The 288,358-nt window shown below is 43.2% G+C and overlaps 2 protein-coding genes across 12 annotated transcripts; one reads left to right on the plus strand and one right to left on the minus strand.

The window, feature by feature from the left end:
- Positions 1-56,560: 56,560 nt before the first annotated feature.
- Positions 56,561-234,697, minus strand: MYOF (myoferlin). Of its 6 annotated transcripts, XM_086378708.1 has the most exons (55): positions 234,267-234,629; positions 205,945-206,000; positions 203,462-203,553; positions 182,725-182,833; positions 179,843-179,930; positions 160,854-161,017; positions 159,881-160,009; positions 156,258-156,383; positions 155,862-155,924; positions 155,727-155,777; positions 154,543-154,573; positions 153,956-154,071; positions 153,209-153,335; positions 151,114-151,217; positions 148,525-148,593; positions 148,387-148,430; positions 145,845-145,927; positions 143,212-143,250; positions 141,076-141,200; positions 138,032-138,148; positions 125,656-125,833; positions 124,378-124,502; positions 122,097-122,203; positions 119,547-119,739; positions 117,864-118,019; positions 115,034-115,165; positions 112,978-113,141; positions 110,356-110,470; positions 108,667-108,772; positions 107,125-107,270; positions 104,563-104,736; positions 103,459-103,567; positions 102,058-102,135; positions 99,432-99,613; positions 99,180-99,338; positions 98,956-99,054; positions 97,854-98,015; positions 95,770-95,935; positions 92,343-92,419; positions 89,012-89,023; positions 86,732-86,830; positions 84,862-84,987; positions 82,563-82,718; positions 82,061-82,152; positions 78,150-78,320; positions 77,051-77,199; positions 74,762-74,901; positions 72,138-72,226; positions 71,952-72,047; positions 68,302-68,443; positions 65,997-66,096; positions 62,302-62,492; positions 60,094-60,203; positions 59,590-59,737; positions 56,561-57,110 (listed from the first exon to the last, which is right to left on the minus strand). In XM_086378708.1, exons 1-55 carry the CDS (start codon positions 234,352-234,354, stop codon positions 57,072-57,074), a joined length of 6,309 nt encoding a protein of 2,102 aa, XP_086234834.1. In that variant the 5' UTR covers positions 234,355-234,629; the 3' UTR covers positions 56,561-57,071. The 6 variants fall into 6 exon arrangements, with proteins under 6 accessions (XP_086234834.1, XP_086234836.1, XP_086234839.1 ...); XM_086378710.1 differs by lacking the exon at positions 156,258-156,383 and having other exon boundaries at positions 234,267-234,697; XM_086378713.1 differs by lacking the exons at positions 89,012-89,023; positions 156,258-156,383 and adding an exon at positions 90,362-90,457 and having other exon boundaries at positions 234,267-234,697.
- Positions 234,698-255,188: 20,491 nt separating this feature from the next.
- CEP55 (centrosomal protein 55) lies at positions 255,189-281,203 on the plus strand. Of its 6 annotated transcripts, none has more exons than XM_086378716.1 (9): positions 255,189-255,513; positions 256,607-256,801; positions 258,765-259,040; positions 261,852-261,920; positions 270,066-270,216; positions 271,459-271,772; positions 273,458-273,529; positions 274,189-274,314; positions 280,158-281,203. In XM_086378716.1, exons 2-9 carry the CDS (start codon positions 256,619-256,621, stop codon positions 280,176-280,178), a joined length of 1,212 nt encoding a protein of 403 aa, XP_086234842.1. In that variant the 5' UTR covers positions 255,189-255,513; positions 256,607-256,618; the 3' UTR covers positions 280,179-281,203. The 6 variants fall into 6 exon arrangements, with proteins under 6 accessions (XP_086234842.1, XP_086234840.1, XP_086234846.1 ...); XM_086378714.1 differs by lacking the exon at positions 280,158-281,203 and adding an exon at positions 276,162-277,270; XM_086378720.1 differs by lacking the exon at positions 280,158-281,203 and adding an exon at positions 276,162-277,270 and having other exon boundaries at positions 255,215-255,513; positions 258,754-259,040.
- The last annotated feature ends 7,155 nt before the right edge of the window (positions 281,204-288,358 follow it).

Raw genomic sequence — 288,358 nt, forward strand, 5'->3', positions numbered from 1 at the left:
TCAATGCAAAGAAATAGAGGAAAACAACAGAATGGGAAAGACTAGAGATCTCTTCAAGAAAATTAGAGATACCAAGGGAACATTTCATGCAAAGATGGGCTCAATAAAGGACAGAAATGGTATGGACCTAACAGAAGCAGAAGATATTAAGAAGAGGTGGCAAGAATACACAGAAGAACTGTGCAAAAAAGATCTTCATGACCCAGATAATCACGATGGTGTGATCACTGACCTAGAGCCAGACATCCTGGAATGTGAAGTCAAGTGGGCCTTAGAAAGCATCACTACAAACAAAGCTAGTGGAGGTGATGGAATTCCAGTTGAGCTATTTCAAATCCTGAAATATGATGCTGTGAAAGTGCTACACTCAATATGCCAGCAAGTTTAGAAGACTCAGCAGTGGCCACAGGACTGGAAAAGGTCAGTTTTAATTCCAATCCCAAAGAAAGGCAATGCCAAAGAATACTCAAACTACCACACAATTGCACTCATCTCACACGCTAGTAAAGTAATGCTCAGAATTCCCCAAGCCAGGCTTCAGCAATATGTGAACTGTGAACTTCCTGATGTGCAAGCTGGTTTTAGAAAAGGCAGAGGAACCAGAGATCAAATTGCCAACACCCGCTGGATCATGGGAAAAGCAAGAGAGTTCCAGAAAAACATCTATTTCTGCTTTATTGACTATGCCAAAGCCTTTGACTGTGTGGATCACAAGAAACTGTGGAAAATTCTGAAAGAGATGGGCATACCAGACCACCTGATCTGCCTCTTGAGAAACCTGTATGCAGGTCAGGAAGCAACAGTTAGAACTGGACATGGAAAAACAGACTGGTTCCAAATAGGAAAAGGCTGTATATTGTCACCCTGGTTATTTAACTTACATGCAGAGTACATCATGAGAAACGCTGGACTGGAAGAAACACAAGCTGGAATCAAGATTGCCAGGAGAAATATCAATAACCTCAGATATGCAGATGACACCGTCCTTATGGCAGAAAGTGAAGAGGAACTAAAAAGCCTCTTGATGAAAGTGAAAGTGGAGAGTGAAAAACTTGGCTTAAAGCTCAACATTCAGAAAACGAAGATCATGGCATCTGGTCCCATCACTTCATGGGAAATAGATGGGGAAACATTGGAAACAGGGTCAGACTTTATTTTTGGGGGCTCCAAAATCACTGCAGATGGTGACTGCAGCCATGAAATTAAAAGACGCTTACTCCTTGGAAGGAAAGTTATGACCAACCTAGATAGCGTATTCAAAAGCAGAGACATTGCCAACAAAGTTTCGTCTAGTCAAGGCTATGGTTTTTCCTGTGGTCATGTATGGATGTGAGAGTTGGACTGTGAAGAAGGCTGAGTGCTGAAGAATTGATGCCTTTGAATTGTGGTGTTGGAGAAGACTCTTGAGAATCCCTTGGACTGCAAGGAGATCCAACCAGTCCATTCTGAAGGAGATCAGCCCTGGGATTTCTTTGGAAGGAATGATGCTAAAGCTGAAACTCCAGTACTTTGGCCACCTCATGCGAAGAGTTGACTCATTGGAAAAGACTCTGATGCTGGGAGGGATTGGGGGCAGGAGGAGAAGGGGACGACAGAGAATGAGATGGCTGGATGGCATCACTGACTTGATGGACGTGAGTCTGGGTGAGCTCTGGGAGTTGGTGATGGAGAGGGAGGCCTGGCATGCTGCGATTCATGCGGTCACAAAGAGTCAGACACGACTGAGCGACTGAACTGAACTGAACTGTACTATGACCCTATATACAAGACAGCAAAAGAGATACAGATGTAAAGAATAGACTTTTGGACTCTGTAAGGTGAGGGTGGGATGACTTGAGAAAATAACATTAAAACGTGTATATTATCGTATATGAAACAGATCACCAGTCCAGGTTTGATGCATGAGACAGGGTGCTCAGGGCTGGTGCACTGGGGTGACCCTGAGGGATGGGATGGGGAGGGATGTGGGAGGGGGATTCAGGATGGGGAACACATGTATACTCATGGCTGATTCATGTGAATGTATGGCAAAAATCACCACAATATTGTAAAGTAATTTAGCCTCCAATTAAATAAATTTTTTAAAAAGTTGTAGAAAAGCTACATATAGCATGATACATTTTTTATAAACTAAAAATCAAACCAGATAGAACAGTATATTGCTTAAAGATAAATCTATATAATAAAGTTATTTTTAAAAGATAGTAAGAAGCAGTGTTATTCATAATAGCCAAAAGGTGGAAACAAGGCAACTGTCTTTCAACTGATGCAGTGTATCTATACAATGAAATATTATTTGGTAATTTTAAAAAACAAAGTCCTGATACACGCAACAGCATGGATGAATTTTGAAAACATTATACTAAGTTGAAGAAGCCAGTCACAATGATTTCATTTATATGAAGTTCCAGAATAAATAAATCCATGATAGTAGAAAGTAGGTTGCTGGTTTCTTAAGGGCTAGGTGGAGGATACTTCGAGGGAATAAGAGAGTGACTACTGTTGAGTATAGAGCTTCTCATGGGATTAATGAAAATGTTCTAAGATTGATCGTAAGATTGTAATAGTTGTACAATTCTATGAGCATAGCAAAAGCCATAGAGTTGTATACTTTAAATGGGTGAATTCTATGGTGTTTGAATTATATCTCAATAAAGTTGATATAAAAAGTAGCAAGAGTATAGCACAGAGAACTCTGCTCAATGCTATGTGGCAGCCTGGATGGGAGAGGACTTTGGGGGGGAATGAAGGTATGTATATGTATGGCTAAGTCCCTTTGCAGTTCACCTGAAATTATTATATTACAGCATTATTAATCAGTTATACTCCAATAAAAAATAGTTTTACTGCAGTGTATTGATAATTTACATAACATAGAACTGACCTGTTTTTAGTGTATAATTCAATGAATGTGAGCATTTTTACAGAACTTTACAAACATTACAGCAATCTAATTTTAGAACGTTCAGTAACTCTAAAGATAAATTTCATGCAGACTTACAGTCTTTCTCCATCTCCAATCTCAAGCAACAGCTAATCTGTTTTCTGTCTCTACGTATTTGCTCTTGTGGGATATTCTACATAAATGGAATCATACATGTTCTTTTGTGACTGGCTTCTTTCACTTTTTGAGATTATCAGTATCGTACTTTTATCAGTACCTTATTCCTTTTTGGGCTTCCCTTGTGGCTCAGTTGGTAAAGAATCCACCTGCAATGCAGGAGACCTCAGTTCTATCCCTGGGTTGGGAAGATCCCTGGAGACGGGAAAGGCTACCCACTCCAGTATTCTGGCCTGGAGAATTCCGTGGACTATACAGTCCACAGGGTCACAAAGAGTCAGATGCGACTGAGCAACTTTCACGTCACTTCACTATTCCTTTTAATTGGCAAATAATATTCCATTGTATGGATATATAATATTCTGTTTATCCTTTCATCAGTTGATGGGAATTTTGGGTTGTTTCCACTTTTGGGTCATTATGAATAAGGCTGCCATTACATTTTTTAAAAACTATTAATTTTTGGCTGTGCTGTGTCTTTGTTACTGTTAGTTATCTCTGGTTGCAGAGCAGTGACTGCTCTCTAGATGTGGTGTGCAGGCTTGTCATTGTGGTGGCTTCTCTTGTGCACTCTAGGGCACGTGGGCTTCAGAAGTTGCAGCTTCTGGGCTCTAGAGCACGGGCTCACCAATTGTGGCCCATGGGCTTAGTTGCTTCACAGCATGTGGGATCTTTCCGGATCAGGGATCAAACCTGTGTCTCCTTCATTGGCAGGCAGATGCTTTACCACTGAGCCACCAGGGGAGCCCATGTGTTTCATTTTTAAAGACATTTCCATATTGTTTTCTAAACAAATTTGCTTTAAGGGGGAAAGTCAATTTGCATATCATATGGGTGATCTTGGCTTGTATTTATTTTTCTCTGGAATAAAAATCGCTCAGAAATTTCTTGATCCAAAACAAAAAAAAAGTAGCAAGAGAATAATAGGCATGAAATTTAGGAAAGTGATGCTTGTGGAGGAAGAGGGGATCTAAGAATTGGGTAGAGGAGGACCCCACATGTGTCCTTTATGTAGCTGAAAATATTCTAGTGGAGAAGTACACTCTCTGGGGGGATTTACAGGTATTTTTTATTTTAAAAAATTATAACATAACTTACATAGGTGTTACACATATTCTTTTGTAGATATCAAATAATCCATAATAAAAATTTAATACAAAATGCACAAAAATGCATATAGTAAGAGTAGACACAATTCCCTTTGCCCAGGTTTGAGGGCAGCTGCTGCTCTCTGTTTATTCTGTGTCCTTCCAGAGAATCTGTGTGTTTACAAACATGATTCCTGTGTACATAACCAGAAATGACTGCATGTTCTCACACTGCCTTACACATTGGTTCAGAGAGAAACTTGGAGAGCCTCCCCAGCCTGTACACAGAGTGGCCACAGTGTTACTGACTCAGAGGCTTTCAGTCCTCTTAGAGAAGAAGCGGTGGAGTGCTTCTGGAGTCGTACTGCCCTGGGTGAGCCTGTGCTGCCGCTCCATGCAGACCCGTGAAATAGAAAGGCCCCCTCACCTGAAAGGGCAGCCTGCCATCATCCTCTGTCCACTACCCTGTGTTGTTATTCCTCTCAGTACAACTTGTCTGCATGTGTATAGTTTACACTTCATCTCCCGACTAGACAGCAAGAACTCTGTCCCACTAGACACACAATAAATATTGATTGACGGCCAAACTAATAAACACGTGGATGAATGAATGAATGAATGAATGCCTGGTTTGAAATTCCAGCTCCATCTGTACTAAAAATCTCAGGTAACTTACTAAATCTCTTTGCTTCAGGTTCCTCATCGGTATAATAGTATAATAATAGCCATGAAGATGAAATAAATTTATGCCTTCAAAACACTTAGAACAGAGCCTGGCACTTGTAACATTCATTTTATGTTGGTTCTTACTATTAGAGTATCCCAATGTAGGGATGTACAATCATTATTTCTGAGACTATTTCCAAACAGGGTTGTACTGCAGAACTTTGTGCATCATATGACGTTTGGCCTCTGAAAGTGAAAGTGTTAGTGGCTTAGTTGTGTCCAACTCTTGCGACCCCATGGGCTGTAGCCCGCCAGGCTCCCCTGTCCATGGGATTCTCCAGGCCAGAATACTGGAGTGCGTTACCATTCCCTTCACCAGGGTGTCTTCCCGACCCAGGGATCGAACCCAGGTCTCCCGCATTACAGGCAGAGTCTTTACCATCTGAGCCACCAGGGAAGCCCATTTCGCCTCTAGGCAAGTCTTATGGTTGGATGAATTTCTAGAAGTGGGGGTTTCTGGGTCCAAGAGTGCCTGCATTTGTGATTCTGAGAGATGATGCGGACTTGATGAGATCAGTAATAATGAGCAAAACAGGACCACAGTGAAGGATGCTGCTCCTTCACTAGATGTGCTTATGTAGTCACTAGGCTTTGTGACTGGCTCTCAGGGATGTGGTGGCAACAATTCTTTCTGCCGATGGGAGGTCGGGCTCTGAGTCTGCAGAGTCCCTGCAGATCTGGAACAGAGTAGTGTGTCCCTAAGGATTATTGGCTAAATGCCAGACATATTTGTAACAGAAAAATGCAAAGCTAAAATGTTCCATTTTATGTCCAGTTGCTGGCAAGGGAAAAAATACTCTGTTAACTTATTTTTAAACTAAGAGCCAATTTTTGATTCACATTGTAGTGTTTGTTTTTTTGCAGGGAAAGAAGGTTTGTTTTATTTTTGGACCTTTTTGAGGGTATTCGGTGTAAAAAAAATTTTTAAACGTCCATATATCTTTTTAAAAAATGTGTGGTCAACTATTTGAACTTTCCCTATACAAATTAAATTTTTATATAATGATTAGGGTGGGGTGGGTCAAGAAATATTGTATTTCTTTAAAAAAAAAAAAAACTTTATTCGGGTTTTTTTTTTTTTTTGCCCTGTTGAGTCTAGTCAATAATCCACATTCTCCAGCCACTCAAATGTCAAAATGTTTCAAAAACATAAAAAAATAAAGAAATGAATAGAAGCGTCCTTGTTCTTTAAATTATTTCTGTGTTACCCTGAACTGTAAGTGAACTCTCCTTGCTTATAAAAGAAGCAGCTGTTCATGCAATTGAAACCATGGTTCATTACAAGCTGACCTCGGATTCAGGAGTAAAACTTCCTCTATTTTACTACGACTATTCAGACAGGGACTGGAGATAAACAATAATCAAAATCAGGATGGAACTTGACTGGGAAACCCTCTATGTTCTTTGGCAGAATTATAGCAGCTCTCGAATTGCCAGGAATGAGGCAATGTGAAATGACCCTCAAACATTCCCTTCTGAAATGCAGTGGGTCCAGGCTGCCAGCTCTGAGCAGACAAAGGCCGATTGTAACGACTTCTTAAGCATATACTTATAGAAACATTAATTATCACCAACCCTATTTTAAACATTTATAGAAAGTCAAGATGAAAGGGCCCTTTTATATCCATTTTTATAATTCCCCCTTGCAAGAAACTATGATTACAGTATTTTCGCTCTCTCTGTCTCTTGTTGGAGTTCTCACTTCTAGGTCTTATTCTTAAAAGACTAATTTTGGTTTGAAGCTTATGTGCTCATCAAGTTAGATATGAGAGGATGCAGGGAAATGAAATGTGTTAGTGGGTGTGATGAGGGAGGGGACTAGCTACAGTGTGGGAGGTAGGGACACCTGGGGTGCCGAAATGACCTGTTTTGGAAAGGTGGACGTTCAGTTCGCTAAGGTGCCAGTGGAAGCCAAATTGAGGTCAAATTAGCTCAGCAATTGGGTCTAAACTAGTGATTCTCAAACAGGAGTTCATCAGAATCTCAGGGAAGGGCTCCTTTCACAATGACCATCATCGGAGTCCCACCCCTCAGAGATGTTGGTTCAGTGTGTCCCAGCCGTGTGTCCTCCAAGACTCCTGGTAACTCGGATGCAAGTGGCTTGAGGTGATACTTTGAGAGGAAACTGACTTGAAGATTAATTATACCCAGCCTATCCCTCACCTCCAGCCATTATGTCTGCTCAACCTGCTTGAATCCAATTTACTGTCCCCCTCCCAGGTCCCCTCCATGGCACATGGCATTACATGCTATAGACTTGGCTTCAAAAATGGTGTGTGGCAGCTGTGTGCAAGGGTGTTCTTGGCTGAGGCTGTCCTTAAGAATGCTTTGACCTCTTAAAGTCAATCGTAATTCTTTATAGAGTCACGAAAAGAAAAGAGAGACAAAAGAGAGATCACAGGCCACACTGTCCACTAATTGGGAGCAGACATCCTTGGCATGCAGAAGGCTGACCCAGGCATGATGGGGTAGTGGAGAGATCTGAACTTGCCTGCAGAGCTGGCAGTGCAGTGAATGCAGTGTAGATGTGGGGACCAATACCAAGAGCCGGGCTGTTTGTTTGGAGGAATCATGGGGCTGTATGAATTCCACTGAGGCTACAGAATGAGACTTGGTTCTCCTCTGGTTTCCCAGTGCCCACTCTCTCCTCTCTCCCTCCTTCTGCACTCCCATCCCTAGGCCAAGAGAACATGCGTCTGTGACTACTTCACCTTCTCATCCTCTGCTCCGTGCATGAGAACATGAACTGGAAATCCCAAATGGGGTTTCAGGAGGCCAGGACTTTGCCTTCCATTGGGTCCAATTCCGTAGTGTCTTGAGAAAAAGCTGCTGGACCAGGGCTAGCGTTGACTGTGGCCCTTCTCTTCTAGCTTCCTGCTGGTGATATGGGTCTTCCATCAGATAGGAATCAGTGATTCATTCAGAACACTCTTTTCCAAGATGGCCAAAGCAAGTGGTTCCAATGTAGGACTGAGAGAGGGGACTGTTATTTATTAGGTGCCTACTGCATGCCAAGTGCTTTGTATCTTTATTGCATTTACTCCTCACTGTAACCCTGGGTGGCGTTATCTTGTGGCAAGTGGGAAATGGGCTGAGGATTCTCCAGCTTGTCCAAGATTGCACACAGAGGGCTAGAATGTGCGAGGCATAGAGAGGGCTTTTTGCTTTCTAGTTCTTGTTGCTTTAATGATTTGTCTAGTTCTGAAGCATTTACCGTAGCTGTACTTCATGTCACCTAGAAGGCAGTATGGACTTCCCTGGTGGTTCAGTGGTAAAGAATTCATTTCCCAGTGCAGGAGACATGGGTTCGATCCCTAGGTCAGGAAGAACCCCTGGAGAAAGAAATGACAACCCACTCTAGTATTCTTGCTTGGGAAATCCCATGGACAAGGGAACCTGGAGGGCTATACTGCATAGGGTCACAAAAATTAGACCTGACTGAGCAACTAAACAGCAGCAACAGGAGGCCGTATAGTAGAGAGGTTAGGGGCTCTGCAGACAGACTGCCGAGGGTTCTACCACTCATTAACTATGTTCTATCCTTCAACTCTCTTGGGATAACAAGAATAATGATAATATAATACTTCTTCGAGATTTGAAAATTAAAAAAGGTAAGAAGATGCTTAGCCCAGGGCCTGGTATAGTGTCAGTGCCTCAGCTAATGACTGATTGTTATCATTACCATCACCACCACCATCATCATCTTTGCAAGTTGCTTTATACATGTGTATGGGATATGAATGCATGATAGACAAACAGCCAAGTGGCGGCTGGGTGAATTCATGAAAGACGCTTGAATGAAAAAAGAGAGTAAAGTTGGATGGTGAGAGGGAGGGCTGGGTCATAGGATGACTAAGGTGAAGCTGAATCTTGGCCCTCAGTGACCTGCTGACCCATTTTGTGGCCTGAGGAACTCCCCACCCCCTAATGGCCCAGGCAGGTGATCCAGGGTAGAACAACTCTGGTGGCCATTAATTACTTCCCAGCTGTGCTGCTGTTGCTGGGTAGGTGGAGGTAGGGTGTTTCTGAGATGTTAAAGAGGTGGCATTTCCAACTGCCCAGCTGGTCAGGTCCTTGATCAGTTTTGACGGTCCCAGCCCTGAGACTGGAATGTGCATCCCAGCCTGGGCACCCTGGTAGGAACTCTGGGACTGGATTGAGGAGAGAGGTCCTGAGGAGCTGATTAGACCAAGTCCAGAAGGTGGAGGTTCTTCCCAAGAGAAGGGTTGGGTAGGGTTGACCAAAGATACCCATGGTCGGTCCTCATTGTCCAGATGGTAAGTCAAAGGTTAGAAAAGGAAGTTATTTACCCGTGCGTGAACTCAGAGGTTGAGGGCACTTAGAAGGAAGGCCTTGCCTCCAGGGGGTGGGGAGGCATCCTAATACTTGCTTAGTGTACATCATGAGCTGTGATAACCATCAATGGAGTGATAACTATTTCTCTGTCCTCATCTTTCATATCTCCAGTATTTATTGTGAGCCCATGAGCCAGGTAAATTCTTGTTACGTCTATGGTTCTGTGGGGAAATACACATTTTCTATCCACATCCTGAAGATATTTATTGTCCAAGAATAATACCTATAGTAAGAATAAAACTACTACCGCTTACTTAATATCTGCTATGTATCAGGCATTTTATGATCTTTAGTTCACTGAGTTGTGGCCACAGCTGTCATGGAGTGGCTATTTGTCAGCCTGTTTTATGTATAAAGAAACTGAGATTCAGGGAGGTTAAGTAGCTTGCTCTCCATCAAGGACATAGAACTGTGGGTCAGTGCCAAGACCAAGGTTCTGAACCAGACTCTGTCTAACCGCAAAGTCCTTGGTGTTAATTACTGGCCAAAGTGGGGAGTATATTTGCCTGTGAAAGATCACCCACTAATTGAAAGTGGATTTGAAGCCACTCAGTCAGGCAGAGTGATCCGGGAAGGCTTATGGAGGGCCAGGATGAAGGAGGATTCTGCAGGCTGAGGGGAGGGGTCGGTGAGGAAGTGCAGGGACAAAGTGAACGTGAGGACAGTCACGGATGCTACCATCTCCCTTGATCTCCTCCATAGCCCGTGAGGCCCAAGCAACAGGGGTGACCCTTCCATTCTGAAATTGGAAGTTCAAGTCCAGCTACTAAGTGATAGAAATCGGTCCTCAGACTCCTGGACTCCTGCCATTCAATGAGCAGGGACCTATGGAAATTTCATGGGTAGAATATCTTGTATCACTAAAGGTGGAATTTTCATTATTTGTATAAGAGCAGCTTTCTTCACATTTTTTTGTGTCACAGACCCCTTTGGCAATCTGATAAAGTCTGTGGATCCCTTTGCCAAATAATTTAAAATTTTTTTAAATTATGGTAAATACATAAAATATATTGTCAGCCACTTCTAAGTGTATAGCACAAGAGCATTAAGTACATTGACTTTGGTGTACTACCATCCACAGAACTCTTTTTATCTGTAAAACTGAACCCATTAAACGCTAATTCCTCAGTCCCTCCTTCCCCCACCATTTTGCTTTCTGTCTCCATGAATTTGACTATTCTGTGTACCTCATATAAGTGGAAACATACAGTATTTGTCCTCTTGTGACTGGCTTATTTCACTTAGCATAATGTCCTCAGGGTTTATCCATGTTATAGTGTTTGTCAGAATTTCCTTCCTTTTTGAAGTTGTAAGTCTATACCACTTTTTGTTTATGTTTATCCATCAAGGACACACAAGTTGCTTCTGCCTTTGGACTATTGCAAATATGTGTCAAATAATATTTTAAGCATAAATTTATGTTTGTGTGTATATATATATGTATGATGGATATAATTGTGTGTCTATATATAAATTAGATGTAACATGATTATAAAACAGTTATATTGATATACAGTTATCTATATATATTTTAAAGACAAATTGTGTCATAGAAATATGTCATCTTCTTTACTAATGTGGTAAATAAGATCTAGGAGCATGGACTTCCCTGGAGGTCCAATGATTAAGACTGTGCTTCCACTGCAGGCGGTGTGAGTTTGTTTCCTGGTTGGGGAACTAAGATCCCACGTGCTGCAGGCCAAATGACTCTTAATTTTGAAACAGTGAGGAGTGTAAATGATATGTTGAGATGTGTGCAGTCATTAGAATATGATGTAAATGATTTCAGTGACAGAGTCCCATGTTCTGCCAACGTTCGTGTAGTTTGTGGTCTACATTGATCATTAAAGGAAATGCTAGATTTCAGTTAGAGATTCATGAAAGAAAGATGTAATTATTTCCCATAAAAGTCTGGGACCCCCTCTGGAATTCCCTCTGCAGGTCCTAGGAAATTATACCCTCCTGGGGGCTTGATGAGAGTTCTGCTTTGGAACTGGAAGAAAAGTCTTTTAACCATTCTGGCCTAAAGTGACAGCTCCAACTTCTAACTTTTTGGTGTCAGTGAACTTTTCCTGCCTTGATGCATCTTTGTGAATTTGGACAGGTTATGTAGCTGTTTTGAGTTTCAATTTCTCCAATACGTATGCTACAGAGGTAGCAGCGTCCTATGACTCCTGAGGTTCCTTTAAAAGATAGATAAAACTGGGTGAGCATTTTGGCCCAGATTTATCTAAATCTCAAAATCTCCTTCTCCATCCATGATGGATGACAGGATAACAGGCTTGTTACATCCATGTTTTCCAGAACCTTATTTTCTTCCTGCTGTCTTGGGTAAACAACACAACTAAGCCAGACCCTGACTTGTCCTAGCATCCTAGCCTTTTGGGAGCCAAGATTGGCATCTGTTTTTACAGACTCTAAGTTGTCTAAAACTTTTACAAACCAAGGGTGGTCTGGGATCCTATCAGGGGTCATAAAAGATGATAGCCAGCAAAGATAGGAGCTCAGAAGGGATCATCTTAAACAATTAGCTGGAAAAAGGAAGCCGCAAAGGGAAGTTTATATGCAGGTGTCCAGGCATCCTGGCAATGTGCCTTTAGATGGCCAGGTCCCCAGCCGGGGAAGACAGATGGCGATTCACTGCATCTGCTGCTTGTTGGATAGGCCTGCTCATTTTCTGCTTTAATACTGAGCATCTCCTACTGTAATCCTTGAAATGGGATAATGCTAGCTAGTTCCTAAGACTGCGGACAGATTGAGATCATGTGTATGAAAGCTGCTGCCCAGGTTGAGCTGGAGCTGATCCACAGCTGGGAAGGGAGCAGGGCCCCGCCCCCCCTCACGCTAAGGCTTGTTTGTATGAGTTGATGTGCACAGCAGTTTAGTTCTTGGTTGACAGAGGAGGGTGGAGGGTCTTCTCCATTGCTGTATTTTATCTTTGCCTCTGCGGTGCCTGGGAAGAAAGGAAGAAAGGAGGAAGTGACCACTGTTTCTGGCCCCCTGTCTTGGATACTGGTCCTCAGCAGTGGGGAAGGAGCTGTGTTTATAGACTTTTGGAGACTGTGCCCAAGCACTGTTGGTTCAGAGCCTAAGGGACAGAATGTTACCTGATCAGGGAGAGAGGGCCCATCTCCCCCATACTCTTCCCTTTCACCCAGACTGCGGGGCAGCACAGCAGACCCATGTGGGCCACCAGCAGAGTCCCTGTAAGGGCAGTGGCTTGGTGGGGATAGGGCACAGTGCCTCACAGAGGCAGGAGACCATGAGCAGACTGCTTGCTGTGCCCATCGAGAATTCTGGAAAACAAGTGTTAGGAGAGAAGGGAGATGTCAAACAAGGTCAGATTTGATGAGCTGATGGGGCTGGAAGCTAGCAAGGGTCAACTCTTTACCACGTTTGCACTACTTCTATTTTGAGCCTGGGTCATAATAAGTCAGACCTCGTCCTCATAAAAAACTGAGAAATTCCTTTTTTTATGAGTCTGGGACACAGTAAACTATCACACACATAATTGCTTACTAGTAATGCTGTGGTTGTTAACATATTGCTCTCCCATTAACTATGTAGCAGAAAGGTTAACAGGTCGACCAGCTACTTGCCAAAGAGCTGTGATTCAATCAGGTTTCTCTGCTCATGCTCTTTATTCTAAGATAACTGTTCCCTTTTATCAAAAGTAACTTTGGTAAAAAAAAAAAAAAAATCTTCAGTAAATGAAACAGAACTACCTACCATCTGCCCCAGCAGTTCCACTCCTAGGCATAGCCCCAGAAGAATCAAAGGCAGACGATCAAACAAAAATGTGTACATTAATGTTCATAGCATCCCTGTTCACAGTAGCCAGAACACATAAATACTTCCAAATATCCACAAAATGACTGGATAAACAAAATGTGGGATACACATACAGTGGAATATTATTCAGTCATAAAAATGAATGCAGTTCTGAAATGTGCCACAACATGGATGAACCAGAAGCACATGATGGTAAATTAAAGAAGTCGGTTGCAAAAGAACACACACGATATGATTCCAAATATACGTTATGTCCAGAATAGGCAAATCCACAGAGACAAAAAGCAGATTCATGGATGTCAGTGGCTGGGAGGTGGGGGAAATAGAAGTGACTGTTCTTGGGGACAGGATTTGTTTGAGAGATGATAAAAAATATTTTAGAATTAGATAGCTGTGATGATTGTATAGCAGCTTCCCAGGTGGCTCAGTGGTAAAGGATCTGCCTGCCAATGCAGGAGACACAGGAGTTTGATCCCTGCATTGGGAAGATCTCTTGGAGGAGGAAATGGCAACTCACTCCAGTGTTCTTGCCTGGGAAATCCCATGGACAGAGGAGCCTGATGGGCTACAGTCCATGGGATCACAAAAAGTTGGACACCACTGAGCATGCATACATGATGATTGTACAATATTGTGTGCGTATGAAATGCCATGGGATTATGTGCTTTAAAATACCTGTGGCAGATTCATTTCGATGTTTGGCAAAACCAATACAGTATTGTAAAGTTTAAAAATAAAATAAAATTTAAAAATAAAAAAAATATATATATACTATCCTACAAAAAAAATAAAAATAAAGTGGTGAATTTTGTATTATGTTTATTTTATCCAAATTAGCATAAAAAGAAAACAGCAAGGAACAAATTTTTAAATAGAAAACAACACATTTCAGGTGCATTCTTTTTCAGCAACCTATTTCCTCAAGTTTTAGTACAATAATATTTTTCCCATCTTGAAACACTTTAGGCAGCCTCACCTCAGCAGAACCCATTTGAGAATAGGAGGGCAAGCGGCTCTAAGAACCTCTTTCTGTGCCTGTGAGAGGAAGGCCTGAAGGGGGAGCCTGTGAGCTTATTCCATCCAGGTATTAAAACTTAGGACAGGCCTGCATCATGGTGACTCCCTGAGCTGACAAGGATAACCCCACTCTAGGTCTCTGCAATACAATTTTAGCCCTCACGCTTTGCTTTCTGCCTTATTATATAGCAAACTGTGTGTCTTTGATTCATTTCTGAGAACTTCAAAGATTTTAAAGGAGTTTCAGGAATAGACTCAATTTAGTGGCTCAGATGGTAAAGAGTCTGTGTGTAATGCAGGAAATTTGGGTTCGATCCCTGGGTCAGGAAGATCCCCCAGAGAAGGGAATGGCTATCCACTCCAGTATTCTTGCCTGGAGTATCCCCATGGACAGAGGAGCCTGGGCGGGCTACAGTGTGGGGTCGCAAAGAGTCAGACTCCACTGAGCAACTAACACTCTCACTCTACATAAGCACACACACACGCATATCCTCCAATGTCCCTGGTTAGAACACAATTCTGAAGCTAAGACCAAGTGCTGAAAGACAAGAGTTTAGCCTAACAGCCACAACAGTTCCAATATGGAGTTTGTCAACTGTAGGGCAACATGGTCTTAACACAGGACTCTTCTGAGAGTCAAGTACAGTTATGTGTGGAAAAGCCTTTTATGAATGATGAGATACTGTACATATGCCAGCTACTAATTATTGTGTTGGCAGCAAGAAGTCCCCATGCTAGCTCACTGCTAATAGTAATAGGTAATGCATACTACACATATGGGCCATCCACAAGGCTAGCATTTCACGCACTGTCTGTGTACAGACAGAAGGTAATTTTAGTGCCAGTTAACAGTGAAGAAACTGACAGAGAGAGATGGTAAAGGTAAATAACTTATCCACGGTCTCAGAGCCAGTTCATGATGGTGTCAGGATGTGACCACAGCAGGCTGGCTCAGTCTTCACACAGCCTTCTGGGTATATCTCATTCTTCATAAGATGGCAAGGAAGAAGTCAAGCAGAACTGAAGGATGTGTAATCAGCACTTTAAAGAATAGGTATCATTTCATCCAAGGATACTGATCATCACTGGGACCAGCTCAAAGATTGTTGTTAGCATCCCCTTCCAGACTCCACGTTCAATGACACTGATTTCAGTAGTTTAAAATCAACCATGGTGGGAGTAGTTACACCATGGAAATGAGCAAATGCTCTGAACCGGGCATTTTCTTTCCTTTTGAGAGCCTGTTAAATACTGGGTTGGCCAAAAGGTCCGTTCAGGTTTTCCATACCACGTTATGGAAAATCCTGAACAAACTTTTTGGCCAACCCAATATTTGCCAGTGTACCATTGGCTATAACAGTTCCTATTGGCAGAAAGAATTAGTAATAACATCTGATAATGATAATAAAAGAACATGGGGTGCATATATCTTTTTGAGTGTGTCTTTCTGTTTTCTTTGGAAGTGGAGTTGCTGGATTATATGCTAGTTCTATTATGTTTTTGATTTTTTGAGGAACCTCCAGACTGCTTTCCACAGTGGTTGCATGAATTTACCATCCCACCAGCTGTGCACAAGCGTTGTCTTTTCTCTCTGCATTCTTACCAACACTTGTTATTGCTAGTCTTTTTGTTGACAGCCGTTCTGACAGGTATGAGGTGGTATCTCATTGTGGCTTTAATTTGCATTTCCCTGATGATTAGTGATGTTGAGCATCTTTTCATGTACCTGTTGGCCATCTGTATGTCTTCTTTGGAAAAAAGTCTATTCAGATCTCCTTCCCATTTTTTTTTTTTTTTTTTTGGTGGTTCAGTCGTTCAATCATGTCTGACTTTTTGCAACCCCATGGACTGTAGCACTCCAGGCTGCCCTGTCCTTCACCATCTCCTGGAGCTTGCTCCAACTTGTGTCCATTGAGTGGGTGATGCCATCCAATCACCTCATCCTCTGTCGTTCCCTTCTCCTCCTGCTGTCAGTCTTTCCCAGCATCAGGGTCTTTTCCAATGAGTTGACACTTCCTGTTTTTTAGTTGGATTTTTTTTTTTTGCTATTAAGTTTATGAGTTCTTTTATACATTTTGGATATTAAACCCTTGTCCTATATATGATTTGCAAACATTTTCTCCCATTCAGTAGGTTGCTTTTCATTTTGTTGGTCGTTTCCTTTGCTGTGCAGAAGCTTTTTAGTTTGATATATTCCCGCTTGTGTATTTTTGCTTTTGTTGCTTAAATTCTATGAGTAATGCCATTTCACAGATGTGAAACTGAGGCTCACATTTCACAATTAACACTGAACACTGAGTAACACTGCCCTTGGAGTATCAGAATGGGAGGTAAGGAGGGGCTGGGTGGAGCAGGCTGGATGCCACCTGCTGACTTGGAAGAGAAAAGGGGAGAAGGGTGAGGCAGTTTGGGTGCCTACTGCCAAGAGTAAGTGACCCCAGAAAGGCCAGGCTCTGTGGTGGTGCTGAGCTCTGGGTCATCCTTTCTGGGAGATCTTTCCTCACTGCTCCACTGTGTGCCCCCTTTTCCTGTGCTAGCCTGGATTAAGTTGCCCTCATCCTCCCACCTTCCAAACCCCGCATTCCTGCAGCCCCAGTAGGTTACGTGTCTCTTTAATATTGAGTTAGCCAAAAAGTCCATTGGGGTTTTTCTGTAGGATGGTGTGGAAAACCTGAGTGAACTTTTTGGCCAGCCCAGTACACACACCACCTCGCACTAGGATTGTCTGTCTGGGTTTCTATGTGCCTTTTAAAGACCAGCAGTCTGATAAACCCTATAGTCCCAGCACCCAGCACTCCTGACTAGAGCTCAGTAATGGCAGTTCCTCCAGGCTAAAGACTCCATTGATGATCAGGAAGAGAGTCAGCATCAGATCTTTCACCGCAAGAAGTTTCACAGGTGCAAGCGCTTATTGAGAAGAGCGAGGGGAGCGTCATGGCCTTTCCTTACTAATATCCAGCATGGAAGCTCATGCTTCTGCTCCATACAGAGAAAGCTGTTACAAAGTTGAGGTCTCTCAACAGGTTTCTTGCTGTACGGGAACCATCCCTCAAAACCATGTGTTTTCACACATCACAAAGTCCAGAGGGACTGCCTGTTGCCTGGATGGACTGTGATTTTTCTAACCCTGGCAGAATCATGTAGGTTGTTTCCATTTTTACTCTTTCAAGCACTGCTGCCAAGGTCATTTCTGGACCTGCCACCTTGCAGTCTTGTGCAAGTGCATTCCCAGAGGGGAACTGCAGGGTCAAAAGCATTCCCATAAAGGTTGCATCTTAAAAACTCAAATATTAGAAACTGCTCATGCTAATGACAGTTACCTCAGAGGCAAATACCTCGAGTACCTTTCCCATGACGTGTTATTTATCTGTTCTGACTCAACATCAGGGTTCACAACTCTTGGAAGCCAGTTTTCTCTGAGATTGACATTGCAGTAAACAGCAGGAATGCCCAGGAGAATGTGTCAAGAGAAAGGGACGACAGAGTCACGGGCAGCAAGAAAAACAACAGCGAAGAAACTAAAATAGAAAAGACGGCTTGTAACCGAAAGTATGATAAAATCAAAGAAAGAAGGAAGAAAAAGCTAGTCTCTACCTGCAAAAGGATCTTAAAAAAGACTTCCTTTGAAAAAAAACCACAGTGCTAATAAATAGCAAGACTTTGGTAGGAAAAGCAAGTGGAAAGAGATCCTCACAATTCATCTTGTTAATTTGTAGATGAAGAAACAAGGGTAGAGGGATAAACTGACTTGCTCGAGGACATGTGGCTTTAGTTAGTAGCATTGCAAGTACCAGAGCCCTTGCTTCTTAGTCATGCTGCATCATGGCTTTTATGTTTCCTTCCATTTTTCTCCACTTATCCCTTTGTAATTACTTTACTTAGGCAATATGGATAATTCATTCAGAGCTGGAACATCATTTTCTCATTTCACTGAGTTTAAATAGAGATGACAGGGCCTATTCTTAATGTTTAACAATCAAAACCAATTATGACTCTTTCTTTCCCTCATGCAAAAAACACACTGCCCTTTTCAGAAGGCAGTGTTTTCATTCTATGGCATAAACAGGCCAATGAGAACAATAACATAGCAAGAAAACCTCCAAAGAAGGTAAATATGAAATATAATCAAGTAAGCCCAGTTAGTCAGGGTTGGGGAAATAATGCCATGGATACAAGATAAAGAATGAAAACAGCTCCAAGGACACTGAACTCATGGGTGTGAGTCAGGGCATACTCATGTGTGTTCAGCCCAGTGATGTGACCAGCACCAACAAGCTCAGTTTCCTTCTAACATGTGGAGGGGACCAGAAAGCCCCTAGGTACTTCCCTGGTGTAGAACTAAATCCCCTAAACTGCCCAAGTGATGCTTGACTAGACTAGGGAGACTTCCCACTTTGCCCTGTAACAGGATAACTGAGTCAAGAGCCACCCTTAAACATTAAGTTCAATTAATTACACACCTACTGACCCACCTATCCTTCCCTCCATCCATCCCTCTATTCTTCCATCTAACAATCCATATATGTTGAACTCACACCAAATTGGAGCTCAATTTGTGAATTTTGAAATAGCTTTCTGATTGGAAATAAGAGCCAGGTCTTGACTTCTAGTTCCACAGTATCCCTGGGTGTTTGTTCCTTGTTTATACAAAAAAGTGAAAGAGTTAGTCATGTCTGACTCTTTGTGACCCCATGGACTATAGCCCCACCAGGCTCCTCTGTCCATGGGATTCTCCAGGCAAGAATGCTTGAGTGGGTTGCCATTCCCTTCTTCAGGGGATCTTCCCAACCCAGGGATCAAACCAGGGTCTCCTACATTGTAGGAAGATTCTTTACCATCTGAGCCACCAGGGAAGCAGAGAGACAGCCAGTTTTCTGAGGTTTTTGTCTATCAATGTGATTCATATGGATGTGGTTGCTCTTCTTTTCGTCATCCTAAATAGTAGAGCTAGAGAACTGAAGCCAGACAAATAATTAAATGTAAAAAGGAATCCTGTTTTTCTTAGACTCCATCTTGAGGAAGCCATTCATTTGGAAATCCTCGGAAAAATATTGGCAGTAAACCCTTCAAAGAGACAGAAAGAATTCCAGTGCACCCAGGGAAGACAGTCTTTGTTTATGAAAGAAATCCTTTTGGAGGTATTTCCTTTCACACGTATAGATGCTACCAGCTTAATTCAGCATTAGAGGTTTTTGACACCAGTGCCATTGCAAAACTGCATCCTCAAGACATCTAGGGGGCTCTGGCCATGGCACTGTCCTTGTCCCTTTCCTTGGCAAAATGCTGTGTTTCAGGTTTTAAGGGACTGAGAACCCAAACAGAGCCATTGCCTAAGATCCTTGGATAAGTTCATAAAATGTGACTGTCTGAACTTAAAGAGAGGAAAGTCTTAAAGTGAAAGTGTTAGGGTTAGCCTGTCAGGCTCCTCTGTGCATGGGATTTCCCAGGCAAGGATACTAGAGTGGGTAGCCATTCCCTTCTCCAGGGTATCTCCCTGACCCAGGGATCAAACCCGGGTCTCCAGCATTGCAGGAAGATTCTTTACCATTTGAGCCACCAGGGAAGCCCCAAAGGAAACTGATGCAAAATGGCTAAGCCACACCACCTCCTCGAGTGTGAGCTCTGTAAGAATGGAGACTGTATTGACCATATTTGTTGTTTTATCTCTCAGTTCAGTTCAGTTCAGTCGCTCAGTCGTGTCCGACTCTTTTCGACCCCATGAATCGCAGCACGCCAGGCCTCCCTGTCCATCACCAACTCCCGGAGTTCACTCAGACTCACGTCCATCGAGTCAGTGATGCCATCCAGCCATCTCATCCTCTGTCGTCCCCTTCTCCTCCTGCCCCCAATCCCTCCCAGCATCAGATTCTTTTCCAGTGAGTCAACTCTTTGCATGTCTGGCAATATGATATTCAGTGCTCAATAAATGGGTTTAATTAATAAAATCATTGTTACAGTCTTCCCAGGAAATGCTGTAGCACTTAAACTACTAAACAATAAAAAGTACATTAGATTAGAAGTAAGAAAGCCCAAGACTGATTTTTGGCATTTCTAGCTTACTCCTTGGAAGGAAAATTATGACCAACTTAGATAGCATATTCAAAAGCAGAGACATTACTTTGCCAACAAAGGTCCATCTAGTCAAGGCTATGGTTTTTCCAGTGGTCATGTATGGATGTGAGAGTTGGACTGTGAAGAAGGCTGAGTGCTGAAGAATTGATGTTTTTGAACTGTGGTGTTGGAGAAGACTCTTGAGAGTCCCTTGGACTGCAAGGAGATCCAACCAGTCCATTCTGAAGGAGATCAGCCCTGGGATTTCTTTGGAAGGAATGATGCTGAAGCTGAAACTCCAGTACTTTGGCCACCTCATGCGAAGAGTTGACTCATTGGAACAGACCCTGATGCTGGGAGGGATTGGGGGCAGGAGGAGAAGGGGACGACAGAGGATGAGATGGCTGGATGGCATCACTGACTCGATGGACGTGAGTCTGAGTGATCTCCAGGAGCTGGTGATGGACAGGGAGGCCTGGTGTGCTGCGATTCATGGGGTTGCAAAGAGTCGGACACGACTGAGCGACTGAACTGAACTGAACTGAGTAACTATCTGTGAGCATCAGTTTCCATATCTTTAAATGGGTTCAGTAGCATCTAGCTCACAACACTACTGGTAGAGTTAAATGGAACAGCATATTTAAAAGGCTTGAGCACAATACCTGATACAGTAAAGTGTGCTTAATAAATATGGAGTCTGTTAAATAAAATTGGAGGACTGCATACATCTTAGCAAGATGACTACAGTGACTCTAAAAAGGAAGCACCAATTTACAATGTAACCAATGAAAGAGAAGCCAAAATCATGAAATTTCCAGTCTGTCCTAAGGAAGTGTTATAATGACAGAAACATTTGGTGATAAATACAAAGAATATTTTAAAAAGGGAATCAATTGATAAAGTTTTGCCAGTGTTTCTTTGACAGTTTTCGATGCTAACTTTGTTTTCATATGAACAAAACTGCTTTCCTGAGTTGTCTAGTGCCAGCTAACTAAAACTTGCTTTCAAAGTTCTTGCTAAGAAAAAATTATGCAAAATTTGGAAATAAGGCAAAGAAGTTATTGCATATTTTTGTTTCAATGTCATACTAGAAAATTATCTAAAATACTCACTTAAGGATTAGCTGAGGCTCTAGGAAATTATCATTTTGTTTGGCTTACTATTTATTATCTGTTATAGGCTAAATGTTTGTGTGCCCCCAAATTTATATGCTGAAACCCTAATTACTGCTTAAAGTCCAGAGTCTATAACTTCGGCTGTTAACTTGTAGAAATTCAATGTGTCGTTTTCCCACTAGGCATATCAGTGGTTTCTGTTTGTAGAAATGAGAGCCCTAAAGATTACAGTTTTATCAACTGGCAGGGCATTAATCATTTTTATCTAATGTGATCTGAGCCTCAGTTTTCCTGCTCTGTAAAATGGCATTAATGTTTCTCCTGTGCAATTAAATATAATGCATATAGCACTTATAAGGCACTGCCTAACACATAGCAAACTTAATTAAATGATTCTATGATTATTTAGATCAGAGATTCACAGCTGTGTCTTGTTGGGTGTGTGTAGTGTTTAAAAGTATTGGTGGCCAATAGGTAAAATTCAGGACATTGCATTTAATATGTACATTGATTTTGACTTCTCTTAAAAAATCAAAAGGTCTGACAGTACAAGGCTTAAATGCCTACATGGCAACCAACAGCTCAAAGTGGGTGGCATCTTGTCTTTGGGATGGGCAGGTATTGTCCCACTTGCCATGGCCACACCCAGGTCTCTTTGTTCCTTTCCATTCCCTGCCTGGCCCTTGAGGCTTCAGTCTGTGGTTTAGAGCATCATCTCCTTACTCCTCAATTGCACAGGAGGTCTTCACAGAGCATTGCTTCTTTTCCTCTGTTCACCAGCCCTGCAGGAAGGGCATGGCGTGCTCAGGCTCAGTGCATAGATAGTACGTCTTCCTGAGGTTCTCTGAGATCGTCATGTCCTGCTAGAGACTCTCCACGGCTAGTAGCACAGGCTGAGCGCCAGACTAGCTGATAATGATAGTCAGCAGTCATGTAGAACTCCCACTTATGTCAGCCACTTGATGTGAGTTATCTTGTAGAATCTTCTGGACCGTCTGAAGTCAGCATCACCAGTCCACAGTCTAAAATTTTAGAGCTCTTAAAACCAGAATAATTCTTGTGGTAAAATCTAACTTGAACCAAAATGAAGGTATATACAGCCTTTATTTCCCCCGCCTAATGAAAATACCTCATTTTGCTGCAGAAATACTAATGTGTTTGGTTAGTAGGTACTGCCCTAGACCCCACCGGAGGGATGATATTCACCCCATCCTAACTTTCTAAGGTCTGAATACCTGGCTCAAAGGGTTTCAGATAAGGTGTGGAGGACTTGTGTTATTCCCGTATTAAAGACAAAGAAATGGAATCCTTGAGAAGTTAAGAAAAAAATCTATGTAAGTGCTTAATTGTCATGATACTCATCAGATAGTGTTTCCTTGGTGACCTGAAACAGGTCACTTTTGTGGACTTCAGTGACTCCATTTGTATTGGGTTGGCCAAAAAGTTCATGTGGGTTTTTCCATAAGATGGTACAGAAAACCCCGAATGGATTTTTTGGCCAACCCAACAAAATGAAGGCTGGCACTGCTAGCTCTATGCCCACACTTAATAGAGTTTAGGTCTGCTGTCCTGTAATGCAGGTGGTGGTGTCATTATCCCCATTTTGCTGATGGAAGGTACTGAAGTTCAGAGAGCTTAAATACCTTGCCCAAGGTCACCTAGCCGGTGCCTGGAGAGCTGGCTGGTGAACCAGGTCTGTCTGACTTTGGCATCACACACCCTTTCATGGAGTTCAGGCGTCCTCTGAGCTGTAAAAAAAAAAGTCCCTCTCTTGTATCCCTATCAGATTTCTTCACTAAAAAAATCATGCCCAGCCCATTTTATCTCTCGTTCCCCACATTCCAGCAGTCATCGGCTTGACGGAGAGGCCAGGAAAGCTTTGAAAATGGTGTTTACTGTTCCCTACCTCCCCCACCCCAGGGGAGACTTCCAGCCATGCCGAAATGTCCACTTTCAGATGATTGCAGGCACTTCCTAGGATCTCATTTTCTAGAACCAGTGATCTGTCTCTCCCTCTTCCTGCTGTAAACATTTCTGCAAGTAGGTGCAACTTTTCTCTAGGGACCTTCAGCCCCAATAAGTCTGAGCTCAACAGGCTCAATTCTCCAGCTCCTGTTAATGAGATCCGTCCCTCCTCCTTCCTTCCATCTCTCCTGTATGATTACTGCTCCTCTCACTTAGGGGACACAGGACAAATCACAGGAGCTCCTGGGCTGGGCCGTGCCCGGGGACCTTGGCCTCACTGAACAGGGCTGGGCGGCCTGTGATCTTCCAGCCAGTCCAACTGACCAGGGAAGGTGTGGCTGTTTTCCATAATGTCATGTTTTTCAATATCTGGGTGATAAATACAGTGGCTTGTGAAGTCTGCTGTCGTTAATCGTGGGCTCTGGTAGATTCACTCTCTACCAGAAAAGAGATGCTACATGGAGACAGAAAGCACCAGGGTTTGCTATCTCCCTCATGTTCATTACCCTTCTGGCTTTGGGCAAGACACTTGACTTTACTGAAACTGTTTTATTATCTGGAAAATGGAAATGAAATTATCTAGTTCTGCCTATCCCCAAAGGACTACAGAGAACCATAGTGTGAATAGTCATGGATGTGACATCCTGTGCTAACATCACATACAGTCCTCATGTAAACCTGAGAATAGTGGGTGAGGTATAGCCAAGGATGAGGAGAGAAGGTCACAGGAGGTCAGATCTACAAAGAGGTGAGATGGAAAGTTCAGTAGACTGAACTCCAACAGACCTGGAGAGATGATCCTGAGCTTCTACACATGAATCCAACATATATTCCTTTCCCCCGCTTCAAAATGATGGCAAGTAATTGGATTTTATGAATGATTGGGAATTTTGTTTTGGCATGTCTTTTGAAGCATCTATATCCCTTAAGATCTTGGGTAGTGGAAGAAATGCAACAGGAGTGAAAATTGAGAGAAACAACATGTAGCAGAAACAAACCTGCACCAACTCTCAGTAGTGAAATTAGACCATAAAATTTATTTATTATATAAATTATAAATTCAAAAATATTTGCAGGGAATCAGTTCAGTTCAGTTCAGTCCCTCAGTCATGTCCGAGTCTTTGCGACCTCATGAACCACAGCACGCCAGGCCTCCCTGTCCATCACCAACTCCCAGAGCCCACCCAAACCCATGCCCATTGAGTCGGTGATGCCATCCAACCATCTCATCCTCTATTGTCCCCTTCTCCTCCTGTGCTCAATCTTTCCCAGCAGCAGGGTCTTTTCAAATGAGTCAGCTCTTTGCATCAGGTGGCCAAAGTATTGGAGTTTCAGCTTCAACATCAGTCCTTCCAATGAACATTCAGGACTGATTCCCTTTAGGATGGACTGGTTGGATCTCCTTGCAGTCCAAGGGACTCTCAAGAGTCTTCTCCAACACCACAGTTCAAAAGTATCAATTCTTCCATGCTCAGCTTTCTTTATAGTCCAACTCTCATATCCATACATGACCACTGGAAAAACCATAACCTCGACTAGATGGACCTTTGTTGACAAAGTAATGTCTCTGCTTTTTAATATGCTATCTAGGTTGGTCATAGCTTTTCTTCCAAGGAGTAAATGTCTTTTAATTTCATGGCTGCAGTCACCATCTGCAGTGATTTTGGAGCCCAGAAAAATAAAGTCAGCCACTCTTTCCACTGTTTCCCCGTCTATTTGCCATGAAGTGATGGGACTGGATGCCTTGATCTTAGTTTTTTGAATGTTGAGCTTCAAGCCAACTTTTTCACTCTCCTCTTTCACTTTCATCAAGAGGCTCTTTAGTTCCTCTTCACTTTCTGCCATAAGGGTGGTGTCATCTGCATATCTGAGGTTATTGATATTTCTCCCGGCAATCTTGATTCCTGCTTGTGCTCCTCCAGCCCAGCATTTCTCATGATGTACTCTGCATATAAGTTAAATAAGCAGGGTGACAATATACAGCCTTGATGTATTCCTTTTCCTATTTGGAACCAGTCTGTTGTTCCATGTCCAGTTCTAACTGTTGCTTCCTGATCTGTATACAGGTTTCTCAAGAGGCAGGTCAGGTGGGTCTGGTATTCCCATCTCTTTCAGAATTTTTCAGTATCTTGTGATCCACACAGTCAAAGGCTTTGATATATAAAGCAGAAATAGATGTTTTTCTGGAACTCTCTTGCTTTTTCGATGATCTAGCAGATGTTGGCAATTTGATCTCTGGTTCCTCTGCCTTTTCTAAAACCAGCTTGAACATCTGGAAGTTCACGGTTCATGTATTGCTGAAGCCTGGCTTGGAGAATTTTAAGCATCACTTTACTAGCATGTGAGATGAGTGCAATTGTGCCATAGTTTGAGCATTCTTTGGCATTGCCTTTCTTTGGGATTGGAATGAAAATTGACCTTTTCCAGTCCTGTGGCCACTGCTGAGTTTTCCAAATTTGCTGAGAATGATAAACCCTAAAAAAAATCTAGCAGGTAAAAAAAAAAAAAGCCAAATAGAACTTCCAAAACAGAACCTATAGGAACTGAAATTAAACACACCACAGTTTCATAAATGGCTTCTCTGGTGGCTCAGACATAAAGAATCTTTGCGCAATGCAGGAGACATGGGTTCAATCCTTGGGTCAGGAAGTTCCCTGGGAGAAGGGAATGGCAACCCACTCTAGTATTCTTGCCTGGAGAATTCTATGGACAGAGGAGCCTGGCAGGCTACAGTTCATGGGATTGCAAAGAGTCAGACACGACTGAAGTGACTTAGCATGCACGCACACTAGCTGGGAAAAGATTAGAGGCAAGGCCTCCCATGGAAACGAACAGTAGGCTAGGTGTAACTGGAGTTGTGGGAGGTGGGGGAAAGGAAATATACAAGACCTCTGGAAGCTAGACCTCTCCCTTGACAACAATAGTAGCACCAGCATCAGGGCCAGATTGTCAGGAGCAGAAGCTTGTACTTCTTTGGGAAAAATAGAAAAGGGATGGGAGAGGGAGACATCACCAGCTCTTACCTAGTTGTTCAGAAGTAGGCGATGTCTGTCTGTCATAAATTCCAACTATGATCCAAAACAAGAAAGTGTAATTAGCAAACTCAGGAAGTATTCTTGAACATCAGCACTAATTAAACAAAGGTCATTTGTGTTTTCCAACTGCATAGTCTTAAAATTGAAGCCAGGAATCCAGGTTCATGAAATCTTTTTAGGAGGTGAGACCTCTTAGCAAAGCAAAAGGGTGTAAGAAATGAATGGAAATATACATCAGAGTCCAGAATCCGAAAACTTGGCACTCAGAAGAAACCACAGAATTATAGTGGGGCAATCCCTTTATTCAAAGGAGAGGGAACTAAGCCTTAGAGAGTGGCAGCCACGGAGCACACAGTTAACCTCCTAACCTCTACTTTGAAACAAAAGGAATACCACACACCAAAGCAGTCTCCCTTGGCTCAGCTTTCCAGAAGGAAACGTTACTGTGGGTGGGATTGTGAACCGGGATTGTGAACCCCGGGTCATCTGGTGAACGGTTGGCCAAATCAGCACACACAAGCTGGTGGAGCACAGGGAGGAGAGCTGGTCAGAAAAGGTTGGTGGAGATGAGCTTTGAAGCATACCCTACCGCGGCCCCCTGGCAGGTTGTGCCAGGACTGAAGACACTTAAGTGAAGAAGGAAAAGGTGCTTTAGGCCAGGAAACGACATAAGCAAAGGGCCAGAGGTGCGGCTATATGTAGACTGACTTGGTTGATTGATTTACTCAAAAAGCATTTGCTGGGACCTGGTCATGTGTTGAGCTCAGCACAGGCCAACTGGACATGGTCCCTGTTGTCATGGACTTTATGGTCCAGTGGGCTGGGGAGGGAGGGAGAAAGATGAGACAGCCAGCAGGAGTTTGAATGTCAACTGTGGAAGGATTTTTGATACATTCCTGGGGAAAAGAAAGAAACCAGAAAACAAACAACTTCCTAGTTGCCATTATTACTGTTACTGCCAGAATGCCTACCTCTCAGGGTTCTGGTTATTCCAAGCTGTTCCTTCAGGAAGCAGACCAAGCTAAGAACAGTGGGTGTTCCCAGACTGGGGATTTTAGGGGCTTCTGTCTTCTTCCTTGTACTTTTGTATATCTTTCAAACTTTCTCCCTTAAATATGCGCTACTTTGAAAATCAGGAAAATTAAAACAATAAACCCTTTACTTTTTATAAAGTATTTAAATGACTGATATTAACCATAGGTATCAAATATATAGATATGGAAAAAACCCATAATATATTACTGAGTGGAGAAAAAGAGCAAGCAGGTGGCCACAGGGCAAAATATATACATTGATTTCATTATTGTTAAAAAAAAAACTATGTATGTTTGTATTATACATGCATATAATACATATAAATATTATAAATATATATATATACACATACATACATACAAAGTTCTGGAAGAACCTACACAAAATTCCAATGGTGGGGGCAGAGAGTCTTGCTTTCACATTCTTCTGTGATATTTGAATATTTACAGGAAGAATGCTTTAACTCTTGCAATTTTAAAGTCCCAAAATAGATAGCTATAACGTCTCATTTATTGAGGGGCTTCCCTGATGGCTTAGCAGTAAAGAATCTGCTAAGAATCCAGGAGACACTGGAGATGCTGGTTTGATCCCTGGGTCGGGAAGATCCCCCAGAGGAGGATGGCAAGCCACTCCAGTATTCTTACCTGGAAAATCCCATGGACAGGGAAGCCTGGCGGGCTACAGTGCATAAGGTTGCCAAGAGTCAGACACAGCTGAGCACACACATCATTTTCTGGGGTTTTTTTTGCTCTAGATATTGTGCTAGCATATTCCTTCTCACTCCTGGTGGCTTCTACTCTGTCCTACTCTCTGGGCACCATGGAACAACTCACTCAAATCTGTGCCCACCCCTGTCTGAAGACAGATCCTTCAGATGGAATGTATCTTGGGCTCCTTGAATCTTCCCTCTCAGACACTCCTCCAGGGGAGATCGGGCTTTGTGGAGCAGGAAGCTTGCTGGAATTATTTTTCTGCTTCCTCTGTGGAGCTCCTTTGCCTGAGGAGGTGTTTGCAGTGGGGATGGTGACAGGGCAGTGAGCCCAGAAGGTCAGTGGAATGAGGATGGGGCCATCTCTGGCTAATCCTGCCCTAAGAGGAGGGGAGGGAGGGAGAAGGAGGGCTAGGGAGGTGTCCCCACCTCCCCACTTGGCACCCACCTGTGGCTGACAGCCTTTCTTCCTTTCACCCTGCCCAGCCCAGGAAGGAGGTTGAAATAATTAGCACCTAAGTGGAAACTCTTTTACAAGGGAGTGTGAACTTCTCCATGATCTGCATTTTAAACCTTCTGTCACTAATTGCGGAACGCAAGCTTTGTCTTCTCTGAAAGGAAAAAAGGCAGTGGAAATCAGGTGAAGAGGGCAGGGGGTCCTTTTTGGGTAGGGCCCCCAAACATTCTCCCTCCAAGCTTGGTGTAGATGAGAAACCCCCGAGTTGGGGGAGGGTGACAGGGAACAGTTGGTTCCCCCCCATCCCCAAACGTTCTGGAAATGAGCTTTTCAGTAGCCCAGGCCAGGGTCTGCTGCCCGTCTGTGACCTGGGGCCCAGCCATCTCCTTCCTAAAGTGGGTGAGGCCAGATGAACTGTGTGTAGAAGAAGTTGGGGGCGTAGAAATAGGTCTGAGAAGGATTAAAGTGGTAGAGGACTCTAGAGGAGAGTGATTCAGCATGAGCTGGGAGAATTTTTCAAGGGTTGATTAATTTGGTGAATGGGTAGACCATTTAAAAAGTTCAGGAGAGAAAAGTAAGTTTCCCTCTTACCCCTAGCCCCCAGGTGGCTCTCTCTCTTTATATATCTGTATGTGTGGTGGCGCCAGTGGTAAAGAATCTGCTTGCCGATGCAAGAGACACAGGAGACATGGGTTCGTTCCTTGAGTCAGGAAGATACCCTGGAGTAGGAAATGGTAACTCATTCCACGATTCTTGCCTGGAAAATTCCATGGACAGAGGACCCTGGCGGGCTGCAGTTCCTGTGATCAGAAAGAGTCAGACATGACTGAGCACGCACACACTTATGTGTATTTACATATAATGATTCTCCATGAAACATACTCTTGTTCATCTTTATTTTTTCATGAAGCAGTACTTTTCGGGCCTACTACTTGCTGTGAGACCTGTTAATGTCATTAATTTCCTTAATGCTCAACTTCCTTCTTTGTAAAATGGGGGATAAGAAGATTACTGACCCCATGGGGCTGTTGTGAGGAATAAATGTGTTAATTCACGTAAAGTCATTAGAGCAGTGCCAGCACACAGCGAGCCCTGTCGAGTATTAGCTGTTATTATCATCTGGGGCATTGAGAACAAAGACCTTTAGCCTGTGATCACCCCCAAGAACTTGAATCTTTGTCTTTTAAGGTATGTAATGAGCGTGGGGGCAGGGGGGGCGGAGATCGCGATAAAGAGATGATTCAATGTTACACAAAAAGAATAGTGATTGGTTCTGGCATTCTGATTCTGGAAACTGAAAATTAACATGAAGAGAAGACAACAACGACAAAAGCTTCTATTCATTACCTGTCTACCGTGTGTCGGATGCTCTCCTGGCCCTGACACACCTTATTTCAGACCTGCAGCAGAGCTTTGAGGGTTGGGTATTATTATTCCCAACGCACAGAGTGGGACACTGAGACTTTGGTTAATTTATAACGAGAAAACAAAGTCATGTAAACTTAGCCTTTTGAGTGTCCTGTTTACACCGACCACATAGTAAGGTAGTTGTCGTGTGTTCGTGGGCAGGTCAGCGCCGGTGGTTTTATTCGATTCTACCCTGTGCTCTCTGCTTGGCTCCTGTGGTGTGGTCTGTGCTTAAACCAAATAAGTAAGTAGGTGGGTTCCTGACCTCGAGCCTCATTAGCACCTCACTTATTGATACTCTATGCAATGTGATTGAAGGCCTTCCTTGAAGCTGATTGCTTCCAGGGTAAAACATCATCCTGTTTCTTTCCTGAAACATGCCTGGGAAACTGCATTTGATTCTTCTTTCCATCTGTCCCAGAGGTGTAAGAAATTAAACACCTAAAGCGGTGCATTTTCAAGAATGGCTGGCTTCGAGTGACAGCTTGCTGATGTAATAGCTGATAGTCGTAAGGGTTACAAAACTAGAAAGCCCAGGCCAACACAGGAAGGGCAGGATGCCTAGGATTTTCGCACGGGTTCATCCTATTGGTGAATTCAAAACATAAGAATGGAGATCAGTTCACAGGAAAGGAGGAAACAAGATGTCAGGGAGGGGCCAGCCCATAAAAAGGGAGGGAACAGACCTAGGCGACGTCCTGGAAGATGGTTCACCCCATAATACTCAGCCAATGAGGAACTGAGGGAAGGACTTTTGTGCTAGGGATAACTTACTCTGTGTACTGCCTCTGGGTATGCCTGCCCACCAGACATCCGATTGTGCAAGACTGTCATTAAAGCCTCACTTCCCACTGCACCGCGTGTCTCCAAGTCCATTCTTTGAGTTTGGGCTGGTGAGTGTGTTTCTCACAGAGGCATCACCTGAGTGTTGCCCTCCACCTGCTGTGCCTTTGACCAGACTTTGTGCCATCAGTTAGCTTCCTGTGGCACAGCCCTGGTCACGTGTCTTTCAGGCTGAAAGCAGCAGATGACTGGTCTTGATAGGGTTGTACAGAAAGCCCAGACTGACAAAAGTCAAGAGAATGTCAGTCCCGTGGGGTAAAGAGTGGCAACTCTTGGAGGCATTTTATGCCAACCTTCTGGGTTCTCTGCATTCTAGTTGGTTGGAGTTGCAGAAACCTAAAACCATGATGGGTGATCACAGTCGATACCATGTTTCAGACTCTACTGGGAGCCAAGAATAGTGAGGGAGGAGTTGGCAGAAAGCAGCACCAGTGAATGTCTGATGACATTTAAATCGTGTGGGTTTTGTCTCTTTCTTCGAGTGCAGTGGTCGCCTCCTTCTCCACTCCAGCATGGAGCCCAGGCACCCACGGGAGGGCTGGCAGGAGTTTTGGGCACTGGCAGAGGAGGGAGGTGGCCCCCTGTGTTGTCCTGGCTTTGCAGGCTGTGTTGAGAACTCTTCCCCTTGAAGAGCTGGCTCAGGAAGAACATAAATAACAATGACTATCCTAAGCAAATACATAACTGAGAATTCCACTGATGGAGTTTCTGCTGAAAATAAATCACGATAAAGATTGTTCAGTGAGCTGAAGTGATGCCATTGTAAGTGCTGCCCAGTCACCCTGGGTCTTCTTTCTCTGAGCTGCCTGTTCACCTCTTGCTCCTGTTTTTCTACTGACCTACCCTTACAGATCTTGCTCATTGAAGTGAACTCTTTGTAAAATAGGAAACTAACCTTGTATCAGTGGTCACAGGTTGCAAACAATGTTCTCCAGTGTTATCGATCTTATTTTGTTTGTGGCATTTATTTTTGCCATACAGAAATGGTACATTTTTACGTAGTCTGATGCATTAGTCATTTCTTTTAAATTTGGGGTTCCCTGGTCTGCTTGAAAAGTTTTTCTCTACTCTTTTTTTTTTTCCTCTACTCTTAAATTACATATTTTGTATGCTTTTTGGAGATATTCTATGGTTTCATTTTTAAAATATAAATCTTTGACCCTTCTAGCACATTTTTGGTGTTAATAATTAAGGTAGGGGTCTAACTTCATGATTTTTTTGGTCCCTCCAAATCATTTATTGAATTCTCTCTTTCCTCACTAAATTGAAGTGCCACTTTTATCATAATCTAAACGTCCATGTGTATTTCAATCTATTTTTGGTCCTCTCCTATTCTGTTGCCCTGTTTTTTTATCCACTATAAACCTTTAATTATTGTTGATTCATGATGCATTTTAATATTTAGTGGTTGTGCTAAGTCATTATTTTTCTTTGGATTTTTCCCCAACTATTTTCACATGTTTATTTTTCCAGATAGATTTTAATATCATTTTATAGCCCTCCTTCCTTGGTGGCTCAGCTGATTAAAAATCCACCTGCAATGCAGGAGACCTGGGTTCGATCCCTGGGTTGGGAAGATCCCCTGGAGAAGGGAACAGCTACCTGCTTCAGTATTCTGGCCTGGTGAATTCCATGGACTGTATAGTCCATGGGGTCACAAAGAGTTGAACATGACTGAGTGACTTTCACTTCACTTCACTTCCATCTTCTTGGTATTTTATTTGTAAATGCATGGAGTATACACATTACGTTAGGGAAAATGGCATCCAAAAGAAGCCCATGTCTTCCCATTCAGTTTTCTTTTAGGAACCTCTTTAGAACTTGACACTTTTTTTCTTATGGATCCTATATTCGCTTGGTTAAATTTTATTGCTACGAATGTTTTCTATCGTTACAGTAAATGAAATACGCACTCCTCCTGTTTTCTGAGTGGCTGTGTGACTTTAGGTCATCACTCACCCTCTCTGGGCCTCAGTTCTCTTGCCCATAGAGAAGGGAGCATGTCTCTAAGGCTCTGCATCTCAAACTAGCCAAGGAGTTTATGGAGTAGTCAAGGACTTTGTGCAGGATGCTGGTATTTTCAGGGGCAGCTTTGCCCTCATTGCATTTTCATGAGAAAACCCAGGGTCAGCTCAGTTTCTCTGGTCCCAGCTGTGCAAACAAATGCCTAGGTCAACCCTAATTGGAGCCTCTGTGAGCCTCCTGCCCCCTCCAGGGATTCACCAAGACTCAATTGCACCTCACTCCTCTCGGCCAGCAGGCTGGGCACCCCACAGAACGGGCAGCAGCTTTATCCCACACCAATCTCTCTTTACTGGGCATCTGCCATGTGCCAGGCACTGTGCTAGCCTCTGGACGGGGCCCCTAGCTATTTATCCGATGGGGGCACAACCGCTTTGAATAATTCACACCTCCAAGTGTTGCGAAAAGAGTGACCCCTTCCATGGCCTGAAAGTGGACTCTTACCTCACATTGGGAAATGAATTGTCCGAGGAGACACATGTGCTGACAAAGCAAGAGAATTCGTTGGGAAGCCCCCAGCCCCCGGCAGTGAGCAGGAGGGTAAGGGAACCCAAGAGAACTGCTCTACCACATAGCTTGAAGTCTCGGATTTTATGATGATGAGATTCGTTTTGGGGTTGTCTCTGGCCAATCATTCTGAAGGAGGAAACAGACAGAGCTGGACTCCATCTTAGGCCAGGCTGCGAACATTAGGCTACACGCATGGTCACCCTCCCAGTGGACTCTGAACTTTGTGCCTGGTGTCTATAGAAATGGCATACCAATGGGAAACCAGGCCCCCGCGGATAAAAGAGCCTCAGAACTTGTACTTGGATTCTCCGTTGCCTAAAAGAATATGCTAATTATCTCTGTAACAGAACAAAGTCATAAATTCCATTATGTTTATCGGGCTCTGACCACAGTCCTATTGATAAATGCCCACTGTTTATCTAGTCTTGTGGCACATGAATCACGGGTTAACTTTGATCGTATCTCTCTTTCACCTTGTCCAGACTAGTTTCAAGGAGTTTGGGGAGGTGGGTTTGAGCAAGTACGCTTAGGGTATACAAGGTTTTCACAAAAACTGGTCAGGGTCCTTGGCTAAGAGGAGACTCTGCCTTGGGCCCGCCGGTGTAATAAACTGCCCTCCACTATCTGCATTGTCCTTCTGAGTGAGTTTGTTTCCTGGAACACGTGGCTACAACAATTCTGTTTTTAAAATTTATTGATTTTTCACTGAAGGATGATCGCTTTATAGTATTGGTTTGATTTCTGCCATACATCAACATGAATTTGCCATAGGCGTATATATGTGGCCAATCGTGTTGACTCAGGGTCCTTCCCAGTGGCGCATGCATTGCTCAGCCAAGATGCATTCCAGCAAGGAGGATTCTGGGAGGTGGTAGGACACGTGATGTCTCCTTTTGACCTTTCTTGAATTCTTTCAGTTGGTAGTGCCTTGTTGAGTCCGTGTTCCTTACCAAGACCTCCTGTCGCAAAATAACTCATGCAAGTGGTTACTACTGTGCCCTGCCAGGGTGGGCGGTTTTAGTCAGTGTTCCCCCTAAGCAAGTATAGCTTGCATCTCCCGGCTGATTCTGAGTTGGTTTGGGCTTCCTTGTACCCTGTGGGACTAGATAAGGGCCTTTCCTCCAGGATGTGAAGACAACCCAGCTGGCAGGTGTGGTAATGGTGGGAGAGGATGCTCCGAGAGAGAGCATTTCCTAGAGAGACTGAGAATTGCCGGGCTGGCCAGCCCGGGGGAAGCCAGCTCAGCCTCCCACCCTGCGGTGTGTCTCTTCCACACTTTCCAGCTGCCTCGCACCCCACTGTGCTGGGTGACAGGCTCACACTCCTTGCTAATTCCAGGAGGGACCCATGTGGCACATTTACCATTTAACCTAATTGTTGCTTTAATTGAAAGTCAGCAGATAAGCACAGGTTTCTTTCCCATGCAAAAGAGGTTTGAACTACAAGAAACAAGCCCAGGGCATAAAAAAACAAATGCCAGCTTTAGTCTGACTTGGAGGAAGGAGGGCTTTGTGCCTCTGGTTCTTGCATCATAATGTATTTGAGTTAATTTGACTGGTAGGGGGGCTTAGTTAGCCAAACACTTTAATAGGATTGAAGTGAGATTGAGGTGGGCGACTTTCAGGCCCTGCCTGGATAAGAATGCATGGGCTTAAGCCCTCTTTTCTTTAAGGAAACAGCCCCCACACTGGTGCAGGCCAAAATAATTAAGTAATTAGCAAAGGCATTTGTCAAAATGCCCAGTGGGGCTGACGAAAATGACAGCTTTGAGAAGGATGAAGAGCTTGCAAATGGCATTTTCTCCAAGCTTGGGGCTGGGGTCAGGCCTGGAGCCTGTGAGGAATACGCCTGCCTGGGACTCCAGGGTCCCAGCTCAACCTTTGGGGTTCAAGTTCACTTCCCTGTGGCAAAAGCCAAGCTCCTATTTCTAAGGAGGCTTTCTTGAAACATCAAAGGGCTCTTAATACGCAGCAAGCAAGTGAAAAATAAGGGAGTCATTTTCCTTTTCAAAGGATTGAGACTGTTAAACAGCCAAGTCCGTGGTAGAAAAAGCATTTGTGGTTTATTGAAATTAAAAGACTGGAGAAATAGCTGGAGGTTATAAGCCAGTCACCACTGTTGGCAGTGAACTGATCCTGTACCTACTGTGTGCAGGACAAATCCCTGGGTTTTCTTAGGGCCATAAGGATATCTATCCTTAGGTGTATCATATTTGCTGTTGTAAGGATACTCATGTGCCTTCTCTGATGACTCAGTGGTGAAGAATCCCCCTGCAATGCAGGAGACATGGGTTTGATTCCTGGGTTGGGAAGATCCCCTGGAGTAGGAAATGGCAACCCACTTCAGGATTCTTGCCTGGAAGATTCCATGGACAGAGAAGCCTGGCGGGCTACAGTCCATAGGGTTGCAAAGAATCGGACACAACTGAAGCAACTTAGCATGTATGCACAAGTGAACACATAAGTGCATTCACAGTTACAACCACTTAGGAGCCCCTTCGATGTGCCAGGCACATGATACCTCATTCAACAGTCACAGCAACCCTATGATGCTGGCATCCATTTTCCTCCTTTAATGGATGGGGAAGGGAGGCTCACTGAAGTTGGGTGACTTACAGCTGAGAAGCAATAGAAAGGAAAGGTTAGGAGCAATGGAGTCACAGGGATGTGGTTTTGATCTCGGGTGGCCTCAACCTGCAGCGGCTCGAAGCAGGATTTCAGTTCTGGCTAGAGACTGAAGTCAGGCCATGGCAGTAAGAGCGCTGAATCTTAACCACTAGATCAGTGGCCAATGACAAGGCTCCTATCCCTTTAGTTTTGCAGAAATGAATTCCCACAAAAACAGAGAGTAGTGAAACAAGTCAAGTGTTTATTAGGAAGAAAAAGAATACGTGTGGATAGATACATGGGCAGACTCATACATGGGCAGAGAGAGTCGTGGCTCATGGTAGTTTAAATCACTTATACAGGGCATTTCTTCTGGGTTTCCTTTGGTCAGTCATCTTGCTTTGCCTGGTTCTGAGTTCGTATTTATATATCTCAGGATCCTCTGATGTACGCGCGCCCACCTCTTAGCCAAGATGGATTCTAGTGAAGACACCTGTGGCTAACCTGGCATCACTCCCTTTTTGACCTCCAAGGAGCCTTTCTGTGCACTCATAGTTGGGAAGGTCTCCTTGACCTCAGGAATGAGGAATATGTGATCTCTATCTTTAGCTGGGCAGGGTTCAGCCTCTCCTATTATTCTCCTGATAAGAAGGCTGAGCTCTGAAGAATTGATGCTTTTGAACTGTGGTGTTGGAGAAGACTCTTGAGAGTCCCTTGGACTGCAAGGAGATCCAACCAGTCCATTCTGAAGGACATCAGCTCTCGGTGTTCTTTGGAAGGAATGATGCTAAAGCTGAAACTCCAGTACTTTGGCCACCTCATGTGAAGAGTTGACTCATTGGAAAAGACTGTGATGCTGGGAAAGATTGAAGGCAGGAAGAGAAGGGGACGACAGAGGATGAGATGGTTGGATGGCATCCCCAACTCAATGGACATGAGTTTGAGCAAGCTCTGGGAGATGGTGAAGGACAGGGAAGCCTGCATGCTACAGTCCATGGGGTCGCCAAGAGTTGGACATGACTGAGCAACTGAACAAGAATAATCTTTATCTTGGAATATCTGTCCATAGGGGACACACTCCAGCTACTCTGCCCAGGGCCCATCTATCTCCTGCCTCAGTTTGACAGCAGATTCAAATGAAACAAGAACAGAGAAGCGATCTTTCAGTTTAGAAGCTAGGAGCTGGTGGTGGCAGGGGAAAGGTGTTTCACTGCAGTGACATGGTTAGTCAGACATGGTGAAAAGAGAGTATGGAAGAGTGAGTCTTCCAAAACCAGCCAAAGGAAGAAACATCACCATTGTTGCAGCTGGGGAAGTCGCTCAAGCTAGGGGGAGACGCTACAAGAGAAGGAGAGTTTAAAGATGCTAGGAAGTGAGGGAATATTTGAGAAAGACAGGTTCTTCTGGAGGAGGTGGCCCAGAGAGTGCCAAGAAGCTTAAAGAGAGGGTAGGCTTGTGGAGGTGGGAATGGAGTGGTAGGGAGAAGAGGGATGACTGTCCCTGAGAAGGGGAGAAAATGAAGGAGAGGTTGGATAAACTTATTGTGGCATTTAAGGTTAGAAAGAAGGGAGTGGATTCAGAGGGGCTTTGGGGGGCAGGGGAGGAGAGTGGAGAGGACTTAGGTGGAGAGGAAGTAGCTGATGTGGGTGCTGTCTATGGTGGAAGTCAAATTAGGCCAAGAACCAATGGGATTGGTGAGAATGGTGATGGGTAGAAGGTTGCAGTCTGAGACAGGAGCTCAAGATCTTGGAGGCAGAGCATTTCCATGAATATAAATGGTGTCAGGGCTGAGGGTTGGAGGTGTCTTGAATGGGAGAGAGATTGAAAGGAGAGGGACTTCCCTGGCGGTCCGGTGACTAAGACTCCATGCTCCCAATGTGAGGTTGGGTGGGGGTGGGTTTAATCTCTGGTCAAGGGGAATTAGATCCCACATGCTGCTACTAAGACTCAGCGCAGCCAAATATATAAATAAATATTGGGCTTCCCTGGTGGCTCAGCTGGTAAAGAATCTGCCTGCAATGAGGGAAACCTGGGTTTGATCCCTGGGTTAGGAGGATCCCCTGGAGAAGGAAATGGCAACCCGCTCCAGTATTCTGGTCTGAATTCCATGGACTGGATAGTCCATGGAGGTTGCAAAGAGTCGGACACGGCTGAGTGCTTCCACTTTCGTTGGGTTGGCCAAAAATGTTTGTTTGGGTTTTTCCGTAACATCTTACTGAAAGCCCCGAATGAACTTTTGGCCAACCCAATAAATAAAAGATCTTAGAGGGCCAAAAGTCAGGGGGTCATAGGTCTCTCCATGAGTACTAAATGAATGACGATAGGCAAGAGTGTGTCAGGCGCCAAAGTCCTCCAGGAACAGTGCCAAGGAGGGTTAGAAGAGATGGTGACAGAGACGAGGTGAGAACTGGACAAGCGGTCATGAGGGCTTCTGGTGGGAAGAGTTGTGGCAGTGGTAGTGCCTGATGGACAAAGAGTAAACATTTGCCTCCTCTTTTTTAGAGGTGGTGAGAAATACTGAGGCTTTTGGGGTCAAGACAAACTTGGCTTCTAATCCTGGCTTTTAGCTTTCTAGTTGTGTGACCTTGGAGACATCACCCCAGATATTTCTGAGTATTCGAGCTCATCTCTGAAATGGAGGTGCCACTCCTGCTGGTGAGGTGTGAATGAGGATTACCTTATGTTATGACTGTAGAGAATATGGAACTGTACGTGGCATACAGCCAGGGCTCAGTACATGGCAGCAGCAGGAATGTTGGAGCCAGAGGAGCCCTTTAGTCATCTTGGCCAACACACGAGGAAAAGGAAGGCCAGAAAGGCCAGAGATTAGGGACAATGATGGAGTTCCCATGAGATCCAGGACTCTGGTGGAAGTCTCATGGGGGAGGGCATGCAGAACCAGAGGGATTCTGGATTCTGCTAGATCCCCAGCTAGCCGCCAGCTTGGGGTACAGGCTAGGTTGTGTGTGTGTGTGTGTTAGAGGCAGCAGGGCAGCTCTTTCCAAGGTGAGGAGTGCACAGGGGGATGTAAAGCTTGCCTTCTAAGTGTCTGTGACAGTATCTCCTAATCAGCCAAGTAAGCATGTTGCCTGTAAGAGAAGAAGGATCCTCATCCATTTGCTCTTGATCTAAGCTCTGGGCATTGGCCCCCTTCTTTGGTTGAAGGGATATTCCAGGTTTGTTTATACCTCTGGTCTCTAAGCTTAGACCTGTTATGGCAGCAAGTTCTTTGTGTGGAGATTGTTTTGCGTGTGGCAGTGCTCACCTTTGCACGTCCAGTGTCTGATGGGAGCGGGTGCTCTGCAAATACCAACTGAATCGATGAATGCACAACTTCTTCTTTGTCTTTGGTGATGACACAGCTCTCTGTCCATCTCTGCAGCTGGCTGACTGTGCAGAGATGAAGGACCCAGGTTCAGGAGTTTGACCAATGAGGGTTTAGATCCCATCTTGATCATGTACAACCGGTGACCTTCTCCAAACCAGTTCACTTCCTGGACCCTTGACTTCCTCATCTATAAAGTGAAAACAATATACTTCTTTCACCTCTTCTGGTGATTCATTTGGTGATACATGGCTGTGACCTTAGCATCGTGTCCGCCCGGCCCTCTCAATAACACTGGTTGTTTTTTTAATTGTCATCAGAGCATTGGGTGTGGCAGACACACACGCACATTTATCTTCATTTGTTAAAAAAGCTGAATGCCATGTGCCTGGCTAGCTCAATCGGTAGAGCATGAGACTCTTAAAAAGCTGAATGCCTCTCTTGTCCCACATTCTAGAAGTGCTATGAGGGACTGGAGATATATCCCTGTTTCTCTCCTCCAGACCCCACTTCACGGCCACTGGGTTTAGCACTTCCATGAGAGAAGAGCCAAGCCAAAGGTCCTCAGATACCATGATTACAACCTTGAGGCACCTTCATCCTCAGGTGGGTTTGCCCCAACGCGGCGGCCAGGCAAAAGCTTGCCGCTAATAGTCCCGGCCTTTTTGGGGTGCTCACCGCCAGCAGGAGAAACATTCTGCATGGAAATTACTTTAATTTGCAGTTGACAAAAGGCAAATTGTTGGCATTTTTTTGCTTGGAGCCTGGAATGTAACCTTGCATGGCTGCCCTAAACATTCCAGGTGACGGCTTCCATTAGACCGGCCCAGATTTCTAGCTTAAAGGAGGGGGAGTAAGCACTTAAGTAATTTTACAGGGGGCAAAACCCCCCATCTGATTGCATTCCCCTAACTTCCATCCCTTGGAATTCCCTCCCACTCTTGGCAGCATACAAAGCGGAGTCAGCGTGACTTCCGACCACGTGCGTGTCTTTCTTCGCGAAACCTTCAGTTGTGTATGTCCACCGTCCACAGGCTTGTCCTTATTAGCTGAGGGGAGACTCCCTCCCATGATCTATCTGTGTGGTTTGTGTGTCAGGTCATGAGAGCAGGGCCTTCTCTGCTTTATTTCTTTGCACAATACCTGGGAGGCAGTAAGGTCTCAGTCAGTACGTATTTGATGAAGGAGTGAATGAATGAATGGGTGGCTTCTAGTTTTTCCCAAGACCAGAGCATCTTTGTCTGTCTAACCATAGACTTCCATAGCATTCCAGAGGAAGGGCATCCTTTAGATGCGGTGCTGGTTGCCTTCCACTTAAAATATGTCCCAGGGATGCCTGTCTCGGGTGGGGTTCCTGGAATGCAGGCTGAATGGAATGCCTTGTAGACCCAGGAGGAAACCGAGGCCGCTGCTGCCATCTTGTGGACAGAATTTGAAACATAAGTGAAGTGGCGGCAAAGTGGCCCTTATGCCCTTCCATTTCTCCCAAAGAAATCTTGGCTAACTCTATGATGGAATAATCTCCTTTGCAATGCAGTATTTCCAGATCTATGCTTAACCTACTTATAGTCTCTGTTGAAATCATCATAATTATAGCAACAGTAATAAATCACATTTATTGAGTTCTAGGCTCTGTGCTAAGTGGGGGGGTGGGGAGGCCTTCTGATGCCTGTGCTGCTATTACCATCTCTACTGTAGAGAAAGGAAATTGAGACTGCACACCTTGTACCTGGCTAGTAAGTGGGAAGAGAGAACCAAGATTTGACCTCAGCTTGACAGTCTCTGGGCCCAACTCTTGGTTGTTATACCAAACTCTTTCCTACTTTCTTTTTAAAGTTCTTCCTCCCTTTCCAACCCTCTGTTTTGACAATACATCAGCACCTGCCATCATATCAGGTCTTAATGATTTATTTATATGTTTGGTTCCCCAGCAAGAAGACAGTGAGCCCCGTGGGAGTTGGTCAGAGCTGTTGAGAAAGGGATTTTATGTATCTCTGAGCAGCAGCTATGCACTGGGACTGCGCTAGATTAAGAGAATAAAAGATCTGTTAAACTAGGGCAAAGACCTTCCTTGCCTGCCAGGGGGTTGCTAAGCCACAGGAAAGACCTGGAGTATGCTCCTGGGATATAGTTTGTAATGGAGATGACAAAGGTAGTGAGTTGGGGTTGGGGGGAGATTAGTCATTTAACCAGTTCTTGTGTGTGTGTATTAGTCGCTCAGTCATGTCTGACTCTTTGCAACCCCATGGACTGTAGCCCTCCAGGCTTCTCCACCCAGTTCTTTACAACCTGTTTTTATATGAGCTGGCCCCTGCCCCAGCCTTCTCATTTAAGTCTTTGCAGTATTTCTGGGACGAATAGATAGAAAGGCAGGTCTCAGCTCCTGTTGGGGTTGGCAGATTTCTCAGCTGTAAGTACCAGTGCCCTGTGAAGTGACACCCATTCGTGCTAAAGACATACATACAGGGGATACAGAGAGGAAAGGAGAGCATAAGGGAGAACTGGAAAGGGGAAAGGGGAGAAGCTAAGAAAAGATAGACTCTAGAGGAAGTGATAGGGATCCAGAGGTCTTGGAGGCCCCGTGAAATATACAACCCAGGAGCCTGGATTCAGTCAAACAAGCAAGTGCCCTCTTTGGTCTGTTCCAAAATGCCTGGCGGCAATCGTCTTCCTGTGACTACTGCAAAGACATCTTCCAAGCTTCATGGGTGTCCCCAGCATGGCTGCTTTTCTTCTGAAGTCAGAGGTCTTGTGCAGAAAGTATACCACCATTATTAGTACCTCCACACCATCCTGCTGTCTGAATGTGCCTGCCTTCTCAGGTAGCAGGTGCTGGGTGTGCAACCAGGTCTGGAGGGATGAAGCAGGTGCTTACAGTGGCAACCCAAAGTCAGAGAAAGCCCCCAGAACAAGGAAGATGGTGAGAAACCCTCAGAGCATGCGGCCAGGGCTTGGACCCACTTCTGCAGGGGTGGCGTGGCTTCCATCCAGGTGTGGCTCCTGGATGTCACTCCATCTTCATGTGGGACACATGGGGACATCCTGTCCCTAGGCAGTAACAAAGTGGCCTCCTCAAGAACATGGCTTTGATCTTTTTGCTGTCCTCATCGTCTAGCTTATTATCAAAAGCCTGGTGAAAAGGAAAAAAGACTTGGTCAAGAATTGAAAAGCTGTATGCTTCATAATATTGGGTTGGCCAAAAAATTCGTTTGGGGTTTTCCTTAACAGCTATGGAAAAATCTGAATGAATCTTTTGGCCAACCCAATAGTTGTCTATGTCAGTTGTAAGAGTAGTCTTCACAGGACTGTGCTTTCCTATCGCACTCTGACTTGTATCAGAAGTCATTACAAGAGGTATTTCTGCACTTTACAAATAGTGACAACATAAGTTACCATACAATTGTGGATGTAGCAAATGTCATGAACTGTTCTTAGATCCTGGGGGGGGACTTCAAAAAATTTTTTTATTGAAATATGGTTGATTTACAGTGATTCAGGTGTACAACAAAGTGATTCATATATATATGGGCTTCCCCGGTGGCTCAGAGGGTAAAGTATCTGTCCACAATACAGGAGACCTGGGTTCAATCCCTGGGTTGGGAAGATCCCCAGGAGAAGGGAATGGCTACCTATTTTAGTATTCTGGCCTGGGAAGTCCCATGGACAGAGGAGCCTTATGGGCTACAGTCCATGGGGTTGCAAAGAGTTGGACTTGACTGAGTAACACACACACACACACACACACACACACACACACACACACACATAGGGACTGCACTAGATCAAGAGAATATAAAGATCTGTTAAACTCGGGCAAAGACCTTTCTCGTATATGCCTGCCCGGGGGTTGCTAAGCCACGGGAAAGACCTAGAAGCCTATATATATATATGGGCTTCCCTAGTGACCTAGAGGTAAAGAATCCACCTGCAATGCAGGAGATGCAGGTTCTTCGATCCCTGGGTCAGGAAGATCCCCTAGAGAAGGGCATGGCTCCCACTCCAGTATTCTTGCCTGGAGAATTCCATGGTCAGAGGAGCCTGGTGTGCTACAGTCCACGGGGTCATAAAGAGTCAGACACAACTGAAGAGACTTAGCACACACATATACATACACACACACACGCATATATCTCTGCTGAGTATATATTTATATATGATGTATGTGTTTGTGTATGTATATATACTTCTTCAGATTCTTCTCCACTATAGGATATTACAAGATATTGAATATCTTGTGTATACCCCTATGCTATACAGTAGGTCCTTGTTGTCTGTTTTATATGGTAGCGTGTCTCTGTTAGTCCCCAGTTGCTAATTTATCCCTTCCCGCATTTCCCCACTGATAACCACTAGTTTGTTTTCTGTGAGTCTGTTTGTGTCTTGTAAATAAGTTCATTTGTATCATTTTTATAAAGATTCCACATGTAAGTGATATCATATGATACTTGTCTTTGGTATGACTTAGTTCACTTAGTAAGATAGTCTCTAGATCCATCCATGTTGCAGCAAATCACATTATTTCATTCTTTTTTATGGCTGAGTAATACTCCATTGTATATATGTACCACATCTTCCTCATCCATTCTTCTGTCGATGGACATTTAGGTTTCTACCATGTCTTGGCTGTTGTAAATAGTGCTGCAGGGAACATTGGGGTGCATGTGTCTTTTCAAACTAGAGTTTCTGTCTTTTCTGGATTTATGCCCAGGAGTGGGATTGCTGGATCATATGGTAACACCATATTTAGGTTTTTAAGGAACCTCCATACTGTTATCCATAGGGGCTTATCAATTTACATCCTAGAGAGATGTTTTTATCCCCTTCGGGTGTTAGAAATAAATTGCATTTTTTCTTTGGACCTAGTATGTTTTTATGAAATAGATAAAAGCAGCCACATGAGATTCTTCTAACCTCAGTGTCCTAGACATTCCAAGCCACATTTTAAACCTAAATAAGAGCAACTGTGCTGTCTTAGAATTGACATTATTTTTCTTCTGTTACCTCTGTTTCAACCTCCTGAAAATTTCATTTGCTCGATTCTGCTTTTGTGTGTGTGTGTATGTGTGTGTGTGTGAGTTAACTCAAAGCCCCTTCTTCCTCTTTATAAAAAGAACACAAAGAAGTTTAATTTAAAACTTAGTGAGGTTTAAAGATGGACTTAGATCTCAGTTTATTGGTTGGGGACTCTTGCCTAGGTTATTTTAAGCACATTGAGAGTTCTTTAGCAGAATTTACATTTTCTAAGTGAAAAAAAAAAGTCCTTTTCCTGAAGGGTGTTGGAGGATTTTTCTGCCTCTCCAGACACAGAGGGGAGACTCTGTCCTCACAGGAGGTCCTCGGAGAGGACTCACGGCAGCCTTGTTATTAAGCTCTGGCAGCAGCCCCTTCTCCCCATGCTGCTCTAGGGGATGTCCGGCAATCAGGGCTTGGGAAAGGCACCCCATAGGGCTGGAGAGCAGCTCAGGAATGTCTATCAGTTCTGGCTTGAAGCCTCTCAGACTCTGCTGGGGGTGGGGTGGAGCTGTAAATTGGTACTACATTCCAGGAAAGCAATTGGTAATTTGTCTTAAGGGTCTTAAATATGCTTCTGCTTTTTGACTCAAGGATTTCTCTTTTTTAGAGATTTAACTTAAAAAAACTGGCGAGAAATGCATTCATTCATTCATTCAACAATGGCCGCTCTGTGTCATCTACCAACTTGGGTGAACAAAACAAACGCTATCCCGCCTTCATAATGTTAATAGCTTAGTAGATCTAGAGGCCTTGAACTGCAGGCAAAGATCTTTGTTGCTTTGTTTAAAGCAACATTACTTAAAATAGCAAGGAATTAGAAGCTACAAATATCCAATGATAGGGGATTCGTTCAATTATAGTAGATACATATCATGGTATTTTAAATGGCCATTATAAATCAGATTTTTCCCTGATGTGGAAGAAAAAGTTTTATGAAATACAGTTTCAAGAAGGGGGAAGAAAAGTAAGCTATAAAACCGGTGTGCTGTGAAGACAAGGCCAGGGAAGTTCTGGGGATGTGATCCCAATTTTATATCTTAAAAAAAAAAAAGACTATGTAGAAGGAAGTAATACAAATTATTAATGGTAGTTATCTCATGATAATGAGATTATGGATATTTTTTATGCTTCTTTTGGCATTTCCCAAAGTTTCTACAATGAATATAAATTAATTTAGAAATCTTGAAAGCAATGAAGAGAAAAAGGAAAGTAGTAGGAGATGTGTTCAGCCCTTCTATGCTGCCGGTATATGGAGAGAATTATCTCCCAGACTCTTCTGTCTACAACATTCCTGCCAGAATCTTCCTCCAGGGCCGAGGGAGCTTGTGTCTGAAAGCTTCATTATGCTCACTGCATGAACCAGTGGAAACCAGGAGTGGAAACTCATCAAGGACATATGTGAAACTGGTGTAACTGGGAAGGCCAGTTGGTTTCATTCTGGAAGCCCTCCTTTTATTCACTGGGAGAAATGTGTAGGTTTGATGCAATGCAATAAAATGAAAGGTAATGGAATGAAAATTACACAAGAAAAACATAGCCCTTTGGGGAGAAAGACAGTCATTAAATAACTTGTTCTAAAGATTTTGGTCCCTTAGTTTGATGTTGTTATTTCACCTGACCAAAGCCTAAATAGGATCTTAAGGAGTGGGAGCAGCAGAGAAAGTGGGTCTGGAGTAGGACTCTCCAGGTCTAAATCCTGGCTCCACCACTAAATTGCTGTGTGATCTTAGGCTGGTTACTTAACCTCTCTAAGCCTTCCTCATATGTAGAAGAGGAAAAATGTATAACCTACCCAACTAAATTGTTGCAAAGATTAAATAAGAGAGCCCAGACCCAGGAGGCGGGTGCTACAGCTTGTCCGAGTTTGTGCTCAGAGCCATTCTCCACCCTTCCCTGTGCTCGTCTGTACTGCAAGGGGTCAACATATGCAAGCTCTGTTCCTCGGGCTAGGAGACTGGAGGCAGGAGGAGGGGAAAGACAGGGCACTGTCCCTCTCTTGCTGTGCTTTGGGCAGTGTTGCTGACAGTCCGTGCAATTTCCTCGGAGGAGCCCGCCTCCTCCCTGCCCCTGTCTGCCTCAGGGAGGTCCCCTTTGTAATTATAGTTCCCTCTGCCGAAATCTCTGATGTGGACTCAGTTTTCTGATTAGACCCGGACACTCTTCCAACCTTTGCTGGACTTGATGTTTTGAATGACTGTGATAAACAACTTTTACACAACTTCGTGATCACCTTTGCAATGAGTTTGATTACTTCAAAAAGAATATTTGTTTAACCTTAGCATCCTGTCCAATTGACGTAATCATTTGGGGAGAGGAAACCAATTTAAAAAGTTATATATTGGATATGGGGCTTCCCTGATAGCTCAGTTGGTAAAGAATTTGCCTGCAATGCAGGAGACCCTGGTTTGATTCCTGGGTCAGGAAGATCTGCTGGAGAAGGGATGTGTCACCCCCTCTAGTATTCTTGGGCTTCCCTTGTGGCTCAGCTGGTAAAGAATCTGCCTGCAATGCAGGAGAACTTGGTTCAATCCCTGGGTTGGGAAGATCCCCCGGAGAAGGGATCGGCTACCCACTCCAGTATTCTTGAGCTTCCCTTGTGGCTCAGCTAGTAAAGAATCCACCCTGGGTTCAATCCCTCAGTTGGAAAGATCCCCTGGAGAAGGGACCGGCTACCCACTGCAGTATTCTGGCCTGGAGAATTCCATGGACTGTATATCCATAGGGTCGCAAAGAGTCGGACACGACTGAGTGACTTTCACTTTCACTTATATATTGGATATAAAAGAATATCTTCATAGGATATACGCAATATAAAGAATAATGATACAATGAACAGACCCCCACCCCCTGTATCCATATCTTTGGACTGTATGTCTGGACCAAGATCCCCGTATGTCTTTGGACCCTTCTGTGAACTCCTTCCTGATTCCATCACCACCTCCTCATCCTTAACATCTCCACCGTCCTGAGTCTGTCACCCCTTTGCTGTTTGTGGATTTACCGTCTCTACCCCATAAACAATATATTTGTGTGTGTGCACACGTGCATGTGTGTGTACTCAGTTATGTCTGACTCTGCGACCCCATGGACTCTAGCCCACCAGGTTCCTCTGTCCATGGGATTCTCCAGGCAAGAATACTAGAGTGGGTTGTCATACCCTCCTCCAGGAGATCTTCCTGACCCAGGGATGAAACCTGAATCTCTTGCACCTCCTGCAATGGTAGGCAGATTCTTTACCACTGAGCTACCGGAAAACCCAAACAATATATTTAGTTTAACATGTTTTTAAATTGTGTATGTGAGAGGTAATGCATGCGCACATGCTCAGTCACTAGGTTGTTTCTGACCCTTTGCGACCCCATGGACTATAACCCGCCAGGCTCCTCTGTCCGTGGAATTCTCCAGGCAAGAATACTAGAGTGGGCAGTCATTTCCTCCTCCAGGGGATCTTCCTGACCCAGGGATTGAACATGCATCTCCTGCATTGGCAGGCGGATTTTTTTTTTACCACCGAACCATCTGGGAAGCCCATAAGAGACGTAATGCCTCAGGTAATCTCCCTCCACTTAGCACTGTTTCTAGGGTTTATTCATGTTGCCATGTGTAGTTGCAGTTCATTCTCTTCACTGCTTTATAGCTTTTTGTGCTGGATCCGTGCATCAGTGTACTGTTCAATTACTGTTCATGGCCACAGGGGTTCCTCCAGTGTTTGCTATTTCAGACATTCTTGAGTCCATCTCCAGTGTGTGGATGTTTCTCTAGGGTAAAAACTGAGGAGCAGAGGATGGGTCACAGAACCGACTGTCACCCTCAGCAGATGCTGCATTCTTTTCCACGGTGGTTTTACCAACTGTACTCCCACCAACTGTGTAGAAAATACGCAACTGTTCACATCCTTTGTGGGTCCTTGATGTCAGGCTTTGAAATTTTTTGCCAATCTGGAGGGTGCAAAATGATCTCTCATTGTGGCTTTACTCTGTATGAGTGAGTTTCCTTGTATATTGGCCATTTGGATTTTTGTTTCTGACTGAAGCCCCTTTGAGAGCAGCTGATCGTATTTCCCTGAACCTTGGGGTCGTGGCTGACCTGGGGCAGCTGGGGAGGTGAGGAGAGCCCAGGAGTGAGGGAGGTGATGACCTGAAGTCCAGGGTGGAACAAGGCAGGGGCTTGGCTGCAGTGGCAGAGACAGGCTGAGAGAGCTCCCCAGCCCGGGGGGCTTACAATTGATCCCATGCCTTGGTGCCTTTGACAACAAAATGTGTATCTGAGTCCCACACTCAGCCTCTCAGAGCTGGGTAAGAAGAGTCCAGGAAGTGAGGGGCACTTGGTAAGGCTGCAGGGGGTGGGGGGGGGCTCTGCAGTGAATGGGCAGACATGTGACTCCAGCCAGTTTTTGCACTCTGAAGTATTCAGTGAACTTACGATTGGTGGAGAAAAGCTCAAAATATCATTTTTTTAATATGAATTTTTTCCATTTTTTTTAACACTTGGCAGCTCATTATAAAAAGCCAGTTTGGGCCAAACAAACTGTGTCTGTGGCCACCGGATCTAGTTGTCAGAAGGCCCCTTTGTGATCTGTTTGGTCATGAAACAGGATTTATCCCTTGGTCAGTCGGCAAGTATTATCTGCTGCCTGGGGCCAGGATCCTGAGGGAACAGGTGAAAACTGACTTCCTGGAAGGGGCTGTGTGAGGGGACCTTTCATTGTCAGTATTAATCTATGTGTATGTAGATAATATATATATGTTATATATAAATAACAGAACTGACCATTTTTAGGTGTAGATACAGCTCAATGGCATTAAGTACTCTCATGCTGCTGTGTTACCATCATCATCCCCATGGAACGCTCTTCATCTTGCAAAACTGAAACTCTGTACCCATTAAAAACAACTCTCCATCCCCTGCCCCACCCCTACCCCCAGCCTCTGCAACCAACATTCTATACCTTCTGAGTTACGATTTGGCTACTCTAGGAACCTCATGTAAATAGAATGATGTTAATATTTGTTCTTTTGTATCTGGCTTATTTTACTTGGCAGAATGTCTTCAGAGTTCAACCATGGTGTAGCATGGATCAGAATTTCCTTATTATGGCTGGTTAATATTCCGCTGTATTTATAGACCACATTGTGTTTATCCATTCATCTGTTGACAGACACTTGGCTTGCTTCCACCTTTTGGCTACTGTAAATAATGGTGTTACCAAGTGGGTGTACAAATACCTGTTTGAGTCCCTGCTTTCAATTCTTCGAGGCATATACCCAGAAGTGGAATTTCTAGATTATATAGTAATTCTATATCTAATTTTTTGAGGAACTACCTAGCGTTTTTTGTCTGCTGCTGCTACTAAGTCACTTCAGTCATGTCCGACTCTGTGCGACCCCGTAGACGGCAGCCCACCAGGCTCCCCCGTCCCTGGAATTCTCCAGGCAAGAACACTGGAGTGGGTTGCCATTTCCTTCTCCAATGCGTGAAAGTGAAAAGTGAAAGTGAAGTCGCTCAGTCGTGTCTGACTCTTAGCGACCCCAGGGACTGCAGCCTACCAGGCTCCTCCATCCATGGGATTTTCCAGGCAAGAGTACTGGAGTGGGGTGCCATCGCCTTCTCTGCATTTTTTGTCTACTTTTGTCTAATTAGGAATATGCAGATAGAACTTGAGGGGGAAAATCAGTATCATTTTGGATAGTGGTGATTCACATCCTTTCAAGGATGACATTTTAAAAGCAGAACATGTCTGACACCTTCTGGCCCATAAGTGTTCAGTTGTTCTTGTCTTGTTGATGATGATGATAACTAGAATGTACTGAGTGCTTACTTTGTCCCAAGTTCTGTTCTAAACACTTCTGCATCTCTTAAATCATTTTGTCTTCACAGTCATCCCATGGCAATTAGTATCTCAGTTTTACAGATGAGGAAACGGAGCCGTGGATAAGCAGAACTGTAATTCTGAGTTGGCCAAAGTGCGTTTGAATTTTTCCATAACATCTTATGGAAAAACCCAAATGAACTTTTGGGCCAACCCAGTAAAATTCAAGGTCATTTAGTCCAGTGCTTAGTTTCACTAAAGAGAGAAGGGAGGCTGGAGAGGAGATACACAGAGTCACAGTTACGTTGTGACCAAGCCGGGTGAGCTCATGGGCTTCAAAACATCTGGAACCCCCAAGCCCCATGTTCTTGCCACCCCTAAGACAGGATTCCGTCTATCCATTTTGTTTATCCTGTTGACCCAGGTGAAACCTCATCTGAGAGGCTGCTTTGGAATCCAGCTGGATATTCTGGGTCCTCCTCCTGATAATTGCTGGGGCAGGACTTTGCTGAAATATGATGGGGGGAGGATTACGGGTTTGGCTCTAGGATTTTGTGAAAACATGGGAGTAGCACATTAATATTAGTCAAGGACTAAATGGGCCTTTTTAAGAAATTGAGATAAATTTCAGCAAAATCAGGTTGCCCCCGAGAAGCATTCAATTTACTATGAGGGAGTTGCTCAAAAAGAATTGCGGTTTTTCTCTCGTGTTAAGTTTATTTAAATAGAGTCTAGAGTTTGCGTCTCCTGCAAAGTTGCACCCCTGAGGTTCTGAGCTTGACCATGCATATGGCGGGGCTGTGTTTTTCATTATGTTACCTTACTTGTTAGGCTTTGCACTTAGTCTGAGTTACACGTTTCTCTGGTGTTTTTCTTGAACTTCATGAACTCTGGCATTTCACTTCAGGGATGGATATCCAAGGGAAAAGCAGCCTTTCTTTGATCTTCCTTGGGACCCCATTATGTTTAACCTAAGAAAGATTAGGGAGTTGCCATTCAACGCTGAACAAACACAAACCTCAGCTGCCAAGATGGCGGGTGCTTAATCTATTTACAACATTGACTCCATTATGAACTAATTCCACATCAAGCTGACTTATGAAAGGCATTGTTTAGAATGGAATTCCCATATGCCTTGGGAGGCTATGTGCATATGGTCCACAGTACTGAATGTATTGACCTAATAAAGAAATCTATTTAGCATGAAATATTTAAACTGTAGAGGGTTTTTAAACCTTGAAATTATTGTCATCATTGGTTCCCCATATGGTAGTCAAGTTGTACTTTCTCTGAACTGAACAGCCATTTCTGGAACGCACCCTCACCTTTTAGCTGTGTTTGTAATAACATCTGCTCAACGGTGGTAAGACAAGTCAGCTCCAGTCTTTGGACAAACAAAATCCTCTGAGCCTGAGTGAGCTCTGAGGGGCAAGGAGCTGCCACTTGGCCAGCACCTGGAAAGCCAGACTACTCTGCTCCCCTCGGCTTCCTTTCCAAAATGGGTTTCAGAACTCTGCCCATAAATAGCTCTTTAAAGTAACACGCAGGTCTAATTGTGACATTTTTCCCCCCTTCTGAAAATGAGAAAGGAAGAACAAAACAAAATCAAGTGTTAGCCTGTCAGGATTTTCAGTTCCCTGTCACTCTCAAGACATTGATGGAGATTTATTTTCCTAATGAAGGCTCCAGCGTTAATGGCGGCACTTGCTAGAATCAGTTAGGACTAAGTGTTATTTAATTCACAGTGAAGCGACAATCTGACTGGACTGTGATTAGTTCCAGCTTTTAGCTATCATTTATAGGTCACCGGGCGGCTAACAACCTCAAATGAGGGACCATTATCTTTTGACAAGATGAAGTGTTTTCTGGGGGGATGGGATGAGGGGGAGGGCTGCTACCCAGAAAGCCCAGCTCAACATTTTCTTTGGGAATTACTCATTCCTGATAGGGTTTTGCCACCAGTTTCTCAAAGGAACTTCACTGGTGGATACCAGTTAGGTGTGCTGAAGGCAGAGGAGGAAAAGCCTATCCTCAAAGCCATTCATGTATCCATTCAGCCTACTTTAGTGAGGCACTATGGGAGAGTGTGTTGGTGGGGGTCCCTGGAAGGAAGGCTAATATTCTGTCTGCACATACTGGTATGGCTGTTCTAGTTTTTTCACGGCCATTTCTCCATTTTTATGGGGTGAAGCATCTGTTCAGATTAGTTGGTGCCAGGGCCATGTGCTGTGCTTAGTCGCTTAGTCACGTCCAACTCTCTGAGATCCCATGGACTGCAGCCTATCAGGCTCCTATGTCCATAGAATTCTCCAGGCAAGAATACTGGCGTGGGTTGCTATTTCCTTCTCCAGGGGATCGTCCCAACCCAGGGATCAAACCCAGGTCTCCCACATTGCAGGCAGATTCTTTACCGTCTCAGCCACCAGGGAAGCCATAATGATGGTTGCTGCTGCTGCTGCTGCTAAGTCACTTCAGTCGTGTCTGACTCTGTGCGACCCCATAGACAGCAGCCCACCAGGCTCCCCCGTCCCTGGGATTCTCCAGGCAAGAACACTGGAGTGGGTTGCCATTTCCTTCTCCAATGCATGAAAGTGAAAAGTGAAAGTGAAGTCGCTAAGTCGTGTCCAACTCTTAGCGACCCCATGGACTGCAGCCTACCAGGCTCCTCCATCCATGGGATTTTCCAGGCAAGAGTACTGGAGTGCCATTGCCTTCTCTGATAATGATGGTTAAACATTCCAAGTAACAATCTGGTCTGGAACCCTTTTTCATTTTCTTGATGGCTTTCTTTGCTGTGTACTTAGCTTCTTTTAACCACAGTGCTATACCACCAGGGGGAGGGCTGTCAAGAGGAGCATGGACCTGAGATAGTCAAGCAATGAGTGACAGAAAACCCTGTGGCTCCACGCTGAAACCAAGGACAGTTAGTGTGTCTTCTATAACATGTTGAGAACATTGTCCTGTTAATGTATGAGACCGTGGTGAGATCAGCAAACACTTCTATTCAAAGAGCAACACAGAACCAGGGGGGCAAGAAACAGTATGGTAATGCTGATGCTTTGGGACATTTCGAATGTCTTGCAGTGGTGATTGTCTCGGCATTATTGCTGAGTTGTGCATTGTTGGTAAATTGGTGTAGACATTATGGAAAACAGCATGGAGGTTCTTTGTAAAGTTAAAAATAGATTTAAAAAAATTAAAAATAGAACTACCATACTATCTGCCAATTCCACTTCTGGGTATTTGTCCAAAGAAAACAAAAACATTAATGGAAGGAGATATATACAGCCCCCCATGTTCGTTGTTCAGAGAAGGCAATGGCACCCCACTCCAGTACTCTTGCCTGGAAAATCCCATGGACGGAGGAACCTGGTGGGCTGCAGTCCATGGGGTCGCTAAGAGTCGGACACGACTGAGCGACTTCACTTTCACTTTTCACTTTCATGCATTGGAGAAGGAAATGGCAACCCACTCCAGTGTTCTTGCCTGGAAAATCCCAGGGATGGGGGAGCCTGGTGGGCTGCTGTCCATGGGGTCGCACAGAGTCAGACACGACTGAAGTGACTCAGCAGCAGCATGTTCATTGCAGCATTTTTCACAAGAGCCAAGCTATTGAAACAATCTAAGTGTCCATTGATGGGCAGATGGATAAAATGTAATACATATACTTAATGGACTATTATTCAGCTATAAGAGTAGAGTCTTGCCATTTGCCACAACATGGATGGACCTTGAAGGCATTATGCTAAATGAAGTCAGAGAAAGACCAATACTGTATGATCTCACTTATATGTGGAATCTGAAGGAAAAAAATGCGAAAGGTCATAAGTAGAGAATATATATTGGTGGCTGCCAGAAGCGGGAGGGAGGGTGGGAGTGGGTAAAATGGGTACAGGGGGTCAAAGGTACGAACTTCCAGTTACAAATGTCATGGGATGCGATGCACAGCACGTGAGTATAGTTAATAATACTGTATTGCCTATTTGAACGTTGCTTCTTTGAAAGTTTCTAAGAGAATAGGTCTTTAAAGGTCTCATCACAAGAAAAATATTCTGTAACTATGTATACTGTCAGAGGTTAACTAGACTTATGGTAGTCATTTTGCACTATATACAAATTCAAATCATTATGCTCTATACCTGAAACTAATATAATGTATGTCAGCTATTTCTCAATTTAAAAAAAGGCTGCTGCTAAGTCATTTCAGTCGTGTCTGACTCTGTGCGATCCCATAGATGGCAGCCCACCAGGCTCCCCCGTCCCTGGGATTCTCCAGGCAAGAACACTGGAGTGGGTTGCCCTTTCCTTCTCCAATGCATGAAAGTGAAAAGTGAAGTTGCTCAGTCGTTTCCGACCCTCAGCGACCCCATGGACTGCAGCCTTCCAGGCTCCTCCGTCCATGGGATTTTCCAGGCAAGAGTACTGGAGTGGGGTGCCATTGCCTTCTCCATTAAAAAAGGCAAATACATACAAATACTGAAGTGAACTGTCCAGACCCATCACCCCCCTGCCCAAAAAAAGATGAAAAGAATCCATACTGCCTAGGTTCAAATTCTAGCTCTTTGATTTATTAGTTGTGTGACCTCAAGTGAGTTACTTATTCTCTTTATGCCTCAATTTCTTTAGAAAATCTTTTATTGTGTTAGTTTCTGCTGTACCACAATGTGAATCAGCTCAAGTATACAGATTTCCCCTTCTAAATTTTTTTGAATTCTTCTAATTTTTGTAATTGAAGTCTAATTGATTTACAGTGTTAATTCCTACTGTACAGCAGTGATTCAGTTATTCATATATGTACATTCTTTTTTTAGAAAAGATTCTTTTCCCTTATGGTTTATCATAGGAAATTGAATATAGTTCTGTTATACAGCAGGACCTTGTTGTCTACCCATTCTGTATATAAAAGGTGACATCTTATGGCAGAGACCACTACAATATTGTAAAATAATTAGCCTCCAATTAAAATAATTAAAAAAAAAAGCTGACATCTGCTAACCCCAACCTCTGACTCCATTCCTCCACCAACCTCCTTCCCCATGACAACCACCAGTCTTTTCTGTGTCCATGATTCTGTTTCTGTTTTAGCTTCATTTATGTCATATTTTGGGAGAAGGCAATGGCACCCCACTCCAGTAATGTCTGGAAAATCCCATGGATGGAGGAGCCTGGTGGGCTGCAGTCCATGGGTTCGCTGAGGGACGGACACGACTGAGTGACTTCACTTTCCACTTTCATGCATTGGAGAAGGAAATGGCAACCCATTCCAGTGTTCTTGCCTGGAGAATCCCAGGGACGGAGAAGCATGGTGGGCTGCAGTCCATGGGGTCGCACAGAGTCGGACACGACTAAAGCGACTTAGTAGCAGTAGTAGTATGTCATATTTTAGGTTATGCATGTAAGGGATATCAAATGGTATTTGTCTTTCCCTTTCTGACTTAGTATGATCATCTCTAGATACATCCATGTTGCTGCAAATGGCATGACTTCACTCTTTATGGCTGAGTAGCATTGTGTTGTAATATGTACCACGTGTTCTCCATTCATCTGTCAATGGACATTTAGGTTGTTTCCATGTCCTGACTATTGTGAACAGTGCTGCTATGAACATAGGGGTGCGTGTATTCTTTGACTATATGAATTCAAAGAATATACAAATATATATTCTTTGAATATATGCCCAAGAGCGGGACTGCTGGGTCATATGGCTAGTCTATTTTTAGTTTTCTGAGGAACCTCCATACCATTTTCCATAGTGGCTGCATCAATTTACATCCCCACAAACAGTGCACGAGGGTTCCCTTTTCTCCACACCTTCTCCAGCATCTGTTATTTGTAGACTTCGTAATGATGGCCACTCTGGTGTGAGGTGGTACCCACTGTAGTTTTGACTTGCATTTCTGTAACAATTAGTGATGTTGAACATCTTTTCATGTGCCTGTTGGCCATCTATATGTCTTCTCTGGAGAAATGTCTCTAGGTCTTCTGCCCATTTTTGGATTGGGTTGACTGTTCTGTTGTTGCTGAGTTGTGTGAGCTGTTCATATATTTTGGAAATTAAGCACTTGTTGATCACATCATTTGTAAATATTTCTCCCATTCTGTAGACTGTCTTTTTGGTTTGTTTATGGTTTCCTTTGCTGTGCAAAAGCTTATAAGTTTGATTAGGTCCTGTTTGTTTTTATTTCTATTGAACATTGGTACTATTTATGTCAGAGAATGTTTTTCCTGTGTTCTCTTCTAGAATTTTTATGGTGTCATGTCTTGTTTAAGTCTTTAAGCCATTTTGAGTTTATTTTTGTGTATGGTGAGAGAATGTGTTCTAACGTCATTGATTTTCATGCACATATCTCAATTTCTTCAGCTGCAAGATGGGGTTAATAATGTTACCTACCTTTTACGGGATTACCTTGAGGCCTAAGTTAGTTAATATGTATAAAGCATTAGAACAATAGTGTGCATAGAATAAATAAATGTTAATTTATTATATTGGCAAGATTTGGCAATATGCTTATAAAGGAATTATAGCTAACTGCCAGGGCATACCATTCTATCCACTGACACCCAGACTAGAAGTTGCCTCTTTCTCAGTTTGGCCCACAGCTGCAACAAACCAGTATATGCTGAAGGTGAAATGTTTTTATTTGGGTTCATCACAGAGGTTGAATACACTCTTAAGACATTTATCCATACAAAATATAGCAATGGTTGCAGACATAAATAACAATTCCTCTAACTCTTCTACTATTTTATAATGCACAGCCCTTTTTGTGGACTACAGGTAAGAAGTATATGAAATCACAATGCAGAAATTCTCATGTTTGATTTCAGCAATTTACAAATTGAATTATAGAAGTAGGACACATAAAAAGATTTTTAAATGGAACCAGCCACCTTGAAAATTACTATGAAAAAACATGGTGAAAACCTTTAATACTTCAAAAGGTAAGATAAAAATGTTGCCTGTTAGCCTGACTTGGAACCTAGACGCTCTGGGAAGTGATGGGGCTCTGTGAAGTAGTGTAATATCCTCTGCAATGTAGTCTCAGACACAGACTCATTCTTGGTTTTGTTCTATTAATAGAGACAGGATTCTCTCGTTGCTGGATGACTCTTGAAGACTTTGCTTCTGTTATGCATTTGGTTTCACAATCTTCATTGACAAATAGTTCTGAAAAGGAAACAGAAACAGGGTTATATATATATTTATATATATATAATCTTAGGGATTATATAACTTAGGGATTCTTCATCACAGTACCATTGACACTTAGGGATTAAGTGTCAACTTAGGGATTCTTCATCATGGTACCATTGGCACTTAGGACCAGATGATGCTTGTTGGACACTGCATTGCAGGATGTTTAGCAGCATCCTTGGCCTCTACCCACTAGATTCCAGCATCACCCGCAGTTGTGACAACCGGATGTCTCTAAGCATCCAAATGTCCTGGAGGGCAAGATTGCTCCCAGTTGAGAACCACTGTTTTAAATCAATAGAGTCTAACTCAAGAAGAATAACTATAAGGGGTTTTCTAAATGGTCAAGACATATTGAGCTACCTACAATAAGAAAATATTGGGTTGGCCAAGAAGTTCATTCAGGTTTTGCCATAAGATCTTACAGAAAAATCCAAATGAACTTTTTGGCCAAGCCAGTAGTATGCATGTACTCACAGTTAACAAGCTGAAAGTATCTGCTGGGGGAAAAGGAAGACACCAACTCCCTGCTCTTGGGGTTGTGTGACTATGCTGCTGCTGCTGCTGCTGCTGCTAAGTCACTTCAGTCGTGTCTGACTCTGTGCGACCCCATAGATAGCAGCCCACCAGGCTCCCCCATCCCTGGGATTCTCCAGGCAAGAACACTGGAGTGGACTGCCATTTCCTTCTCCAATGCATGAAAGTGAAAAGTGAGAGTGAAGTCGCTCAGTCGTGTCCGACTCTTAGCAACCCCATGGACTGCAGCCTACCAGGCTCCTCCGTCCATGGGATTTTCCAGGCAAGAGTACTGGAGTGGGATGCCATTGCCTTCTCCGTGACTATGCTACTAAACACAAAATAATCTGTATTATTAATATGAACTGAAGGAGTGGTTTCTGAATGGTTGGACTCTCACTTCTCCACTGGGCAAACTAAGCTTAAACGCCCCCTCTTTGGTACAACCATCCTCAGCAATGGGGTCTGATGGTCATTTTTTCATACCTCTGGGCCAGCCTGCCTTTCATAGTAATTTACTTGTTCATATCCTGCAGACAAGCAGATATGTGATTTGCTTGTGGGCAGAAGTCCTGCCTTGGGCATCTCTGTATTCCGATTTCTACCCTACAGCAGATGCTCAACTAATTCCTTGATTCTCAGAGGAATGAAGGCACTACTTCCAGGCACACTGACAAACCTGCCATTTGAACTCCCTTTATGACTGTGGAGATTAAGGGGGATGTTATGTGATGTGGGCCTTAAAGAATGAGGGAGCTTTTAACAGACAGAACACAGGTAAAGGAACAGTCTTGGCAAAGGCATCCTGGCAGGTTAGGGCAATACTTGTTCGGGGAGGCCAACTCAATTTGGATGGAGTTCAAGGGTGTGTGGTAAGTCACTCTAGTTGTGTCCAACTCCTTGCAACACTATAGACCATAGCCTCTCAGGCTCCTCTGTCCATGGGATTCTCCAGGCAAGAATACTGCATTGGGTTGCCATCCCCTCTTCCAAGGGATTTTCCCAACTCAGGAATTGAACCTGTGTCTCCTACATTGGCAGGCGGGTTCTTTACTGCTGGTGCCACCTGGGAAGCCCCCAGAGTTCAAGGGTGGTGTAGGCTTCTAATGAGCCCAGGATGCATGAAAGGTCAAGAGTTAGGATGTAGGATGGTTTGGAACAAAAAGTCTGAAAGCAGAAAGATCCATCAGAAATGCTGGCTCTGGTTCAGACCCACACTGATAAAGGCTTGAGGGATTTCTTCTAGAATTCCTGAGACCAAAGTTTTGTTTTGTTTTGTTTTTAATAGACCCTGAAGTTCTACCTGTAATTCATAAAACCTGGAGAATGTAATTCACAGAACATAGTACTTTAAACTTTCCTAAAGCTGACAGGTTGTAATACCACAACTGCTACATAGGTCATTTTTGTTGTTGTTTAGTTGCTAAGTAATATCCTACTCTTTTGTGACCCCATGGGCTTCCCTGGTGGCTCAGATGGTAAAGAATCTGCCTGCAATGCGGGAGACCTGGGTTCCATCCCTGGATTGGGAAGATCCCCTGGAGTGGGGCATGGCAACCCATTCCAGTATTCTTGCCTGGAGAATTCTCATGGATGGAGGGGCCTGGCAGGTTACAGTCCATGGGGTCACAAAGAGTTGGACATGACTGAGCGACTAAGCACAGCACAGACTATAGCCCACCAGGCTCCGCTGTTCATGGGATTTCCTGGGCAAGAATACTGGAGTGGGTTGCCATTTCCTTCTCTAGGAGATCTTCCCAACCCAGGAATCAAACCTGAGTCTCCTGCATTGACAGGTGGATTCTTTACCACTGAGCCACCAGGGAAGCCCCAAGGTAGGTCATTTTACTGAACAGCAAAAAAGGCAAGTACCAACTGAGATGACCAGCCATAATTCACACCCAGAAAGCCAAGACAAGAGGCCAAGGACTCATACCGGTAAGGAATACAGAAACACAGCCACAAAGAACAGCAGGATCAGCAGGATCAGCAGGGCAATGATGACCCACTTAAATCGGCGCCACACGATGAACTTCATGGTCTTGCACGGGTTGGTGAACCAGAGGAAGGAGGTTTCTGGTCGGCTGCATTGCAAAGAAATGGTTTTACCTACCCAACTCAGGAGGGACAGATATTTTACATCTCAGAGCGTAACACAGTTTAAAGAATAATTAATAATGTTTTACAAAGCCAAGGAAAGATATTATTCCCCTTAGTTGGCTGAGAGAGTCTTTAACCTTTTATGACTTCTAAAGTTGCTGAAGACACACTGGACTTTGGTTTCACGGAAAGGAGAATGGTTAAAATGAAGCCAGATCATCCCCCATCCCGCCTGTTCAGTACAAAATTAAGACAACGGCTAATCCATTGCATTAAGTCAAGTGGAGGGGGGCTTTCAGACTGCAGGTGTTTGGGGATCAGAACAAAGAGGGCCTCTCACTTTGGTGGGTCCAGCTTGGGGTTCATGTTGGGTTCATCCCGTCCCTTCCCAGCTGGCCTCTCGTCGGCCTCCTTCTCATTGAGGACTTCCAGCGTCATCTCCACTTTCCCCTTCAGTAAAGCAGAACACGTTAAACACATGACATCACGTTTCACAAATATTTTCACTTCGACCCAAGGCATATTCCCCGAGCAGTGATTTTTATTCTTGTAAAACAATCCTGAGATCGCCTTAAATCTTCCTCAAGAGATCTCATCACATTTCCTCTTCCATGTGTTTCTGAACTGACTCCTTGTGGGAAACTGAGAGGACAAATTGCTTTCCCTCCTCCCTGCTTTCCAGTCTTCTCGGATCCCCATCATTCTAACTTTCTCACATCCATCTCCTGGCCTGCTCACATTATCTCCCTTTGTAACTGTGCTTGGACCCAGATTAATTTGAATACTGCTAATGACAACAGCTAACACTGAGCATTTGTTGTGGGCTCCAGGAGAGCCTCCGTGCTTCATGGGACCCCTACTGTATGGAGCAGTGCTGGCACTTAGTGAGCATCCACTGTGTACCTGCAGAACAAAGGCATGAGTGAATGAATGAATGCTCCTCCCTGTTCACAGGTGCCTGAGTGGTGCCCTGGGCACTGCTTAAGCCTTTTACAGGGACACTCTCGTGTGATGCTCAGGACAGTCCTAGAAGTCAGGTACTGCTGTGATCCTCCTATGCACACGAGGACACTGAGGCTCCAAGAGCTCTAGAAACTTGCCCTCTCTGATAGCCAGGCTTAACCGGGGTGGCAACAGGCTTTCTAGAACCCTGGAACCCACAAAGTCACCAGCAATTTGAGAACTTCTGATGTTGATGCTCGTTAGGTGATGAAGCACAGATGCCTCCTCAGTCGACACGTCAAAGATGGGTATCTGTCTATGGCAGTGAAGTTGTTCAGTCATGTCTGACTCTTTGCGACCCCATGGACTATACAGTCCATGGAATTCTTTAGGCCAAAATACTGGTGTGGGTATCCTTTCCCTTCTCCAGGGGATCTTCCCAACCCACGGATCAAACCCAGGGTGGATTCTTTACTAGCTGAGCCATAAAGGAAGCCCAAGAATACTGGAGTGGGTAGCCTATCCCTTCTCCAGGGGATCTTCCCGACTCAAGAATTGAACTGGGGTCTCCTGCATTGCAGGTGGATTCTTTGCCAGCTGAGCTATCAGGAAAGTCTGTCTATGGCAAGGTAGTTCTTATTTCTAAGCCTGTTCTTTCAAATCTATAAAATGGATTCTACTTCATGGGGTTATCAGAACTAAATGAGATTATGTACAACCTGCTCTAGAGTGGCAGGAAGCTACGCCAGGGACAGAGGAAGTGACAGACTGCAAAGGGCACAAGGAAACCTCTGGGGATAATGGGAATGTTCTGGAGCTTGATTATGGTGGTGGTTTCAGGAGCATATACATCCATCAAAACTCAAATTGTGCACTTTTGTTGTCTTTTGTTTTAAGCTGAGTGCAGTTTACTTTATGTATTGGGTTGGCCAAAAAGTTCATTTGGGTACAGAAAAATCTGAATGAACTTTTTGGCCAACCCAATAAATTTTAAAGTTGTTTTAAAACACAAGATTATGAATGTAAGACATTTAGTATGTTGTCTAGTTTGTAATAAGTAGTATAAAATGTTTATTATTAGTAATACACAATGAATTAAGAATTAAGTAGCCTTTTTGTGACAGGGCATGGCAATTCGCATTATTGCTTCTATGTTGAAATTATCTTGAGTTTCCCAAATGTGCTCATAACTTATGGCCTTAAAGTTCAATGGATGCTCACACTTCTTGCTTCTTCCATCTTTAAATTTTAATTTTTTCAAGATGAGAACAGCTTAAATTTGAAGTTGCTTTTTCTGTACTGAATTGTACTGGAAGCTCAGCGTAAATTAGCATTTCTGGTGAAAGAGAGTCCCACAAAAATACAGTATAATCACATGCACTCCCAGTTTTTTGACAATTCCAATCCTTCTATCTTCCACTCAACCCCAAACATATGTTCGTAGCATCTGCCACCTTCTCCTATAATCTCAGGTACAACCTGTTCCCAAAACTTAAAAGTACCACCAATTCAACCTTCCTTATCTGGAGCAAATCTACTCACAAAGGGCAAAACCTAAAGAAGAAAAGGAATAAACAACCCCCAAGCAGGAAATACTCATACATACAGCCATCACACGGGAGCCGTCTTTCTCTGTGTAGCAAGGCCACCATCCTTTCATGGACTTCTGCTCAAAGAGAGAGGCAGTTTTCACTTTCAGGGGGTTCATGGCTTTGAGGTCTGGAATCATGTTCAAACTGCATTTCTCTGGTGACTTTGCTGGAATGATGGTATGATGCAAATCAAGTTCCAGGAAACCTAGCCAAGGAAACATTAAACCCAAATAAATTTCAAGTGGATCAGGCGATGTTCACAAGTAAACAGAATGTACTTGTCAGAAGAGAGGTCTAGACTGTGACTCTGAACAGGTGACAGGTGAGTTAGAGAAATGGAGCCTGGTAGACAGCTAAAGTTCTTTCCAGATAGGATGGAAAGTGCAAAAGCATCTGTCCTCTGCTCTGCGTCTCACAGAGGACTACCTGCTTTACTTCTCAGAGACAGGAGCATAAATAGAGTTCTTCTCCAAGCTCAAACTAATTAAACATCTAGGAACACAATTTCCACTGAACTTGGAATTTGCTCATGTTGGTTCTAAACTTCCCCGAACATTGTCATTTGGCTTTGGGTAAAGACAAATGGTACTTGGAACATGGGAAGCGCCATCGAACAGTCAAGTTCAAGTCTCTCCTACTGTAACCTCAGAAATAAGAATTTGAGAAGGAACATTGAATTCTCATCAGAAAATTCTTCCCAGGAACTAGGAAGCCCAGCTCAGGGTGCCCAGAGAAGCATAGGTTTTCTTCCATGATGTGAGGTGTGAACTCTCTTGTAGTTAAAGACCATCTTTGATTGTCTTTGGGGCTTGGGAACTCCCGGGACCCCTCTCCTTCAGATAATTGTCTGGGTATGCTGGGTCAAGTCTATGAATTACTTACTGGGACAAAAGGTGGTCTTCAACAGGGATAGCAAAGAGCACCAGGGAGGTGGTGACAGGTTCTCTATAAACTTTTGGACTCAGAAACTGTCCTTCATCTTAATGTATCCATAGCCACAAGCCTTTCTGGAGTTTATGCCTGTTTTTATCTTGCCTCTCTCCGTTTGGTAATAACTACAACCATTTACCCACTAGTTATCAGAGATACAGTCATCTCCTTATTTGTTGTCAGACTGTTTTGTTTCAAGGGAAAACTCTCTCCTGTTCTTCATGCAAATTAGCACACTCCTGTGAACAGGGAACACTGCCCGGCCTTCCAGTAAACAAAGTGCCACCCATTATCCCAGTTCTACAAGGGTCAGGACCCTAGTCGCTGCAGCCCCCACCTGAGTCTGTGACCCAAGGGGGATTCAAGATGCAGGGGGAAGCATTCTGACCTTTGGGTCTGGCTCTGGCTAGCTAAGATCCATATCTAAGGTAAAATTTCAATAGGTCCAGGATCTTGTATCTCTCCAAACATAGCAAAGCACTAAAATCATTAACTTGAGATATCTGTTCTTTGTGATTAGGCGTAATCTTTTGATGTTTGCCTGTTTTTTTCTTCCCCCCAGCAAAAACCTCTTCTATCCTGGCTCCTCAGAGCTCTCTGAGAGGTGGTGTCCTAGGTTGCAGTCCTCGGTAAGATGCCTGGACTCACAACTTTTAGATTGTACATTTTTCTTCAGTTCAACACTTTTATACTCACTTGTCTGTTCAATTCTTTTTTTTTTGTACAAATCCATGTACTTTTTTTTTGTTTAATATTTTCTTTTTTTTAATAATTTTATTTTATTTTTAAACTTTACAATATTGTATTGGTTTTGACAACATCAAAATGAATCCACCACAGGTATACATGTGTTCCCCATCCTGAACCCTCCTCCCTCCCCATACCATCCCTCTGGGTCGTCCCAGTGCACCAGCCCCAAGCATCCAGTATCGTGCATCGAACTTGGACTGGTGACTCATTCCATATATGATATTATACATATTTCAATGCCATTCTCCCAAATCATCCCACCCTCTCCCTCTCCCACAGAGTCCAAAAGACTGTTCTATACATCAGTGTCTCTTTTGCTGTCTCATATACAGGGTTATTGTTACCATCTTTCTAAATTCCATATATACGCGTTAGTATACTGTATTGGTGTTTTTCTTTCTGGAGAAAGAAAAACAGTTTCATCCAGTTTCATCCACCTCATTAGAACTGATTCAAATGTATTCTTTTTAATGGCTGAGTAATACTCCATTGTGTATATGTACCACAGCTTTCTTATCCATTCATCTGCTGATGGACATCTAGGTTGCTTCCATGTCCTGGCTATTATAAACAGTGCTGCGATGAACATTGGGGTACACGTGTCTCTTTCAATTCTGGTTTCCTCAGTGTGTATGCCCAGCAGTGGGATTGCTGGGTCATAAGGCAGTTCTATTTCCAGTTTTTTAAGGGATCTCCACACCATTAATTCTTATTAAGAACCAACTAAGCCAAAGCCACTGCACTCTGTGTTGTGAAGGGCAGAGGGATGAACAAGATGTAGCCACTGGCCATCGTGGGCTTCTCCTCTGCCAGGAAAGATGCTCTAGAGGCAGGGAAATGAGTTCGGGGCTTCTGTAATGCTGGCTTCAAGAAAGTTACATCTGAATTGGCAAGTGGCAGAGATCATAGAAATAAGAAAGTAAATGAGCGTGATACAGCAGGTTACATTGTTTAGGAAAGAGGGAGGAAAGGAGAGGATGGCCTCAGAGGACTCTGGGTGTTTCGGCCTGAGCTACTGGGAGAGGCTGCGAGCAGGTATGAGGTCAGGGAAGAGAGGCTGAGTTTGATCTTAGTCACGATAAATTTGAGGTGCCAGCTGAACATACAGGTAAAAGGTTCCGGTGGGGACTGGGGAATAATCATCATAAGTGTGTCTTTTTTTCAAACTGAGACATAATTGACATACAGCACTGTGTAAGTCTAAGGTGTATAGTGTGTTGATTTGATACACTGCATACAGCAGTCAGTGTGAGTCATCCCAGTATTTCTTGTTACTGTACAGCAGGCACCATGGCGGCCAGGCTGCACCTCCAGGTCTAGGAGTCATACCTTGCACAAAGCGAGAATGGAAGCTTTGCCTTCAACAGAGGAGAGGGTTGGTAAGTCACTGAGAGAGCCTGGGGAGGATCCACAAAACCCTAGAACAAAGGCCTGTGTTTAAAGAGTGAGAGGAAGAAACAGAGTGGGCCAGTGAGACACCCAAGGCCTGGGAGAGAGAAAATCTGGACCGTGTGCTTTGCAGGGACTGGGGAGAGGGCTCGGAAATGGAGGGGCCCGCAGTTCAGGGAGGGTGCTTAACAAGGGCCTTTTACCACAGAGAAGGGTGGGGAGGAAAAAGGGCTGGGATATTAGAGGACTGCAGTGACTTCAAGCCAATTCTGAGGTGTTGATGGGAGGGAGAAGAAGAGAGAGGGAGAAAAGGAAAGAGGTTTGGAAGTGAACGCAAGGCTGAGGCATACTTGAAAACAAAATTTGTGTCTTCATAACATGTCAGAAGCTGGTGCAAGAGCCTACACCAGGACCCTGAGGGTGGATGGGGCCCACACAAGGGGTGCCATTCATTGTGCCCACTTCTCAGAAGACCTGGGATAGTGCCCGGCAGGCCACAGTGCCCAGAGGCCATCCAGGCAGTGAATGTGACCCCAGCCCCACAGGACTGGAGATTTAAATAACTGATTCCAAGTTCTAGTTGATTTAACTAATTTCAAGTACAATATCTTAGAGAAAAGTATCCACATGTCAGCCTTACCCAAGTAGTCATCCAGAGAAAACTTGTCATTGTCCCATATCTGAATGACCAGTCTGGGTGGGACCCGAAATTCAGTTTGGTCAATACTCCAGAAATGCTCCTAAAATGCCAAGAGGAACAGACAAGCCAAAATGACACAGATTACTGGACTCTTAAAACCCTCCCCTGGGGCCTCTTGAAAATGCAACATCAAGGCACAGGACCTCTTGTCTCCTTTGCATCCCCACCCAAAACCCCATCTTCTAGCCTGCTGCCCCCGTTTCATGTGTATTATGTAAGGCAGGCAAGCACCCCAGGAAATCTCGAGACCACCAGCTGGGCGACAAAAAGGTTGTCCGAGGCAGTTCCCAAACAGAAGGTTTCCCCACCGCGTTTCTATCAGTGTGACTTCCTGCTGCCACTCCTGGGGTTTAGGGGTGGTGGGGAGGGTAATTCTGTCTCCTAAACACCACGGCCTAGTTAGATTATCCTCCCAAAGCCAAGCTGTTCTAGGCCAGACTGAAATATCCCCTGCTGGGGTGTTACTTCTGCCCAGCAATCTCCCCGCCCCACCCGCAACCGTCCCAAGGATGTCTGAGCACACTCCACATGGGGGGGAGAGATGGCGGCCCACATTTCACTCTTATCAGTGCAGATTTTAAATTCCTGGCAGTTTTGGTTTTTGAAAAATACTGCTAGTTTTACATACTGTAAAACTAAGACCCTCTGATCCTTCAGACTCGAGTTAGGTGCACAGAGGATGGGGTGAGGTTCCTCCAGGTTCTCACCTCTGGTCCCTGCCTCTGCTCAGACAGTATCAGCCCAAGGATCATGACACCTCCAAGGCCTGATTACACCTAAGATCCTCTGGCTCCAGAAGAAAGGGAATTCCCCCAATGCTTCATGAATTTGAAGGAAGATTATTGGGTTGTTGGTTTTTCAGATGACAGTCTGAGATGTTTCCCTTTGCAGGACTTAGAGGGCCTGGCTCTGAGGAGCCGAGAAGCCCGCTCTACCATTGTCTGGCCTCACCCAACTGTCCTGTGTGGGGTTACTCAGGATGCTGAGAGGTCCAGCTTAGATGTGAATAAATAGGAAAGGACACTTTACCTAAAGGCCTACCTGACCCCAAGCCTCTCACCTTCCCCCGGTCTGTCTCAACATTTGAAAGTATGCATAAGCACCAGGATGAGCCTCTGCATCTTTAAAAAGTGCCCTTGGAAGGCATGCATCTCACCTAAATGGAAAAAGTGCTCATTAGAGCATCAGCAGCGGGTAGGGTCTGGCCTGCTGGGACAGAAGGGGCTGCATCCTGATCCAGGTGTAGGGGGAAGAGGTGACTGGGGCAGAGCTAGGAAAAGTTTATGGAATGTGGTTGGGAGGGGAAATGGGACAAGGGCCTATAAAAGACAGCGGTTATTCTTACCTGCCCCACAGATTTTTCTTAGAGATTCTATTCCTCCAGTCCATGCAGTTTGGGGAGGACTGACTTTATCCTTAACTCTAGAGCTGCACCACTGGCTGGCTCAGAGAGGGGCACTCGGCCTCAGACAGGCCAACTCTAGGGTCCAATCTCAGAACCCTGGTTGGCGCCTTTGGGGACTTGATCTCTCTCTACTGAGACCTGCTGGTAGCCATCCTACCTCCACCAGGGAGTGAGGCTCATGGGTGAAGGCAGAGCAGAGGGGTGGAGGAGGTGACTGCAGTTTCTAAAGACATCAGTTCAACCTGGGCTCCAGGCGTTCCTTAAGCCAGTCAACCCTGGCCTTTTTAGTAATGTGAACCAATAAATCACATTTTTGGTACAAGCCAGTTTGAGTTCAGTTCTGTAACCCAGAGTCTTATAAATTAAGACCAGGAGGGCCCTGAACCCTCATGGAAGTGCTCCTAAAGGAAGGAAGGCAGATGCTTAAGTTTAATAAGGAAGATAAGTGGGAAATTGCACCTACATTAATATTTTGTCTCTGGCTAGCTAGTCCAACAAATCTCTTTATCAGGGGAAGAAATCGGTCTCCCGTGACATAAATACATACTTAGGTTGGGGTATGTATGGACACAGGGGGTCTTTAACCAGATCCTTCCCCCAGCTGCCAACATGTCAGGGAAGAAAAGCTGTGTTCCTTTTACTCCTAACTACACAGATACCTACCAGAGTTGTGTGACCTTGGGCAAGTATCTGCACCACTGGGGTCTCTGAATCCCCACCTCACCAAGAGGGAGCTGGACCCATGACCCCCAAGGTGCTGAGCACCTCCGACCTTTTCTCAGTGTCCACATTAAGAAAGACCATGACGTCCCTGCCCCACTGGCACATTTCAGAACTCACTTTTTTAGCAACGAGACAGAGCTGTTCAGCTGGGAGGTAGTCAAAAGGGAAGACGAATCTCCAGTTAAAGTTCCCTACGCCATCCAAGGACCTGTAATGGACATCTGTTTTCTGTTTGTTTTCTTCATTGCCAGGAATCCAGCTGAAAAGCAGAAGCAAACAGATTTAGCTCCATGTGATTGACAAGTAATCTAGCCGCAAAATCGTGCAGTGATTAGGAGAGTGAAGGGCAGGAGAATTAATGCACTTTTCTTGGGCAGGTTCCAGTTATCTACAGAGATGGGGAGGCTGGGGGTGGTGATTTATGAAGGGGAGGCACTCTGGTGCATCCGACACAGGTTGTAGCCAAATAAAATAGAATTCCTCTAAAACCAGCGCAGGAAACCCTTTAGACTTCAGTTAACAGGGATAAGGTGAAATTTTCTGGAAAATATCAACAACTTAGCTGCTATTTTGGGAATGGTGAAGCTTGCCGGTTATGATTTTAGTCTCCCTAACTATAACTCATTGCTGTCTGTCATCACCGCTGATAGGCTCAATGAATGTGGGTTAGTTCAAAATTTCAGCATTTCCTTTTCCATGTTTTACTTAAGCAAACAAAACAGGCACGACTCAAGTAATCTTACAGCTTCCTTTTTAAATTCTTCTTAAATGTACTATGATCACATTAATTGAGACGAGCAAGGGAGATGTAAGCTGCTGCATCCATACTCCTATCTAGGAAAATTCATTTCTACCAACAAGTGAACATCTTAACTTTTGACACTTGGAAAGTTCTCTTTGGCCTGTGCCTGGCAGATGGGTTAGAGGGATGAATGAGCATGTCTGGGAGAAAGTGTTACCACATCCACCAACTATGGGGAAGACTTCTTTCTGGTTTGGAACCAGAGGCACACGAGATTTGAGACGGCAAAAGTGGTGGAATGCACGGATCTCAGTACCGACTACACATTGGCATCAACTGGAGCAGCTTTCAGAAATACTGCTGCCTGGACCCCCTAGATAGAGACTGTCAGTAGGAGGCAGGCCTGGCTGTGAACCTGCTCTGCTACTGACTCTCTGAGCTTCATTTCCCATCTGTAAAACGAGGCTAATGATACGTGCTTCCTTCACATGGTCAGCCTGAGGACAAAATGAGAAAGGCCAGAGTGGGAAGAGGGAGATCCTTAACACATGTTAAGGATCAGCTACTATGAACCAGGTATATAGCATGCCTTCTTTTATTCTTTTCAACTGATAACTAGCTCCGTCTCACAGATGAGGAAACTGAGGTTCAGAGAGGATCTACGTCTCATATATCCAGTAAGGGGTAGAATTAAGTATAACTCCCAGGTCTATCTGACTCCTAAGTACAGGACTATTACTCTGCCTCAAAGGACCATGGAGACTAGAAACTCATGTGCTAATACTGGGTCCTATTATTAGTAGTGGTATTAATAGCAGTCGACTGGTAATTTTACTTTTTCTCGTCAATTGACTAACCAAGTAACTGAGTTGAAATACTCCTTTTGACAATTAACATTTAAGCTTTTGAACTAGCTCAATGAAGAGAGACCACACTTTTTGGCTATGACCGTGGTAGCTTCAGCTTATAACCCAACCCTATTGGCACCATCATCCTTCCCCAGATGGCTCACCCCTGTAGCTCTTCCCTCTCCTTTCTTATGAATCTTTTCACATTTTAATTTGAAAACAAGGTAAACAGCCACTCTCGGCGTATGTACTTGGATGTAATACCCATGTGTGTACAGTGCTAGGCATGTTATTTGTGCATTATTCATCCTTTCACATACAGTATTTTGACTTTTCATTCCAAATGTGACATGGTACTTTAAGTTTTTTAATATTTTGGCCATACCATGCAGCCTGTGGGATCCCAGTTCGCTGACCAGGGATTGAACCCATAACCCCCTGCTTTGAAAGCATGAAGTCCCAACCACTGGACCACCAGGAAGTCCTGACATGGTATTTTAGGTTGTATTTTATTCTTTGATTACCAGAGTTATCTCAGTCCAGTATTACTTGAGTTTGTTTCCGATTGGAAAAAAAATGCTTATGATAGTCAAATAAATTTGCATATATATAATTAGCCAGAATTAGTTTTCCTTGGGGAATGGTAATAATATCCTGAAATGAGAAAGAATAATGAAGTACTTGATGAAACATTCCCTGTGTAGAGTGAACCTAAATGACAATAATTATGTCTTTAACAAAGGTTTGATTGAAGGCCACTTGGGATCATAAGTGAAACTTTATTCTCACTTTATGAATATATTAAGTTTCAACAAGTCTTATCTTTTAGATATCAAGGAACCAAACTCAATTCATGTGGAATAGTAAGTTTATGGTGTGACTGTTAATTTTATGTGTCAACGTGACTGGCCGTGGGGTGCCCAGATTAAACATTATTTTGGGGTGTGTCTATGAGAATGTTTCTGGATGAGACTAGAATTTGAATCGATGGACTGGATAAAGTAGATGGCCCTCCCAAATGTAGGTGGCATCATCCAGTCTATTGGGGACCTAAATAGAACAAAAAAACAGAGGAAGGAGGAAGTTACCTCCTTTTGCTGTCTCATTGATTGAACCAAGACATCTCAGGTCATCTCCTCCTGACCTTAGACTGGGATATATACCATGGGCTCCCCTGATTTTGAGGCTTTGAACTCAGGCTGAGTGACATCTCCAGCTTTCCTGGGTCTCCAGCTTGCAGGTGATCGGTTGTGGGACTTTTTAGCCTCCATAACAACTCTCTCTCTCCCTGTCTTTGTTTCTCTCTTTCCCTCTTTCTACACACACGTGCCTCCTACTTGTCCTTTTTCCTGGCGAATCCTGGTTAATGCACATAGTGGTTACTATCTGCCAGGTGCTAGCCTAAATGCAATCTTCTGAATATTCCAGAGTGGTGGATACTGTCATTATCTCCATTTTACAGATGAAGAATAGTGAGCTTGCTAACTTGCCCAGCTAGGAGGGAAACCACCAGATTTCAATCCAGCTAATTTGAATCCAGAGTCTGACTTCTTAATCCTTGGGTTCTGTATGCATCAGTGTGTAACACAAAACTGACACCAACATGGATTATTTGGAATTGAATTATGCAAGTAACAGAATAATGAACACCTATGACACTTTACACATTGGATGTAGGCTCTCAGTAAATGTTGGTGGAATAAATGATTTTTTTAAAAAAGCTCTAATGTTTCTTCTTGTCCATGGATGTTAATAACTTCAGGTAATATAATAATAAAAAAAAAACACCTTGGGAGCTCTACTTCTATCTCTAAGGCTAGTGACTCAAAGTATCAAAAAGGAATAAAAATGAACTGCATGACTAAAAATCTCATAAATAAAAAGTCTGCTTAATAAATGAAATAAAACTTTTCTTTTCTTATAGGTATCAGATGCCGCTGCTCATAAATAACCTCCATACAGGCTTTTCTTTGTTCTCTCTCTCTGTCTCCCTGGAGCTTTCTTCCTAAGCAATGGCAGGCGGGTTCTTTACCACTAGCACCACCTGGGAATCCCAGTAAGACATAGTATCTTCAATAATCAAGATCCTGTAATGGACACCCTATAATGCAACACTCATGAAGGAGCGTCTGCTTTGTTCTCTGAGTCTGTCAGAGGCTCTTGCATGCCAGCCTTACCCTTTCACATAGATGTCGCTCATTTCCTCTCCTGTGATGCTTTTCTCGTCCAGGACAACATCCTTGGTGTTCCAGATAATCACACGCAGGTAGTATCTACGAGAAGCACATTTTGAAGGTGTTTTATCCTCTCAGGTCCTGAACCAAGACCCCAGTGAGACACAGCAGGGTCTCAAGATTACTTACTTCTTGGCTTTCCGGGGTGTGATGTTGAAAGGAGGGCCTGGTGGCCCCAAATTCTTGGGGAAAACATCCACCCACATCTGAAGTCTTCCCTAAGCCATTCAAAAATGAAAAGAGAAATGAAGTTACATTATGGGTGGTAGAGACTACAACCTTCTTTCAAATATCTTCAGTGAAACTAGTACGGGTCTCCTAATTTGTTAGTCCATATGGAAGGCAAGAAAAATGCAGTAAAAGAGCAAATCAAGATGAATCTTATACCAGTGTCACGTAGGCCATCCACCCTCTGTTCTCTCCCAGGAGTCTCTACATGTGCCTACTTTATCAAAATCTGAGTCTTCCCTGGTTAATGAAATGAGGGGCTTGCCATCACTAACACAACCCCAAACACACATACTCCCTCTTATGGTGACTCTCAGAACAGTTTTCACACCATCTCTCGTCCATCATCAGACTGTTTACTTGCTATCAGTGCCAGTTTTGTGACACCCAAGGGTTTCTCCACTTACCTTGAGAGAGAAAATCAAAATAATGTAAAAATGTACTTAATTTTGTAAAAGACAGACAGCCTGGCACTTTCAAAGCAGAGACTCAATGACAAAAACATTACCATTCACCAAAGGGAGGGCTCCCTGCATTGGCTTGCTAGGGCCCACCGCCTGGAAGGGGGCTTGCAGGAACTTGGAGGGTGAAAGCCTGGACTGACGCCTGTGCCGCCATCTTGGTGAGCTCCCCTCACCTCCCTTTATATCTCTGATGGCTACAGACCAGGCCCATGTATCTGACTGGAATATTCTTCCAGACAGCCTAGGAATGCTGTTAACACACTGTATCAACCATACAAACCAATTTAAGTTCCCCAGACTGTTTCTGAATGTTCTGTATACTCTGCCTTCATGACAAAAACAGACTTAAAACTTCTTAAAGACGGTTGCCAAGGAAACCACTAGGTTGGCTTCCTAATGCATTGTGATCAAAATGAATTAACCGGGGCTCTTGGAAAGGGATATATTTTACTGTGATCCTTATTCTCTTCCAACTAATCTCGAGGGCTCAAGGGTCCAGCATACATCTAGCACACTGCAGAAATTAGCCATCTCCTAATTAGCAGTGTCTCCTAAGACCCAGCCACAGTCTGTCCAATGTGGTAGGTAGACGTGATGGAAGTTTCGGTGGATGCCCAGGGAGAAATCTTCCTTGCTTTGTTATGTCTTACGACTATTCAGTTGAGAGGTGGGAGGGGAAAGAGGAGGAGGAATGGGCTCTTTGAGGGCAAGGAGGAATAATGAGAGAAGGAAGATACGAAAATAGGGAACAGAATAAAAGTGAGTGACAAAATAATCTAGTAAGCCCAGCCCACTTGTACTCACTTCTTAAGCGACCACGGTTCTGCTATCCGTATCAACAATATTTGCACCCATTATATTAATATTTATTAAACTGCGATTTCCTAACCATCTGCATCAGAACCTTTCTAGATACTTGTTACAAATTCAGATTCCTGGCCCCACCCCAGACTTACTGAATCTCTGCAGGCATGGTCTGGGAATCTTCATTCTAACAAGCTTCCACTTAGACTGCTACTGCTAAATCACTTCAGTTGTGTCCGACTCTGTGCGACCCCATAGACGGCAGCCTGCCAGGCTCCGCCGTCCCTGGGATTCTCCAGGCAAGAACACCGGAGTGGGTTGCCATTTCCTTCTCCAATGCATGAAAGTGAAAGGTGAAAGTGAAGTCGCTCAGTCGTGTCTGACTCTTAGCGACCCCATGGACTGCAGCCTACCAGGCTCCTCCATCCATGGGATTTTCCAAGCAAGAGTACTGGAGTGGGGTGCCATTGCCTTCTCCACTTAGACTATTTTGTCATTTTCCGTGTCTCCCCTTGCTTCTCTGGGAACTGACCTTCCCCGTCACTATCCACATGGTGCCTGTGATGATCCATCCTGTGCACTGTACCCTGTCCTCCTGGCTAGAGCTTAGTGGTCTAGTGGTGGATGAAGGGACCAAGTTAGGGCAGCCCATCCTTTCCACATTTGGAAGCAGGTGGGGCTGCATTATAATATACAAAACCCAGAAACCGTCCACAATATTCTGACACATGGGAAAGTGCTCACAGGAAAAGTGCAGGCTAAAGGAGACTCAGAAATAGACAAAAGACAGGGCAAGATCCTGGCTCAAGTTTGTTCTGAGTCACTATCACTCTCCTGTCTGGATTTAGTGAGTTACCTGAAAATTCTTACAATAAATCCCCCTAGTGTATGCATGGACGTGTGCTCTCAGTCACCTCAATCGTGCCCAACTCTTTGCAACCCCAGGGACTGTAGCCCACCAGGCTCCTCTCTCCATGGGATTCTCTAGACAAGAATACTGGAGTTGGTTGCCATTTCCTTCTCCAGGGGATCTTCCCGACCCAAGGATCGAACCTGCATCTCCTAGGTATCCTGCATTGGCAGGTGGATTCTTTACCCACTAAATTCCCCTTGGGAATGAAGACAATCTGAGCTTCATTTCTATTTCTCGTATAGTTTAAAGTATCCAAAAGAGATAAACAAGGCAAGTCTGTTTCAGCTACTGCCACCACCTTTGGGGTGTGGATGATGCATGTTCAAAGGTGGAGGGTGCTTTACCTGGGAGATGTTAGGCTGGAAGCTGCTGTGCAAAGTCCTCGTTTCCACGTGTTCAGGAACCAGCCCCTGAGTCCTGAGGATGTAGAGGGCAAGGCGCTCCTCGGGGGGCCCAAGGTGCTGGTGCAGGATTTTGTTTGCTTCTGCAATATATATATATATATATTTTTTAAAAGGACAGTGAAACAGGGACAGAGATCCAGAAACAGTTCAGCCTTGAGGGATTCTCAGCACTTCGGCCCAGACTTTGCAGACACAGTCAGGCAGTGCCAGCATGTGAACTGCAGCCTGTGAAAGAGCTGTTGACAGAAACAGCCCCTGACCAGAAGCCCTGCCCAACCAAGTTCATTCCTGACTTGTGGAGACCGAAAACACTCCAAACTGCGTAAGAGCAACCCCCATTTGTGTTGGCGTCAGGGGCTCACGGCCGGACTCCTGTGCAGTTAGGTGTGGCCACGCGAACAAGGCAGGCTAGACGGTAACATAGGTGGAAGTGACAGGCGTGTCCTTCAAGGTCCAGCTCGTAATACCCTCTCATGTAGGATCACCTCTGGCACCTTCTCTTCTGGATGCAGTGACCTTAGACACCTGAGGTGATGACGGGCAGAGTTGCAAGGTGAAAGAGTCTGGTCCATGAAGGACTATTTGGAAGAGGGCCACCCACCTGTAGGAGTACCTGTTTTGAATTTATGAGAAATAAACTTCTATTGTGTTAAACCACTAACATTTTAAAGCTTAACTGTTACAGTAGCTAGTATCACTGTGGCATTTAAAAAACACAGACTCCCAAATTTTCTGTCACTCCTCCCATTGAGAGGTGGGGGTCTAAGTCCTCTCCTTTGAATCTGCAGACATATTTGATCACTAAAGAAAGGATGCTGTGTGACTTTTAAGGCTAAGCATGAAGGACCACACTGGTCTTCCTGGATCACTTGCTCTGAGGGAAGCCGGCAGCCATGTAAGGAGCCTGGGCGCCCAGACAGTGCCCTATGGGAAAGGCCTGGGTAGGTGCTCTGGTCATCAGTCCCAGGCGAGCTCCCAGCCAAGGGCCATCCTGGACATCAAGCCTTCGGGTGACTGCAGCCCCAGCCAACATCTGACAACAATCAACTGCCACTCAAGTGAGAAGTGCGCAGGTGAGCCCTTCCTGAATGGCTAACCCCCAAGACTGTGAGCAAAACAAAATGATCGCTATATGGGGAAAGACTCTAAAAAAGAGTGGATATACATACATAACTGGTTCACTTTGCTGTACAGCAGAAATGAACACAACATTGTAAATCAAATATGGCAATAAAACTTTTAAAAAACATAAAATGGTTTTTTTTCAGCAGCTAAGTTTTGGGATGATTTGTTATGGGGCCAAAGTAATGGGAACAACCCTGACTGATGCAGCTTTTGGAGGGTGTTGTTTGATTGCTGGGGTAGTTGTCTCCATCAGGCCATGTTGCTTGCTAGTTTATTTCCAATGCCCTTTGCAAGTTCTGATGTAAACAGCATCATTTGTTAAATATCTAATAATCCCTGATATTGACAAAGTCTTCAAGTCTTCTTTCAGATAGAAAGACAAACACAGTTTCTTACAATGCCAGGAATAAACAGTTGAGGATCAGGAAGCACTTTGATTCCCATGTATCTTTGTTCAGCTTTCTCTAGATATCCCATGTGCCCTCAAAGCCGGCCCCATGCCAGCCCCACCGGGAAGCCCTCTTCCCTACAAAACACTGAATCATGTGACAACTCTAACGTTCTATTAAGCTGATTTCAGTCTATGTCATAATGCAGTTAGCTGTGTATGTGTCAGGACAGACTGCCTTATAAATTACTGCTCAGGAAAGAGCAAGACCCCAAGTTCGGACATGAGCCAGATGTGAACTCAGCAGATTCTTCAAAGTAGCCCCCAGCATCCCTGAGCCTTCCCAGAGAGGGTTGGGAGAATGATGGAATAATATTGGAGGAGAAATTCTTGCACTACCATCTGAGCACTTCTGAGCTAATTATACATCACATGGAAATAAGTTAATTATTAGAACTTTGTGTTCAGAGCTCAAATGGCTATGACCTAAAAAGGTCAAGTGAAACATAAGACAGACAAGAAAACGTGTCCATTTTGACACCTGACATGTCTGCAAAACCCTAGTATAATGGGGCTTTTGTTAGACAGTCACGTGTATGAATTCCCTATGGTTTTAGGGTACTACTCTGCCCACACCCCTCCGTAATGCAAACCCAGCAGCATAGACGTGTTGCTGTGCCTTGCAACCAGCCTGCAATCCATGGCGGTGTGCTTACCAAATTCATCTAGGCCGTAGTCTTTTCCTCCATATCTGATGCTACTTCCATCTTCAGAAAGAATGGGCGGTGGGAAGCCTTTGAATCTGGCCACATTTTGAAGCAACTGTGTTGGTTTCAATTGATCTCGCCAGGTGTTTACTCCAGAACTGTGAATAATAATGCCACACTCAGAGTTACCGCAGGGCACACATGTTCTTCTTAGGTTTATACACACACATACTTAAAGGCACGTTCATGTAATGGGGGAACGGGGAATGCACTCTAGACACTGGCTTTTGCCTAGAAATCTATTTAGGATTTAGAGACTTAAAATCCACAGGTATTTTGGCCTCAGCCAACTGGTCCTCCCCTTCTCTGCTGCTGCTAAGTCGCTTCAGTCGTGTCCGACTCTGTGCGACCCCATAGACGGCAGCCCACCAGGCTCCCCCGCCTCTTCTCTGGCCTTCTGTAAATAATGAGTTTGAGATCACCATAATCATAATAGGCAAACATAAATTAGAAATCACAAGCTATATCTCACTGGATAATACAGAGAGACACTGTTTAGCACTTAAGGAAAGAGGAACATCACAAAACTGATCAGTTTGTGGGCAGGAGCAGGGAATTCCCACCATCAAACATTGCTAGCTCTCAGTCCCTGGCATCACGGAGGGAGGGGGAGAAAGGAGGGGAGGGACTGGCTCCCCAGGCTTTGCCACCTCACTAAGTGCCATCCTCACTGAGCACCACACTGCCTCAGGGGCCAGTGCGGTACACAGATGCAATGTGAACAGCGCCCCCTGGAGTCGTGCAGTGCTATGGCCCTGCTTCTTCCTAAGTGTTAGTCACTCAGTCGTGTCTGACTCTCTGTGACCTCACAGGCTGAAGCACACCAGGCTCCTCTGTCCATGGTATTCTCCAGGCAAGAATACTAGAGTGGGTAGCCATTCCCTTCCACAGGGGATCTTTACCATCTGAACCACCAGGGAAGCCCAATTCTCCCTCCTGACTTAAAGGGTCCGAGGCTCAATGAAGACAGGCCTGAGGTAGAGCATCAAAGCTTTCCCAGTACTAATGTTAGATGGAACAGCCAACGTTTACATCCCAAGCCACTTACACGCAGTACTGCTCAGGAATGCCACAGTGGGACCCAAACCGGGAAAGGAATCGGTTTTCTAGGTCAATGATCGTTTCTCCTACTTTTTCATCACGGGTAAAGGTGTCATAATCGTAGACAGAAATTTTCAGGTCCTTTTCTTGAGGTAAGTAGCAGCTCAGTTCATACATTCTGAATAAATGAAAGTGAGGTTAGAATTGCATGATCCCCCTTCCCCCCGATTATCTTGCACACTCTATAGCTCTGCACAGACTCCTTGGGCCATGGGAGGAGGCTGTCATGGCCAGGATAGCTAGGTGGGTGGTGGGCAGTGAGTGGCAGGTGCTTGAGAAGTACTACACGTTAGTAATAAGAACATCAGCAGAGTATATACTTGCTCAGGAGAAGATCTGGGGCTTTAAGTGCCTAAGGAAAATCCCAGTTTTGCTGCTTACTAGCTGTGGGACCCTAGGGCAACTACTTAAAGTCTCTGTGCTCTGTTTTCTCATCTGTAAAATGGGGATAATAATCCCTACCAGCTCATGTTGTTGTTGTAAGGGTCAAAGGAATAAATGTTTAGAAAGCATTTGGTATGAGGGCATTACTCAAAATCCACCAGCAATAATAATAATATTATTATACATTAAATAATACTTATTGTTAAGAATTATACCAAATGCTTTCTAAACATTTATTCCCTTGACTCTTACAACAACATGAGCTGGTAGGGATTATTATCCCCATTTTACAGACCATGGAACATCCTGGGCTAACCCCACGGGAGCATCGGGATTGGAGGAGGGCAATGGAAAGCTGCCCAGAAGGCTCCCTCTCTCCTCCCAGGCTCTCTGGCTGTCCACTGATTCTCGAAGGCTTTCCTATAGTATCTGTATGAAAACACAAACCCTTCTGAGAGGGTAATGACTGTATGGCATGAATGCAGATGGGTGAGGTTTGGGTCTGTACCTGCACACAGAGGGGCGGGTCCCCTAGGAGGTGCTCAACAAACTCTGGACCACAAACTGTGAGCAGCCCCTCAAATCTCTCCTCTCCCCCTGTGCCTCTGCCCCTCCTCCTGTCACTCTGGTGTGTGGTCCGGTTCTTGCCTAAAGAGCCAGAACTACTAAGCTCTGGAATAAAAGGGTGTACATCAGTGGGGCTCTGGATACAAGCTTCCAGGGGTCTCCTAGACACATCTCAGTGACTTCCCCAGACTTCTGCAGCCAGGCGGGGCCTGCAAAAGGCAGGCATCCCAGGAGAGAAGGGGCTATAGTCCTGACCAGACCATATCCACACATGCCCCCAAATTCTATTACTGAATCCCAAGGGACAGGTAATGTGTGTCTGTTGAGAAAAAATTCTTTGCTCAAATAAGGCTGAGAATCACTTCTTCCGGTGTTCCTCTGGGCAAACTGAGGGCTCTGAGAAACCCTGCAGTTATCTTTTTAACCCAGGCATCCTGGTTTGATGAAGAAATATGCTTTTCCTTGGAACGCCAATTAACATCTTTTTGGCAGACTAACATTCCATTGAATGTGATGTGATAACAGTGCCATGCAGATAGGAAAGGTTGCTCTTTCCTGAATCTCTGTCCCAGAATTCCTGAGTCTCCGCTGAGAAGAAAGTCACCCAGTAAGACTGAGGCCAGGGCCTGGAGCCTAGGAGGGGTTGTGGAGCTGGGGTCTCCCTGGCTCCACCCTGCTGGATGGAGCCAAGTCTGAGTTCACTGGACGGGGACTGGCCACATGGAGCCTGATGGCATCACTTCCTCCTGAGGTGGCTTGACCAAGACTTTTCCTGACACTTAATTAAGCTTGTGCTTGGCTTCTCCAAGACAGTGATGTAGGCAGTGCTGCTTTTCTCCCATAAAAGCTGGCTTTCCCTGCTTCCCTGTCTCCCTCGCATGGGGCCCTCCTTCCTGCACTGCATGCCTTTTCCTGTCTAGACCTCAGGGCTGGATCAGCGGAAGAAAAGGAAAACGATCATATTGCCATGCCAGAGGATTATTTCCACTGCCTGGCTCCAGCACATGGCTCCGGGATGTGCAGCACAAAGGGTGTGTATGGGGGCGGGGGGGAATGGGGGTGGGGGAGTGTGTATGTGTGGGGTGTGTGGGGATGTGGGTGTGTAGCTGTGGGTGTGTGTGTGTGTGGCTGTGGGTGTGTGTGTATATGGCTGTGTGTGTGTGTGTGGGGTGTGTGTGTGTGTTCGCATGTGGGTGGATGTGGGTGTGCGCGCACACTCACACGTGAGAGAGGGAAGGAATGTGTAAGGGTTCCATCCACCACACATGAGAAGCAGCAGATGGGCAGGATAATAAAGCCAGAAATTAAGATACCAGCCACACATCAAATAAGAACAAGGTGTTCTCCTTGCTAGTGTTCTGGGGAAAACAATGCAAATGTTTTTAGCCAAGAACATTTTTCTACAGGTGATGTGAAAGCTGCTCAGTCATGTCCAACTCTGTGACCCCATGTACTGTAGCCGCCAGGCTTCCCTGTCCATGGGATTCTCCAGGCAGGTAGCCGTTCCCTTCTCCAGGGGATCTTCCCAACCCAGGGACTGAACCTGGGTCTCCTTCATTGCAGGCAGATTGTTTACTGTCTGAGCCACCAGGAAGCCCTGCAGGTGATGGCTTGGCTATAAGCACAAAGCAGTACTGAGTTGGTTGGGAAAGCCTGGGGCTTGGTCAGGATTTCTCCCCAAGTTTAGGCTTCCCGTGCATGCAGCTCGGGTGCCGTTTCCCTCACTGTGACGTGGGGCTGAGACCCCCTGCCCTGCCGGCTGCAGGGTCTGACACGGAGGTGAAAATCAGATGGCGGCGGCTGCACAGAGTGCAGCATGGCAGCCATGCAGACCCTGCAGTCAGGTGGCCGGGGCATGGGCCCCGGTTCTGCCACTCCCCAGCGGGGTGAGCTGGGTGTTCATTCCCTTTGTGCCTCAGTTTCCTCTTTGTCAGTAGCCCCTCAGAGTGGTGGGATTCTTGAGATGTTTTCTATGAAGGGCTCACTATAGTGCAAGCCCTCAGTAAAAGCTTAGCAAATAGTTTAGTTGCTCAGTCGTGTCCGACTCTTTGTGACCCCACAGACCATAGCTCGCTGGGCTCCTCTGTCCATGGGATTTCCTAGACAAGAATACTGGAGTGGGTTGCCATTTCCTTCTCCAGGGGATCTTCCTAACCCAGAGATCAAACCCGCATCTCCTGCATCAGCAGGCAGATTCTTTACCACTGAGCCACCAGGAAAGCTTGTAATAGTAGCTATTATTAAATGTGGAAGAAGTTTATAGCTGACAAAACTAGTCCTCTTTAGAGGTCACTTGGGTTTGCCTTATCCTTGAGAAGGTTCTGATGAGATCAGTGTAACCATGCAGAAACAAACGTCAGATGGCAAGGATGAAGATAGTAATGCTATTTCAAGAATCTTCTTGAGCAGAAGACAGAGAGCAGGACATCTGATGCCATCATGTTCTTCTCCCTTCCCTGTTTTTGGTAACAGAGTCAACAACATTGGCTCAAAACAATGGAATCAAAGCATCCCAGATAAGAGAGCTCAACAGGATCCGGGTGTGAGAACCACCCTGTCACTCCACGGAAGTCACTGCCTATTCTTCTTGTCTAGAAGCCACAAATTCTCTGGACTTCTGGGCCTCCTACCATCCACGTCCTGTTACCCCTGCCCCACCAGGTCTTAGGGCAGGTCTCGCAGACTTGGTTTTATTTTCTTCATGGCACTTTTTGCTTTCATGAAATGCTTTTATTTATGTATCTACATATTCATTATCCGCCCCACTGACTTGGATATCTGAATAGTTCATAGACATGGTTTCACAGCTTCTGGGCCTAGAGCAAAGCATGGCGGCACATACTGCATCCTTAGCATGGAGGCCATGGAGAAAAAAAACACAGAAAAATGTTAGGAAATAGCTGTTACCTGCCGAACACCGGGTTGAGAGTGTTGGGGATGTAGTTGTCTCGGTCTTCAATTACTTTTTTGCCCAGTGTTATTTTTATGTAAGGGTCACACTGTGGGGACGAAACAGAGGACAGGTTATGTCACTGTGGGGTGCCAACTTAAGTCAGTGTCTGGGGCAGACTCAGGGCGGCCTCAGATCAGGTCTGGGTAGTGCTCACTCTTGGCGCCATGCACCCAGCGCGCCTTTGGAGGAGAGGCGGTGGCCGGGAGCGGTGACAAAGCAGTTCTCTGAGGTCACATCTGTAAAATGAGAAGGATGATCCAGAGGCTCCAAAGCCCCTTCCCTTCAAGCTCTTAGGTAAATCCCCATTGGGACCGTCCTCCTGAACAGATTGTTTTGATAGAGTATCTTTCCCCTCGAGAGATAACAGACGCCCAGAAAGAAGGAACATGACAATTATGGTGGTTGAAGACTGTAATTATCTTGCTACAGGAGAAGGCCCCACACCCAGACTCTTACCAGGCCATTGTTGTCCTGGGGCTGGAGCTCTAAGCCTCGAACAATGTAAATCCTAACCGTGCATTCCTGCGGGACGCTGTCAGGTAACTCCCGAAACTGCCGGGGAGGGGCCGGCACGCTGGGGTCATCCGGCAGTGGGTAGATTCGGAAGGAGCCCTATAGGAGAGACACACACAGATGGAGCCCAGGGCCCTGGGTGACCAGAGCAGAGGGCCCAGGGCAGTGGCGTCCCCCCAGGACATGAGGGACAGCCACAGAGGGCTGTGGGATTGGGGGAGGAAGGACCACTTTTGTGAAAGAAAGCTATGGTGCGCTTTGCAAGTTTCTGATGGGGAAAGTGAATGATGATAAAGTAACTAATAGATCACAGGAGAGAAGGAAGGGCAGGGCAGAAGCTGGGAGGCCTGGCAAAACCCCAGGGGAGACATGGAAGTGGCTTGGACCAATATGATGGCAAAGGAGGTGGTAGGCATGAAATTTTGCACATTTTTTGAAGACAGGAATAAAAATGATTATTTTTTAAACCCAATAAAATACTAAGGTGATTTCCCTTTTTTTTTTTTGCATTACTGCATAAATCCCCTTCCACTCCCAGGCAAACTCCTGTTCACCCTTCAGGTCTCAGTTGAAAAGTGTCACTTCTTCCATGAAGCCTCCCTGACTGCCCCCGGATTGGATAAGTTTCCTAACATCGTCTAACACCACATTCATCCATATTGCAGCAATGACATCTGCTTCACTAAAAGTCACTCAGTCGTGTCTGACTCTGCGCCCCATGGACTATACAGTCCATGGAATTCTCCAGGCCAGAATACTGGAATGGGTAGCCTTTCCCTTCTCCAGGGGATCTTCCCAACCCAAGGATCAAACCCAGGTCTCCCACATTTCAGGCAGATTCTTTACAGCTAAGCCACAAGGGAAGGCCAAGAATACTGGAATGGGTAGCCTCTCCCTTCTCTAGTGGGTCTTCCTGACCCAGGAATCAGTCTCCTGCATTGCAGGTGGATTCTTTACCAACTGAGCTGTCGGAGCGTCGTTCCTATTTATTGTCTATATTCCTCACTAGACTGAGCTTCCTGAAGGGGGGAAATATTTCTTGTTTGTCACTGTCTCCAGGACCTAACACAGGGCTGGGCATGAAGCTGGGCACAGTAAGTGGTTTTTGAATGAGTGAGCCATCAGGTCAGCTTGAGAGGCTTTATATTTTATCTTGAAACTAGCTTATGTACAAGAGTAAGCACTAAAGTTGGATTCAGAATACATGGGTCTTAGGATCCAGCTACTTTCATTCAGTAAAGCAGCATGAAGTGAGGACCTACCATGTGCCAGGTACTGGGGGCCCAAAAATGAACTCAAGGAATCCAGTCTGGCACAGGGATGACTCTCATGCTATCTTCAGTCAATGGAGTGGAAGCTCTAATGACAAGGATTTTGAGGCCAAAATAGGGTAAACTGGTCTGATTGATTAGTAATGTCTGCTATTGAAAGGATTAGAAGTAACATAGATTTGCTACCTGTGGTTGGGAGGAGGTGCAGTCGTGAAAGCAGATACTTATGATGTGAAAGGCGCTTTACTAGTGGTGGGGACCCAGGGAGCCTGGAGCAGGAGTGAGTCACCCTGCCAGGAGCAATCAGGGAGCACTTCACAAAGCATGTGACATTGGAGCTGGCATTGAAAAGAATGAGTAGGAGTTTGTCAGACCACAGAGCAGGAAGGAAGGGCATCCAGGGAATGAAGAGCTTGTCCCAAGGCTCCAAGTTGTGAGAGGACAGCATGTGTTTGGGGCTTGGAGAGGGTGTGGTGGCAGGGGAGACAAGAAGCTTGTGAAAGGCCAGCTCCACCCTAGGAAGGAGTTGAGACTTGACCAAGTAGAAACTCAAGCAATGCCTTTAAGTGGTCAAGAAACATGATCGGATTTGGTTGTATGGAGGATGGACTGGATCGTGAATGAGAAAGGGAACAAGGACAATGGATTGGGAAGGTGTTGTACTGATGATCCAGCTGAAAGCCTGGGAGGGGGTGGGGGACGTACGTGTGTGCACGCACGCGTGTGGTGGTGCAGGGTAGGACTTAGACAGGCTGCCTCTACAAGATTCAAGGCTGGTTGGCATCAGCTTGGAAGACTGGCTTTGAGGATTCTGCCCCCAATCCCACTGCCCTTTTCCTTGTTAGCATTTCCAAGCATCCTTCAGGTGTCAGAGGATAGGTCTCTGACCCAGAGACTGGTGGTCCTTTATCCTAGGTCTATAATGAAAATAAATATGAATTTTAAACAGGATGGACATACATTTTACTCACCTTAAACTCCCCTACCACAGAAGGGTCTTCATTCTCATCTGATTTGCCTCGAAACAGCTTGAAAGTATCTGAGAAGTCCGTCAGGCCCTCGAATTCCTCTACATCCTCTAGTTCACAATCATATATCTGCAAACCATCAACAGATTCTTAATTTCTCATTATAACACAGGTGGGATCTAAAATCAAAATGACTGACAATACCAAAGGCGCACGAGATGTGGATGGAGCAACTGGAACTCTCACATTGCCAGCTGGAGTGCATAACGATAAAAACACTTTGTCAAAGTGTCTGGCAATTTGAAGTTGAATATCCAGCTACACTGTGATACAGAAGTTGAATTCCTAGGTTTTCATCCAAGAGACATGAACACATGTCTGCATGGTATAAGAATGTCCACAGCAGCTTCATCATCAGAGAACGGATAAACAAGTCATGATACATCCATGCAATGGAATATGACTCAGCAATAAAAAGGGGCAAAGTACTGATATATGACAAACTACTGATATATGACAACCTGACTGATCTCAAAACTACTGTCTTGGACTACAGAAGCCACACACACAAAAATACACACACACAAATACGTATTGTATGAGTCCACTTATACGCAGTATGAAAACAGGCAAACCTGATCTGTGATGATGAAATCAGATCAGCTGTCAAAGAGGGTTGGAAGGTTGTTAGGAATTGACTGGAAAGAGGTACACAAAGGAGTTTTCTGGGGAGAGGGGAATGTTTGTTGCCTTGTTTGGTAGTGGTTTATGTAGGTATATGTATATAATCATAACTCACTGAATGAATCACTTTACTGTATATAAATTATACCTTGATAAAGAGCTAGAAGAAGAGGAGGAGAAGCAAGGAAGGAAAGAGGGAGAGACGGAGGATGGACTATGGGGCTGATCCACCAGACTAGTCTATTTCTCTAAATGAGAGGTTCTTTACATGCTGGTGTTTCTTAAGCTACATTGAGACGTGATGACAATCACATGCAAGAATGTGGATTTTCCCACTTTGATGGAGAAAAACATTTTTTTAACTTTTAATTTTGTATTGGGGGTATGGCCAACTAATAATGTTGTGACAGTTTCAGGCGAGCAGCAAAGGGACTCAGCCACACATATACATGTCTCCATTCTCCCCCAAACTCCCCTCCCATCCAGGATGCCACATAACACTGAGCAGAGTTCCATGTGAGATGATTACTTTAATGGCCTGATATTTCTCATTTTAAAGTTTCTCTTTCTGCTATGCATTGTTCTGAAAATGTTAGCCTTCACTTTAGCTTTACTACTGGAAAACTGAATAAAGAACTAGAAAACTAAAAAAAAAAAAAAGAACTAGAAAACTCAAACCCTTAACAGAAAGATCATCCATAACCAGATCTGCCTAGTGCAAAAGCTCATCTCCCTCCTGGACACCCAGTTGTGATTGTATGCTGCATGCATGTGAAAGAATCAACTGCTCAGCTAGTAAAACTGAGGCCCAGAATGGAGGACAGAATGAAGCATGCTGATGTTTCATGCTGTTTTGCAAGAGCACCATGACTTCTAAGGTCTCCCTTGGTCAAATTGGACAGCTGTTTACGGCTCTAATTAGTGCAGTGCCAACCCAATCCAGCCCTCACTCAGCCAGATGTCCTAAGCCCCAAAGTGGCAGTCACAAAAACCATAAATCAACAGCTGTTCTCAAGCCCTGGAAATCTCAGCAAAGCCAAAATCCATCACAAGACGGCTCCCCTAGAGGTGCTCCTGGCCCCTCCCCTTCAACCCCTACCATCGACCTTTCAGGTTTTCACTCAGCTCGGCATGCAACCAGTCTTAACGCATGTTCATCCCCCACCCACAGTTGCACAGGCCCAGGTACCTTGAGTTTGGAATAACCTTTCTGAATATATTGTCCACATTTTTCATGTTCCCCTGTGGAAGCATAAAATTTACTCCACCAGTCAACAATTTCTTCCTCCTAAAGAAAGACACAACAAAATGGCAAAACCTTAGTGATGACCTGGATTTCCAATCATTGCAGGAAAACTATGTAATAGAAAAGAGAAACAGGTACTTCTGAACCTGAAAGAAGTAAGATTATGTGACTTTTGTTTACATGAACCAAAGCAATAAGAATTCTTCCACCTGGAAGCTGGAGGTGAGGTGATGATCCTTGGCCAATGAAATGTGTGTGGCTTTAATGGCCACAGCTATACTGGGTGATTTTCTAACATTCTATGGATACAGTCTATTCATTTGACTGTTTTTACTCTTTTATCCTGTTGATATTTACATACCAGCCTTATGTATGCAGGGTGGAGAAGAACTAAAGAGCCTCTTGATGAAAGCGAAAGAGGAGAATGAAAAAGTTGGCTTAAAGCTCAACATTCAGAAAACTAAGATCATGGCATCTGGTCCCATCACTTCATGGGAAATGAAGATGGGGAAACAGTGGGAACAGTGGTGACTTTATTTTTCTGGGCTCCAAAATCACTGCAGATGGTGATTTCAGCCATGAAATTAAAAGATGCTCACTCCTTGGAAGGAAAGTTATGACCTACCTAGATAGTATATTGAAAAGCAGAGACATTACTTTCTCAACAAAGGTCCATCTAGTCAAGGCTATGGTTTTTCCAGTGGTCATGTATGGATGTGAGAGTTGGACTATAAAGAAAGCTGAGTGCAGAAGAATTGATGCTTTTGAACTGTGGTGTTGGAGAAGACTCTTGAGAGTCCCTTGGACTGCAAGGAGATCCAACCAGTCCATCCTAAAGGAAATCAGTCCTTAATATTCATTGGAAAGACTGATGTTGAAGCTGAAACTTCAATACTTTGGCCACTTGATGCAAAGAGCTGACTCATTTGAAAAGACCCTGATGCTGGGAAAGATTGAGGGCAGGAGGAGAAGGGGACGACAGAGGATGAGATGATTGGATGGCATCACCAACTCAATGGACATGGGTTTGGTTGGACTCCTGGAGTTGGTGATGGACAGGGAGGCCTGGCGTGCTGTGGTTCATGGGGCTGCAAAGAGTCAGACACGACAGAGCGACTAAACTGAACTGATTTACATACACAAAGGAGAAGAGGGCAAAAGAGGATGAGATGGTTAGACAGCATCACATCCATGGACATGATTTGAGCAAACTCTGGGAGATAGTGAAGGACAGGGAAGCCTGTATGCTGCAGTCCATGGGGTCGCCAACAGTGCGACTCAACAACATTTGCGTACACAGGTAAAGTGAAAAAACAACCCTGTAGTATGTGTTGACTGTTCCATCCTCCAGTATGTGTTTTCCTACTATTTCATTTTCTTAGCCTTTTTAGCCAGCAACACATTGCAAAACAAAGCTCACTAAGCTAAGCATGGGAGAAACTGTTTCTAACTCAAGTTCTATCCTTTACATTATAAGCCATACCCTTATGTTAACAAACCACACCGCATTAGATATGCTGTTTAAAATCTCTGAGCAACATTTTCTTCATCCACTGAATTGGCTAACACTGTCTTTCCACATCATTCTCATAGGGTTGTTCTGGACATCAAAGAAGATGATTAGGAGGAGGAACTTTGGTTATAAAATGTGAAGCAAGAGTACGGAGGCATTATGCTTTGTTCAGACCAGTGGCTCCCAATCTATTCTTGAAAATTCTAATTCAATCAGCCTGGAGTGAGACCTGGCGTCCAGGATGCTTTCAAAAGTTCCCCAGGCAATGTGCAGCCAGAGTTGAGAACCTTTGGTGGTTCTTTGGGCGGAAGGGATGGCATTTGGAATCACTTGTGAAATATTCTCAAACTCCAGAAGGCTGTAGTTTATAGCAGGCTATGACTATAAATTCCACTCAGATTTATAACAAGAATAGATCCTCATCAGACCCACCTGCATCTTAATCCACCTAGTAAAGAGGTTGCCCAAAATAGTATGTCATCGGCAACACAGCTCCTATTTCATCAGGGGGTGAGACAGAAGAAATACTCAAGAAAAGCTACTTCTTCTCTGTGTATAGTACACATATGTTTACACATATAGTTATTTCCCCTCTGTGGATCAGTAAACCCAATCCTGGATTTAAAAACAGTTTTTTGTTTTTTTTTTACATATCAGCCATAGGAAAAATACATGAATTATAAATCTAGCAAATTGTATAAAACAGTTACCTTTTCTGTTAGCTGTTCATCACATATATGGCCAGGAAGAAGGCAAAACATGTATAGGTCACCCGGAGGTAGAGAACCATGAGCATTAGGTTGAACAAGAAAGAGAAAAAGAGACATTATTTTCAACCATCATTTATATTATCAACATTTTGATGGTTTATTTATTCAAGATGATCTCATTATTAAACACATCTTTTTGGTTTCTTCTCTGAAAATGTGCAAAAGAGTTACAAACAGTATTAAAACAAAAGGCTTGGAGGTAGTCACCCACATCCCATTTTAATAGAGTTAGACAATCTCTGTCCACCAGCACAGTGATTACATATGGCATTGGGGGATTAGCAGGGTATAGTTGTTCTCCTTCCTGCCCCAAACCTTTCATTCCATTTAGCTTTTAAAGTATATTCCCAGCTGGCTTAATTCTCATCTCTCCAAAAACTCCTGTTGCAAGATGTTTATACCCAGCATGATTGCAATATCATTATTAATAAGCATCTTTTCTTGCTTTTTCCCCATGTTGATGTTAAAGTACCAAATACATATCCATCCATCAAAGTTGTTCTATGATGTCAAGTCTCTCACTGACCAAATCCTTCCCTTTTGAGTTTTCGCATGGAGAATCTACCAGGAGATGAAAGAATTGACAGCTAGGATGTTGGGGTTTCACTTTTCTCTTGGTACCTGCTGGAACATTAGCCAAGCTCGCCCTCAGGGCAGTTTGAAGAATTGTGGCCTCCTAACTTCATTTCCAATATAAGGGAACTGTGATTACTTACTACAGGCACTTCCTGCAGGGAGTGCGGGATGGCTATGAGGCTTCTTTTGCAAGTGCCCCTCAGCATTTTCCAGATCAACTTTTGTTCAGCACACAGAATTGCCAAGAGAAGCAGAGAGGCAGATGTAACAATTCTATTAGATTAGTATCAAAGTGCGATTAAGAGTTAAATTATCACAACTGAAATGAGATTTTGGAGAGAGGGATTTTATACCAAAAGTGTTTGCACATTCTGAATTCAGATTTTTAGAATCTTTTTATTCACATCTATTTTCATCTATCCGAAATCTTTTCAAAGAAATGAGCAGTTCATGATTTAAAAAGCATTTTCAAAACAGATTGCTGATGTTAAAATCTAGAATACAGGAAAATATATTCACGTCCACTTGCTCATAACTTCACATGAAAAAGTAACTGAAGCAACTTGAAGTAACTTGCTTCATTACATCCACAGGGCACAGCAGATTCTCCCCTGAAGCTTCAAACAATCACATTTGTTTAAAGATCATCTTTCGCTCCAAAATCTAGAAAGAATCTGAAAAGGAGAGTTCGAGCCTCTAGAGCGAAGTCCCTGCAGCCCCAGGCAGCTCCGTGCGTTTTCTTATCATACATACATGCACTGTCCTTGGAGAAGCCATTTTGCTGAGTGCTGTTGACATACTGCTTAAGCACTGGAATTGGAAGGTAATCGTTGAAACGGCCATGTAGGAATGTCCATGACACCCAGCTAGCACTTAGTGATCCCCCCACCCCGCCCTGTGTGTATTTCCCACTTTACTTGTGGTGGTGCTGAGCCCATCGCACGAGAGCTCTCAGTCACCACAGGGTGGTGGTGTGAGTTTCTGTGAGCATGAGGCTGTCACCTGAAGCCACAGCCTCCAGCTTCCATCCTCAGCACAGTGTTGACCCAGTCCCTCCATTTACCCACATAAGAGGATCGAACTGAGTTAGTGGTAATAGACGTTCATCACACACACAAAGCATGTACATGTAACATACACAACACACACATTACATGCGGGTATGTGTGTTACATGTGTGGACATATTTTACATGTACATATAATCCAGGACATCAGCAAGCTGGTCATTGGTTCTTCCAGAGCTCAACTTTGCTCATTTGACTTTGCATAGATGAGCCCTGTCTTCCCCAATGAACAGATGGAATCAGACTTTCAGAGGCCATTCTGAATAGTCTTTCTTATCAACCCAGTATACATCCACTAGGTGTTAGGAGAGCAGCTGATTAAAGTGATATACAGTATGTGAGAATGATACGACCTTCCTCAATCCCACTGGGCTGCAACTTAAAATATGCTGTAAATTCAGCTTTCACTGTGTGTTGCTACAGCAGCCTCATCTCTTAACTACTGGGAAGAAATGAGTGAGATTGGCGCATAGGTGACTTTATTCTTTTTCTTGATCCTCCACACCTGGGGCAACCGGGTATACAGAAGGCACAAAGACCTGATTGGCAATGGAATCTGGAGGCAGATCACAGGGTAGTATCTTAAACTGGCTTTTTCCAGAGTAGTTGTGAAAATGTACTTAAAAGATCTTAAGTATATTATACTTCTCCCTGGGCTACTACTGTTTTATTGAGAGTATCTGGGGTTGTTTATAAAGTAAACACAGTGGTTTTGCAAATTTGATATTGTCATTTCTGACTGCAGAGGGTTCTCAGGGAATAGAATCAAACGCACTGCTAGCGGTGCTGGCTGTGGAGCCCACATTTAATATGGTCCAATTGTTAGTGAGTTTAATGCAGTGGGAAGAAAGTCGATTTCTTTAAAGGCACTGTTTATGGATCTAACACATTAAAGTGCAATCATGTGTACTTTCTGGCCAGTTTGCACATTAAAACATGCTGTGAAAGTCCATCATGAATGCCAACAGAAACAGGGAGATATTTGATGTTTTCTTTTTTCTGGGCTGAGAACTCCCTCCCGCCAACCCTTTCCTTCTTGTCAAACTGGATGGAATGGTTTTAAAATAGGGTCCTGAGTGAGCATTTCCACCAATGTCTTAATTTCAAAACCACAGTGAATATAAAAGTCAGGGATATCCCATACACTGACAAATAGAGTCATTAAAAATCCATGACTCCTCTGTTTCATTTAGGGGGAAAAGAACTGGTGAGTCAGTCCATGAATCTCTCTTCTGAATGTTGTGATGCCTGTATATGTGGTCCTGAGATTGCTCTTGCAAATGATACCACTCAGACCATCCACATCAACGGTTCTCACACCTGCCTGCACGTTAGAATCACTTGGGGAGATTTTAAAACTTACTGCTGTCTAGATTCCCCTCCCTCGTGCAGAGTGCAGCACGGTTCCAAGTATTATTTTAAGTATCCTTGGTGACTGAGGGGAGAGGACAGGAGTTCACACAATGTCACCAAAGCTACTGATGAATTAAGAGCCAGGTTCTTTACCGTGATAAGTTCGTTTGTTATCTTTAGTCACATTGAATGGTTGTTCGACTGAATTCATCTAATGCTTAGATACCTGGAAGATAAAGCCAACATCATTCAATGAACGATCAATTCTAAGCCTACCTTTGAAGCTAGTAATGGCTTGGTGTCCTCTATTTCAATAACAATGTCCCGGCGGGGTGGGGTAGACAAAAAGGAGGCTGCAAGACAGACAATTTCATAATCTCAGATACTTAAAAAAATATAGTGGTAAGCTTTCTATTTCAAGTTTAACAGCCACACAGTGGATGGTAGAGTTTGCTCCTGGATGAGACTTACTAAATGGAGAAGACCACACCGGACTGTAGAAAAATAACCCAACAATTCATCACTTTTCCCAAAATATGATTGGTTTGAGACATTTTAAGGGGATTATCTGGCCTGTTTTTTTTTCCTTTCACCTTAGTTAGCCCAATGCCTGTAGATAGGGAATGCTCAAAAAAAGCATTTTATCAACACATGTCTTTAGAGGATACAGGAGTGATATTGGGGCCCTGGGGGGCTACAGAAAAGGAGCCTCCTTTTCATGGGATCTGTTCTAAGACACAGAAAAGCAAAGCAGGGTGAATAGGCACATTTCACGGCTGAAGTTGCAGCGGCCTCTTTCAGCCCCAGTTCTTACAGTATGCTGCTGCTACTAAGTCGCTTCAGTCATGTCTAACTCTGTGCGACCCCACAGACGGCAGCCCACCAGGCTCCCCCGTCCCTGGGATTTTCTAGGCAAGAACACTAGAGTGGGTTGTCCTTTCCTTCTCCAATGCATGAAAGTGAAAAGTGAAAGTGAAGTCCCTCAGTCGTGTCCGACTCTTAGCGACCCCATGGACTGAAGCCTACCAGGCTCCTCCATCCACGGGATTTTCCAGGCAAGATTACTGGAGTGGAGTGCCATTGCCTTCTCCCTCTTACAGTATATGTAGAGGGAAAAGGCACCCATCCTGACTTTAAATAATTCCCAGAATATGTGTGGCTCTAGAGTCTGGGGTTAGAGCGAGGGCTCATGAGTAGCCTCCCAGGGCTCACCAGATTTGGTTCAGCTGAATGGGGTGCCAAAGCTTCAGCTTGGGGCAGGACGGAGTGAGAAGTACAGATGCGCTTTATGAATGAAGACATCAGGCAGACAGACATTCATCAGAAAGCCAGAACCCAGACAGAACAAACTCTGCCAAGGCAAAAGAACTTTTTATTTGACCCAGCAATTGATGCATAGGACATACAGGAGGGAAAACACATTCTTTAAGCACCTGCCATGTGCTGGGCAGTGGGCTAAACTCTTTACATACATGATCTCATTTAACCCCTCAAAAATCTTGTAGAATAAGTGCATATGTGGCATTATACCCATTATAGAGATTAAAAACAAACAGACTGAGGCTCAGAGAAAGCAAGTCTGCTTCAGGTTGATCAATCAATCACAAGTGCAAGTAAGTAACCTAGGTCTCTCTGACGTTAATGCTTGTGTTTTAACTGTCATACCAGAGTACACAGCAAAGCATGCCCTTTGTAAATGTCAAAGAAACGATCAGGGGAACACTGGGGAAGCAGAGGAGACTGACACTGAGAATCTATGATGCACCAGTTGCTATGCTGTTGCTAGGTGGTTGAGTATCCATGTGGCACACCCAGATCTATCAGCAGTCTCTATGCTTCCAAGATAGCTTCCCCCAACTCCTAACAATTGCAGCAACACAGAAGGGTGAGTGGGCAGGCATGCTGGAAAACCACACGGGGGATCCTTTCTATATCATCAGTTCTCCACGTCACAGTCCTCATGTCAACAACACCTTGGGGATGGGAGGTGTGTGCCTCCCCCCCCAGACCAACCGAGCATATCCCTGCACTCTTACCTCAACTTGGTTTAAACAAAGTATCAGGTGGATCTAAAATAACAGCTTCTGGTCTTGGGAACACTGTGTTCCCCATTCACCCATTCCCACACACCTTAATGTGTTCCCCATTTCCTCTTCAGTGACTCTCTGAAGCCTTGAGTTAACTCCATAGAATTATGAACCAGGAGGCCTCTGTCTGCCCCTGACCTACTGACATACATAGGTCCACTCAGATTCTGAGGCCAGAGAAAATGTGCATTTATACCTTCCTAATGATTTCACATATTTGTGTCAAAGAGTGTTCCCTCATGAAAGCAGTAGAAAACACACCAGGGAAACACTTTCTCTCCATTATATAATCCCAGATCAAAGAACGCCTGCAGTTACGTGAATCCTTGTTATAAAAATGTTGCTGTTTAGGCACCATCTATTCAGCACAAAATGCATTTCACGGGAAATGTGTGGATAAACACATGTAGGGTTTGGCTCAAGTGTGACTGTGGATTTTTTTCTCTCTTCTCTGAATCAGGGATTCAGGATGCTCAGACCCACAATGCAGATAAGTTTCAGAGGCTCTGTAAAATCAATACCAAACCTTATGGAAGATTACACAGAACCAGTTAGCAGCACAGCTGCTCAAACAGAAGACATCTGTTTCAGTTTTGAGGCCATCAGCGATCAGCTGAATGGGTGACAGTTCTCCGCTGGGTCTAATCTCACAAGCCTAGGGATCTTGCTCATGGGTGGGATCCAGTCCCCAGCCCCTAACACAGTCTCTGGCACATGGTAAACTAAAAAACAAGTAATTCTTGAATAAACAAGTGCAAAATGCTATCCATATAGTTATTCTTTCATACAGAACCCTAGGATAATACTATAGCCTGCTCTAACACTTACACATTAATTATGTGACCTAAAGCCAGGAATTAAACTCAGCAGGTATTATCTTTTCCTCCAAGGGTAACAATGAAATCATATGTTTCAAATCACATCATAAGGATGTTGTGATGCATTAATGAGGTGGAACAATAGATAGAAAGCAATTTAAAAATTCCCTGCTCCTTCAGTGCTCACAGAGGGGCCCCTGTATCTCCCATCAAAATATTTATCATGGCAAACGGCAACCACCCATTGTCCCGTTTGATTTTTCTGCTGGACAACACAAAAAAGAAATGTTTTTTCCCAGGAGCAGGATATTTCAGAAGGTAGCAGTTTGAGCACTGGGCCCCTCCAAACAAGGCCAGGATTCAAGGGGCGCTCTGCCACTTACTAACCGCATCACCTTGGGAAGGTTACATAGCGTGCTGTCAATTAAACTGTTCCCTCATCTGCAGAACCTGGAGAATAAGTACTTGCACCTTGAGAAGTTGGTGAAGATGAAATCAGCTCAACATGAAAAGATCCAAGATGTTATTTAGAGACTTGGATTTCCCTTTTTTAAAAATTGGAGGATAATTGCTTTACAGTGTTGTGTTAGTTTCTGCTGTACAACGTGACTCAGCTGTAAGTATACATATATGCCCTCCCTCTCGAGCCTCCCTCCCACCTCCCCATTCCCCCCTTCTAGGTCATCGCTGAGCTCTAAGCTGAGCTTCCTGTGCTAAACAGCAGCTTCACATTATCTGTTTTACACATGGTTGTGTAATTATGTCAATGCTACTTTCTCAGTCATCTCTTGCATTTACCTTTTAGCTGTGGCACGATGTCCTCCTTTCCTGCATAAGGGTCACAGCGAAAGCGGTCCAGGCGATCAATGGTGCACTGGCCCACAACGGGCTTGCGCCCGAACTGCCGGTGGTCGATGACCTTGATCACCAGTGGAGGCATGTACAGTTCCTCCTTGGGCAAGAACTGGGGAGGGAGGTGGGTCACAGAGGTAGGTGTCACTTCTCTCTACAAGTCCTGACAAGGGCAGCTTTGCCAATTAACCCCCACCAAAGGGACCATCTCAGGCTCTCTCTGCCCATTTGGCATAGGCTCAGGGCCCCACAGTGAGCAGCTAGCAGCCTAGAGACGAAGGGCCTGAGCTCTGAACCAGATGCCTGGGGTCAAATCCCCGCTCTGCCACTGATAGCTGCACGGCATGATCTTAGGGAACCTTTCTGTGTCCCAGGGATCTCAATAACAGTCGGGTTGCTGAACTAATGAACGAGAAGTGCCTAAAAGTGTACCTTAGTCCCTGGCTCTGCTCTGTTAACAGGGTGTGAAGTCAGCACTTTGTTAGAATTAGTTAAAATCTAGAAATGATTGAGATAAAACTGAACCTTCACAGGAAGTAACTGTAGCTTGGGAGTCTTTCAGCCCTGGAAGTTCAATGCCAAAATAGGACGCTCTTTTCTCATTGTCTCCTGGTTCCTCTATGTACAATCTGGTGACCTTGGTGACACTGTCTGATTGAGGAATCATGGGCTGGTCTCAGGTCTGCCTGGTGTGTGGTTCAGATTATTTCCATCTCTGTCCTTGCACAGGAATAGAAGTTGGGGTCAACTGAGAGGCTTTCCTCACTTCTGCTGACCAAGGCTAGATCCCAGACTAGAGCTTGGGAGTCAGGGGAGGGAGCTGGCGAGAAGACAAGGATGGGCAGAGTGGCCCCGGGATCACTCTGGGATTCTGGCTTGGAGCCTCCAGGGGGTGCTCACTGGTAGCACCCCAAGGGGAAAGCATGGGCTTTGAAGCTGGAGGGACCTTAAGTCTGAACTCTGGCCACCCACTTGCTAGCGGTGTCTGTTTGTGTAAATCACTTAACCTTTCAGTTTTCTCCAAAGCACACTTGAGAGGGATGAAAATGCCTGCCCTGCAAGCTTGAAGACCGATGCAGGGAGTGTGAACGCAGCCAGCACTGGGCTCTATGTAGCTGCTGCTGTAGTCTTGACAGAGTCTCTGAGCACAGCAGGCCGCACCTGGCACTGGTTATGGAACTTGCAGAGGGCGTTTTTCCCTCCAAGCCTTGGTTTCCTTATCCGTAAGAGGAGGAGTTAAGCCACATGACCCTAGAGTTCAAGAGCCGTGTGTTGGAGGCCCCAAGGTCAGAAAAATGACTGGGGTGGGAAAAGGAATGGGAAGGTTCTGGAACTTCCACCCCATCAAAACTGAGGAAATGCCTTTGTATCTGTTTTTATAGTAGAGTATTAAAAGAAAGGTTTTTCCATTTTAAAAAGTTAAGGATTTAACTGCTTTAAAGATAGAAAAATGGAGTAGCCTCTTCTTGCTCCAGAGTATTATGGGGTCTGCAGTCGAGGACTGTGAACCAGATCTAAGGCTGCCAAACTTCTAATAACCAGAGGGGAACATCTATGGAGCAAAAGTGGGCACCATCCCTAGGGGCGCCTGGAGGCGGGGCAAGCGCCATCACCTCATTACTCTGCAGCTCCCTCTGCAGCTCCCTTTCCCAGCCAGCCAGTCACTATGGGGGATTCTGGTTCACACACCTACAGGGGCATGCCTGGGGGTTAATATTCTGTTCCTGGAGGACTAAGAGCTTGTCATAGAGAGCTGACTAGATGGAAGTTTTCTGGAGAAATACCTTAGGATTGCTCATAGATACTTGTGCGTCACTGGGGCTCTTTGAAGCTTTAAGGAACTATCGCTACAGTGTGAGAAGATAAGGGAGGATAGCCACTGACAAGCAGACTAAGGCAGGGTTTTTCTATTTGTTGTCGGACTTTAGAACTATATTAATATATAATGTATGGATTTGTATATATTCATTTTTCAAGTACAAGTCAGCAATTCAATACACATGGACTAATATGGAGTCTTGATACAGTACCACTCTCATGAAGAGAACAGAACTTGGGAAGTTGGGTGTCTTCTTCAGGTTTTTGATCACCACTGACTCGACCCTTTCCCCTCCACACTCCACAATGAGACTGGGGGAGGTGACAGAAGCCATCTGGTAATTCTTCATATTTCTTAAGCCCCAAGCTAGAATCTAAGAGAACAATATAAAGAGAAGGGAAGAAAACCCAGCATATTAAAAATATTCAAAAGGAAACACTCTTTCTTAATAACTGGTAAATTCTTTAAGATGGACTTGTAACCGATTTGCCTCAAATCTCTGAGAATGTTATCCTAGAAAGCCTGGAGGTCAGACAGAGAAAGTGTCTTTGCCCATTTTCTTCCCTTATCTGAGCGGATAAACAGCAGAGCAGATAAGAGCGCAGGGATCAAATCCTGGCTGCACCACAGCTCTAACTCTGGCAAGTTAGTAACCCCTCTGGCTCAGCTACAAAAGGAGCTGAGAGTATTCCCCATCATAGGGTTATTCTGGGGATCAAGTGTAAAACTCTTAACACAGAGTCTGACCTGCAGGCATTTATTCAAAAATAAGAGCTGTAGTTTAAAGTCATCTGTCTCAGTCTTATTAGCAAGACAGCCCGAGGATGGAAACCTCCAAGTAACAGCTTGTTGACTGGACAAACAGGGAGCCCTCACTAGTAGGCAGGATGCCGTCCATCAAGTTCCCTCCACCTGTATCTGCTCAGACTGCCGGACACGTCACCATTTCCCATTCTTCCCACCCCTCCCCTCCACCTCCCCCCTCAGGTCCCCTTTTCTCAGCACACACAGACATGCTGCTCTGAGTCCATCTCCTCTCTCCCAGTTCTCCAGTTGACCCGGGAAACTTAGAAATCCACTGGCTCCCAGTAAATGGGAATTCTAAATTCCCTCAGCAATATTGGGATTGACTTGTTTTTATTGCTTTGATGAGTATTCTGTTTTCCATGAATATTTCTGTTTTGTGGACAAATTCTAAAGGAAGTTGGAGATAGCAAGAAAAGACACAGCAAGGTTCCATGTCTATACAAAAGATTCCAGTTGGGTGGCCACATCCATTTGATCTGACCAATGAAACAGGGCAAGCAGCATACCTCAATAGCAGTGAGCTGAACCACAGGCCTGATGCCCTGGGGGACCATGTACAGATTTGGTGCCCTTTGCGAGGGAAGAATGGGAAGGTTGGAGCCATCCTGTGAAACAAACACGGCAAAGTCAATGCCTCCCTTTGGTTCAAGTAAACAGTGCCTGGAGTTGTTAACAAGTGTTTTAATTGGCTACTCTGAAAAAAATGTATGAGTGAGAACTCAGTAAGTACCTTGTGCCTCAGAATCAACTCTGCAGTTACAAGGACATCCCCACAGGTTTTGTCTCCATTCATCACTGGGTACCAGAGAAGTTTGGGAGTGATGTCCATTTCTGAGTCTAGTTTCACCAGAGGAGAGCACATGCTTCGTCCTAAAAATTCATCTTTGCCCTAGAGAAACAAGCAATCCTGAAATTCTCTGACAAACAACCTTATAGAGCTCCATCATTCCCTAAATCATCTTAGAAATGCTAAATTACCTACCACTTGGTCATTGTCAAAAAGCTCGATGATAACCTTGGGTGGGTTCTGTAGGATGGTTTGGGGTTCCCCATAAATTTCAATTTCATCGAATATAATCGTTTGGTCCCATGTCGGGTTCAGAGTTGAGTGGATGATCTCGGTGGTTTTACTTCGATGAAGGAAGGAGACATGAGCATATGGATCTGAAACAGAAAAAGAGAGTAACAGTGGGCCATGGCTGAGGTCTGAAGCCATAAAACTCCTGGAAGAAAACACAGGGGTAGGCTCCTTGACATTGACTTGGCCTGGTTTTTTAATCTGACACAACAAAAGCAACAGAAGCAAAAATAAACAAATGGAACTACCTCAAACTAAAAAGGTTTCAGTGCAGCAAGGTGAATCACCAACAAAATGAAAGGCAAACTATAAATGAATGAAGAAAAAATATCCATCTATATAGGTAGATACACACATACAATACCATATAATTCAGCCTTAAAAAAGAAGGAAATTTTGCCATTTGTGACACCATGCATGAACCTGGAGGGCTTAAGTGAAATAAGCCAGACACAGAAAGACAAATACTACAGGGTATCATTTATATGTGAAACAAACAAAAAAATCTTAACTCAGAGAAACAGAGGAAAATGGTGGTCCCTGCGGTGGCTGAGGGCAGGGGAAATGATGTGAATTAAAGAGTATAAACTTCACCTGCAAGATGAATAAGGTCTGAGGATCCAGTGGATAACATGATGACTACAGTTAATACTTTTCGTATAACTGAAATCTGCTAAGAAAGTACAACTTAAGTGTTTGCACCAACTCACAAAATGTAAATTTGAGAGACGATGAATATGTTCACTCAATTGTGGGAATCTTTTCACAAGGTGTACATATGTCAAATCATCATGTTGTTCACTTTAAACTTTGTCAACTATGCCTCAGTACTGCTGAAAACAGCTAAGAAAAAAAAAGTAACCCACTTCTCTATGCTTAATAATTTCACTAAACCTTTTTACAACTGCTTGGGAGCTGACCTCTGTGAGAAATACCCTGCTGTCTAACTTGAAGCTTTTGCACAAGCTGACAGGATGCCTGGCTTTTAGCATTGCAGCATCTCATGAATGGGATTCCTTGCTTTTACCCTGATGGTATATCTTCTGTATCAAACTGCAAGGCATGTGCTTTAGTCAAGAAATTAACTTTGACTTGCAATGATTGGGTGCCCCCTGGTGGTGAATATTCAAAAATGTCTTCAAAAACCATTCTGGAGCGGTATTAGAGATAACCTTAAATCTGCCTTAATTTGTCAGAGAAGGAAACCATTCACAAATGTTGGTTAATATTAGTGCTCGGAACACACCTCACAACTGATGTGAGCATGCCAGAGTGTCAGGCAGCTGGTCCTAGAGCTGGTTCCATAAGGGACGCTCTGCTGGCCTGCAGGTCCTAAAGTGGAATGCTCCTCCTATAGCTCAGGGAAATTAAAAGATGCTTGTTCCTTGGAAGAAAAGCTATGAAAAACCTAGACAGAGTATTAAAAAGCAGAGACATCCCTTTGCCTACAAAAGTCCCTATAGTCAAAACTATGGTTTTTCAAGTAGTCATGTACAGATATCAGAGCTGGACCATAAAAGAAGGCTGAGCACTAAAGAATTGATGCTTTCTAACTGTGGTGCCGGAGAAGACTCTTAAGAGTCCCTTGGACAGCAAGGAAATCACAGCAGCCAATCCTAAAGGAAATTAACCCTGAATATTCATTGGAAGGACTGATGTTGAAGGTGAAGCCATCTGATGTGAAGAGCCGACTCACGGGAAAAGACCCTGATGCTGGGAAAAATTGAGGACAGGAGGAGAAGGGGGGACACAGGATGAGATGGTTGGGTGGCATCATCAACACAATGCACGTGAGTTTGAGCAAACTCCGGCATATAGTGAAGGAGAGGGAAGCCGGGTGTGCTGCTGTCCATGAGGTCACAAAATGTGGGACAGGACTGAGCAACTCAACAACAACAACACTAGCCCAGGGAGACCAGGAACTGGTTACATCAGCAACAGCACACAAATTCCCAAGCAGCAGGCGCCCAGAACCTTCCTCTGAGAACCAGTCCAAAGGCAGCAAAACTAGGGTGTCAGTGTGAGGGGTGATGAAGTCTCATGGTTTGTTGGTGCTGGAAATTTGAGGAGCAGGCAGCAGAGGAGGTCAAGATGGACTCCAAAGTAGGGAAATGGGTGAACTGGTGGTAATCATTTTGTCAACTTAGAGAGTTACAAAAAATATTTATATTTCCATAAATGTGCTGACTTGCCAATCAACCCAAGAGTTCTGGGGTAAAAAGAGTTTAAGTATAAACAAGAGAGCAGAAACTACTTTTCTTCTTGGTGATTTTCATCACTTAATCCCTTAATGATTATTAGTATTAAAAGACCACATATCTTCTTCGTCACTCAGCAACTGTGCTCGACAGACTCAGCCATTGTCTAATGACTGAGCCCTTGACTTCATGCATATCAAACTACTTACTCTCAATAAGGAAAAGCTTTCTGTTGTTGTGCAAAATAACTCAAAGCATCCACTTGAGGAAAAGTAGAATCAAGCTAGCCTGCTGTGTAATAACATGTGAGACGGAGTTTTTTCTTCTTTTACCTGAAAAGCTATCCTTGTCTAGAGCCATGAGGTTTCTGGCTTGATAGATGTAGCAGCGCAGGTGGTAAACGTAGACTCCTAAAAAGAACAGGATGCAGGTTACTTGCAAGAAACGGAACACCGTAAACTCCTATTTTTCTATTGGACATAACATGTTTCAGATAAATGGGTTACCCAAATCCATTTCCCCACAATTTATATTGTATATACAGAAGGTATACAACAGTGACGATGTGTCTTCCAAGTATTTCCTGCAAAATGAAGCATTGTAAAAATGCCACAGGAAGTTCATTGCAAGTGTATCAGTCAGGAGAGCATACTCCTGGTATAAACTTCCTGGATTTAGGGTACTGCTTGTCATTGCCGACCTTTAAAATGACACCGGGTCTCTAGGAGTTACTGAAATAGGGCTTTCTATACCATTTCAGCACCAGATCTAAGAAACAGTTATCTGTTAAGTTTTTCTTTGGTATTTCAAAGACTTTATATTTCTCATTATTATTTTAATACATAAACGACCCTCCCCACCACACTGCTACCCCATCCTGCCCCTGCAAACACACATAATTTGAGAAGCGGTAGAGTACTGTGATTCACTACACAAATTCTGGGCTTCTCTGGTGGCTCAGACAGTAAAGAATCTGCTTGCAATACAGGAGACCCAGGTTCAATCCGTGAGTCGGAAAGATTCCCTGGAGAAGGAAAGGGCTACCCACTCCAGTATTCTTGCCTGGAGAATTCCATGGACAGAGGAACCTGGGCGGCTACAGTCCATGGGATTCCAAAGCGTCAGACCAAACTGAGCGACTAACACTTTCAGAGTATTGTGATTCACTATGCAAATGCTAGGAACCAGGATACTTCAGTTCAAATTTTATCTCTAGTGCCTACAAGCTACAAAATCTTGGTCAAATAATTTAATCTTTCTGTACTTGATTTCTTCCTGTGAAATTGGGAACGATAATGGTACCTCCCTTCTAGGGTTGTTATAAAAATTAAATGAGATAATATATGCACAGTACCTGGCACATACTAAGACTAATGTAAGTATTTGCTATTATTATTATAGAGTAGGTCTGCTTCATTCCAAAATTCCTGAAGGGTATCACTAAAACCAACCTTAACTTTCTGAACTTTTTCAGTAATTAAAATAATCTTTGGAGGGCTCTTGATAGAATGAGTAAATATCAGACAGGTTATGTTAAGATTAAATATCTGACCATACTCTACCCCAAATATAGTTATTAAAACTGCATTTTAAAAAGTCACATTCATGATATGATGAAAATGCAAGTCACATTTACATAAAAGGATTTTTTAAAAATCACATTTGGTGAGTCATAGTTATCTTGAGATAAAAGTCACAGAAGTGAAATTCACAAATACACGTTTAAAACTTACTGTCAAAATTACAGGAAACAATGGGAGTGTTTGCTCCAAATACAGTGGTGGCGCTGTGCTTCTGCTTTTCTGCGCTCTTTTCCTCTCCATCGTCGGTAGTGTCTGCGCCCTAAAATAAGAGGCAGGAAAACCAATCAGTAATGCCTAAAAATGAAGAGGTAAGAATTAGAAACAAATGGAATGGTCAGTTTTAAGAGCTTTTCTTAATTCAATCATTCCATTTTTAAAAATGAATGACGCTCAGCATAGTGACAGAGTGGGAAGCTAGAGCCAGCCTTTCTATCTCAAGTCTAGGCTTACCAAACCCCTACCCCTTGAGGGTGGAGGGGTGGGGGAAAGAAAAGTGAAAGTCACTCAGTCTGATTCTTTACGACCCCATGGACTGTACAGTCCATGGACTTTTCCAGGCCAGAATACTGGAGGGATCGAACCCAGGTCTCCCACATTACAGGTGGATTCTTTATCATCTGAGCCACCAGGGAAGCTCTGGGAGGTGGGGGGAGGAAAGCATAAAGGATACACAAGAGTATTAGGAGGAAGGGAGGAAGAACAGAGAAAGGTTAGTGTGTAGAAATATAAAAATAGGTTGTGTCCAAACACAAATTTCCAAAAATGGTCCCTGACCACCTCACTGATTTAAATCAACCACCACCATTTTCTTAATTCATTCCTTCTGCCATTCTGCTTTTTTCCTCCCTGCCTTTCTATTGTGCTTGCATGTGAATCGTTCTCTGACTTTGCGAGCCAATCTTCTGTTTTCCTTCCCCTCACACCTGTATATTTAACTTTCTTGGCTTGCTGAACAGTTGTAGTTTCCAGAGTATGATCCAAAGAATCTAAGCTTGGAATGTTAACAGATGTCACCCACAGCAAAGGCTTTTGAACACTTGAAGAAACAGTTAGGTGAGCCAATATTCAACGGGCTTCTTAGAACCTTCCACGTGTCAATGGTCTATTTATCCCACATCACTGAACACCTACGACGTGTGGCTTTCTACCAAATTAGGTGCAATCTTTCAGTAGTGGGGTCGGTGGCCTTATGTCCAACACGCATGTGTCTTCCCTCTGTGAATATAATTTGAATTTCGGCTATTTATTACTTACAAGGGCCCCTTCAAGTTTAAAGATGGCAGCTGCACCATGTGTTTCTGAAGGAGCCATTTTTCTCCTCCAGCGTCTGCGGCGAAACGTATCTGAACTACGCTGTTTCCAGTGAAATTTCCAGCCAATTAGAGAAGCGTATTCCCAGCCCTCCCGGTCTTCAAATTCTGCCATGGCCTAAAACAGAGGTAAAACATTTAACAATAATCATCACCATAACAATGTTCCTTATATTGATAAAGCAGTTTACCTGATCAATCAACAAATACGTACCAAAAGTCTACTCTGGGCCAAAGCACCGTGCTAGAAGCCAGGGTACAACAGAGAACAAAATAGAGTCTCAGGACTTCCCTGGTGGTCCAGTGGTTAAGAACCTGCCTTGAAATGCAGAGGATGTGGGTTCAATCCCTGGTTGGGGAACTAGGATCCCACATGCCACAGAGCAACTGAGCCTGTGTGCCCTTGTGTGCCACAACAAAAGATCCTGCATGACTCAACTAAGAATCGACACAGCCAGATAAATAAATAAAATACTAAAAAAATAACAGACAGGTTCTCTGCCCTTGCAGAGGTGATGGACTCTGGGGATGCAGAGAGAACAGCAGCAACTGAAGTGAAATGAGATTTTGCCAAGGTGATGGCTATACCATCAGGAGGAGCCCCTTATTTAGAGTTGGTAGCAGGGATGGGTTGGGGCATGAGGTCAGGGGTAAACCAAATGGATTCTTTCGCAAATTGCTTTCTATTTTCTCACTTCACTAGCTCATAAGCACACTGCTATTGTGATATAGTTTGGAAAACATTATTATCTCCACTTTACATATGGAGGGAAGAAATGATGCCACCCTCCCCAGGGCTTAAGTGTTTAAGATAAAAACTTCTATAGCTAATAAGTAAATCAGGGTATACTACTTCTAGAATAACTACTATAATGACTAAGGTAGCTTTTATCGTAAAATCTATTTCTATTTAATTATCTCAGTTTTCAATGTTTTCTTCAATTCGTTCAGCAAATATAAGTGCCTACCATGCAGCACTGGGTTAAGAGCTGAGGAAGCAGTGAAGAAAGAGACAGGGTCCTTGCCCTCCTGTAGCTGACATTTCAGTGGTAGAAACTTTACATAAATATCTTAAAAGTATGACTAGATTTAGTAGATGTAAAATAATACTGAATAATATTTATGATTTCTGAAATAAGAGCTTCACGTAGGTTATTAATGTAGGGGCTATTTTTTTCAACTTTGAATAAACAGAAAATCCAGGTCAAGGAAGATCTTGTAATTAACCCTCTAGCAGTCACTAGTGGCATCGAAATAGTTCATGAAGCCAGGAGTGAGGCAGGTTGGGGAGCGTGATCAAAGTCTCTCGACAATACTCTTTGTAGAACTGGGCCACGCTTCCGGCCTTCTGACGTGTCGCTCAGTGACCTTTCCACCTCTCCTTGGCACTCTCATGTGGAAGAACGGAGTCAAAGTGCCTCTAGAAACTTCTCACCCCATCAGGATAGGGCTGATTGCAAAACAAATATTCATTCATCAGCTCATTCATTCTACTCCATTATTAATTAGGAACAAGGTCCTAAGCTAGCAGAAAAGATATGATAAGAGGATGAGAATGGTTCCATCTTTGGAAGCATAGAAGAACTGAGAAGCTCACTGGCTAATTAAAAATCACTTCATCACATCTACTGTAAGCTGGGCAGTTTGTGGAATAGAAAGAATTCCTATTTAGAATGAGCTTAGCCTGAGTTCACTCTATCACTTACTAGACATATGGTGGTGGTTTAGTTGCTAAGTTGTGTCTGACTCCTGTGAACCCATGGACTATAGACTGCCAGGCTCCTTTGTCCATGGGATTTCCCAGGCAAGAATACTGGAGTGGGTTGTCATTTCCTTCTCCACAGGATCTTTCCTGACCTAGGAATCGAACCCGGGTCTCCTGCATTGCAGGCAGATTCTTTACCAACTGAGCTACGTGGGTAGCCTGAAGCAAATCCATTTAACCTCTGTGAGGACTGTCTGTACAATGAGAATGAAACGCAGATTTTGTGGGTTGGAGATGACATATATTCAGTACTTACCATCATAGAAGGAACACAAAACATACCATTTACTATTGTTATTAGGATTACTGTTCCACTCAATTTATTATTATTCCATTTAAGCTTATAATACTCTAAGTAGATGCATGATATTATACCCATTTTGCAGATGAGAAAGGAGACGAAGCCCAGATTTGAATCCTTAGATGTCTTGTTCAAAGTCTTGAGCTACTTCCACTACTACAATGTGCTACCAAAATAATTTCTGCTTCTATCAGTGCCTCTTGAGTGGTTCTCATTATTTAGCCTGCTTCAGAATCACCTGGAAGACTTAGTTGTTGAAACATAGAATGCTGGGCTTACCCCCAGAGTTCCTCATTCAGTAGGTCAGAGGTCGGGGCACACTTTTAGAACCCTTGAGCAGGGTCTCAGGTAAATGGTTTCTGTAGAAACAGCTGGATTAACTGTGATTCTCAGTGATCTAGAAGAAAGAGCCACCTGCTCCCTCCCACTGCTCCTCTTACCCTTGCGGTACTCGAAGTGGATTGTGTTAAATCTTTCTTGCGTTTTCGGACCAGCCTTCGGCGTCTATGAGTATGATACATTTTTTCTGCTGCAACCCAGGATTTGGGCTTATTATCAGGAGGAATGGTAATTCCATATTCCCAGCCTGGAATAGAGTTGGTGAATGGTTATCCAAAAGAGATGCACTTGCCAGATTGCCAAATAAAGTTCAGCAATAAAGTTAAATAAAGTTCCAGGAAATACTCAGTCACTCTCTGCCGCCTCCCAACATTCTCCACTGTCCTGACTGAATGCCATTGCTGCTTTCACTCTTGTGCAATCAGCCAAACAGAATAAAGCCCTGTTCCCCTGGATTCTTCCTCAAGAAGCTTCCTTTGTGGCCATGGGGTTCACCTCCATGTTTATACTTTCCAACATTCATGGAAATTGAATATATGTAAGAATAAAGTGGGGCTTCCCAGGTGGCTCAGTAGTAAAGAACCCACCTGCCAATGCAAAGAGACAGAGGAGACGCAGGTTCGACCCCTGGGTTGGGAAGATCCCTGGAGGAGGGCATGGCAACCCACTCCAGTATTCTTGCCTGGAGACTCCCAAGTCTGTCCCAAGGACAGAGGAGCCTGGTGGGCTATAGTCCATGGGGTTGGCAAAGAGTCAGACACGACTGAGCATGCCCTCACACAAGAATAAAGCCAACTATGAGAGGCATTTGGGAGCAGTGATAGAGGGCATGGCCTGCGTAGTAACAGACTGGGTTCAAATCCCAGCATCTCCTCATGTGGACTGTTTACTTAAAAAGTTTCTTGCAAGTTGGTAAATCTGCTGGGGACCAAATGTCCCCAGCATAAAGGTAAAATATACCTTTTTCAAAAGAATTAATCAAAATAATGCAAGCAAAGCACGAGGACCATGATCAGCACACAGTTTGCACTCTAACAATGTTAACTAGTATTAGAAGGGCTGGTGTGTGCATCCAGATCAAGAAACTTATAATCTATTTGAAATCTTCCTTATTAATGGTAGTTCTTTCTGCATACTAGTTCTTCAGAAGAAATTTAAAAATCAAAGTTTCTATTTGGACAATTCTAAATGTTTTAGTTCCATTTAATGTTAGATTTCTAGCCATAGGAAAGGATAAGCATCATTACCAGAAGCTATGTCAATAATCTGCCTTACTGCTGAATAGGATGACTTTTAAGGCATTCTGCAGTTCTCCTTTCCGAGGTAGGGGGCTCCTGAGTTAGTGTGATGTTCCCAGGGAGGGTATGGCATGGTTAGAACAGAGAAACTCGAAACTCCAATCCCCTCCCAAATTCTCACTGGATCCCTGGCATCTTGAAGTCCAGCTACCCGCGAGCCTGTCACCTTGTATCTTGAGAGCCTACCACCCTGCCCTTGTCCAAGCACCTGCTTGTCTTCCAAACACCTGACCCGCCTCCTGTCTTAGACCAGAAGACGGGAAACTCTTCCCTCCAAAGGAAACTTGACTTTAACCAAGGCATTGCTGGAGAGCCCCTGGTCAGGTAATAGGTCTGAAACGTTACCTCTCTCATCCACTGCACGATTAATGTCATAGACCCATGCATCATCCTCCCATTCCCAGCCTGGAGGGCAAGTGAGCTCGCTTGGTGATGCTGCTTTATCGCCGTTCTTTACAAAAAACAAACAAACAAAAACAACAAAGAGAAAGAAGCCACAGTGTTAAATAAGAGGCAAATGTGAGATAGGATTCCTCACACTTAACTATAGATTCACATACTAATTTGATACCTTCATAGGCAATCTTTTCAGAAAAATTCCTAATCTGTACACAATTGCCAAACAGTAACTCGTTGTTAAAAGAATACTTTCTGTTTCTACTATTAAGGGATATGTTATGCTAAACCACGGGAAACTGTTTTTTGTAAGTTAAAAATGGTCAAAGATCAGCAATTTCATATGGTTCAACTTAGTATTATGAAATGATGCAACTCTTACGAGGGGTTATATTGCAGAGAACCCATCAGAGATGGACAGAGCATGAAAAATAGGTGTTTTCAAAGAGGCGGTAATGCTACAGGAAGCTGTAGATGCGAATCATGTAAGACTGAGCAAAGTTTATGTGAAAATATTGACAAGTTCTGTATTAAAACTGATAGAAGTATGAAAAAGAAGTACATAGTAAAAGAAATAAAGGAGATAAACAGAAAAATAGTTTCACTTTAAGAGTGTGAATATTGATCAACAGGAGACCATCTGTTCATGTACTGACACAGATGTGGGATGGTGTGTGTCTACAAAAAAAAGTCCTCTCTTCTGTTGCTGGAAATATAAATTTGTACAGCCTCTTTGAAAGTGATTTGCCAATATTTGTCAAAATTTTATATGCACTGAAACCTTGACCAAGCTAGGGACCTCTCCTACAGGCAAACTTTCCTAAGTGAATAAGAATGTATGTAGAAGGATGTTCATTGTCACATTACTTATAAAAAACAAAGACTGTAAAAAAAAAACACAAAACAACCTAAATGTCAAAAAGAGGATCAGTTAAATTATAGAGGGGTGCATATAATCAAACACTCTGCAGAAATGTTTTAAAAAACTCAAGATGAAAAAAAAAAAAAACTCAAGATGTCCAAGACACATTATAATGAAAATACAAGTGAAAAATACAAGTTGTGGAACTGTGCCTTTGACACCATTCTATTCAGGGGGGTAAAAAAAGAAGTTATTGTATAGGAATAGAAAACTGCTATCTTTGGTTCAATGGTTATCTCAAAGTGGGGGGTATGGATCAAGGAAAATAATTACTTTTCATTTCCTTTTATGCTGTTTGACTATTCCAAAGACACGAGAATTCAATTTATGATTTTAAAAGCTAGTTACATAATACAGTAAAAAAAAAAAAAACCCTGCACAACCCAGACTTTGAAAGTGACAGTCGCTCAGTCATCAACTCTTTGGACGCCACTGACTCCATGGAATTTTCCAGGCTAGAATGCTGGAGTGGGTAGACTTTCCCTTCTCCAGGGGATCTTCCCAAACCAGGGATCGAACCCAGGTGTCCGTGTCCCAGTACCTAGTTAAAATAGGCTCCATGTATTCTCTATAGGAAATAGTTATGGATGTGCTCTGGAGGCTTAAGTTATAAAGGAAGGACTGTTCAGAACGTGAAATGGGGCAGAAGAGCCGGGGAGCCCCGCCTTGTGCTTGGTGACGGTTTCTCGGAGCTGACACAGGAGAGGCGCTCTCACCGCATCCGTGTAGGTGTCCTCCGCCGGCTTCCACTCGCCCCCGGGGTAGCGACTCTCGTTCTGGTACACTTCATCTGTGAACTCTGTGTGACCCGCATCCGCCTCGGTCAGCAAGCTGTGTGGGAAGAGGCTCATGTTACCAAAGGAGAAACCTTTACCAAAGGTGGTCGCTGACCACCCCAGCTATTTCCAATGGCCGGAAAACATCTACACCCCTGGGGTGGCCCCCTGTTCCTTCCTTGCCCTTACTCTATTGGGTTCCCCACTCCAAACTCCTTTTAGTACTAATAGCTTTTGACATTCCTTTGAAGAAGGGCGGCTGGAACAAGGAGACCTAAATTACAGAGAACGTCTCAAATTAGCAGCGTTGCTTCTGCTCAGTAATTAGGGTGGGACTGGGAAAACTGCCATTGTGGGCAGCTCCTTCTAGGGACCTGGCTTCTGTTTCTGGGTCAGGTCAGGGCCCTTCAGCTTTTTCTCAGCCTGACTCTTGGCTAACAGTTCAAAAGAACAGAGAGTCATCTTCCCTCTTTCCTCCTATTTTAAAAATGGAATGGAGACGGTCTCATGGGCCAAGTGTGGAAACCCTTCTCTCGGGGTTTGCTTGGTCTAGGTAACACAAACTGAAGGGAGGGGTTTACATTTTCTGGATAGTTCCTTGGTAGGAATGGCAGCCAAACCAGGTCATTTTAGACTCTATGGTCTATTTGGCCAGTTGAGAAATCTATATTGCCTCCCTGTCATGCCAACTTTCCTCCTGGATTTGGAACAACCCACAGAGGAAAGTACAGAGGTTCCAACTTTGGCTTAAGTTTTCTGCCAGGTATCTGCTCAATTGGGGTTTCTTTTTTCCTTTTACTGTCTCTACATCTTTTCCCTGCTGTATCCTCCCCTAGAATCAAGTCCTGGAGGGAAATCAGAAAACAAAAAGTTCCCACCCTTGGTATAAGCTGGGCTTCTCCATCGCTTCTCTGACTGCTGCTTCTGGGGTCCCATCCAGCTCTGACAGGCTCTGACCTTCAGCTTTTCCAGTTCCCCTGACCTTTTCCAGTCCTCACTAACCTTCCTTCCTTCCTTCTAATTCAAATCCCATTTCCTTTCTTCTCACCAGCAACCCCAATTCTACCCCAAAAAAGGCCATCTTAGGTTAAAAGTGAAAGTCCCTCAGTCGTGTCTGACTCTTTGCGACACCATGGACTATATATACAGTTCATGGAATTCTCCAGGCCAGAATACTGGAGTGGGTAGCCTTTCCCTTCTCCAAGAGATCTTCCCAACCCAGGGTTCAAACCCAGGTCTCCCACAATCCAGGCAGACTCTTTACCAGCTGAGCCACAAGGGAAGACCGTCAAAGGTTAAAAGTAATTGTATGCAAATACTTAACAGACCAGACCCAGCACACTTCTTTCCCCTCCTTCCCTAATCCTGTGTGCTTATAGGAAGCAAATGTGGACAAAAACAACAAACTCTAGCTTGAGGTCTTCAACTCCAACTTCACAAGCTTGTTTCCTCCAAAAGTAAGTACGTTGTCCTGAAGTGGAAAAAAGAGGGTGTTCTGGCTCCAAAGCTTTTGGCAACACTCAGAAACCACCCTTTGGTTTCCTCCAGACTCCAGGGGACACATACTTGCCCCCTCTACTGTTTCTTTTGAATAATAGCCTTTGAGATGTAACTCATAGACCATCCAACTCATCCATTTAAAGAGGGCCATCTGTTTTCTGCAGACCTTCCAGCATATTGGTTTAGAACTGCTTTTGGCACCCAGGCTAGACTTGGCTTCCAGCCCTTTCTATACCACTCAGCCATAGGCTGTATGCCTTTGGACAAGTGACTTGGTCTCTCCATGTCTGTTTCATCTTTAAAGTGGAGATAACACTGTTTTTTTGTTGGGAACTTTTTGTTGGGAGATCATTCTTTGTGTGTCTTGCATTTCTAAACATAGGCTCTATAACTTTTGTTACAAACTATCTTTTCAAGGATGTTTATATGAGGAACAAAGTCAAAAGACACAGTGTTTCTCTCCAGAGCAAAGGGCCAGCCTGCTTACTACACATTATAAATGATTTGGGTGCCCTAAGCTCAGGATTCCTGTTGCACAATCCTCTTCATGTTCAAGTGTCACCTGGCCCTTTTTTGTCGCCCTCTAGGAATTGGGGCTCGGAGAATGAGAGCAAATATTGATACTCTGGTACTGCTCTTTGCAGTGGGTCCTTTGTCTCTGGCTTTGGGAGTCTAAAGTCTCCTGCCAACATCCACAAAATTGTGGCAGGTGACTTGCTAGCTTGCAAGGAAGATAAAAAAATCTCAAGCTCTTCATGATTTTTGACACTACCTATCTTGTAAGATTGCAATCCAGATTTTTTAAAAATGACACATTGCTTGACACATTTGCATGTAATACATTCTCAGCTATATTGGTACCAAGTGCTTTTTAATATTTTTTTGTTTTATTATGAGACATTGATGACATCATTCAAGCTTCTATGCATTTCTGTGGACTTACTTCTGCTCAGCGAGTGTTATATAAATTTGATCAAGAATGATGATGGAGAAGATTCATTTATCAGTTTCTCAGGAAAGACCCCATTACCATCCTTTTTTCTCAGAAAATAGAAAACTTACCTTCTTTCAGGATCAACTATCCAGTCTCCTTCCCATTCCCAGCCTTTTGGAGGCAAAAAGAATTCCCTCTTGAGTTTTATTTTTCCTGTGACATCGGAAAATTTATGACGACCCACTAATCCGGAAGTGCCCCATTTTCCAAACATGAGAGCTTGATTTTCATACTATTAAAAAGAAATTGGAGAAACATAATCAGGGAGCAAGAAATAAAGCCAACATAAATTTTTAGGTCCATCTAGGACTTAGGCTAAACAATGAGAAGTGAAAAAGCTTTATATTGGGAAGGTATGGACCTAAATCGGACTATTACTGATTTTGCAACCTTGGGTAAATCATTCATCTTTCTAAGACTCAGTGTTCTCATCTGTAAACTGAGGATAACACTCCCTTTCTCATAGGATTATTCTGAAGTTCAGGTGTACAAATGATTGTAAGAGTGCTTCATAAACATTGATATATCATGCTAGTTGTTTCCACCATTATTTTGAATGGCTCCAAATAGTTCTCTGAACCTAATCTTTTAGATACCTACAAAAATCCTCAATTTATGAACATGTAGTCTTCTAAAGTTTGTTTATAAGTCGGCTGCCTAAAACATGGGGCACATTTCCCCACAGAAACAATATTAGAATTAATGGTATATATTTCTAGGCAGCACAAAGGACCCATCTGAAACATGAAGGTCCTTTAGTACCCAGCCTCTATGTGGTCAAAAAGTTCTGAGCCCTCATTGCTTCTTGAGTATGGTGAGTAGGCCAAGACCTTTCTGGAAGCAGGTTTTGTGGCAATGGCAGATCCAGGTTTATAGGGCATTCCTTTCTAAGTCAGGATTTATACATCTACAGTCTGGTCGGTTTTGCACTATGCAAACCATAAAGAGGGCTGAGATTTGCCAGTGGTGAGAGTCTCTGTGTCCGAGCCGACATCTCCATTTGTTGCTGATGAGCTCACTGAGAACATGATTTACATAAGTAGCTGGGGACTTTTTGGCTAAAGAAGGATGGAAGACATTTGAGTAGGGGCCTGATGAGGGACCTGGTTCGATTCCTGGGTCGGGAAGATCCTCTGGAGAAGGGATAGGCTACCCACTCCAGTATTGTTGGGCTTCCCTTGTGGCTCAGCTGGTAAAGAATCTGCCTGCAATGAAGGAGACCTCGGTTCGATCTCTGGGTTGGGAATATACCCTGGAGAAGGGAAAGGCTACCCACTCCAGTATCCTGGCCTGAAGAATTCCATGGACTGCATAGTCCATGGGGTCGCAAAGAGCTGGACATGATTGTGCGACTTTCACTTTCATTTTCAGGAGCCTACTATGTGCCAGGTAAAGAAAAGCAAAACTAAAAGATGGCCATGGGTTTTCTTGCCCAGCAAGAAGATCAGAGCTATAATCCTGAACCAGCAGTCAGGTATAGATAGTAGAAACACAATTACAATTTAGCTAGAATGAAGATAGTCTTCTCCTCAATTATTTGAGCATGAAGGCCCATCTGTAAAAGAATGGAATTCATCTGAAAATTGTCAGAAGACATCCACTGACTATATCTAATACATTTATATCAATAAGCACTTTGAATAAAAGAAATACAACTAACTCCACTTTTAGATGTAACAGTTTGTGAAAATTGTTTTCAAGGGTTTAACTCTAATGAGACCTTGGATAAACTAAGTGGATTTTTAACCCAGTGAAGGATTTACAAATTATCTCTTACTGTTTTTAAAGTATTCAGGCAGCATTTTCTTTGCCCTTGGGCAAACCCCTCTGAGGAATGAGTCTTCTGTGTTTTAAAGACTCCAGACACTTTGCTATACGGCAGAAAAGAGACCCCAAGCAGGTTCTCGAGGTTGGCACCTCTCAAGCATTCTTCACTCCTGGGGTGCTTGTGTGTGAATCACACTGGGGTGTCCCAACAAAGACCTCCAGTCAATCATTCCCAGCCCCCTTAGTGAAGGGCCGTTGGATGGAATTTTAGTTAGCGATTATGCTGGTGGTTGATTTGACATCTGAACTGAAAACATAACAGTGCTCCCCCACAAAAAGGAAAAGATAATCAAGTACCATTTCAGCAAAGACGGTGAATGTTCCTTCTGCGAAGCTATTGAACTTCTTCTCAACAGCACTTAAGCCCAGCCAGATGTTCACACGCAACTCCACGGGCACCTTCGGTCCGTTGTTTTTTTCTTGTGGATACTGAGAGATGTATAATAACATGAGCCGTTATGCCAGGCACAGCACAGACTGTGATATTAAGCTGAAAACAAAAGTGGACTGAACGTCTAATCATTGTTTTCAACAGTCTAATTTTGTTTGTGCAGCTAAAATATTTCCAAATGACCCGTCTACAAAGAGTAAAATAACAACTAAATCAGGAACGCCTGGGTGTCCCTGAGATCTTTCCAGGAGGCTCATGAGGTCAAAATTATTTTCCTAATAATACTAGGATGCTACTTGCTTTTTTCACTGTACTGACATTTGCACTGATGGTGAAAAAAAAAAGCAAGCGTGGATAAGACTCCAACCTCTGTGGCAGGAATCAAGGCAGCAACACCAAACCGCACTGGTAATAATAGTTTTCTTCATCACTCTCAATGAAAAAAACAAAATGCCAGTTTCACTTATGAATTCCTTTGATAAAGCAGTAAAAATGGCTAATCCTAAATCATGATATCCAAATACATGTCTTTTGTATGATGAAATTCTGCTGTGTATTTGTATCTATTTTGAGATAAGATTCTTATCCAATCAAGCTGTGAATTGAACTAGACTTTTTTAAAAATGAAATATCTTTTCTTTCTGAAACAGCAATTGGCTGCCCAATATGGTTATTCATGCTTGGATATGGGGCAGATGTTTTCTTGAACAAAAACAAGTGAGCTTGTCACGTCAAGGACAATAAGTGACTGTATTTTGTTGCCAATGATCAAATTCAAGGTTTCAAGTTAAAAATTAGAATTTTGGAAAGTTAGTTTCTGCCTCAGTGGGTGAACCGGATAGCGTCCCAATACATAAGAGCTTTTATTGTAAGTGATGTTAATGTGACTTTTTATTCTATGATGAAACGTGTCAACATTAGGAAGATTTGCCTAACTCAGGGAACGAATATTTTCCAAATGATGAAAGCTTTCTATTACTAAAATCAGGCATGGGTAAAAGAGCCATTCAAAGTACAAGGTAGACCAATGGATTTTAATGTAGCAGAGAATGGAAAGTTCACTGATATGGTTTCAGGTTCCATATGGCAGTTAATCTTTTAAAAGCTACCACTTGAATTTGGTGTTGTATCAAAGATAAGTACCCACAATTATCTGTAAAAGTTATTCAAATACTCCACCCTTTTCCAAATACGTATAATGTGTGAGGTCAGATTCTTTTCATACACTTCAACCAAGCAACTCAGAGCATCAGACTAAATGTAGAAGCAATTTTGAGAATTTAGTTATATTTCTGTGAATCCAGGTTTGCAAAAGTGCAAAACAGTATCACTCAGCATTCTGATTTTTAAAAGGAAATACAGTTATATTTTATAAAAATACATAGTTTGTTAAAATATAATTTATTTATTATAGTTATCTTAAAATAGATAAATACTTTTTAATGTCAGTTTTAATTTCTATTACAGTAAACATTGATAGATAGAACCATGTACACAAATGCGTTTGGGGTCTCCAGTGATTTTTTTTTTTTTTGAGAGTGAAGAGAGGTCGCAAGACCAACAACAACAACAACAAAAAACACTGACTTAAATGACTACCTAAACTAGATAATGAGTATTATCAATACATATATTGATATATGTATGTACATATATATACATATCAATACATATATACAACATTCTCTTAAAAGCATTTTGCTGTTTATGCACTGAGTTCTAAAACCCAATACAGAGAATACCACTCTGCCTCCTCTCTCACCCGCTGTGAAGTTTTACTTATTAATCAGTTTGCTTCCATGCAGTGCTGAGGTCAATTATAATTGTGGTTCTATCTTAAGTAAAATTTATTCCACCAAGAGACACTTGAAAGAAGATAATCACCTTGGTTCTATTTTCACCCTCTTGATTAAAGAGCAAAGAGTGCATTTATTAAAAGTTAGCAGATATCTCCCTGTTTTAATGGAACATTCTCCGGTGACTGCTTTTCTCTCTCTCGATTTTTCCCCCATTCCTGATATTCTAAGGAACTCAGGAGGAGTCTGGAAGGGAGAGGGATGTCAAACTTGTATCTAACAACTATTTGGATCTCTTTATTTCCATCCCCAGCCTCCTCTGGTTCTTCTTATGCACACAAGGGAAGTTCTTAATCCAGGGTCCTGGGATGAATTGATGGGTTCTACAAAGCCCCTGAATCATATGCAGAATGTTGGAGACATCTGAGATGTGTGTTATTTTGGAAGACAGAGCCAATAGCTTTCATCAGACTCTTAAAGGAGTCTGTGTCTCCAAATATGTTCAGAACCCCAACCCTAAAGTAGTAATTCTCAAAGTTTTTTCAATCTGAGGACCCATTTGATTAGAGCATAGATTGCATGGACTACCTATGTTACCTTTGTTTTTTTCTGCTTCCCACTCACTCACTAGTAGGGAAGGCAAGAGTGGCATTGCCTCACAAGAGACATTAGAAGTGGAAAATTCATGCCAGAAAGCAAAGCATTCACAATGCCATATTAATATTAGTGTCACAGAGACCTCTACGGAAGTGTCCTTGATTGAAGCCAGCAGACCTCAGGGCACTCTGGTAATTACCACCCTAGAGGAAGGACCAGAAGAAGCTGAAATGGATCAGGATCACCCTAGCCATTCAATGGCAGGCAAATTATAAAACAGCCCTTCCTGGGAACATGGGGTTTGCACTCAAGTACTTCACGTTGCACAGTGAGGAAGCCATACCTTCAGAAAGATGGTCTGGGTTTTCCCACAGTACTTCCCAGACGCATCCCCGCCGCTGGTGGAGTATAAAACCTGATGCGCGGGAATGCGTGCGTAGGCCAATCTCTTCTCTCCCCGGATCATCCAGATGATGATGTCAGGCATGCTGTTCTGAGGCTGCTCACAGGAGGGGATGAACAGGAAGCAAAGCTAGAGTCAGTCCAAATGCAGAAAGGCCACAGAGCCTGCAGGCTGGACCCTCAGGGCTCCATTTATCAAAGAAACAATGTGGTTAGGGCGCTGCCGAAATTTCTTCTGAGGCTCTTGGCTTCCAGGACCACAGGTTGTTGGCCTGTGACTGGCCAAAGGGAACAGAGGGCCTTGACTTGCCAAAGACCCTTTCGACAGAGAAACTGTGTGAAATACCCCCTTTACCTCTCCCATCATTTGAAGACAGACATCCACAGCAGTCAAGGGGTTACAGGCTTCATCTATTTCACAGGGCATAGACAGAGCATCTCTACCTCACAATCCGACATTTTCCAAATGTGCAATATTAACTTAGTTATTTAAAACCTCTTTTTTTCTGATTTTAAAGCTGATATAAGCTCACCATAAAAAACTTGGAAAGTAACAAAAAAAAAAAAAAAACTTGGAAAGTAACAAAGCATAGAAAGTGAAAAACAAAAATGCCCTGGCATCACATGTGTTTTTCAAATGTACCTCTACTCACAAACGTATTACACCTTGCCCTCCACCTCCCCATCTGTGAAGGTCAGGAGGGAGGGGGCTCCTGCTCCCTTGTTCTTCCAACCCACAGAGGTCAGTGTCAGCCGACAGTAATCCAGCACTCGCTGGGTGCCCCACACTGGGCTAAGGCCTTTTCATTCTTCATCTTCTTTAACTTCGTTAAGCAGTGCTGGAAACTGAGTACTACTTCTGTCCCCATTTATTTATCTATTTTAAATATGTCTTTCTCTTATTTTTGGTTGCGCTGGGTCTTCATCGCCACGTGCAGGCTTTTCTCTAGTTGGGGCGAGTAGGGGCTGCTCTTTGTTGTGGTGGGTGGTCTTCTCATTGTGCTGGCTTCTCTTGTGCTGTTGGGGAGCATGGGGTCTAGAGTGCATAGGCTTCAGGGGTTGTGGCACTCAGGCTCAGTAGCTGTGGAGTATGGGCTTAGCTGCTCTGAAGCCTGTGGAATCTTCCTGGACCGGGGATCGAACCCATGTCCCCTTGGCAGGTGGATTCTTAACCACTAAACCACCAGGGAAATTCTCTTCATTTAATCTATGGGAAAACTGACGCTTAGAGAGATTGAATACTTTGCCCAAAGTTACGCATGGTAGATCCAGGATTCAAAGCCAGGTCTTCTTGATCCCAACCAAAGGTACTACACAGATTTGCTACTGTGTCACTCTAATTGACATGTTCTCTGATTGTACCACGACAATGACAGCATGTCCATTATGAAGACCTTTCCAGGACAACCAACTCGAAATTCTTCTACCCTGACCTCAGTGATGTTTGTCCATTAGCATCTCAGTCCAGTAACTCCTTGATTTCATCATCCATCAGGTCTGCTCAATGTCTAAGATAATGTACTAGATTTTCCCAACACCAGTGGGAAAATGGCACCAGTGGGCTACCCCTGGTGCCATTCTGCAGAATCCCACTTCCATACCAGATGAAGTTTAAAAACCCTACCTCCTCAGTCAGCTGCATTAATTTATCGAGCCAGTCCTCAATTTCCACCAATGTGGACTTGACGTCTGGGACCTCAGACCGCATCCTCACAGCTGCCTCATGTATCTGAGAGAGAGCTCTGGATCGCAACTTTCGGATCTGAGTATCGAGAACCGTGACATTAGCTTTTCCTTCTGTGAGAGGTAACGTGTATCTAAAAAGGGAAAACAGAATATGCAGAATGGCTTATTGGGTTTCAGAACTATCAAATTCATTTATAATTGGTTTCAATCTTGCAAACCACACCAATTTCCTAACAGACTCTACAAGAGTGACCACATTAAAGCTGAAGGTGAATGTACATGGCTTTGGCAGAGCAGACCTGCCAGGCAGACATGCGCATGCAGGGGGATGAAAATTCCAAAGCAATTCCTTGGGTTTGACCCAAGACCTGTGGAATCACTGGGAAGAAGATGAAAACAGAAGCGACAGCTGGAAAGAACTGGCCTTCCCTTTTTTTGCTTCCTATGATCACTGTACAGACCCACAAAATGAAGAAGGAAGGGACATTTGGAGATTATTTAGCGGAAGACTTCTTAACCTAGGCCCATGCACCCCTAGGTAGTCTGCAGGAGGCCTCTGGAAGTCTGTGACTCCCTGAAACTTACAAAGAAAAGTGTCTGTCTGGGTTGGCATGCAGTGTGACATCATGATAAAGATGGCATCATGATGAAAACCAGAGGCTTTAGAGAAGAATATCTGGGTACAAGTCCTGACTCCATCATTTACTACTTTTGTGATGTTGACCAGTTACTGAATCTTTTGTTTTCCTATCCTCAAGTGTGGGAAAATGATATCTACCTTTAGAGTTGTGGTGAGAAGTAAGTAAATTAACATATGGCGAGCCTTTAGAGCAATGTCTACTGCAGAGTATGGCAACCCACTCCAGTATTCTTGCGAGGAGAATTCCATAGACAGAGAAGCCTGGTGGGCTACAGTCTGTGGAGTTTCAAAGAGTTGGACACGACTGAGAGTGTGCGCACACACACACAGTCTAAATGATGTTGCCATCATCACTGTCATCTCATCAGATAATCATAGGGGCCCATTCCCTCCTAAAAAAGCAAGAACCCTTTGTATAGGTCAAGCTCCCACTAGAACAGCTGAGCTGGAGCCAGAATTAGCCTTTTTCTGCCAGGGCCTCCCTCTCACCAGGGCTACTGATGGGGTCAAAGTGAAGTTGTCACCTGTTCCAGGAAATTCTACTCTCACTGTTTCTACCTAGAACTTTCATTGGTTAGAATTTCACCCAGACTCTTAAGGAAATCCTAGCTGACTTCCCTAAACATAAATTTCCTAAAATTAAAACACATCCAATTTGATTCTTCAAAAAAAAGTATAAATAAATATTTTTGTGTTTTGCTCAACAAGCCTTGAAATTCATAGGCATTTTCTACATGAAAGGTATTACCAAATGTTATTGTTTGGCTTCACTGGTAATTATGGCAATACATTAGAAGGGTTAAGTCCCTGAAATGATTCTTTGAGGCAAAAATATCAATGGAAGCTGTAGTTCAAAGGCCACACATAAGATGTTCAATAAATAGATACAGCAGTGGGAACCACGTGGTAGGAAAAGAAGTTAATAAACCCAACTCCGGGCCTCAGATGAGTCACTTCACCTCCTTGGGCTTCTGTTTGTTGGGCCTCTTTTGTAGACAAAATAAGAAGATTGGAAGAGATGACCTCTTAGGATCCAGATATAAATTCTCTGCATTTAAACAAGCTCCCCGAGGCGCTTTAATCTCAGCTGCATCACAATTACCTAGCCAAACCACTAGAGGGCGCAAGGAGACTGGGAGACAGTGTTAAGGCATTCGCTCAGAGGCAAGGAGGGTGGCGGGGGTGGGTGGACAGCCCTGGTTCTTACCAGTAGTGTAAGTTCTGAAATACTCAATATGCTTTTCTTTGGGGACTTCCCTGACCTCTGCTTTATTGGCCAACATTTAAAATGAGTTCAGAATGATCACTAATGCCCAGAGATCTGAACAGTTTCCCCAAGTCATAAAGGTTCTCCAGCTTCACCTAAGGAAGGCTTGGCCAGGGGACTCATTAGCCATCTGACAGTAAAGTAAAACCGCTGTTTCTGAAAATGTGTTTATGAATTAAGAACGCTGTTCTAAATGGTTCTAAAATTAATGCCCCACCATCAGGTCCCATTCTCTGTGGGAGCCAGGAGTCACCTTTCCTGGGGTGGTGGGCACACCAGGGCTGCCTGGAGGCAGAGGCCAGACAGACCAGCCCTCCCTGCTGCCCAACCCTTCCCCTGCGGCTGCACCCGGACGACTTCCTGGAGGGGGCCCCAGCCTGCCTCCTCTGCTTTGCAATTGGCACCAGCAGAAAGCAGAGCTTTTCCTGCTGGTGATTCAGACTCTTCCCTTTTGAGAAACTTGGCTGATTCAAATTATTTTTCTGGCAAATGCTAGAAAATTCTAGAGACTCTTCTGGTCTTACAGTTTAAGAGAGGGGAGCACAGCTGGGGATTCTAGAGTACAAGTAAGATCACTGTACCTTGTGTCTTCGATAACTTCATCCATGAGCTTATGCCACATTTTTGCCAGTTCGTTTGAAGGAATTTTACCTTGTATCCCTGCTTTTAGAGCCCCTATGTTTGATTGCTGAAGAATATGGAGAGGGGAGAAAGAATTGGTAATTGTGCATTATACCCGACAAAGGTTTAACTTTTATTTTCAAGAAAAATACACAAAAGGATTTAACAGAAAAATGAAATTTTTTCCTTCATTTAACATGTTCCCCACAGATTAACACTATTTTTCCTCAGAATGAAACCAACACCAATATATAAAGTAATAAGACAACCTTTTCCTGTAACTTTGACCTTTGAAATGAAGCAAATTTTATATATTCAGAAAGTAAATAAAAGAAAAACCAACAAGGATGGGGGAAGGAACCCTAAAATGGAATGTAGAACACGAACAAGTGAACCTAACTATATTCCACATGAATAACATAATACACTGAATTAGCCCAAGTAACTTTTGAGCACAATGATTCCCTCAGTTTGAAGGAAGGAAAGAACTGTAAGTATATCAAATTCTAATTAGATCTGTTTTATCCCAGTACTTTACCTATGAAGAACTAAACAAATGAGTAAATATACTGACGATAATGGAAGCTGGAGAAGGGAGCTATAAATATGGAAATAGGGAAGACTAGAATAAACCCCGTAATACTATCAATAAAATGGAATTGAAGTCATCCTTATAAACTCATTGCATTCAGTATACTGACAGATATAAAACATACATGTGTATACACACATACGGGTTTGTCTGCTGACAAGGCCTAGAAGCAAAGGCGTCTCAGTAGTAGTGAGCACTCCAGGACCCTACCAGATATTCTTCTTTACATTCCTCTCCCACTCAAAGGAACCAGGGCTCCTTAGAGCAAGTGTGGTTCCAGAGCTGGGCCACAGAAAGTATAAGATAAACCCAGCACGTATTACTGTGTCACTTTGAGCATCTACCAACAGAGAGGTTGAGGGAGAGCCCACCATGGTCCCCAGAAGTCTGACCATGGAAATCCACCCTCCTGTCCAGATTATTATGGAATTAGGACAGTGAAGAGAGCTGATGAAAAGACTGAAGATGAAAAAGGCTGGAAATACCCAAAACATAATTAGAATAGAGGTGTGACCAATTCCCACCTAGTCCCTTGAGATGGAAACTTGGAAATTAACACCACAACCACACTGTGTATCAATTGTAACTTTGTTATGTGGACAATTATGCCTAAGTTAAATGTACAGTTCTCTTCAATATTGTCTTTGAAGCATAAAACAACATTTTCAGATTTTGCCATGGGGTCTTAGCTCAAGTATATTCCAGGACCCCTCTGCACCGTGGTACGAGGCTGACAGAGGCTGGAACATCTTAGAGAAATTAATACTCATACAATTTGGAAATCAAAACACTAATCCCAGATGGATTCTATCAGTACCTGACAGAAATAACTTAGCATCTTTGACTTGATTAGAAATATCCCAACCATGTTTTCCTCCTCTCATTAACATCAACCAGATGGATAACCACAGATGTCACATCTATGCAAGTTTCCACCAGAGGGACTCTCCCACCTCCAACAAGAAAGTCCTCTGAACCCACTTCTTCCACAGTAGGGATTTTTACTGCTTTGACAGCAAAGCTCTAAGGGGCGCAATATTTCTATTGGAATGAACCATTCTCCACACCATATTCCACATACAAATTATGGAACAAAGTGTGAGCTGTCCTTCTACTTCAACATCCATCCTCTCTTTTCCACAGTAACTGAACTTGCGCCTGGACACACGCCTGTGCAGGCCTGAGACTGCATTTCCCACTCTCTTGCAGTAAAATGTGGTTGCATGACTGGATTCTGGCCAGTGGGAAATGAGGAGAAATCAAGTGTGTGACTTCTGGGTCTTTCCCTTGAAGGGAGAGCCTGGATCATCTTCTCCCCTTCTTTCCCCTTCCTTCCAACTGAAGGGGTGGTGTAGTGGTGAGCTGCTTCTCCCTTGCAAACAACGACAATGCCATAGTGATAGCAGAGCAACAAGGTGGAGGGGGCAAGAGCCTGGGTACCCCAGTACCACTGAACCTCCATACCAGCCTTGGATTACCTACCTCCACTGTTACTAAGGAAATAGTGTTCACCTTGCTTACCATTACATTCTGAGGTCTTGTGGTACCTCAGATACCACCTCAGTAGCCTAACTGCATTCTAACCTGCATTCTAACTAATACATAATTCACCCTGTTTGGTGAAAAGGAAATGTAGAAAAGAAACTCACCAGCCTTTCTGCCATGACTAGGAGCGTGTTCACAGCATCCAGGCGATGACTAATATCCTCCCAGTAGGAAGTCAGTGTAACAACTGGCTTCGTGTGGGCCCAAGGCAAGTAGTAATAGTAATTTCCTGGTGTAGAATATTGAGGGTCAGTGAACACTGGACACTTAACATATTTATTGAAGAGATGTACAAACTGGACTGCTTGGTTAATCATAGGCCTGGGGGTGTGGTTTGGAGTAGTCTGATTCTTTCATTTTATTTAATTAAGCAACTGAGGGATAAATAAAAAGTCCATATTCGTGCAGCCTGCTTTGAAAAATCTCTCTAAAAGGCCCTGGTAAACCTAGCACAATGATCTCAGGATCTTTTGGTGATTTGGGACCATGCATCTGAGCATCACTGATAATTACATAACAGGGTAGCAGAAAACAGAGCATAAGAGATTAGACTATATGTGTTTGTCCCTGAAAATGGTTATCCTAAGCAAATATTTTTTTGGAATGGGACAAGAAAAAAAAGAATTTCCTGTTTTTTGAAAACCTTAGTTGGATACATGGAATTTGGTATTGCTCAGAGCCTTATAAAGATTAGCCCACATTTGCTAGCTTAACACTACTTGCAAAAAATTAGCTAAAAACTGTGGCAACACTGTTGAGACATTGGATCAGAATTTCTTGCTCCCTTCTCTTTACTCTCCAACCATGTGTCCATATCTTTATTAGGGCATTCTCATACTCTGACTTCTATTATGATTTATTTTATACTCTAGAATGTAAGTTCTATAAAAGCAGGGACTATTTTCCATCCATCTTGGTTTGAATATAGCTATCTAATCCTCATGGCAACTCTAGAGAAGATGAGGGATAGAATGAAATGATGTGCTAAGGTCATAGTGCTGGGGAGAAACAGAGCGATGACCAGAAGTTGATTTTCCATCCACTTCAACTACTCAAACTAAAAGCAACTTGGGGCCAGGCAGGGCAGAGGCGGGCAGGGGCAGGAGCTGTTTTAGGGGAGGCTCAGTGTTCAGCTAGCTGCCATCTTATGACTTTACAAAACAGAGCCAGTGTCAAAATTGGGCATGGGAGAAGCCTTGAGATGCAGCCCCTGGAAAGGGGTCTGCGTCTAAACTCCAGCCACCTCTCTTCCCCATTCCACCATTCTACCACGCATATGCTGGGAATAACACCTGCCGGAGAGAGAATGCACTGCGTGTCTCTCATCGCATGGTGCGCCCCCTGTAAACGTGTGCAGGAGGGACAGCCAGCGTCAGTCTTACCATCAAATACAGCACGGCTATACTGAGTGGTTGATGCCAGAGGCTTACAAGTCGTGTCAAACTTGTTGCCGTAGTTCCCGATGCTGACTTCAAACTGAATGGCCTCGCCAATGTCTTGCAACATGGTGGCTGAATGGAACACAGCAGACAGGCTGTACTTCCGCCTTCGCTGATATTTCTGCAAAGCACCAGCAGACACAAGGCTCAGAGAAACTCTTTTTGCTCTTATTTACACGTGGAACTCTAGCAGTTATGGTTCTAACCCTAATAATTAGTGCTGAGTTAAATGCCAGGGGATACTGGCTCAGTGGTAAAGAATCCACCTGCTAATGCAAGAGACTTGGGTTCAGTCCCTGAGTTGGGAAGATCCTTCAGAGGAAGGCATGGCAGCCCACTTCAGTATTCTTATCTGGAGAATCCCATAGACAGAGGGGCCTGGGAGGTTATAGTCCATGGAATTGCAAAAGAGTCAGACAGGACTGAATGACCAAGTACAAGTAACAGATGACAGTGGAGAATATTCTTGGATGTAGCATTTCCCCTCATACTCACACAGAGGGCAGAGATAGAAATACCAGGATGTTCTTTGCAGAGTTGATTGCAATAGAAAAAACAAAATGAAAACAATACAAATGTTTAACAACAGGCCACTGGTTAAGCAAATTATGTTACATCCATGAAAGAAAGTCAACGTTGCTCAGTCGTGTCTGACTCTTTGTGACCCCATGGACTATCCAGGCCAGGATACTGGAATGGGTAGCCAGTCCCTTCTCCAGGGGATCTTCCCAACCCAGGAATTGACCAGGGTCTCCTGCACTGCAGGTGGATTCTTTACAAACTGAGCTATCAACATCCATATAATGGAGCAAAAGTTCATAAAAGGACTTAGGTAGATACATATGTGCAAACATGGGGAAAAAGGTGTATTTTTAAGTGAACCCAATAAATATATATTTTAATACCATCATATGCAAAGAATATGCAAATAAAGAATATAAATCAAGTTGTTAACAGTAGTTACATTGGGGATGGTAGAGAGATTATGGCTAATGTTACTAACTTACACATTTCTAATAATTTGAATTGTTAGGTATTCTGTAGTCATAAATTATAAGACTTTTACTGTCAGTCTCTTCAGCAAGTGGTGTTGGGAAAGCTGGACAGTCACGTGCTGGAAAGCATGCACATCAATGAAGTCAGAACACACCCTCACACCATAAATTGAAAACGGCCCAAAGGCTTATATATATAAGACATGACACCATAAAACTCCTAGAAAAGAACATATGCAAAACATCCTCTGACATAAATCCCAGCAATGTTTTCTTCAGTCAGTCTCCCAAGACAATAGAAATAAAAGCAAAAGTAAACAAATGAAACCTAATCAAACTTATGAACTTTTGCACAGCTAAGGAAGCTGGATCCTATGGCAGTTCTAATTTTAGGAGGACCCACCATGCTATTTTCCATAGTAATTGTGCCATTTTACATTTCTACCAACAGTACATGAGGTTTCCCTTTTCTCTGCATCCTTGCCAACATTTGTTTTATTTGCTGCTTGTTTTATTACTGGCTTACTGAGTGAGGGAGTTGAAACAGGGCCAACAATGACCACGTGGAGTATCTATCAGCCTAGCAGAAATGACCATGAGCCCTTCAGGCCTTCCTTCATTAGGGCACATACAGTCTCTTGAATCCCCATCCTGCCCTAAATCCTTGCTCAGATAGCATCTCGCCTTCTTTATGGATCATATTACCACTGATCTTCAGACACTTTTTTTTTTCAGTCAAAGAGACATGAAATGGTTTAAGTTGCTGTGCTTCATTATGTCTTGAGCTTTCTGCCATTTAATTTTGTCCACATCCAGAGTCTGTTCTGGGTTCTTACTGGAACTCAGTCTCTATATACTTGCTCAGCTTGGAGATGAGAACATGTGTTTACTATAGAGTAACCACATTGGCTGTGTGCTCCACTGGGAAATGTGTGGGACCTACAAATGGTAATATTCAAATTGCTTAACAAATTTCTCAACATAGCAAGTTTTGTTCAAAAACCTCTAAAGACGGAACTCCCAGTTCCATAGTCCTTTGCGTTTTGGAGGTCACATAGCTATCTTATTGGTGACTTTGTTGTTGTTGCGCTTTTTCCCTATGACTTCTCTACCAATTCGTGTACCACCATCTAAGTAGCAGAATAGTGACGACTTTCACTTCTAAAAAGCTAATAAAAATTATTTCACGCCTGAAGGATATTTATTAACTGATTTTCCTTCCCTTGTTATTCATCCATACCATGCATGACCTTAATTCTGTAAAATGAATCACCACCATGGGTGGGTCTTCTGCCCAGTATGATGCAAGAATGCAGAAATTCATTTGCAGAAGTACTTAACCAACTATTTCTAAAACTTTAAAAAAATTATGGTAAAACACACATAATGTAATCCAACATCTTAACTGTTTTTCAGTGCACAGTTCCATGGCATTGAGTACATTCATGTTGTTGTGCTACCATTACCACCATCCATCCACAAGAACTTTTTCATCTTACAAAACAAACTCTATCCTTTCAATATTAATTTCCCATTTCTACCTACTTTCTGTCTCTGTGAGCTTAACAACTCTGGAGTACTTCATGTAAGTGGAATCAAACAGTACTGTCCTTTCGTGACTGGTTTATTTCACTTAGCATAATGTCCTCAAGGTTTAGCCATGGTGTAGCATGTATCAGAATTCCCTTCCTTTTTAAGTCTGAATAATACTTCATTGTATTATTGAATGATAAGCTGAGACATATTAAAAGACTTAAGTGTTTATGTAAGCAAACATCCATTGGAATTGGCAGCAAAAACTGGAATTGCTTACGAGCACTCCAGGACAGGAGTGAAGAAAAAACCTTTTACAGCACACAGGCAGAAGGAAGGCAAGGAGATTATTTGATTGGCTATAACTTAAGTGGTTGCATTATTTGGGAAAGCCCACTTGGATATTTCTGGTTTGTTGTCCTTTGATTTCTTAATCTCGAAATATTGCCAAACCTCAGTTTTGGTTTGCTTAATGTAGGTTGCCAAGACATCAGAGCCACCTCTGTCTAATGGCCTCCTTGTTTGGTGGCTTAGTCGCTAAGTCATGTCTAACTCTTGCAACCCCATGGACTATAGCCTGCCAGGCTCCTCTGTCCATGGGATTCTCCAGGCAAGGATACTGGAGTGGGTTGCTGTTTCCTTCTCCAGGGGATCTTCCTGACCCAGGAATCGAACCTGGGTCTCTTACATTGTAGGAAGATTCTTTATGGACTGAGTTATAAGGGAAGTCCTAGCCTTCTTGTTTAATTAATAAAATAGTATGTATATACCACATTTTGTTCATCCGTTCATAAATTTATGAATTCATGGATGCTTCCACCTTCAGCTACTGTGAATAATGCTGCTATCCATTTGCTGTACAAATATCCACTTGAGCTCCTGCTTTTGATTCTTTTGAGTATATAACCAGCAGTGAATTCCTGGATCATATGGGCTTCCCTGGTAGCTCAGCTGGTAAAGAATCCACCTGAAATGCAGGAGACCCCGGTTCAATTCCTGGGTCAGGAATATCCCCTGGAGAAGGGATAGGCTACCCACTCCAGTATTTCTGGGCTTCCCTAGTGGTTCAGCTGGTGAAGAATACGCCTGCAATGCGGGAGACCTGGGTTTGATCCCTGAATTGGAAAGATCCCCTGGAGGAGGGTAGAGCAACCCAAGGTAGAGTATCCTTGCCTGGAGAATCCCCATGGACAGAGGAGCCTGGCGGGCTACAGTCCATGGGGTCACAGAGTTGGACATGACTGAGCAACTAGGCACAGCACAGCACAGCACATGGTAATTCTATTTTACACTTCTTGAGTACCATTTTAAAAACATCTGACAGTGACTGCAGTTTGCTGTCTTAAAGAAACTTGGGTAGACTGATCAAGATGGCAGAGTAGTAGGCCATGACGCTCACCTCCAAGGTATATAAAAAATGCATCTACGTGAGGAACAATTCCAACAGAGTATCTACTGAATGCTGGCAGATCTCAGACTCTGAAAGGGCAAGAAAATCCCCATGTAACCAGGTAGGACAAAGGGAAAAAGGAGGAAATAGAAGAAAGTAAGAAGGGAACCAGGAGGGGAATGTGCCAACAATGGGAGAAAGTCTTTTCAGCAACTGTTGGTGCTGGGAAAGCTGGACAGCTGCATGTAAATTGATAAATCTGGAACACACCCTCTCATCATACACAAAAATAAACTTAAAATGGCTTAAAGACTTAAAAGTAAGACATAACACTGTAAAACTAGAAGAAATCACAGGCAAAACATTCTCTGACATAAATCATACCAGTGTTTTCTTACCAATGCCTTAGTCTCCCAAGGCAACAAAAATGAACAAATGGGACCTAATCAAACTTAAAAGCTTTTGCACAGCAAAGGAAACCATAAAAACAGAAAAATAAAAAGATAAGCTATAGGAGAAAATATCTGCAATTGATGCAATCAATAAGGGCTTAATTTCCAAAATATACAGACATATCATACAACATGACTGCAATAAACAACCCAATAGAAAAATGGGCAGAAGACCTAGACATTTCTCCAAAGAAGAAATAAAAATGGAAGAAAAACAAAGAAATACAACTGGCCAATGAGAACATGAAAAGACGCTCACCATCACTAATCATTAGAGAAATGCAAATCAAAACTGCAGTGAGGTACTACCTCACACTGGTCAGAGTGGCCATCAGTAAAAGCTCTACAAATAAAAAAATAAATAAATAAATAAAAGCTCTACAAATAACAAATGCTGGAGAGGACGTGGAGAAATGGAACCCCTTACATTTTTTATGGGAATCTAAGTTGGTACAGCCACTATGGAAAACAGTATGGAGGTTCCTTATAAAACTAAAAATAGAATTACCATATGATTCTGCAATCCCACTCTTGGACAGATATCTAGAAAAAACCCACATTCAAAAAGATACATGCACCCCTTGTTCACAGCAACACTATTCACAATAGTCAAGACATGGACACAACCTAGACGTCCATCAACAGAGGAAGGGATAAGGAAGATGTGGTACACACGTACAATGGAATACCACTCAGCCATGAAAAGGAAGGAAATTGGGTCATTTGTAGAGACGTGGATGAACCTACAGACTGTCATAGAGAGAAGTAAGTCAGAAAGAGAAAAACAAATACTATATAATGTCACCTATATGTGGAATGTAAAATAGTACACAAATGAACCCATCTACAAAACACAGACTCATGGACATAGAGAATAGACTTGTCGTTACCAAGGGGGAGAGGGTTGGGGGTGGACTGGGAGGTTAGCAGATGTAAGCTATTACACATGGACTGCATAAACAGCATAAATATATGTCCTATGGTATAGCACAGAGAATTATATTCAGTATTCTATGATGGAAAATAATATTTTTAAAAAGAATGTATATATGTATAAATGAATCACTTTGCTGTACATAGGTAATTAGACAACATTATAAATCAACTATACTTTCAAAAAACAAAACAAAAAACCCTTGGGACATCCCACTATTACAAAACCTCCATTTTGGTTCAAGAAATTTTTGACATGGTATAACTGAAACATCCCAAAGTATTTCATTAGAAACCCCTCTGAGTCTCAAACTTTTCTGAAAGCCTTTCTAAAACATTGGTTTGCAACCTTAGCTATGTATTGAAAGACACCTGAAGAGCTTTAAATTATACTTATAGCTGGGCCCCATCTTCTGGAGCTTATGCTTTAAAAGCTTCTCTACCTGAGTCCACTTTCACTTTGGTAGACAGGGGACTGGAAGACTTTTGTCCCTTATCAGGAGTTTCCTTAAATACCTACAACTAAGTCCCCTGAAAAATCTATGGTTCCAAAGTGCTGTGGAAATTCTAGGTTTGGTTTAAATTGCATGAAAATTAAAAGTAGGAAGTTATTTGTATTAGTCAGACCTTGTATATATACAGCATGACTTGTTCTTTGTAAACCATCTAGGATCCTATCAGAGAAGGGAAGGAACAAAAATATGAAACATAATTTGGAGCCTAGGTCAGGGCTCAGAAAGAATGATTGGTATTTAAGCTGGAGCCACCTGTTACTGCTCTAGCTTAAATAGACGGGAAAAAAATGTAAACAGTGATAGACTTTATTTTCTTAGGCTCCAAAACCATTGTGGACGGTGACTGCAGCCATGAAATAAAAATGACACTTGTATCTTGGAAGAAAAGCTATGACAAATCTAAACAGCATATTAAAAAGCAGAGACATTACTTTGCCAACAAAGGTCCATATAGTCAAAGCTATGGTTTTTCCCATAGTCATGTATGGATATGAGATTTGGACCATAAAGAAGGCTGAGCACTGAAGAATTGATGCTTTCAAACTTTGGTGTTGGAGAAGACTCTTGAGAGTCCCTTGGACTGTAAGGAGATCAAACCAGTCAACTCAACACTAAAGGAAATCAATACTGAATATTCATTGGAAGGACTCATGCTGAAGCTCCAATACTTTGGCCACCTGATGCAAAAAACTGACTCCTTGGAAAAGACTCTAATACTGAGAAAGACTGAGGGCATGAGGAGAAGGGGACGACAGAGGAGGAGATGGTTGGATGGCAACACTGACTCAATGGACATGGGTTTGAGCAAACTGTCAAGGACAGGGAAGCCTGTTGTGCTGCAGTCCATGCAGTCATGGAGTTGGATATAACTGAACAACAATAACTTGTTACTGCAGAGAAAAGAGAAGTTAAAAGGGGAGGTGCTGCAAAGAGGTGGGGACACCACCTCTGGTCCAGCTGGCTCTGCCCTGCACATCTCTCATGGCCAGGATTCCATTAGCTCTCTCTGGATTTTCCTGTGCAGAACTCACAGTCACCTACAGAACCCTGATAGGATCCTCACCCTGGAGGGTCTGAGCTCTAAGACAATAACGGGTTTCTGGCCATCACAACTCCTAACAGAGCAGGTTCTCACTGTGAGCAAGATTCCTGGGCCACTGTGCAAGTCAGAGTCCATGAGGGGTGCCCAGACCATCTGCTCACCTGCCCAGAGCCCTGGGGTCCTGGAGGAACAGTGAGGCTGAGAATTCTCTCCTTCCCCCAGTCCTTTCCCACTTCCCCTGTGTTCTTAGAGCACAAAGAGGTGTAAGAAATAACCAGCAACAGTTTAGACCAGTCTGTAAGCCTCAGCTTCTGTTCCCTGTCCTTAGTAGCCTTGGGGAAAAACCTCCTATAACAGGGCAAGTTGAAGAACATAAATTATAGTCTATTGACTATCTCCTGATGGGTGTTTAACTTTGCAGGGCCTTCGGGCTTTCTGATTATCCATGATCAGTGTGAGCCAGTCCTGTCTGACTCGTTGTGACCCCATGAACTGCAGCACACCAGACTTTCCTGTCCTTCACTATCTCCTAAAGTTTGCTCAAACTCATGTTCATTGAGTTGGTGAGAACATCCAACCATCTGATCCTCTGTTGTCCCCTTCTCCTCCTGTCCTTAATCTTTCCCAGCATCAGGGTCTTTTCCAAGGGATGCAAGGGACTCTCAAGAAGTATAAGGTACAGTTTTAGAAGTAAATTCGGGGAAGGGGATTGTCAAGCAGAATACCTGATAAGAGGGAGAAAGTTAACAAGCTCTTAAAAGTGGCTGTGGGCCCAGGAGACATTAAAGGACAGGGGACATTAAAGGACAAAGACAAGGAGACTGTGCCAAAGAAAACTGACAGCTTGCCACCTTTGATCTAAAGGAGCTAATGGATGAATCTCAACGTACTTACTCAAGCAATACTTACTGACACTTAACGTGAGCCAGACCTATGGGAGAGCTAAGGCTGAGGATGCAACAGCTGATCTTTGACCTGCCTGATTGCCTAGGAAAATACCCAGGCTACATCCTTCTACCTATCTTTGTAGGGTCTCTTGACCAAGCCCATCTGGAGCACCACATCAGCTTCTGCTCTAGAAAGATGGGAAACCGGGATTTTTGGCAACTGAATAGGAAAAACTCACGCTTCCTCCTGTGTGTCTCCTTTACTCTCACACTACAATCACACAGTTAATACTTCTGATGCCAGATGTGCATCTCTGCACTAAATCACTTCAGTCATGTCTGGCTCTTTGTGATCCTGTGTACTATAGCCTGCCAGGCTGCTCTGTCCCTGGGATTCTCCAAGCAAGAATACAGGAGTGGATTGCCATACCCTCCTCCAGGGGATCTTCCTGACCCAGGGATCGAACCCACAACTCTTACATCTCCCGCATTGGTAGATGGGTTATCACTAGTGCCACCTGGGAAGCCCAACTCTAGGTGGGTATCCTAAAGTTTAACTCAATCCTGACTCTATCCACTTGGAGATAGTATCAGATCTCACAGGGTAAAAGGCTCAGTCCCACAACTCTACCCCCATCCACTTCCTCTGTGCCTTTGACCTATCAACTACAGATTGGAGGTTCCCATAATCCCTTCTTTGGGTTAGATTAATTTGCTGGAGCAGCTCAGGAAAACAGTTTAATTACTGTATATGTGCTGTGAGCTTTGTCACTCAGTCATGTCCGACTCTTTGTGACCCCATGGAATGTAGCCTGCCAGGCTCCTCTGTCCATGGGGATTCTCCAGGCAAGAATACTGGAGTAGGTTGCCATGCCCCCCTCCAGGAGATCTTCCCAACCCAGGGATCGAACCCAGGTCTTCTGCACTACAGGCGGATTTTTTCCCATCTGAGCCAGCACGGGAGCCCACTTACTGTATATGGGTTAGTATAAAAGGATACGATAAATGATGCAGAGGAACATCAAGATGGAAGAGATGCACAGGGCAAGGTCTGTGGGAAGGAGCTCTCTTTGAACACACCACTCTCCCAGCACTTCCATGAGTTCATCAACCCATGTACCCCTCCATAAAATCCCCGAACCCTGTACTCTGGGGATTTTATGGAGGCTTCATACTACAGGCACGATCAACAATTAACCCAATTTCTAGCCCCTCTCTGAAAGATGTGGAGGGGTCAGGCTGAAAGTTCCAAGCTACTAATGATGGCTTGGTGAGCAGCCCCCATTCAGGAGCCCACCAAGTCACCTCATTAGAACAAAAGACTTTATCACCCAGGAAAGCCAAGAGATTCAGGAACTCTATGTCAGGAATCAAAGACTAAATATGAGAACAAAAGATGCTCACAAGTGCTCTTATCACTTAGAAAATCACAAAGGTTTTAGGAGTTCTGTGTCAGGAACCAGAGACAAATATATATTATATTATTTCAGGGCTTCCCTAGTAGCTCAGCCAAGAGATTTAGGAACTCTATGTCAGGAATCAAAGACCAAATATGAGAACAAAAGATGCTCACAAGTGCTCTTATCACTTAGAAAATCACATAGGTTTTAGGAGTTCTGTGTCAGGAACCAGAGACAAATATATATTATATTATTTCAGGGCTTCCCTGGTAGCTCAGACAATAAAGAATCTATCTGCAATGCAGGAGGCCTGGGTTTGATCCCTGAGTCAGAAAGTTCCCCTGGAGAAGGAAATGGCAACCCATCCAGTATTCTTGCCTAGAGAATTCCATGGACAGAGGAACCTGGTGGGCTATAATCCATGGGGTCGCAAAGAGTTGGACAAGACTGAGTGAATAACACTTATTTCACAGGGACCAAGTTGCCCTTTTGTTGAAGCCTCTTCAACTCTACCAGAAAGTTTCATCACTTGTAAATAAATCACAAGATCTTTTTAGGTGTGACAAAGGTCATGATTACATTCCAGGCTGACCACTGTCATGAAAGGATCCTCCCAGCAATTGCACAAATCTGCTCATCTCACTCTCTTTCTGGTAGCTTGAAGAGTGAGTGTATCCTTGGAATCTCAGCTCCTCTCCTGCTTTTTAATATTGTTGGGATTTGGGGGACTTCCCTGGTAGCCCAGTGGTTAAGACTCTGCACTTTCACTTCAGGGGACCCAGGTTTAATCCCTGGGCAGGGAACTAAGATCCTGCATTCCTCAAGGTATAACCAAAAATAAATAAATAAATAAAAATCTAAAAAAGGCAAAAACAAACCTCAGGTGACTGGGCATGAAACAAACTCCCATAATTTGGGAGTTTTCAATATTTTGGGGATTTGGGTTCATGTAGGTCATTTTTATTTTTATTACATTTATGTAATATTTTATTTATTTATTTAAAATATAAATAAATATTTATTTATAAAATTTTATTAAAAATTTTGTGAGCTGGGGAGGAAGTTGGATGGGGTGGTAATGTGTGTTAAGTGTTAGTCCCTTATTATTTAATACTAATTATTGTTTAATTATCATTATTGATTTAATAATAACTAAATTACTATTTAATTAAATCCAGGTCTCCTGCAATGGAGGCAGATCCTTTACCATCTGAGCCATCAGGGAATGGGTGGTAGAACCCAGCAGAGAGGCCTGAGGGTGGGGGTGGACATCAATGAGCTGGCTGCTCTGAGAAACAATTCAGATTTCTAGAACATGTACTGACCCACCCACGAGTCTTAGAAATAATCAGAGAAGAGATGGCATATATATATGTATGTATCTACACACACACACATAATGCAGTATTACTCAGGCACAAGAAGGAAGAAAATTCTCTATTTGCCTAACAACATGGATGAACCTTGAGGGCATTACGCTAAGTGAGGTAGACTGAGAAAGACAGATACTGTGTGATATCACATACATGTAGAATCTAAAAATGCTGAACTCATAGAAGCAGAGAGTAGAATGGTCATTACTAGGGGCTGGGAAAATTGAGGAGATGTTGGTCAAAGGGTACAGAGCTGCATTTAGAAGATGAGTAAGTTCTGGAGATCTAATGCACAGCATTGTAATACTACATTATATACTTCAAAGTTGCTAAGAGACTAGATCTTAAATGTTCTCACCACAAAATATGATAGTTCTATGACACGAGAGAAGTGTTAGCTAACAGTAAGGTGCTATTCATACTGAATGTATGGGCTTCACAGGTGGCACTAAATGCATCAAACCAGCACACTGTACATCTTAAACTTCCATAATGTTATATGTTAAATAATATTTTTAAAGTTCAAAACCAAAAAAGTAGACTACCATGATTTATCAAAAAAAAAAAAACAAAAAACCAGCAACAGTCATAATAATGGTATAGAATGTACTAGAAACAATTCAGTGAGTAACAGAGACAGGGTTAATTTAACATTGAGCTATCACACATGCTAACAAATCTGTACTGCATATGTCAATTAGTTTACAAGGAAAATTGACCATTTAATTGTTTCATGATGGGAATGTTTTTCTTTGTATTTATTGCCTTGAATTAATTACACTATTTGAATTTACTAGGAAAAAAAATCACGTCTGTGGCTCTCTGTCTTGCGAATCATGGGTGTTATGCAGAAGTGTCTCCATACTGGGGAAGGAGCTGATTTATAGAAAGAAAAAGAAATAAGGACTGGGTACTTCCCTAGCGGTCCAGTTGCTAAGACTCTGCGCTCCTAATGTACGGGACTTGGTTTCACCCCTGGCCAGGGAACTAGATCCCACACATTGCAAATAAAGATCCCACATACCATAACTAAAAGAACCCACATGCTGCAACTAAGGCCTGGCACAGCCACCGAAATAAATAAATATTAAAAAACAAGGACCTATTGTATAGCACAGGGAACTATACTCAACATTTTTATAATAACCTATAAGGGAAAAGAATCTGAAAAAGAATATATATAACTGAATCCCTGTGCTAGACACCTGAAACCAACACAGCACTGGAAATCAAACATACTTCAATTAAAAAAAATTTTTTTTAAGAAAAAAGGAAAAATATAAGAGTGGAAAAGGTGAGCTTGGAAGACTTCCTGTCTTTGAGAAGGACTGGGGGCTCAATGTCTACTGTAATGTGGGCATTAATATAAACATGGCCTCACATGCTACGAAGCCTGAGATATGGTAGTTACTTCTGAAGATGGAAGTGACTTTTAATGGCTGCTATACCATCTGGAATGGCTCTTGCGGCCACGTCCCCATGACACACCCAAGCCCAATTAGCACACAAGGCATTCTGTTTGGGGGGTATCACTGCATTTGCCAGCTTTCAGCAGGGTATTAACATCTCAAAGATAAAGCAAGTCTCATCACCCCCATAGGCTATGATAGACAGACCAAGAGGGTGTTGAGGGGCTCTTGTTATGACTCCTGTCTCTCCCCCTCTGCCACAGCTGACCCTCCAGTCCCTGGACATCCCCTTCAGACCTGCTGACTAAGGCAGGCCAACACTAGCCCTCCACCACCCACTCTCTACAATATCCTTTCCATACCACATGCTATACACACACCAACATTTACCTCAACAACCAGCAGGTCATCATGCGAAATGGACTCAAGCTTTTTATCTGGTGGTGTCTTTTCAAGTAAGGTGCTTAATTCAACCAAGATTCTGCCTCTGTAGGCAACTCCTTCCCCCTGAAAGGCAAGAGTGCAGGATTATTCTTCCAGGCATGAACAACAATCAAAAGCTCTCTCTAGCGGGCTAACCTAGCTACAATTTCAAATTTCTCCTTTCCAAAATGAACCAGTCAGTAACTCTCTCAGCTGGTCTTTGTTATCTGAGAGAACCAATGACTTCAGGAAGGATCCCAGAGGGAGCCAGGGTAGTCAGGGCTAAAAGGGATTTTAGTCATGGCTGGGGTCAGAGGCTTTCAAGCCATGCTTAGATCTGGAAGGGGTTCCCAGGGGCTGAGGTGGGAGTGGAAGGGGCTTGAAATCTCCCTCACTCTACTTCAGGTCTGCATTTGTCTGCATTAACTTGGCTCCTTTTCTCAGAATAGGGAGGCAGCCATGTTGGCAATCACGGCAAGTCTCAGAGGAGTCAGTAAATAAAAGAGGAAGATGTTCTGGGTGTGGTGGAGTGTGAGGATGAATTGCGGATACTCCTTCCAACATACTCAGCAGTGTTAGCAGCAGAACCCTCTGTAGAGGAAGGGAAGGCTTCCACCTCCACTGCCAGCCCTCTAGTCCCACCTTCACCCCCCAGGGCTTTCTCTCTACCCTAGTTCCCTTCTTGGGCTTTGGCAGCTAACTAAAAGACAGTACTTGGGCTTCTAACGTGGTGGAAAGACCACCTCCCACCTCTGGGCCTCCATGTCTTCATCTAGAAGATGAAGAGGTTGGATAACATCAGGGATAGCAATATCAAGCATGTCACTTTCAATCTTTCAGCAAATTCCTAGAATATGGCATTCGACAGAATTCTGAGATAGCACTTTTGCTTTTTGGAAAGAGCCAACATTGATTACTGACATCTGCCCTAAGTCTAGGAAGGGGGAATGGCCATGCTCAGTTCAGTTGCTCAGTCGTGTCCGACTCTTTGCGACCCCATGAACCACAGCATGTCAGGCCTCCCTGTCCATCACCAGCTCCCAGAGTCTACCCAAACCCATGTCCTCTGAGTCAGTGATGCCATCCAACCATCTCATCCTCTGTCATCCTCTTCTCCTCCTGCCCTCAATCTTTCCTAGCATCAGTTCAGTTCAGTCACTCAGTCGTGTACCACTCTTTGCGACCCCATGAACCACAGCATGTCAGGCCTCCCTGTCCATCACCAGCTCCCGGAATCTACCCAAACCCATGTCCACTGAGTCAGTGATGCCATCCAACCATCTCACCCTCTGTCGTCCCCTTCTCCTCCTGCCCTCAATCTTTCCCAGCATAGGGTCTTTTCAAATGAGTCAGCTCTCCGCAACAGATGGCCAAAGTATTGGAGTTTCAGCTTCAACATCAGTCCTTCCAATGAACTCCCAGGACTGATCTCCTTTAGGATGGACTGGTTGGATCTCCTTGCAGTCCAAGGGACTCTCAAGAGTCTTCTCCAACACCACAGTTCAAAAGCATCAATTCTTCGGCACTCAGCTTTCTTTATTGTCCAACTATCACATCATACATGACCACTGGAAAAACCATAGCCTTGACTAAACAGACCTTTGTTGACAAAGTAATGTCTCTGCTTTTTAATATGCTGTCTAGGTTGGTCATAACTTGTCTTCCAAGGAGTAAGCATCTTATAATTTCATGGCGGCAGTCACCATCTGCAATGATTTTGGAGCCCCCAAAAATAAAGTCTGACACTGTTTCCCCATCTATTTGCCATGAAGTGATGGGACCGGATGCCATGATCTTTGTTTTCTGAATGTTGAACTTTAAGCCAACTTTTTCTCTCTCCTCTTTCACTTTCATCAAGAGGCTTTTTAGTTCCTCTTCACTTTCTGCCATAAAGGTGGTGTCATCTGCATATCTGAGGTTATTGATATTTCTCCCAGCAATCTTGATTCCAGCTTGTGCTTCTTCCAGCCCAGCATTTCTCATGATGTACTCTGCATATACATTAAATAAGCAGGGTGACAATATACAGCCTCGACATACTCCTTTTCCTATTTGGAACCAGTCTGTTGTTCCATGTCCGGTTCTAATTGTTGCTTCCTGACCTGCATACAGGTTTCTCAAGAGGCAGTCAGGTGGTCTGGTAGTCCCATCTCTTTCAGAATTTTCCACAGTTTATTGTGATCCACACAGTCAAAGACTTTGGCATAGTCAATAAAGCAGAAATAGATGTTTTTCTGGAACTCTCTTTGCTTTTTTGATGATCTAGAGAATGTTGGCAATTTGATCTGGTTCTTCTGCCTTTTCTAAAACCAGCTTGAACATCTGGAAATTCATGGTTCATGTATTGCTGAAGCCTGACTTGAAGAATTTTGAGCATTACTTTACTAGTGTGTGAGATGAATATTTTTGTGCAGCAGTTTGAGCATTCTTTGGCATTGCCTTTCTTAGTGATTGGAATGAAAACTGACCTTTTCCAGTCCTGTAGCCACTGCTGAGTTTTCCAAATTTGCTGACATATTGAGTGCAGCACTTTCACAGCATCATCTTTTAGGATTTGAAATAGCTCAACTAGAATTCCATCACCTCCACTAGCTTTGTTCATAGTGATGCTTCCTTCCTAAGGCCATGCTATGTATTTGCAACTGCCATGTGAGATGACCTCAGGATCCTTTCCTACCCTGCATTCTAAGACTTGAGGAACATGAGATTTCCATCCTTCAACACTTAATCAGGGACTTCCCTGGTGGTCCAGCTGTTAAGACATCTTGTTTCTACTGCAGGGGACACAGGTTCGATCCCTAGTCAGGGAACTAAGATCCCACATGCCAAGAGGCCAAAAAATAGAAAACAAAACCAAAACCAAGAAACAACCACAAAAAACACTTTACTGGTCATCTGGTGGGCCTCTGAGGGTAGGGAGGTTTCCTAAATATGAGACTTAATGATAACCATTAGAAAAAGGAATTTGGAATCAGTGCTCATTAATAACACACCTTAATTGAAGAACTAACCTTTCCAGAATTTAGCTCATCATAGGGATCTGGGAATCCCGTGTACTCTCGGGGGCTTCCATAAAGGTTCAGATAACAAGGTCCAAAAGTTGGAACAAAGCCCACCTCTGTTTCTCCTGTATTCGCTGAGAGATAACATCATCGTTAGTATTTTAGGCTTTTAACACCACTCTGTTGAAATAAATATTAGTTATTAGTTAGCTGGGTGAGACAGTTTTCCTCCTTTTTGTGTTAGTTGTATTAGCGCAAATTGTAAACGCTTGTGAGACTTGCCATATTTCTCTTATCACTATAAAACACTAAATAAAAAACATTGAGGGGATAGTTCAGGTAAACATAAAGGTGATACTATTCAAATGAAAGAAGTTGATCTTCACATTTTTTGCAAGTTTATAATTGGCAATTGTAGCAAGCATGTCACTGACAACTGGGGTAGAGTATATTGTTTCGGGAAGTCATTTAAATGACTATCAGATTAATTTTATTTGTTCCTCCAAAATATCATTTAGTCTCAAGTAGTCAATATAAATCTGGCAGATGATTTTAAAAATACAAGACATTTAAAATTTTTATATATAATAGTGAGCTGTCTGCTTATGGTTATGGCCGTATGATATTCATAAGCAATGTGAAATTTCCATTCATGACATTGTATCTCTGATGAGGATCCAATATGCTTCTTATTTCTGCTACCTCGTCTCAGCAAGACTACTCCCCAGTGAAGGGCACTGCAGGCAATGTAAGAAATAGTGGAGTCAGAGAGACTGCAGGTGAAGACAGGGAAACACAAGAGCTGCCTTCAGCCATCCCAATGGCTCCCACATGGAAGAGGGATGGACCTGCTTCCAATAAGCAGGGGAAGGACCAGTATTGGGAGCTACAAGGAGGCCAACGGTGGTTCACTCAATGTAAGGGTGATCTTTCTATGAATTAGTAGTGTCACACAGTGGGACAGATTGCATTGGGAGCAGAGGAAATATTAAGGCCAAGAGTTATATTTTATCTTTCAGGATATAGTCAAAACTCTTCCTCTGTGGATGAGAGGTTGACCAGATCAACTCTATGGCCCTTTCCAACTCTATGTTTAAAACTAAGGCAGAAGGATAAATGTCAAGTAGTAGGTGAGTGGAGTACCTACTCAAACAGTTGAGCAAACTGTATACACTTGTAGTTAGCGATCTTTTTCACCTTTTTGAGGCTCTTTTGCATTTTGGACTTCTATTAAGTTGTCACTTTATATTTCCATTTTTAAACTTTAAATAGCTGCTATGTCTGTGACTACACTATAAATTCCTTTGGTGGGTGGGTAAGAATCAAGTGTGTTTTATTCTGAATCCTTAAACTCTTAGTCCTAGTTCTATCTTGGAGTACTACCACATAAATATTTTTTGATTGGTTGAATGAAGTATGATCAAATCTGCCATGTTTGTTACACACCTAAAGACCATTTAATAGTCATATAAAGTATGACTATAAGATAATGAAGTTGGATTTTTATAAACAAACAATAATGAGGCATGTGCCAATAATATAAAGGCAGATGATAATACCTTAATTTTGCAGTTTGCAAGCTTCCTTGTATGCAATCCCTTTTTCCCCTCTCACCACAACCTTGGGTGGTTAGAATGGCAGGGAGTATCATGGGGTTTTTTTTTTTTTTTTTTTGAAAGAAGGCAAATTTCTCTAAATCACAAAGTCTTCATCTATTAGGGAAACAACATCTGCTGTAAGAGGGTTGTAAGGTCAAGTGTGAGCACATTGAGCAAACTTGCAAAGAATGGCAAATGTTGTGCAAACCAAGGACATGCTATGATCCCACAGAGTTGGAAGATGACTCTTCAAGGTATAAAGTGGGGAAAAAAATGTTATACAATTATTTACAGTGAAGCCAGGAGGGTATATATCTAGGTGAAAACATGAGGCATGTAGCAAAGCCCAGTTAGCCCATTTGCTTAAACTCAGCTTTGCAGGACAACCATACAACAGTAATACAAAAATTGTTACTCTAACACAACTATATTTAAGACAATAAAATGTAAGTAAAAAAAAAGTGCTAAAGCAATCAGTTGATAAGTTCTTAATAAGATAATAATAAACAGAAAGATCTAGAAGATAGCAAAATTACAAAGCGTAAACCTGTATACGATGCAGCCCCAGATCCCGAGGATGAGAAATCTATGTAGTAAAAATACCATTGGTTAAACAATAAGAGAAACACAGGCATTATAAAGAGACACTGAAAAAGTTAATCAAATCCAACAATAGGTAAGCGGTTTAGCAACACCAGGAAAATCCCAAATCCAGACTCAAATCACATGACCCTTTTGTCATTTATACAAATATCACCAGCAGTTAAATACAAAATGGCTCGAGACTCTGACACCCAGTAGCATGGTCACACAGGAAATAGCCCAACCTCATCAGCCCCAAAGCAGTGAAGCATCTGAGAGCCAGCTTCCCACCATCAAAGGAGGCCTGGGGAAGTTACCAACATTCCATAATTTTAATAAAACATTTACGTGTCTCATCTCTGACTTAGCTAGGACTAAGACCAGACAACCCAAGTTAATTTAGTAGAAGGCTGTGTAAACAAAGACCTATAGTTGCCGATACATTATCCTGTTTCTTTGCAGGGAATGGCTACTGCTCACTGTTACTCTGAGACCCTATCATAGACTGTCTTGTAGGGCCTGCAGTGAAAGGTCTCAGAGACAGAGGCTGGCACTGCTTGTAACAATTCATTTGTAGTTCTTCTGGATATTACCATCATACCACTAAGGCAATGTTTACTCTGTATAATAGGCTCTAGGTTCATCCACCTCATTAGAACTGACTCCAATGTGTTCCTTTATATGGTTGAGTAATATTCCATTGTGTATACGAACCAGAGTTTCTTTATCCACTCATCTGTCTAATCTAACCTTTACATCTGGATCCTTCACTTGATAAGAAGTTAATAGCATGCCCACCCTCTCCAACCTTCCACTTCTTTTCACTTCTAAGCTCTATCTCCTGTACTTTTACATTGTAAGAGGTGATATTTACCTTCTCTTTAGAGCTTTGACTACAAGTTTTTTTTTAATTTTTTAACTTTACAATATTGTATTGGTTTTGCCATATATCAATATGAATCTGCCACAGGTATACACATGTTCCCCACCCTGAACCCCCCTCCTTCCTCCCTCCCTGTACCATCCCTCTGGGTCGTCCCAGTGCACCAGCCCCAAGCATCTAGTATCATGCATTGAACCTGGACTGGCGACTCTTTTCATATATGATATTAGACATGTTTCAATGCTTTGACTACAAGTTTAACAAAAATATTTTAGAAACAATGAATAGTGCTCACATTATAACAACCACATAAGTATTCTCTGCAGTGAAAAGAAGAATTGTAATTACATTTCTTTTGTTACAGGTCCAGCAACATGGTCCCCTATGCCACTTAGCAGACAATGCTTAGATGGACTCTCTGTCTCACCTTCTACCAGTTGCTTAAAATAATGCTATACCTGGCTTTATATTTGGACTATTATCTTCTTGGTTCAACTCTTTATTTCTCTCAAAATTTCTAATGCCTTTTTCTTCTTCTTGAGAAAGAAAATCTATATCTTTTTCATCAAGTCTCTATTATATTTCAGATTCTTTTTCATATTATCTATTGCTTGGCTTACAGTGTCTTTTTTAAAAAACCTATAATGCAGGAAACCTGGGTTCGATCCCTGGGTCAGGACGATCCCCTGGAGGAGAAGGGCATGGCAACCCACTCCAATATTCTCGCCTGGAGAATCCCCATGGACAGAGGAATCTGATGGGCTACAGTTCACGGGGTCGCAAAGAGCTGGACATGACTGAGTGACTAAGAACATAAAGTCCTCTCTTAAACAAGATGAGGATGAGAGAAATCTTAAGTTTTCTAAAACAAAAATTTGCCTCAAATTTTCTCATTTTATTCAATATGTTTAATCAAGTGATAATTATAGGAATTTTTGTTATTTTTATTTTAGTAACGAACAATAAGCTGCTGATGATAGTAATGGGTTAACACTAAATTTTTCTGATCATCTTAATTTATTCCTTCATTCCCTATTACAGTTTCACACATATGCACAGAACTAGAATACCAGGTATAGGCAATTAGTTCTCAATACATAAAACAACAAAAAGAAAAGTATATTGGTTATCAATGCTTGTTAGCATAAAATGTATGAAAACAAAATACACAATATCTAGAGTGGAGATTACACGGTTCAAATGCCATCTGACCTCACTCCTGCCAAGGAATATTGTTATACATATGGGTGGACTGATGTCAACGCCACTTGAAAAGAAAAAAAAAAAAGGTGCTCTTTATATTGACACTCAAAAATCTGCAAAACACCTACTGGGAAAGTTTTTGGATTGAAGTAAGAAAGTTAAAATTTTTAAACTCAAATAACTGATGTCTTGTCTTAGTCACTCATTGTGTCCGACTCTTTGTGACCCCACGGACTGCAGCCCGCCAGGCTCCTCTGTCCATGGGGACTCTCCAGGCAAGAATACTGGAATGGGTTGCCATTTCCTTCTCCACAAATAATTGATCGTTACCCCAATTATTAATTACTAATCTATTATTTTGCTGATCACCATCAAAACATCACTGAAATGGTTCACTAGACTCATCACATTTGGCTTTTAAGAAACCAGGTCTGTTGCCAGGTGGCTGCCCAGTTCATTCTCTCTCCAGAAGTTCTCCGCCCTGTCCCATTCCTGCTCTCTGTATGACTCACCTTCCACTTCCCCACCAGAGGCAGCAATTTTAGAGAGGTGCAGATACGTTGTTCCAACAACATCATTTTTGGTAAGACGGTCCCTGTGTTAAAAGAACAGGTTAAGACCTCCACCTATGAAGACAGATCTTTGTTTCAACAATAGATCTGGAAAAGACCCTAGATCTCAGAAATCACCCTGTCCAGTGGGCCTCAGGCGTCACTGCACTTTAAAATCACCTGGAAACCACCACGGCTCCCCTGGCCCCCACCCCACACCACCTCTAATTTCCTATTGAAGCTTTGACTCAATGAAAGCAGAGATGAAGAACAAGAGTTTGCATTTATAACAAGTATATATCCCAACTTATTCTTACACAGATGGTCCTCCAACAACCCTCTGAGAAATGTTGATCTAACCGGACAACTAATTTCAGCTGGAAACAGATTTTTATAGAGGCCCAGGAATTTGCCTATGGTCACACTCAGTACTGTTGTCATGAAGTGAATGGGTCAGTTATAGGCACCTAACATGATGAGGGTAATAAAAATCTCACTACACAGAATAAGTGTTTGTATCTTATTTTATCACGTTCATACTGATTACTATGATGGTTTAAAAATTACAACAGGCTTTTCTAAGGGTCCCTCATAGGGGAAAAAATTCCCTTTCAATTCAATTCAAATATTTCTTGATTATCTACTGTGTGACTTCATTTGCTTGTCTATAACCTAAATCTTATCTATGTTGTTGGATAAGTTTGCTCACTGTAAGTACATGCAACTTTGTGTATCTGTCTGTATCGTAGAGAGTTCGTGAGTCTAACCAGTGAAGTGGTCTCTAGCTGGGCACACAGTAAGTGTAACAAACAGGTTTATATTAATAACATCTTCTGTTTAGTTTCTTCTCTTTATTCCATCTAGTGTCATACTCACTCTGAAGTTCAGAACTCCACAGGAGGGAGGAAAGTTTGACTTAGTATTTTGAGAAAAGATTATACTATAGTATATTATTATATATTACAGCAATACTATGTTATATATATTATATGGTTTAATAAAATTAGGTTACAGAAAGTGACTAACAACAGTATACATGAGGAAAAAAAGTTATTATTTGGGGGTTATTAAGCCACATGTGTGGAACTTGCATCCTCTCAGCCCGTCCAGAAGGGTCTAGACTACATTTCAAGAATCCTTAGCTTTCCCTCAGTTGTGCAAACACCTATAGGGTATATAACGAAAGATCTGGATCCAAGGAGTCCCCAGTTAAACAGGGTCTCTCTGCACATCTGAATCTACCATTGCTTTGGAGAGGGCCGACTAGATAGGGAAAAACCCACATCTGCCAAGACCATGGGGGACTCTAGGATTACTCAGCCAGCGATCCTCCCACTGTGGCATCAGCAGGCTGGAGTGGTCATCTGTGCTATATAGGGCCCAAACACACTCTGGAGAGTTCTGGAGGCCCCTGGAGCACCTTTGGGGTGTCAACTGAGGGTCCAAGTGACTTAAAACAAGCTCACACTCATTGAAAGGGGCATTTTGTCCTCAGACCCCTTTATGGACTTCAATGAACTATGCTGTGGCTACTGAACAAAATAAAGCCTTCTCCCCTCCTCCCAATGTGTCCTGTTACCATAGTGCCAAGAGGGAACTAACATGGAAGTCAAATACATTTAGCCAAAGGAAAAATCAGGGCCAGACAGGTTGGGAACCCAGCTGAGTCACTGAGTGACTGTGGGCAAGTCACCTGACCTCTCTGAGCCTCAGTCTTCATCTGCAAAATGAACTAATAATAGTCTCCATTCCACAGGGTTCCTCTAAAGAGTAAATGGAATAGTTTAGGGAAGGCAAGAGGCCAGCACCTGCTACTAGTAGTGCTCAGAACAAGCGGCTGACATCATAGCAAACACTGACGATGGTGGTGCTGTCATGATGGTGCCAGCACCAGCGATGGTGCCAGCACCAGTGATGGTGCTATTTATCTTTTCTACTCTCGGGGAGCTAAGCGCTGCCAACTGAATGCCCCATCCAACTAGAATACACCCAAGAATCGCCTCATTACGGCTGATCGTTGCTAGGATGTTGGTTTAGTATAAAGTCCATCAGAAACTTTCAACAAATTTTCTCTGCATTCAATCACATAGGAAGCTCTGTCCAATTTCCCTTCTAACAATGACAGAGAACAGCTCTCAATGTTTTGATTAATTCGTCCCTAGAAATAGTTTACTCCATTTCTGAAGTCTATTTTGGACAGTCTAATAGTATTTAAAGCCTTAATTTCTTATCTTGGGGTATATTCAGATCACTTTTCCTTCCTTTTGTTCATGAGCAGTTGAACCAAGATATCCAAAGCTTTTCTGCAACAGCTACTGTTACTATTTTTACTGTTACTATTTTTAAAGAAAACACCTGATTCAAGGAGCAGTGTACCACTTCTGTCTGGAAGAAAAGCAAATGTCCTGAAAAGTAAGGGTTAGACCATCTAAAGTAAAGTTTCTTCAAATCCAAATATTTACTTCTCCAATTCGCAATTAGACACAAGTCTTTTTTAACTCACCAGTCATATATTGTCAGTTTTAGTTTTTCACACACTGAAGGAAACTGTTAAAAGAGAAAAAAAAAGTAGTTATTTCTCAACTTATTCAGTACCTACTAGGGTATCCTTACTTTTTTCTAAAAGAAAAGAAAGCCAAACCTTGATCTGAAGATTAATGACTTGATTCCACTCAGGGTTTGCATTTTTCTCAATTATGTTTGTGCAAACCTGTAAAATCATCAAAACAGAGTAGGTATTCAAATTTCTAATTTTGGAAAGTTTATAATATATGCACAGTGGATTATGATTCTAGCATACTTATGTTATAGACTTGGTCACTCAGTCGTGTCCAACTCTTTGCAATCCCATGGAATATACAGTCCATGGAATTCTCCAGGCCAGAATACTGAAGTGGGTAGCCGTCCCCTTCCCAGGGGATCTTCCCAACCCAGGAATTGAACCCAGGTCCCACACGTTGCAGGCAGATTCTTTACCAGCTGAGCCACCAGGGAAGCCCATAGACTTGGTAACTGCATTAAAGTTTTCTTAATAACAATTTGGTAAAATAGGACATGGATTTAGTATACTGATCTTTGCCTCTTCTATGCACTAAGAGCTAGTTTCTAATTGCCAAATTTTAATATTGGATTAGTGTAATGATGCAACAGTTGCTATTTAGTGAGCCCTTGTTCTTTAGTTGTTAAGTGGTACCCAGCTCTTTTGCAACCCCACAGATTGTAGTCCGCCAGGCTCCTCTGTCCATGGGATTTCCCAGCCAAGAAAACTGCCGTGGGTTGCTGTTTCCTTCTCCAGGGGATCTTCCCAACCCAGGGATCGAACCCAGGTCTCCTGCATTGGCAGGTGGACACTTGCTACATACTGCCTGATACACATCTCTTCACTAAAATGTCCAAACGTATCTTTTGATCCTGCCCACCAGCCCTTCTCCCTGCTCCCCAAACTAGCTGCTGTCTTTCCATTGTTGTTCGCAAGGGTGTTCAGATTTGAACCAGAATCAGTCACAACCCCTCTCTTTCCTTCACGTGCCTCATCCAATCCATGAGAAAATGCTGACATCCCTATTTTCATCTGGTCTTGCCCCAGATGCCTGTGGTTGGTTCCCATCTGGATCCCCACTTCCTCTCCTGCCTCCTCACTTTCATGTCATTCCCCGTGTAGCATCATCAGTCAGTTCCCAGGGGTACTTAGGATACTAAGTCCTGATTCATCCTCTGCCTGATAAAGCCCTGCCTGCCCACCTCACCTCCTCTCTGAGCTCATCTCTTGGTTTCGTCCCTTGCTTGCTCCACCCCAGCCATGTTGGCATTCATCCACTGTGAACATATCTCCTCCCTGGGGTCTTTACATCTGCTCTTCTTTCTGCCTGGAAGCCCTCCCCCTGCCAATATCTCTGCATTTTCCAGGCCTCTGTTCAAATGTCACTTCCTCCAAGATATCCCACTTGATAAACTAACTGGAAACCCCTCCAAACACCCTGCACCCATCACTTCTTGTCCCCTGCTTTATTTTCTGCTTAGTACTCAGCACTAACCGAAATTACGCAACTTTTTATTTGCTTGCTTATTGTTGTCCCTTCTCTCGCACAGTAAGCTCCATGAGAGTAAAGACTGCTCCACTCACTTCTCTATCTCCAATGTGAGGGACAGTGTCTGATACTTAGCAGGCTCCCGCTGTTTACTTCCTGAATTAATTAACTCTTTCAACAATCCTATGAGATTATCCTTATCCTCATATATAATTCAGGAAATTGAGACTCAGAGGTTAAAGAATTTGACTTCACTTGCTATGGAGTGAGGTGAAGTCTGAATTTAAATCTGGCCTCGTTTAGCTCCAGAACTTAGACTTTTTCTGCCATCTCCCACTGTCCCACTGACTCTCCTGGGGGTGTGTGTGTGTGTGTGTGTGTGTGTGTGTGTGTGTGTGTGTGGCCAAACCTCACTTTCACATACACTTGGTTCCAATATGTAGTAAATGCTACTTCCTCACACCTAGAACTGATTGTGGTACATCGTTATTCTACTATGGAATCCCACTCTACAATCTTTGACCATTTTTGTAGGTAAAAGTGGTAGTTACATGTGTTCCTACACCAAGAGTCCCTCAGCTCTTATCAGAGGACTGAGATGGGTTCCCCTGCCAGACTCTCCAGTTTCTACAGCTCATTGGAACATGGTGAGTAATAAACATGATAGAAATGGGCACCCGGGTACTGGAGGCTCTCCTCTACACAGCGGTCCCTAATCTTTTTGGCATCAGGGACCAGTTTTGTAAAAGACAATTTTCCCATGGACAGGGGATGGAGGTGGCTTCAGGATGATTCAAGTGCATTACATTTACTATGCACTTTTTTCTGTTGTTATTACATCAGCTCCACTTCAGATCGCCAGGCATTAGATTTCAGAGGGTGGGAACTCCTGCCACATTGACCAGGGATCACTGTTGCTGGTTAGGGACTTTACCTAGGAGTAAGATAACGCTGGGGCCTGGGAATTGTTTCTACTCTTACAAAAGACCACGTCTTTCTAACCTGAGTCCGGCATACTTTCCACTCCAAAATAAACCTCTAAGATGTCTGACATGCTCAGAGTCTGATAATCTGTGTTCCTGCACAGTGCCCAGCTCATCAGGGGGCTACTTAAAAAAGATTAAGCAGGAAATCAGTCAAAGAAAGCATGGTGGTTTAAATACATGTTTCTAGAGGCATCGACACTGAAGTCACATACAAACCTTTTTTCCGGCAAAGGAAACTTCTACAAAAGGGTCCACTAGGTTCTTCTTATCAGCGACGCCTCCAAATATTTCCTTCACTGTCTGTGAGAAGGCATCATCCACTGGAAAGGAACGCGTCACAGAACAAATCAAATCTGATTCTCTTAAGAGAACAGAAATCACTCAGCAAAATTAAAAATTGTCTCCTGTATGGAAAAACCATTGCAACGAGAATCATTCTGAAAAGTGGCAAGTACCAGTGGCACTGGATTGCAAAAACCCTTTGTCTTAGTTGAGAGAAAGAGAAAACACGTTCTCCCCACAAAATTTAAAAATTAACGGGAGCGTCTCAGAAAAAACAAATCAATAAATTACTTTGTTGAGAATCAATCACTTATTGAGGAAACCAACAGAATAAAAAAGTCCATCCAAATAGGGTTAATTAAAAACTGAGGCCTAGTTGTGATTTGGAAAATGTTCTTTAAGTCAACATATAGGCTTCATCTTTTCTTGAGTAACTCCAGGAAATTTAGCATAATCGTAACGTGTTTAATCACCTACAAACAACAGATCTCTGTTTTAACAAACTTAGAAGTGAATAGATCTTGCACTGTTGGTGGGAATGTAAATTGATACAGCCACTATGGAGAAGAGTAAGGAAGTCGCTTATAAAACTAAAAACAGAACTACCATATGACCCAGCGACCCTACTACTGGGCGTATACCCTGAAGAAAACCATAATTCAAAAAGATACATGTACCCCAAAGTTCACTGCAGCGCTATTTACAATAGCCAGGACATGGAAGCAACCTAGGTGTCCATTGACAGATGAATGGATAAAGAAGATGTGGTACATATATACAATGGAATATTCCTCAGCCATAAAAAGGAAAGAAATTGGGTCATTTCTAGTGATGTGGATGAACCTAGTGTCTGTCAGAGTGAAGTAAGTCAGAAGAAGAAAAACAACGATCATGTATTGACACATACACATGGAATCTAGAAAAATGATACGGATAAACCTATTTGCAGGCAGGACTAGAGATGCAGACGTAGAGAATGGACTTGCAGACACAGCAGAGGAAGGGGAGGGTGGGTCAGAGAATAGCACTGATGTGCATACACTACCACGGGTAAAATAGCCAGTGGGAAGCTGGTGTATAGCACAGGGAACTCAGCTCAGTGCGCTATGAGGACCTAGAGGGTGGGGGGAGGGGGAGGGAGGCACAGAGGGAGGGGATGTATGTACACAGACAACTGATTCACTTTGTTATACGGCAGAAACTAACACAACATTGGAAAGTAATTATACTCCAATTTAAAAAAGTCAACAGAGTTCAGTTGAACAGGCCCAGCAGGTATTATAATGTGAGGTTTAATTTATTTACTTCATTTAAGATATTTCCAAGGGAAGGATGCTCTGGGGAGTCATTAGAGGGGAGGGGTTCCTGGAAAAGTAGCAAATCCTGAAGAGCTCCAGGGCCTGTACAGTGGTGCTCCCTCCTGAGGATGGGGAGAGGGTCCTATGTCCCAGGGCCCAGCAGGAAGCAGGCACACCAGGCAAGGCAGAGAGGATGCCAGGTCCTTAGCAAGGACAGGCGAGCAACTAGATTAGCCTCTATGCATGGAAGCGCTCTAAGTAATTCTCTTAAATGCACCCAATCTCTTAACACATTAGTGACAGACTTCTAGTTACTGGCACGTGCAACTTTGGCCCAGCCATTTTTAATACTCTGATAGAAAATACATTTATCTGTTTATAGAACTTCAGTTTCATTTGGGATGAAAGGAGTTGGCCATGCTGACTGCTGACCTCTGTTTTGGTATCCTTTAGAATAAGGGGAAGTGTGGAACCCAGAAGAGAGAAAGAACAGAGGTGAACGGGTCAAAGGCTCCATAAGGGCCATGGGTCAGTGACCAACAGGCTTCCCCATGAATCTGCTTAGGTAGTTTTCAATAGGGCCAAAATGAATGAAAATAACTCTATGAAGGCCTTTAAGGAGACAGACATATGGCAGGGAGCACTGACATGATTTGGAGTATGATTACTTTTATCACATGTAATCATGCAGGCAACTGACAATCCTGGGGCTGGATTAAATCAATACATACTCTGGGGGATGTCCTCCGCTCTGTAGATCTTCAGCAGGAAGGTCACCCATCGCAGGGCAATGCCAGCAGGGAGTAACAAGTTACTTTCCACATCATCACTGTCATTATCACGATCTTGTTTCTCAGGCTATTGGGGACACACAGTGGCAAATTATACACATAGGAAAGCAGCACTTCAAGAGGCCAAATCTGGGATAAAACCCATCATAACTGTTTTCATTAGGATTTCCTGTGTTTTGAGCTTAAGAGTTTGGCACCAATTCAACCTCAAAACTGCCCTACAAAATCAATGCTCATGTTTCTTTGACCAATACACTACAAGAAAATAATGCGTACTTTTTAATCTTCTGAGCGCTAAATAGACAGTTACTGAGGCTCTTTTACTTTCTTTCTGGCTACTGGCTTGCTGCCCAATTTTCTAGAATAACAACCATCCTCTTAGGTAGCAATGCCTGATTCTGCAATGGAGCCAGGTTCTGTAGAGGCAGTGATGTGGGGAACTCTTAAAAACACACATATCTTTAGTGAATGAAAGACCTGCTCACAGACACAAGGAAGGAGCTAAGTGAGCTGGAATAATAATTCTGTTGTGAAGAAAATAACAAATTCCAGAAAGTTGGAGGAATTGGAGGATTGGGGTTGCTGATTGGAAGCTCTGCTCCATTTCACAATGACTGGTGCCCACTTGCTTAACTCTGGGTCCTCTTTCTTAGTGAAAAAACAGAGGACAGAGAATTTGGAGCTTACAGGAGGCTCGTCTCCAGTTCCCAGGACGAACATGCTGACTTTCATGTAGCCTTTAGCACCCGAGCTGGTATCTTCAGGGTCATTGAGGAGAAGCCATTTCCTCATGACAGCATGACCTAAAATAAAGATGGTGTAAAAGGACAGGAATACTCTAAAGAGAAGCTGACAAGTCCATGATTCCATCTGCAGTAAGATAACCAAGTATTTCCTCCAATGTGTCTTCATGACGGGCCATACTCCCCAGATGAGGCTCCCTTTTAATGCTCTCTCCTTCACACTGACTCTCCACCCACATCCTGCCCTGGGGTGACTGAATAAGACTCTCTAAGCTCTAGTCACTGATTCTATAATTTGATTTTGATAAGGTTAAAGTAGCCTCACAGAACAGAGAAATTATCTATTTGTTTCTCTTAGGATGATTGCCATTAGATTATTAAAAAAGACACCCATACTAAACTGCTGTCATCATTCCCACTGGGTATAGCCTTTCTTTTTCTCAGTCAAGAAAAACATCATTCTTTATTCTTTCATCCCTCAAATTTTCTTGATTCCCAGAGTCTTCCAGTTCATGGGAAAACGTTACTTACCAGGTTCATCATAAACAAATCCAACATCGATCTGGGAAAAGATAATTTAAAATAGTTCAAACAAATTTTACAATCAGTTCAGTCACTTCTAGAATCTATCATTATCATCACACTTAAAAAAATAAGGCTTTTGACTACTTGCTTTAAGACCCACCATTTCCATCTAACTGTCTCTGTATATCCGATGCCTCCTCTGAGGTGTGATACATAGAAGGCTCTCAATCCATCATTTTGAATGAATGAGCCAGTCTCACAGCTGGAACAGACACAGTGACCAATGTGGCCTGGTTTGCTTGGGACTTTTCCAGTAGCATAGAAAGTCTCACATTCTGAGGAAACCCTCAGACCCTAGCAAACCCGGACCATGGTCACCATACGGGACTTCTTACTGAGTATTCCTCCACCTTTTCCTCCAATTAATTCTAATACTAACATTAATAGACCCTTTGATTGGCCACTCCAATGTGCCAAGAGCTAGGTGCTTTATATATTGTATCTCACCTCATTTTCACAATAATCCCATCTTACAGATGAAGAAACTAAGCACCAGAGAGGTTTACAAGTGGCTAGTTAATGGCAGACAGAGTATGAATTGACCCAAATCATCTTCTAAGACTCGCTTCAAGAAGCAGCCCATTCCATGTGGAATTGCTAAGCAGGCACAAGAAGTCTTTATCAGTAAGTCCAGTGTGAACTGCTCGGAAAAGCACCTTGATTCTCTTCCCTGGTTTGGCTTGCCTGTCATACACCAGATTTATAATAACTGACTTAGTAGATAGAACTCTGGGCTACTGACAAGTGGAGCGGGGTAACGGGCTTCTTGCCACAGGCAAGTACTCTTCCCTCTGTAGCAGCACTGGGCTTCCAGCCACAACAGGCACTCTGTGAAGGGCCCTGGTATGCCAGCTCCCAGGCATCTTGCTCTCGGACTAAGTGCGGGACTAAGTGCTAAGTGCTGTACTTTGGAAGTTGACTAGACTCCAGCCAGAGGACACTCAACTGGCTTCTTGACCCCACAGCATTTGTGTCCAGCTTTCAGCAATGATCATGGCATCAATGCCTTACATATAACCTTCTGATGTCACCAAGATGGGTACCCTGAATCCTGGCCAGGAACCAGATTCCTCATCATGAAAGTGCCCATGTTTGACCTAAGTTGAATGAAACAGACAGTGGACACCCACCTTAAACTCCCCCATCAGAGAATCTGCCCGCAGAGAATGGGAATTGTAAACCTGGAAGAAAGGAGAGTGGTGAGAAGATTACCGGCTTTATCTGGCAGCTAGTGAGCACTACCCTCCTACTCTGTGGCCCCTTACCCGAATGCTGATGATCTCATCCATCAGTTCAGAAGGAGTCAGGTGGACATTGTAGAAAAATAACTGTTGAAACAAAAAGGGAAAATGTTTGAATGTCAACAGGGGTGGAATAAGGTTTAGTGGGATCTGATGCTAAAATTTGAGGGGGCTTCCTAAAAAAAAAAAAAATACAAGACACAACCTCAAATCAGGTGTGACTGCATGAACCCACTGCAGGACCTCAGAAAAGGCTCTGAAGCTTAAGCATCATGAGCTTCAAGGTAAACTCTGTATATCAGAAAAAGGGTTAAGTAACAATTATGCATAGTGTTTCTTTAAATAAATATAATTGTTCATTTGGCACCAGATATCTGGTAGCTAGGGCTTCCCAGGTGGTGTTAGTGGTGAAGAACCTGCCTGCCAATGGAGGAGACATAAGAAGACATATGATCCCTGGGTTGGGAAGATCCCCTGGAGGAGGGCACGGCAAACCACTCCAGTATTCTTGCCTGGAGAATCCCATGGACAGAGGAGCCTGGAGGGCTACAGGATATAGGATCACACAAAATTGGAAACGACTAAAGTGATTTAGCCTCTAGTAGCTAACTGACACAACTTAGCAGCAGCAGCAGCTAACTAAAGATCAAGTTTATTTCATGTGCTTAGAGCTTGGATGATCTGGAAAGTTGAGGTTAATTTTCTTCCATTTTTAGTGCTATTACCTGTAACCAGTCACTAATTTTGCTCTTTCTAACAAAATACTTGTAAAGCCAACACTGCATATTAGATACTGTTAGAGCCTCGGTAGAGTCAGTATGGACCACATTTTAACTCATTGTAACAGCTAAGTTTAAGAAGGTTGACTCTTGGAAGATGAAAATTGGGTATGTAGAGGTTTTACCATAAAGTCAAAGTTTTGTGTGCCAATAGACTTTAATCCTAAGAGAGAAAGATGGAGCATTTATTTAAACTGAGACTTTTTTCTCCTACATTTTCCTTAGAAATATTTAAAATTTACAGAGAAAAAATGAAAGAATCATTGCTATAATTTTGTCACACTGGCTTTTGGCTTTATAACTCTTTTTTTTTAAACTGAACCATCTGAAAGAAGGTTCTAGATAATACAATACACTCCTTAAAAGTACATTTGCGTATGGCTGAGTCTCTTTACTGTTCACATGAAACTATCACAACATTATTAATTGTCTATACACCAATATAAAATAAAAAGTTCAAAAAAAATTTTTTTAATAAATAAAACACTCATCAGTGGTAGGGGAGGGGATTATTTCCAAAAAGTAAAAACAATAAAAAATTATTTTCAAAAACTAAAAAAATTTGCACTCATCTCTGAAGTGCAAAAACATTTTTTTCTATAATGGACTAAGGAGATCAAACCAGTCAATCCTAAAGGAAATTAACCCTGAATATTCATTGGAAGGATAATGCTGAAACTGAAGCTCCAATACTTTGGCCGCCTGATGCAAACAGCTGAGTCACTGGAAATGACCCTGATGCTGGGAAAGATCGAAGAAGGCAATGGCACCCCACTCCAGTACTCTTGCCTGGAAAATCCCATGGATGGAGGAGCCTGGTGGGCTGCAGTCCACAGGGTCGCTAAAAGTCAGACACGACTGAGCAACTTCACTTTCACTTTTCACTTTCATGCATTGGAGAAGGAAATGGCAACCCACTCCAGTGTTCTTGCCTGGAGAATCCCAGGGACGGGGAAGCCCGGTGGGCTGCTGTCTATGGGGTCGCACAGAGTCGGACACGACTGAAACGACTTGGCAGCGGCAGTGGCTAAGAAAGATTGAAGGCCAAAGGAGAAGGGGATGACAGAGGATGAGATGACTAGATAGCATCTCTGATTCAACAGACATGAATTTGAGCAAACTCCAGGAGACAGTGAAGGACAGGCATGCTGCAGTCGATGGGGTCACAAAGAGTCAGACACAACTTAGTGACTGAACAGCAACAACACTATTATCACACCCAAAAATTTAACATGTAACACAGTCAATTTTCAAATTCCTACACTTGTTCTGAAAAAAGTTCTTTTTAACTTTTTTAAAAAAAAATTTGGATTCACTCGAGGATCTTACATTGTATGTGGTTGTTGTATCTCCTAAGTTTCCTTTTATCTAGAACAGTACTCCTGGCTTATTTTTGTTATTTATTTCTATCAAGACCAGTTGCTTTGCAGAATATCTTACAGTCTGGATTTTTGTCAGTGTTTCCTCATTGTTAGATTCAAGTTGACCACTGGACAAGAAACGACACAAGTGATGCTGATTACTCCCATTATATCACATCAGGACACACATGTCCATTTGTCCTTGGTGATGCCAAGTTGAATCACTTGGTTAAAAATGTGTGTGTAAACTAGAGATTTTTTTGTAAAATCTTTTTATTGATTTATGGTCTTTTTAGAAGCTCAGTTATTTGATTCTTCCCTTTAACTGAGAAATCTAATTTCAAAAGTATTAAAATGGTAAGTTTTGAGGTGGACTTCCTATAGATGTAGTTGAGTAAATGTCCCACATTACAAATGTAGGGTAAGGGAGTTAGAGAAGGCGAGGTTTGGAAAAAAAAAAGACACCGGCACTTTACAGGAACAGATCACATTTAATGAGGTGAGAAGGGGCAGCAGTCAGATTAGTGAGCTTCTGCACTAACCCAAGAAAAGAGTAAGTATATATAGGCATACTTGTGGAAATCTACAGTCTTAAGGGGGCCTGTTCTTCTCCAAGGTTGTCTGGAGTAGTTATCTCTTAAACAGCTGGGGCAAGGAATTCTGGAGATTGGCCAGAGGCTGGACTGGCTGGGAGCTGAGCATAATCAATCTTTATGGCCATTTTTTTTCTCCGGGTAGGAGAGTTCTTTGTTTTCTTAGAACAGTGGGGAGGACTGGGAGGGGAGTTTTAACTCCAGGCTATTTTGAGCCTTATAACTTCCTTCAGTAAACACCTGGATGGGTTCTATGCTCTAGGCATCAAGGGTCCCATATTTTGTCCTTCCTGCAATCCTGTCTTGTCCCCCATCATGACTTTCACCCAGCCTTCCCTAAAGTCCACTTCCAGTGCCCATCTCTGAATGCGCCCACCTCTCATGTTAGCTTTGACACTACCTGCCTGCTGGTGTCTGTGATTCATCTAAGGAGAAGCCCAAAGTGAGAAGAAAATGGAGCCTCTGAAAAGCTGGGGGCCAAGAAAACACAGGAAAACAACCAGGAGCACCACACAGAAAAAAACCCGTTCCTTTTGTGAACAGAGAAAAAAAGAACCAATACCAGGGCTGGGATTGCAAGCTGTTGGGAACTAAAAGGAACTGTGAGAGGAAGCTGTGGTAGGAAATGCCTGGCCCCAGAGATCAGAGCATGAGGCCCCAGGAATCTCAGAAACGTGGCTGCTCGGCGGAGTAAGGCTGGCATGTGATAAATTCCCCAAATTTATCATTTCTCTTCACAGTCCTAAATGTGGAATTTTGTGGCATTGAAGACAACCGTCAAGGTATTCAGCATTTTTGAAGACTGTTGCAGAAGAGGTCATCAGAACAGGGTATAATCTCATCATGGAGGAAAAAACCCTTTCTGCTCATAATTGCTTCTTCTAACCTATATTGTTTTTATAGTCAAGTAGGTTTTGACACCTTTATAAAGTTGGGTTACTTAAGTCACATGGAGTCACCCCTCAGAGACATCTGCTAATTAAAAAGCACAAAGGCAGGTCCTAAGTGTTCTGTGTGGTCCATAATAAGAGGCGCAAGGACCCATTTGGAAGGGCTCCCTCCAGAAGTTGCTGTAAAACCATCAGAAAGACACCGGGCTTCTCTGAGAACCAATAATGAAGCAGGCCATGTGACTCCAAGACCCAGGGGTTCTTAGCACAGAATGTTTAAGGCTAGAACTCTGTCCTCTGTGTGCAGTTGAGCCTGCACATGTGTTCCTCTCCCACTTGGGACTGTAGAGAAGTGGGCGGAAGCTGAGAAGGTACACGTAAATAAAACAGACGCACCAGGACATGCATTTGCCCGTTTACCTCATCAAAAAATGGATTGTTCCCTCGCTTGATTCTTGTTCGATGTGTCTGGCCACAGATGTGGACTTTGACCACAGGCTTGATGTTGTTGCCACTCAACTGCCGGCCCTCGATCACTCGGACCCGGATCTGCAAGTACAGAAGGGAGTCGTCACTGAACCTTTCCCAGCATAATGTGTAAGAGAATCCACAGGTGTCACCTTGGCTCATTCGCCCGTAAGGACCACTGAAACCAGGCCAGCGCAGCTTTGCCATGTACTGGTGCTCAAGGACTGGGAGCGTCCACCTGCGCCCATTCTCGTGATGGGAACTGGGATCAGGTTGCCAAAACCAAGAGCGGTCATGGGCTTGCAGTAGTCTAGAACTGGCCTGGGAAAGTGAAGGGCAGGGTGGAGGCTGCTGCCCAGAGTCAGCCTCCTACCTGGTCTTCCTGATCCCTGGGAGGTACTAACACCCTCCATGGCTATCTCCCAAGGAAGCAGCCAGAGCTGTGAGAAGACACAACACCTGTGCTTCCATTCCTTGATTAGCTCTTGGGCTTCCCTAGTGGCTCAGATGGTAAAGAGTCTGCCTGCAGTGTGGGAGATCCAGGTTTGATCCCTGGATTGGGAAGATCCCCTAGAGGAGGGAATGGCAACCCACTCCAGTATTCTTGCCTGGAGAATCCCATGAACAGAGGAGCCTAATGGGCTACAGTCCATGGGGTCACAAAGAGTCAGACATGACTCTCACTTCCTACCACAAAAGGGAATTTTATTTCTCTGAAGAGCCTCATCCGGATTGACAACACTTACTGCTGCTTGCAGAAGAAAGATGGGGAGCTCTTCTCATTGAGTTTATGCCCTTACATCCCTTTTTACTGGTTAAGCCACTGCCCACAGGCAGAAGCTCTTCTAACACCACCACAGTTGCCAGAAGCTGGACAACACGGTGTTGGTACAACAGGGATGTGGGGCCCTGGGGCTGTTCCTACCTGGAAGTCCTGTGGCTTGTTAGACAGCATGCGGCGGCTGCTCTTGGCTTTCGTGAGCCTCCGGGCAAGGTGAGCTTCCGGTACGGTCCCTCCTGGCCCCTTGGGCCCTGGGCCCCTGACCGTACTGTCCAACATGTCCTCATCACCTCCATCTTCCTCTTCTTCTGAAATACCAAAAAGGGATGCATTCAGAGACAGTCCTCATCCTGTATGAGTCTCAACATTCCAGAGAGTTTTCCATGCTACTGAGGCAGCAGGTGAGGGAGACGCTTCTTGGTGACAGTGACTTGGGACAAGCTGTGACTCAGATCTAGATTCTTTAGGCACATGCGTTCACGTGCAACACGGCATTCATTCGGGCTGTTTTCAAGGTGACTAGGAGAATGCCAGAGGCCATGGGGAGCTGAGAAGAGGAGATGGTACGGATGGACCCAGCCAGACCACCATCACTCAGTTCTGATCTGGGAACCAGCTTGAGGTCAGGGATCTGCCTGAGGTTAGGACTGTGATGTGTGGAAATGCCGGGGAAATTGGAGACTTGGGGAGACTTCCACTCCACCCTTCCCACTGCAGGTCTTTTCTCTAGAACTTTCCTCGTGAGGTCTTGCACTGTCTCCTTTCTGCCTGAGTTTCCTGATCTCGAATGCCCTCTCCATCCTCATGGTAGGAGAGAAACTGGCCTCCAGTTTCCTGCCAAGCAGACCGAGGTGGTCATCATACTCTCGCTCCACCCTCCCGGTCTGTCACCTCCACACGCATCTGTCCCCTAGCTTCCCTTCACACTCAGTGGGGAAAACACGGTTTGAGTGAACCCCCTCCCATCCCTGAGACCCCACTTTCTTTTGATTCTTTGAGGACCCTCTAAATGGTCCCCCCTTCAAGTACCTCCAGTGGCTCCTTCCCCATAGGGACCTTCCCTCTGCCTTCAAATATGCACGGATCTTTCTCTCCTATCAAAAACAAACATCAACTCTGTCTTCTGTGTTTCTTCCTTTTATTACTCACAAACTTTTTAAAACTTAATGACAAACTTCAGTTACTGTTTTCTTAATACACAGAAAGTTTAAACTCCTGATAACCTGTACAATATAAGACTAGAAGACCAACTAACTCCCTTGTCTAAAAAATACCAGCATTTGTACTCCCTGCCTTTGGATCCTGAACCTCCTCCTTTACTGATGATCCCATATGGAAATGGTAGGAGACAATTTCCATATGGAGTCATCTGCCAGTCACTCACATCATAGTATGAATTAGTTCCAGCCAACTGCCCCGTAGCATGGCTCTTAAAGCTTGGGCTTTGGAGTCATGCTGTCTGCGTGGGAATTCCAGTTTTGAGCTATGTGACTCTGAGTAGTCTCTCAATCTGTTTCAGTTTCCTCGTTCATAAAAAGGGGGAACTAATGGGATTTACCAAAAGGTTATTGTAAAGATAAAATTAATCTATACGCAAGGCCTTTAATATAGTGCCTGGCACAAAACAGCTCCCGACAAATTAATCTGTTTTTTTTTCTTTAAACTTTTATTGAGAAGTCCGTTTTATTGGAGCACTTCCTAAAGAGCAGTAATGGGGTAGGGAAGGGAGGCAGTCAGTGAGCAGCATGGGGGACAGGGCGCAGAGTGAGAAACGGACAACCACAAGGAAGTAAAGGGTCTCCCCAGCGCTTAGCCCAGGGAGAACATTCCTCCTCACCACCCCTCCATTCATGCTCGTCCCATCCGAGTCTGGCTCCTGTTCCACAAAGACCAACCACGACCTCTCCTCGATAAGCTCAGGACCCTTCCTGAATGCTCGTGCTTCACCTTCCATGGCTTTGGACACTGGGATCACACAGACTTCTGTGAAGTGAGAAGCTCTCCTCCTGGCACTTTGCAGGGTCTTCTGAGGCCGCACCCTCCCCAACCCCGTCTCCAGTTCATCGCGCGTGCCTTCCCGCTCTGTTCCTCTGCTCTCTGCTTCTTTGACCCAACATTCTCTGGAGCCACACCTCAGTCTTCCAAGAAGTCACAAACTCACAGAATTTTGACAAGAATGGACCTTAAAGACCTTCGATCCAGAGACTTCCCTGGTGGTTCAGCAGTTAAGAATCTACCTGCCAATGCAGGGGACACGGGTTCAATCCCTGGTTCAGGAAGATTCCACATCCCACGGAGCAACTAAGACCATACGCTGCAACTACTCAGCCTGTGCCCTAAAGCCCGTACTCTGCAACAAGAGAAGTCACCGCAATAAGAAACCCATCCACCACAACTTGAGTGGCCTCTGCTTGCTGCTGAAGGAGGAAACAGAACAGGCTCTATCTTGAAAGCAGGACTCCATTTAGGGCGGGGCTGTGGCCTTTGAGCTATACGCTCAGTATCTATGGAAATGACGTACCAACTGGAAAACCAGGCCCCTGGAAAAGCCCCAGGGCTCATACCTAGACTCTCCATCCCTAAAAGAATACCCTAATTATCTGTGTAACCGAATAGAATCATACATTCTATTATGCTTACTGGGGTATGACCACAGGCCTATTGATAATTGTCCACTGTTAGCTACCTGGGCTTAAGGCATATGAATCATGGGTTAACTTTGATTGTATCTTTCTTTTCCATTGTTCAGACTAGTTTCAGGGAATCTGGGGAGGTGGGTTTGGGCACGTACACTTAGGGTATATAAAGTTTTCACAAAAACTGGTCGGGGGTCCTTGGCTAAGAGGAGACTCTGCCTTGGGCCCGCCGGTGTAATAAACTTCCCTCCACTGTCTGCATTGTCCTTCTGAGTGAGTTTGTTTCCCGGAACGCGTGGCTACAACACTGCAACTAGAGAAAGCTCACACAGCAACAAAGACCCAGCGCAGTCAAAAATAGCTATATAAAAGAAACTAGAAAAATCAAGAGCATAAAGATAAAAGTGTTTTGTTTTGTTTTGTTTTTTTCAAAAAAAGATCTTAAATCCAACCTGCCCCTCACCCTGTTTTATAGGTAGAAATACTGAGGTCCAGAAAGCAGAAACAACTTGTTACATTATTAAGAACTGAGCTAAAACCAAGACCACATCCGCGTTCTCCCTCACTGGTTTATGACTGGATCTAGTAAAGGCAATGCTCTCTTCCTGGTTCCTCAATATCTTTGTTAGGACACCAGGAAACCCCAGAGAAGCCACAGGTGAAGAAGGGCTACCTCTGCCACTCCAGTACTCTTGCCTGGAAAATCCCACGGATGGAGGAGTCTGGTAGGCTTCGGTCCATGGGGTCGCTAGGAGTTGGACACGACTGCAAGACTTCACTTTCACTTTTCACTTTCATGCATTGGAGAAGGAAATGGCAACCTACTCCAGTGTTCTTGCCTGGAGAATCCCAGGGACGGGGGAGCCTGGTGGGCTGACGTCTATGGGGTTGCAGAGTCGGACACGACTGAAATGACTTAGCAGCAGCAGCCCTCTACACAATAATCTGGGTCTCTTCTTCCCTCCCTATTCTTTTTTTTTTTTTTCTAAAAAACATTTTATTTCTATAATTGCTAATTTTACTTACAATTTTTGGCAACATTAATAAAACAGTAAATTTTATCTGAAAGAACAAGCAAAACAGACAAGGAAACTCACAAAGGGCAATAACAAAACAGTAATCTTAACAGATAATCAACGTACCTGTTAACAAAACAAAGTGACATTCCCTCAAAAAACACAGAGGTTATCAATAGAAAAACAGAACTCCTGAAAGAACTCAACTTGCTATTAACTATCTTTTACTTGCAGGCACAGAAACTGACTCTAGCTAACTCAGTTCTGAGAGAGAAGCAAAACCCTTGATGATTCTCTCTTCCCAGCATTTTGAAACACTGGCCTTGCTTATTCCTCAAGCAAATTCCATTTCCTCCCAATCCAAAGAATTTGCAACTGCTGTTCTCCTTCCTGGAATGCTCTTCCTCTAGGCCTGCAGGGCTTGCTACCTGCTTAATTGTTTGACATTTCCTTTGATCTATCCAGTTTCAGCACCGTTAATTCACACAATGAAATCTCCAACCCTCTTTTTTTCCTCCTTCTCCAGGAGGAGAGGCTTAAAGGCGCTTAAGGGCGCCTTTTAAGTTTCCACACTATTCGTCCTTCTCCAGTCTAAATTTCCTAGGTTTGGGACTTCCCTGGCAGTCTAGCAGTTAAGACTCTGTGTTCCCAATACAGGGTACATGGGTTTGATCCCTGATCAGGGAACTATGATCTCGCAGTTTGCATAGCGCTGCTGCTGCTGCTGCTGCTAAGTCGCTTCAGTCGTGTCCGACTCTGCGACCCCATAGACGGCAGCCCACCAGGCTCCCCCGTCCCTGGGATTCTCCAGGCAAGAATACTAGAGTGGGTTGCCATTTCCTTCTCCATTGCATAGCACAGCCAAAAGAAATAAACAATAAAGTAAATTTCCTAGATTTTCTTCTTCTCTGTTCTTAAAGAAGCATCAAAAGAAGGGCTTGCCTGCTGCCTGGATGCCCTTCCTACTGTTCTCCACCAGGTGGGCTCCTCACCTCCCTCAAGTTCCAGATGAAACAGTCTTAAGTCTGTCCCACCCATCCGCACCGGATGGAAAGAATCCCTTCTCCTGCTAGCACCTCACCACGTGATCTTGCATCTGTTGGACTGTGGGCCTCCTACTACCATCCACTATTCAGAAGCAGGGGGCTTGCCCTTCTCTTCTTTGTACCTGCCCCGTGCTGGACACACTCCCTCCTTTTCCACAGCAGGGGCTTGATGAATGTGGAATGAGGACATCCTGACCCTTACTCCAGCTTTCTGGTATCGTTCTCCAGCAGTCTGGCAAAGTTCCCACTGGGAGCTCAGGCAAGAGCACACTATGGTTAGGGGTTGCCCCTCTCAAACCTGGCTCCAGCCTTAGGGAAGCCCAGAGGGTCAGGCTCCCCTTGTGCAAACCTGTTTCAGACTGGGCAATGGCTGGGCCACATGCTTTAGGTTTCCTCCATCTAAGACAAGGGCTTCCCCGGTGGCTTGGTGGTAAAGTATCCACCTGCCAATGCAGAAGACATGGGAAATGTGGGGTTAACCCCTGGGTTGTGAAGAACCCCTGGAGGAGGAAATGGCAACCTACTCCAGTATTCTTCTGGGAAAAATCCCATGGACAGAGCAGCCTGGTGGGCTCTAGTCCATGGGGTCCCAAAGAGTCAGACAGGACTGTGCACACACAACAACTAAGATGAATGTCCTTGGGCCATTCTCGGCCCAAAAAGGATTTCCTCCCTGCTGTGGACTGTTCCATGTGGGGTTGGTGGTTATTCATGGCAGTTGTTGTTGCTGTTGTTCGGTCGCTCAGTCATGTCCAACTCTTTGGGACCCCATGGACTGCAGCACGCCAGGTTTCCCTGTCCTTCACTATCTCCCAGAATTTGCTCAAACTCATGTCCACTGAGTTGATGATGCCATCCAACCTTCTTCTCCTGCCCCCAATCTTTCCCAGCATCAGAGTCTTTTCCAATGAGTCAGCTCTTCTCATCAGGGGGCCAAAGTATTGGAGCTTTAGCTTCAGTCCTTCCAATGAATAGTCAGGGTTGATTTCTTTTAGGATTGACTGGTTTGATCTTGCAGTCCAAGGGATGCTCAAGAGTCTTCTCCAGCACTACAGTTTGAAAGCATCAGTTCTTCAGTGCTCAGCCTTCTTTATGGTTCAACTCTTACATCTGCACATGACTACTGGAAAAACCGTAGTTTTGACTATATGAACTTTTGTAGGCAAAATGATGTCTCTGCTTTTTAATATGCTGTCTCGGTTTGCCATAGCTTTTCTTCCAAAGAGCAAACATCTTAATTTCATGGTTGTGGTCACTGTCTGCAGTGATTTTGGAGCCCAAGAAAATGAAGTCTGTCACTGTTTCCATTGTTTATGGCAGAGGAAGTGGTAAATCATAGCCCTTTGCAGTGCTGGGCTCTCAACAAGCCCTAATCACTAACCTCTTGATGGATGCTCCAGAAAGAGCCTGCAGGAGACAAAGAGCCAGTTTATTCTGCAAACACCTTCTGCTAGTCAGACTTTAGGTTGAAAGGAAGGATCAGCAGGAAACTGCACCAAGTGATCCCTACCACCTGCATCTCCGAGTAGCAGGAGAAAGTTTATTTGGGCAGGAAATCACCCCTTTATGTGGGGGGAAGCTGCACAAGATTAAACAATGCTGACACCCTAAGTGTTCCAAAGAAAGACCAGGGCTCTTAGGGCACTGCCAAACTTCACACAGCACAAGCTGTTTCACTACCCAACTTGAGCTGCTGTGCTGGCATGCTCTGTACTGAGACCCAGGCGTAAGCTGAAGAACGGCTAAGAGGATCTACAAAGTATGAGTGTTTCATAACCACAGGGAGCAACAGTAAACCAGGAACTGCTGACTGAATAGGAAGTTGCTGGTGGTAATTTATTCCTAGGGCTGTTGTAACCAAGTAGCACAAACTGTGCCTGGAAAATCCCATGGAGGGAGGAGCCTGGTGGGCTGCAGTCCATGGGGTCGTTAGGAGTCAGACACAACTGAGCGACTTCACTTTTCACTTTCATGCACTGGAGAAGGAAATGGCAACCCACTCCAGTATTCTTGCCTGGAGAATCCCAGGGATGGGGGAGCCTGGTGGGCTGCCGTCTATGGGGTCGCACAGAGTTGGACACGACTGAAGTGACTTAGCAGCAGCAGCACAAACAGAGTGGCTTAAAACAACCGAAATTTATTCTGAGAGACCCAAATCCCAAGATTCTAAAACCAAGGTGTTGGCAGGGCCATGCTCCCTCAGAAGCCTTTAGAGAAAAATCCTTCCCTGCCTCTTACTAGTTGGTGGCTCCTGGCCTGTTCCTTGGCTTGTGGCTGCATCACTCTAATCTCTGCCTCCTCCCCCACGTGTCCATGGGTCCTCACCTTTTCTCACAGGACACCAGTCATTGACTTTCGGGTCCGGTCTATTTAAGGATGACTTCATTTTAACAGATTACATTCTGGAAAGACCCTGTTCCCAAACAGTTCACATTCTGAGGTTCTGTGTAGACTGGAAGCGGGGAGCGGGGGACACTGTTCGACCCACTACACTGGCCATCTTTCAGATCTTTCCAGTTTGCTCCTTCTGGCGCTCCAGTCCATAGTCTGCAGCCACACATGCTGCCACAAGCTATGGGTCACATCATGTCCCCCGCTCCCACTTCCTTCGTGTCCTTGCTTTTCTCCCAACCCCTTAGGTTATGGGATCTAACACGGCAACTATGCCTCCAGGTGCCCCTCAATCCCTCCCTTGATCGTATTCACCTGGTTCATTTGACACTCTACTGACTACACTCATTCACAAAGATAACTGAACTTGGACACACACCTTACTGACTGCTACTGCTAAGTCACTTCAGTCGTGTCCGACTCTGTGCGACCCCATAGACGGCAGCCCACCAGGCTCCGCCGTCTCTGGGATTCTCCAGGCAAGAACACTGGAGCGGGTTGCCATTTCCTTCTCCAATGCATGAAAGTGAAAAGGGAAAGTGAAGTCGCTCAGCCGTGTCTGACTAGAGTCACTTTAATTTCATGATCTCAAACCTTCAGCGGACTCACAGGATTGACCAGGTATCATACCAAGGCATCTACCTCCAAGTTGTCCTAAATCTTGGTTTGAGATGGCCATTGATTGGCCAAGATGGTCAAATCCCTCTACCCTTTCGAACTCCCACCTACTTTTACCTTGAAAATGTCTAATGCTCTGTCCTCCTCACCATCAACTAATGATCTTACTTCTTATTTCACAGAGAAAACAGGCAATCAGGGTGACCAAGACCATCCTGACCAGCAAGCACCTTTATCTAAACACTTCCCATGCCTCTCATCTTTTCCACCTATGCACTTCTTGGGTCACCATCCCAGCTAATCTTCTTTCATTCCTTGATGGAGACTTCTTTCTATATGAATTTTTTTTTTGGTCAATATTTACTATTTCCTGTTCCTAAACACAGCAACCTTGTTTTTCCAGAGTCCTAGAATGTCAATCTCTGCCTGTGATACTAACTATGCTTCTCATGACAAGGTCTTGTTAAATGGTGGTACTGGTTAAGGCAGAATTTAATTACCCTGGGCCAAAGGTCATGGCAAAATCAGGACCAAGAGTTGGTATGATACAATCAGTGCAAGTTAAAAAGTATGAAGCAGAACAGGAGAGAGTAAATTTATAAGCATGAAAATATTTTGGAGATGACATGCTGATTTATCTGGAATGTTGAATAATAACTTTGCTGGGTTTCTAACATGCTGGAATAAATGTCTGCATTCAAGCATGAGCAATTCATTCTCTCTACTCTGGTTTTTGGGGTAAATCACACTATATGGGCCCTAAGAATCTTATGGAATAGTTCCAATACATTGACCAAAGCAAAGGTACCATAGAAAGGTCTGTAACTGAACAGCGATACAAACATGGGCTTGCAGGGAAAGTCTGGCAGCATCTGCCTTTGATCGATGGACACCGTGAGCCCATCTAGGAAATGCTGCCCAAGAGCTCTGAGTCTGGACAAGATAACATTAACCAGATTAAAATGCTCAACTCTAGGGCTTCTCAACGTGAACTCCAAAACTGGCCTTCAGGGGCTTCCCTGGTGATCCAGTGGCTAAGACTCCATACTCCCAATGCAGGGGGCCTGGATTCAATCCCTTTTCAGGGAACTAGATCCCACATACTGCAACTAAGAGTTCATAGGCTGCAACTGAAGATCCTGCAAGACACAAGGAAGACTGAAGATCCAGAGGGACACAACTAAGAAACGGGGCAGCCAAATAAATTACTGAAATGAATAATATTTAAAAAACAAAAAACAACATCAGCCTTCATCAGGATCTCCTGGAAGTTCCTGTTAACCATACACACCGGAGGGATTGCACTTCAGATCAGTCTCTGAAGCTAGGTGCTGGAAATCTGTACATTTAAAGATTTCCCCTGATGATTTTACTGTGTCTAATATTTAAGAACCATCTGTGTATTATGATCACTTTGATTTTCCTAAATATCCTCAGTGGGAGAAATAGTCTAATACCATCAATTTGCTGGATAAAGCCAATTAGAGACCCAATCATAGAAAGAGTGCCTACAACTGATGTTCTAACACATTGGTCATGTTTCAGGGCAGCTCTGAACAACAGTCCCTTGTCCAGAACGTTTTCCATGGATCCTCAAGGTCTATTAATCCTCAGTCTGGGGGCTTCCCTGGTGGCTCAGTGGTAAAGAATCCGCCGGCCAATGTGAAGCGGTAAAGAATTCACCTCCCTGGTCCAGGAAGATCCCACATGCCACGGAGCAGCTAAGACCATGTACCACACCGACTAAGCCTGAGCTCTACAGAGTCTGGGAGTTGCAGCCACTGAGTCCACTTGCCCTAGAGCCTGTGCTCCGCAACAAGAGAAGCCACTACAGTGAGAAGCCTGCACACCACAGCTAGCAAGTAGCCCCTGCTTGCCACAACTAGAGAAAAACCCAAGCAGCAACAAAGACCCAGCACAGCCAAAAAAAAAAATCTTTAATTTAAAATAAATATTCCATTGGAAAAAAACACTATCCTCAGTCTGGTACTCCTAGACCTCAGGAACATGCTTCCATTTTATTACTCTCTGGATGTATCAGTCACTTTGGCCTATACTCTGGTGTTCACCAAAATGCCCTTCTTGAACAAAAATTTAAACTGTATCTATTGCTCATCCACCATTCACTCATTCATTCATTCACTCAATCAACTGAGCATTTATTGAACAATTATGGTTTTCCAAGTGCTGTACTAAGTAATAAAGATACACAGTTGAAATATAGCCCAAAAAGTATTTTCTCTAAGAAATTGTTTCCCATGTAATAATTAGCTTAGTCTTCCCTTGAGGAATTTATTATATTTAGCTCTGATCTACAATTATGTTTATATCTTACCTCTGTACTGAAACACAAGCTCCTTGGTGGCAAATAATTCCTTTCTCTCTTCTGTATGCTCCACAGACAGGTGTCAGTAAGTGTTTTCTGAACTGGACTAAATTTAACTTCAAGCAAAATGACTTTGGCATCCGTGGAATGGAATGAATTTGAAGCAGCCAAGTCTAGCTACTTTTTTTTTTTTTTGCATTTCTAGAACCAAAGGATATACACTTTAAACAGATTGTTCTTCAAAAATAGATGTGAGATTTTAAAAATAGTTTATTCTGGCCATGGGAATGTAGGTTCCAGTCAAACTAAATGACATCTGGCAAACCAAGTCAGCAAAATAACAAACTTTCAGAATGTCAAGCTTGTGGTCTGAGTCAGCCCACCCCTCTGTCATAGGAACAGTCTCAAGGGGCAAGCAAAGAAAAGTGGACTTTTTGACACCATTCATGTTCAGTTAAGTCACCAAGGCCCCAAGGTATGCAGCCTTTGTCATTTTGACATTAAGAGCTTCAAGGAAGCCTTCCTTAAAAATGAACCTCTTAAAGAATTCCCTGATTGTCCAGTGGCTAAGATTCTGTGCTCCCACTGCAGGGAGCCAGGATTCAATCCCTGATTGGGGAACTAAATCCCACATGTGCAACTAAGAGTTTGCACGCCACAACTAATGATCCCACATGCAGCAATTCATCGAAGATCCCACATGTCACAACTAAGACCCAGTGTAGCCAAATCAATTAAAAAAAAATGAACCCTTTAGATACAACACCAAAGATCTGATCCACGAAAGCCGTCATTGACAAGCTAGGCTTCATTAATATTGAAAACTTCTGTTCTGCGAAATACAATATCCAGATAATTAGAAGACAAGCCAAGATGGTGAGGAAACATTTACAAAAGATACACGTGATAAAGGACTGTTACCCAAAATATACAAAAAACTCTTAAAACTTGACAATCACAAAATAAACAACCTGGTTTAAAAACAGGCCAAAGATCTTAACAGAAACCTCATCAAAGAAGACACACAGTTAGCAAATAAGCATATGAAAAGATGTTCTACATCATACGTCATCAGAGAAATGCAAATTAACACAATGAGATACCACTACACAGATATTAGAATGGTCAAAATCCAAAACACTGACAATACCAAATGTTGATAAGAATACGGAGCAACAGGAACTCTCCTCAATTGCTGGTGAGAATGTAAACTGGTACAGCCACTTTGGATGGCAGTTTGATGGTTTCTTACAAACTACGCATACCTTACCCTGCTGCTGCTGCTAAGTCGCTTCAGTCGTGTCCGACTCTGTGCAACCCCATAGACGGCAGCCCACCAGGCTCCCCCATCCCTGGGATTCTCTAGGCAAGAACACTGGAGTGGGTTGCCATTTCCTTCTCCAATGCATGAAAGTGAAAAGTGAAAGTGAAGTCGCTCAGTCGTGTCCAACTCTTTTCGACCCCATGGACTGCAGCTCACCAGACTCCTCTGTCCATGGGATTTTCCAGGCAGAAGTACTGGAGTGGGGTGCCATTGCCTTCTCCGATACCTGACCCTATCATCCAGCAATCATGCCCCTTGGTATTTATCCAAAGGAGTTGAAAACTTATGTCCACACAAAAATCTGCACACGGATATTTATAGCAGCTTTACTTATAACTGCCTTGCAACTTGGAAGCAACCAAGATGTCCTTCAGTAGGTGAATGGGTAAATAAATTATGGTAAATCCAGACAATAGAGTATTATTCAGAAATAAAAAAAAAAAGAGCTATCAAGTCAAGAAAAGACATAGAGGAAGCTTAAATGCACATTACTGAGTGAAAGAAACCAATCGGAAAAGACTGTATACTGTATACTGTGACTGATTCCAACTCTATAATATTCTGGAAAAGGCAAAACTATGGAGACAATGAAAACACCAGTGGTTTCCAAAGGTTAGGGGGTGTGGCTGGGGAGAAGATGAATATGCAAAGCACAGAAGATTTTTAGGGCAGTTAAAATATTCTGCATGATACTATAACGACAGATATATATCATTATACGTTTGTCCAAACCTTAGAATGTACAACACCAAATGTGAGCTCTAAGGTAAACTATGGACTTTGGATGATTATGATATGTCAATGAAGGTTCATCCTTTGTAAATTGAAAAAAAGTACATTCTGCTGAGTGACGTTTATAGTGGGGAAAGCCATGCATAGGCAGGGGCAGAGGGTATATGGGAAATCTCTGTATAGTTTGCTCAATTTTGTGGTAAACTAACATTGCTCTGAAAGATGATGCTGCGAAAGTGCTGCACTTAATATGCCAGCAAATTTGGAAAACTCAGCAGTGGCCACAGGACTGGAAAAGGTCCGTTTTCATTCCAATCCCAAAGAAAGGCAATGCCAAAGAATGCTCAAACTACCACACAATTGCACTCATCTCACACACTAGTAAAGTAATGCTCAAAATTCTCCAAGCCAGGCTTCCGCAATATGTGAACCGTGAACTTTCTGATGTTCAAGCTGGTTTTAGAAAAGGCAGAGGAACCAGATCAAATTGCCAACATCCGCTGGATCGTGGAAAAAGCAAGAGAGTTCCAGAAAAACATCTATTTCTGCTTTATTGACTATGCCAAAGCCTTTCACTGTGTGGATCACAATAAACTGTGGAAAATTCTGAAAGAGATGGGAATACCAGACCACCTGACCTGCCTCTTGAGAAATTTGTATGCAGATCAGGAAGCAACAGTTAGAACTGGACATGGAACAACAGACTGGTTCCAAATAGGGAAAGGAGTTCGTCAAGGCTGTATACTGTCACCCTGTTTATTTAACTTATATGCAGAGTACATCATGAGAAACGCTGGGCTGGAAGAAGCACAAGCTGGAATTAAGATTGCCGTGAGAAATATCAATAACCTCAGATATGCAGATGACACCACCCTTATGGTAGAAAGTGAAGAGGAACTTAAAAGACTCTTGATGAAAGTGAAAGAGGAGAGTGAAAAGGTTGGCTTAAAGCTCAACATTAAGAAAACAAAGATCATGGCATCCGGTCCCATCACTTCATGGGAAATAGATGGGGAAACAGTGGAAACAGTGTCAGACTTTATTTTTCTGGGCTCCAAAATCACTGCAGATGGTGACTGCAGCCATGAAATTAAAAGACGCTTACTCCTTGGAAGGAAAGTTATGACCAACCTAGATAGCATATTCAAAAACAGAGACATTACTTTGCCAACAAAGGTTTGTCTAGTCAAGGCTATGGTTTTTCCTGTGGTCATGTATGGATGTGAGAGTTGGACTGTGAAGAAGGCTGAGCGCCGAAGAACTGATGCTTTTGAACTGTGGTGTTGGAGAAGATTCTTGAGAGTCCCTTGGACTGCAAGGAGATCCAACCAGTCCATTCTGAAGGAGATCAGCCCTGGGATTTCTTTGGAAGGAATGATGCTAAAGCTGAAACTCCAGTACTTTGGCCACCTCATGCGAAGAGTTGACTCATTGGAAAAGACTCTGATGCTGGGAGGGATTGGGGGCAGGACGAGAAGGGGATGACAGAGGATGAGATGGCTGGATGGCATCAGTGACTCAATGGACGTGAGTCTCAGTGAACTCCGGGAGTTGGTGATGGACAGGAAGGCCTGGCATGTTGTGATTCATGGGGTCGCAAAGAGTCGGACACGACTGAGCGACTGATCTGATCTGATCTGAACATTGCTCTTAAAGAGTATTTAAGAAAAAAAAAAAAGAGCCTCCAGATTGTTTCATTCCCATAATCTATGGTCATAATTAGTTTCTTCAATTTGCAGAGCTGAATTTTTCTGAACGTCTGCACTTCTGTGTTCTATCCTTAATATTTCCAACCACTATGTGGATGGTAACCTTAAAAATCAACATCAGTAGTGGTCGACAGTGGTTACCACAGGAGGGTGGCACTGTGAGAGGTCTGTATGTTCTTATGTCTTATATTCCCTGTGTTTATAATTTTATAAGCATATACTGCTTTTGAACTAAAAAAACACCCCCAACAAAGTCACATTTTAAACTTTGAAAAGATGTATTTAAATTAGAGGGAGTGGACTCATTACTTTTATATAAAATTGTAACATTTTTTAAAGAGTCAATTTAAGGGAAGTGATGGGACTTTCCTGGCGGTTCAGTGCAGTAGTTAAGACTTTGCCTTTGAATGCAGATGGTGCTGATCTCTAATCAGAGAGCTAAGATCCCCAAAGTCTCATGGTCCAAAAGCAAGACATAAAACAGAAACAATAGTGTAACAGATTAAAGACTTTAAAAGTGGTCCACATAAAAAACAAAAAAAAACAAAAAAAACAAACTTAAAAAAAAATTTAAGGGAAGTGGAAAAACCAATTTCTGGGCCTGATCGTCTGTATGTTAAAGTCTGTGATGGCAGGAGGTACGGTTGCCCTGCTGTCATTTCTCTGTCTCACGTTTGTCAGACCTATTTCCTCCAAGACTGTAAGCTGTTGGTTTTTTGTTCCTAGGGTCTTCCCTAGCATTAAGTTGTACTAAGGACTCAAAGATATCCTTGCTTAGTTGAATTGTCATATTAAGACAAAAAGAGTTTTATCTTAACACATCCAGATAATCTAGAACATTCAGAGTTTTTTAAGTGTTGAACAAAAGTTTCTTTTAGCCAGATTATGAAATCAATATTCAGAATGCTACCCTTAACCCAGTCATGGTGAAGGTTACTCTTGTAGAACAAAGGCAGTACTTCCGGATCAAAGAAACCTGTTCATTTTTGGAATAGAGAAATTTCACTCTGTCATTTCACACTTTAACACACAATTGTCCTGTGTACACAGCTCATCAACATTCTTTGTTTGAAATTCAAATAAACAGAACCCAAGTTCTGGCTCATTTCCTATCTTCATCCAGCAGTATCAGATATTAAAAAGAATTTATGAAGCAGATCTTGGCCACCAGCCACAGAACCTGCTGGGAGTCAGCTTCCTAAGAGGATGGGAGACTCAATCCATAAGCATTGCTGGAGCTCCGTGCTACCCAGACAACCCACGAGGAGAAGGAGCCTCGGGCAAAGGGAGTCTGGAATCAAGGGTTTTCTCCCCAGTGAGTTTAAAAGTTCAAGAGTTGATGCTTTTCTCATTGCTAAGGAAGCAGCCTTTGCTCCAGGGAAATGGCATGTTTTCTGAGCTTGGGCTCACAAGGGTCTGTCTCAGGAGATGGGACCTCTGCCTGTACTCCCAACAGCTTGGTAAACTGCTTATTCTCAAAATCTTCCTGGTCCACTAAAACACAATCCGTTGTTTTTTTTCCCCTGATATTTAACAAGAAAGCACTTAGTCATCTCAGCGTGACTCAGATCATTCTTTTCTAATAGCTCTCCTTTTTAGCAGAAACAATTTGAATGTTCATAAAGACTGAGGCACTCAACTGAGCTCATGACTACAAGTCATCCAGAATTATTTTTTGTAATAATAAAAATAAAGACCACATTCATGTAGGACTTACTCTAGGACAGGCACTGGGCTGAGTGCTTTCTATGCATTATCTCATTTAATCTTTGCAGCCACATCATGATGTCCTACTATGTTCCTCACCTTACAGTAAAAGAAAACAGATTCAGAAAGGGTAATGACTTAACCAAGGTTACATGGCTAATTAACAACAGACACAGAATCCAGCCTAGGCCAGTCTGACTCCAAAACCCTTGCTGTTATCCATAATGTTATACCTTCAGGAAAAGTCTTGTCTCCAAACCTGGCTGAAAGTTCCTGGAGAGCAGGAGCTGTATCTTAAAGAATTCACCACCCTCAGCACTGCAGCACCAAGCAATGAATCAGAATACCCAAAAACCAATTTCTTTACTCCATAAATATTCAATACTAAGAATCTGTGTGGTGCTAGTTCACTGTAAACTATAAGTTTATGCTTTCTACTTGAATGAACCTCAGAGCTATTTTTTCCCCCCTCTAAAGGCCCAGCTGAAAGGGTATCACAAAAGGGCCCTTTATCCTGGCTCTTGAAATGGAATAAAGACAATGAAACTGCCTTTTATCTACCAGTATACAAGGGCTTCCCTGGTGGCTCAGACAGTGAAGAATCTACTTGCAATGAGGGAGACCCAGGTTCAATCCCTGGGTCAGGAAGATCTGGAGAAGGGAGTGGCTTCACTCCAATATTATGGCTCCATTAAATACTGGCTCTGCTTCTTTATTCTTGCCTGGAGAATTCCACCAACAGAGGAGTCTGCAAAGAGTCAGACTCGACTGAGCGACTTTCACTTTCACTATACAGGGTTGAATATTGTCCTCTCAAAAGTCATGTCCATCTGTAACCTCAGAATGTGACCTTGTTTGGAATAGGGTCTTGCAGGCATAATCAAGTTAACCGGAGATCACACTGGATTCGGGTGGACTGAATCCAATGCCTGGTGTCCAAATAAGATGAGAAATTTGGACACGGACATGCAGAGAACACCATGTGAGACTGAGACACTAGGGAGAACATGATGTGATGACAGAGGTGGGGACGGGAGTGGTGCGTCTACAAGCCACGGGACACCAAGAACTGGCAGCAACCCCCAGAAGCTGGGACAGAAACACGGAACAGTTCTTAGAGGGAACCAAGCATTGGACACTTTGACTCCAGACATCTAGGCTCCAGAACTAGAGAGGACACATTTCCATTGGTTGAGCCACTAGTTTCTTATTACCTTATTACAGCAGCCTTAGGAAACTAAGAAACAGGAAACAGGGAGTGGCTTAGGGAAAATATCAGGGTAAGAAAAGACACCCTGGTTCTTCCAATTCAGTGGCTCCAGCAGACAGCCCACCAGTTGAGGGTGCATTTTTTGGGCCAAAAAGTACCCACTGTCCTTCCCAGGCCAGAGCAAATGCTGATGACTGTAGGCATCGGCGGAGGCGGTGGGAAGGATAGGGTTGGACCACTCGGGCCATCCCCTCATGGAGTGCTGCTCAGGACCCCACTTTCCTCTGTGGTGCGTCTGTCATCACTGCTGTGACAGCAAAGGGAGCCACAGATGTTCCTGAGCCATTGCCAGGCCCTTGTGAGGCCGAGAGAGTTAGAGGACCAAGCAGCGTGCCTGAGGTGCCACTGGGAAGAGGGTGAAGGCAGAGAGCATTGCTGATGTGTTGGTGTCCTTATAAGAGGTAAGGGGCTATGTCAGTCATAACTATCTCTGAGGAGGAAGGAGTCAGGTAACTAATGCTGAACACACAACTTCCGGGTCAATAATTAGGTCCAAACCATAATAGTCAGCCATCTGCAGGGTGGGTGAGTGGGGGCAATGGCTGGGATGAGACTGAGGCAGACAGAAAGTCACACAGGAAGGGGACAGACACTACGAGACAGGAAAGGAGGTGCTGCTGCAGGTGCTGAGAAAACCCGTTAGGTGGTCAAAGCACTGAGTTCTGAGAAATGCAGAGAAGGTAGGTCCTGAGAACCAAGACTGGCAGGAACCAGGGTTACGGCACCCCCCCAGGAAGGAGAGTGCCCAGGTGGCAGTGAGCGTGGCGGGGTGAGTGGGCCCTCCCTTCCTGGGGTGCACGGCAAGGCTGGGGTGACGGGGGTGCCTGGTGACACACCTTCAGGCAGAAGAAGGCACAGAGAGACATGAAGCATCGTGTCACCCTGGAAAGATACCAGGAGGAGGTCGGACTCCGCTGTGTGAAAGGCCTGTCTTATAGATGTCCATCCACCTGCAGCCCCAAATTTACCCTGAGACCCAACCCCATCCAGAGCAGCACCCTGAATGACCCACAGCTCACGTCCAAGAACAAGGAGCACAAGGTGGGTTGTGCAGCCAGAAGCACTTGGTTAAAAGAGAGGGGGGCTGTTGGGAGGTGGGAAGGGGTTGTGGCCAAGGGGGAGAGAGGGGCTTCAACCCGTGAGACAGGAGACTGAGCGCACAGCCTGGTGATGGCACATTTAGGAGGTGCAGACATGTGAAGGGAGAGACCACTCCTGAGACTCACAACCAGCTGACATCGTCCAGGGTGCAAGCTACAAACCCTAAGCAAAGCCTTGCCTGGGACGTCCTGCTGGAGTCTGTGTGCTGGGAGGTCTCATGAGGCTGCTCAATCAGGTACCCAAGCAGGAACCTTGGAGGCTTTCCAGAATAGACCCCCCACTCATGTCCTGCCTTTTGTCTGTATAACAGCTTTAGTCAAAGAACAAATTTCATCAGAGAAGTGAGAACATGCAGAAAGAACAGTAAAGCCAGACAAAATAATAATACTTTAGCTATGAAGCAAAGTCAAAGACCTTTAGTTCTTCAAGGACTATATAGATAATATTCTGAGCCACGTCCTTTGAGCTGTTTTGCAGATACTGGAACCCCAACCAGGAGGAAGAAGCTCACTGTATGCTGCCCACAAGCACATGGACCCCAGACTGGTTGGAACCAGAAGGTCGATGATGCTGACTCCCAATTACCTCACCACCAACCAATCAGAAGAATGTCCACGAGCTGATCACACCCCACTCCTTGAACACTGTGACTCCTCACTACTTCCTCCAGGGTGAGACACACAGTCTTGAGGCATTAGCCAGCTGCGGCCCTTTTGCCTGGCAAAACAATAAAGCTATTTCTTTCTACTTGATCCAAAACTCTTTAATCTAGCACCCATGGACAGAGGCTGAATTTCAGGAACAGCAAGGAACTGTCTCAGTCTCTTCTCCTTTAAAGGGTATTTGGTAGACTCTTGTAATGTCCCAGTTCAGGGCAGCTCCACCTGCCTCCCGGGGCCCTGTCTAGCTAGGCAGGGAAGTTTAGAGATTCTGAAAGTGAAAAGTGAAAATGTTAGTCGCTCAGTCATGTCCAGCTCTTTGCGACTCCATGGAAAGTAGCCCACCAGCCTCCTCTGTCTATGGAATTCTCCAGGCAAGAATACTGGTTTGGGTAGTAATTCCCTTCTCCAGGGGATCTTCCCAACCCAGAGATCGAACCTGGGTCTCCTGCATTGCAGGCAGATTCTTTACTGACTGAACCACCAGGGAAGCCCATAGTGTCTAGTGACAAGAAAGCTTTCCTGGTGAGTCCTTGTGTCCCTTTAGTAGATTCCCCTACTAAAGGCATAGGCTGGGCCTTCAGGAGAGTCAGCTTACCTCCCGTGCCTGGCACGCTGGTCCCACCGGGGTCATTTGGATGTGGAGCTGAAGGTGGATGATAGCCAATCACCAGGTCAATTGTGGCCTGGGTAGAAAAATTTATTACAGATAGAATCAGTGCAGGGCATCAAAATGCTTCAGACACAACACAAATCAATTCAGCAGCAGTAACAGTTTTCAAAGGGGTGAGCAGGGGGATGGGAAAGTGAGAAGAGAGAGAGAAGGGTGACACACCCTCCTTGTCTTCCCAAACACGAGCCCAGGTGAACTGGAAACACTTGCAAAAGCAGGTACCGGTACAGGTTGCCAAGTGTATTATTGCTAAGGGGCAGCCTCGTAAACCGGAGGAAAGCTGTGACAAGCAAGCAAGAACTTGTCATGAGCCTCCTTCCTAGGCTGTAGATGGCCTCCAATCACAGAATTATAGTCCCAGAGGCTCATTCTAAGTGATTAAGGCTTTTGTTCACTCACTGACATCTTTGCTAATTGCTAAAATTTATTTTTACACTTCTTTCCAAAAAGATTTTTATGTGGCTAACAAAAAGTCATAGAATAATGTGATTCATAAAACGGGGTTCAAAAAGGGGAAACAAGTCTGATGAAAGAGGAAACAAATAGGCAAAATATGAAACTGAATATAAGTACCACTCCTCTTGCATTAAATATGACCCCAAGTTGGCTAGAAGCCAAGGGAAGTAGAAGAACAGAAAATGTTACATAAACTTTCATTATCAGAAAGGAAGAAACATACTAAACTCATTATAGGAAATAAAATTATGTCCATTTAAAAAATCTGAGTTAAATTTCTCATGTGGAGCATTATTTTAGTGCAGAGTTTCCTATACTTTCATATTTAGTGAACCGATAAAATTTCAAAAGAGTTTGCTAGTGGGACTCAACATTGGGTCACTAATTTTATTTTGTCAAACGCATGCCCACAACTACCATCTACTGTTATAAGCATTTCACAAAATAAAGGATCTCAACAGCAAGAATGAGGATGGATAAATCTCAGAATAAAAGATGTCCTTTGAAAATAAGAATGGGGCACACTCACACTCTACCCAGGTTATCAGATAAAATATAGGGCATAAAACTGGGGACATACCTATCCTACAAAATGACTCATTGTTTATCTGAAATTCAAATTTAAATGCGCATCTCCCACGCTTTCATTTGCTGCTACTTTTGCTACACCTGGTAAACTCTAACACACACACATTTATTATGTATTACCCTGCTTTTTCCCACCTGTCTAGTCATCAGTGAATATTCCCACATGGATCAGCACATTCTTTGCCAACTTAGGAACTACAACCTGGGAGACACTGAACAGGAAAGCAAATGATGTCTCTGGCAGCAGTCTCTTGGCAAATACAGAATTGGAAGAACAGTGTCTCATGGCTACAAGTGAACAACAGGAAAACTGAATGCAATTAGGAGCTCAACTGCCAAACCTAATCCAAGAATTCAACCTTCAAACCCTAGAAGAGTCCATGAATGGCTTGACCATCAATGGTTTCCCAATAACCTCAGGATTCTCAGAGGTGCTGAAGGCCCCCTAATAGGGGTGAGATGATACCAGGGGGCCAGGACCTTACACTTCCTTACTCCATTCAGTCACCACAGTTCTGCCATTTCAGGGTTCTACATACACTTGCCTTCTCTGCTTTAAAGAGAAGAAAAATACCCAGAAACATCACTGCCTTGTTACATCTTCCCTTAGTATCATTTCTCTCAGTCAGGTTTTGGGTAGATAGATGACAGCTGACATTCTGAATCCACGTTTTATGATTAAAAGCAAACCTATACGTTTTGGAGACTAGACTAGCAAAACCGACATTCCTAATGGGCATTATTGTATTCTTGCCTACAGGGAGGGCCTCTTTTACTTTAAAATTTCTCCCATTTGCCCAGACTCCCACCCAAAATAAATTGTTCGGAAAATGAAGGCATCAGAGGTTAACAAGGCAAGCTTTATGAGTGCTTGTTAGCAATCTTAGAAATCTGATTTAACTGGTGGCTCAGTAGCAAAGAGTCCACCTGCCAATGCAGGAGACATGAGTTTGATCCCTGGCCCAGGAAGACCCCACGTGCTGCAGAGCAACTAGACCCATGAGCCACAACTACGAAGCCTGTGCTTTAGAGTCTGAGAAACACAACTGCTGAGCCCATGTGTTGCAAGTACTGAAGCCTGGGCACCCTAGAGCCTGAGCTCAGCAAGAAGAGAAGCCACTGCAATGAGAAGCCTGTGTGCCGAACTACAGAATAGCCCACATAGCAGTGAAGATACAGCACAACCAAAATATAAATAAGTACACTTTTTTTTTTTAAAATCTGAGAGTTGTGATACTTGAGTCAAATTTTTTATAGCACATTTCAGAAAGTCTCTCTCTCTCTGCTGGTCTCATATCAGACAATATCAGTGTATACTTATTTAGAGAGGCTATGATCAGAAAACATTCAGCTGCCAATACAAGTATAAAGATCATGATATGAACATCTTGATATTCTGGTCTAATATTAATGAATTACCTTCTACAGAATGTTTCAAAGTGTGTCTGACACACGAGCTACACTCACCACACAAATGTTAACACCTAAGTGAATACGCACAGAGCTGTACCAAGCGAGGGTCCCACTCGAGCTATAGGATTCTGCCACAGAAAATCAAGTTTATCTAACCTGCAGTATTGTCAGTAAGAGTACAGGATGAGGCCATATCATTTGCAAATACACCTATTTACCTCAAAAACAATAGGTTTGTATATGTGTGTTTGTGTGTGTAGTGAGCTAATTATAATGTCACACTTATCTTAATGAATCTTTGTGCTTAACCATCTCACTCCAAAGCCATTCAACAAGAGGGAAATGCTCACCCCAGTCTCTTGTCCCCTTTCGTTTAGCAGGGAGACCAGTTTGTAGGGCAGTGATCTGCTCTGGTCACCCATCAGGTCCTTCAGGGCTATGGTGGCCGTGCCAATTAACCTGCAGGGAAAAGAGAAAGCGCAAAGTAAACTACATAAGAGGCGTATTTCCATTTACTCATTGGACCTCCCAATTCTCTTACTGTTCATATGTCATCATTAAAAATCACTCATAATGAAACGTGGGCCATTTTGTGCTCTCCTTAGCAGGATATTTTGACAGCAATCACATATTAGCTATTACTTCTCCATAACAAGCAGTCATTTCAAGAATCACACTATGATGCCTGTGAAATTTCAAGTCACAAATGAAATCAATGGGTGAGAGACAAAGCCCTGAAGAATCCAGGGAGAGAGAAAAATAGGACAAAATTTAGGCATTCTTCTGCAATGGAAATTTCAAAGAACTCATAACATTGCCTACTCGAGGGTGGGACGATATGAGAGAATAGCATTAAAACATGTATATTACCATATGTAAAATAGATGACCAGTGCAAGTTCGATGCATGAAGCAGGGCACTCAAAGCTGGTACTCTGGGACAACCCAGAGGAATCGGATGGGGAGGGAGGTGGGTGGAGGTTTCAGGATGGGGGGACACCTGTACACCCGTGGCTGATTCATGTTGATGTATGGAGAAAACCAGCACAATATTGTAAAGAAACTAGCCTCCAATTAAAATAAATTAATTTAAAACAAAAAACAACAACAACAAAAAACTGCCTACTGTAAAAAACATCCCAAGTTGACCTTCTTGAAGTGTAAATAGGTTGCTAGTTTACTGACGGGGGAGCTTGTTAACCAAATGCTATGGAGCATCATTCAAAAGTTGGATGTGTGTACTTATCTCTCTTCCAAGACCCAAGGGACTATATTCAGCCTCTACCACTTAGCCATCCACCTCTTGTATTTTTTTGTTATATTCATTCATTAGTTTTATTCATTCATTAGTGATAACATACAGTATATTTGCCTTTTTCTGTCTGACTTTTTTCACTCACTAAGCATAATACCCTCTAGGTCTGTCCATGTTGTGCAAATGACAAAACTGCATTCTCTTTCATGGTTAACATTCCATTGAGTGTGTGTGTGTGTGTGTGTGTGTGTGTGTGCGCGTGCCACATCTTCTTTAGTCATTCATCGGCTGATGAACACTTAGGTTGCTTCCATATCTTGGCTATTGTAAATAATACTGCTACAAACATGGGGGTGCAGATATCTCATTGAATTAGAGTTTTTCTTTTTTTTGGATATATATCCAAGTAAACTTGCTGGATCCTATGGTCGCTCTATTTCTAGTTTTTTGAGGAACCTCCATGCTGTTCTCCATAGAGCCTGCACCAATTTACAATTACAACAGCATACTGGGCTTCCCTTTTCTCCAGATCCCTGCCAACACTTGTTACCTGTGATCTTTCTGATGATGGCCATGCTGACAGGTGTTGAGTGACATCTCACTGTGGTTCTGACCATCTACCTCAGTGCACACAGCATACTGGTGCGGAAGTACACCTGTGTTTCTCCTCACCAGAGTAAAGCTCCTCGAAGTGTTTCCTGTTGTTCATTACTCTAACCCCAGAGCTTGGGACATAGTTTTTTTTATTAATAGAAATTTACTGAATGAAGGAAAGAAACATTTTTTGTAGTTAGGACACATGATCAAAAAACAATTTTAGAGAACACACAACCCCAGGGAGTTAGTCAATACAAAAGTGTAACCTGTGAAATACAGTCTGTAAATTGGAGGTTATAAAGTATTACATGATATAAGAGTGGGTGAATTGAAGGAGATCCTTTTGTGAGTGAAAGTTGCTCAACTGATTCCAACTCTTTGCAATCTCATAGACTATACAGTCCATAGATTTCTCCAGGCCAGAATACTGGAGTGGGTAGCCTTTCCCTTCTCCAGAGGATCTTCCCAACCCAGCGATCAAACCCAGGTCTCTCGCATTGCAGGCGGATTCTTTACCAGCTGAGCCACAAGGGAAGCCCAAGAATACTGAAATGGGTAGCCTATCCCTTCTCTAGCGGATCTTCTCGACCCAGGAATTGAACTGAGGTCTCTTGCATTGCAGGCAGATTCTTTACCAACTGAGCTATCAGGGAAGCCCTTTTGTAAAATGTAATCAAAAGCAAAGCGAGTCCAGGGGTGTGCTCTCAGTATAGATACTGAAAAAGGAAAACAGACATAGTAAGAATTTTTAGATGTTATTTACTTATATCTTGTCTATATTTGCAGTGACTTATACCAACCAATAGCAGATATGATAGCATGGAATATCATTAGAATAAATGAGAAAGCTAAACATCAAGTCTTCAAAACGACAGAAGAAATTCCTTATATCGAAAAACCCATTGTGAGGAAACTCTAGTTGAGAATAAAAAAAAGCTTTGGGCTTTCAGGCAAAAACAAATTAAAAAATGTTCCCCCTGTGGAGAAATATTCATTGTATTTAAAAATGTAGTACATTTCCTTTTAAAAATCAGGAAGTGAAAGTTGATGTCAACATAGATACATTATTTTTAAACTGACATATATCTGTATTCTCCTCCCCGACTCGGACCTCAGAAATTGGACCAGATTGTAGATATGGGTTCTGTCATCCAACCACATATGTCCAGTGACTCGGAATAAGTGACTTCACTTTCTGTGCATAGGTATATTGTACTGTGCTTAGTCACTCAGTCGTGTCATATTCTTTGTGACCCCGTGGACTGTAGCCCACCTGGCTCCTCTGTCCATGGGATTCTCCAGGCAAGAATACTTGAGTGGGTTGCCATGCCCTCCTCATAGATATACTGCACAAGACCAAAGATTGCGATGGCACCCTGTATCACAGAATTTACCCAACACTGTGAACCATTTGCACATGGTTTCTTGGAAGAGTGCACCAACTTGGACCAGATACACACACAACATTAAATCAACCATGATGGGTTCTCATCTCTTCTAATATCACAAGTAGAGTCAGTTAATGACAATGGAAAAGAAAAATTTTGCTTCCAGAAGATTAAGAGTGAACTTTTCAGCCCTTTCAGGTCAATATAGAAATTCTCTCTGTTAATGCTGAGAATTGATGGGACCTTTACAGAGCAATTTTTCAGATCAGTATGTTCATTCAGTATGTTAGTTTGCTTTTTTATTTTAACATGAGTATGTTCTCTTCTCACTTGGATTTTTATTTTCCTGATATATTGAGGACAAGAGGCTGTCCAGGACTCCATTTCCACCTGATGAAACAGGGAATCATCACACAAAGTGAGACCACTTGAAAATCTCTTCCACGTCTCCCTCAGCTGCACAGGGTGTGAGTTTTCATGAACTTTTCCCCATATTTTAAGACAGTAGGCCAAGGGGTTGGCCAACTTGTTTTGTTTTTTAAAAACAATAAAAAATTTTGAAAACTTTCTCCAAACATACAATACATACAGATGGCCAACACATGAAAAAAATGCTCAACATTAATTGTTAGAGAAATGAAAATTAAAACTACAATGAGGTATCACCTCACAATGGTCAGAATGGCCATCATCAAAAAATCTAAAAACAATAAAAGCTGGAGAGGATGTGGAGAAAAGGGAACCCTCTTGCACTGTTGGGAATGTAAATTGATATAGCCACTATGGAAAGCAGTATAGAGATGCCTTTAAAAACTAGGAATAAAACTACCATATGACCCAGCAATCCCACTAGTAGGCATATACCTCAAGAAAGCCATAATTGAAAAAGACACATGTATCCCAATGTTCACTGTACCACTAATGGCAATAGCCAGGCCATAGAAGCAACCTAGACATCCATCAGCAGATGAATGGCTAAAGAAGTAGTGGTACATGAATACAAAGGAATATTACTCAGACATAAAAAGGAAAGAATTTGAGTCAGTTGAAATGAAGCGAATGAACTTAGGGCCTGTTGTACAGAAGGAAGCAGATCATAAAAAGAAAAACAAATATCATATATTAACACATACATATGAAATGTAGGAAAAAAAAATAGTACCGATGAACCTATTGCAGGGCAGGAATAGAGATGCAGACATAGAAGACAGATTTGTGGACACAGTGGGAGAAGGGGAGGGGAGAACAAATCGAGATAGTAGCACTGACGCATATACACCGCTGCTGCTACTGCTGCTAAGTCGCTTCAGTCGTGTCTGACTCTGTGCGACCCCATAGACGGCTGAAAAAAATGGGAAACCACTGTATAATGCAGGGAGCTCAATCAGGGGCTCTGTAATGACCTAGAGGGGTGGGATAGGGTGGGTGGCTGGGAGGGAGGCTCAAGATGGATGGAATGTATGTATACTTATGGCTGATTCACATTGTTATATGGCAGAAACCAACACAACACTGTAATTATCCTCCAATTAAAAATAAATTGAAAATAATAGAGCCCAACAATGAGGAATTTGAATAAGAAATTGAAATGTCATTTGTCAAATGTCTGATGGAAAAAATCAATCAAGTGGAATTATTTACTTTGGTAGCCAACTGTGATAGCCTGAAAAGATATGTTTTTGTTCCTTCAAAGTAAAATTAAAGTTAGAAAATGTTCAAGTCTAAAAAATGTGACAACTACAAGTTTAAAAGCTATATAACTGGTACTCACCCTGAAAGACATGGAAACAACAATAGATTTTCTTCCTCATGCTTCCATGATTCATAACCTAACTTTATGATTAAAATCATAATACTGTACATTGAACATGTACTAATCTGCTTTTGCTAAAGCTTAAATGACCTGAATCTTTACTAACAATATATAACTCCCAGAACAAAACAAAAAACACATGATGGACACTGCTGAAGTAGAAAACGGGCTGGTCTGGAGTTGGATGGAAACTTATTAACATCCACCCCAGGTCAGTAGGTGCATAATATGCTACTGGAGATCAGCGAAGAAGTAACTCCAGAAAGAATGAAGGGATGGAGCCAAAGCAAAAACAACACCCAGTTGTGGATGGGACTGGTAATAGAAGCTAGGTTCAATGCTATAAAGAGCAATATTGCATAGGAACCTGGAATGTTAGGTCTATGAATCAAGGCAAATTGGAAGTGGTCAAACAGGAGATGGCAAGAGTTAACATCGACATTCTAGGAATCAAAGAACTAAGACGGACTGGAATGGGTGAATTTAACTCAGATGACCATTATATCTACTATTGTGGGCAGGAATCTCTTAGAAGAAATGGAGTAGCTATCATAGTCAACAAAAGAGTCTGAAATGCAGTACTTGGATGCAATCTCAAAAACGACAGAATGATCTCTGTTCGTTTCCAAGGCAAACCATTTGATATCACGGTATTCCAAGTCTATGCCCCAACCAGTAACACTGAAGAAGCTGAAGTTGAACAGTTCTATGAAGACCTACAAGACCTTCTAGAACTAACAGCCAAAAAAGATGTCCTTTTAATTATAGGGGACTGGAATGCAAAAGTAGGAAGTCAAGAAACACAGGGAGTAACAGGCAAATTTGGCCATGGAATACGGAATGAAGCAGGGCAAAAGCTAATAGAGTTTTGCCAAGAGAACACACGGGTCATAGCAAACACCCTCTTTCAACAACACAAGAGAAGACACTACACATGGACATCACCAGATGGCCAACACCAAAATCAGACTGATTATATTCTTTGCAGCCAAAGATGGAGAAGTTCTATACAGTCAGCAAACACAAGACCAGGAGATGACTGTGGCTCAGATCATGAACTCCTTATTGCCAAATTTAGACTTACACTGAAGGAAGTGGAGAAAACCACTAGACCATTCAGTTCAGTTCAGTTCAGTCTCTCAGTCGTGTCCGACTCTTCGCGTCCCCATGAACTGCAACACGCCAGGCCTCCCTGACCATCACCGACTCCCGGAGTTCACTCAGACTCACATCCATCGAGTCAGTGATGCCATCCAGCCATCTCATCCTCTGTCGTCCCCTTCTCCTCCTGCCCCCAATCCCTCCCAGCATCAGTCTTTTCCAGTGAGTCAACTCTTCGCATGACATGGCCAAAGTACTGGAGTTTCAGGTATGACCTAAATCAAATCCCTTATGATTATACAGTAGAAGTGAGAAATAGATTTAAGGGACTAGATCTGATAGATAGAGTGCCTGATGAACTATGGATGGAGGTTCATGACATTGTACAGGAGACAGGAATCAAGACCATCCCCAAGAAAAAGAAATGCAAAAAAGCAAAATGGCTGTCCAAGGAGGCCTTACAAATAGCTGTGAAAAGAAGGGAAGTGAAAAGCAAAGGAGAAAAGGAAAGATATACCCATTTGAATGCAGAGTTCCAAAGAATAGCAAGGAGATATAAAAAAGTCTTCCTCAGTGATCAATGCAAAGAAATAGAGGAAAACAATAGAATGGGAAAGACTAGAGATCTCTTCAAGAAAATTAGAGATACCAAGAGAATATTTCATGCAAAGATGGGCTCAATAAAGGACAGAAATGGTAGGGACCTAACAGAAGCAGAAGATATTAAGAAGAGGTGGCAAGAATACACAGAAGAACTGTACAAAAAAGATCTTCACGACCCAGATAATCACGATGGTGTGATCATTGACCTAGAGCCAGACATCCTGGAATGTGAAGTCAAGTGGGCCTTAGAAAGCATCACTATGAACAAAGGTAGTGGAGGTGATGGAATTCCAGTTGAGCTTTCAAATCCTGAAAGATGATGCTGTGAAAGTGCTGCACTCAATATGCCAGCAAATTTGGAAAACTCAGCAGTGGCCACAGGACTGGAAAAGGTCAGTTTTCATTCCAATTCCAAAGAAAGGCAATGCCAAAGAATGCTCAAACCACCACACAATTGCACTCATCTCACATGCTAGTATGGACAAGGCAACGGCAACCCACTCCAGTACTCTTGCCTGGAAAATTCCATGGACGGAGGAGCCTGGTAGGCTGCAGTCTGTGGAGTCCCTAAGAGTCGGACACAACTGAGCGACTTCGCTTTCACTTTTCACTTTCATGCATTGGAGAAGGAAATGCAACCCACTCCAGTGTTCTTGCCTGGAGAATCCCAGGGACAGGGGAGCCTGGTGGGCTGCCGTCTCTAGGGTTGCACAGAGTCAGACACAACTGAAGCGACTTAGCAGCAGCAGCAGCAGCACATGCTAGTAAAGTGATGCTTAAAATTCTCCAAGCCAGGCTTCAGCAATACGTGAACCCTGAACTTCCAGATGTTCAAGATGGTTTTCGAAAAGGCAGGGGAACCAGAGATCAAATTGCCAACATCTGCTGGATCATCGAAAAAGCAAGAGAGTTCCAGAAAAACATCTATTTCTGCTTTATTGACTATGCCAAAGCCTTTGACTGTGTGGATCACAATAAACTGTAGAAAATTCTGAAAGAGATGGGAATACCAGACCATCTGACCTGCCTCTTGAGAAACTTGTGTGCAGGTCAGGAAGCAACAGTTAGAACTGGACATGGAACAACAGACTGGTTCCAAATAGGAAAAGGAGTATGTCAAGGCTGTATATTGTCACCCTACTTATTTAACTTATATGCAGAGTACATCATGAGAAACGCTGGACTGGAAGAGGCACAAGCTGGAGTCAAGACTGCCTGGAGAAATATCAATAACCTCAGATACGCAGATGACACCACCCTTATGGCAGAAAGTGAAGAGGAACTAAAAAGCCTCTTGATGAAAGTGAAAGTGGAGAGTGAAAAAATTTGGCTTAAAGCTCAACATTCAGAAAACTAAGATCATGGCATCTGATCCCATCACTTCATGGGAAATAGATGGGGAAACAGTGGCTAATTTTATTTTAGGGGGCTCCAAAATTACTGCAGATGGTGATTGCAGCCATGAAATTAAAAGATGCTTACTCCTTGGAAGGAAAGTTATGACCAACCTAGACAGCATATTAAAAAGCAGAGACATTACTTGGTCAACAAAGGTCCATCTAGTCAAGGCTATGGTTTTTCCAGTGGTCACTCCAGTGTTCTTGCCTGGAGAATCCCAAGGACGGGGGAGCCTGGTGGGCTGCCGTCTATGGGGTCACACAGAGTCAGACACAACTGAAGCGACTTAGCAGCAGCAGCAGCAGCATGTATGGATGTGAGAGTTGGACTATAAAGAAAGCTGAGCACCGAAGAATTGATGCTTTTGAACTGTGGCATTGGAGAAGACTCTTGAGAGTCCCTTGGACTGCAAAAAGATTAGTCCTGGGTGTTCATCGGAAGGACTGATGTTGAAGCTGAAACTCTAGTACTTTGGCCAACTGATGTGAAGAGCTGACTCATTTGAAAAGACCCTGATACTGGAAAAGATTGAGGGCAGGAGGAGAAGGGGACGGCAGAGGATGAGATGGTTGGATGGCATCACCGACTCAATGGACATGGGTTTGGGTGAACTCCAGGAGTTGGTAATAGACAGGAAGGCCTAGCGTGCTACAGTTCATGGGGTCACAAAGTCGGACATGACTGAGTGACTGAACTGAACTGAATACCACTAACAATTTGAACTAGATATTCTTTGTTTTGGGGAGCTGTCCTGAACCTTGTCAGGTGTTCAGCACCCCTGGCCTCTACCTACTAGAACATGTCTATAACATTGCCAGTTGTCCCCTGGTGAAACATCACAGGTTGAGAATCATTGGATTGGACAAATTTTGTTCTAGACCTAACTCAGTGTCCCAGCTTCCTTTGAGATCTTGGCTAAGTCACCCAAATCTGAGCCCTCTTCATTATCTGCAAATGAGTAGATTGAAATAATTCCTCACACACTTTTTAGCTCTGGAAGTCTGCTACTGGCTTACACATCAATGCTCCTAAAGTGAAAGTGAAAAGTGTTAGTTGCTCAGTCCTGTCCAACTCTCAGCAACTCCATGGACTGTAGCTACCAGGCTCCTCTGTCCATGGGATTTCCCAGGGAAGAACACTGGAGCGTGTTGCCATTGCCTCCTCCAGGGGATTTTCTCAACCCAGATCTCCCACATTGCAGGCAGATTCTTTACTGTCTGAGCCACCAGGGAAGCCCCATCAATGTTCTTGTGTATGTCTATTCAGAAGACTATCTCATGTTACATATTTCTCTTAAAGGCTTTGTTGATTTGTACGGGTTGGGGGTGGGGGTGGGGGTGGGAAATATCTAGAATATCTCCATAATGAACAATCCAGAATAGTAGGCAAGCTTTCTGCCTTCAAAGGTATTGGTCTTTAACATTAGGAGTCAAATGTAGATTCCCACAGGGTGTCAGGAGGAAAGGTGAGGCCAATAATAGAAATGTGGAATACAGTGAGTGTTAGGTAAGACAATAAGGAGTGATGGGATTGTGGTTAACTGGGGAGAGCAGGCTTGCCTAAAACACAAAGCCATCTGCTGGCCCTTTATGGCCCTGAAAGGTTTTACAGCCTCCATTCTGACTCATCCAATATCTGCTCCTTTTCCTTCCCCATGAGAGGGTGTAAAGGGTGGAACACATAACAGACCAGGAATGGAACGAAAATTTAGCAAATCACAAAGTCTGACCACAATTCCTTCCTCCAGGAACCTTTAGTCTCCTTTCTTAAGATTTGCTTTTTCATTATAAAATTCTTAGGTTTGGGGGTCTGGGGGAAGGAGATGTGAAAGAAATCTTACATTTCTTTTTATGCAGTAAAGATGGTGTATGTTTAGATGAAAGCCTAGAAAGAGTTTAATCCCCCAAATAGTTTTCACAGTACAGTGAGCCGAAGAAAAACGTAAATGTTTACAACTTCTAAGAGATTTCACTGTAAGTTGAAGAACACATCCCCTATAGTGAGTCTGAACTCTAATAGGACTCTGAAGGCAAGGCTGGCCTGGCCTGTTTTCTATGATGTTGCCTGGATACAAAATACAGTGAGAGACTGGGAAATGATGACTTGGCCTCCTACACAGGGAATAACAGTTCAGTCGGACCACAAGCCAATTTCCTTTAAAGGCGGTGACACTAAACCAAAAGCCCTTTTTCTTTCATATTAGTAATGCTATAAATAAGCTAAAATGTTATGGTGTGACAGTAATGAGGAATCTTTGCCCTGTGTTTTCATAGAACAATACGAGTCTCCCCCATTGACTCCACCCAACACTAAAACAGATGGACCACATCTCAAAAAGAAACTTTATAGTGAAAGAATCTCAAGGCTCTCCCCTTTCCCCGTGGAGTTAATAGACAGCAGATGAATTCTGAAATGAAGAACCAGTCCTGCTCCTATTCCTTCCAGCCCATGATCACTCATATAGTTTGTTGTTGGTTCTCTATGTGACATCAAACTCATTCTAAGCCATAGAAGCGACTACTTCAAAGTTAGATGTTAGGTTTGGGGGAAATGAAGAGTTTAAACCAGTCAACTCAATCATGCAAGTGTTGGTCAAGAACTTTGTTTTCTTTCTTGTTGAAACTGAGTCTAGTGTGTTTAAAAGAGAAATGGAAAACATTCTCCCCACTGGCCTGAACGCAAATGTTAACAGCCGCATGCCACTGCCGTGAGTAACGGCTTTGCTGGCCGAGTTCTTAATCAGGGGAGCTCACATCTAGCAAGCTGTTCTGTGCACCAGGCCACAGCATAGGAAGGTTTACTGGAAATTCCCTCATGAAGGAACGGAAAAATAAGTTGGAGGCTGGAAAGTAAATCACACACTGTTTCTGCTCCCTGGGGCTGCAGTACTCCAACTTTCCATCCTCCTAGGGGGAATGACAAGCCCCGACTCGGCCAGGGACAAACACTTTTCTGAACAGCCCTCTGGTCTCCTGCAGGACCGTGACCTGCCCACCCTCTGAGGCACTGGGCTCTCTGCCAGCTGGCCTTTGTCATGTGAGCCAGGGTGGGAAGGCCAGTGGGGATGCTCAGCTGGGTCTGCTTCCTTCTACACACTTCTCCCCGCCCTGGCCGGTATCAGTCAAGCTCTTTCCTTGGTCCCTGAGCCAAAAGGTGGGACAGCCAAGTCCCACACCTTGCTTTCTACCAGATGGGCAGCCATGGCAGCCAATCCCATCACAGGGAACCCTGGCAAGCTCCTTTACTTGTGGGGAGCCCTCTGAATTCCCCAGCCAGCCTACCCTTTCCCTCTGGATTAGCCCATAAAACTGTTCCTCAGCGTGTGGCTGCCCTGCAGTAGAGTCAGCAGGGCGGTTACAGATTCCCAGGACCCTGAGTCACACTTTTCCTTTAGTTAATTCTTATACCCAGGAAGTTTGAGGAACAATTGTCTAGAATAGGTGGAGGGGTGGGTGGAGGGCTGGGGGGCAGGGAAGGCAGTGGGCAAAGCCAGATCTGGGGAAAGGGGAACGTGTGCAGTTTTTGTTAAAGTACATCCAGTGTGACCATACAGGTTCACATTTGAGAAATGGACATAGAAATCAATAATTTAACAGAATAAAGTAGGAAGCAGAACTCCATCAAAACCTACTCAGCAGGCCTAGTTACCTGCACCCTCCCATGGCTTCCCCTCCTTACTCCACACTGAGACTAAGGGCCTTGAGGCCTTTGTCCTGCTCATCACGAGGAGGCAGGGGTTTCAGAAAACCTAGAACCTCCTAGTCCATGCAGTGGTTCCCAAACCTAGCCATGCACAAGCCCTCTGAGTTGGGGTGTAACAAACTCCATGTCCAGATTCTGGAATCACTGACCTAGCCTGGAGGCTGCAGTAAGATTTGCAGGATTCAGGGACAGCCCCTCTGCATCATAGCCCTTGCTACAGACAGTGCCACTTTAACAGGGGAAGGAGCTGAGTAGAAGCCCAACTCTCCTCACCAAAGCCCTCCAGGGCAGAGAGGCTATGAGGCCAGGGGAGGGTTAACTAGCCTAATTCCTGGTGTGTAGAAGATGTCCAAGAGTTACTTCTTGAATAAATGATGTAACTGGCTATTTTGCTATTTGCTTCTGACCAATTCTGCTATTCATTCAGTCCTCAAAGTTCTGACTCTATGCGTGCCTGTTCTGGAGTTCAGCAGAACTCCCAGGCTCTGTCTCTAATGCCCTCATCCATTAGAATCAAGGTTGAGTTTTCATTCATTCATCTATCCATCCATTCATTCATTCATCAATCAAGCACTTGGACCTTATAAAGGGGGGCAACATAACATAGTTATTAAGACTGATTCAGACTCATCCTTGTACTACAGATTGTGTAACTTTTCTGAGCCTCAGTTCTTTCATCTGCAAAGTGGGGGTGATGGCAGCTCCTACCTAACAGTGCTGTTATTAGTGATTAAAGGGATGATCTAATAAGTGGTTAACATTGCTATTCATTATTATTTCAGACACTATTCTAGAAAAAGGGATCTTAAAAATCACACGACTCCAAGTCAGTGCTTATAGGGAACGCTTGTCTGAACTCATGCACAGCATAAAGCACAGGGAGGTGGGTTTATCTATGTGGAGTGTGGACAGGCGGGCATGAAGACATGAATGAACAGATAAAAATCATTTGTAACTGCCCATAGTCATTTCTATACAATCACTGTGCAGAGCTCTTAAAACTAACCCTTTCTCTTATATACATCAAATAGCTCCCTCCCCACGCTCAATGCTATATATACTGTGAATCTGCATGGAAAACAATTTTTATTTTCAGGGTTAGACAGGAAGTAAATTTCAACTGTAGCTGAATTCTCATTAAATCCAAATAGTGGAATCAGAATGAATTTTTAAAGCCATAGGTCTCATAAGACGTTTCATTATAAAAAAGACCCCAGAACAATCCTTATATAAAAAGCCTTTCTAAACCAGCACATACACACACACACAAACACACTTTACCCTATCTTTTCTCCCTGTTTCCCCTCCTTCATTCTTCTTCATCATACTTACAACCATCTGATAAACTATATGTGAATTTATTTTTTATTGTCTGTTCCTTCCACTCAGATGTGAGCCCCATGAAAGGCATGTAGAACCCCAGTACCTAGAGCAGTATCTGACACAGCAGGTATTACCAAACATTTGTTGAATGAATAAACTGATACATCACTGAAGACAGTCCAATGATCTTGCAAATGATTTATAGGTTATAAAGCTTCCTCTCCTAAAAGATAGTCCTCCAAGTGCAATTAGGAGATAATTACAGCTCTTGGCATTATGAAATGCCTTTCTCTTTCAGTCTCTCTGGGTGTTTTTCTCCAGGGCTGTGATCCACCTTTATTTACTTGCAAGATGGTAACGGATGCCAGTAGGGCTGTGGCAGCTACTCAGTTGGTCTCCCCAAACAGCGGGTTCAGCCTTTCCGGTACCCAGAGCCGGCCAGCCCAAACCAGCTTTGATCTTTGCATAGCTCTGCCGCTTCATTGAAAACACAGTTTAAAATCAGAATTGGGAATTCTGTTTCAAGTAACATCTGCCTCCAGTTTAGATTTTTACAGAGCCTCAGAAGCTACTCTAGAAGCTACCCGAACCCTTCTCAACAACCACAGTGGGGAAACGGAAAGGTCACGGGGACAGCCTCAATAAATCCCCCTGCCAGGTTTATATGCGGCAACAGCAGAAACTAGGCTCACTATTAAGGGAAATAAAAGTACTGAAAGCTTGAACACAAGGTGTTTTGTACATCAGAAAATAAGAATTTCTCATAAGCAATACCACACTGTCCCATTAAATTAATTTCATTCCAAACTGCAATTCTTCTGTTTTCTCTAAGAAAAAACAACAGAAAACACACACAAAAATACCCTTGCCTAGGGAGTCAGTACATTTCATAGCCCAGGCTTGGCCTTTTTCTAATGCTATAGCCCTAAGTACCACTCTGTGAGTCTGTGTTATTTATGATAGTCACTCACTTTCACACCCTGGCACCCTGGCCCTCACCCAAACACACATACACAGGAAATAAATAAACCTTGGAAAGTCTGAGGTTAAATTCTGGATTTATCAGGTTAAATCCACGTGGTTCCAATTAAAGAGCTGGGTGACTTCAAGAAACTTGGTGAACCTCTCTGAGCCATATTTTCCTCAACTTCAAGATGTCAGTAAGCCTGTCTGACTGAAAGTCATTATAAAGATTTAAACCAAATATGTGTGGAGCAGTTTTAACACAATTCCTGGTCCATGGTAAGCCCACAATAGATATTAGACATTATATTGTTCATCATGAAATTTATGTTTTTCTTAGTTATATTAAAATTTGCCCTTTATTGAGGAAGTAATCCAGTGACCATTATAAAGACTCTTGCCAAAGGCCACCCAACCAGTAGGTAGCAGAGCCAACACCAAACTAATCTCATGATCACACAGCTGACCACTTGTCTCCATCACTTCTTATGCAAGAACTTGGGTAAATTTCCTCTTAGATATATTGTGAAGTTGTTATCTCCTTCTTACACATAAGTAAAACAGATGATTTACTCTCAGATGATGTCTCCAACTTCACTCTGCATTTGTGTGGGGATATATGTGACGGTTTCAAATATACAAGTACACACATATGGAGGGGGAAGAAAAAGAGTACTAAAAATGCAAACTCTTAATTATGGTCATTTTATCTCAGACATTGTAATTTGCATCTCTACCCATTCAATTTGGATTTTTTTTTTTAATATATCTTCTACTTCTCTACTTTACATGCTCAAGCTACCTTCCCAAACCTGTAGAATATGATAATACCTGTTTCACTGTCTATGCCTACTCATAATACCCTAATAATGTGTGTGTTTAATAATGATTTTTCTGTTTTTTTTTCTTCACATTACTGAGGTAAAATCCTTCTGAGTACCTTGTTGTGGTTTAGTTGCTAAGTCATGTCTGACTCTTTGAGACCCTAAGGACTGTAGCCCGCCAGGCTCCTCTGTCCATGGGATTTCCCAGGCAAAAACACTGGAGTGGGCTGCCATTTCCTCCCAGACTACTACCTACTGCTCATGAATTAGGAGGTTTTCCCACTCCGGATGGTGGGAATATTAACTGTTCTCAGCCCTCGGGTAGTTGCCTCATTGACTAGTACTCACCTGAAGAGTCAAGAGGAACCCTTTGCAAACCTTAAGAATGGTGTGGGGGGTGTGTGAGTGTTACATGGCTGTGTGTATGACTCTAGACTCCCACCTGTACCTCCTCAATTTGGAAGACAACTAGGATCTGCCCATTTAGCACTGCAGCCTGGAAATACTCTCCAGGCCAGAAGCCAGGTTGCTCGGGGAACTCAGCTCATTCACTCCCCTCCTGGGGATCACTGTCCTGTGCTGCCAGTGCCCAATACCTGAAGCCACTGTGGCATGTATTTCACCTACTTTTTTGATTGTGTCAGCAGAGAGGGCAAACCTGGTCCCTGCTACATCATCTTGCCATGAGCAGCACACATTTGAAAACTTGTAAAAATCTTTCATTCCTACATTTCCAGGCTCCCAAAGACGATTTTTCTTTAGAAACTCAAGTGGAGTGCCAGCAGGGTCCGGATGTCAAGGGATCAGGGTCTCAGCCTCAACCCTTCTGAGCCTCAGGTCTCATCTCCACTTCTCAAGGTCATTGTGAAGATCACATGAGATGAGATACCTTCTCTGAACTCATCTCGTAGGGAATGAGCTTAAGTGATTATTCAGTAGCATGAAATGACTGCTTAAACTCTTACCTAGGAAGGAGGTACCAATATTCTGATAATGAGTGGGGGTTTCTTTTTTTGGGCAAGATTAGAAAAATTTAAGCTAGGGAGTTCCCTAGTGGTCAGGATTCAGTGCATTCACTCCAGTGGCTCAGATTCAATCCCTGGTCAAGGAACTGAGATTTTGCAAGCCTCACAGTACAGCCATGAAAAGGTAAAAGATAATCATTCCACCTACATTTTGGTTCCTCTAGGTGGTCAGAGGTTCTCAGTATAATGGAAAAATCAAGAGTACAGGTCTGACTATAAAAGTTAAGAATACACCTGACATATACCTGCTGTGTGACCCTGAGCAGATGACTAAACCTCTCTGAGAAAAAATCTGCGTGTGTGTGTGTGTGGAACTGGTGGGATAAAGTGTTTGAAGGGTTCATTAAGGGACAGCCACATTGCCTGTCTGCAAAGGGAACTCTCATTCTTCAGCTGCTGGGAAAAGCCTTCCACTCTGACATTTCAGCTAAATATACCAGTTCATGTTCATCATGTGACCAAGGGTTCCTCTGGCTCTTCCCTCACTTTCTTTCAGTTCACAAGGCTGGTTGGATGACTGTAAAATGAGGAAAAACAGAGTCTGCACAGAACAGCCCCACCAGCTCCCTACACCTGGGGAGGAACACTGCTGATGCGCCAGCGCTGTGAGTGCTCAGACTGCCCAGTCCAGTTCCTGTGGGTGTGGGCTCCGAGCTCAGGCAAACCCAGGCAGCCCAGTGCAGTTTGCTTACATGCCTGGGGGCTGCAGACTCTGCGAGAGAGCTCTGTTTACATAGTTGGTCTCCAAGGCAACAGGAAAGTCCACAGGCAGGACATGCCTTACACCTGTAGAAAATTCCTTTGCCCCCACCCAGTGCTTCCAGGTGAAGAAGACGTTCCCATAAGAGCAGTGAACACAGTCCCAAAGCCAGATCTTTAGTAGAAAAGCCTAGCTGAAAACACAAGGCCAAAATACACAAATATTTTGGATAAACAAACCTAAAACATTGCCCTGCTGTCATCCAAGAGGCCCCTGTGTCTTCATCAGGTATAAAATAAATATATAGTGTTCTCCCAGTATTGTTTTCCCTGCTTCCTAACTGATTGCTACATCCAACCTCCCCACAGAAAGCTTAAGCAATATTTTAAAAACGAAAGGTAGATCATACTCAGTACTCTTTAGTGGATTTCCATCCTGCTAGCAATGAAATCCAAAGCTTGCACCATGGCTCAACAAAGCCAGGTATGTTGTGGCTTTGCCGGTCTCATCTCCTTCCCCGTCCCAGCCCTCTGACCTCCTGATCTTGCTCCAGTACCCCCAAGGACACTTCTGCCTCAGGGCCTTTGCACGTGTTCTTCTCTCTGCCAAGAATATTCTTTCCCCCAGAAAGCTGCACGGCTCATTCTTTCACTTTATTTAGGTGTCTGCTCAAGTGTCACCTTATTACCACCTCATATAAAACTTTCCCCCACTCTCAATAAACTATCCTTTCACTCTAGTTTTATTCTTGGGCTACGACAGTTTTCTCCATAGATTACAGCACTTCAGAGGACCTGATCTATTATATATTTCTTCATATATTTGTCCGGAGAAGGCAATGGCACCCCACTCCAGTACTCATGCCTGGAAAATCCCATGGATGGAGGAGCCTGGTAGGCTGCAGTCCGTGGGGTCGCTAAGAGTCAGACATGACTGAGCGACTTCACTTTCACTTTTCACTTTCATGCATTGGAGAAGGGAATGGCAACCCCCTCCAGTGTTCTTGCCTGGAGAATCCCAGGGACGGGGGAGCTTGGTGGGCTGCCGTCTATGGGGTTGCACAGAGTTGGACAGGACTGAAGCGACTTTGCAGCAGCAGCAGCAGATATTTGTCTTTTTTTTTGTTTGTTTCCTGTTTCTCTCTCTCCCCCAAGTATGTAACATTCAGGAAAGCAACAACTTTGTTTGAAACAAATGAGAGCTCTCAGGCCAGCCTGCCAGGCTTTACTGCCATGTTAAAATAGAGGAGGCATCAAGTAACAAGGCCTGAACCAGGCTGGTAGGTGTGACCAGAATTAAGAAGCACAAGGCACAGCAGAAAGAAAGGAAAGGAAGATCTGGCAAAACAGATTGGATGGGAGGTAAAAGGTAGAAGATCCAGAGAGACCCGACTGAGGTTTTGAGACCAGTGGTCACTCTCCACCACTCTGGTGGCCACCAGCCACAAGTGGTGAGGAAACACTTAAAATGTGGCTAGTCTGGACAGAGATGTGCTGTTGGTGTGAAATACACACTGGATTTCAAAGACTTAATGAGGAAATATGTATGTGAAATGTCTCAATGATTTTTAAAATATAGATTACATATAGAAATGATAATATTGGATATATTCAGTTAAATAAAATATAGCATTAAAATTCTCATCTGTTTCTTTTTGTTTTATAACATGATTGTTAGAAAAAAAATTTTTTAACGTTTATTTCTTTAGCTGTGCAGGGTCTCGGCTGCAGCACACAGGTTTAGTTGCCCTGCAGCACGTGGGATCTTAGTTCCCCGACCAGGGAACAATCCCAGGTTCCCAGCAGTGGAAGGTGGATTCTTAACCACTGAAACACCAGGGAAATCCAGAAAAATTTTAATTACACATGCAGCCTGCGCATATTTCTATTGGAGAGGGCTGGTCTAGAATACAAACAGTGGTACCACTTGCAGAAAGAGGAGAAGAAAGAAGAGAAAGGACTGTTCGTAGTGATAGATGGAAGGTTATAGTGAGGCTCAACTACTTGCTTTCCTAGAACTTTGAAATCAGTGAAATAAAACTGTCCTCTGGGAGTTGGAGTGAAGCTAGAAAATCACATACTTGCTTCAAAGCTGAGATGTACAGCATAACCTTCAAAAGCTAGAATGTTTTTTTGATCTAAGAGAGTAGGGCCAAAACCTGCCAAAATGTATTTATGTAGCTTAAGGGGGGAAAAAAATGCATCGGTCACAAGAGGCATTGGTTAGCAATGCTACACGGGAGAAAGGATCTTGTGAAAAGTGACATAGGTACTATCTATCAAAGCACTGTCCGGGCTATCAGTCTGACGCCAGGAAGCAGAAGACCCCAATGACTAGGATGACCATGTATCTCACTGTCCAACCCACGTCACTGTTGACAGCAAAAGGGACATCATAAATCATTGTGCTGGGATAATAAACCAGGACGATCCAAAGTAAGTCAGAGTATATAGTCACCCTATCTCAACTAATTTATTCTAATTTATTGCTCTCATTGCAGCCTTCTGATCCTACCAAATGTACATGAGGCTAAGACATACATCTGAAAAGAAATTCACATTACTAAACACCGGGATGCTTCTTCAACTGATGTGGGCATTTAGTATCAGGCGTCTTACCCTCTCCCCCAATCCCGTTATTAACAGTACATCTTACAGTCAATGATGTCTTATAACCAAAAATACAGAGTAACTTGGTTTCCTATGTGGTACGACATGAAGGAAAATAGACATTTCTCCAAAGAAGACAAACAGAGGGCCAGAAGGCATGTGAAAAGATGCTCAGTGTCACTAGTTATTAGACAAATGCAAATCAAAACTACAATGAGATATCGCTTCACACCAGTCAGAATGGCCATCACCAGAAAGTTTACAAATAACAAACGCTGGAGGGAGTGTGGAGAAAAAGGAAGCCTCCTCCATTGTTGGTGGGAATGTAAACTGGTATAGCCTCTGCAGAGAACAGTTTGGAGGTTCTTTAAAAAAACCAAAAATAGAGCTATCGTATGATCCAGCAGTCCTACTCCAGGGCATACATCTGGAGAAAAGCACACTTTGAAAAGATACATGCACCAGTGTTCATTGTACAATAGCTAAGACATGGACTCAACCCAGACGTCTACTGACAGGGACAAATGAACACAGCAGATGTGGTACATATATACAGTGGAATATTAGCCATTAAAAAGAAGGAAATAATGCTATTTGCAGCAAGATGGATGGACCTACAGATTATCATACCAAGTTAAGTAAATCAGAGAGATTATTGTATGGTATCACTTAGATGTGGAATCTTAAAAATGATACAAATGAACTTCTTCACAAAACAGAAATAGACTCACAGACTTAGAAAACTTACGGCTACCAAAGAGTAAAGGTGGGAGAAGGGGAGGGATAAATTAGGAGTTTGGGATTAACATATATACACTGCTATATTTAAAATAGATGATCAGCAAAGACCTACTGTATAGCACAGGGAACTCTAGTCAATACTCTGTAATAACCTATATGGGAAAAGTCTGAAAAATAGATATATGTATATGTATAACTTAATTATTTTGTTGTGCACTTGAAACTAACATCGTAAATTAACTATAATACCTTAACACTGTAAATCAACTATACCCTAATATAAAAAAATTTTTTTAATTTAAATTTATTAATCAGAGAGCAGGAATGCCCTCCTCAACCAGGCAATTAATTTCCACTGGAAAATAACAAGTATTATGATTTTAGAGTTGAACAATTCTTACTGAGCTTAGTTAATTTGAACTGATAACCTAAGATTGCATTCTGAGTCTAAGGCCAAAGTCTAGATCAAGGACTGGGGTGAATTTACTGGGGTCATTCAGTCCCATGGGAACCTCACCTTTACCCAGGAGACAACCTTCTGTACCACTCCTGGGGACTACCACGACTCTTCCCCGTCTGAAACTGGTAGAGGCAGTAAGGCAAGGAATCTGGTTTCAATTTGTGAGACATTAAAATGGAAGCAGTGCTGGAAAGAGAACCTGAATGAGATGCACGTGGGGCACACGTAATCAGAAGAAGAAATGATTTTGTGTCCAATAAAGCTACAGTTTGGATAAACATCAGTGCCTACATGTAATTAACAAAGAAATTGCAGGAGTGTGAACAGGTTTCTCTGTAAGTACCTGTTGGATACAAATTGGATAGACTAGTGGTGGCTTCATGTTTCCAACCTCTTAGGAACACAGCAATCACAGTGATTGATTAGCTACGTCTGATGTTGGCTCATAAGTGGGAAGGGGGTCAGCGGACAGAATTAAAGCACAATGATACTGAAAACATTATGTTATTAAAGATGTTTTCCTTCAACAAAACAAACAATAGTACAACAATATGTAAAATGACAAAAACAATCAAAATCAACTTACTTATTTTGTCCAATTGTCTCAAAATCTTTCACAACAATCTCAAGGGATGATGAAAAATCCAGCGGTATACCCCGCAAGTCAAACTCCAAAATCTGTCCACAGAAAGGTTATAGAGACAAAAAGTCTGTTAAAAGGATCTGGGAATATAATAAGATGCACCAATACTACTAATAAACACTGGTTCATCTTCACCAATGACAGTCTTTTCAAGTCCTCAATTCTACAGTGAGACAGAAGTGATCAAATTCTGAACCTGGAAGCTGCTGAGACTTGTGGGAAAGCACACCAGACTTAGCCTCAGAGGGCCTGGTAGCTACTCCTAGCTCCCTGTTTTCTAGGCTCCTTAGCTTTGAACAAGACCAAATCCATCTCATGGGCGGAGATCTAGACTTAACGCCTACCACAACTGTCGCATGAATAGAATGAAATCTGTATATGAAAAATGCTTTAAGGGTTAATTTTAAATCAATCATATTACTAGTGAACAAAGAGATGAATAAATCTAAGAAAACATTTTCTGAATTGCATCAGCCCCTTATTTTTAAGCCCCACCACAGTCAGTGCGGTAGTCAGGCAAGTCTCTCATCTTAAAGCAGTAAATTGCTTTCTAAGGGTAAATATTAAAACAAACAAACAAACAAAAAAAGAAATCCGCTTAGCACCACTGATGCCTTTAATTATGTAACAAATGAATTCAATAAAGCAGTTCCTGATTATGTTTGATATGGATGGAGGAGGCATCTCACAGGTCATATTAGAAGATGCCCACCAACCCCAATGGGTTTGGGATTGGCATTTCATTTAGGTTTGGTTTCAGTTATAAAATTTCAATTGGGAAATTTCCTTGATAAACATATATGCATTATAAGGAAAAATGTGTCAGAAACAAAATAGTGTGAGATGGATGATGCCCTGTGGAAAACAACCCCACTCATGTGACCACACTCCTCTCTGCCATTGGCCACATGGATTGAGCACAAACTTAAGTGGTATGCTACCACTAAAAAAAAAATTAAATTATTGGACTTCCCTGGTGGCTCAGATGGTAAAGAACCTGCCTGCAATGCAGGAGACCCAACTTTGATCCCTGGATCAGGAAGATTCCCTGGAGAAGGGAATGGCAACCCAATCCAGTATTCTTGCCTGGAGAATTCCAAGGATAGAGGACCTGGTGGGCTATAGTCCATGGGATTGCAAAGAGTCGGACACAACTAAATGCATACATGTATGTACTTTTTGTTTTAGTCTTGGAGCTGTGTGTGAGGTGCTAGGATCCCATAGTGCCCACAGGGATCAACCCGACAGGCCTCTGCTCTCAGGGAGCTGGTAGTCCAGCTGGCTGTATTCTGGGTTCCAGTGAAACTGCAGCAGTGGAATTTCCTCTCAACCTATATGAGACCAGCAGGGCTTTTCAGGAAGGCACCAGGAAACTTGCAGTCTTGGCCTCATCCAATGAGAATGAGTAATCTTTATCTTATAGGGATACTGAAACTAGTTAGGAGGGGAACAGGGGAAGAGGTTTGCAGTTGGTGAAGGGGAAGTCTTCATAGCCTGGTAACTTAGCAAAATAACAAAGATATTTATCACTGTACTTTTCCAGAAAGGTTTGAAACTAGCTTTTGGAAAAACAATGGGGTGGATGATAGACTTTTCAAAAATTAGTCAGCATAGGAAAATCCTACTCAATAGAAAGAATTTAAAACTTCACATATCTGTAAATATATTAAACACTGAACCATTTATAAAATAAAGTCAACAGGCAGAGGAGCTATATAAATTACATTACTTCAATACAATATTACACAAGTAATTAAAAGGTTTTCAAATGGAATGAGAAAGGTATATGCTCAGGATATAATAGTAAGAAAAAGATAGGAAACTGTACTCACTATATACTTATTTGCTGATTTTAAAACATAATAAATATATTCACTCAATAAACATTTATTGATACCTCTGAGATGTTATCAACAGTCACTTCTGGATAGTAGGGTCAAAAGTAATTTTTTAAAGCTGAAGTTTTCAAAATTTCTACATTAAGTATGTATTACTTTTATCAACATAAAAAAAATGACTTCCAGACACTCCAAGTATCATGGATTACACTCAATTAATCACATGCAGATATGGTTTTAATTACTGAGCTTCCCTTCTGGGGCTCTGGAGAGGATCTAATCCCACCCCCTGCTCTAATTTGCAGCATAACTGGAAAAGGTCACACAGCAAGTTCATGGCTGCACCGAGCTAGAACCCCAGCCTCCTCACCCTATCCAGGCTCCACTCGCCACACCACCACTGTGCAGACGTCACTGTTATGTCTCCTTGAACTGCTCTGCTGTCTTTGGGCCACAAAGGGAGATGGAGGGGGTGAGGGCCAAAGGGCAGAGATTCTCCTTCCAAATGGAAGGGTTAACCTCTGACCAAAGATGAGCAATCAGAGGTAGCTTATCCAGTGAAACAAAATTGTAAAATAACGAAGATACCTCATTCCAGACAGGGTTGAGTTCATTATCGACTTTCTTTGTTTTCTTTTTCTCATCTGCAAATAAAAAATAAGAGATAGCAATCAATTAGAAGTATCTGAAGATCCAACACTTTGGCCACCTGATGCAAAGAGCCAACTAATTGGAAAAGACCCTGATGCTGGGAAAGACTGAGGGCTGGAGAAGGGGGGCGACAGAGGATGAGATGGTTGGATGGCATCATCACCTCTAAGGACATGAGTTTGAAACAACAACAGAACCAGTGTCATTCACTCATTCATTCAAAGAACCTTCCCTGAGGGAAGGTACAATGCCTACATTTTACCTTCATCTGACTAGGGTGGGGACTACCTGAATCAGTTTGCCAAAGTGAACAGCATTTTTGGCCTAAAAAAATGTTTTCCCATCCCTAAAGAGCCAAGAGTTGGGAGACTCAAAATCACAGACGTGCCATAAGCCTCTGCTTCTCTCTCACCAAATCCTGCAAACCAAAGTCACCCAGAGCTTGTGTGTCTCCCCAGCTTGTTGTGGAAAGTCAACAAAGGTAACCTTTGACCCACAGGTATCCCATTTGATAAATGAGGATACTGAGACTCCAAGGAGTTGAGAAACGTGTCTGACCTCATATGCAGGAGTGGTGCCTAATATAAACCTGGAATTTCAGCTCTGAAGCCCATGCTGCCTTTGCAAGTGATAAGACCCCAACACAGCTTAAAGATTAAGCTAGACTTGCTCACTGACATGAATCTGAGCAATCTCCGGTAGATAGTAGAGGACAGAGGATCCTCATGCCGCAGTCCATGGGGTTGCAAAGAGTTGGACATGACTTCGCGACAGATTTTTAGACCCCTTCTCACAGACTTAATACAAGGTAATAATTAGTAGATGAATGCTTTCTAGGACCAGCAGAGAATTGGGGATTTTCCTTACTCCTGGATCATTTTTTTCCTGAAGACACAAGGTGTTCTTTCTGTGTGTCTGAGACTGGACAGTATACCTACCCAGATGAGCAAATGTTAATCCAGCTCGTGCTTAAAGTTTCCTTGGAGCAAAGTCCAAAGAGCAGGGGCTTCTATTGAATCCCTAAGTCCCCAAATACGTAACAAAATAAAAACTAATGTTTGAGTACAAAAGGTTTTCTAAGCCTTAGCTCATCTGTTTTCAGGGAGGAAAAAACCAGTTTTTCTTCCTGTGTGTCTCCTTTACTATCACACAGAACACTCACAACATTCTGACAGCAGAATGTTGCTGCATTGGGCGGGGATTGTTCCCCTACCAAGCAGTTTTCTGCGACAGCAGCTGGGTGTTCCACAATTTGACTCAGTCCTGACACTTTAGCATCAGATCCCACCGGTTAAGGGCTCAGTCCCACAAGACTGCCCCACCCCCACTTCAGTCCAGATTGTCATCTGTGCTTCTAACCAATTGGAGACAAATCTGAGGTTCCTATGACCCCATCGTTGGGTTCAATTAATTTGCTTGAGCAGCTCACAGAACTCAGGAGAACAGTTACTTACCAGCTTACTATAGGATTTGATCAATAATATAGAGGAACAGCCAGCTGAAGAGATATGCTGTGTGAGATCTGCGAGGGTCCCAAGCACAGGGGCTTCTGTTACCATGGAGTTGGGGTGCACTGCCCTACTGGTACATGGATGTGCTCACCTACCTGCAAGGTCTCTGAACCCCATACTTCTGGGATGCTTAATGGAGGCTTCATCACATAGGCTTGATCAATTATTAACTCCACTTCTAGCCCTTCTCCCCACTTGAGAGAAGTTGGGGGTGGGGCTGAACATTCCAAACTTCTAATCACGGCTTGGTCTTTCCGGTGACCAGCCCCCATCCAGGAGTCCACCCAGAGTGGCTTCATTAGAACAAAAGATGCTCCTACTGCCCTCTCTTATCCCTTAGGAATTTACAAGGGTTTTAGGAGCCCTATGTTAGAGATGGGGTCAAAGATTAGAACCAGAAATGTTCCTACTGTTCTTATCACTTAGAAAATTACAAGGGTTTTAGGAGCTCTGTGCCAGGAACAATGAGCAGCAGGTCAGGGCGATGTATATTTTTTCTATCATCTCACATGACCCAATTTCCTGAAAAATCCTACGTACAATCATTTCCATCCCCCTTTCACAGCTAAGGAAACTGAGAAGTCAAGTAAGGAATTCCAAGTTACATTGCTATTAAGCGGGTCAAGGCTAGGTTATGGACCCAGGCAGTCCCACGTCAGTGGCCATGCTTTGAACCACTCCACAGCTTCCCCTCTACTGTAGTGGAATGCAGGAGGTAGTGGCTTTTGTTCGGCTGAATGTCACATTGCTAAGGCTCCCAGCACACGGCCAGCTATGGGAATAGCCACCACATTCTTCCACGACCTCAGCATAGCAAAGCTGAGGCAGCACCCTCACGGCTAAGCATTAACTTTTCCACTTGAGTAGGCTCCCATCGCCCTGCTGGCTTCCCTTTTCAAAGTTCAGCAGGACTCTACTCATCGGCTCATGCCTGGATCTATCCTGACTATGACTATAGGCTTTCTGTGCAGAGCCCCTCACTGGATTCTGATGTCACCTAGAAGCGGTCCTCATTTCCCCTCCCACACTTCCTTATTGAGTCCACTCACTCTTCCCCTCATCTCACAGAAGCCTCTCAAGCTTTCTCTCTGGTTACAGTACCAGAAAGTGTGAGAGACAAAAAGGAGCCCTGCAAAGGCTGTTGAAATTGGAAACGGAAGAAATGGCTTCTCTCCACAACTGCAGCTGCTCCCTCTAGAGAACGATCTACAGGTGCCAGGCTGTGCATTCTACTTCGGTGTCTCTAAATGCTTACCCTAACCCTGCAAGGTAAACATTCTCAACAGGAATCAAGAAAAGCTGGTTAAGTTGTTCAAGCCACAGCTAACAAGGAAACAGAATCTGCACCTACATCTCCTAGCTTCAAACCCAGAGTGTGTGTTTGCCACCACCGATGCCGCACTGGAAGCTGTCAGAAATATTGACTAAAGAAGATGCACAGGCACGATGTGGATAGTGGGCTTGGGATCCTGGGCAGTGGCCATAGGAAAAGTCCAAGGTCAGGTTTCAGGGTGTCCTAAAAGTGTCCAAGACTGTCTGCTCCAAGACATAAAATATGACATCTGAGAGTTCTTCTGGAGACAGAGTTTATTGTTCTGATCAGATTCTCAGATGAGTTAGGGACCCGGACAAAGGTTAGGAATTTCTGCCTTTGACAAGCATGAAAGGGTTACCATTAATCTCACTGCAGCTCACCACCATGCTGGCTGGCTGCCATATCCTGGGCTTAGGCTAGGGGAGGTGGGAGAATGGAGTGGAGACCTGAGTCAGGAAGGAGTGAATTTGGACCTTGAAGTCATGGCAGGCCTTCAAGAGAGAGATGGGCAACATGAGGTCCCAGCCAACAGGAAAAGCAAGAAGGCAGCAAATAACTTATAGAAACTGAGCAGAAGCCTTAAGACTGGCAACACTCAAGGATGGTCTTGAAGCAAAATTCCAGTCTCCTCTAAGTCTCTAAGATCCCAGACAAGGAGCTAAGACAGGGGCTCCAGGGAAGCTTTAAACAGAGCCAGCATTTACTCACTTGAATTGAGTCCCAAGCCTGGTTACCAACCTGGGGATCAGTGTAGGAAGGCAAGTTGCAAGGCTGTCTTGATGCCAAGCCTGGTACTAATGACTCTCCACCCCCAGTGGGGATTGTTCCAGAGTCAGCAGCTGAACAGTGTGATAAAGGTCACTTGTTCATTCATTCTCAAACATTCATTAAGCACCTACTATATGTTAATGGAGAGCTTCCCAGGTGGCCCAGTGGTGAAGAATCTGCCAGACAATGCAGGAGACACAGGAGAGGAGGGTTCCATCCCTGGGCCAGGAAGATCCCCTGAAGGAGGAAATAGCAACCCATTTCATTTCTATTTCCATTTTCTATTCTTGCTTAGAAAATTCCATGGACAGCGGAGCCTGGCGGGCTACAGTCCATGGGGTCCCAAAGAGTGGGCCACAACTGAGCATAAGGCCTAACAAGGATGTTGCTAATAACTGAAGAAAAAGAGTATAAGATAGTTCCTGGTCTCAAACATTCCATCAATGTAGTTTATGGGTTACTGAATAGAAGAACCAAACAAATCTTCCTGCGTGTTTTCACCCAGTATAAAAAGTTCCATCGTGTTTTATTTTTATCTTGGAGTTTCCTCCCATAAGAGGGGTAATAATGGGAATGATGACCAGCCAGGTCAGGGACCTCATAGCTCAGCCCATGGAAATGGTCTACTAAGTGAGTTCTCCCATGACATTAATCAACCTCCTGATTCCTCCATCCAACAAATATTTCTGAAGTATCAGTTGCCAAGCACTGAGCAGGTCACTGTGAGAGATACAAAGATCCCCAAGACCTTGGGGTCCCGACCTTGGGGAGGTAGATATGGCTACAGGTGTCTGATACAGAAAGAAAGCTTCTTTCAGAAAGAGGGGTATAGATGAAGATACAGATTCAGAGGAAGTGGAGGTAAGTGGAGGAAGTGGAGCCTCACGCTGGGGAGCAGAGGCTGAGTAGGGGTTGGAAGGAACTGGAAATGGGGACCTGGGAAGAAAATGTCACTCCAGATGAGGGCAACAGCATGGTGGGTCAGCCATGGATGGAGAACAAGTAATGTCTGGGGACACTACACAGCCCAGTGGGCTGGAACCAGAGGATGTGTAAGGGAATCAAGGCAACCAGGCTGTGTGGGAAGGTTATGGTCACACCGTGAAGCCCTGAATGACAGGAAAAGCATCATTTGGCTGATTCAAGTCACTTAGGAAGGAGGATATTAGAAACTGACTCCATAACTTCAGGAATTCATTATCCAACAGGAAAAACTAAGATTTGCTCAACGAGTCTGCCAAGACATACTCCTGAACACATGATTCAGCTGTTTTGAGAACAGAGCAGAAGGGCAGAGTCCTAGCAGATGCCACTGGTGCGGCTATCCCTGTGGAATTTCCTGCCACACCTGGTACCTACGCATAATATTGATACTAATAGTGAGACCCTCCCTCCCAGCCAGGTCTGTATTAAATCCTTCACATACCTCACTTCATTTAACTTTAACCCTTGTATCAAGCCGAAAAAGTAGGCACTGTTAATATCCCCAATCTGCAGATGAGCAAAGCAAGCCCAGAATGTTGGGTAACTTGCCCAGGGTCAGGGAGCTAGGAAGAAATCCTCTAACTCAGGACTAGTCTGCAACTATCCTCCTACCTCTCTGGCTAATAAGGAAAGATTAAGAAGTTGGCATTAGCTCCTAGCTTTCTGGAAAAACCCAGCCCAACCCCTTCCAAGAAGGCGGCTTTGATTTTTTAATCAAGATGTGTCCACATTACATTTTATTGAAAGCCTATTTTCACACATAAACATGTCAGCCAAAAAAGAAAGTACATAAATTCCTGTCTTATCAACAACCACAGTTACACACTTATTCAATTATTCAATTCCATGTCTTTTTTTCAAAGGTCTCAGCCACAGGCACTAATCAGTAGATTAAATTACCAGAAACTCTTTCCCCTTCTTCACACTCCTACCTCCCCCGTTTCCACCTCTAATGTTATGAAGATATGTTTCTTCCTATGGTAAAGAATTAAAAACTTTCAACCTGGAATATAACAATTGATTTAAATGCAGGATACACTCTGGACTCAAAGGCATTCTTTGAGACATTTCCTGTTTTTTTTTTTTTTTTTATTAACTACAATTACTTCTCTCTCAGATCTGTGAAGGTCAACACTGCAGTAATTAACTCTCATGCCAACCTCCCAATAAGGTTTCCGAAGAACTGAACAAGCACTCTTTACCAAGCCACCACACCCTCTGGCACGGAAACTTTCCTTTGCTGTCCACCTACCAGTGTGCGGAGCCCTTACTGAAAAGGTGAGAGTAACACCATGACTCCTAGTCTGTATTGGTCCATCCAGGCCGAAAGCACCAGGGTGCCGGCTAATTTTGTATCAACTTGACTAGTCTGTGGTGCCAGTTGTTTGTTCAACTCTCGTCTAGATGCTGCTGTGAAGGTATTTTATAGATGTGATTAACAATGTATAAAATTGTTTTCAAGTAATTTCAATTGTTTTCAAGTAAAGCCGATCACTCTCTGTAAGGTGGGTGGGCCTATAGCTGATAAGCCTTAAGAGAAAAAACTGAAGTTTTCCCTCTCTTCCTGGAGAAGAACGAATTTTGCCTCAAGACTGTATCAGGCCCACTGGCCTGCCCTTGAGGTTTCAGTCTCAAGACTACAATGTCAACCCTTACCTGAATTTCCAGCCTTCAGTTGGGCTGCACCCCACAGGCCTATGAGGCCCGTGTTTCACCAGCTTCAAGACCAGGAAAGAGCCTGGAGTCAGCAACAGAGACATCATCAGTGGTTTAATGGATGGGGGAGCTCACACGTCTGAAGCCAGGTCCTGGAGCAATACCCCACTGCATGCGGCAGACAGAGGGGAGGACGCGGAGGCAGTCTTTGCTTCCAGGGCAAAGGGGAGCTTATTAGTTACAGGGGAACTGATGTCAGGTGGTCTCATTTGTTACCAGGGGAAGGAGCGTGTCCCTCACTGCCCCTTTCAAAAGAACAATCAACACCTGGGGCCTGGGGCAAGCACCTAGGAAGGTCAGTCAGATGACTGGGATACAGGTGAAGTAGGCAAGTGATGGGCAAGGGATGTGCAGAGAGCAAGAGAACAGCCATCTTGAGTGGCCTGTCCATACATCTGCCCCACAAATTTCAACCTTGCTGACTCTACAAATGCATGAGCCCTCTCCCTCCCCACTCTCTGCCTCTGCCTCTTTCTCCATTTATATATACATGTATACTATTGGTTCCCACAAAATGGGACCAACTGGTAACACTAAGTGGCCATGGAAGTAACAACATTACAATGGTAACAGATTTTACATACTTCAAAACCATACATCTCATTGATTCTAACAACCCTGCAAGGAGAAAGCAGGTATTGGTCCAGCTTTTCTGACTGGACTTTCAAATCAGGGAACTCTCCATTTCTCTGAGCTGTTATCAGGGATATAAAGCTCAACCACTAAACTCAAAGTCCCTCTTTGATGAACTAGGGAATTTAGACTAGAGGAGCTCTAAGTTTTCCACCAGGTCCAGTAGAACATGAGTTTTATGAAGTCCCCCCAAGTCCTGACTGGTTAGACTGCTGCATCTTACTGAGATAGCCGCAGGAGAAGTGGGGGTGCTATTCACAAAGCTTCCACATGTAACTCAGGTCTTTGGTGAAAGTATTAGTCACTCAGTCATGTTCGGCCAGGCTCCTCTGTCCATGAAATTCTCCAGCCAAGAATACTGGAGTGGGTAGCCATTCCCTTCTCTGAGGATCTTCCAGACCCAGAGATAGAACCCGTAGGCAGACTGTATTGTGGGGAGTCTGCATTCTGCACTGTGGGCAGACTCTTTACTGTCTGAGCCACCAGGGAAGCCCCAGCTCTTTGGTAGGCAAAGTAGACCAGCCATCCATCTAAACTTGACTTCTCATTCAGAAATACTTCTGCATCTTCTCTTGGTCCTTAATTTTGCCCCCTTTGTTTTGAGAAATATTCACATACCCAAAGGCATCCACTATTTGGCCTAAAATTTCAGATTCTCCTTGCCTCCAAGCCTTTCCACACATGGTTAGCAATTATTAAATGCTGTGAACTAGTCACTGTTCCCAGTGCTTCCCGTGACTGTCTCATTTAATCTTCACACCAACCCTAAGAGGCAAGTTCTATTATGATCATCTCTAGTTACTGAGGAAGAAACCAAGACACAGAGAGGGTAAGCCACTTCTCAGAGGCAACACAGCTAGTGAGTGGCAGAGCAAGGATTCAAACTCTAGAAGATAAAGACACAAAGCAATTTCCAAAATTGGGGGATTAAGATCAGACGGTGACTCCCTAAAGGATGGGACTGTATTTTATTAATATTACTATCCCCCCTGCCAGAGTCATCTCTCCACGATCTGAGCGAGCTGGACTTGATAAGCTCATGTAAGTCTTACGACACAAGTTGCTTTAGTGATTAAGGGAATAAATGCAAAGTGCTCAACACAGAATCCAGCACAGGGTAAGCACTGAACCACCAGGAACTATTTCTTCTCACAGCACCCAAGCAGCACTCCTTGCAGACTCCAGAGGATTTCCCAGGTGTGGAGCCCTCCCTGGAGGTCAGGGCCCCAGTGACTAAAGCAAGTGGCCTGGGCACAGCCCCGGAGGAGCAATTCTGCCACATGGCTCGGTTCCAGGCCTCTTAGGCCTGCCAGAGGCAGCTGACATGTGGGTAGTGCTCCTCCCTGGCAGTGAGCCTGACAGCTAACAGCCTCTGAAAGAACTTTCACAAGAATCAGGAGCAGGGAAAGCTTCGGAAAGGGCCAACAGGAGACTCCTCTGCCCCTCGGATCTTAGAGGGACTCAGGGGAGCACAGAGTCGGGGGCCCATCCCAGTTGAACTGGCTGAAGGAGCATCCCTGTTTCCCAACTCTGGCTGCACTACTCCTGCAGGAGATGTTGCTAAACGAGTTCGAGGAGAAAGGCGTTTTGGCCAAATGGCAACTGCAACACAAAGTGAGCCTCTTTTGTATATTTCTGAAAACGTCACTCATATCTGCTGATAAAAGGAAAGCCCAGACAGAAAAGCAGGCTGCTCCACTTTCTGCACCCAGTGCCCCAGTGGCCTCTGCAGCTGCCCTTTCAGGTACACAAACTCTTGGATCAAAGTCAAATCCTGCAGGGAGTTGTGGTGAAGCCCAGTCGAGCAGAGTCTGCTTCCTAAAGGCTGACCCTGGGGTGTGTTCCAGCCCTGCCAACCGCCCAGGCTGCAGACAGATGGAGCCCAGGTGGGCCAGGCACCCGGATCAGCTGTCTCAGTGGAGAACTGAGCCGTGTGCCTCTTCGGTGTCTTCGTTTGTGTATGGGAATCCTTTCTGTGCCGGGCACTTTAAGGTGCCTATCAAATCCTATCTAGGGCCTACATAGTCCTACCAAATCCTTCTGAGAGAGTGTTGGGCTGCACCCCACAGGCCTACCAGGCTTGTGCTTGCCCAGCTTCAAGACTGAAGAAAAAGCCCACGGTCAACGACAGAGACTGTTGATGGTTTAATAGATGGGGGAGCTTACACATCTGAAGTAAGGTCCTGGAGCGACACCCTACTACGTGCCATGCACAGTGGGTAGAGCATGGCGCAGTCTTCCCTCCTAGGGATGAGGAGGGAGGGGAGGGTACCAGTTATAGGGGAATTGACATTGGGTGGGCTCATTAGTTACCAGGGAAACCAGCAGAAAGGCATGCCCCTTTGATAAGAACAATCACCAGCTGGGTCCCTGGACAAGTAAATGGGAAGGTCAGTCAGATAAGTTTAGATAAAACAAGTACTGGTCAAGCAGGGGATGTACAGAGAGCAAGACAACAGCCATCTTGAGTGGCCTGACCATACCTCTACCCTGACATACCCTGCACAACCCTTACAATCTTGGTCTGCCCCTCTTTGGCAATATCCCTGGGGTCAGGTATGTAGAGGGCACTGCAACCAAACACCACAGATACAGACAGGTCAGCACTGGTTTTCACATTAGAGGAAAATAATCCAATCTCATGAACAGGCTCAGAGGTATGTTAATGGGGAAACATGTCATAGGCTATACATTTTATCACTTATATCCAATTTTCAGGGCTTCCCTGGTGGCTCGGTGGTAAAGACTTTGCCTACCCATGCAAGAGATGTAGGTTCAATCGCTGGGTCAGGAATATCCCCTGGAGAAGGAAATGGCAACCCACTCTAGTACTCTTGCCTGGGAAATCCCACGCACAGGAGCCTGGCAGGCTACAGTCCATGGGGTATAAGAGAGTCAGACATGACTTAGTGACCAAACAATGACAACCACCCAATTGTCACACAAACATTGTACATATGCTTTTATTGTTTTAATATTTATGTTGCTGTGCGAGGTCTTAGTTGCAGTACGTGAATTCTCAGTTCCCGCATATGACATCTAGTTCCTTGACCAAGGGTGGAACCCGGGCCCCCTGCATTAGGGGTGCAGAGTCTTAGCCACTGGACCACCAGGGAAGTCCTACCTGTGCTTTTAGCAACAAACTTAAAAAGCAAGCAGTGTAACACTTCATAGGTAGCTATACCCTGGCAATTTCACTAGATAATTTTCTTCACAACCAGAACATCAGGGCAAAGGTATGGCTAGCACAATAACGTTCATAAATACAGACCTCAATTAACAGAATTAGAATGTAACATTCACTGAGACAGAATTTTACTCTCTTTAAAATTACCCTCATCTCCACCAAACATAATCTAATCAAGACTAATTTGTTTGCAAAACAAGTCTGGTCAATTGACCACAGCAGCTCCTCCAAACTGGCTGCAGTGTAACTCCTCAGAAGGAGTGTCAGACTGAATTCCCAAAAGGCCTCTCAGGGCCACGAAAGCCACGCCAAAGACCTGCTATCAGGCTCCATCTCAGGGGAGTTCTCTGTTCTAGAGGTCCCCAAGATATTGAGATTCCTGCACATGACCGGAGAGTCTTTGCCATTCACCTGCTAAGGCTGCTCAGAACCCAAGAGTCTCCAATTTCTGGCAGAACCAGGCAGAGAGAAAAGAAAAATGATTCAATTCTACCCACAGGTGTAGTTTACAAAATTGTTGTAAGTCATAACTAACTTAAAGGGAAGGGCTTCCCTCTACCTGGAGAACACAGATCAAAACCAGTAACATTCCAGACAAAACCCATACACATTATAACCATATTCACCAGTTCACTCCATAACCAATCCTTTTGTTAACTTCTATGAAGCCATCAGGTTTTCTATTAGAATCCTTTAATTTTTTACACAGTTCAGCAGTATGATCTGAAATTTATTAGAGGCCTACACCTGTCAAAACATCCTTCCTATGAATCTTCTTGAAGACAAAGCACTTTTGCAAAAGCATCAAGTAAAACAATGCTGCTGCTGCTGCTACTGCTAAGCTGCTTCAGTCGTGTCCGACTCTGTGTGACCCCATAGACGGCAGCCCACCAGGCTCCCCCGTCCCTGGGATTCTCCAGGCAAGAACACTGGAGTGGGTTGCCATTTCCTTCTCCAATGCATGAAAGTGAAAAGTGAATGTGAAGTCGCTCAGTCGTGTCCGACTCTGTGCGACCCCATAGATGGCAGCCCACCAGGCTCCACCGTCCCTGGGATTCTTCAGGCAAGAACACTGGAGTGGGTTGCCATTTCCTTCTCCAATGCGTGAAAGTGAAGTCGCTTAGTCGTGTCCGACTCTTAGCGACCCATGGACTGCAGCCCACCAGGCTCCTCCGTCCATGGGCTTTTCCAGGCAAGAGTACTGGAGTGGGGTGCCATTGCCTTCTCTGAGTAATACAATAACTATTCATAAATGACAAAAAAGTAAAAAGGCACAGTTAAACACCTGATCACAATGTAATTGATAAGGAAACAGTTACAAGAGTTAAGATTGATTATAATCTTAACCCTTGAAAACCTCAGTCTCTGGCAAAATCCAAGAAGTAATTGTGCATTTCCTGATTGAAAAACTTAATGCTTCGGTCCCCCTCTTGTAAGCAGGCAAAGGTAGATAAACTTAGACCTGCCCGGCAATTAATGTTCCAATATTTTATCCTATTTGAAATGACCCATGAACACTCATCTTTCAACTTTAGTTTCAAGCCTAAAATCTTCAAGTCACTAAAATCTGGAGAGACTATTTCAGATAGACATTCCCAAAGTATAATTATTTCTATAGAATTTACCTAAAAGTTATTTTTACTCCTTTACTCTTAAAGACCACATAAGATTAAAGTTCCAGAGAGGCCAGATAGATAATTGACATATAAAAGGCACATGAAGAATACCAATTCCTTCTAGAAAGCTGACTTAACCAATTACCAAAGCCTCCCTTTAATACAACAGCAGTCATTAGAGGCCATTTTTCTATAGATCTCTTGGCAGCCCCCATTCACCAAGGACAGCCCACTGCGTCCCCTCATACTAGCGGATAGCCGCCTCAGAATTTCCCCATCACTTCTGGGATGACCCCCTCAACTTTTGGGCCCCACACGCTCGTGGATGACGCCCACAACTTTCCATTCCCTGTCCTGTATTTCCCAACATCTCGGCACTCATGGGAGTTTCCTCAGTCTCCTGGCTGCTGTGCCAATTGTTGGGCCGAACCCTGCAAGCCCACAAAGCCTGTTGCTTGCCCAGCTTCAAGACTGAAGAAACAGCCAGAGTCAATAACAGAGACATCAGTGGTTTAATGAACCAGGGAGCGTTCACGTTTGAAGTAAGGTCCTGGAGCAACACCCCACTGTGTGTGCAGCAGACAACAGGCAGAATATGGCAGCAGCCTTGACTCCCAGGGCTGGAACTGAGGCCAGGTGGGCTCATTAGTTACCAGGGAAACCGCAGAGGGGAAGGCCCCTCACAGCCCCTTTGATAAGAACAATCACCAGCTGGGACCTAGGGCAAGTAGTAGGATGGTCAGTTGTGTGCATAGGGTACAGGCGAAGCAGGAACTGGTTGGGCAGGGGATGTACAGAGAGCAAGAGAACAGCCATCTTGAGTGGCCTGACAATACACTCACCCTTACATACCCTGCACAACCCTTACAATCTTTGTCTGCCCCTCTTCAGCGATATCTCTGGGGTCAGGTATGTAGATGGCACTGCAACCAGATACCACAGATACGATACAGACAGCCACTGTGGTTTTCACTAAAGATGGCTGTTGTCTTGCTCTCTGACCATCCCCTGCTTCACCTATATCTTACTCACCTGACTGACCTTCCTAGGTACTTGCCCCAGGCTCCAGCTAGCCATTGTCCTTATCAAAGGGGCAATGAGAGACACGGCCTCCTAGGTTTCCCTGGTAACTAGTGAGCCCACCTGACATCAATTCCTCTATAACTGGTAAGTTCCCCTCCCTCTCTCATCACCTGGAGCAAAGACTGCCAACACATCCTTCCAGGCACCCGCTGCATCAAGGTGGTGAGTGTTACTCCAGGACCTGGCTTCAGACTCCATTAAACTCCATGTCAACTCCCCTCTCCATTAAACCACTCATGTCTCTGTTGCTGACTCTGGGGTCTGTCTTCACCCTTGAAGCTGGGCAAGGCCTGTGGGTGTGGTCAACAGGGAGGTACTAATATCTCCATTTTGCAAATGAGACTGAGGTTCAGGGATGCTAACTGACTTGCTCAGGATCACACAACTACTAAGTGGGAGAGCTCAGCTTCAGCCCCAAGCCTGCCTCGTTTCCAAACCTGTGCTCTTCATCACCACCTCAGGCTGAGGGTGCCGGTGACCTGCCACATTTTCACCACTTACCAGCTGCATGACCTTGGGCACTGACTCCAACTCTCTATACCTAGATTTCCTCATTCATAAATATTGGGACCTAATGCCCAGAAGAAATGGGTACCAAATCTGGGGGCTCATAATATGCCAGGGATTCTTCAAAGGGCTCTGTATGTCACCTGTTGCTATTATTATCCTTATTTATGCCCACTGGCACAATACAATTAAGGAGCTTCTCCAGCCTCACCTACTAGTAAGAAATCCAGAATCTCCATGCAGGTGTTCTGGCTCCTAAGACTCTTAAACTCTCATACCTCTGCCTGGCATGTTTCTGAGACATAATTTGCTAGTCAGTTAAGCCTGGTGCTCTGCAGATTCACTTCGGACCCTGCTTGAGGAGATAGGCATTCCAAGAGTTTCAGAGGGCTTCCCTGGTGGCTCAGTGGTAAAGAATCCACCTGCCAATGCAGGAGATGTAAGAGACGTGGGTTTGATCCCTGGGTCGGAAAGATTTCCTGGAGAAGGAAATGACAACCCACTCCAGTATTCTTGACTAGACAATTCCATGGACAGAGGAGCCTGGTGAGCTATAGTCCAGTTCAGTTCAGTTGCTCAGTCATGTCTGACTCTGTGACCCCCAAGGACCGCAGCACGCCAGGCCTCCCTGTCCATCACCAACTCCAGGAGTTTACCCAAGAGCTACAGTCCATGGGGTGGCAAAGTGTCTGACAGGACTTAGTGACTAAAACAAAGATTTAAAGCAGTTTCAAAAGGGCTCCTCAAGGCCTCAGTGTCCTGCAGAGGTGCATGTAAAAGGGTTGCAGCACTGAGGATCAAAGGAGAGAGAATGAAAGTATTAGGACACAGGGAACACGCCTCTGTGTAGGATTAGAGTCAGAATCATAAACATGGATCCATGCCCTCTGGGCGTCTGACTCCAAGAAACTGTTATCAAGAGAAAATAGTCACAGAAAAGAATTTTGAAAATAAGCACAAAGCTCTGAATCAAAATCTTGCTAACTCCATCCTTACCCTCCTGGGCAATAATTTTAGCTGAATTATGATGCTCAGCCTCAGGTCTCGGTGTTCCATAATTAATCATGTCTTTAAATGAGACTTGTGCCATTGCCAGCAGTATTGATCCACTGCACCCAGCCCTCCTCTCCATGTTGAGAATGGCTGTGGTCCCTGGGCTCTTGAGCCAGCAAGGCTGATCAGCTGCTGCAGGTATGAGGGAGACCTGGGAATCGGGGGTGTCTGTGCGTGGCTGCTTGGTAGTGGGAGGGCCTGGAGGGTAGAAACGCAAGAGAGATGCCAAGCACAAAGAAAGCCAGACACCCACAATGCACTGGGAAGGCGCCTGGGCAAAAGAGTCTTGGTCTGGGCTTCTGGTCCTTGCCTTTTCCTGGTCACCCTGTTTTGGCCACTCTTGTCCTCTCTGAGACTCAAGGTCCTCATCTGTGAAAGGGGTATAAACAATCACGTCCTGGACACCTGCTATAGTTATGAAGAACAAACACGAGTAAGCCCAAGAAACGGCTCTACACTGTAAGTGCCCTAGGAGGAGGCTCCTTCCTCAGGCCATGTCACATCTGGAGGCCATCTTAATGTGTCCAGCACACTGGGACAAACTGGAGGTCATCTGGGGCCTGGAACAAGGCCTCTGAAGTCTGAAGTGTCTGGCTCCAAGGAACCACTGCCCCAGGCCCTATCGCTGGTCTGATTGGATGCCCTCAGGGCTGAATTTGCCCAAGGAAACAGAATCTGGATTGTCAGGTTTAGGGATCTAAGTTACCCCAGAGTAGGTCAAATGCACTAGTTACCCCAGGGTAGGTCAAATGCAGGTGTGACCAAAAGCCAGTGTCACCACAGAAGAGTGAATGTTACAGCCTCAGGGTGGGCCCCGTAAGCCAGCCCCACCTCAAACCTAGTCTGGGGTCTCGAACAAGGCAACTTATTCTCCCCAACACTTGGCCTCTTCAGCTATAAAATGAGGGATTTCAATTTTTTTTTTTTTTTTTGGTGTGAAATAAATGCATCTATGTGAAGCTTTAGTGCAATGTTTCATAGCTGGTCATCAATATAATCTGAAAAAATAATGCTTCCTTTCCAAGAGATTAAACTTCTTTAACTCTGAATTCACTGAACTCTTCCTGGACCTACAGCTAGACTATAAGCTGCATGCATGCAGCGGTCAAGTCTGGCTTGTTTCCCATCCGACTTGCAGTGCTGAGACCACAGCCTGGCCAAGTACACTCTTGACCAAGATCTGCTGAATGAGTTTATGCTTAAGAGGAGCAGTGGGAAGAAACAGAAGGAAAAAAGAGGGTGGAGAGAGACAGGGACTGCCCAGGCAGTGAATTCCAACAACGAGGAGAGGTAACCACAAGGAACACTTTTTTCTTTTTTTTAAATAATGAAAGAGAGATAAGGGAAGGGATTAAAATAAAAAACAAAATGTAAGTTATCCTATTGCAATGATAAGATGATGAAAATAAAAATCCAGAAAACTAAGGTAATGAGAAGTGGAAACTCACCCTGCCGTTTAGGATCTTACTATTTTATATAAGATAAGAGTTGTGATCTCCACTAATAAAATGGCTCCCACTTGACTCTCAGAGGAACTGATTCACTGAGAAGTTATGTTAGCTCTGAGCTTCTGAATCACAGCACAGTCCTAAAGACTTATGTACCCTGTGGAAACTCACCACAGGCGAGCCGGGTTTTGTTTTTTCTTTTTTTTTTTAAGTTCTTTTGTTCTTGGTACAGTCTTCCTCTCTTAGACTGAGTTCAGATGACCTGGCAGACAAAACAACTCAATTTGTTCAGAGGAGGGAGGAAGGATCATAATCTGACTTGGATATTTAAGGCACACATTGTGTTTTTTCTGTGTAATTACAGTGACCTCCAAGAAGACACACTGGAGGCTTTGGAATCAGAGTTCAGGGTTGAATTCTAACCTGTCTCTGCCTCAGTTTCCTCATGAGTAAAATGAAGATCATAATAATACCTTGTTGCTGTTGTTGTTCAGTCGCTAAGTCACGTCTGACCCTTTGTGACTCCATGGACTGCAGCACACCAGGCTTCCCTGTTCTGGGCTATTTCCCAGAGTTTGCTCAAACTCATGTTCATTGAGTCAGTGATGCCATCCAGCCATCTCATCCTCAGTTGCCCCCTTCTCTTCCTGCCTTCAATCTTTCCCAGCATCAGGGTCTTTTCCAATGAATCGCCTCTTTGGATTGGGTGGCCAAAGCACTGGAGCTTCAGCTTCAGCATCAGTCCTTCCAATGAATATTCAGGGTTGATTTCCTTTAGGATTGGCTGATCTCCTTGCAGTCCAAGGGACTCTCAAGAGTCCTCTCCAGCACCACAGTCCAAAAGCATCAGTTCTTCAGTGTTTAGCCTTCTTCATGGTCCAACTCTCACATCCATACATGACTACTGGGAAAAAACCATAGCTTTGACTATACAGACCTTTGTCGGCAAAGTGATGTTTCTGCTTTTTATGGCAACCCACTCCAGTACTCTTGCCTAGAAAATCCCATGGACAGAGGAGCCTGGTAGGTTACAGTCCATGGGGTTGCAAAGAGTTGGACATGACTGAGCGACTTCACAGGTTATCATAGCTTTCCTTCCAAGTAGTAAGCGTCTTTTAATTTCATGGCTGCAGTCACCACACACAGTGACCTTGGGGCCCAAGAAAATAAAATCTGTCACTGCTTCCACTTTTTCCCCTTCTATTTGCCATGAAGTCATGGGACCAGATGCCATAATCTTAGTTTTTGAATGTTGAGTTTTAAGCCAGCTTTTTCATTTGTATCTTTCACCCTCATCAAGAAGCTTTTTAATTCCTCTTCATTTCCTGCCACTAAAATGGTAATATCTGCATGTCTGAAGCTGTTGACATTTCTCCCAGCAATCTTGACTCCAGCTTGTGATTCATCCAACCTGGCGTTTCACAAGATGTACTCTACATATAAGTTAAATAAACAGGGTTACAATATACATCCTTGTACTCCATTCCCAGTTTTGAACCAGTCAGTTTTTCTATGTTTGGTTCTAACTGTTGCTTCTTGACCTGCATACAGGTTTCTCAGGAGACAGGTAAGATGGTCTGGTATGCCCACTCTTTAAGAATCTTCCACAGTTTGTTGTGATTCACACAGTCAAAGACTTTAGCGCAGTCAATGAAGCAGAAGTAGATGTTTTTCTGGAATTCCCTTGCTTTTTCTATGATCCAACAGACATTGGCAATTTGATCTCTGGGTCCTCTGCCTTTTCTAAATCCAGCTTGTACATCTGGAAGTTCTTGGTTCACATACTGTTGAAGCCAAGCTTGAAGGATTTTGAGCATTATCTTGCTAGAATGTGATATGAGGACAATTGTGTGGTAGTTTGAACATTGTTTGGCATTGCTCTTCTTTGGGACTGGAATGATAACTGACCTTTTCCAGTCTGTAGCCACTGCTGAGTTTTCCATATTTGCTGGCATATTGAGTGCAGCACTTTCATAGCATCATCTTTTAGAATTTGAAATAGCTCATCACCTCCACTAGCTTTGTTCATACTATTGCTTCCCAAGGCCCACTTGACTTCACACTCCAGGATGTCTGGTTCTATGTGATGCTTCCTGAAAACGATGTGAAGATGAAATGGATAATACGTACAGGTCTGAGCACAGAGTGAGAATTTAGTAAATGGTGGTGGTGGAGTAATTGGTTGTTACTCACCATGCCGACATCTCCAGAAGGCCTAAGCAGCAACCAACACTTAAAGCACTTCCTACATGCTTTCTCTTTTGTAATTACTTTCCGAGTTTTGGACTGTTATCCTCTCCATTTTACAGATGAGACAACTGAGGTAAGAGATGCTGGGAACAGTGAGTGGGAGGACATGGTGAACTCTTAGCCACAGAGGCTGTTCTGTTCTCTGTGTTGTCCAACACAGCTGCCAACAACCTCATGTATCCATGAATATTTGAATGAAATAATATTAGCAATTCAGTTCATCAAGTCACACTGACCACATTTCAGTGATCACTACCCACACGTGTCTCATGGCTCTGTTAGAGACAGCAGATCTTGGACATCACCACTATCATAGAAGGGACTATAAGACAGCAGTGCTCTAGACAATCAAGCACACAGTAGGCACACAAAGACATGTCTGCCAAATGAAGTAAAAAACACTTAGTAAAATGATCTATTTTATTCTCACCATAATGACTAGCTGTTCTGACAAAATACGAACCCAACTAGAGCTCTCTTCTAGGTTGTAGCTTCACCTTCTAAATGGAGAACAGGCAATTCTCTGGCAGTCCAGTGGTTAAGACTCAGAGCTTTCACTGCCAAGGGCCTAGGTTCAATCCCTGGTTGGGGAACTCAGATCCTATAAGCAGCACAGCCAGAAATAAACAAATTAATTAAATAAAAGGAGAGCAAACAGGTTCTGCCTCAACTGTCTTCATTCAATTTGAAAACATTTATTTAGTCCTTAAACTAGCCTACTAATTTTTCACTTTGCAATGTGCAAAGGAAACAAAACTTCGGGAGGCAAGATGGCATTAAACATCTATTTTTAGTCCAGGTACCTTAAATACTCATTTGACTTTTATAACCTTCAGGGGTAGGTCTTACAACCACTTCACAGCTAGGAAAACTGAGATTCAGAGAGGTTTCTTGCCATTGATTAGACCAAAGCCCTAATATCAAGGTCAGAGGTAGGCTAGGACTCCCCCACCTTCCAGTTTCCTTTGAGATGCGGCTTAATGGATCCCAAATAGCATGTGGAAACTCTGAAGGACTACACACTCAGGATCAGTTTTGTAGTTTGTGGGCACAGGGATCTGGTATCATTTGGTCCCATCTGGTTCCCCTGGCCTGTGAGATCCTAAACTGAATGACTGAAGGGAGGAGCCAGAATCATTCATTCAACACCACTAATTGGTCATCTACTATCTGCCAGGCACTGAGCAAGGTGTTGAAGAAGGAGACATGGCCCCTGTGCTCAAGAAGCTTCTAGTCTCTGGAGGAAGCAGACAGAAATCAAATAAGCCAGTAAATACACAGCTGCATATTCCACTAAGTGCCACGAAGGAGTGTAGAAGGTTAGGGGAGAGGATGACAGGGCACTTGATCTGGGGCTACTCTGATCTCCTAGGATGTTCTGGGGGCAGAAGCAAGGGGCCCTCTGGTTCCAGCCTTGCCCTGGGGAGTCCAGGCCAACTGGGAGACCTGGCACTGCAGGGAACCAAGGCTATTTTCTACTTGCCTTCTGCTCTGCTATGGCTGCCAGCACAACCTTAGCTACACAGACCTCACAAGACCAGGGCCCCACTGGTCAAGAGGCCACCAGGCCCTTGAGCTGCTGCTGGGCCCTGACAGGCAGGCTTCTGGTCACAGGAGGGCTGCCTCATGGCTGGCCACTAAGGCTGCAGAAACACTATGAATTAATGAGGCAAGTATGAGCTGACAATCCAAGGCAACAGAGAGTTGCTAAGAATCTACTGTTCACACCCATTAGGATGACTATTATTCCCAAAAAAACAAACCACAGAAACAGACAAACAAACAAAAAAACACAGAAAATACAAAATGGTGGTAAAAATGTGGAGAAGATGGAACCCTTTTAGCACTGTTTGTGGGGATGTAAAATAGTACAGCCACGATAGAAATCAGTATGGTGGCCACCTTGAGCAAATCTGAGTTCCCTGCAATTACATAACTGCTGACACTCCCAGGTGGCTCAGTGGTAAAGAGTCCGCCTGCCAATGCAAAAGACACAGGAGACCCGGGTTCAATCCCTGAGTTGGGAAGATCCCCTGGATAAGGAAATGGCAACCCAGGCCAGTATTCTTGCATGGGCAACCCATGGACAGAGGAGCCTGGCGGGCTGCAATCCGTAGGGTCTCAAAAGACAAGACTTAGTGATTGAGCACACACACAGACAGGACACCTTACCCCTTAGATGGTGGAACAACTGAGTCCTGAGAGAAGGACCTTCTATGAGACCACAGTTCAGTTTGGTTGAGGAAATACTCCTCATTGGACTTCTGGGAGAATGACAAAATGTGTCTTTGCTATCACTTTCCATTTCTGTGCTTTTCTTCTACCTCTCTGGACCTCCCTCTCCAGTCTCAGGCAGGTAAAGCCCTCAGGTCGCCTCTGGCAGGGCTGCCCCACCTAGCCCTGCAGGCCTGCACAGGCTGAGCACTCCCTAACCCTAATCCTATTTCACAGAAGAGAGTGAGAGAGCATGGTCCAGCTAGCCTGCCCAGTGCAGTTTTCTTATTAATTTAATTCAGTTGGGCTGCTTCCTTAGTACTGTTCACATTAGTTTCTTCCTTCTCATTCTAGCCATGAAATGAGCTCCCTCTGTCTTAGAAAGCACTTGTCTCAACTAGTACACCCCTCACTTAGTCTTGTTGTTGTTCAGTCACTTAGTCATATGCAACTCTTTGCGATCCCATGGACTGCGGCATGCCAGGTTTCCCTGTCCCTCACCATCTCCCAGAGTTTGCTGAAGCTCATGTCCATTGAGTCAGTGATGCCATCCAACCATTTCATCCCCTGTACCCCCGACTTCTCCTCCTTCCCTGAATCTTTCTTATACCTGACTAGAACTAAAACATCCACAATGCTACCTAATGGCTCCCAACTGGTTTATGAGTAAAACATAACCCTAATCACACCAATTACTCCTTGATCAACCTCACCCCACAGGACAGGGGCTCCCTGGCCCTTTCTGATATTTTTCCAAACCTGGAATGTCTTTCTTTTCATTATTTCTGTCATCCTTTAAGACCACTCAAGGACACCGTCTCCATGAAGATTTCCTCTCTTTCATCTGCTCTTGCATGCCTATTCTGGTTTGTAACTCATTCTTGTGTTCCAACCAGCTGGTTCCCTAGACACAGAAGACAAACCACGTGATATGTATTTTTCTAGACTTAATTTCTGTTATACTGTCTGGCACATTTTAGGGCTCCATAAAAGTAAATGTTATCAAATAGGGAAGGAAGTTTAGGAATTCCCATGTGCAATTTTATATATGTATTCATTTAACCCTCAAACATCCCCGCAAGGTAGGAGATATAATAACTCCTAGTTGAACTATAATAACTCTGCAGCTGAAGGTTTTAATTCATTAGCTCATGAGCACTTAGAAAGTAAGAGGTGAAAATTGGAATGCTCATTCCTAAGCCTCCCTGGCTCCAAAGCCCAGGGTTTTTGCATCCTCATGTCCAATAAGCTTTTACCCTAATGCTCAAGGCCAAGTTTGCTGATAAAGCTTAAATGTCTAAGCAGCTGTTTCTAAGAGAAAACTGCTCAGAGTCTCTCAAAGCACACCCCCTACTCAACAGAACAGCTGTTCAAAAGGACTTACAAAGTAAAGTAATCACTGCCAAATTATGGCAAACACATTCTGTCTTACAGACCACTGAACGTTTCATGCACAAATTTTCAACATAAAACTGGCAGCTTCACAGTTTTATGTTGGATCCTTTCCCAGTCAGGATCAAGGAAGCAAAAAGTAGTATGATACTGATTTGCCCTTGGGTAGCAGGTGCTAGGGACTCGGTGTTCAGAAATGTATGAAGTGGCCTTTGCCAAGCCTAATCCACAAAGCATCTGAGAGAATAATAAATGTAATTCTTCCTGAAAGAAGAGAGAATGGTGGACTTCTGACCATTTCAAGACCAAGAATTAATGACTTTATTGTCTTACATCTCCTGCCAGGGCATTGTTTCCAGGGTCAATCTTTAAAACATATATTCAACATCTGTGATATGATAGAGTGGCAGAGGACATAAAAACTCCATGACTTCTTTTTTTTTTTAATCATTTATTTATTTATTTTTGACATTGCTGGGTCTTTGTTGCTGCTCTGGCTTTTCTCTGGTTGTGATGAGTGGGTGTTACTCTCTGGTTACAGTGCATGGGCTTCTCATTGCGGTGGCTTCTCTTGTTGCAGAGCGCAGGCTCTAGGGTGCCCAAGCTCAGTAGTTGTGGCTCCTGGGCCCTGGAGCACAGGCTCAGTAGTTGCGATGCACGGGCTTAATTGCGCCTCAGCATGTGGAATCTTCCCAGACCAGGGATCAAACCCATGTCTTGTGCATTGGCAGGTGGATTCTCTACCACTGAGCCACCAGGGCATCCCCCACCTCCTGCGTCATGCCTCCGTGGCAGAGCCAGATCCCATGGGGATGGAGAGACCCACTAGCAAACCCCAACCAATCAAAGACCAGCACCCCTGGACATACCTTAAGGGCATACACTTAAGATTTGTTGTGCAGGAGGAAAACAAGTCACACTGATTTGTTTTTCAAAGGTAATTGTGGCTTTGTAAATAACTGAGAGTCTATAAAATACGCCTTTGGAAAGTGTACCTTTCAGAGTTTCCATGCCTTGATAAGGTGGGGCCACTTTCCACAGATAGTGAGTCTCCAAACCCTGTTCTCCCAGAACTGATGGGGATGATTCAGTACCTTGAACACTTTTGCTTTCCAGAGTGTTTTGTAAAAACGATGCAGTAGTTCTATCAGAGTACCAGTGTGGCATGGTTGTCAGTTTGTGCCAGTGGGAATCTTTGACTAGCCCTACGGTATGGGCTTCCCTGGTAGCTCAACTGGTATAGAATCTGCCTGCAATGCACGAGACCCTGGATTGATTCCTGGGTCGGGAAGATCCCCTGGGGAAGGGATAGGCTACCCATTCCAGTATTCTTGGGCTTCCCTGGTGGCTCAGATGGTAAAGAATCCACCCACAATGCGGGAGACCTAGGTTCAATCCCTGGGTTGGGAAGATCCCCTAGAGGAGGGCATGAGGCAACCCACTCCAGTATTTGCCTGGAGAATCCTCATGGACAGAGGAGCCTGGTGGGTTACAGTCTATGGGGTCTCAAAGAATTGGACATGACTAAGTGACTAAGCATGCACAGCACGGTATGGTCTGGGTAAACCAGGTCACCATGTAGGCCACTCACTAGGTACCTTCACAGATGATAGTGAATGAGACCCACTGGATCTTTCTCCCATCATACTTCACCATTCTTAATTGGAATTTCGTAGCTTTTCCCTTTACTTTAAATATCACTTTTCTAACTCAACTATTTTTTTCAAATTTTCAAGTAGCTAAGTAGTTTTTGCTAAAAATAGTCAGAGAATTCTCTATTGCATAAATCACAACCTTTGGGGAATTTCACAAATCTACTTCCTTTCAGATAAGCCACCAGAGGCCCATTTCTCAAGAGGAAAAAGGGATTCTCAGAGAGGTTAAGTGGTTTCCTCAAGACTACAAAGTTGATAAGCTCAATGCAGGGGATACCCTAGAAATACCAGGATTTCAGTCTCAAAACATGTCCAGATGAAATAACAAATATCTGGAAAAATAAGCAATAACATGAAAATTCTTTAGTGACATCTGGACTAAGCAGTAGCCGTTCCACAAAGACCTCAAAGAACTACACAAGACCAGAAGTGAGAAAATTCTGGCTAATGGAATGGGCTTGATAAGGACAAATGAGACAACTGTTAGTAGTTGCTACAACTATGCTCTTTCGGAGTCAAATGTTGAATATGGACACAATGTTGCCACATTGTAAAAGTACAATACAAAAGTGTGCAAGAAAATTTCCTTTCAACCAAACTTTTCAAGAGATTTGACACAGAGGCAGGAGACTAGCCAAATGGAAGTCATCAGCAATAGTCAGCAAGACTGCCTTTAAAAGAAAAGAAATGCACACATATACATACACAGACACACACACACATACAAACACCAGGGAATCTGTCTTTCAGAAATGTTCACTTTTACAAGGAGATCCACTGTAAGGATGTCCATTGCAGCCTCCTTGCTAACAGGGAGTAGCTACTTACAACTTTTAGCAAAAAATTACAACTTTTTAGCAAACTTACTCAGAGAAGGCAATGGCACCCCACTCCAGAACTCTTGCCTGGAAAATCCCAAGGATGGAGGAGCCTGATAGGCTGCAGTCCATGGGGTCAGGAAGAGTTGGACACGACTGAGCAACTTCACTTTCACTTTTCACTTTCATGCATTGGAGAAGGAAATGGCAACCCACTCCAATGTTCTTGCCTGGAGAATCTCAGGGACAGGGTAGCCTGGTGGGCTGCTGTCTATGGGGTCGCACAGAATCGGACACAACTGAAGCGACTTAGCAGCAGCATTGCAGCAAACTTACAACTCTTCAGCAAAAAATCAGAAAGGATTCAAATCAAACTATTTAGAGTAGTTACCCCTAGGTAGCAAGACTGGAGAGAAAGGAGGGACATGGTGAGAATTGTCACTTTTTAGTTTTATAATCTCCTTTGGATTGTTAGTCGGTTTTGTTTCTACATGCATATATTTTTTAATTAAAAATCTTTAATACTAAATGAACTTTTTTGATATGTGATGTTTGGGGGAATCATAAAGTCTTAGCCTTGGAAGAGGCCTCAGAAGTCTGTCTAATCTAATCTCAACTAGATTAGTCTCACAGCCTGGCTGTCTGTATGAGACTCAAGGGAGAATGGCCAGCACAGACTGACAAGCACTCTGCTCTTACGATTCAGAGTTGGTTTGCAGAACCCAGCACACCCTAAGAATGTGAAAACTCTCTCCTTTTGCACTGCTAAATATCCATGACATCCACACCATAGGGACTTCAGTAATCCTCAGATCCTGCTGGTTCATACAAGGTCTTGAGTTCAGCCTCAGAAGGGGAATGAACATGAGAGATTGAGGTCAACTAAGTCAGTTGGCTGTCAGTACAGCACGTTCTCAACTAAAGTCTACAGGGGGGCTCAGTGTCAACACAGCCATCACCATTAACACTCCCATCACTTAGCCATTCTTCCTACAATCCTACAGCTTGAAAAGAGAAGTGCTGATTACTGCCCGATCTTGCTGTTTTATGTACTCAAGAGGCAAAACTGTTTACAGTTAGTAAACTCAGGGGCTTTCTTTGGTGCTGTCTTGAACCTCTGTTAGGGCTTTTCACATCTTACTCTCCTCATTTCTCACTCACGCCACCCCATGAAGGACATCTGGCTTTGCTCCATTCCAATGGATGGATTTATGGTGATATCAGTATCCTCAATTCCGTCAGAACGTAATGTTACTTAATCTTACCCAGTGCTCAAAATTGGAAGGCATGCCTGGAAAGGGTTTGCTATCACCAATATTTTAGACTATTGAAATAGACTGAAAGCAAGAAAAATGCCATAGTCATTATTATATCTGCTTTAGTGCCTAACACAATGCCTTTCATACCCTGCTGAGAGCAGTTATTCAATACATGGAACTGTAAAATTATAGAGCCCTAAAACTGAAAGAAATCTCAAGGAGATCAGTTCCCATGATTCCACAACTGAGAAATCTGAGACCTTGGTGGTGAAATCCGCATCATCGGCTGTTCTATGAACATTAGCCAGAGTCCAGATACTCCTACTCTGGAGCTGAGTTGTTTCTTCCATTAGATTGCTTGTCAGGTGAATAAATAAATGACTTTACCATTCGACTTATACAACCAAAGGAGACTAGAAAAGAGACTGAAGCTAAATGACCTAGTAAATGTAATAATTTAGATAACCTATATTGGCCCACATGAACTGAAGTTTTCCACTTTCAGTTGAGTGTTTATGTTCACAGCCTTAGGCAGATGTAATTTTAGTCATGTAAAATTTTTGACCCATACATACTCACTCCAGACAAATAAGTCAGATTTCAATATAGTGTTACATTGTAGTTCCTTTACGATCTGTACGACTTGCCCCATGACATTACCAGATTGAACCCAACATATTTTTACATGTCTTTACATGTCAATGGCGAAGGAAACAAACTTTTCATCTTAGGTCCCAATTATGTAACTGCTTCAGGAAAATTTTTTTACAAAGCCACAGTGAGATATCTGTCAGAATGGCTGCTATCCAAAAGGCGAGAAATAAAATGTGTTGGTGAAAATGTGGAAAAAGGGAACCTTCATACATTCTTGGTGGGGATGTGAACTAGTCCAGTCACTATGAAAAAGACTATAGAGATTCCTCAAAAAATTAAGAGTAGAACTGCAACATAATTCAGCTATCCCACTTCTGGCATTTATCTAAAGAATAAACAAACACTAATTTGAAAAGACACGTGCACCCCTGTGTTTATTGCAGCATTATTTACAATAGCCAAGACATAGAAATAACCTAAGTGCATACCAATGGATGAATGGAAAAAGAAGATATGGTATATACAGATATGCAATGGAGTATTACTCAGGGATTTTTTTAAATGGTAAAACCTTGCCATTGCAACAACATGGATAGACCTTGAGGGTATTATTATAAATGAAATACATCAAACAGAGAAAGACAAATATTAACACCCTATGATTTCACTCATATACAGAACATAAAAAACAAACTAAAAAAACAAATGAACAAACCAAATTAAAAAAAACAAAGAAAACCCAAAACATGTAGATATAGAGAACAGAGTAGCGGTTACCAGAAGGAGAGGGGTGGGGAGGAAGGCAAAATGTGTAACCAGGATCAACCGTGTAATGAAGAATGGAAATTAAATATTTGGTGGTAAGCATGCTGCAGTACATACAGAAGTAGAAATATAATATTATATAAAACATAAAATGTTACAAACCAATGTAACTGCAATAAAAATAAATTTGGAAATAAAAAAGAAAAAGATTTTTTAAAAGAACACATGCAGGGGAACCCTGATATAACATGAGTATGTGATATTCACTAACCAGATTCTTAACTACATTGTACATTAAGAATCCAAGTTTTGTCTCCCAAATCTTTTTTAACTAACCAATCATTTGGCAGCTTTGGGTTTCATTTCTCTACTCATCTCAGAGGGGGAGATTTCAGAAGAGGAACAGAGATAAAATGGACAAAAGAAAGAAGAAAGGCACAGGTTACTCAGAAACTGGAAGGGAGAAGTAGTGAGTTCCCAGAGGAAGAGAGAAACGTGCTGAGGTTTGATCAGGATCCATACACCCATCAGGGCCCCCACTTTTTCTGCCCTCCTCTCTCACTCCCTTTCATTTTTCCTGCCAAGGAGTGAACTGGCAATCTTACCAATGACCTTGGACAAACAGAACCCACTAAAGCTCCTAAATTCAGCTTTAGACACATCACTCCAGCCCAAACTGGAATGACCTACCATGGCTGAGAGTGTGCCATCCCTCCAACCACTCATGTCCCCCTCCATTGCAATGAAATGTCAAGATAAATCACCTGTCAGAATTACAACAAGCCTTTTAAAGATGATCTACTCTACACCCCCCTCATTTGTTTTGCAGAAGAGAAAACTGACATCCAGAGATTTCTAAGTCACTAGAGCAAGTCCAAACTAGATGCCTAAACTGCAAATTTGCATTGTTCAGAGCTCTTTCCTCTAGGAGCAGTTTAAAAGCTACGGAACACACAAAAAAACACCCTAACTTTGGAGAGATGAACAACTACAAAGAGGCACAAAATAACATGAAACAAACCAAAACAATACCTTTACTCCACCTCCCAGAAGCCCAGTGACAATAAAAGCAGCAAAGGGCTATTTTACCAAGTAATGGTACTTCGAACAACTTAATTGTGCTTTTTCTCCTTTATCCATTTCTCACAGGCAGAGGCAATAAAAACGTATACATGATTACTGAAACTCCTAATATGAACCAACACATAACTATTTTTTTCCCAGAACATTTTGATACTTGAAATTTGGTATATGGTTTACTACAAGGGCTATAAGAATTCAAACATCCGGTCATACAACGAGCCTCAAAGCCCTGCGGAAAATCAAATGCCTTCCACAGAAATTGGTCCTCTCCCCTGACCTGTACAGGTAACAAATTCCAGCTATAGCTTCAGAGGATTTGATCGATCGCAGACTTTCAGAGAATGTGTAGACCCAAGAAACTAACATTCCAAAGCAGGACTGGAGAAAAAGAAGCAAACTTGGCCTTACCCTTAAAAATAACAGAAACAATAGGATCCGGTTTCCCAAATTTCGTCTTAGGGATATTGCTGGCAGATTCCACAATCACTCGAAGCATGGCTCTCAATGGACAGAAAGCAAGCTTCAGCAATGAAGTTAAGGAGGCTAGGGCTCTGGATCCTGGCCGCGCTGCCCGGGAGAGAAAGCGGGGGATGACTTGTCCAGCGAAGAGGGAAGGAGGAGAGGCAATGGGTGGGTCCCTGACGGATTATTTACTGAAGGTTACGTGTAAACTGATATCCAAACGCCCCAGTCTCCGCAGCTCCGCAGGCACCCACTTAAGAATTCGGGAAATGTGGAAGTGAAAAGGACAAAAGCCAGCTAAAAATAATTATGGGCAACAAATGAAACTGGAGCTAACAAATGTAGACAGGTTAGGAGACTACTAAAACGCTGCTGCTAATAAGTGACAATACTCGAAGCCCAATTAATTGGTTTTCTGTTACCCCTTCCATTCTTTTCTGATCTTCCTGGAGTTTTAAAACTTGACTGAATCAGTTTAAAAAAAAAAATTTTTTTTTTTTTTTTAACTTTTGCTGTTTCTTTTCTCCTGCTGTTGAGCATACTCACTCAGCAGTAACTTACAGAACAAATTGTTTTGAATCAGTTAAAGGGTGCCCCCTATCGTATGGCAGAGAAATGAATGAGTTATTTCAAGCAAACTTCAATCCCGAGGTCCTAATACGGGTTTACAAAATTGGTGTCCTGGAGGCTGATCCTTTTTAGTTGCAAAAGGGTTCTCCATAGACCTTCTTCAAAAATCCTTAAGAGGTGAGAGCTGGCGAGCTAAGTTTTCCTGGTCCATCAGAAGCTGCTAGAAGTAGTATTCAGTGAAAATGGAGAATTAACTCTCTATTCTTCAGGGTCTAAACCCCAGCAGTGTCTTCCTTTTCTTTGTTAGAGGGGAAAAAAAAAACGTTTGGTGAGACTTGTTAAAGTGGCCCAGGAATACGTCATTCAAGGGGAGGGGACTACTACACTGGAATCTTTCAGTGTATGAGAGAGTTTGGGCTCATATCGGAATAAGGCATGGACAAGGGGGAATTGGGGCTTTCCTGGTGGCTCAGACAGTAAAGAATTGCCTGCAGTGCAGGAGACTGGGTTTGATCCCTGGGTCAGGAAGATTCCCCTGGAGAAGGGAATGGCAACCCACTCCAGTATTCTTGTCTGTAGAATTCCATGTACAGAGGAGCCTGGCAGGCTATACTCCATGGGGTCACAAAGAGTCAGACAGGACTGAGTGACTCACACTTTCACTTTCAAGAGGGAATTAAAAGCCAATGAGCAGGCTGGGAGGTGCAGGGGTGGGAAGGAGGGGCGGGGGGTGGCAGTCAGTGGATGAAAATTACTAGAAGAAAACATCAAGGATAAAGGTAATTCTGGTTTAACTGACCTAACAGGATTCTTACTGAACACAAGTCAGGGTGATGAGACATCACCTGGGGGTGATGGAGAATGAGAAACCCCCAAAGATGCAGAAAGTTGATCAGACATGGAGAGACGGGCATTCTGGTTAAACCAACTCAGCAAGGTTCTTGTTAAAACTAGATTTTATAAGGAAGTACTCAGATGGGTGTGACTAAAGTTTGGTCAAGGAAAAAAATCTTTATGGCCTAAGGGTGTGTTGGGTGGTACAACCTGGTGATTAAGATCACTAGAGGGAGCCTGGTGATAGTAGTCCTCCAGACCTGAATGTGGATCCCTGCTTAGTCACTCTTTTTTTAAAATTTTATTTTATTTTTAAACTCTACAATATTGTATTAGTTTTGCCAAATATCGAAATGAATCCGCCACAGGTATACCTGTGTTCCCCATCCTGAACCCTCCTCCCTCCTCCCTCCTCCCTCCCCATACCCTCCCTCTGGGTCGTCCCAGTGCACCAGCCCCAAGCATCCAGTATGTGCATCCAACCTGGACTGGCGACTTGTTTCATACATGATATGATACATGTTTCAATGTCATTCTGAACTATGTCACAAACCCTCTCTTTTGCAGTTATCTGTAAAATGAAGATTGTCAACAAGGTCTTAGTGTGGGACCTGGCAAAAAGCAAGCAGTAAGTTCCACACGTCAGCAACCAGAAATTTATGCTTATTCAAAGCATTTCTGTTAATGCAAGTTGGGTTTAAATCAGAATATCATTGTGTTTCAGAAGAAAAGGCTAAAATAAAACTGAGTGAAAAAAAACAGAGGACTTCCTTTTGCTTTTGAATATACTATCAAGAAGACCCATCTGTAAGCAAACACTTCAAGTACATGGAATAAGTACGATTTACCTACACGAATTCTTCTGTCTGAGTAAATGTTTCAACTGCTTATACAAAGAACCAGGGAATCCGGGACTTCCCTGAAGGGAAGTTAAGACCAAGACCAGCAGCTAAGACCAAGATCCCGCATAACTCAAGGCCAAAAAAAAAAAAAAAAAAAAAAGAACCAATGAACCCAATGTCATATACATTATTTCAGTTCATTTCAGTCTCTCAGTCGTGTCTGACTCTTTGCAACCCCATGAATCGCAGCATGTCAGGTCTCCCTGTCCATCATCAACTCCTGGAGTTTACTCAAACTCATGTCCATCAAGTCGGTGATGCCATCCAGACATCTCATCCTCTGTCCTCCCCTTCTCCTCCTGCCCCCAATCCCTCCCAGCATCAGAGTCTTTTCCAATGAGTCAACTCTTCCCATGAGGTGGCCAAAGTACTGGAGTTTCAGCTTTACCATCAGTCCTTCCAGTGAACATCCAGGACTGATCTCCTTTAGAATGGACTGGTTGGATCTCCTTGCAGTCCAAGGGACTCTTAAGAGTCTTCTCCAACACCACAGTTCAAAAGCATCAATTCTTTGGCGCTCAGCCTTCTTCACAGTCCAACTCTCACATCCATAAGTGACCACTGGAAAAACCATAGCCTTGACTAGACAAACCTTTGTTGGCAAAGTAATGTCTCTGCTTTTGAATATGCTATCTAGGTTGGTCGTAACTTTCCTTCCAAGGAGTAAGCGTCTTTTAATTTCATGGCTGCAATCACCGTCTGCAGTGATTTTGGAGCCCAGAAAAATAAAGTCTGACACTGTTTCCACTGTTTCCCCATCTATTTCCCATGAAGTGATGGGACCAGAGCCATGATCTTCGTTTTCTGAATGTTTGGATTTAAGCCAACTTTTTCACTATCCACTTTCACTTTCATCAAGAGGCTCTTTAGTTCCTCTTCACTTTCTGCCATAAGGGTGGTGTCATCTGCGTATCTGAGGTTATTGATATTTCTCTGGGCAATCTTGATTCCAGCTTGTGCTTCTTCCAGCCCAGCGTTTCTCATGATGTACTCTGCATATAAGTTAAATAAGCAGGGTGACAATATACAGCCTTGACATACTCCTTTTCCTATTTGGAACCAGTCTATTGTTCCATGTCCAGTTCTAACTGTTGCTTCTTAACCTGCATACAGGTTTCTCAAGAGGCAGGTCAGGTGGTCTGGTATTCCCATCTCTTTCAGAATTTTCCACAGTTTATTGTGATCCACACAGTCAAAGGCTTTGGTATAGTCAATAAAGCAGAAATAGATGTTTTTCTGGAACTCTCTTGCCTTTTCCGTGATCCAGTGGATGTTGACAATTTGATCTCTGGTTCCTCTGCCTTTTCTAAAACCAGCTTGAACATCAGGAAGTTCACGGTTCATGCATTGCTGAAGCTGGGCTTGGAGAATTTTGAGCATTACTTTACTAGCGTGTGAGAATGGTGCAATTGTGCGGTAGTTTGAGCATTCTTTGGCATTACCTTTCTTTGGGATTGGAATGCAAGCTGACCTTTTCCAGTCCTGTGGCCACTGCTGAGTTTTCCAAATTTGCTGGCATATTGAGTGCAGCACTTTCACAGCATCATTTTTCAGGATTTGAAATAGCTCAACTGGAATTGCATCACCTCCACTAGCTTTGTTCGTAGTGATGCTTTCTAAGGCCCACTTGACTTCACATCCTCCAACTAAAAAAATTAATTAAAAAAACACAAGACCTGCAAAAAAAACCCACAAAGGATAAATAGAAACAAGCCCAAAATAATCATAATATTGTCTATAGTCCACTAAAACATGGACTGTATTTACTTTATGTGTCCACCGCTAGTAAAGTAATGCTCAAAATCCTCCAAGCCCAGCTTCAGCAATGCATGAACCGTGAACTTCCTGATGTTCAAGCTGGTTTTAGAAAAGGCAGAGGAACCAGAGATCAAATTGCCCACATCCGCTGGATCATGGAAAAAGCAAGAGAGTTCCAGAAAAACATCTATTTCTGCTTTATTGACTATGCCAAAGCCTTTGACTGTGTGGATCACAATAAACTGTGGAAAATTCTGAAAGAGATGGGAATACCAGACCACCTGACCTGCCTCTTGAGAAACCTGTATGCAGGTTAAGAAGCAACAGTTAGAACTGGACATGGAACAACAGACTGGTTCCAAATAGGAAAAGGAGTATGTCAAGGCTGTATATTGTCACCCTGCTTATTTAACTTATATGCAGAGTACATCATGAGAAACGCTGGGCTGGAAGAAGCACAAGCTGGAATCAAGATTGCCCAGAGAAATATCAATAACCTCAGATACGCAGATGACACCACCCTTATGGCAGAAAGTGAAGAGGAACTAAAGAGCCTCTTGATGAAAGTGAAAGTGGATAGTGAAAAAGTTGGCTTAAATCCAAACATTCAGAAAACGAAGATCATGGCTCTGGTCCCATCACTTCATGGGAAATAGATGGGGAAACAGTGGAAACAGTGTCAGACTTTATTTTTCTGGGCTCCAAAATCACTGCAGACGGTGATTGCAGCCATGAAATTAAAAGACGCTTACTCCTTGGAAGGAAAGTTACGACCAACCTAGATAGCATATTCAAAAGCAGAGACATTACTTTGCCAACAAAGGTTTGTCTAGTCAAGGCTATGGTTTTTCCAGTGGTCACTTATGGATGTGAGAGTTGGACTGTGAAGAAGGCTGAGCGCCAAAGAATTGATGCTTTTGAACTGTGGTGTTGGAGAAGACTCTTAAGAGTCCCTTGGACTGCAAGGAGATCCAACCAGTCCATTCTAAAGGAGATCAGTCCTGGATGTTCACTGGAAGGACTGATGGTAAAGCTGAAACTCCAGTACTTTGGCCACCTCATGGGAAGAGTTGACTCATTGGAAAAGACTCTGATGCTGGGAGGGATTGGGGGCAGGAGGAGAAGGGGAGGACAGAGGATGAGATGTCTGGATGGCATCACCGACTTGATGGACATGAGTTTGAGTAAACTCCAGGAGTTGGTGATGGACAGGGAGACCTGACATGCTGCGATTCATGGGGTTGCAAAGAGTCAGACATGACTGAGCGACTGAACTGAACAATTTGAGGATAATTGCTTTACAGTATTGTGGTAGTATTTGCCATACATACATCAACATGAATCAGCCTCGAGTGCACGTGTCCCCCAATCATGAACCCGCATTCCACCTCCTTCCCACTCCATCTTTCTGTGTTGTCCCAGAGCAACGGCTTTGAGTGCCCTGCTTCATGCATCCAATTTGCACTGGCCATCTATCTTACATATGGTAATATACATGTTTCAATGCTATTCTCTCAAATCATCCCACCCTTGCCTTCTCCCACAGAATCCAAAAGTCTGTTTTTTACATCTGTGTCTCTTTTGCTGCCTTGCTTATAGGATTATTGTTATCATCTTTCTAAATTCCATATATATGCATTAATGTCCTGTAGTGGTATTTCTCTTTCTGGTTTACTTCACTTTGTACAATAGGCTGCAGTTTCATCCACCTCATTAGAACTAACTCAAATGTGTTCTTTTTTGTGAAATATATTTACAGAAAAATGCATACAACATAAAGGTGACAGTTTAACAAACAAACATCCAGGTCCAGAGAGAGAACATTACCAGAACTTTGGAAGCCCTCACATGACCCATATATCACAAACACCTCTCTTCCCCATAGGTAGACTCTATCCTGACATTTATGGTAATAATTTCTGTGCTTTTCTTTATGGTTTTTAATTCCCTCAAATAGTTTAGATTTGCTTGATTATGATCATATGAGTTATTTTATATATCACAAACTTTATATATATATTTATACCTATGTGTATATACATTGGAGAAGGCAGTGGCACCCCACTCCAGTACTTTTGCCTGGAAAATTGCATGGACGGAGGAGCCTGGTAGGCTGCAGTCCATGGGGCCGCTAAGAGTCAGACATGACTGAGCGACTTCACTTTCACTTTTCACTTTCATGCACTGGAGAAGGAAATGGCAACCCACTCCAGTGTTCTTGCCTGGAGAATTCCAGGGATGGGGGAGCCTGGTGGGCTGCCGTCTATGGGGTCACACAGAGTCGGACACAACTGAGGTGACTCAGCAGCAGCAGCATGTGTGTATACATGCACACACACACAGTATGAATTCTTTGATATATTGTGAGCTTTACAGCAGTGGAATATAAGTAAATTCTTTTGTGTTTAGCTTTCTTTTTTTCCCACATCATATTGTGAGATTGATCCTTACAACTCTACTTTGTTGAGTGTACCATGTTTTATTAATCCACTTCATTGTTGATACACATTTGGATCATTCAGAATTTGGGTCTGTTACAAACAGGTCTACTCTGAGCTCACTTGTACAAGTTCATGTACAAGTGTGCATAAGCAGATTTGGGGTCTAACCTATGACTGGAATTGCTGGAGCCAAGGGTATATGCATATTTTCAAAATTACTAGGTGATTCAACACTGTTTCCCACAGCTGTTGGACTGTTTACACTCTCAGCACTAATGGATGAGTCTCCCCACTCATACACTTGGCAGTGTTAGATTTTTAAATGTTTACCCGTCTAGTGAGTATATGACATTATATCATTGGACCTTTAATTTGCATCTTTCAGATTACTAATAGGTTTTATGCCTTTTCATATTTATATTTCCTAATTTATGACATGCCTAGTCAAATATTTCATGGGTTTTTCCATTGAGTATGCTATGTTTTTCTTACTAATGTGCAGGAGCTCTTTATGTGCTTTGAATATTAATCCTTTGTGGGTTGTAACTTTAATATAATTGACTTTATCAATATTTCGTTTATGATTGGTATTTTTCTTTCTCCATTTTTTTTTTTTTTTGCCACACCATGTGGCTTATGGGATTTTAGTTCCCTGACCAGGGATTGAACAAATTTGGGGCCGTAGCAGTGACAGTGTCAAGTCCTAATCACTGGGCCACAAGGGAACTCCCAGTCCTTTTTCATATTGAAAAATCCTTTCTACTCTGAAATTGTGAAGATATTCCAGCATTACCTTCTAGAAACATTGTTTCATCTTATACCCTAAGATTTATATTCCATCTATAACTGATTATGTGTCATGTATGGTTAGAGATCACACTTCATTTTTTTCTCACTTATTCAATGGATCCAGTACCATTTATTGAAAAATTTGCCCCTTTCCCAAATGTAGGTCCTTTATCAGGTGTGTAGATGTTTCTGTGCTCTCTCTTCTGTTTCATTGCTGTATTTGCCAGTCTTTTCACCAGGATCATTCTGTCTTGATATAGCCTTATAAAAATGTCATAGTAAGATTTTTATCCTCCATTCTTGTTCTTTTTCTTCAAGTGTCTTGGCTCCTCTTGAATTTTACTATACATGTTAGGATCAGCTTATCAAGTTTCAAATATTTTAAAAATCTGTTGGAATTCTGTCTTAAATTCCATTAACCTACAAATCAGGTTTTTAGGAATTGATGTCATTATAAGTATTTCAATTCAATAATTTATTATATCATTTCATTTACCTAGATTTTCTAAACATCTGTCAGTAAAGTGTATAATTTAGAAAGGCCTTGTGCATCCTTTTTTTAGATATGCTTCTTTCAGCTTTCAAATATAAAAAATGAAAAAAAAAATAGTACAATTAACACCTCTATTCCCATCATCTAGATTTAACAGCTATTCACATTTTGCCATGAGTATGTTATCTATCTAGATTTTTCAAATAAATTTATTTTAAAGTAATTACAGACATCATGAAATTTCACCCTTAAATGCTAAAAGACTGTACTTTGTAAGAGTGATAGTCACCTACAATATTGCAACCACACAACCACATCTGTGTGTGTATTCAAATTACCTAATTATGCTAAAACCAAATTATACTAAGTATCTTTTTCATTTTGTGTATATTTTCAAGTTAAGACCCAATCAAGATTCATGAATTGCCTTTGTGCATTTAGCTGAAGAAATCTGACCAATAAGGTAACTGAGAGGGGCGTCCCAAGGTGGCGCTAATGGTAAAGACTCTACCTGCCAATCAGGAGATGCAAGAGACGTGGGTTCAATCCCAAGGTTGAGGCTATCCCTTGGAGTAGGAAATGGCAACTCCCTCCAGAATTCTTGCCTGGAAAATTCCATGGTCAGTGGAGCCTGGCGGGCTACAGTCAATGGGGTCGCAAAGAGTCGGACATGACTTAATGACTGAGCATGAAGGTAACTGAGATACAGTTGCCAGCTTCTATAGGTTTTCAGAGGCCCGAGAAAGTGTATGAAGCCAAAAATACAGCCAATTCATATAAAATATAATGAAACTAATACATTGAGAATTGATACCTTATCATTTATATGGTATTCTTCCCATACATCCATAACCCCAGTCTAAACAATCAGGGAATTCCCTGGTGGTCCAGTGGTTAGAACTCAGCACTTTCACTGCTGGGCCCTGGATTCAATCCCTGACTGAGCAGCTAATATCTCACCAGCCGTGGAGCATGGCAAAAAAAAAAAGAGAGAGAGAGAGAGAATAGACAAAATCAACTGAGAGACAGTCTACAAAAATACCTGATAAGTACTCTTCAAAAGTGTCAAGGTCATAAAAATAGGGAAAGATTGAGAAACCGTCACAGATTGAAAGACACAAAGGAGACGTGAGAACTAAATGCGAGATCTTATCCTGACTCTGGTCCTGGAACAAAGAAAGAACATCAGTGGAAAAACTGGAAAAATCCCAAAGTTTGCACTTAATGGTATTGTGCCTATAATCATTTCTTAGTTTTGATAGATTTACTATGTATGTAAGATGTTAATATGAGGGGAAGCTGAATGAAGGACGTGATGGAACTCTGTACTGTTTGCAACCTTTCTGTAAATCTAAAATTATTTCAAAATAAAATGTTAATAAAATTGAAATAAATTTGTAAATATTGGCTTAGAAATGTGAAAAAGAAGCCTCTAAAGTTGAAACAATAATTATTCCATTAAAAGTGTATAGGCAGGAACTTCCTGGTGGTCCAGTGGCTAATACTCTGAACTCCTAACACAGGAGGCCGGGGTTCAATCCCTGGTCAGGGAACTAGATTCTGCATGCCGCAACTAAAGATCCTGCATCCTGCAAATAAGACCCAGTGCAGCCAAATTTAAAAAGAAAAGAAAACAAGAAAATAGATTTTTTTTAAAAGTGTATGGGCAAAACAAAATGCCTGTTTCATTAACTGATAAGTTTTAGTAATGGTACCCCACTCCAGTACTCTTGCCTGGAAAATCCCATGGACGGAGGAGCCTGGTAGGCTGCAGTCCATGGGGTCACTAAGAGTCGGACACGACTGAGTGACTTTACTTTCACTTTTCACTTTCATGCATTGGAGAAGGAAATGGCAACCCAGTCCAGTGTTCTTGCCTGGAGAATCCCAGGGACGGGGAGGCCTAGTGGGCTGCTGACTATGGGGTCGCACAGAATCGGACATGACTGAAGTGACTTAGCAGCAGCAGCAGCAGTACTCATAAGATTTTAATTTCAGTTGAAAAGAACTTGTAGTTAGATTTTCTCACTATAAAAAAAATTCCTGAGCATGCACGATAACCACCAAGAAATCATACCCTATCAGAAGTTAGTTAATCATAACCTAAATTTTTAAAAATGTAATTATTAAAAGTCCTTTCCAGATTTTTACAGCAAAAATATATATATATTTTTAAATGTGGCATAAGGTACCATCGAATATGTTTTTGATGTAATATATCCAAAAGCAAGATTCTGTTAAATTGTTAAGTAAGTCCTGAAGCAGATTAATTCTCCAATCCCTAGCATTTCCTGGAGTCTTCTATTTGGCACTGATTTATATAACTTTGGCAGGCAGGAAAGTTTATATAACTTCCTGGCAGGCAGGAAAGAATAAGCTAACTAGCAGAAGTAGAACCTAGTAAAAGGACCAGCCCTCCTTTTAAGAAGCTCGGAATGGCTTTGCAGTGGAAGGAAACACTGTTGTCCTTATCCTCAGGGATAAATATTTGAGGAGAGGCAGGTTAGGATACTTGGAAAGTAGTAACTTAAAGCTAAAGGGTAGAAAAGATGAGGGCTTGAGGGGTGTGACCTGGTCTCAGAGCTTCTCTCCTGACATCGGGGGATGCTGCGGAGCAAAGTCATGAGTGTTGAGATTCAGATTCCAGAGACAGCCATGAGCTGTGCTTCACTAGGGAGTGAGAGGGAAGGAGGAACTTTAAGACTGAAGACCTTTAAGTGGGAGACAGAGGCAGAAGTAGGGTAGGTGGTGTTTGGAGAAGTGAGGAGGTGCTCAGAAGCTGCCGGTCAGATTGACTTTACGTCAACCTGGAGGGAGAGAGAGAATGTGTGTGTGTGTGTGTGTGTGTGTGTGTGTGTGTGTGTGTGTGTGTTGGGTGGAGGTGATTCAGTGGCGGGAACATGAACTTGTGCTTTGGAGACCGCAGAGTTGCACACAAAGGTGGTTCGTGTGCTTACCTGCCATCACAACTGGCATCCGCACCATTAAGCCTTACCCTCTTCCTGTCACCTTTGGCCCAACAGTAGCCACTGGAGCCCCCATTCAGCAGGCTGCTCCTGTCTTAAGGGCTTAATTTTTACCAACTACATTGTCCCTAACAACAACCTTATGAGGTAGATTGTGTAATAACTCCCATTCGTAGAGGTTTCCCTCCTCATAGAGGGAGGGAAAGGAAACTGAGACACAGAAACATTAGGTAACTTGTTCTGGTTATAAATGGCTAAGCTGGGATCCAAACCCAGGTAGTTTGGCTGTGAATTTTCCTGCCACACTCTATTGGAATGTGTCCCTTACAACATGCTTTCCAGCCTCCACACACCCTGGAGACAAGTGCACCAGTGTTGAGTCTGCTAAGATGTATCACAACCAGAGTCCTGAGACATCCCTGGTGGTCCAGTGGTTAAGAATCTGCCTGCCAATGCAGGGGTCACTGGTTCAATACCTGGTCCAGGAAGATTCCATATGCCATGGAGCAGCTAAGTTTGCATGCCACAACCACTGAAGCTCGGGTACCTAGAGCCTGTGCTCTGCAACAAGAGAAGCCACTCCAATAAGAAGCCCACACTCTGCAACTAGAGAAAAGCCCACTAGCAGCAATGAAGACCCAAAGCAGCTGAAAATTAATTAATTAAAATATCCCATAATCACTTATTAAAAAAAAAAAACAACAGCCCTGGATACCATCTGCTCTTAAGGACTTTATCCTCTGAGCTCTCCAGCTTCCTGCACCAGGAAGGCAAGAGTGACAGTTTCTGGTGGCCGCTGGCATTATCCCTGCACCTCATGGGGCTAACTCCTCTGTTCCTCTATCCCAGTGACCTCTCTTTGGACAATCCTTATTTTTTTCCCAGAGACAGGAAAGAAGAAAAGGATAGGAGATTTCTCCTTAGCTTCGCTCAAATACAAAAAGCTCACAGGGCCTCTTTTCCTTCTACAACCCAGTTTTAGATGTAAATATTTAAGATTCCAATCAATACTGTAAGAAAAACACTTAAGGAAAAATATTTCCTCCTGGAAAAATTGAGGAAGATTGAGTTAGAGTTAAGAGTAAATTCACACAGAGGGGTCAAACCTTTATTCATTAGTAATATGTCCATTTGTTCAACAAATATTTGAGAGTCTACAAGTACCAGGCGTCAGCCAAAGAGCTTCAGTGGAGAATAAGCCGAAGTTCCAACATGATGCAGCTCGCAGCTAGTGGAAGCCACATGCCAGGTTTCACATGTCTATCATCCCCTGCTTTCAACAACTCTAGGAGTTTGGCTTCTGAGCTTCTTTTACAGTTGATGAAACTGAGGCTTAGAAGAATTAAAAACGTGAACCAGGATTCAAACCCAGTGTCTCTGAGCCCTCCTTCCTTTCCAACTGCACCTCAGCTGAGAGCACACCTTTTGCAATTTCATGATCCTCACCATTTTCGTCAAGTAAACTCAGGCTCCAGTCTAGGTGAGTGGCCTTGGGTCTGCCCTGGACAGTGAGGCAAAAGGAATAGAGAAAGAAGAATATTTCTGTGAGAGGAGAGATTTAGCAAAACATCTAGACCGGAGGAGCAAAATAAGAGAAGGTAACAAAGAGGATTTAACAGAAGAGAAATGAAGATGGAGTCATAATATCTTATTTCAATTCCAGTTATACGGAGTCCTGCTGCTGCTGCTGCTAAGTTGCTTCAGTCATGTCCGACTTTGTGACACCCCATAGACAGTAGCCCAGCAGGCTCCCCCCGTCCCTGGGATTCTCCAGGCAAGAACACTGGAGTGGGTTGCCATTTCCTTCTCCAGTGCATGAAAGTGAAAAGTGAAAGTGAAGTTGCTCAGTTGTGTCCGACTCTTAGCGACCCCATGGACTACAGCCTACCAGGCTCCTCTGTCCATGGGATTTTCCAGGCAAGAGTACTGGAGTGGGGTGCCATTGCCTTCTCCATACAGAGTCCTAGGTATTATCAAATGGCAGTTTTCAAATTGGCACACACAGAGGGTCCATTGTTGAGATCTGCTTGCTGAAATGCTTCTTCAAAAATTATTTCAGTTGATAACTAAAGTGCTTTTTAGAACTAAAATACTATTTTTAGTGTTTAATTATAGAGTTTTACCTATGACAGATGCTATTTTTAAATAACTTAATGTATAGTGTATCTAAATATCATTCCTTTAAAAACTACCTGGAAGTGACTAAGTCTACTTGGTGGGGGAAGGTGGGAAGAGCAGATAAATTATCTTATAACATTTGGCATCATTATATTATCATTATTCAAGACAACTGGAGGAGCTAAATTTAAGACAGGAATGAATCTGATCTTCTCCAAGTATTAACTTACTTAAGTATATTTTCTAAAGCAAACCTAGAACAAATCTTAAACCTTGCTTATATTTTCTAAAGCAAACCTGGAACCATCCTAAACTTGTGTTTACTTTTATGGAAACCATAATTCCTCATCAAAATGCTTGATAAGCAAGTGTTCCCCAGTCATTCTTCTGCAAGAGGTTTGATTCACTCAAGCACATGTGCATTTATTCAGCAAACCCTTACGGGAAGTCTACTTGGTGCCAGGTATGATGCTAACTACAAAGATGATATTTCCTCTCTGCAAGAAGCTGACAGGAAATCACAGCACAATGGAGAAAGCACGATGACAGAGGACATAGGTGTCAACAGGGAAGGGTGGGCAAATAGAATAGTTTTCTGGAGGTGGTGAGAGATGGCCGGAGTATTAATGGTTGAATTGATGTCTATGTGTATATGTGAGAGAGAGTCAGAGAGATGAAGGGAGGAAAAGGGGTGGCGAGAGAGAAAAAGATCTGAAACAGAGTTAGACAAATCCATGTGATGAGTAGTGTCAACTTCAAACCACTTCATGTGGGTGAGAGATCACGTGGGAGGCGGAACAGTCGAGCAGGCCCCAGCCCAGAGAGCCCCATTTGCTGTGTTAACAACTAACATCTACCAAGTGCTCATGACATGCCAGATGCTATTTGAAGCATTTTATTTAGTCTCATTTAATCCTTCCACCACTGCATCTTATGAAGTAAGTACTATTTTACCATCCCCATATTACAGATGAGAAAGTGTGTTAGTGTTAGTCGCTCAGTCACATCCAGACTCTTTGTGACCTGATGGACTGTAACCCTTCAGGATCCTCTGTCCATGGGATTTCCCAGGCAAGAATACTGGAGTGGGCAGCCATTCCCTTCTCCATGGGATCTTCCTGACCCAGGGATTGAACCCTCATCTCATGTATTGAGGGCAGATTCTTTACCATGAAGGCCAGATGAGAAAACTGAGGCCTAATTTGGTTAAGTAGTTTGACCAGTTCTCACAGTATGCAGAGCTGAGATCTGAACACAGACAATCTTCCTCTAGAGTCCATGGTGGTTTTGGCTGGGACAGGCAACTTGTGGGATGTTACTTCCAAACCAGGGATTGAACCCACGCCCCTGCAGTGGAAGCATGGGATCCTAACCACAGGACCACCAGGAAGTTCCTAGAGTCAATGCTTTTAACTCCTTAACCCAGGCCTCGCTGGCAGTGGGAACTCATTACAGATACATTTTGCAGCAGGGGAACAGAATGACTGAATTGCATACCAATTCTCTGAATACAAATGGAATATTTAATAACCCAATAGACTTAAATTTTATAAGGAGCTAAAACAGACAGAACATTCACTGCGCGGAGAGCTGCCCTCTCCAAAGAGGACACCCCCTGAATCAAGAAGTGAATTAGGAAGCATCACTGACTGGATAATGAGAATCCTCCTAACATAACATTAGGCAGTCAGAAGAAATCTGCTCCGCTTGCCCCTGAATTGGCTTTCAAATTGTCACTTACTAATAGGGCTGTTATAGTCTCAGCTAGATGCTGAGAGGGTCTCTCTATTGACCAATGTAAAATGCAGCCCATCCTGGCTGGAGATGAACTTTAATCCAGGGAAGACCAGTGACTGGGACTGTGCTGTAAAATAATGCTTTTGATGCCTGTTAAGGAATATTGATAATGGAAAGGAGAGTAAAGAGTTTGTTTCTTCACAGTAGTCTAGGGCAGAGGAGACTGCCATTCATTCATTCATTGAACAAATATTTATTTATTATTTGAATTCTTTTTTTTTTTTTTGGCCACACTGTGCAGCTTGCAAGGAGATCCAACCAGTCCATTCTGAAGGAGATCAGCCCTGGGATTTCTTTGGAAGGAATGATGCTAAAGCTGAAACTCCAGTACTTTGGCCACCTCATGCGAAGAGTTGACTCATTGGAAAAGACTCTGATGCTGGGAGGGATTGGGGGCAGGAGGAGAAGGGGACGACAGAGGATGAGATGGCTGGATGGCATCACTGACTCAATGGATGTGAGTCTGAGTGAACCCCGGGAGTTGGTGATGGACAGGGAGGCCTGGCATGCTGCGATTCATGGGGTCACAAAGAGTCAGACACGACTGAGCGACTGAACTGAACTGAACTGTGCAGCTTGCAGGATCTTAGTTCCAAGACCAGGGATTGAACACGGGCCCCCCAGCAGTGAAACCATGAGTTCCAATCACCAGACCCCCCCACCCCCCCAGGGAATTCCCTGAACTTAATTTCCTAATTTGTTCAAGCACTGTGATGGTAGGTGCTATGGATACAGGAGTGAGCAAAATCAGACAGATTCCTTGAGGAGTCTACAGTGAAGCAAGGGAAAGGGGCACCAATGAAAGAATCACTCACGATTCAATGTGCAACTATAACTGGAGTGAAGCCTTTGAAGAAATTTGAGGTAAAGAGAAGAAATCGCTTTCTCTGGGAGGCGGGAAGCCTTCCCTTAGGCAGTGAGGACTGAGCTGAGATCTGGGAGATGAGCAATTGTATGAGCATTCCAGACGGGTGGAACCTCCTGTGAAAAGACACTGAGGCAGGAATAAGAGGTGTCTCATATGGGGGTTTGAGACTAGGTTGAGGAGATCAGTTTAGACCTTCAAGGCCTGAGAGGATACACTGGGGATTTGGTGCTTTATGCCGAGAAGAAACTGCAGGTCAATAAAACGTTTAAGGATTTTCACTGGGGAACATGATATGATTAGATCTACCCTATTAATGAGATCCTGGATCATCTTCACTAGTATTATTCTGGATTCTTTTTCTGGGAGATTGCCTATATCCACTTCATTTAGTCATTTTTATGAGGATTTATCTTGTTCCTTCATCTGGGACATAATCCCATTTCTTTTCATTTTAGCTAGCTTTCTGTGATTGAGGTGTCAGTTCTGAAGGCTGCTGGGATTGTAGTTGTTATTTCTTCTGTCTGCCCTCTGATGGATGAGACTAAGAGGCTTGTGCAAGCTTCTTGATGGGAAGGACTGGCTGTGGGGAATACTGGGTCTTGCTCTGGTGGGCAGGGCCATGATCAGTAAAACTTTAATCCAATTGTCTGATGATGGGTGCTGCTGCCCTCCCTCCCTGGCAGTTGTTTGTCTTGATGCAACCCAGTCCTGGAGTCTACAGGCTCTTTGGTAGGGCTATTGGTGACCTCTAAGAGGACTTCCTAAGTGGCTCAGATGGTAAAAAAATCTGCCTGCAATGTGGGAGACCCAGGTTTGATCCCTGGGTTAGGAAGATCCCTTGGAGTTGGAAATAGCAACCCACTCCAGTATTCTTGCCTGGAGAATTCCATGGACAGACCCACTCCAGCATTCTTACCTAGAGAATTCCATGGACAGAGGAGCCTGGCAGGCTACAATTCCACAGGGTGACAAAGAGTCGGACACAACTGAGCAACTAATGCACACTTTAGAGGCCTTACACCGAGAGGCATCTCCCAGGACTGCTGCTGCCAGTGCCCCCGTCCCCATGGTGGGCCACTGCCAACACATGCTTCTGCAGGAGACCATCACTCACAGGTAGGTCTGGCTCAGTCTCCTGTGGGGTCACTGCTCTTTTCCCCTGGTTCCTGGTGCATGCAAAATTTTGTTTGTGCCCTCCAAGAGTCTCCATTTCCTCCAGTCCTGTGGATGTTTTATAATTAAATCCCCCTGGCCTTCAGAGTTAAATTCCCTGGGGATTCCCAGTCCCTTGGCTGTGTCCCCAGTCTGGGAAGCCTGATGTGGTGCTTAGAATATTCACAATAGGTTCTAGGTCCTTCCATAATCAAGGACCTGCTATGTAGCACAGGGAGAACTTTGGTATTATTGTTCTCCAGTTTGTGGGTTCCCCACCTGGCCGACCTAGGATTTGATTTTATCATTATTGTGCCCTTCCTACTGTTTTGTTGTGACTTCTCCTTTGTCCTTAGGAGTGGGGTATCTTTTTTTGGTCTTCCAGTGTCTTCCTGTTTATGGTTGTTTAACAGCTAGTTGTGGTTTTGGTGCCCCGGCAGGAGAAAATGAGTGCACATCCTTCTACTCTGCCATTTTGAACCAATCTAGATATACATTAAAAAAAAAATAACTCTGCAGATTGGACTGGAAGGAGGCAAAAGTTTACTAGGTTCTTCTCTTACTGCATTTAAAGAACATTTATTGAGCACAGGCCAGAACTGTCCAGTAAAAGCATAGTATTAAAAAATAACATAAGCCAAATATTTTGAATTTTCTAATAGTTACAGTAAAGAAAGTAAAAAACAATAGTAAAATTGATTTTAATATATTTTATTTGACTAAATATATCTAAAATATTATTATCTCAACATGTAACAATATTAAAAAGCTTAGTCTTTGAAATCTACTGTGTATTTCACATATCTCAATTGGAACACAAAATATTCATCAGAAATATTTCATCTGTATTTATCTTTCATAAAATTTACAGTTAAAAAAAAATAGGCTCACACCCCAATGTTCACGGCAGTACCATTTATAATAGCCAATACATGGAAGCAACCTAAAGGTCAATCAACAGATGAATGCATGAATGCGTAAAGAAGAGCCCAGGAGCCATAACTACTGAAACTCACATGCCCTAGAGCCTGTGCTCTCGCATAAGAAAAGCCACAATGAGAAGCACTGCAACTAGGGAGTGGCCCTTACTCATGGCAACTAGAGAAAAAGCTCACACAATGAAGACCAGCACAGCCACAAATAAAAATAAATAAGTAAAATTATATAAAAAACTATCCATTTTAAATTTATTTATATTTATTTTTCTTAATATGAAGAACATTTTTCTTTATTGAAGTTGACTTACAATGTTTCAGGTGCACAGCAAGATGAGTCAGTTGTATGTGTGCACATATATTATTTTTGAAATTATTTTCCATTGTAGGTTATTATAAGATATTGACTATAGTTCCCTGTGGGTATACAGTAAACCTTTGCTGCTTGTTGCATATCTATTTTTAAAAATTAGAAATCTAGCATTCTATTCATACTAAGTCAAACAGGTAGAATCAAAATGTCATAAATTTTTTAGTTAGGCAAAAATTCATGTTTTCTAAAACATATATTATACATATTATTTATATGTGTGTATACAAAAACTTTCTAATATGCTTGGTAAAGGCTTGAGAAACAACATCAAAAAAAAAAAAAGAGAGAAAAGATGGAGAATTTGGAAAACATAAGCTAAATGAAATGAGAGTACTGAATATGACATAGAAACAGTGAAACCAACCAGATAAAAGTAAAAGATCATCACACAGTCCAGTTGTTTTTGAACAAGCCTGCTCATTAGAAACATAACTGGAGCTTTGGAGGAAAAAAAGCAATACCTGGACATTTGTATTTTTCAAAAAATTCAAGATAATTCTGATATGCATCTGGGTTTTAAAAAGTGATTACAAGTTTTTCTATTAAATGGTAGTCTTAGTGATATAGAATTCTATTATTTTTCTGTTGACCAATCATGATACAATGGTATGAAATGAATAATAGTTACATAATCACAATAATAAAAGATGTTTATCAGTTTTCACAATAGCCAGACAAAAAATAAAAATAATTATGATTGTAAACCATAATGGGAACATGATTAGCCTAACAGTATAAAATAATTACATACAATTTGAGGGGTCAAGCAGAGTGATATGGTAAGTGGAAGTGCGTACACGCACATGTTTTCATCCACCCAGCCAGTCTATGTCTTTTGGTTGGTGCATTTAATCTATTTAGATTTAAGGTAATTATTGATATATATGATAGTATTAGAATTTTCTTAAATGTTTTGTGTTTATTTTCTGTAGGTCTTTTCCTTCTCTTGTGTTTCTTTCCTAGAGAAGTTCCTTTGGGATTTGTTGTAAAGCTGGTTTGGTGGTGCTGAATTCTCTTAACTTTTGCTTGTCTGGAAAGTTTTTGATTTCTCCATCAAATCTGAACGAGAGTCTTACTGGGTAGAATATTCTTGGTTGTAGCTTCTTCACTTTCACCACTTTAAATATACTGTGTCATTTCCTTCTGGCTTGTAGAGTTTCTGTTGAGAAATCAGCTGATAGGTAGGCCAATGAGCCTCCTGCCTACTCCTCTTTCTCAGGGGGTCCCCAGTCATGGGGGAAGTCCCTGCCAAAAGAAGGGGTCCTGGGGAGCAGATGTGTAACTGGGGTGTCTGGCCCAGCAGGCCCAGGCACCAGACCCCTGTCTATCAGGTGCCTCCCTCTTCACACAGTTCCTACCAATTCCTGTCTTTTCTCTCCCCATTTGACACCAAGCTGAGCAGTCAGACCTTTCTCTCTCTCATCCAAGACATTTATAAATTTCTAGGGAGACTAATTTTGCCCTTGCTTTCAACTCTAGGCAATGCATAGAATTCACAGCTTCACTAATCGTTTGCCTCAACTTCCTCCCACTCTTAATTCCATTTGATAATACAACAGATATGAAAGAGCCCGATTCTAATTTTTCCATCAGAAATGTGAGCTCCTTGGAAGCACAGACCAAATGTTATCTTCTTGCCTTTTCTTTTATTCTTTAAAATTCTCTACATGGTTTCTCATCCACTCTATTTGACATAGGAGTTTGTTGCTTTCGCGGGGTGGGGGGTGGGGGTGGGGGGTGGTGTGGAGCTTCCCAGGTATCTCAGTGGTAAAGAATCCACCTGCCATGCAGGAGACTAGGGTTCAATTCCTGGGTTGGGAAGATCCCCTGGAGAAGAGAACCTCTATCCACTCCAGTATTCCAGCCTGGAGAATTCCATGGACTGTCTAGTCAGACACGACTGAATGACTTTCATTTGTTGCTTTTTATATAATAATGGCTGACATCAGTATTTACTAAACACCATACACCTCACATGGATTCTCTCATTTAATGCACGTGAAGTAGATATCCTGTGAAGTAGATATTACTATCATTTTACAAATCAGGAAGTTGAGAGGCTCGGAGAGCTTAAATAATTTATTCAAGATCACACAGCTAGTAAGAGGCAGTCAGGCTAAACTCATTTCTAATCCAGAGTTTAACCCTTGTATGACACTACTTTCAGAGGATGGTTTGCTTCTGTAGCCTTTTCTCTAGAGTTTATGCAGCGGTCTGAGAACGTCAGGCCCTGCCAAACGCGTTCTGTGCCTGTTTGTTTTAGCGAAAGTCCTCAAAGTCCAGGTAACCATGACCCGAATTTAACCAATAGATGCCAAGCCAGAGGGCAGCAATCTGGAGCAAACGCCTGCCTAGCTCGCTTCCTCTAGAGCTCCTAATCTCAGCATTCAAACTGGGCGTGCCTATTAATCCTTCCACCTGCTACACTCCACATGGCTCCACCCTGATTTCTGGCAGGATGAAGGCTCACCCCAAGAGGAAAACAGAGAGGCTGTGCCCCCTTGTGGAATCCAGTTCTCCTATTTCTTAGAGGGCGAAACTGGTACTCAGAAGGGCGAATCAAACTCAAGGACGCAGAACGAGTTAGTCCCAGCTCTCAGTCACTGGATTTATCTCTCTCAGCATTCTAATTTGCTTCAGCCCCAAAGCAGATAAACACAAATCAGTTCTTCACAAAGAAATCTTGAGTTGAGGTCTGAGACCTCACAAAAGCATTGACAAAGTCCCAGAAAACGTTGGCGGATCCGGGAGACGCCTTCCGGGCCTAGGCACCGTCCTCTCCACTTCAGCTCCACCCCTCCGCCCGCAGCCCAGCTACGTCCCGCACTCCTTTCTCACTCAGGTTCCAGCCCCGCCCCCGGAGACCGCAGCCAATCGGAGAGCCTCGCCCCCGCCGGCAGTGACGTGCCCCGCCCCGCAGCCGCGGGATTCAAACTCCCGGAAGCAGCTCCCGCGCCAAAGGGTGTGACTGGGTGCTGGCTGGCTGCGGGCAGGCGACGGCGGAGGGTGGCGGAGGCGGCCTGGACCCGCAGCCTTGAGGCTGGGCGTGACCGCGGGGGAGGCGGGATCAGTGGGAGATCGCGTTGGCTGGGATTCAATCTCTGCCTACCTTGGAGCCAGTCGCCGTTCCCTGGCGCTCACTTCGTGCCTGTCCCCGGGAGGCCGTCGCCGATTGGATCCCCGCTTTCAGCTCTGCCGTGAGTGTTATCATCCTCTTTCAGACAAGCTCAGGGAGTTCTAGTGACTTGGCCAAGTCTTTTCCTTAGTACAGCATTTTGCGGATTAGCAAGCACTTTCATGTCTATTCTACAAACTTCTTCACCTCAGAAGTGAGAAGAAAGATGCCTGTTGTTGCAGTTTTCTTTGCCTCTCTTCGCACTGGAGGTCTTATGTGAAGGTTTTTGTAGATTTGCCTCCACTTGTAGAAGACGTGGCCTGTAATAGATGCTTTGTGCCCTCTACTAGGTATCTTAATCTTTCACCTTAGAATGGACAGAAATCCAGGGCTAACCTTTTCTGGTGGCTTAGTGGTAAAGAATTCGCCTACCAATGCAGGAGAAGAGGTTCGATCCCTGGGATGGGAAGATCCCCTGGAGAAGGAAATGGCAACCCACTCCAGTATTCTTGCTTGGGAAATCCCATGCACAGAGGAGCTTGGGTAGGCAGTCCATGGCGTCAGAAAAGAGTCAGACATGACTTAGCAACAAAGCTTCTCCTTACTTCTTGTTCTTAATTCCTGCCATTCCTGAATTCTTTGAATATTGGGTCTCTTTTTCCTATAAATGCCTCATACTGAAATCTAGCTTCTGCCCACTGTGCTCTCTGAACATTACAGTTAAGATAGAACTGAACTAGGCCTATCTTCTCAAACAGAGGACACACCATTATGTCAGGTAATGATGTTTCAATGTCCATTTATTCAGAATTATATTATTTGTCATTGGCCTTTTATTCTGGAGTAAAATTTGTCTTTGTAATCTAACTTTCAGGTTTCATTTAACGGCTTAATCATTGGTTATCCCTCTATTTTTTTTTAAATGAAACATTTCTATTGAAGTATGACACACATGAGAATCCTACACAAACACAGACATACAGGTTGACATATTGAATACCTCCATGCATCTACCACCCAGATTTAAAATATATATATTGTTGTTAGCAAGCTAGAAGCCATACCCCACGGCATCACTTTTATTTACATAGAAAGGTTCTTCTGTTTAGTAAATAGGTTATTAGATCTTTTCAAACCTGAGATTTGACCTTGTAAACTCAGATTTCTTTTTACAGGCACTTTCAGAGATGTCTTCCAGAAATCCCAAAGATTTAATTAAAAGTAAATGGGGACCAAAGCCTAGTAACTCCAAATCAGAAACTGCATTAGAAAAATTTAGGGGAGAAATTACAGCTTTAAAAACATCGGTAGATGAAATCACAAGTGGAAAAGGAAAGCTGATTGATAAAGACAGACACAAACTTTTGGAGGTAAGACCTTTTAAACTGTAGTAAGCTTTACTATGGGAGATGAGAAAGTATATGATATAATCTAGTTTTTATGTTCACTAAATTTAAACAACAAATCTAATCATGTCACCTTTGGGGTTTAGATTTTAGCATGAAGGTTTAAAAACCCATTTAATCATGTATTTTGGCTACTTTACAAGTAATATTTGTTTTCAGATTTTTTTTTAAGGTAAAATCATTACAGATATCAGCATTTTGTGTTTTGTTAAACTATATTTCCCTAATTTACAATTTGTTATGACATAGTCTGAAAAGGAGTTAGGAATATTAGAACTGGAAGGATTTAAAATTTAATCAGTTCAATTTATTTTGCAAGAGTACTTTTATTTTTCATAGTTAGAAAACAAATTATCCATGCTAAATAATATCATTGGATTTCTTTAAATTTTACTTTATAAGGCACATCATAAAACCAAATGATTTATTATTTGTTTAAACACATATTGAGGTGAATTCTTATTCAAGCATGGAGAAATGATCTATCACCAATTCTTAGACATAAAGATTATTTTGTAATCTGGTGAAAGAATCTAGTAGTTTCCTTAGAGCTCTCTTTCCAGTTCATTTTACTTCTGACAAGCAAGGGCTGTCAAAATCCCTTTATAATCAATTGAAATTAAACTTCCTATAACTTCTACCAGTTTGTTCTAGTTATGTCCATTAAAGCTACATAGAACAAGTCTTTTTTTTAATCCAATTGACAGCTTTGCAGGTGTCCAAGTCTTCCCAGATGGCGCCAGTGGTAAAGAACCCACCTGCCAAAGCAGGAGATTTAAGAGATGGGGTTTTGATCCCTGGGTTGGGAAGATCCCCTGGAGAAGGGCATGGAAAGATATTCCAATATTCTTGCCTGGAGAATCCCATGGACAAAGGAGCCGGACAGGCTACAGTCCATAGGGTTGGACACGACTGAAGTGACAGCATGCATGCATGCAGATATACAAGGAAATCGTGCTGCCTCTTACTTATCTATAGGCCAGCCCCATATTCTTCAGCTTTACTGGCTTTTTCTTATCCTGGTCACTTTCCTGAACACTTTTCTGGTGTTCATGTCCCTCTTGAATTAATGCTTCTGGATTGCACACAGTCACAAACACAGATTCAAACAGTAGTATTATTTCCTCTAATCTGGATGCTGTACTCTATGAAATCTTAGAATTGTATTGGCCTCTTTGGTACTGTGTCATAATACTGTCTTGTCTTAAGCTAGTAGGCAACTACAAATCCCCTCATCATTTTCACACAAGCATCCAACTCTATGTCCCCATTTCTCTTTGAATAACTGTTAAGCTTTTTTCCCTTTGTCAGCATGTAAAGCCATGTAAAGCCACTTACTTTTTCTATCATCTCTATATTAGTGCTTTCTCCCTTTTGCCAGCAAGTTTAACTAACATGCCTTCTTTAACCTGCCAATCCTTGAAAATGTTGAACATTCCCTTGAAGATCACCTTCTAGATTTGATACCAAATCATTTATTAACAAAAAGCAAGTTTATGAATGTACTTTTATCCAGCTATAACATTCTGTAATATCTAAATTCTGTTGCTTCAAGTTCATCAGTGAGCATGTATTTCTTTGTGTGCTCAACTTTTAGCCATTAAGATGACTAGAATTGGCATGATGGGGGAATGATTAGCAGATAATCAGGTGAGAGCCAGCTCTTCTTTAGCTTTCTAGATGGTCTCTCCTTTCTGTGTCCATGTCCCGTTTATTTTATATATATCTTAACCACAGCACTTATCATACTGCATTAATGTATTGGTCTAATTCTCTATGAGCTCTCTGAGCATTTTTCTGGTCTTGGTATCTGGTATAATGCTGACTTGATACGTAATAAATACATCCTATACGCTTGTTATAATGTACTGTTTATTTTTGTGTTTGACCTGGCCTTGTTCTAAGATTCTTCTTAGTTTATATCTAGAAAATTCGAGTCCTTGAAGCTGAGAGAGAGAAGAATGTTTATCGCCTCACAGAGAAGGACAAAGAAATACAGCGACTCAGAGACCAGCTGAAAGCCAAGCACAGCAGTACTGCATTGCTTGAACAGCTGGAAGAGAAAACCAAGGAAGTTGAAAGAAGAGAACAGCTGTTGAAATCCTTGTCTGAAGAGACAGATGTGTTGAAGAAACAGTTGTCTGCTACAACTGCAAGGCTTGCTGAACTTGAAGGCAAAGCCAATACTCTTCATTTATCGCAGGTACTAATTTCTTTAAAACCTGATTTTTTTTTAATCTTTTCTAATACAGTTTGTAATTCTTATGAAGAATGGGTTTGTTAAAACATGCTTGTCAAATGGTGAAACAGTATAGTATACTAACAGGTTTACTTTTTTTTTTTCCATAGTCCTGTTCTTCTCTATAAGCAGAAATAGGTAATATGGCTGCCTCCACTGACCATACCATTGTTTTGCCCAAGGGAATATTCAGAATACAGATTCTGCTGTGTGTCTACAATAGCCAGGAAGATTTTATTGAATTCTTTTTTTCTGTAGTTTGTATTGTGAGAAGAATGGCTTCATTTTTTGGTTATTTTTCATATTTGAGGTACCCAATTAAAACAGCAAGTGTGCTTTTCTCCCGTCTTGTGTTTTAGAGTCACTAGTGTAGTAGAAAGAGCATGGATTTATGGGTAGGCATCTCCGAGTTCAGATTCCACTTTCGAGCTGTGTGAGTCTAAACAAATTCCTTAACCTCTCTAGCCTTAGAAACAATGCTAGAATTCACCAGACCCCTCTCCTAAATCTCAGTTTGCACATCAATAAAATGAGGATAAGAGTACTGGAGATTGAATGTTACAATATATGTGAATAACCTAGCAGGGTGCCTGGCATGTGAAGTGAAAGTCGCTCAGTTGTGTCTGACTCTTTGTGATTGCATGGACTGTAGCCCACCAGGCTCCTCCATCCATGGGATTCTCCAGGCAAGAATACTGGAATGGGTTGCCATTTCCTTCTCCAGGGGATCTTCCCAACCCAGGGATCGAACCTGAGTCATTGCAGGCAGACTCTTTACCATCTGAGCCACCATAGTGCTAAATAAATAGTTTCTTGCTGATCAGACCTTTGATTCTCTTGAAAATTTGGACATATGAATCATACTAATACTACAGCTATTAACACTACCTACAGAAGAAAGGACACTTCTCTGGTAGCTTAGATGGTAAAGAATCTGCCTACATTGCAGGATACCTGGGTTTGATTCCTGGATCAGGAAGATCCCCTGGAGATGGGAATGGCAACCCACTCCAGTATTCTTATCTGGAAAATCTCATGGACAGAGGAGCCTGGTGGGCTACAGTCCATGGGGTTGCAAAAAGTCGGACACCACTGAGTGCCCAAAACTTACTTACAGAAGAAAATCTATTGCTTTCAAATAAATGCTTCAGTGATGTTAAGGGTCTTTGTACTTTATCTCCCCTTTAGAGTGGGGCTTCCTACTCTAAGAGAATTTGCCTGCCAATGCAAAAGATGTGGGCTTGAGCCTTGTGTCGGGAAGATCCCCTAGAGGAAGAACCGGCAACCCACTTCACTATTGCCTGGAAAATCCCATGGACTGAGGAGCCTGGCAGGCTACAGTCCATATGGTTGCAAAGAGTTGGACACGACTGAGCGACTTCATTTTCACTTTTACTTAAAGCTCAAGAATTAGTTTCTCTACTTTTGAAAATGGAAATATAAATCTTGGTAGAAATGATGATTTTAAAAATGTATTCATATAATCACTATGGGATACTCACTGTTAATTTCTGTACTAGTCAGCATATCTAATCACCTGACAACTGACCTCCAAATCTCAGAGTCTTATACAACAAGTGATTATTTTTCTGCTCATGTCACAGCTTATTTTAAGTTGGAGTGGAGGAGGCTTTGCTCAACAGAATCATTCAGAGATCCAGGTTCCTTCCTTCTAGTGGCTCCCTCATCTCTCAGAGTGCAGTCCTCCACCAGATCCTTTATACACAGCTGTGGGCTAGAGAGCATGTGAAGAACTGGGGTAGCCTGTGGGGTCTAGGCTTCAGATTGGCATATCTCATTTCTGCTTACATTCCACTGGACAGAATTCAGTCTCATGACCTCACTAACTACAGGGAAGGCTGGGAGATGTGGTTTGCAGTGTGCCCAGGGTAAAAGGAAAGAAATGTGATGAACTATCTCTATCATGGTTTCCACCTGAAGGACTAAATTGAGAGGGGGAAAAGAGCCCCTCTAGAGAAGAAAATATATATTTTGAGCTTTCTTGCCATCCTTCACACAAGTCTCTTTCCTCAGAGCTGTTAAAAGACTGAAATGCAGCTTTTTATGAGCTTTGTTGGTTAGCTTTGGTACCTTACCACCTAGAAAATGAAAGTGTTGTCAACTCAGTCGTGTTCGACTCTTTGTGACCCCATGGACTGTAGCCTGCCAGGCTCCTCCATCCAGGGAATTCTCCAGGCAAGAATACTGGGGTCTTCCCAACTCAAGAGCTCAAACCTGGATCTCCTTCAGGTGGATTCTTGACCATCTGAGCCACCAACTTACCATCTACTTCCCCTCTTTATTCCCTCTGGAAAAATGAAGAAAAAGGAGGAGACAAATTATATTTTGAGTTCTATATGAATGAATACTAATTAATACTATTGCTAATGTTGAATATAAATAAATTCTAGAAAACAAAATTTATCTTTTATTTGACAATTTAATATTTTTGGGATTTCATTTAAATAGGCCAATTGCTTGGTTTGGTTTCCTGGTGAAAATCAGAGGGCTGTTCATATCCACTGAGGGCTAGTCTGGTGATTCTGGGGTCCAGATGACATCAGATATCAAATTAGATACGAAATCTCAGGGTGTCCAATCTGCTTAGGAGGCCTCCAGGACATCTTAATTCCGCACTGCTACTCATCACCTGGCATGTACCAGTTCTGGATTTTGGGATGTATGTGAAATATACTGTCTTATTATGAAGGTAAGTATAATGAGCAAACTTATGTTCTTAAATTATTATGTTAACTAATATTGATTTACTTACAGACTGTGGCTACAAGTTGCTTCAATTCATCAATGAGTAATATTCATGAAATGGAAGTACAGCTGAAAGATGTAAGTTTGTTTTTATTTTATTAAGTTATGGCTAAAGAGGACTCATTCCTTTATTATTAAATTTCATGGAAATTGACAACAGTAATGCTGTAGCTTGAAAAATTCTTTTGAGGAGATGAAGAAATGAATGGTTTGAGATCATCTCTCTGGGTTACCACGTTTAAGTCTCTTTCGAGGCATACAAGAGGGCCAGTTCCTGTAAGTATGGCTAGGAAAGCCTTGGAAATCTTTAGGCTATAAATCATCCATTTCTACCAAATAACTCAACAATATCCCATTTTCACTTAAATCTAATTTGCTCAATAATTTTATTATAGTGATGTAATTTAATATCTATTATTTTTTCTTTTTGTTTACCCATGCTAGATGTCCTCTTTAGTTTGAAATTATTCCTTTAGAAACAGGATTTCCTTTCCTAGTTTGAAAAAGAAATACATTCTTTGTGTATTCAATATTTCTTTTTCCTAGAATTGGATATGAAGTTAGCTATATTATTCCAAACTTATATCTTAAATGGATTGGTGGGTTGCATTGAAAATTAAATAAATTGGGGACATAGGACTAGTAGTCACAGTGTATTTTTTCAAATTTTAAGGTTAGATATGCAAAGTATGAAATTCTTGATTTAATCATTGGGTCAATAGGTAGATATTGTGATTCCAGAAATATTACTGGCATGTCTACCCTGATCTAAGTATGCTCTTAAGAGTCCTGTTTTATCTCACATACCGGGCATACCTTGAGGCCTATTTGATTTTCAAGAAAAGAATTTAAATCGTTAGTGTCTGTATAACTGGGTTCTAGAGTACCCTTTTCAAAGTAATTTATCTAGAGGTAGCTAAAATAAAGAAGAAACACAATTCTTAAAGAACTATCAAAATAAGTTTTTTGTATGTCATGTATTATCCCCAGCATTTAGACAACTGGAAAGAATGACTAGATGGAATCTGGTGAAGTTTCTTGAATCTTATAGTGTCTCTTTTAGCAAAGTGCCTGAAAATAGATGCTGTTTTCTTAAACCCATGTGTAATTTTTAGGCTTCTCAGTGCTAACTCAGAGAAGGCGATGGCACCCCACTCCAGTACTCTTGCCTGGAAAATCCCATGGACGGAGGAGCCTAGTGGGCTGCAGTCCATGGCGTCGCGAAGAGTCAGACACGACTGAGCGACTTCACTTTCACGCATTGGAGAAGGAAATGGCAACCCACTCCAGTGTTCTTGCCTGGAGAGTCCCAGGGACGGGGGAGCCTGGTGGGCTGCCATCTATGGAGTCGCACAGAGTCGGACATGACTGAAGCGACTTAGCAGCAGCAGCAGCAGCAGTGCTAACTACTCCAAATATCAACTAAAGTTATTTTTATGTAATGATGATTAGTCTGGGGTAGAACCTGAGAGTCTCCATTTCCAATAAGCTTCAGGTGCTGCTGTTACTGTTGGTGGTCTGAGGACTGCTCTGTGAGAACCATTAACTTACATTTGAGGAGCGAGAGGTGGCCAAGCTCTGGATATCCCTTTGGGATCTCAGCAGATCTTTCGGACCAGGGGGAGAATTATAGTTGGAAGACTGAGGAGCAGGGAAAGAGAAATCTCACTCCTCAGAGTCTACACCGTCACTTTATTTGGCTTTGGAGGACTCAGCCATTCTAATCCTATACCCTCTGCAGAGCTCCCACAAAACTTCCTGTAGAAGTTTGCCCACCTGTTTAAGAATCAGTGTTTGTTAGGCTAAAATAAGTCCTAAAAATCTATTTTGCTTCTCTTAGGGTCAAGCTGTATCATTCCTCAGCTATCATTTAGATCTGGCTCATATTTTGAAATAATTACATGGAGTTAATGCTGTAATTGCATTCCTGATAGCTCAGTTGGTAAAGAATCCACCTGTAATGCAGGACACCCTGGTTCGATTCCTGGGTTGGAAAGATCCCCTGGAGAAGGGATAGGCTACCTACTCCAGTGTTCTTGGGCTTCCCTTGTGGCTCAGCTGGTAAAGAATCTGCCTGCAATGCGGGAGACCTGAGTTCGATCCCTGGGTTGGGAAGATCCCCTGGATAAGGGAAAGGCTACCCACTCCTGTATTCTGGCCTGGAGAATTCCCACAGACAGTCCATGGGGTCACAAAGAGTCAGACACAACTGAGTGACTTTCACTTTCAATGCTGTAATCATTATCCAGTTGGTCAGTAACTTTAAAATCAAATAACTGAATGTCGGTTTTAATAGGCGTTTCTTGCTCTTGATTTAAAAAATCTGATTTTTAGGGAATTCCCTGGTGATCCAGTGGTTAGGACTCTAGGGTTCCACTGCAGGGGGGTATGGTTTTGATCCACTGTTGGGGAACTATGATCTGTAAAGACACATGGTGCAGCCAAAAAAAAAAAAAAATCTGACTTTTAAACAGAATTACTGAAGATAAATAATAATTATTTTTAATTTGGAAAAAAATTGAGTTTACAGAAAAGTTATAAGAATGGAAAATAGTACACAGAAGTCCACATACTCTTTACTAAAATTGAACTCATTAGCATTTTGTCCCATTTTATACTTTTTCTTTCAGTCCCCACACCTATCCACACACATACACATACACACACAGACATAATATTTTTTCTGAACCATGAAATAGTTGCATATATATATAGCCTTTTCAGCCTGTATATTCCAATGTATATTCCTAAGAATGAGGATACTCTTACATGACCACCATACAGATACCACCTTTAATAAATTTAACATGGACATAATACTTCTAATCTACCATCCGTGTTCTAGTTTTATCAATTGATGCATATTTTTTCTTCTTTCAATATAGGCTAGCATTTCAATCTCTTAGAGTTTTTGCCCAAGGAAATATTTAATGGATCCCTGCCAAAGCAGGAAGAAGAGCTTTCATGGCATTCCCCACAGCTTCACTTTACCTACTTCTGTATTTTTATTGATAACTTGGGTGAACATGATAAATGCATGTCTAACAAATGTGTAGAGACACAAAGCTGGAAGAGATAACTAATGTAAGGAAGACTCTAAAGATGCAAAACTCATAATGTCAACATCCATTGACAGCTATCAAATCTACTTTTTGTTGCTTCTATAAAGAAATGAAAGTAGACACAGAGTCCTTGAGATCAGGAGTAAAGAAATGTTTATTACTTTATTGAAGTAACATCGCCATCATGTGGTCCTTTAGAATAATGCCTCATCCTCACTTTGGCAGCACATTTACTAGAATCAGGCTTCCCTGATGGATCAGATGGTAAAGAATCTGCAGTGTGGGAGACCTGGTTCTATCCCTAGGTCAGGAAGATCCCCTGGAGAAGGGACTGGCAACCCACTCCAGTATTCTTGTCTGGAGAATTCCATGGACAGAGGAGCCTGTCAGGCTACATACAGTCCCTGGGGTCGCAGAGTTGGGCACGGCTGAGCAACTAGCGCGCGCACGCGCGCACACACACACACACACACACACACACACACACACACGTATGTTTTACTTCAGTTGAGTTACACTAAGCAGCTTTTTTGTTAAGAACTTTGTATTTGTGCCATCTCTTTTCTGGCAGCCCTGAAGGATAAAAACTCATACCTCCTGGCTGCCACACTTTAATCATTGATAATAATGAATTCCCCCAGGTCAAGGATTAATTATGACACAAAGGATACACATTATGCACTTGTAAGACTACAGAAATAGTTAGGATAGTTCTATGACAAGATGTTTTGATTACATTTTCATGCATTACTTAATGAGTAATAGATTTTTTAAAGTGTTTTATTCTTTTTGAATCACTAAATGTATTGTTCTACTGTGTGTAAGGAACTGCTAGATTCCTTCTTGTTCTCTCCTCCCTTCTGTGAACACTCTCAAACTCCGGTCTAGGTCTACAAGGCTTTTTGGTTCTTGCAGGCATTTTTTCCACCCATGTTGTCAACATCATTCACAAACATTTATCAGGCAGCTTCTAGGTACAGAAACACAAATAAGGAACTGTGAAATAAAATATCTAAACAAGCCTGTGCCCAGCTGTCCAGAGGGCTCAGGGTATAGTTAAGATAAGAAGTATCATCAGGAAGTAATCAAGAGTTCATGAGTATAAGATGCCAAGTAGACTGAATGCACACAAAAATCACTAGTTGCTTTCAAAGGAGGGGAAGCTTGATAAGGAGAGTTATGGTGAGGAGCCTTGAGAGATAAGCCTGGATTCACTGGAACGTGATGTAATGTGGAATTTAAGTGGGCAGATGACATAGGAAGGGATTGCATGAAGGGAAGAGGCACAGAGGGTGTGCATTATTGTGTAGACAACAAGGAAGCAGTGAAGGAAAGGAAAGGCCAGGCTGTGCTTTGAAGAGATGGGAAGTGGCAGATTGTGGACAATTTTAATGTCAGCCTAAGGGAACCTAGCTTCAGTTTCAGCAAGTGTTGTCCTGAAGCTTTAAAATATTCTGTTATTAATATAATTAAAATAACTTAGCACTTCAGGGGATAGACGAAGAGGTTGAACTGAACTTACTAGCTATAGCTATTTTTTTTTTTTTTTCATAAGAAGTTTTAATATTTAATATTTAAAATTACATTTTATTACCAGGCAAATTTTGTAACACCATATTTATGTTACATGTACAGGATAATGATTAAAATACTTCTATTAAAGCTACATCATATCAACTTAGGTATAGCTTATTATTCTTTAGCTTGAAATACTTCATTAGTATCACATTACTTTGAAAATAAAGTTTAAATTTTCTCTTATTCATGGTACACAAAATGACTGATCTTTATTCTCCAATCTTACCTCCCATCATGTCTCCAGATAACTTTAATTCTGATCACACTAGACTAAGTACTTAGTGCCCTTCGAACGTGCCATGCTGTTTTATAGTATTGTAATTTTTCATATTCTGTTCCCCATATCTGGAATACACTCCCCTAACTCATCTATTTAAAGACCTATTTTATTCAAAACCTATATTAAGCGATCATTATATTAATTGACCTAAAGCTATTGGTCATGGCCTGTGTCTCCTCTCAGTGTTCTTGATGAGGAAATCAGCCTCCAAGTGAGGATTTATAAATCCCCAAATTACCAAGATCCAACAGTGAGCCACTGCTCAAGCAGGTATTTCTGTGGGAGTAGATAAGTCTTGGGCTTCCCTGGTGGCTTAGATGGTAAAGAATTCACCTGCAATGTGGGAGACCTGGGTTTGATCCCTGGGTTGGGAAGATCCCCTGGAGAAGGGAACAGCTACCCACTCCAGTATTCTTGCCTGGAGAATTCCATGGATAGAGCAACCTGGCAGGCTACAGTCCATGGGGTCACAAGTAGTCAGACATGACCGAGTAACTTTCATGTGAGTCTTGGCTTCTCTGGGGCTTCAGATGGTAAATAGTCTGCCTGCAGTATGGAAAAACTGGGTTCAGTCCCTGGGTCAGGAAGATCCCTTGGAGAAGGAAATGGCAACCCACTCCAGTATTCTTGCCTGGAGAATCCCGTGGACGGAGGAGCCTGGTGGCTACAGTCCATGGGGTCGCAGAGTCAGACATGACAGAGTGACTCACACTTTCGTGTTAGGCAAGTCTTAGCACAAGTGGCACGGGCAGAGGGCTCATTACCAATGAGCTTGGCCATTGGCGAAGGGGTTTTAGTATCACTGTGTGTACCTCCTTCTGGGGCCCTTAACATTTTACGCCTGTGACATTAGATTTAGCTGTGCATGTTCTCTTTACACAAGTAGTAATTGAGACTTATTTCCTCAGCCTCCCAGAAACATAGAAAAAAAAAGAGGCAGCCCCTGATAGGTCAGTTGGTAAAGAATCCGCCTGCAATGCAGGAGACCCCTGTTTGATTGCTGGGTCAGGAAGATCCTCTGGAGAAGGGATAGGCTACCCACTTCAGTATTCTTGGGCTTCCCTTGTGGCTCAGCTGGTAAAGAATCTGCCTGCAATGCGGGAGACCTGAGTTCGATCCCTGGATTAGGAAGATCCCCTGGAGAAGGGAAAGGCTACCCACTCCAGTATTCTGGCCTGGAGAATTCCATGGACTATATATAGACCCTGGGGTCTCAAAGCATCAGACACGACTGAGCAGCTTTCACTTTCCATGCTCTTGGATGGAAGACTTCGATTGGAAAGGGGAGAAGAGTTGTAATATCTCATTTTGGTGCTAAAGTATAAGCATTTCAAGACTTCGTTTTCCCTCTGCTACTGACAGGCGAATCTTCTTTGCTAGCTTTCAACTTGAATTTCTGTCCTGCTGCTACTGGCAAAACAGGGGGTATGGATGAGGGGTAGGTGTTTATGCAGTTGTGTACAGCCCTGGCAGGCTTTGCCTTTGACTGAATTTCCAAGGATCCAGTGGTTAAGACCAGTGAGAGTTAGAGTCAGAGTATATATGAATTTGTCCCAGTTAACAATCAAAATATCACCAATACAATATTGTAAAGTTAAAAAATAAAATAAAATAAAAAAAACAATCAAAATATCAGTAGAATTTTTCACTAAAAAATTTCATAAATCTGGGCTTCCCTGGTAGCCCAGGGGTTAAGAATCCACCTTGCAATGCAAAGGGCATGGGTTTGATCCCTGGTCCGGGAAGATACCACATGCTGCGGGGTGTCTAAGCCTGTGAGCCTCAACTACTAATGCCTGAGAGCATAGAGCCCATGCTCTGCAACAAAAGATGCCACTGCAGTGAGAAGCCCACACGCCACAACTAGAGAGAAGCCCCCACTCTCTGCAAGTAGAGAAAGCCCATGCACCACAACGAGGACCCAGTGCAGCCAAAAATAAATAAATAAAATGCATACTAAAGCCTTTCATAAACCTATACACCCCTGTCCATATATGCTACCTTGATTTATCCACTAAAGGTAATGTAGCTTCTTATGTGAATATTTGCTAATATCTTGCCACAGATCAGGTGGAATGAGCCACAGAAAATGTAGATGAGATTTTTAAAAATTTTCCAACTTATGCTAGGTGGCTGGTAAAGTATAGCGAGGTTTTTGTAGGAAAGATGTAACTGAAATGAAAAGTGAACATGAGCAGTAATGGTAAACCACTTTCTCTGTTACCAGCTAACTTAAATAGACACTGCTTATTTTATTAATATTGTCCATCATTCAAATAATTTCTTGACTATACATTGTATGCAAAAGCTGGGAGTCCTTTCGGAAGAACACGGTCTGCCACTTCAAGGAACTTAATATAAAAAAATCTGCCTGCAATGCAGCAGACATAGGAGATAATGGATTCAATGCCTGGGTGAGGAAGATCCCCTGGAGTAGGAAATGGCAACCCACTCAAGTATTCTTGCCTGGAAAACTCCATGGACAGATAAGCCTGGCAGGCTGTAGTCCATGGGATTATGAAGAGTAGAACTCGACTGAACGACTAAGCACGCACAATCTATTTGAAAAAGCAAACACAGAAAAAAGCTAATGATGGTTGGTAAAATGAGTTTTTAAAATATGTATGTATGTGTTTATAACAACTGAGTTCCTAAACCTGTATACAAACTAGATGAAAGGTCCCATTTGGGGATTTTTGAGCTTTAAAAGATGAAAACCGGTGATAAAGAAAGAGGGTGATGTTTGAGTTTGATTCTCCGGGAGGCAAACACGAGATGGAGTAGTCAGCAGTGCAGTTTATTGGGGAGCCACATCTGTGAAAGGAAGAGGAAGGCCCAGGACTAAGGCGGGGTGGCGGGCAGGGGTGGCACTGCCAGAGCAGGATGCACGCCTGGCAGAGCCTCTGTCCACCCCTTGGAGAGCCCGCAGGCAGAGCCCTTGGGTGGGTGGAAATAGCTCTGAAAGAGAAAGAGTACCTGAGCACTGCGCCTCCACCTCTGCCACAAAGACATTCTGTTAACGGAGAATGATGTGGGCACCGACATGAGGCAAACTGTAGAGTCAGTGCACAGATGACCGTAACTCTGTGTGGACATGACTTGGCCATGTTCTTTGGCATTCTGAAGACGTGTGGCCTTGGAATGTGTCTCTGTGTGGAAAGCTTTACAGTGATGCTTGGAATCATTCTGTGATATGAGCCATCGAGTATTTATGTGCTGGAAAAGACTGCGTCACGTGTGATCTCTTATCCATCTGAAGGGTTTGGGTTTTGATTATTGATTTGCTTTCATTTGCACTGTGAGGCTCTGGAGAAAAATCAGCAGTGGCTTGTGTATGATCAGCAGCGAGAGGCCTACGTGAAAGCACTTCTAGCGAAAATCTTTGAGTTGGAACAGAAGCTGGAAACAGCCCCTCAGACACTCCCGCAGCAGACAAAAAAGACTGAATCAGAAGGTACTGGTGTAAAAATGTTCTTCTGGGTTGGCCTGCCTGACATTTTCCAAAAAGAGAGATGCATCAAATTTAGATTCTTATAGATCTGTGTTATAAAGTAAAACAAGAGCAAGTCTGCTAGCCTTGAAGTAAGAAATCCCATTTTAGCCAACCTTCTGAATTCATCTCCCATTGTTTTCTGACACCAGAGGGCGAGAGGCACAGGGTAAAGGGATCTTGCAGCTCTGCAGGCACGTTAGGCTTTTTCCACCTTGCAAATCCTTTCCCTCCTTCAAAGTCCTGCTCCAGCTTCATTTCCCCTGGTGCTAGCCTTGTCAGTGACTATCTTGTTATTCCGCTTCCCTTTAGCAGTTATTCATATCAACTCTAGGAGAAAGATTACATTTTTATACATGATCCTTCAATCATTTGAATCTCACCCTAGAACTGAGGTGAAGTTCTTATCAGTGATGCTGTTTGCCAAAGGTTTTGTAGCTTCTCTGACACTGATCTCCATTGAGTTTCACAAGAGCCTAAGAGCGGGGGCAGAAAGGATCATTATTCTCGTTTTACAAATAGACGCAGCAGTTCCAGGTGATGAGCCAAGCTCTGTGCAAGGCTCTCATTTAAGTGACTGACAGCCCCACTGGCACTGGAGCCTTGAATTATAGAAAGAGAAGGCTCATAATCTCAGAGCTTCGCATCGGAATATTTAAAATGAAGCTAATGCTAAAACAGTATGAAAGGAATGTCTCTAGAGAATTCAAAACTGTTTATCCCTCAGGGGACAAAGTTACTGCTGTATTGCCTGTATAAATTTGCTACACATAAAAGTAGGTTTTTGATTATGGGTGAAGTCTAGCTTTTTCCTTTGGTAATATGATTTTTCTTTCTCCCTCTCATTGTCTCTCTCTCTCTCTCTCTCTCTGTGTTTTATCAAAGTGGTATATGCATTAATATCTCTATTTGTTGGTTTGTTTTCTTTAGACATTAGTGACATTCCCCCTCCTCAGAATAATTCTATTACTGTTTCTGATTCTTCTATCTATTCATTTTTTAACTTCAAGTAGTATACCTGAACTTCTGTTTCTTGTTCTGTCAAACATCAACCATGATCCCTGTCTCTTGAGTCTTCATTTTTGAAGATGAGGAAAAAATGCAATCATGCTTACAGAAACATATTTACATTTATTTCTTCAGGAAAATTACCTATTTTGTAATTTGTAGAATTACCTATTTTGTGCCATGATGTGTTTGTCACAGGTTATCTTCAAGAAGAAAAGCAAAAATATTATAACCATCTCTTGGAAAATGCAAAAAAAGATCTTGAAGTGGAACGACAAACCATAACTCAGCTGAATTTTGAACTGAGTGAATTTCGAAGAAAATATGAAGAAACCCAAAAAGAAGTGCAAGATTTAAATCAACTGTTGTGTTCACAAAGAAAGGCAGATGTACAACATCTAGAAGATGACAGGCATAAAACAGAGAAAATACAGAGGCTCAAGGAAGAGAATGATCTTGCCAGGGAAAAACTTGAAGAAGAGAAGAAAAGATCTGAGGAGCTGTTATCTCGGGTGAGTCTAACTAGCACGGTTTTCCATGGTTCATAATCCAGAATTTTCATGGTACTTACTAGGTGTCAGGGGCTATTTTAACTACTCAGGAACCAGCATGGAACAACACAAGTTCCTACCCCCTTATTAGGAGTTCATGCTAAGAAGGGAGACAGACCATAAGCAAGTACCTAAATAAAACAGGGTAGTATGATCAAGAGAAACTGAGGCCAGCGAAGGCCTCACTGAGGAGATGGTATTTGGACAAAGCTGATGGCGAGAAGGCACCAGCGAGGTGAGTGACTGGGAATTCCCTCCTGATGAAGAGATCACAGACACAAAGGTTCTGAGTGAGGAGGAGGTAGGCATGTGTGAGAAGCCAAAAAAGGGGGAGTGAGGAGGAGGTGGGCATGTGTGGGAAGCCAAAAAAGGGGGGGTGAGGAGGAGGTGGGCAAGTGTGAGAAGCTGAAAGGGGGGGTGAGGAGGAGGTGGGTATGTGTGAGAAGCTGAAAGGGGGGTGAGGAGGAGGTAGGCATGTGTGGGAAGCTGAAAGGGGGGGTGAGGAGGAGGTAGGCATGTGTGAGAAGCCAAAAAAGGGGGGGTGAGGAGGAGGTGGGCATGTGTGAGAAGCTGAAAGGGGGCGTGAGGAAGAGGTAGGCATGTGTGGGAAGCTGAAAGGGGGGGTGAGGAGGAGGTAGGCATGTGTGGGAAGCTGAAAGGGGGGGTGAGGAGGAGGTAGGCATGTGTGAGAAGCCAAAAAAGAGGGGATGAGGAGGAGGTGGGCATGTGTGGGAAGCTGAAAGAGGAGGACCCAGGTTGATTCCTAGGCTGGCACTGTGAACTGTTCTCAAGTTAATTCACTATATACCTCCCATGTTCTCACTATGCTCATAGCCAGATCTGGAATGTTTGTCTCAGTAATGCTGGCATTACTAGATTAGATTTATTAGAATTCAGTACTATTTCAAGAGAAACTTATTAAATTTTTCCCGGCAGCATGAAATAATGGAAAACACATAATTTGGAGTCTATCCCAGGTCTCTCCTCAACGATGTGTGGCCTGAGGAAAATCAGCTAACTTCTCTGACTGACAGGTTATTTGAGTGTCAAATTAATAATAATAAATCTTATAACCTCTTCTCACCTCATAGGACTTTTGTGAAGGTCAGCTGAGAGAAGGTGAAAGTGCTTTGTAAATTAAAGGGCTAAGTAAATGTTAGCTACTGCTACTCTTAGAGTAGTTATTTCTAAAATCCTCCAAAATTTGAGTGAGAGGGAAAAAATGGTCTATAACATTTGCCTTCTCAGTCTTTACCATGCTCACTTCTGCCTAGAGGTGTGAGCAGTGATATTTACAAAAGATTAAGCAGAAATGATTGAAAATTTTGCTCCAACTCTGTGGCTGAGGAGGCCAAGCTCTGCTTTCTTATCCTACTCAGAAATATCAGTGGATCTTAGGACCTGCTTGTCCACTGCGACTTAGTGCTTTTTGTCTACATTCAGTCTATGCCTCAGGGAACTCAGCCGGGGCGGTACTGCTCAGCTGCTTGCATAGATAGCTGTCCAACCACAGCTAGGATTCACCCAGAAGAGCAGGTGTTGCCCTGGTTAGAGATGTGACATTTGTGAGCCTTTCACACATCCTAGGTCAAGGTCAAGCTATAAAATGTTGATGTGACAGTGTTGGTTCTATTTACATCCTACAGGTCCAGTTTCTTTACACGTCTCTGATAAAGCAGCAGGAGGAACAAACAAGGGTAGCTCTGTTGGAACAACAGGTACTCATGAGGGTTCCTTCTACATTCAGTTTAACCTTTGAGAAATGGAATTTTTCCTCATGTTTACACTGTTGTATGAAGAACCATTTGTAAGTTCTAGAAAATGTTTTTTTAAAAACTTTAACAAAAATATTGAAAGTGACGACTTGTGCGAGCCGTATATTCCCATTACTACCTTTAGGCTAAACCGAATTCTCTAAGGTGACATGGCAATTTTCTTGACAGGTAGATGTTTGCCTTAGCAAAATTTCTTCTTCCCTAAATGGCTGGTAGTCTGACAGGATGTTCCTAATAGAACTACTTGATAACTTCAAGTAGAACTCAAAGAGAGACCAGTTACTCTCAGAGACCAGAGATTTTTAGTATATTTGAAACCAAGGAACAGCCATCTCCTTCCCTTCCCCACAAAAAGGAGGATGAGGAGGACAGATTCTAACCAGCAACTTCTTAAGCTGCTCCTCACTCACTTAGACCTCATACTTTGGCTTTGCTCCTTGGACAGAGCTTCTTCATGTATCAATATCTCCCTGTACTCAGAGGAGTTCTTGCTCTGATGGCACAACATATTTTTTTCTTATGATACTAAAGAAACATCCAGTCAGGAAAACTAGACAGTATACAGTAGCTGTCATTGTCTTGTCTTGGGCACTTTTTTCCAGATGCAGGCATGTACTTTAGACTTTGAAAATGAAAAACTTGACCGTCAAAATATGCAACATCAATTGCATGTGATTCTTAAGGAGCTCCGCAAAGCAAGAAATCAAATAACACAGTTGGAATCCTTGGTGAGTCTGGAATGGTTAGACAAAAACTTATTTCATCTTTCTTTTTCTGCCATCTTTCTATTTATATGTCAAAGCAGTTCCCAAAATAGAAGGATACAGTTTAAGAATAGCTGTTTCTTAAATTAGTCAAATCAAATCCCTTGCCTTATTTGAAGCATCTGCCCTTTGAGCATCAGTTCAAAGTACTAGACAGAGGGACATTACTGGCCTCTTGGTAATGATAACATTACCAGTACCTGGGATCATCCCCACCCACTCTGGGCTCTGTGATTCTGGAGGCACTGAACAGAGCTTGGTCTGGGGGACAAAGGCAGCAAGGCAGGGCAGTTTTAGATTCTGAAGTGAAATTGTGCTTTTCTCTTTAAACAAAAAAAAGAAAGAAAAAATTGCTGCTTTTAGGGATAATGGACTATTACTGTTAATACACTCTTGTAGGCATACTGAATTAAGCACGTTCTGTGGATTAACTTGAACACATAACCTTTTAAAACATTAACCTTTTTAATAACATTGCTTCTTTAAGGAAATGGTTTTGATTTACCTATTTTCATTCTACTAATAAGCTTTGAGGGACTTCCCTGATGGCTCAGTAGTAAAGAATCCACCTGCCAATGCAGGAGATCATTTGATTCCTGGGTGGGGAGGATCCCCTGGAGAAGGAAATGGCAACCCACTCTAGTATTCTTGCTTGGGAAATTCTATGGACAGAGGAGCCTGGTGGGCTACAGCCCATGGAGCTGCAAAAGAGTTGGACACAAATTAGAAGCTAAAGAACCACACAGTAAGCCCTGGACTAAACCTGTTAGGGTCTGTCCCATTAGCCCATATTTTGTATATGATCCTTGTATTGCAGAATATTTGCACAGGGTGAAATGTTACAAATAGAATTCCTCAGTTTTCAAAAGAGAAAAAAGCAGTTTTTAAAATCATTTGCAATTTCTTTATGAATAAAAGACAGAAAATACATTTTTGGCTCTGTTTATGTCATTGATTTTTATCATAATATTTAAAATTGAAATTTATAATTCATTCCTATTTATGACTTTATCAAAGTACAGGAAGCCAAAGAGTATACAAATGAATCTATAATTTTCCTGTATTTTTCTTCATTTTCCTACCATTCGTCTTTACAGTATGCTATAAAATGTTCATTTTTAGTTACTGACTGTTCTAAATTTCTCAGGGAAAAAAACATGAAAATGAGACATCACAAATGAATTATACAGTATCTTAGTCATTCCTGTGTATAACCTGTTTGACCTGCTAAAATTTTTTGCCACTCTTAATTCCATGCAGTTCTTTATTGCTGAAGTTGCCCGTCTTTAACCTAGCAATCTTTGTCAGCATTGCCCGTAGGCCCACCTTTACATGTGACTCTAAGCATTTTAATAAAACCTGCTATGTAAATGCCTGATCCTAGTACATCCTGGGTAATTTCAGTGATATATAACAACCTCGTAAGGGCTTCCCAGGTGGTGCTAGTGGTAAAGAATGTGCCTGCCAATACAGAAGACATGAGAGATGTGGGTTTGATCTCTGGGTAGGGAAGATCCTCTGTAGAAGGGCATGGCAACCCACTCCAGGATTCTTGGCCTGGAGAATCCCATGGACAGAGAATCCTGGTAGGCTACCATCCATAGGGTCACAAAGAGTCAGACACTACTGAAGCAACTTTGCATTCATGTGTAACCACCTCATAAGTTACCAGTGTAATACCAGTGACCGGAGAGATTCAGAAGAAAATCTAGCTAGAGGGTTGAAGCAACTGGAGTATCTATGGAGCAGTTACAACTGCTGAATGGTAGGCCATCTATACAAACCGTGTTCATTTGACACTTATTTTTCAGAAGCAGATTCGTGAGTTTGCCTTCACAGAGCCATTAGTCACTTTCCAAAAGGAGACTGAAAACAGAGGAAAAGTCGCCTCACCAAAATGTCCCACTGCTGCGTTAAATGAAAGCCTGGTGGAATGTCCTAAGTGCAATATCCAATATCCAGCCACTGAACACCGAGATCTACTCGTCCACGTTGAATACTGTTCCAAGTAGCAATGTGATTATTCTTTGTTTTTGTGCCAAAAGATTCAATACTGTATCTTACGTTAGCTAATGGACATTTTGAATTGCTTATTTCACCTCACATCAGAAACTGCCTGTCTACCTTTAAGACTCTAGCATAGCAGTGAATCATTGTGTTTTGTTTTTGTTTTTGTTTTTTTGCCTGCTTTGCATTTCCGAGCATTGAACGCTGAGACCGCCAACATTTTGCACTGTTAAAGTACTTGATGAAGAAAAGATAGTTCAGGTTATTGCTTGTAGGTCAAATCTGTTACACCAACAAGCAAATATTTTATGTTTTTCAGATTTTTAAAAAATCAAAGGCAATTAACCAGGGATCTTTATTGTTATTATTTTTTAATCCAAGCACTTCATAAACCTACCATTCTGACTTTGATGTTCTTTGTGAAGAGATGGTGATACTTTTTTCATTTATATTCCTTTCTATGATAGAGCAGTTATTAGAAAAGTTGGGCGTTTTCTTCATCTTTATTGCTGCTTACTGTTGAAACTGTAGACCTAGCTGTGTTTGAAGCACAAAGTAGATTCTGTTTAAGGAATACTCCTTACTAGCCACACAGTGCTTTCTGTGATGTTAACTGGCTATACCTTTAACTTGAATTTCATCAGCACATGTTAGTTAGCTAAAATTGTTAAAATGAATTTTAACAAAACCACCGAGCCCTCTCTTTTGATATGCAAATGTTTTATTTATTTATTTTTGGCAGTCTTGAAAGCTGGGTGATGTAATGAGCAGATATTTGGTTATCTGAATATTTTTATACATGTGTGCATAAACCAAGATTTTTTTAAAAATTTCTTCAGGTTTTCTAAAATGCTTAACACTGGGCTACTATTGGTAATGTAAAGGAGAAAAGAATAAAGAGTTATTTAATAAATTTTGCTATGAGGAGAGTATATGTATATAGACTGGTATTTTTAAGATTTCTGCCCTGAGAAGGGTGCCAGAGAGTTACAGATAAACATACAGTGTAAAATGATTTCCTTTAGGATTTGTTTGTTTGATCTTCTTGCAGTCCAAGGGATCCTAAAGTCTTCTTCAACACCACAGTTCGAAAACATCAATTCTTTGGTGCTCAGCCTTCTTTGAGGTCCAAATCAGGGTTTCTGGGGGGGGGGAGGGTGGGAAGCATGGAATATGCCTTATCAACAAGTTCTCTAGATGCATTTTGGGGTAAAACTGAAGACAGAACTACTGAACTAGTCCAACCTTAACTCCCTGATGAAACAGAGTCCCAGAGAGGGGCGTGACTTACCCAGTCACTTAGCAGGTTTGTAGGAACATGAGGGAGGCCCTGACTCCCAATGGGAGTGGTTGTTAGAGCCACTACCATTTTGGTTTGTATGAAATGATTCCTGAAAAATTACTCTTTCCAAGATCCCCAGTGCTCTGCCTTCTAAGGCAAATCCAGTATTTGTTGGTCTGGTTCTCTTTATTTTCCTTGTTGTTTGTGCTGTGCTCTCTGCTTTGAACCTAGTATTTTTTGGCTTTGGATGGTTGAGTGGGAAACATGAATAAGACACTGAAGAGTACAATCTATTGCCGTGCTCTGCTGTGCTCAGTTGCTCAGTCGTGTCTGACTCTGCAACCCCATGGACTATAGCCCACAGGCTCCTCTGTCTATCGAGAGTCTCCAGGCAAGAATACTAAAGTGGATTGCCATGTCCTCCTCCAGGGGATCTTCCCAGCCCAGGGATTGAACCCAGGTCTCCTGCATTGCAGGTGGATTCTTTACCAGCTGAGCTACCAGGGAAACCCCCAATCTAGTGGTGACACCCAAGGTAAAAGGTAGGTTCACCAAAGGTAAAAGGTAGGTTCAAGTTACCCAGGATCTGAAGAGATAATGGAGAAAGGGGCAGGGAAGGCTGAGCCCTAGGGTGCATCCTGCAGTCCACAAGTAGACAGGAGCACTCAGATTCAGATTAAAGTTGTGTCAAACCAAGCAACCAGAGAAAGGAGTGGCATGCACCTGTACGACAATGAATTAGCACCTGACAATAACCTTCAGTTTCTTGCTTGCCAGACACACTGTATTGATTTAACCCAAGGACCAACACATCTTCCACTACACAGTTTAACAAGTATTACAGATAAGTGTGTGTATGTGTTAGTCGCTCAGTCACGCCCGACTCTTTGCTACCCCTTGGACTGTAGCATGCCAGGCTCCTCTGTCCATGGAATTCTCCAGGCAAGAATACTGGAGTGGGTTGTCATTGCCTTCCAAGAGATCTTCCTGACTGAGGGATTGAACTCCAGTCTCCTGCATTGCAGGCAGATTCTTTAATATCTGAGCCGCGAGTGAAGCCCAAAAATTGCCCTAAGGTTGTTATTTAGTCGCTGAGTCATGTCCAACTCTTTGCAACCCCATGGACTATGTAGCCTGTGAAGTTCCTCTGTCCATGGGATTTCCCAGGTAAGAATACTGGGGTGGGTTCCCATTTCCTCCAGGGCATCCTCCCAACCCAGGGATCCAACCCGCGTCTCCTGCATTGGCAGGCAGATTCTTTACCACTGAGATACCGGGGAAGCCCTTGAAGGAGTCTCACCTCTTTTAGGGGATATACCAAGCACAGGTTTCCTCACTTGGTTCAGCAAATATTTAATCCATCTGCAACGGACAAGGTGTCGTGCCAGGCACTAGAGGTGGAGAGGGTACAGCAGGAACCACCTTAGAAGAGCCAAGGCAAGGTGGACATCAAGGCTGACCAGTGAATGACAGCACAAGTGAGGTCAGTGCCTTGTTAGAGGTCACCCCACGGGTGAAAGAGGAGAGGCTTTATGAAAGCGGTGATGACTAAGCTAGGTTCAAGGAAACATAATATTCAAGTTTTAACAGTGTTTGTTCCTAGACTTATGTTGAGAGTGAATCATTCAACATTGCTTAAAGGAAAACATGGCCTGTGTTAGAGTGGTTACTTTGTGATGACAAAGGGCAGAGGTGTAGATCCAGATTGTGATAGGGTGAAAGATGTCACTTTGTATCTTATTAACTTGATGTTGAAAGGCATGTTGCAACAAAGATAGAGAAAGTAAACTGTTTTGAATGTTAAATATCAGAGGAGATAATCAAAGGTTTTAATGAAGAAGAAAGAAAAAAGTTAGCTTTGCTGTGTGATTTACAGATTCTGTAGAATGGTAATTATGCCACCTTGTGTAGATTAGGAAGATGTGTATTTTCACTCAATCTTTATAAAGTAGAGATAGGTGGTGGTGGGGTGGAACTGAGACTAGAGGGTTAGGAAAAAACCTCGAGGGCTTCCCTGGTGGCTCAGTGGTAAAGAATCCAACTGCCATGCAGGAGACACAGGTTCGATCCCACATGCTGTGTGGCAACTAAGCCCCTGTGCCACAGTTATTGAAGTCCGAGCGCCCTAGAGCCTGTGTCCTGAAACGAGAGAAGTCACTGCAAGGAGAAGCCTGCACACCACAACAAAGCCTCTCCTCTCTCACCCGTGGGGTGACCTCTAACAAGGCACTGACCTCACTTGTGCTGTCATTAACTGGTCAGCCTTGATGTCCACTCACTGCAACTGAAAAGCCCACGCATGAATGAAGACCCAGCACAGCCAAAAATAAACGTAAAAAAACCAACTTTTTGAGTTTGTTATTTCCAGTACAAACTTAACAGTCGCTCACATTTGCACGTAATACAGTAATAACTGTAGTAATAACTCTCTTCCAAAGAAAATTATTCTGTTTATTGGAAATGAAAAAGGAAGCATCTCAGAATTTAAATTTTATTTTGTATTCTTTGGAATTTCCAGGTGTCGCTAGCGGGTAAATAATCCACCTGCCAATGTAGGAGACGCAAGAGACAGATTCAATCCTTGGGTCAGGAAGATCCCCTGGAGTGCGAAATGGCAACTCTTTCCATTTCTGGAAAAATTCCATGGACAGAGGAGCTTGGCATGCTACAGTCCATGGGGCCACAAAGAGTCAGACACGACTGAGCATATTTGGCAATTTCAAGGAAACATGTTACTATGGCAAGGGCCCTGAAATGGGAATCACGGGATTTGGGATGAAAATCTATTTCTGACCTTGAGCAAGTCATTTCAACTCTCTAAGACTCAGCTTCCTCCATCTAAAATGAGAATGTTCATGGCTGCCCCATCCCTCTTCCTAGGCTGTTAGGCAAATGAAAATCCAACCTATTTTAGGGAATCCTGTATATTAAGCATTTTTAGTGTCCCACACAATATGCTTATAAACTTCCTGTGTCATGTCATTTTCTCCTCATAGTGACACTACCTGTGAGTTTCCAGAACTGTTCCATTATATAGATGAGGAAACCATGGTTTAGAGAGTTTGTCAGTTGTCCAAGGTCACACATCAAAGGGATTGACAGAGTTAGTATCTGAACCCAAATGTGTTAGCCTATAGAGATAGAACTGTTATCTACATTATGCTGCCACTTGTAAATCACATTTGAGCCCAGAAAATACACATGAGAGCACATCACAGGCAAGGAAATACTGTCCAGGACTATTTTTACTTTTCAGTAACGATTATACTGTGAACGAGGATGAAGACAAGAGATGACAGTAACATCACCTACCCCCACAAACAACTGTTCATTTTATTCATCCATTATAACCACACTTCTCATTCTCTTCGTAACTAGTATGAGGGCAGGTGCATTCAGAAGCCCTGACACCATCAGGGCACTTATTGTTTGTTAAAAAAAGAAGTCTGGAATCAAATAATCCTAGTTTAGACCAGCAATTTCACCACCTTAAGGCTCTGTGTAACCCTCTGTTCCCTACTCATGCTCACAGTGAATATTGCAATTACCAGCATCACAATCTAATGAGACAAATCTTTTTTTTTTCTTCTTTTTTTCCACAAAACTGAGAAACCAACAGCTGGCCAGGGCAATGAATGAGCACTCCTTATACCTCTCTCTCCTTTTCTTCAGTAAAGGAAATGTGTTGCAAGTGGAAATAGCCACCGGGAAACTGCACAGTACACTTCCCTTGGATCTCACTGACTAGAACTGGATTACAATGTATCAGGATGAGCCAGGCTAGGCTCCCTTACCAAGGAAGCCCCGAAATCTCAGTGGCTTAAGTACAGGTTTCTTTCATCTCACAATTTAGGAGGGCCGGGGGACCCTCTTTCATTTTATAGTTACAGTACCTGGAACACGAGGCCCCCTACGTCAAAGAAGCAGGGTAAGAGTGATGAAAGCTACCACACCATCTCATCCACTTCCGGTCTGGCACAGTTATGAGATGGTGTGGTGCCAGACCGGAAGTGACGCACTCTGCTCACATTCCTATTGGTCAGATCTTGGTTCCACTGCCCCTCCTGCAAGATGGCTGCCAAGAATGGTCCCAGCAAAGCAGATGTGAAGAACAGGTTAGAATTGTGTGCCCCTTATGGGCTGGACGGCATCACTGACTCGATGGACGTGAGTCTCAGTGAACTCCGGGAGTTGGTGATGGACAGGGAGGCCTGGCGTGCTGCGATTCATGGGGTTGCAAAGAGTCGGACATGACTGAGCGACTGATCTGATCTGATCTGATCTGTGGGCTTCCCAGGTGGTTCAGTGGTGAAGAATACACCTGCCAATGCAGGAGACGCAGGAAACACAAGTTTGATCCCTGGCTGGGGAAGATACTATGGAGAAGGAAATGGTAACCTGCTCCAAAATTCTTGCCTGGAGAATCCCATGGACAGAGGAGCCTGGCAGGCTATAGTCCATGGGGTTGCAAAGAGTTGAACACGACTGAGTGAGCACACACACAAATGTGGTGAAACTGCACACCTCCAATGGGACTGTTCACAGTCTTCAATCGAAACTATGCAACTAGTCTCGGGACTTAGTGAAGCTCAGGTTCTTTATGTCTCCACATGGGAAGGAATTCAGTGAGGCAACGTGATAGGTAAGAAGTAGTCTTGTTAATATCCTCTGTGAAGAGGTTACAGGAAAATGTGTCGAGAGGACGGTCGTGTCTCAGGTCTTGGGTGAGTTTCTGGGACAGGTGCCAAGTGAGAGTCCTTGGTTTGGCACAGGACAGAATTCACAAGTAAGCCAGAGTAAAGGGAAAGCAGGCTCACTGAGAGAGATACACGTTCCATAGGCAGAATGCGGTCCTCTCAGGAGGGAAGAGGGGTCCTGGGGGAACACCCATCATGGAGTGTGGGCCGTCTGGGGAGGTGAGAGTGTGGGGGTAGGGGGTTCGAGGGTGGTGGGTACCAGGGGTGGTTTTTATGGGCTGCTTAATTTCATAGGCTAATGAGTGGGAAGATTATTCCAATTATCTTGGAGAAGGGGCAGGAGTTTCCAGGAATTGGGCCACTGCCCACTTTTTCGCCTTTTCTGGTTGGCCTGGGACCTGTCATGGCACCTGTGGGCATGTTATTAGCATATGCCAGTGTATTACAATATGCGTATAATGAGGCTTAAGGGTTGTTGGAAGTCACGTCTTCTTCCATCTTGGGCCTAATCGGTTTTAACCAGTTTATGTCGTGTCCTCAATGGCAGTGTAATTTTTTTTCAAAGGTTGTGCTCTGCCCTCTTCCCTCTTGTCTCATTGGCCACCCCTAGATGTTAGAGAAGAAGTGGCTGGGGAATGGCTCCTGGGTGGAAGCCTGTCCCACCATCTCGCCCACTATCTCATACCCTCACCAACAACCCTGGTTAAAGATAAGGCAGGAAATGTTCTCTGAGCTTCCATGATTCCTACATCACCCTCTTCCACAGCCTTTTCCTCTCAATATTATAGTAATTTTCCCTTTGCCTGTCACTCTCTCCCTTCATCCATGCCACCTCCCAGTAGACTATAAGCTTCTTAAGACCCAGAAATTGTCTTCCCTTTTCATCTCTGGTGCCTAGGCAGGGTCTGGCACAAAGCAGGTGCTCAACAGACATTTTTAGAGCAATTGAATGAGGGTCCATTTGAAATAGTGATTTCAGTCATATGACTGTCTTTAACCACTGTCTTTAAGAAATACCTGACTCTTTAGAATTTTTAGTAGAGCCATTGAGGAACAAGAAGTATGATTCAACCTTTAAATAAACATGGGTGCAAAAAGAGACCATATAGCATACTTCAAGAATGTGACCATAAATCAAGTAAATATTTGATCAGTGACATCAATGTATATAAAACATTTCTTTAAGGAAACTTACTTTTGGAAATCCACGTAGACTATCTTAAGTCTGGCTTTGGCATTTTAACCAAAACTACATCTCCAAGACCGGGCATCTCCATGCCCAGAGGCGGTGTCACAGTGATAATGAATGAGGCAAGAGGTAAAAAAAAATTTAGGGTAGTTTGATGTATACTTTTTAAGAACTTTAATTAAAGGAGCCAAATAAATGAGGCACTTAATCAGCAAAGATTTTTTCTGAGTTTGTAGGAAGTAGGCAAGAGCCACTATGACTTCCGTGCTCCCATGAGTGGATGAGCTGCCTGAAACAGAGCCAGTTCAGAGAAGAAGGTCAGGGGGCGGACAGCCACAATAGTTGAAGTGTATTGAGGACTACGTGCCTGCTGTTGTGCTGAAGGCTTTATGCACATTGTCTAATTTGATCTTACCAGCAGCGTGAGACAGGTACTAGTATACCCATTTCACTGATTGGTATAGTAAGGCTCAGAGAGTTTAATAATTTACCCAATATGGAGCTGCTAAGAGGGTGCTGGCAAAAATTGAGAACCAGGCTATCTGGTTCCAAAGACAACAACTTTTTACGATTAAGCTTTAAACTCACTCCCAGATTCAGGTACTAGAAGAAAATTTGATGGGTGTTTTGCTCATTCATTACAGTGTAACAGTACAGCCCCAAACCTAGTTTCATAAAACAAAAATGTATTACCTGTTGATGGGGCCATCAAGGTTTTTTCTGTGTTGGAATCTCTCCTACAGTTTAAGTCAGAAGGTTCAGCCTTGAAAGTCACACAGTGTCACTTCCTCTGCATCCTGCTACTTAAAAATTGGACACAGGACCAGCATAGATTCAAGGAGAGTTTCTGCATGCAAGGGAATAAATACCAGGAAGCATCCTTCCTTGGGGACATTTAGGAGACTGGTTGTTACAGTGGACAAAGCTAAGTGAGCACGTATGAAGCATCCCAGATGTGTATGTGTGCTCCACTTCTCATGTGCTCTTTCACAGCCCAGAAGGCAGGCAAACCAGGGGCAAGTGTAGATCTCTAAGTAACAGACATGGACACTGTCACTCAGGGAAATTAAGTGACTTACCAAAAGTCACACAGTTTTTAAATGTGGGCATGGAGTGTGGACTTTGGTCTTCTGACTCCTGGCTCTGCACACTATAGATTTTTCCTCAGTTGCTTAGGCTCAGAACTCTTTGGCACCTAGAGGCAGGAGGGAGACAGAGGCTCCACTAGCAGAAAGTAATCAAGAGGAAGGAATCATAAGTCTAAATTGAAAAGGGAAAAGGATATCAAAGTTGTAAGAATTTTAAAAACATGATAACATCAGCTAAAATAGCTGATACAGAAATGGACATGTATCTGCCACTCACAGGAGTATAATTTGGTACAGACTTTCTGGGTATGCAATAGATGCCAAAAGTCTTAGAGTTTTGCAAAATATTTGACCCAGAAATTCCACATCTAATAAATATTCTAAGGAAATAGCTATGAGTATGGACAAATAGTTATTCAGTTCAGTTCAATCGCTCAGACGTGTCCGACCCTTTGCGACCCCATGAACCGCAGCTTGCCAGGCCTCCCTGTCCATCAGCAACTCCCAGAGTTCACCCAAACTCATGTCCATTGAGTCAGTGATGCCATCCAACCATCTCATCCTCTGCCGTCCCCTTCTCCTCCTGCCTTCAATCTTTCCCAGCATCTCTTCAAATGAGTCCGCTCTTTGCATCAGGTGGCCAGAGTATTGGAGCTTTAACATCAGTCCTTCCAATGAACACCCAGAACTGATCTCCTTTAGGATGGACTGGTTGGATCTCCTTGCAGTCCAAGTTATTAGAATATGCCATATAGATTTTTTTTTGACTGTTTCTGTGCCTGGGCTTCTCTTGTTCTGAAGCTTAGGCTCTAGAATGCACGGACTCAGTAGTTGCAGTGTTTGGGCAACTCTCTAATTGTAGCACACAGGCTTAGTTGTCCCGTGGCCATGCAGTCTGTCCACCAACCAGGAATCGAACTGACGTCCCTCACGTTGGGAGGCAGTGTGTTAATCACTGGACCACCAGGCAAGTCCCTGTGTTGTAGTATTTTTGCTAACAGGGAAGAATGAGACAATTCAAATGTCTAACAATAAGGGTTTTGTTGCATAATGAAAGGTCATTCTGCCATTAAATTGATGTTAATGCAAAACTATTTAATGTCCTGTAAAATGTTCACAACATTATTTATAGGAAAAGAGTAGGTTTTAAAACTGTATTATATGTGCCACCTTTACTACAAAAAGCCATACTGTATCCATACACGCAGAAAAAGGGACAAGAAAGAAGTAATACCAAAATGTTAATAGTAATTTTTTGAGGGTGAGGGGGATTATAGGTTTTTTTCTTTAAAAAATTTTTTTATTCTTTATATTTTTAAAATTGTTTATAGTATGTATTACTTTTGTAATGAATATTTTAAAAGACAGATCAAGAAGGGAATTAGGAAAATATAGAGGGTTTTAAGCTAGTTTCAACAAACCAAATAGAAGGTAAGCATCAGATCATATCACTCAGTCGTGTCCGACTCTTCGCAACCCCATGAATCGCAGCACGCCAGGCCTCCCTGTCCATCACCAACTCCCGGAGTTCACTCAGACTCACGTCCATCGAGTCAATGATGCCATCCAGCCATCTCATCCTCTGTCGTCCCCTTCTCCTCTTGCCCCCAATCCCTCCCAGCATCAGAGTCTTTTCCAATGAGTCAACTCTTCGCATGAGGTGGCCAAAGTACTGGAGTTTCAGCTTTAGCATCATTCCTTCCAAAGAAATCCCAGGGCTGATCTCCTTCAGAATGGACTGGTTGGATCTCCTTGCAGTCCAAGGGACGCTCAAGAGTCTTCTCCAACACTGCACTTCAAAAGCATAAATTCTTCGGCGCTCAGCCTTCTTCACAGTCCAACTCTCACATCCATACATGTCCACAGGAAAAACCATAGCCTTGACTAGACGGACCTTTGTTGGTAAAGTAATGTCTCTGCTTTTGAATATGCTATCTAGGTTGGTCATAACTTTCCTTCCAAGGAGTAAGCGTCTTTTAATTTCATGGCTGCAGTCACCATCTGCAGTGATTTTGGAGCCCAGAAAAATAAAGTCTGACACTGTTTCCACTGTTTCCCCATCTATTTCCCATGAAATGATGAGACCGGATGCCATGATCTTTGTTTTCTGAATGTTGAGCTTTAAGCCAACTTTTTCACTCTCCACTTTCACTTTCATCAAGAGGCTTTTTAGTTCCTCTTCACTTCCTGCCATAAGGTTGGTGTCATCTGCATATCTGAGGTTATTGATATTTCTCCCGGCAATCTTGATTCCAGCTTGTGTTTCTTCCAGTCCAGCGTTTCTCATGATGTACTCTGCATATAAATTAAAGAAGCAGGGTGACAATATACAGCCTTGACATACTCCTTTTCCTATTTGGAACCAGTCTGTTGTTCCATGTCCAGTTCTAACTGTTGCTTCCTCACCTGCATACAAATTTCTCAAGAGGCAGATCAGGTGGCCTGGTATTCCCATCTCTTTCAGAATTTTCCACAGTTTCTTGTGATCCACACAGTCAAAGTCTTTGGCATAGTCAATAAAGCAGAAATAGATGTTTTTCTGGAACTCTCTTGCTTTTTCCATGATCCAGCAGATGTTGGCAATTTGATCTCTAGTTCCTCTGCCTTTTCTAAAACCAGCTTGAACATCAGGAAGTTCATGGTTCACATATTGCTGAAGCCTGGCTTGGAGAATTTTGAGCATTACTTTACTAGTGTGTGAGATGAGTGCAATTGTGCGGTAGTTTTAACATTCTTTGGCATTGCCTTTCTTTGGGATTGGAATGAAAACTGACCTTTTCCAGTCCTGTGGCCACTGCTGAGTTTTCCAAATTTGCTGGCATATTGAGTGCAGCACTTTCACAGCATCATCTTTCAGGATTTGGAATAGCTCAACTGGAATTCCATCACCTCCACTAGCTTTGTTCGTAGTGATGCTTCCTAAGGCCCACTTGACTTCACATTCCAGGATGTCTGGCTCTAGGTCAGTGATCACACCATCGTGATTATCTTGGTCGTGAAGATCTTCTTTGTACAGTTCTTCTGTGTATTCTTGCCATCTGTTCTTAATATCTTCTGCTTCTGTTAGGTCCATACCATTTCTGTCTTTTATCGAGCCCATCTTTGCATGAAATGTTCCTTTGGTATCTCTGATTTTCTTAAAGAGATCCCTAGTCTTTCCCATTCTGTTGTTTTCCTCTATTTCTTTGCATTGATTGCTGAAGAAGGCTTTCTTATCTCTTCTTGCTATTCTTTGGAACTCTGCATTCAGATGTTTATATCTTTCCTTTTCTCCTTTGCTTTTCGCTTCTCTTCTTTTCACAGCTATTTGTAAGGCCTCCCCAGACAGCCATTTTGCTTTTTTGCATTTCTTTTCCATGGGGATGGTCTTGATCCCTGTCTCCTGTACAGTGTCACAAACCTCATTCTATAGTTCATCAGGCACTCTATCTATCAGATCTAGGCCCTTAAATCTATTTCTCACTTCCACTGTATAATCATAAGGGATTTGATTTAGGTCATACCTGAATGGCCTAGTGGTTTTCCCTACTTTCTTCAATTTAAGTCTGAATATGGCAATAAGGAGTTCATGGTCTGAGCCACAGTCAGCTCCTGGTCTTGTTTTTGCTGACTGTATAGAGCTTCTCCATCTTTGGCTGCAAAGAATATAATCAATCTGATTTCGGTGTTGACCATCTGGTGATGTCCATGTATAGAGTCTTCTCTTGTGTTGTTGGAAGAGGGTGTTTGCTGTGACCAGTGCATT

This window comes from Bos grunniens, chromosome 26 (assembly GCF_055505025.1).
Source record: "Bos grunniens cultivar Pamir isolate PY7600 chromosome 26, Bosgru_T2T1.0, whole genome shotgun sequence".
Taxonomy (NCBI): Eukaryota; Metazoa; Chordata; class Mammalia; order Artiodactyla; family Bovidae; genus Bos; species Bos grunniens.

What these genes read in the sequence shown, in the direction of transcription:
- MYOF (XM_086378708.1), bottom strand. Translation starts at nt 234,354, where the DNA reads ATGCTTCGAGTGATTGTGGAATCTGCCAGCAATATCCCTAAGACGAAA. An exon ending in TAGCCGTGCTGTATTTGATG is followed by an intron (nt 124,503 to 125,655) that starts GTAAGACTGACG and finishes ATTCTACACCAG; the next exon opens with GAAATTACTATTACTACTTG. An exon ending in TTCTCTGGATGACTACTTGG is followed by an intron (nt 62,493 to 65,996) that starts GTAAGGCTGACA and finishes TTCCTTGGCTAG; the next exon opens with GTTTCCTGGAACTTGATTTG.
- CEP55 (XM_086378714.1), top strand. Translation starts at nt 256,619, where the DNA reads ATGTCTTCCAGAAATCCCAAAGATTTAATTAAAAGTAAATGGGGACCA. An exon ending in ATACTCTTCATTTATCGCAG is followed by an intron (nt 259,041 to 261,851) that starts GTACTAATTTCT and finishes ATTTACTTACAG; the next exon opens with ACTGTGGCTACAAGTTGCTT. An exon ending in TGGAAGTACAGCTGAAAGAT is followed by an intron (nt 261,921 to 270,065) that starts GTAAGTTTGTTT and finishes TTGCACTGTGAG; the next exon opens with GCTCTGGAGAAAAATCAGCA.